At 39.2% G+C, this 280,141-nt stretch overlaps 4 protein-coding genes and 3 non-coding genes across 14 annotated transcripts; 5 read left to right on the plus strand and 2 right to left on the minus strand.

Annotated features, from left to right (window-relative positions):
• Window positions 1-26,210: 26,210 nt before the first annotated feature.
• ALS2 (alsin Rho guanine nucleotide exchange factor ALS2) lies at window positions 26,211-94,123 on the plus strand. 5 transcript variants are annotated; one of them, XM_086345859.1, is made up of 34 exons: window positions 26,211-26,703; window positions 38,732-38,807; window positions 40,103-40,257; window positions 43,380-44,314; window positions 47,394-47,751; window positions 49,101-49,269; window positions 50,116-50,212; window positions 53,267-53,344; window positions 56,233-56,415; window positions 58,176-58,347; window positions 60,447-60,627; window positions 62,385-62,450; window positions 65,861-66,023; window positions 67,465-67,596; window positions 68,204-68,332; window positions 68,699-68,769; window positions 69,156-69,222; window positions 69,485-69,687; window positions 69,808-69,873; window positions 77,437-77,535; window positions 78,280-78,444; window positions 80,002-80,113; window positions 80,349-80,426; window positions 82,542-82,675; window positions 83,598-83,765; window positions 87,359-87,476; window positions 88,386-88,543; window positions 89,385-89,507; window positions 90,026-90,202; window positions 90,909-90,954; window positions 91,171-91,232; window positions 91,816-91,965; window positions 92,053-92,149; window positions 92,777-94,123. In XM_086345859.1, the coding sequence occupies exons 2-34, from the start codon at window positions 38,788-38,790 to the stop codon at window positions 92,813-92,815; spliced, it is 4,971 nt and encodes a 1,656-aa protein (XP_086201985.1). In that variant the 5' UTR covers window positions 26,211-26,703; window positions 38,732-38,787; the 3' UTR covers window positions 92,816-94,123. The 5 variants fall into 5 exon arrangements, with proteins under 5 accessions (XP_086201985.1, XP_086201987.1, XP_086201988.1 ...); XM_086345861.1 differs by having other exon boundaries at window positions 26,418-26,703; window positions 83,601-83,765; XM_086345857.1 differs by lacking the exon at window positions 26,211-26,703 and adding an exon at window positions 26,977-27,113.
• A 10,325-nt stretch (window positions 94,124-104,448) lies between these two features.
• MPP4 (MAGUK p55 scaffold protein 4) lies at window positions 104,449-145,266 on the plus strand. Its single transcript, XM_086345902.1, has 21 exons — window positions 104,449-104,703; window positions 105,740-105,861; window positions 107,273-107,350; window positions 110,395-110,475; window positions 112,304-112,435; window positions 113,679-113,760; window positions 115,229-115,314; window positions 118,012-118,083; window positions 118,570-118,766; window positions 122,172-122,236; window positions 124,131-124,148; window positions 125,080-125,118; window positions 126,998-127,018; window positions 130,967-130,981; window positions 132,102-132,143; window positions 132,942-133,112; window positions 134,529-134,609; window positions 138,647-138,740; window positions 139,119-139,227; window positions 140,606-140,740; window positions 144,725-145,266. Exons 1-21 carry the CDS (start codon window positions 104,547-104,549, stop codon window positions 144,914-144,916), a joined length of 1,989 nt encoding a protein of 662 aa, XP_086202028.1. The 5' UTR covers window positions 104,449-104,546; the 3' UTR covers window positions 144,917-145,266.
• Window positions 128,019-128,090, minus strand: TRNAC-GCA (transfer RNA cysteine (anticodon GCA)). The gene has a single exon. It is a non-coding gene; the product is annotated as a tRNA-Cys (tRNA).
• Window positions 142,485-142,588, minus strand: LOC147378023 (U6 spliceosomal RNA). Its single transcript, XR_015153567.1, has one exon. It is a non-coding gene; the product is annotated as a U6 spliceosomal RNA (small nuclear RNA).
• Window positions 145,267-146,385: 1,119 nt separating the features above from the next.
• On the plus strand, window positions 146,386-169,359 carry TMEM237 (transmembrane protein 237). Of its 4 annotated transcripts, XM_086345889.1 has the most exons (14): window positions 146,386-146,563; window positions 148,632-148,663; window positions 149,551-149,561; window positions 150,471-150,527; window positions 152,211-152,288; window positions 152,447-152,584; window positions 158,355-158,475; window positions 159,403-159,560; window positions 161,849-161,972; window positions 162,254-162,445; window positions 164,301-164,374; window positions 165,021-165,114; window positions 165,513-165,634; window positions 167,673-169,359. In XM_086345889.1, the coding sequence occupies exons 1-14, from the start codon at window positions 146,522-146,524 to the stop codon at window positions 167,732-167,734; spliced, it is 1,305 nt and encodes a 434-aa protein (XP_086202015.1). In that variant the 5' UTR covers window positions 146,386-146,521; the 3' UTR covers window positions 167,735-169,359. The 4 variants fall into 4 exon arrangements, with proteins under 4 accessions (XP_086202015.1, XP_086201994.1, XP_086202005.1 ...); XM_086345868.1 differs by lacking the exon at window positions 152,211-152,288 and having other exon boundaries at window positions 146,387-146,563; XM_086345879.1 differs by lacking the exon at window positions 152,211-152,288 and having other exon boundaries at window positions 146,399-147,331.
• Window positions 169,360-172,191: 2,832 nt separating this feature from the next.
• LOC147378025 (cation channel sperm-associated targeting subunit tau-like) lies at window positions 172,192-230,918 on the plus strand. The gene is given in 12 exon segments (XM_086323671.1): window positions 172,192-172,554; window positions 185,656-185,742; window positions 186,311-186,362; window positions 187,695-187,840; window positions 192,487-192,609; window positions 200,469-200,513; window positions 201,422-201,490; window positions 204,417-204,496; window positions 212,827-212,970; window positions 222,668-222,792; window positions 229,199-229,242; window positions 230,379-230,918. Coding segments are annotated over 12 exon segments (1,818 nt in total).
• TRNAG-CCC (transfer RNA glycine (anticodon CCC)) lies at window positions 177,629-177,701 on the plus strand. The gene has a single exon. It is a non-coding gene; the product is annotated as a tRNA-Gly (tRNA).
• Window positions 230,919-280,141: the final 49,223 nt, after the last annotated feature.

Raw genomic sequence — 280,141 nt, forward strand, 5'->3', positions numbered from 1 at the left:
TACAAGAGTTGGACTGTGAAGAAAGCTGAGCACCGAAGAATTGATGGTTCTGAACTGTAGTGTTGGAGAAGACTCTTGAGAGTCCTTTGGACTTCAAGGAGATCCAACCAGTCCATCCTAAAGGAGATCAGTCCTGGGTGTTCTTTGGAAGGAATGATGCTAAAACTGAAACTCTAATACTTTGGCCACCTCATGTGAAGAGTTGACTCTTTGGAAAAGACTCTGATGCTGGGAGGGATTTGGGGGCAGGAGGAGAAGGGGACAACAGAGGATGAGATGGCTGGATGGCATCACTGACTCGATGGATGTGAGTCTGTGTGAACTCCGGGAGTTGGTGATGGACAGGGAGGCCTGGCGTGCTGCAATTCATGGGGTTGCAAAGAGTCGGACACGACTGAGCGACTGAACTGAACTGATCAATATATTAATACAGTGACATGTCAGGGCAGGACCTCAAGCTAGTTTGCAGTCTTAGAACAGAACTTTTTTCTCTCATAGAATCCTAAAGGTCATTACCACTATAATGTGCTAATTAGAATGAGATGGAAAATAAGACACATACACACATGATCATTAAGGAAAAAATAAGAGTCATCTCTTTTATCACAACAATATTTACATATATTTGATATCTGAATCTTACAAAAATAATTATAATTATTGTAATTATTCAGATAATTTAACTATGAGCATGTTCAGTTCAGTTCAGTTCAGTTGCTCAGTCGTGTCCGACTCTTTGCAACCCCATGAACAGGACATAGGAGCCAACCTGAAAGAGTCTCATTTGGTTTAAGAGAGGACAATTTGAAAACCAAGAAAGAATAATGGCTATAAAGGATTGGCACACACCAAATACATAAAATCCATAACTTTATAGTTATTTGAAATAAAAAGGACAACTTGGAGGTTTCTAGTGCAGCAATTCATTACTCACGCTATTGAGACATAAAGGGGAAAATCAAGTACTTTCTTTGTCTCTTCTATACAGACTATTTTTCCAGGGTTATCAAGTAGTTAATGAGGGGGAAATTCTTCTTCATGGAAGAATTCCAACTAATAAATGCAGAAGAAATGACAAAAGTAAGAAATTCACTATTATGCAGTCCCTAATGCAATAATCGGAGAAGGCAATGGCACCCCACTCCAGTACTCTTGCCTGGAAAATCCCATTGATGAAGGACCCTGATAGGCTGCAGTCCATGGGGTCACTAAGAGTTGGACACGACTGAGCAATTTCACTTTAACTTTTCACTTTCATGCATTGGAGAAGGAAATGGCAACCCACTCCAGTGTTATTGCCTGGAGAATCCCAGGGATGGGGGAGCCTGGTGGGCTGCCATCTATGGGGTCGCACAGAGTAGGACACAACTGAAGTGACTTAGCAGTAGCAGCAGTAGCAATGCAATAATACTTCAAAGCAGCCATCATTAATGGATGTTAAAATGGTTAGGTGAAACATTTTTTTTTTAATGTTTGTTTAGCCACGCCAGGTCTTAGTTTTGCGCTCAGGAGTTTTGATCTTCGCTGCAGCATGCAGAATCTTCAATTGTGGTATTCGAACTCTTAGCTGTGGCATGTGGGATCCACTTCCCTGACTAGGACCTCCTGCTTTGGGAGGATGGAGTCTTAGCCACTGGACCACCAGGGAAGTCCCTAGGTGGAAGATTGATAAAGAATTCTGCAATGAAGGGTCAAGTAGACACCACCTGAGTCCTCAGATCAATCTTAGCTCCACTAAATTTGGGACATCCAGACATTATGTGCTTCCTGATGTGATGATACAATAGAAATTGCACAGCATCACTTGTGATGTATTTTTGACTAAGGAAAAAGAATTTAACCTGAAGCCAATCAAATAACTGCATCTAAAACCAGATTGCAAGAAACACAGAGAACAGAAAAGTTACATAATGCCACAAGGAAGCAAATCCCTAAATCAGAAAGGTCAGTAAACCTGATTTCTCTTAAAGCAGCAATGGCAAAAAAAGAAAAAGTCAAGAGACAGGACAAACTAATGCAATATGTAGACCTTATTTGGATCCTGATTTGAATAAACTAAATGCAAAACAGTTTCTTTTTAAAAAATAAATTAACTGTAAAACAGATTTTCCCTCCAGCTTTACTGAGGTATAATTGACAAAAAAAATTGCATGTAATTAAGAAATACAAGGTGATGTTTTGATATATGTATACTTTGCAAAATGTCTACCAGAAGGAAGCTAATTAACATATCAATCCCTTCACAACTTTTGAGTATGTGAGAACAATTAAGATCTACTCTTAGCAAATGGCTCAGGCAGTAAAGCGTCTGCCAGCAATATGGGAGACCTGGGTTCGATCCCTGGGTTGGGAGCATCCCTGGAGAAGGAAATGGCAACCCACTCCAGTATTCTTGCCTGGAGAATTCCATGGACGGAGAAGCCTGGTGGTCTACAGTCTGTGGGGTTGCAAAGAGTCGGACACAACCGAGTGACTTCACTTTCTAGCAAATTTCAAGTATACAATACACTATGGTTAACTATAGTTACCCTGATGTACATTAGAGCCCCAGAATATATTTATCCTGGATATCTGAAACTTTGTACCCCTTGACCAATATTTTCCCATTCCCCTCACGTCCCAACCCATTAACAATTATAAAATGATATTTCTGAGACAAATATGGGTATGTAAATATGGTATTAGTTGACATTAAGAATTCATTTTCAGTGTTGCATGATGATTATGTTTTTAAAACAATTATATGGTTAAAGATGAATACTCAAGTATTTGCAGGTGGAATGATTTAATTTCCTTGCTTTGAAATATTTCATAAAAATAATATTGGGGATAAAAAACCCAAAATTGGTAAAAATGTTGATCATTGGCTAAGCTGAGTGATGGCTATAGGGAGGTTCATTTCTGTGTGTTTAACAATTTTCTAAACAAGACAGAAAAAGAATAACAGTTTTGAAAATGCATTCACATGAAATGCATGCGTTTTGGTTATTTATTTCCTTATATCCCTGCCTTTTTTCAACAAGGTGGGGGGTAGGGGGAGGCTTTAGATAAAAGTACAGTAGTAATAGTAACGACAACAGTTACCATATCAGTGCTCACTGTATGCCAGACTCCAGGCTGATCCTCCAACTCCTTGACATTGAGTAGGTACGAGTAGTAGCCTCACTTAGTCATGAGGGAACTGAATCTTAGAGAGTTTAATTAACTTTCCCAAGATTAGGTTTGGGTTTAGTCACTAAGTTGTTTCCAACTCTTTGTGACCCTATGGACTGTAGCTCACCTGGCTCCTCTGTACATGGGATTTCCTAGGTAAGAATACTGGAATGGGTTGCCATTTTCTTCTCCAGGGGATCTTCCCCAGCCAGGGACTGAACTCGAGTTTCCTATATTGGCAGGTGGATTCTTCACTATTGAGCCACCAGGGAAGGTCCCTTCCCAAGACTACTAAACTACAAATAGTAGAAAATATTTAAAAAGCAGCTCAAAGACTACTAAATTCCCCAGATTTTATTTAATGAGGACACACTGATAATTGTATTTGCATAAAAAGCACAAAATCTCTCTGTTTGGTCTCATTCTTTATTAATTATTAGGCCTACATTTAAACTGGCTTCCCCATGTGGTGCAGTGGTAAAGAATCCATCTGCCAATGCAGGAGATGCGAAAGACTCAGGTTTGATCCCTGTGTTGGGATGATCCCCTGGAGCAGGAAATGGCAACCCACTCCAGTATTCTTGTCTGGAAAATTCCATGGACAGAAGATCCTGCTGGGCTACAGTCCACGGGGTCAAAAAGAGTCGGGTTCGACTGAGTGTGCACACACATATTTAAATTAGTTGTATTTAGAATAAATCAGTAATAGGTAAGTAACTCTAATTTGTTAATCAGGAGGCATGTGACATCATCTTCGGTCCCAATACAAGCTAGAGCATGATTCTGAAATCTCTTGCCTTAGTTCTTCTTGGAATTCTTTGACCTGACACTTCCACATGCTGAGAGTGCTGTCTGCTGACAACAAGCAGAACTGCAAGCGCGTGGCATCTGGGTCTCCTTTGCACCTTTGCATGCATCTGTATCATTGCCTGTTAGAGTGTTATTTGTTTCCTTGTACTCAGTTTTCATAATGAAGCTGATGGTGTAAACTCCAGAGTTACATTTTATTTCTACTTCCTTCAAGAAAGAGTCAATTTTAAAACTGATGAATTAATGAGGAATTTTGTGGCGCAAGATGGCCATTTTCCAAATTTCACAAGTTCTCCCTGATTTAAGAAGACGACTCTGAAGCTTGGGAACTTCAGCTCAGTAATGCACAACGCCCCAGTTACAGTTTTCTAGACTTAAATTCTGTGCTGTGCTCCTGACTCTGACACTATTGGACCCTGCCTCACATTCAGGCTCTCCTCACATCCCAGCTTTCCCTGTTGTGGATCAAAACGGTGAGCTACAGATAGAGCACTGAAGAATGCTGAGCAATTCCATATGTGCAGACCCGTATTCTAAATTTTATTTTATTTTTAAACTTTACATAATTGTATTAGTTTTGCCAAATATCAAAATGAATCTGCCACAGGTATACATGTGTTCCCCATCCTGAACCCTCCTCCCTCCTCCCTCCCCATACCATCCCTCTGGGTCGTCCCAGTGCACCAGCCCCAAGCATCCAGTATCGTGCATCGAACCTGGACTGGCAACTCGTTTCTTACATGGTATTTTACATGTTTCAATGTCATTCTCTCAAATCTTCCCACCCTCTCCCTCTCCCACAGAGTCCATAAGACTGTTCTATACATCAGTGTCTCTTTTGCTGTCTCATACACCGGGTTATTGTTACCATCTTTCTAAATTCCATATATATGCGTTAGTATACTGTATTTATGTTTTTCCTTCTGGCTTACTTCACTCTGTATAATAGGCTCCAGTTTCATCCACCTCATTAGAACTGATTCAAATGTATTCTTTTTAATGGCTGAGTAATACTCCATTGTGTATATGTACCACAGCTTTCTTATCCATTCGTCTGCTGATGGACATCTAGGTTGCTTCCATGTCCTGGCTATTATAAACAGTGCTGTGATGAACATTGGGGTACACGCGTCTCTTTCCCTTCTGGTTTCCTCAGTGTGTATGCCCAGCAGTGGGATTGCTGGATCATAAGGCAGTTCTATTTCCAGGTTTTTAAGGAATCTCCACACTGTTCTCCATAGTGGCTGTACTAGTTTGCATTCCCACCAACAGTGTAAGAGGGTTCCCTTTTCTCCACACCCTCTCCAGCATTTATTATTTGTAGACTTTTGGATCGCAGCCATTCTGACTGGTGTGAAATGGTACCTCATAGTGGTTTTGATTTGCATTTCTCTGATAATGAGTGATGTTGAGCATCTTTTCATGTGTTTGTTAGCCATCTGTATGTCTTCTTTGGAGAAATGTCTATTTAGTTCTTTGGCCCATTTTTTGATTGGGTCATTTATTTTTCTGGAGTTGAGCTGTAGGAGTTGCTTGTATATTTTTGAGATTAGTTGTTTGTCAGTTGCTTCATTTGCTATTATTTTCTCCCATTCTGAAGGCTGTCTTTTCACCTTGCTAATAGTTTCCTTTGATGTGCAGAAGCTTTTAAGGTTAATTAGGTCCCATTTGTTTATTTTTGATTTTATTTCCAATATTCTGGGAGGTGGGTCATAGAGGATCCTGCTGTGATGTATGTCAGAGAGTGCAGACCCGTATTCTAAAACCACCTGAAAGCAATGACAGGTTAAGAGACGTTTCACAAGTAGGAAAAAAAATCTAATTATAAGGTGTTCCTGTGACAGATGGCTTAGCTTATGAAACTACCAAGTTACACTGAACTTTTTACCTAAGGGGTTATCCTGGTGGCTCAGATGTAAAGACTCTGCCTGCAATACAGGAGACCCAGATTCAATCCCTGGATGGGGAAGATCCCCTGGAGAGGGGAATGGCAACTCACTTCAGTATTCTTGCCTGGAGAATCCCACGGACAGGGGAGCCTGGTAGGCTACCTAAAGAGATATACGTAAAGAGGATCCTTTGTCTAAAACTGCATGAATCCTTGGGATATTTGTAGATGAAGGGAAAGTAGAAAGACACTATTTCCAGTATGAGCAAAAAATAAAATTCTCCTTCTAGAGACTAGTTGTTTCCCTGTTTCCTTGTTATGCATAACTAATGCATAACAAATTTGAATTTTTGTTATGATTGCTTGTTTGTTTTAATTTCTTGAGTCTTGATTTATTAAGGGAAAATTCCAGAAATGACTTAAACTGATGATTTAGTGCCAAATGAAATGGGGGACACCAATAATATTATAATTTTTAAGAGGAGTGATTTCACATTCTTTTTATAAAGAGTAGATCTGTATTCATACCGTAATCAGGTTCCATGATGAGGCAACTGTTCATATAGTTAGTCTAAGTCTTCAGGCTAAAGGGAGGGGGAAAAAATGACAATAATAAGGCAGACACATGGTTTACTTGTATTTACTCATAACAATTCTGTGGTCAGAAGCATTAAACAATTTGACCAAGGCCACACAAGAAAAGGTGGTGGAGCTCAGTTCGGTCACTCAGTCGAGTCCAACTCTTTGCAACCTCACAGACTGCAGCACGCCAGGCGGCCCTGTCCAACACCAACTCCCGGAGCTAGCTCAAACTCATGTCCATTGAGTCGGTGATGCCAACCAACCATCTCATCCTCTGTCATCCCCTTCTCATCCCACCTTCAATCTTCCCCAGCATCTGGGTCTTTTCCAATGAATCAGTTCTTTGCATCAGGTGACCAAAGTACTGGAGTTTCCTTCAGCATCAGTCCTTCCAATGAGTATTCAGGACTGATTTCCTTTAGGATTGACTGGTTTGATCTCCTTGCAGTCCAAGGGACTCTCAAGGGTCTTTTCCAACACCACAGTTCAAAGGCATCAAAAGCACTCAGCTTTCTTTATAGTTCAACTCTCACATCCCTACATGACTACTGGAAACACCATAGCTTTGACTAGACAGACCTTTGTTGGCAAAGTAATGTCTCTGCTTTTTAATATGCTGTCTAGGTTGGTCATAGCTTTTCTTCCAAGGAGCAAGTGTCTTTTAATTTCATGGCTGCAGTCACCATCTGCGGTGATTTTGGAGCCCCCCCAAAATAAAATCTGTCATGGTTTCCACTGTTTCTCCATCTATTTGCCATGAAGTGATGGGACCGGATGCCATGAATTAGTTTTCTGAATGTTGAGTTTTAAGCCAACTTTTTCACTCTCCTCTTTCACTTTCATCAAGAGGCTCTTTAGTTCTTCGCTTTCTGCCATAAGGGTGGTGTCATCTGCATATCTGAGGTTGTTGATATTTCTCCCAGCGATCTTGATTCCAGCTTGTGGTGGAACCAGGATTTAAATCAAAGAAGAACAGCTCTGATGTCCATATTTTAAATCTACTTGACCATTTTCATTCTTGATCAAGAATGTCACAGCAAAGACTTTCCACATCTGCTCTTGGTCTCCGTTTTTTTATTAGGCATTGCCACCTAACATGGGCTTCCCTCGTGGCTCAGATGGTAAGGAATCTGCCTGCAGTGCAGGAGATCCTGGTTTGATCCCTGGGTTGGGAAGATCCCCTGGGGAAGGGAATAGCTAAATATGGCTGCTGCTGCTGCTAAGTCGCTTCAGTCGTGTCCAACTCCATGCAACCCCATAGACAGCAGCCCACCAGGCTCCTCCATCCCTGGGATTCTCCAGGCAAGAATACTGAAGTGGGCTGCCATTTCCTTCTCCTAAATATGGCTAAAATTTATTTAAAATCTGTTCTAACCAAGCACTTCATATACATTATCTCATTTAATTCTGTGACAGAGACATTTATTCTCCCAATTTTACATGAGAAAACTGAGAATTTCTCAAAATTTCTTAGAGTATAAGTGTCAGAATTAGAATTTAAACACACTGGTATTGATTCTGGGATCCATGCTCTTAATTACATCTCCACACAGTGAACACCCAGGTGGTATGGGCATCCTTTTCCCTGACACACAGGGGGTCCATCAACTCAGCACACTGTTCTCTTGTACATGGAAGGGAATTATGTTTCCTGGTGTCCAGAAGGGCACCCTAAACCATGTGAAAGAACATCGCTTCTGACAGGAAACATGCATTCTTGGAAGCAGAGGCTGAGCTGTCTTCCTCCCGTGGCCTCCACAGCCATCTGCATCTCTTCCCGTAGCCCCTCACAATTTCAATGTACCATCGGAACAACTAGTCCACCACAGAAGTGCTCATGCTGGTGATTAAAGAATAATGCTAATTTTGTATAACTCATCATTGTTATTTCTGTGAAATGGATTAAAATGTTCTCATAACCTTTTTAACGCTGCCTTAAAGTTTCTTGCTCTGTCAGAGTAAAATGGTCTAGCCTTAAAACCCATCATTTTTCATGTTGAAGCATAGTACCCTCCACAGTACTAAAATTAGTAGTTTTAGAAATGCTTGAAACCCTCTCCTGCAATTTACTATCACTTTAAAATATGTGTGTATTGTGGATCTGTAAATACAGATAAACACAACTTACAAAAACCTGAGTGGTCAATTTCTGATCCCCACAAACTCTGTGGCAGAATCTGAGACTCCCTCTCCCTACATCCACCCCAGGATGCCTGATCCCCTCTAGTCCTTCATTCTGGAAAGCAACCAGCCCTGTTCCAACAGCACCACTAGGTGGCCAGGATGGAAAACAGGTCAAATCGACATTTCTTCCCTCCAAACTTTTTTCCTCAAGAGAATGCCCCTCCCCAACCCCAATCTCTCCTCCACCACACACTCACCTCAATTTTCTTTGGACTTTGTCATTTCACAGCCAAGGTGATTCCACTTCAGGTAATCTTCCTCAAATTTACACACATCCTTTTTGTTTTTGCTATTGGCTTAGAACTCTTTTTTAAATTAATTTTTATTGGTGTACAGTTGCTTTACAATGTGTTAGTTTCTACTGTACAGCAAAGTGAATCAGTTATACATATACATATGTTTCCTCTTTTTTGGATTTCCTTCCCATTAGGGTCACCATAGAGCACTGAGTAGGGTTCCTTGAGCTAAACAGTAGCTCTCATTACTATTTCATGCATAGTATCAATAGTGTACACATCCTTCTTTAAAAAAATCTTTTTCTTTTCCTCACCCAGTTACTTCATAAGCTTTTCTTAATCTTCCAACTGCCTTTACTACATGCATAAGCCTAGCAGTTACTATGACTGAGTAAACCAAATTTGGCTCCTATAGGAGCCAAACCCACCCTAACAGGCTGGGTGGGTTTATGAGGTTTGATTGACAGGGATATGCAAGAGATTGGCCATGCAAATTTTTATATCTATAATTTATCTATCTATCTATATATCCATCATCTACCTATGTTTTTCCCAACTATAGGGCTTTAATAACTTTGTTTCCAATTGATTATAAGATATGGGAGCTTATTTTGATCCATGTATGTATAAGAGTGCAGGTTTTTCCTGTTGCCCAGGCTCCAATATGGCTGGCAGGGGTGCTGCTTCCTGCTCTAGAACTCCACAACTTCCAACCAACTTTTTATGCTTGACCCTTAAAACCCACCTTTCTTTAAGTACCAGCATTCATGCAAAATTATTCACTCAATATGGACGGGTTTTCTTTCTCATTTTTTAAATTGTAAAGCATTGTAGAAGTATTGCTTAAGGCACATTTTTAATTGCAAATGCACATTATTTGAATAACATCATAAATCAAATAACATTTGTAGATTAGCCCAGGAACTAATCCATCATTTACCTCACTATGACTATGAGAAGGCCAAGTTCTAAGTTTCAAAGAACTCACTTGCAAATAAATATTTGAGATGCTGTTTTTTGTACATTGGGCCCTAAATGCTTTCTTTAAATATTTACAACAATTTACAAGTTTCACTTTGTAATACACACCAACAAAGGATGCCCTTTAACTCAGACTACTGCTCTTTACTTTTAAGAAAAACAGTGACTTGTGGGGCCCAGCTTGAGATCAGAAGACTAAGATACATCAGTAGAATGGGTTTTGTCAAGAAACTGAAATAAGGGAAGAATAAAAGAGAAAAGTATAACATTATTAGGCACATATTACATAAAAATAACTCAGATCCAGAAAAAACATTTCATTTAAATATAAATACTTTTTAAATTACAATGTGCTGTGTATGCTAAGTCACTTCAGTTCTGTCTAACTCTTTTTGACTCTAAGGGCTATACCCTTCCAGGCTTCTCTGTGCATGGGATTCTCCAGACAAGAATACTGGAGTAGATTGCCATTTCCTATTCCAGAAGATCTTCCCAACTCAGGGATTGAACCTTTGTCTCTTAGGTACAGGTGGGTTCTTTACCACTAGTGCCACCTGGGAAGCTCCTTTTTATTATGCTTGTTCTAATGGATACTTCTACGTCATAATATGGGATTTATCAATATATGTCTCAACAAGTCTCATACAGCTATGTGTTTCCATTTTAAAAATAACAACTTAGCATCTGCTTACCTATATCTGCTGGTTAGTCATTTAACTCACTGATTAGTTTTGGTACAAGATGAGTAGAAGCATTTCTTTTTAAACCATTCCCCCAAATTATAGTATGTCATCAGCAGGACTTTGTTCCTCATTTCAGTCATTATTTTCTTACATGAATTTTGGCCATAGAGTAAAATGCTCCCAGATGTCAAAGAGAGTTGGGTGCCCCTTTAAAATCTCAGCTACTTAGAATCTCAGGATGCATTTCAAAACACAAAGATCTAAGTTGTTTTAGGGCTTCCCTAGTGGATCAGACAGTAAAGAACACTGCAGTGTGAGAGACGTGGGTTCGATCCCTGGGTGGGGAAGATCCCCCAGAGGAGGGCATGGCAACCCAATCCAGTATTCTTGCCTGGAGAATCCCCATGGACAGAAGAGTCTGGCAGGCTACAGACCATGGGGGTCACAGAGTCGAATATGACTGAGCAGCTGAACACAAGTTGTTTTAAACTATGCTATGGAACTTGGGAGAGAATGTGTGCGTGCTAAGGTGCTTCAGTTGTGCCCAACTCTTTGATACCCTGTGGACTGCAGCCCACCAGGTTCCTCTGTCCACAGGATTTTCCAGGCAAGGATACCGGAGTAGGTTGCCATGCCCTAATCTGGGGGATCTTCCTGACTCAGATATCGAACTCATGTCTCCTATGTCTCCTACATTGGCAGGTGGGTTCTCTACCACTAGCACCACCTGGGAAGACCTCAAAGAGAAATGTAATATAATTCAGTAAGAATAAAAGGTATAACACACACACACACACACACACACACACCCTCTATTTTAATGGTTAAGTAAAATAAGAAATGCAGACTACAACTTTTCTTTGAAATTCAGTAGATGTTTCTGTGGTATACTTTTAAAATTCCTCATAGACCCTTAGTACAAAAGTACAAACTGAAGCCGCTCAGTAGTGTGTGACCCCATGGACTGTAGCCTACCAGGCTCCTCTGTCCATGGAATTTTCCAGGCAAGAGTACTAGAGTGGGTTGCCATTTCCTTCTCCAGGGCATCTTCCCAATGCAGGGATTGAACCCCGGTCTCCTGCATTGCAGGCGGGCACTTTACTGTCTGAGGTACCAGGGAAGCTATAGACCCTTAGTTACCTATGAAATCAAGTCTAAATTCTTCAGTTTGGCTTCAGACAACCTGACTCATATCCTGCTCCACCCACCACAATTTCCCTGTCATCCCCTACTGTGGCCACACCTGTAGCTGTGCAACAGACCTTCTTTCATGTGTCTCCCATCTGACACTTCTTCCTTCCCCTGTTCATGCCCATCCTCCAAATCGTGGCTGAGCTTCTATCTTCTCTCTCTAAACCTTCCCTTGCTTCCTTGATTCTCCCCACCCGACTCCCATCTCTTCAAAGGACGAGTTCCTGAATCACTGATTGTCTGAATATCCTAATCACTATTTTTAATGTTTTCCTAACAAGTTGAAAAGTATATTCTCTAGGGTGTGAACTTTCAGATTCCTATTAAACGGCAGTTATATTAAGTAATAACGTACAAATGTGTGTGAATGTACCACCACACCCACTCATATTCACATACATATAGGGGATGGGAGCCTAAAATCAGGGTTTATGTTATGTTCATGCTGATCCCACTCTGAGACAAGTCCCTGAAGCCTGCCCTCCCATGAGTGTTATTCTCAGTGTCTAATAGTGGCCTTCACTGGCTCTGTTACTTCTTCTCTGTCATACTCTATCCTCCTCTTTTTGAACCCGACTTTTTAATCTTAGTTCAGAACTCTATATTCAACATATTGATCCAATAAGAGTTGAAGTAGGGGTCAAAACAAAGAATTTGGAGTTCAGAGATCTAGATTAGGAGATGCGGGCCACTTAGAGTAGTTGGGTTCACTTGGACAAGTCAGTGGGCTTCAATTCCTTCATGTGATTCATGTCCGACTCCTTGCAACCCCATGGACTACAGCAGGCTAGCCTTCCCTGTCCTTTACCATCTTCCAGAGTTTGCTCAAACTCACATCCATTAAGTTGGTGATGCCATCGAACAATCTCATCCTCTGTCTCCCTCTTCTCCTCCTGTTCTCAATCTTTCCCAGCATCAGAGTCTTTTCCAATGAGTTCACTTTTTGTATCAGATGGCCAAAAGTATTGGAGCTTCAGCATCATTCCTTCCAATGAATATTCAGGGTTGATTTCCTTTAGAAGTGACTGGTTTGATATCCTTGCAGTTCAAGGCACTCTCAAGAGTCTTCCCCAACACCACAGTTCAAAAGCATCAATTCTTTGGCGCTCAGCTTTCTTTACAGTCCAACTCTCACACCCATACATGACTATATAAATAGAAAAGCACTAAATAAAATAATTAACTTCAGATATCTGTTCTTTGTGGTTAGCAGTAGTCTTTCGATGCTTGATTCCATGTTTTTCCCAGCAAAAAAAAAAAAAAGTTAATATATGTATATACTGGCTCCTCCCTTATCTCTTCAGAGCAGTTCCTCAGAGCTATCCGAGAGGCTGGCTTCCAGGTTGTTGTCCTCAGGAAGGTTCCTGAATAAAACTTAACTCACAACTTTTATGTTATGCATTTTTCTTTCAGTAGACATTGACAGGAGTAGGTTCAGTCGAACAATAGACAGAGGTTTTATCAAGGGTGAGTTAAAGAAAGAATAGGAGATGTGAGAGCAGGGACATCTCCTTCAGGAAGTTTTGTTGTGAAGTGGAATAGAAAACTGGGTAGTGGCTGGAAGGGAATGTGATATTAAGGCAAAGAACAGATACCCCAAACCCAAGCATTAAAAAAAAAAAGGTCAATACGATAGCAAACCCAGATTTCCTATTGGAAAGAAATTGATCCTATAAGGAAAAAAAGAAAACACATCCAAACACATCTTTCTAGATATTATCCCAGATTTAGTACTGTAATGCAAAACCTGAGTTGAATTCTACTTATATATATGTTCTTTTAGCATGGCATGTGTTACACTAATTTTCAAGCCCGTATGTCTCTCTTGTTAGATTTTAAGGTCCTAGACAATGTTTCTTATTTTTTAATTCTCTAGAGACTAGCTGCTGCTGCTGCTAAGTCGCTTCAGTCGTGTCTGACTCTGTGCGACCCCATAGACAGCAGCCCACCAGGCTCTCCCGTCCCTGGGATTCTCCAGGCAAGAACACTGGAGTGGGTTGCCATTTCCTTCTCCAATGCATGAAAGTGAAAAGTGAAAGTGAAGTCGCTCAGTCATGTCCGACTCTGAGCAACCCCATGGACTGCAGCCTACCAGGCTCTTCCGTCCATGGGATTTTCCAGGCAAGAGTACTGGAGTGGGGTGCCATTGCCTACTCCGAGAGACTAGCTACAGTGCCTTAAATTTAATAATTGTTCAGTAATATTTTTTCTTGAGATCTAGCAATTCAACAATTTGTTGAAGTGAAGTTCATTGAAAGCGACATAAGTGGTTGCTTCTTCTGCCAGTTAACCTGACTGACATGGGCTCTTGTTCCTGTCCTCTGATCACTGGGAAGAACTGAGGCATGATTCTCCTACTTTCCTCTCTTTAAAAGTGACAAAATAAAATTCCTATTTGATGGCAAGATGAGAAAAATTATATGTAAAATTTCTCTTTGCTCATTTGGCCCTCCTCCATCACCTTTATTATGTATTGTGCTTCTGTATTAGCCAGACCTCCTTCAGTTCAGTTCAGTTCAGTCGCTCAGTTGTGTCTGACTCTTTGCGACCCCATGAATTGCAGCAAGCCAGGCCTCCCTGTCCATCACCAACTCCCAGAGTTCACTCAGACTCACATCCATCGAGTCAGTGATGCCACCAGCCATCTCATCCTCCGTCGTCCCCTTCTCCTCTTGCCCCCAATCCCTCCCAGCATCAGAGTGTTTTCCAATGAGTTAACTCTTTGCATGAGGTGGCCAAAGTACTGGAGTTTTAGCTTTAGCATCATTCCTTCCAAAGAAATCCCAGGGCTGATCTCCTTCAGAATGGACTGGTTGGATCTCCTTGCAGTCCAAGGGACTCTCAAGAGGCTTCTCCAACACCACAGTTCAAAAGCATCAATTCTTCGGTGCTCAACTTTCTTCACAGTCCAACTCTCACATCCATACATGACCACAGGAAAAACCATAGCCTTAACTAGATGGATCTTTGTTGGCAAAGTAATGTCTCTGCTTTTGAATATGCTATAGTCAGCAAAAACAAGACCAGGAGCTGACTGTGGCTCAGACCATGAACTCCTTATTGCCAAATTCAGACTGAAATTGAATAAAGTAGGGAAAACCACTAGACCATTCAGGTATGACCTAAATCAAATCCCTTATGATTATACAGTGGAAGTGAGAAATAGATTTAAGGGCCTAGATCTGATAGATAGAGTGCCTGATGAACTATGGAATGAGGTTCGTGACATTGTACAGCAGACAGGGATCAAGACCATTCCCATAGAAAAGAAATGCAAAAAAGCAAAATGGCTGTCTGGGGAGGCCTTACAAATAGCTGTGAAAAGAAGACAAGCGAAAAGCAAAGGAAAAAAGGAAAGATATAAACATCTGAAAGCAGAGTTTCAAAGAATAGCAAGGAGAGATAACAAAGCCTTCTTCAGCGAACAATGCAAAGAAATAGAGGAAAACAACAGAATGGGAAAGACTAGGGATCTCTTCAAGAAAATCAGAGATACCAAAGGAACATTTCATGCAAAGATGAGCTCGATAAAGGACAGAAATGGTATGGACCTAACAGAAGCAGAAGATATTAAGAAGAGATGGCAAGAATATACAGAAGAACTGTACCAAAAAGATCTTAATGACCCAGATAATCACGATGGTGTGATCACTGGCCTAGAGCCAGACATCCTAGAATGTGAAGTCAAGTGGGCCTTAGAAAACATCACTACGAACAAAGCTAGTGGAGGTGATGGAATTCCAATTGAGCTGTTCCAGGTCCTGAAAGATGATGCTGTGAAAGTGCTGCACTCAATATGCCAGCAAATTTGGAAAACTCAGCAGTGGCCACAGGACTGGAAAAGGTCAGTTTTCATTTCAATCCCAAAGAAAGGCAATGCCAAAGAATGCTCAAACTACCACACAATTGCACTCATCTCACATGCTAGTAAAGTAATGCTCAAAATTCTCCAAGCCAGGCTTCAGCAATATGTGAACTGTGAACTTCCTAATGTTCAAGCTGGTTTTAGAAAAGGCAGAGGAACCAGAGATCAAATTGCCAACTTCCACTGGATCATGGAAAAAGCAAGAGAGTTCCAGAAAAACATCTATTTCTGCTTTACTGACTATGCCAAAGCCTTTGACTGTGTGGATCACAATAAACTGTGGAAAATTCTGAAAGAGATGGGAATACCAGACCACCTGATCTGCCTCTTGAGAAATTTGTATGAGGGTCAGGAAGCAACAGTTAGAACTGGACATGGAACAACAGACTGGTTCCAAATAGGAAAAGGAGTACGTCAAGGCTGTATATTGTCACCCTGTTTATCTAACTTATACGCAGAGTACATCATGAGAAACGCTGGACTGGGAGAAACACAAGTTGGAATCAAGATTGCTGGGAGAAATATCAATAACCTCAGATATGCAGATGACACCACCCTTATGGCAGAAAGTGAAGAGGAACTAAAAAGCCTCTTGCTGAAAGTGAAAGTGGAGAGTGAAAAAGTTGGCTTAAACGTCAACATTCAGAAAACGAAGATCATGGCATCTGGTCCCACCACTTCATGGGAAATAGATGGGGAAACAGTGGAAACAGTGTCAGACTTTATTTTTCTGGGCTCCAAAATCACTGCAGATGGTGACTGCAGCCATGAAATTAAAAGACGCTTGCTCCTTGGAAGGAAACTTATGACCAACCTAGATAGCATATTCAAAAGCAGAGACATTACTTTGCCAACAAAGGTTCGTCTAGTCAAGGCTATGATTTTTTGTGGTCATGTATGGATGTGAGAGTTGGACTGTGAAGAAGATTGAGCGCCGAAGAATTGATGCTTTTGAACTGTGGTGTTGGAGAAGACTCTTGAGAGTCCCTTGGACTGCAAGGAGATCCAACCAGTCCATTCTAAAGGAGATCAGCCCTGGGATTTCTTTGGAAGGACTGATGCTAAAGCTGAAACTCCAGTACTTTGGCCACCTCATGTGAAGAGTTGACTTATTGGAAAAGACTGTGATGCTGGGAGGGATTGGGGGCAAGAGGAGAAGGGGACGACGGAGGATGAGATGGCTGGTGGCATCACTGACTCGATGGATGTGAGTCTGAGTGAACTCTGGGAGTTGGTGATGGACAGGGAGGCCTGGCTTGCTGCGATTCTCATGGGATCGCAAAGAGTCGGACACAACTGAGTGACTGATGTGATCTGATCTGATCTAGGTTGAACATAACTTTCCTTCCAAGGAGTAAGGGTCTTTTAATTTCATGGCTGCAGTCACCATCTGCAGTGATTTTGGAGCCCAAAAAAAATAAAGTCTGATACTGTTTCCACTGTTTCCCCATCTATTTCCCACGAAGTGATGGGACTGGATGCCATGATCTTCACTTTCTGAATGTTGAACTTTAAGCCAACTTTTTCACTCTCCACTTTCACTTTCAGCAAGAGGCTTTTTAGTTCCTCTTCACTTTCTGCCATAAGGGTGGTGTCATCTGCATATCTGAGGTTATTGACATTTCTCCCGGCAATCAGACCTCCTTAGGAGATATGATTTCTTCTGAATCTCATTAATGGTAACAACTCCTTAGGAAATAATCTTCCTTCTAACTATTGCAAGGGGCTGTGACAATCTATGACCCACTACTCACTTTGTACATGTAGATCTGGATTGTGTAAACTGTCAACAACATTTGATGTATATAATATAATCCTTTGTCTCAACTTGAATGGGTGGAACACTCTTCAGAGCTTTCTCAAAGACTCTCCCAGGTTATAATCCTCAGATTGCCTCAAGTAAATTTTTCTATTTCTTTCTTAGATTGACTATTGATTAATTTTTCCATCAACAAAAGTCATACAAGATAAGCCCCTTCTGGGCTCAAAGGGCAAAAGGATTGAAGGCAGTGGTTTACCTGCCCTGAGGCAATTGATGAATGAGTGTGTGAACGTGTGTGTTCATGAGGTGGGTGATATGTCCACTGGAAGGTAATGATATTCGGACTAATTTAAATACTCTTGCAATAAAATATATTTTAGAATGTACAATTTGCACAGTGCTTTATATATGTGTTTTCTCTTCCAAAAACTCACAAAAACCTATGATAGAAATAAATAAAGGCATGACGAACCTAGTGCGTGCGTGCTCAGTTGCTTCAGTCATGCCCCACTCTTTGTGACCCTATGGACTGTAGCCTGCCAGACTCTTCTGTCCATGGGATTCTCTAGGCAAGAATGCTGGAGTGGATTGCCATGCCCTCCTTCCCAACCCACAGACTGAACCCGGGGCCTCCTGCATCTTCTGCTTCACAGGTGGATTCTTTACTGCTGAGCCACCTGGGAAGCCCCATGACAAACTTAGACAGCGTATTAAAAACAGAGACATCACTTTGCTGACAAAGGTCCATACAGTCAAAGCTATGGTTTTTCCAGTAGTCATGTATGGATGTGAAAGTTGGGTCATAAAGAAGGCTGAGTGCAGAAGAGTTGATGCTTTCAAATTGTGGTGTTGGAGAAGACTCTTGAGAGTCTCTTGGACAGCAAGGAGTTCAAACCAGTCAATCCTAAAGGAAATCAGTCCTGAATATTCATTGGAAGGACTGATGCTGAAGCTGAAACTCCAATACTTTGGCCATCTGATGCAAAGTACTGACACACTGGAAAAGACCCTGATGCTGGGAAGGACTGAAGGTGGGAGGAGAAGGGGACAACAGAGGATGAGATGGTTGGATGGCATCACCAACTCAATGGACATGTGTTTGAGCAAACTCCAGGAGATAGTGGGGGACAGAGGAGCCTGGTGTGCTACAGTCCACGGGGTTGCAAACAGAGATGACTGAGCAACTGAACAACGACAATGACAACAACCCCTCCGTGCTAGATATCGTTGCCTTCTTTCTATTTCTCCTTTCAAAGAAACTCGCAGGATTCTGGGCTAGATTCTCCCTATCTTCTTAGTCTTTAGATAGAGTTTGGACCTAAGACTGCTTATCTTTTCCTTGGACAGGTTCCTAAATTTTATCTCCAGCCGTAACCTTTCTCCCCAACACAAGACTTGTATCTGCAATTGTCTACCTGGCATTTCCATTCAGATGCTTATAAGCCATATAATCTATATATATAAAAAAAGAATATTTGGTACTTCCTCCCTATACTCCCAGATATACTCTTTTCTTCAGTCTTTTCCATCTCAGTAAACAATAGTGCATTTTTACCAACAACTCAGACCTTGGTGGTGGTTTAGTCACTAAATTGTGTCCGATGCATGAGACACCATGGTCTGGAGTCTCCCAGGCTCCTCTGTCCATGGGATTCTCCAGGCAAGAATACTGGAGTGGGTTACCATTTCCTTCTCTGGGGGATCTTCCTAACACAGGAATTGAACCTGGGTCTCCTGCAACCCACTCCAGTGTTCTTGCCTGGAGAATCCCATGGACAGAGAAGCCTGGTAGGCTGCAGTCCATGGGGTCGCACAGAGTTAGACACGACTGAAGCGACTTAGCAGCAGCAGCAGCAGCTCCTGCGCTGCAGGCAGATTCTTTACCAAATGAGCTATGAGGGAAGCCCAAATCAGACCTTAATTCCTCTTTTTATCTCAAAGCTCATGTCTAATCCATGAGCAAATACTCATGACTCTACTTTCAAAATACATCAGGAATCCAACTTCTTTCACCTTCTCCTCCAGTCTAGCCAAAATATCAAAACTGTTTGCCTTGATCCTCCTGTGTCTGTGGGCTCTGCATCCATGGATTCAACCAACCATAGGTTGAAAATATTTGGAAAAAAAATCCAGAAAGTCCCAATAAGAAAAACTTAAATTTGCTGTGCCAGGCAACTATTTATGTAACATTTACATTGTATGAGTTATTATAAGTAATCTAGAGATGATTTAAAGTATATGGGAGGATGTGCATAGGTTATATGTAAATAATATATCATTTTCTATAAGGGACTTGAGTATCTGCAGATTTTGTTACCCACAGGGGTCTTGCAACCAGTGCCTAGTGGATACGGCCTATGTGTTGCAATAGCCTCTTACTGCTCTTGCTGCTTCTGCTCTTAAACTACTAATGCTCAAAATTCTCCAAGCCAGACTTCAGCAATATGTGAACTGTGAACTTCCTGATGTTCAAGCTGGTTTTAGAAAAGGCAGAGGAACCAGAGATCAAATTGCCAACTTCTGCTGGATCATGGAAAAAGCAAGAGAGTTCCAGAAAAACATCTATTTCTGCTTTATTGACTATGCCAAAGCCTTTGACTGTGTGGATCACAATAAACTGTGGAAAATTCTGAAAGAGATGGGAATACCAGACCACCTGATCTGCCTCTTGAGAAATGTGTATGCAGGTCAGGAAGCAACAGTTAGAACTGGACATGGAACAACAGACTGGTTCCAAACAGGAAAAGGAGTTCGTCAAGGCTGTATATTGTCACCCTGTTTATTTAACTTATATGCAGAGTACATCATGAGAAACGCTGGACTGGGAGAAACACAAGTTGGAATCAAGATTGCTGGGAGAAATATCAATAACCTCAGATATGCAGATGACACCACCCTTATGGCAGAAAGTGAAGAGGAACTAAGAAGCCTCTTGATGAAGGTGAAAGTGGAGAGTGAAAAAGTTGGCTTAAAGCTCAACATTCAGAAAACTAAGATCATGGCATCTGGTCCCATCACTTCATGAGAAATAGATGGGGAAAAAGTGGAAACAGTGTCAGACTTTATTTTTCTGGGCTCCAAAATCACTGCAGATGGTGACTGCAGCCATGAAATTAAAAGACCCTTGCTCCTTGGAAGGAAAGTTATGACCAACCTAGATAGCATATTCAAAAGCAGAGACATTACTTTGCCAACAAAGGTTTGTCTAGTCAAGGCTATGGCTTTTCCTGTGGTCATGTATGGATGTGAGAGTTGGACTGTGAAGAAGATTGAGTGCCGAAGAATTGATGCTTTTGAACTGTGGTGTTGGAGAAGACTCTTGAGAGTCCCTTGGACTGCAAGGAGATCCAACCAGTCCATTCTAAAGGAGATCAGCCCTGGGATTTCTTTGGAAGGACTGATGCTAAAGCTGAAACTCCAGTACTTTGGCCACCTCATGTGAAGAGTTGACTTATTGGAAAAGACTCTGATGCTGGGAGGGATTGGGGGCAAGAGGAGAAGGGGACGACAGAGGATGAGATGGCTGGATGGCATCACTGACTTGATGGATGTGAGTCTGAGTGAACTCTGGGAGTTGGTGATGGACAGGGAGGCCTGGCGTGCTGCGATTCATGGGGTTGCAGAGTTGGACACAACTGAGCGACTGATCTTATCTGATCTGATACTATGATCACTATGATCCAGAGCAGAAGTCATTCCTTTAAAACAGAAGCCAGATTACAGCACCCTCTGCTTAAAGCCACAGTGGTTGCTCTTATCATTCAGATAAACTCGAAGTCCTTTCCATCCTTTCCCCAGCCCAGAGGATCTGCCTCTACTTTCAGATCATTATTTACCTGATCTTATCAATCTACCCTGAAAGGGAGTCCAGGGAGGAGATCAGGAATGAGGCACTCTGTGCTCTGGGAAAAATGGGCAGAACAGGATTTCACACAGTTAGATATTTTCAGAGAATTCTATGAGCCCAAATTCTTACATAGTATCATCTTTTTGTTTAGTTGCTAAGTTGTGTCCAACTCTTTTCAGACCCTATGGACTCTAGCCCACCAGACTCCTCTGTCCACAGGATTTTGGAGTGGGTTGCCATTTCTTTCTCCAGGGGATCTTCTCGACCCAGGGATCGAACCCGCATCTCTTGCACTGGCAGGAGGATTCTTTACAGCTGAGCCACCAGTTAGTAGCTTATCTCCTACCTTTCATCCTCTTCTCATTCAACTCTAGCCTCATTCAGTCACTTTTAGTCTCTTATTCAGCTCTAGCCACATTGCCCTCCTAGCCTTAGAGAATACTTGTTTGGGTTCCCTGGAGTGTCAGATATTCATATGGTTTGTGCCTTCACTTACTTTTAGATCTCTGTTCAGATATCTTCTTATTAATAGAAAAAGAGGTTTGTCCTACCCACCTTACATAAAATTGCACTCTTTCTTGTCTATTCCCTTACCTTTGTTTATTGTTCAAAATAACAACATTTATATAACATTTATATGCCAGGTACTATTCTAAGTAATTTACATGTAATTCTATCACCCTGTAAAAGTGACTTTACTATTTCTGTTTTTAAAAAATATTTATTTACTTGGCTGTGATGGGTCTTGCAGCATGCAGTATCTTCATTGCAAGTCATGTGAGATCTTGGACTGCCTACATCTTCCCAGGTGGCTCAGTGGTAAACTATCTGCCTCCCAATGCAAGAGACACAGGAGATGCAGGTTCAAATCCTGGGTCAAAAAGAACCCCTGAAGGTGGAAATGGCAACCCACTCCAGTTTTCTTGCTAGGATAATCCCATGAACAGAGGAGCCACAGTCCATGGGGTCACAAAGAGCTGGACATGACTGGCCACGCACGCATGCACGGACTCTCTAGTAGTGTCGCAAGGGCTCAGTAGCTCTCGGGTTCTAGAGCAGAAGCTCAGTAGTTGTGGCCCATAGGTTTAGTTGCTCCAGGGCACATGAGATCTTCCTGGATCAGGGATTGAACCTGTATCCCTTGCATTGCAAGGCAGATTCTTAACCACTGGACCACCATCGAAGTCCCACTATCCTTGTTTTATGGATGAAGAAACAGAGGTCCAAAGAGCTGAGATTTGAACCCAGGATGTTTGGCTCCAGCCTGTGCTTTTAGCTACTCCACTATTTTGCCTCTTGGGTAGCCCCAGTCACTGCTGTATTTATTTATTATCTCTCACTCTTCCCATATGTTTCAGTTATTGTGGCATAATCAACCATTCCAGACTCACCAGCTTGAAGCAATTAGTTACTATTTCTTGGAAACTTGGGTCAGAAACTCAGGCAGGGCTTAACTGGGCTGTTGTGTATGCTCCCCTTCACGTTGGCTGATGTCACTCACTCAGCCGCATTAAACTGACTGACGCTGGGGAGAAGAATTGGGAACAAAGGCAGGGAAAATATTCAATTTTCTCTTTATGCCATATCGCACTGTTTGAACTTGTAACTTTACAAATGTAGATTAAATATGCTTTTTCAAACTTATTTATAGGAGGATAATTTTCACTCTCATCTTCCTTTCCCTCTTTTCTTAACTTCTGGGATACATTCCTTCTGGGCTTTCCTCCTACTTCTTAGACCTTTCCTTAACCTTTTCAGACTCTTTCACTTGTCCTTTAAATACATGGACTAAATAAACATACAGCTCGTTAGAAGGCCTTCATTCAGAAGTATCAGATCTTCATTTCTGTCACATTAGTTGGGGAAAAAAACATAAGCCTAGCCCATATTCAGGGGAAGAGGAAACAGACTCCATCTCTTGATGTCAAGAGTGGCATTTGTATACACAAAGGGAGGAACTGATGGCTGCTACTGCTGGAAACTGTCTTCCCCACCACAGAGTGCAAGTTCCATGAGAGGAGGGGCTCGTCTGTTTTGTTCATTGTCTCTTTAGTGCCTAGAGCAGTGCCTGGCACATAATACATGTACAACAAATATTTATTTAGCCCATGTATTTAAGGGACAAATGAAAGAGTCTGAAAAGGTAAAGGAAAGGTCTAAGGAGTAGGACCAGTAGCCCAGAAGGAATGTGTCCCAGAAGTTAAGAAAAGAGGGAAAGGAAGATAAGAATGAAAATTATACTCCTCTCCCCCCCAGATTTAAAAGCTTTAAAAATAAGTTTAAAAAGCATATTTAATCTACATTTGTAAAGTTACAAGTTCAAACAATGCGAAATGGCACAGAGTGAAAAGTGAATTTTTTCCCTACCTTTGTTCCCAATTCTCCTCCCCAGTGTCAGTCATCTTAATGGATCCTTTCAGAGTTAAAATATGAATACACAAAGACAAGGATATTTATCTTCTCTCTCTTCTAATGTATGTAATTAGTAGAATACAATTCACATGATTCAGCCTCTAGCATTTTTTCTCTTAACCTAACTTCCAGATCATTCCACATCAGTACATATAGAACATTTTCTTTCTTTCAAATGGTTGCATAGAATGGTTCCATTCTTAGGCTGTATCTTTAGCTTTCAAAATTAGAAGGCAATTACTGATTTCATTACCTCCTGAAAAAGTAGAGACTGCAGATTGGGATGAAGATTGAGGGGTCAGAAAGTAAACAAGGAGAGGACAAAGGAAAAAGAAATAAAAGATGAATATGCAGGAGCAGGCTTATATCCTTAAGAATAAAGGTAACAAGGGACAAGGAGATTGAAAATACACAAAAGGGAAGCGATAAGTAATGGAGCAAGCCTCTAAGGGGATTGGAAGGGATTAACCTTGAGAGGACAGAACACTTCTAAGGAGAAAGAGAGAGAAGGAAAGGAAGGCTGGGGCTGCAGGTAGTCTTTGTAAAGGTAGCAGTTGGGAGCTAAGGAAATTCATCCTTCAGTTCAGTTCAGTCGCTCAGTCGTGTCTGACTCTTTGTGACCCCATGAATCGCAGCATGCCAGGCCTCCCTGTCCATCACCAACTCCTGGAGTTTACCCAAACTCATGTCCATTGAGTCAGTGATGCCATCCAGCCATCTCATCCTCTGTCATCCCCTTCTCCTCCTGCCCCCAATCCCTCCCAGCATCAGAGTCTTTTCCAATGAGTCAACTCTTCGCATGAGGTGGCCAAAGTATTGGAGTTTCAGCCTCAGCATCAGTCCTTTCAATGAACACCCAGGACTGATCTCTTTTAGAATGGACTGGTTGGATCTCCTTGCAGTCCAAGGGACTCTTAAGAGTCTTCAAAAACATCAATTCTTTGGTGCTCAGCTTTCTTTACAGTCCAACTCTCACATCCATACATGACTACCGGAAAAACCGTAGCCTTGACTAGACGGACCTTTGTTGGCAAAGTAATATCTTTGCTTTTGAATATGCTGTCTAGGTTGGACATAACTTTCCTTCCAAGGAGTAAGTGTCTTTTAATTTCATGGCTGCAATCACCATCTGCACTGATTTTGGAGCCCCCAAAAATAAAGTCTGACACTCTTTCTACTGTTTCCCCATCTGTTTGCCATGAAGTGATGGGACCAGATGCCATGATCTTCGTTTTCTGAATGTTGAGCTTTAAGCCAACTTTTTCACTCTCCTCTTTCATTTTCATCAAGAGGCTTTTTAGTTCCTCTTCACTTTCTGCCATAAGGGTGGTGTCATCTGTGTATCTGAGGTTATTGATATTTCTCCTGGCAATCTTGATTCCAGCTTGTGCTTCTTCCAGCCCAGCGTTTCTCATGATGAACTTCGCTGCTGCTAAGTCAACTCAGTTGTGTCCAACTCTGTGCAACCCCATAGATGGCAGCCCACCAGGCTCCCCCGTCCCTGGGATTCTCAAGGCAAGAACACTGGAGTGGGTTGCCATTTCCTTCTCCTTTTCATAGTGAAAAGTGAAAGTGAAGTCGCTCAGTCATATCCAACCCCCAGCAACCCCATGGACCGCAACCTTCCAGGCTCCTCCATCCATGGGATTTTCCAGGCAAGAGTACTGGAGTGGGGTGCCATTGCCTTCTCCGGATGAACACTGCATATAAGTTAAATAGGCAGGGTGACAATATACAGCCTTGACCTACTCCTTTTCCTATTTGGAACCAGTCTGTCATTCCATGTCCAGTTCTAACTGTTGCTTCCTGACTTACTGGTCTCATTTTCCTCAGAAATGTAGGAAGCAAACTTTTTTTATTTTTTAAAATTTGCATCAGAAAGGGTGGGTGGGTAGAGTTCAGTAAGAACTTAGCGGAGTGTGACGATTGGGAATAGCAGGGGACAGAGATAAGAGAAATTCTGAGTAGCAATATATTAAGGACAGTTTGGGGCTCACTAAGGTTGCCCTGCCACATGGTAGTCCTGACTGAAGTTGGACACCCTTGGTTTGCAGTGGTACGAATCCTCGGGGTTATGTTTTTTCCAGAACTGCTGCAAGAGTGTATAAGCTTGAATTGTTACAGGCTAACAGTTTTGCAGGTGATGGAGGATCAAGGAGGTCACTGAGTTGAAGATGTTGGTGAACACAATAGACCATTTATGCACAGGACGGTGAGACCCTGACTGCACATCTCTCACTGATGGTCTGAATACAGATTTGCAGGTCCAGCGATGGCACACTGCCTAGCCGTAAAGTTTGCATCCACTCTCTGCCAAGAGTGGCGTCTCCGGAAAATCTTCACGAGGGGACTTACGGGGCTCGAGTTGAGACGGGGTGGGGTAGTGACTGCAAGAAGCAAAAGGTCGTGAAAATGTGTGCTGGGCAAACAAACTGGCTTTACTAAGACTGTACACTCGAGAGCCCAGTGGGAATCATAGGAGAGACCAACTCATTCCCTCCGACCAGACTCCATCCTTTGGAGTCTAAATAACAGTATAAACACAGTATGAACACTAGCGCCAACCCGCGCCGCATGGCGATGACGTCATTCTCGCGGGAGCAAGCGGCTACCGTTGGGGTAGGTACAGTCCATCAAAGTAGTCTGAATACATTTCACATTTTAGCCTCTTCGCCTTCAAGTGTAGCGCTTACCCTTCGGACTTCGGCAGTTTGAGGTAGCAACAAAATGACTGCGGCTCCCGACCACCCTCCTAGTTGTCCGTTACCATGGAAGCGCTCGGGTAGTTAGGCTGCGGCGACGCCACGTTACGTCACTGTCCAAGTGCATCTCAGGAGGGGTGGTTCTGCCTGGTCTTAAGGGAGAGGCAAGTACCCCCGGGACGTTGCCCGCTGTGCCCACCGCCCCTTGAGTAATTTTGATCCCTACCAGACGCCGTTGGCATCTGACCCCACCTACTTCGGGGGTGATCTCCTCCCGCCTTCAGACTCGCAAGCCGCCCAGCCCCAGCTGAGAAGCCCCGCCCCCCATGAATCAGCTGATCTCACGGCCCGCCGAGCTGCGGGGCTCGCGCCGGATGCAGACGGCGGTGCCGCTGGTGGAGCGTCAGGTGAGCGATCGCGGGTCCCGGGTTGGCCCGTGGCTTCGGAAGGCTGACCGGCCGGGGCCTCCAGCCTGAGGGCGGCCGGGGTCCGAGAGAAAGGCGGAGGCGCAGGCAGAGGCCCAGGAGCGCTCTGCGGGGATCCGCGGAGACGGCGCCCCCATCTTCCCAAGCCAGCGTCCGCCCCGCTGCGCCTGCCTGTGGAGGAGCACCCAACGGCCCCAGGTTCTCCCAGTCGCCCCGGTTCCTCCCTCCTCACACGGGGCGCCACTGCGGAGACCTCAGCCTCCTGAAATTCTTCGCGTCCCCCCTTCCCGCCTCCACCCACGCTGCCTTCCAGCCATTCATTCCGGAGGATTTATTGAATGCCCACTCTTGGCGCCGACCAGATAAACTCGGGTCCCTGGCCGCGAACCTTGGTGAGTGTCCCGGGAGGGGTTGCCCCTGGATGCAGCTCGCGGTGGACAGTGGACCAAGGGTTTCGCTGACTTGAAAAGGCGGTCGTGGAAAAAGAAAATGATACTAAGAATTAGGAGTTTAGGTTAGTCCTTTTGCGTGTCAAGTGATCCAGCAGAGGGTGGCAAGTTCTTTTGACAAGTGAAGAGGAAAATAACAGGGGTTTTCGTGAGGAAATGGTACTGACGCTGGTGTTGGTCCTCCTTGTGTGTTTGGCTAAAGTGGTGGTGTATTGCTTAGGGCTTTGTTGATGAGGGAATAGGAAAAACACACTGGCTGAAGTGGCTTATCCAAGTACAGTATTTTCTTTTGGGTTTAGAATGGAAAAGGAAATAACTGTTGAATACACACGCTCACCATTTGTCCATGGCATCACCGATGCAATGGACATGAACTTGAGCAAATTCCGGGAGACGGTGAGGTTCAGGGAGGCATGGCGTGCTGCAGTCCATGGGGTCGCAAAGAGTTGGACACGACTGGGCGACTGAACAATAGCAGCAGCAACAAACGCTCATCCTTAGTCTGTTGCCTTCTGGATTTGTTGGTGGCTGTAAATGTTCTTTAAAATGCTTAGAAAAATAAAATTGTGTGATGTGTGTTTATTTTGAACAAGTACAGAAATTCAGCAAACCTGTTGGTCCAGTATTTTTTCAGTTTATCATAGATAGGGATGGTTTGGAGTGGCCACTTGACCTCTGAGTTAGTGATTAAGAATTTAAAAGAGTGAAAAATTTGTTTTTGCAGTAGGTTACAGTATTTTAATCTTAATAGTACAATCATAATGGTGAAGATCCTAGGCTTTAGACCTGGGCGTACCTGGAGCCCCATCAACCTACATCTTTGAGTTTGGGCAAGTTACTCATCTGTCTGAATTTCCTTGTCTTTAAACTGGAGATAAAAGTACTTTCTTTATAACAGTATCTTTACATGTAGTGGTTCATGTATTGTATTTTTTTTTCTTTTTTACTGAACTTGGCACTGTATGTAAATATTCAATACATATTAGCCATTTTATGTCATTTTCTTTTCCACTACACCATGACCCACTGACTTACTGTTTTCTAAATGATGTGAAAGAGAACTGATTTTTTTTTTTTTAGAAAAGAGCTATAGTTTTTAATATCAAGGGTAAGTTTCCAGATAGTTTTATGATGCAGGGGTATATTTAGAGAAAATATGATTTCAAGTTGGTCTGTAGTAACTTTGGTGTTCCATTAGAGTCTTTTAACGGGGAAAATGCTGATGGAATCCATACCTAGTTTAAATTAATTACTTAGTTTGCAAACTGTGACTAGTATTGGCAGATGTAAGATTCATAGTTATAAGGAGAAATGTTAAAAGCTGTTTCACAATATTAAAATTTGGAAAGATAACGATGCAGAAAATAAAGTACCAAGCAAGTAATTTGAGGGGGAGAATTTGAGTAACATTATGTAAGCCCCTTATTTTTAAAATTGATTCGTATAATGTGAACTGGAATCCCTTCTCTCCAGATTTCAGCTTGACAGAATTTAGGTCATCATTGACTTACTTTGGACATTTTGACTGTTAAAGAAGCAAAAGGTATGATATGAACCTCACTGAAAGCTGATTTTTTTCATATAATTAGATGGAAAGAGTACTATCCTCTACCTGTTCATGAAAAACATGGGTTTAGTGTAGTATTGTTGGGTCCATTTTAAAAGTATTTCCAAAGAATATGACTGACTTGTAAAAACCTTTTGTAATTCTTTATTAATATGAGACTAGGTAAGGAGTGGGTTGAAAAACTGTGAAGGAAGTAACGAGTGGTGATTTTTGAGCTGGTGTAAAAAAAGCCTTGCTTTAATAAAGTGTGAGGTTGAGCCCTTTTCTCAGACACTCAGGGGAATGCTGTGAGGATTTTAATTACTTTGTGAAATTAAACCTACCACATATTCTGATTGTATTAGGGATATACATAATTCTGGTAGACTTAGTTTTATTTTTTTAGCAATTTTTTCTTTTAACTCTTCATTGATGACCAGGTAATTCAGTCATCAATATAATAGCAGTAGGTTTAACAGGATATCAGTCCTTAAGAACATGCATGGGAACCACAAATTAAATCAGCCAACTTGGACTTGATTCTTTTTAGCACTCCATTTATTTTCCTGTCTCCACCTCCCATTCCTCTATAGATATAACAGTGCTATCGTCACATTTTGTCCTGATATTTGCCTGTATCACACAATTGATAGAACAGATGAGCAATTGGTTAAATAGGTGAATTAATTGATCCATGTGGATAGAGCTGTTGCTGCTGCCGCTGCTAAGTCACTGCAGTCATGTCGGACTCTGTACGACCCCATAGACGGCAGCCCACCAGGCTCCCCGGTCCCTGAGATTCTCCAGGCAAGAATACTGGAGTGGGTTGCCATTTCCTTCTCCAATACATGAAAGTGAAAAGTGAAAGTGAAGTTGCTCAGTCGTGTCCGACTCTTCTCGCACCCATGGACTGTAGCCCACCAGGTTCCTCCATCCGTGGGATTCTCCAGGCAAGAGTACTGGAGTGGGTTGCCATTGCCTTCTCCATGTGGATAGAGCACAGATATTCAAATCAGCAAGGTAATGAGTACTTTGGGGGGCTCTTGCAGACTTACTCTTTTATTGTAGAGTTTTTTGTTTTGAAGAAAATGTAGCTTTCTCAACTCCTACGGAAAAAAGACTGGGTCAGTGTGATATGGGTAGGTTTTTCATTCTAGGATTATTTTCTTCCACAACCTGAATTTTTTTTTTTTTTTTTTTGAGCTGAATTCTTAACTAAACTTAGGGCAATTTCCTAAGCAAACATCTAACAAAGATGATGATAGCAGTTCTTAAAAAATAGCAATCAGTAGAACAATCCAGCTCTACTTTTGTAGGGAAATAGATAAACTATGGTTTATTCATTCAGTGACGGAGAAGGCAATGGCACCCCACTCCAGTACTCTTGCCTGGAAAATCCCATGGACGGAGGAGCCTGGAAGGCTGCAGTCCATGGGGTCGCTGAGGGTTGGACACGACTGAGGGACTTCACTTTCACTTTTCACTTTCATGCATTGGAGAAGGAAATGGCAACCCACTTCAGTGTTCTTGCCTGGAGAATCCCAGGGACGGGGGAGCCTGGTGGGCTGCTGTCTATGGGGTCGTACAGAGTCGGACACGACTGAAGTGACTTAGCAGCAGCATTCATGCAATGAAATACTATCCCCTGGTAAAAATGAGTGAACTAGATTTTTGCTTATCAACATGGATACACCTCAAATATATAATAGAGTAAAAATAAAACAAATTGCCAAAGGATAGATACACACAGTATTATGCAACTGTGTAGAGTTTTAAAACAATATAACATATACTGTTTATTGTTATGTGTATATCTACTGAAATTACATAAACATACAAGAATATACATGGAAATACATACTAACTTTAGAAATAGTGGGTAACCCTGGAGAAGGAAGGTTTGGACAGAACTCCTTCAGGTCTCTGTATAACTTTTTCTTCTGTTTTAAAGAGAGCTGAAGCAGATATGAAAATGTGTTAAAATATAAAATGGAATGATAGGTGCATGGATTTGTGTTTTTAAAGACTTGTGTATGGTTAAGATAGTTTGTGAAACTAGAACCTTATTATTTTTGCTTATAATTGGGCTCTCTTCGATATGCTCTTTTTATTTTACTTTGGAGCTTCTCTCCCTGCAGCAGGAAAAGATTGTGCCACTTCATAGCCACTGTGTGAAGCTTTTTAAAGAAAGGAGCCAGACCAATTATTTATTCAAGTTTATTTTGCTGTTTGACTTGAGCTCCTGGGAGAAATGCTTTCCTTAGGATATGAGGAGTGATCCTTCTTAAGAGGCTGCAGGGGAATTCAAGTTCTAGAAACCCTTGAGAAGTACATGATGGTGAACTTTCAGAGTGTAGGGGAGTGCATTGTATCCTAAAATCCTGAAATGAATTTGGACAGTGACTCAGATACAACATAACTGTAGGTATCATATAGTCATTAACATTTACTTTTTTTCAAGTTTGCATTGGTTAAATTTCATTACAGTGTAGTAATCCTAAGTTTTATACTGTGAATACAAGTGTCCTAGTTATTGCTCAAGCAAAATAATTCTCTTTCTACAGGTATTAATAAGTAAACATGATGATAATGTATTAAATGGTTGAGTTATGAATAGTCAATTTAGTGGCTGATCCCTAATATAACTCAAGTTTAAAAAGAATATTTTCAGGCCTAATCAAGGTACCTGGTATTAGCACTTTCAAAATACTCTAAGTGAAATATGTCTCCAGAACAGTATATTTTGGCATGTGTACTCCCTGTTGTGGTCCCTTTTTGACCTTAAGCACTGGGTATTATTGATCGTTAAAATAAGAAATAAGTCACAACATACTTTGAACTGTATTTCTGTAATTTTTTTTTTTAAAAAGCAGCCATTTTAATGAAAGAATAGTAGCAAACTATTAAAGGAATAATTATATATATAAATATATATATAAATAAATAATATAAATTAATATATATACATAATTTATATCATAAGTTATACATTGTCAAGTAATAATAGGCATAAATGGTTGCAGTACCTGGGAATTTGAAATTCATTTGCAGAATTATAATATTTATCAGAATGTTTCTTTGGAATTTTAGTATTTCCAACAAATGCATTTCAAAGAGGTATGCAGTGAGTGTAAAAAAGAGCTAAGTGGGTATTGTGGGATGTTTATTTTACCATGTTTCCCGCCTCCCATGAGCAATATTCATTTTAGAAGATTCTCAACAGTCAGAAGAATACAGTTTTAATAGGTTTCAGGGTAAGATTTGTTGTTGTTGTTATTTTGTAACTAAGTAGTGTTGGACTTTTTTACAACCCCATGGACTGCAGCCTGCCAGACTTCTCTGTCCATGGGTTTTCCCAGGCAAGGATACTGGAATGGGTTGCCACTTCCATCTCTAGAGGATCTTACCGACCCAGGGATCAAACCTGTGTCTCCTGCATTGGGCAGGTGGATTTTTTTTACTACTGAGCCCCCAGGGAAGCCCCCAGGGTGAGATTATTGGGCCATAAAAAAATAAAAATAAGTAAAAAGAGAGAGACTATGAAGCCTTAATGTCCCTGATTACACCAAAAAGTCTCCATGTGCTAAGGAGAAAGGGACTGTTCTCTCCTGCGTTATCTGACATCTGTGAAGTGGCATGAAAGAAAAGCATCTTCCTTGTTAGGAAGATCATTAGCAAATTATGGATGAGAGTTTTTATTATGAGAAGATTCCCTTTTGTGTCTAAAACTGACTTTTAATTATATATAAGCATAGAAACCTTCTAATCATTTGAAAGTCTGTGGACAGGAACTTAAGATCAAGGGTTGTCTTCCACTGGGTACTCTTACGTGTAGCCAGCTTGCACCTAATGGTTCCTATGGGTACAAGAGCTTACCAATAAATAAGTCATGGTTTCTGACCTCCCGGAGTTTGTAATATATTTTGAATCAATGACTTAGTAAGTGCATTATCCCATTAGTAACAGCATTATAAGTAAGTACTTTCTGGCCATCCTACTGACTTTATGTATATGCATTAACTTACTGAATTCATGAACTCTGGGTCAGGATTTAAGGGGTGGTCAGCTCCCATGTGGTGATAGTGGTAAGGAACCTGCCTGCCAGTGCAGATTTAAGAGACATGGGTTCAATCCCTAGGTTGGAAAGATCCCCTGGAGGGGAGGGCATGGCAGCCCACTTCAGTATTCTTGCCTAGAGAATCCCCATGAACAGAGGAACCTGGCGGGCTAGTCCATGGGGTCGAAAAGATTCGGACATGACTGAACGACTAAGCACAGCACAGCACAGTTTATCTACAGGTATTTATTGAGTACTTTTTGTATATCAGGACTGTTTTAAGCAGCTGGGATATAATAGAACATAAGGTGTTTTGGGCTTCCATGGAAGTTTTATATTGGTTCCATACCTGAAGTATAGTAGGTAAGAAAAATACATATGGTTTTAATTGTTGAAATTTAAGCATTTTAAAGTTAGTATGCTAACTTTGACTAAATTATTAAAGCAAATGGACTTTGTCCAGAGAATAAAGTTTCCTAAATGTGAATACATAGAATTTAATTTTCTCTTTGCATTGGGGAAAATAGTTCATTGATAATAGTTCAGTCTGTTCCATATTTAAAATGTTTATTTATATTCTACTTTGTTCCTACAAGGCAGTTTACAGAAATATGTCAATGTGGCAAAATAAAACGAAGAGATGGAATGAATGGAGCCAGGTGTGAGATGAGAAAACAGCACACATGCAGTGAAGTCCTAGTCACAGGTGCTATCCTGCGGGACTCTTATCCTCCCACCATGAAATCTATAATCCTGCCTGTGTTTATACCTGCCATTTTGTTTCTTCTTGAAATGTAGACCCTTCCTCTCATGAAAGATCAGTCCCACTGCATGTGTGTTCTGAATGCTATCCTTTCCCACTTTGTCCAGGATTTTGGTTTTGCCCTCTGTCCTTGTCCCCCTTATATCTAGGATCAGTGTCATCGTCCTGCAGACATGTTCAGCTGTCTCTCATCTTACCCTGCTCCCCCAAAATACACTCTTGATCTTCATATTTCTCTCCAGTGACTGCTCCTTTCTGTTTGCCATTTCAACATTTTTTTTTAAGAGAATCATTTGCACCAACTTTATTTTCGTGTCCTCACCTCCCACTTACAGTCAGCCTGCTCCAATCTGGTTTTCATTCCCCAACTGAGACCCCAGTTGTGCTGATCAGTCCTTCCTGCTGGAAACGTTTTCTGCTTTGCTTTGTGTGCTCACATCTGACTCACGTTTCTTCTGCCTCTCAGGCCACTTCCCACCTCAGCCCTTGCTTGTTGCTGTCTGTCCAGGCATCTTACAGCTTGATTCTGTGCCTTCCCTTTCTTTGTGTGTCCACTGTCACTGTCCATTGTCTTGATCTCAGATATTGTCCATATGCTTCCCAAGTTCATGTCAACAGTTAAGACCTTTCTTCTGAACACCATACTCATATATTCAGCTGCTCACTTGATATGTACTCTTGGATTTCTCACAGGCACCTTAAATTTATATATATAAAAAATCTTGTCTAACCAGAATCTTACCTTCCACTTCAGAATCCTGTCCCCTCACTTTTCCTCATTTCAGTAAATGGTACCACTACACAGTTGCTCAAGGCAAAAGTCAGAGGTCATTTTTTATTCTTCCTTCTTCTTTATCTCCCCCTTATATCTAATACATCACTAAGTCCTGATTGTTCTAGGACACAGCACCTCTCACCTTGTTTACCACTTTCCACCAGATGGGTAGCCTTGTGTGAAATTAAAGAGCCCAGGCTTCTTTCCTTCACTCAGATGAGGCAAGAGAGTATTTTCAGGGAGGGTATTCCTTACAAAACTCATTTGGGCACTGTATGTGACTATGTTCACCGTAAAATTGACTTAAAACTTTTGAAACAAGTGATGTAAATCATTGCCGTTAAAAAGTTGAGGATGCCTACCAAAATGATAGTTTTAGAATACAGGTTCCCAGTCCCTTGCTTGTAACCCTTGGGGCAAGACGTGTTTTGAAACTGAGTTTTTCTGATCTTTGGACTAAGATGCATAAACCATATATAACACTTGCTATGGGGCTTTTGATCCCACCCTACATTCATATTAATACTTCTGTGACAGAACTTATGAAGATGTGCACCAAAGGGGTAAAAACTAAATAGCCTCACGTTAGTTCTGGTCAGGTTTTGCTCTTGGGTGAGTTCAGGTCAGATTAAATTTTGCCACCAGAAGACTTAAAGGAAAAAAACTTTTAGTTTTCAGAGTTTTTTGGCCTTTGGATTTCTGGTTATGGTATCATGGACCTGTAGATAGTTTGCAGCTCTTCTTTCTAGTGATAATTAGAACATCTAGACCAGATTTTTTTTTTTTTTTTTTTAGACACTTCCAGATCATGGTACTAAAACCATATCCTCAGCATGTACAAGTTAGCTTATCTCTCTGTTAAATGTAACAGGAGGTTGTGTGTCCACTGGGATCTAACAATGGAATCAATTCATTAAGAACCAAGATTTGCTTTTTGTTTTAAAGGGTCTTCTGAGAGTTTGATTACTTTACATTTCACAGTGAAGGAGATCATTTGAAGTGTTCAGGGGTATATTTAAACTGAATGTAGCTTTCTTCTGTGGCTCATAGTACTTAGTAGTTGGAGGGGATGCCAGAGTCTATTTTGCTTCTTTTACAGATGCCACTGGTGTCTGGAAAGGCCAGGTGAAGTAAAAGAGGACCCCACATTATTTGACTCCATAAATATCACACAGTTTCTGGGTCAGAGCTATGCTATGCTATGCTAAGTGACTTCAGTCGTGTCCGACTCTGTGTGACCCCATAGACGGCAGCCCACCAGGCTTCCCTGTCCCTGGGATTCTCCAGGCAAGGACACTGGAGTGGGTTGCCATTTCCTTCTCCAATGCATGTAAGTGAAAAGAGAAAGTGAAGTCGCTCAGTCGTGTCTGACTCTTAGCGACCCCAAGGACTGCAGCCCACCAGGGTCCATGGGATTTTCCAGGCAAGAGTACTGGAGTGGGGTGCCATTGCCTTCTCCGGGGTCAGAGCTAGTTAATATAATAAAGGCTGTTAGGGAAAGTTACTGTAACAGAAGAAAAGCAGAGTGCAGGGATCCTGACTCACCTGGGGAGAAATATCCTCAGAAGAAGCCTCATAATTAGATAGTTTTATAACAATTAAAAATGTTAAATAGAGGAAGAACATAAGCAACTTTAAATGCTATTTGAATAGTTGAGGCAAGTCTTATAGATTTCCCGGGGGGGGATCATAAAAATATTAGGAAAACAAAATTTTTTAATTTATTTTTCTGTTTCGGTACATAGTTGAGGAAGAATACTGGGTTAACTGGATTTGGTAAATGCTACATATTTTAAGTATGTGAGGTAAAACTTTTTAAGCTTTCCACATTTAGCTGTAATATTCCTTTTTAGTTATGTTTACTTAGTACTCATTTCCTTTTTTGTCATTGCCATATTTGAATTTCAGGTGGGCATATCTTCTTAGAAGTATATTAAACACCATTAAAACAAAATTAGATCTATAAATATTGATAAAGATGTCTGTGAAATAGTATACTAGCTTTTGGTTGCTGCTTATAGCATTCCTACAAATTTAGTGCTCAAAATTACACTAACTTATTATCTTAGAGCTCTTTAGGTTAAAAGTCAGACTCAAGTCTCTCTAGGTTTCAGTGTGTCATCAGGGAGCGTTTTTTTCTGGAGGATCTAGGAAAGAATCCGTTCCCTTGCCCCTTTCAGCTCCTAGAGGCCACCTGCGTTCCTTGGCTTAGGGCTGTTCCCTTCCATCTTCAAAGCCAGCAGTTTAGCAGCTCTCTGACCCTGTTTGCATCATCATATCTCTTTTTCAAACTCTCCTTTACCTCCCTTTCCCACTTTTAAGAACTCTGTGATTATACTGAGTCCACCTGGATAGCTATTAATAGAATCATCTCCCCAACTTAAAACCAGCTGGTTAGCAGCTTTACTTCTCCTTTGCCGTGTAACCTGATATACTCCCAGGTTCTGGACATTAGGATACATGGACATCTTGGGGATCATTATCTTCCCTACCATAGATAGAAAGTAACAAAGGAATGTTGCAAAACAGTTAGTAGAGTTTTAATTTCACTTGGATTTGAAAAAATGATTGTTGGTGAGAAATCATATCACATAAGGAGTAATCTACTTTAAGAAAGCCCTTTATTCAAAAAAAGGACCCCAAAAGGGAAGATATGTCAGCTGCTTCAGTCACTTTACCAAAAGATTCTCCACAGTTTTGATTGCCAGTTCAGCTCAGAGGCAGTGAGTCAGTTGCATTAAGTGTGTTTGTACACTGCCGCACCCTCCCCGAGCAGTTCTCTGGTTTCTTCCAGGGCATTGTTACTTGTATCAAGGGACCAGTTACTCTGTGATCTCTGATAGATAAGCGAAGGTTAGACCTGTCCTCAGAACTTTTCTGTTATGCTGTGAACTGTTGAGTTCAGTACAGTTCAGTCACTCAGTCGTGTCCAACTCTTTGGGACCCCATGAATTGCAGCATGCCAGGCCTCCCTGTCCATCACCAACTCCCAGAGTTCACCTCAAACTCACGTCCATCGAGTCCATCAAGTCGTACCTTTTTACTAAAAGTATATTACTGTCACACACAAAGCATAGTACCACTTAGTAATCATTTATTAAGTGGTGGTGTTCAGTCACTAAGTTGTGTCCGATTCTTTGCGACCCTGTGGACTGCAGCACGCCAGGCTTCTTTGTCCTTCACTATATCTCAGAGTTTGCTCTTACTTACGTCCATTGAGTTGATGATGCCATCCATCCATCTCGTCCTCTTGTCCCCTTCTCCTCCCGCCTTCAATCTTTCCCAGCATTAGGGTCTCTTCCGATGAATCGGCTAAATCTATTCAAATATATCTTTGATTTATATGGTACCCTTCATCCAACTTGGAATGATTCAGAACCTTTCTAAAATAAGCACTAGGTAGAGAGTAATTTCCTCCAGATACACAGATGGGAAACAGTAAGAATTCACAGGCAACCTGGAGTAAACAGATGGATCTTACATCTCTCCTGCCGGTGTGGGCGGTTTGCAGAGCATTGTGATCATGCCATATCCTTTTGCAGGACAATAATAAATTTGGCCCCAGTATTTTTATCACTCACACATCTAAAACCCCATTGCCCTTATTTTCATGAGCTTTGGTGCCCTTAAAAATGTGAATTTCTAAGTTGAAATGCATTGAGTGTTTCTGTCTGCCTGTTCCTATTGCTAGCTCTAACTTTATTAAATTTTGAGTTGCTGAAATGATGGATCATGATATTGGTACTGTTATTTTCATATAACTCTTTTCTATTAAATGGCAGATGATATTTTAAAATTCAGATTTCTTTCTTCTAGCCCTTTGGATTATGGTTTTGAATTAAGATTGATTTGGGGAAAATACTGCTGGTTCCAATAAATGGAGAACTTTGTTCTAATGATGTAATTTTGTGTGTGGGCATTGCTGGAAAATGTAAATTAAAACTGCTTCAATCTGATACATTACTGGAGAGATTGTAGAATTTCTTGTTTATTTAGTTGGTATTTAAGTGTACATATGTCCCAGAAGCATTTAAAAAGTAGCCTTAGTGTGTATGTAGTGAATATGTAACACACTGAGTTTTTGGATTCCACTTCTTTGTAATAAAACAAACGAAAAAAGTCTGTTGCTTGACAAAGTACAGCGAGGTCATAGGTAGTCTTTTCTCACTTTGAAATTACATTTGACGTTCAACAGGCATTTTTTATAAGCTAGTGGGCAGGCTCAGTCTAGAGATTCAACTTTGGCAGGCAGGATGTGAAATAGTTTAAATAGTTTTGCTGCATATTTATTGCCCAGTGAACGTGCACTTGTTGGAAGGCTGCCTTTTTTTTTTTTTTCCTTTTTTTGAAAAATCTGACTGATAAAATAGCAAAGGGTTCTTTTACTGCTCTTTGTGCTTACCTGCGTTTTGCCGTTTAGGTCTTTACCTTTTGCAAGGAGAGAATGATTTGGTGATGGAGTGCTCCCACTGACCGATGGACTCAAAGAAGAAAAGGTAAAACCATTTTTTCCTTCTCCTCTGTCTTTCTAGGAAAACACAACAAGCAGTTCCACTTATGTGTAGCTTCTCTTCAGTTTAATTTTCTTCTTGATGGTTATTAAGTAGGAATAGCGACATTTGTGTTGATTGGCAAAGAGAGAAGATAATTACAATAAAGCTTGTTAGTGGTTCACTTTGTTGCTAGTCCCTTTCTTACTAAAGGCACAGATGTCTTCATTTCATCATTGCAAAGCTTTTGAAGCCATTTTTTCCTCACATAATTTCCGTTTTTTCAAAAGTAGCCTTATTACTTATAATTATATTCTTGGAAAACTTGTCATGAACGATATTTTGAAAAAGAGGTTAGGTTTCTGGCTTCCCTTTCATAAAACCATGGATGTGCCCAATTACAACTTACAGGAATATTATTTAGCACAAATAGAGAAAATCTAGGTATTACAAAATAAAGTCAAAGAAAGTTTCTGAACATCATTAAAATTTTGGCATCAGTGTTCTAGAAAAAAGATTATGAAAAAAGAAATGTCCCATCAGTGGCGACACAAAGGAAGACTTTATATAAAGGAAATCCAGAGTATGTTAATATGGCCTTTTCTTGGAAAGGGAGACAGTTAGGATATGATCATTATTACACAGCTGTGTGTTTTATGATTTTTGAGCCAGTGTCATCAGATGGATAGAATTCTTTGGCTAAAATGTAAGTAAAGCATGAAGGATTTTACCTGTTATAAATTTAACTCTTAAAAATTTAAATAGGAATTATAGAGCTTAAACTTAGCATAAAGTGAAATAAGGATCTCTACTGCTCCTGTCTTTCTCATCAGATATCTATTTGTTGTTTTTTTTTCTACCAAATTAAAAAAATTTAAAAGTAAGACTCCAACTTTGGATATGTTGTAACTTTATATATTTTTTTGTGTGTGTGATGGGGAACACATGTATACCCATGGTGGATATGTTGTAACTTTAATAGCTGAGGAGTTAATGTATTGAGAAGTTAGAATTTTGAAATTTTATGTTAATCAAAAAACTTCAAAAAATAGCCCAGGTTTTGTTGGCTTCTTAGATAGAAATAAGTAATTTGTGGATTTGTCCTCAGGGTCTCATATAAATAGTTGTTTTGCCTCTGCTTCTGTGTCGTAACCAAGTCATAAAATAGCTAACCTGTCTGACCCAGTCACCCAGTCACCCATGTACTGGTAAAAGGTATAAATCTTCATGACAGTATTAAGGACAAAAGGTATAGTTCTGAACTACAGAAACAATTAAGCTATTTTTCTTGATGTTTGTAGTTCCACAGAGGCTGAAGGATCCAAAGAAAGAGGCCTGGTCCATGTGTGGCAGGCAGGGTCCTGTTCTGTGACACCAGAGAGATTGCCAGGCTGGGGAGGAAAGACTGTTCTTCACGCTGCCCTTGGAGTGAAACATGGAGTGCTTCTGACTGAAGGTGCTGAGAATGGCTTAGCCAGCATTAACCGAAACTCTGACCAGTGTCTGAGTGTGTAAGAATAGCTGAGCTTCCTGTGTGCCCGGGGTTCTCAATGGACTTTGCTGGAGCTTATTTTCTTTTTGTTTTCAAAATATGTTCTTACTCCCTTTATCAGAAATCAGATTAGTTCTTAAATTTAAGATGTTCCCTAGCTAGAATAAAAGGGAGAATTATAGCTTAAATTTTTTTGTAGTGATAAGTACATGAAAAATTAGATTTTTTCAAAGATTATGTATTCAGAGATCCTGTTGCTATACCTTTGTTCATTAAATGTATCAAAATAATAATGCTAATAATAGCAAATGTCTGTTAAGCAATTATATGTGCCAGGCACTGTGCTAAGCACTTTATATGTATTATCTCATCGAGTCCTGACAGCCACCTTATGAGGTAGCTGCTGTTATTAGCCCCACTTCACAGATGAGGAAGCTGAAGGTCAGGGAGGTTAAATCGTTTTACCAAGCACACACAGCTATTTAAAGGGTCAGAGTCAGGATGGGAACCCAGAAAGTCTGATTTCAAAGCCTGCTTTTAAAATCACTTGGCTATACTGTCTTAGGTTTTCTCAGGCATAAATGGCAGCTTATAAGAATATAATGCAGTCTATAAATCTGTAACAGAAACCTAGGCTATAATTTATATAGAGAGCTACCTTTAATTTTGATGGCATTTTGCCAGTGCAGTCATGGCAAATTTGATTTGGGTCAGGACTGCCATCAACTCCACTAATTTATAAATTTCTGCTCTATAAGCATTTGTTAAGTATTTTATAATGCTTTGGTATTTTCCTTGTAGGAACTAAGGGAAGACAAATTCTAGGAAACAAAGCTTAAAGCTGACCTTGGTGGTTTTATGGGGTAAACATAGATTTCTTTCTAACTTCTTTGTTATTTTGTCACTTTTGTTATGATAATACATAATACTATCATTATTATTAGGCCAAAATTTGGAAAAAGCCTTATTTTTTAAATGTAAACTATATTCAGTACCTACACTATGGGCTTCAAAATGTATAGTTCTCAAGCATATATAAATGGAATTCTGTTACTGTTGTTGTTTGAGCCCTTCAGTAAGCTGTTTAGGAATCCTTCATGAGCATGGGATCTTTAAACATCTAGAATCAAACCTAAAAGGCTGGGAAATCTGAGGGAAAACTTTAAAAAATATGTAAATAATGTTCATGTGTAAGCAGTATTCTGGTTTAAGTGTCAAAGTAACAAAAAATCTCCTCTCAACACAACTGTGTAGCTTGAAATGGCACAGAGATCTCCAGTACTTTCTTTTCTAAGTGAGGAAATGGTATTGATTGAATACTAGAAATTTCAAGCTTCTTTGTCTCTGTTCAAGTTAGCCATTAGCTCCTAATTCAGTGAGGACACCTCATTGACTCACTGTTTGTGTGGGATACTATTTTTAAATGATGTCTAAATATTCATTTCTTGCAGTTTTCTCTAGAGAGCCTATTATTCCAGTGGAATAATACCAATTGAAAGTTTTGGTGAACTGTGTGATTTGGTAAACAAGTGTGATAGGTGTATCACTTGGGAAGAAAAGTTTGAAAGCTCTTAACCAGTGAGCTTATTTTCTCAGTACTCTATCCAAATTAAAAATTCCCTAACAAAAGCTGATCTTTCTTCTAGCCACTATTGTGTTTTTCCTAACACAGATCTTGTAGTGAGTTAATTTGAATATATAATTGTATCTGCCATGTATCATAGGCCAGAGATAAAATAAGCATTTTTTTCATCAGTGACTGAATCGCTGCTTGTGGAGGAAGAATAGTACTCATTTCTTTATTAAAAAAAAAAATGGGTAGATCCCTGGTCATATAGGAAAGAAAAGATAGTGGGCTTTGTTTAGTATTTTTCAAAATCCATGGCCAAATCTTTGTCCCATTTAAATTTTTTAGCTAATATGGATCATTTATACATGCCCCCAAATTCCTGCAGTGCCTGCAGTAAAATTACGACTTGATAGCACAAGTGAGCATAAATGGGTTGTCATCATTCATGTCTCCAACTCACTGGTGCCTTCCTTTTTATTTCTAAAGCTGGCCGGTTACCCTTCAGTCTAAAGCTACCAGTCATGACTTCGTTTGTGTTTTACTTTGTTTTGTTGTGATGTGCTTTTTAAATGCAACTCAGAAAGGCTGTCTAGTACACAATATATATTATATATAATATTTAAAAATTACACATAGTATAGTACAAAACATGAAGACAGTCACATATTGTTAATATTGCTGCTTTCAGTCCAACCTGGAGGTGTTATATAAAGCTGATTTCATAGTTTTGGCCAAAGTGAATCTCTAGGATTTTTTATGCCATTGCATATTCATCTACTGCTCTGTTAAACATTAGTAGTGAATATTATAGATATTAATGAATGTATCTGTTTTGTTTTCTGCGTATTTTATCTAATCATATCATGATCATTGTTCTGTATTTGAACTTGGAATCTACTTCTGTAATAGCCTACGATGAGAGCCGTTAGTAATGATCAGTGCTAGGATGAGGCTGAATAAGAGGAGCACCTTCATTTGAAGTTGTCTCCTGCAATTTGTAGAAATTGTCACCATATTTCTGAATGTTCAAAGATGCTCTTTGTTGGAGACACTGATGTATAGAACAGTCTTATGGACTCTGTGGGAGAGAGAGAGGGTGGGAAGATTTGGGAGAATGGCATTGAAACATTTGAAATGTCATGTATGAAACGAGATGCCAGTCCAGGTTCAGTGCACGATGCTGGATGCTTGGGGCTGGTGCGCTGGGACGGCCCAGGGGGATGGTATGGGGAGGGGGGAGGGAGGAGGGTTCAGGATGGGGAGCACGTGTATACCTGAAATTAAAGAAATTTAAAAAAAAAAAAAAAAAGATGCTCTTTGTTAAAAGATTAGTAAGTATGGAATGCTATATGCTTGAACCAAATTTCTATAGCTGTGCTCTTGAAAATTAAGAAAAGGAAAAAAAAAAAGAAATTCTATTTTGTTAAACCTAGAGGGGACTAAAGGTTAGCTGAGAAAATGTCTAGTTAATTCACTAACTTTTTGTTTCTGTTTTGTTTTGTTTTTAAACCCTCAGATGGTGAGGTCTACAGCTTTGGGACTCTCCCCTGGAGAAGTGAGCCAGCAGAGACTTGTCCAAGCAACCCCATTCTGGAGAGTGCCCTGGTTGGGCAGTATGTTGTTACCGTGGCAACAGGGAGTTTCCACACCGGAGCAGTCACAGACAGTGGTGTGGTGTACATGTGGGGGGAGAACTCTTCTGGCCAGTGTGCGGTAGCTAACCAGCCATATGTTCCAGAGCCAAACCCTGTCAGCATTTCTGATTCTGAGACCAGTCCTTTGTTAGCGGTCAGGATCTTGCAGTTGGCATGTGGTGAGGAGCACACTCTGGCATTGTCCCTAAGCAGAGAGATCTGGGCATGGGGTACTGGTTGTCAGTTGGGTCTCATCACCACCACCTTTCCAGTGACAAAGCCACAAAAGGTGGAACACCTTGCTGGGCGAGTAGTGCTCCAAGTTGCTTGCGGTGCCTTCCACAGCTTAGCACTGGTCCAGTGCCTCCCTTCCCAGGATCTGAAGCCAGTGCCAGAAAGATGCAACCAATGCAGCCAGCTCTTGATTACGATGACTGACAAGGAAGACCACGTGATTATATCAGACAGCCACTGTTGTCCATTAGGTGTGACACTGTCAGAATCCCAGGCAGAAATCCAGGCCAGCACCACCGTCAGCCCCTCCTCTGAAACCCTTGACACCCAGGGAGAAGTGTTTGAGAACACTCTTGTGCAGAATGAGCCGCCTGCTGCTACTGAACTGAATGTTGGAAATGTTCAGACCGCAAGTGTTCAAACCACTTCCTTCCCACAAGATATCATGGGAACAACTGACGTTTCTTCTGCAAGTAGACCATCATACCCTGACACTCAGGCAGTAAATGAATATGTGCAGAAACTGTCGGATCATTCAGTAAGAGAAAGCTCCGAGAATGGTGAAAAGCCAGTGCCATCTCAGGTACCTGCTAAATTTTGTAAAGGTGTTTCTGGAGTTGAACCATCTGAGTTTTTCTTGAGAAACTTTAAATACCTAAGGGTTGGTACCATTTAAAATTTTTTTAGTTTTGAGTATGATTCTATCTCATCATGCAAGCCTAGATAAGAAAAACCCTGGATTGATTCAAAATTACTCTTTTTGTTCAAATTCTGGCTCTTTATGATGTTGCAAGATGTTACTCTGGGCTTGTTTTATAAGTAGCAAAATCCCATTTTTCTTGTCCAAGTACTTTCCCCCTCTGGCTAAGGTGGGCTCCCCAAAAAGTTTGATCTAACATGACTGTATATTCACAAAGAATTCTCTGATCTGTACTTGTAGCACTATTCAGGTTCCTTCTTTATCAGGGAAGCTTGCTATGTGGTAGATCCCTTGATTGAGGGCAGACTTAAAATTGACTGGCATTACATATTTGAATTCTTTTCAGTTATATCAGTGGTCCTTACTGGGCATTATTGGACGGAGGCTTTAATTTTTTTTTTTCAACTTGTTTAAACTATTTTTAGTTGGAAAATGTGTAATAAGTGGAGAGAAGCTATTTACTAGGGCCATATAGTAAACTGTGTCTCCCTACTTCAAACAAATTGTTCTAAAGGATACTTGTTTTTTTACTCTTAGTAGAAGGCTTTTGCTTTTCTAAAATAAATGTGAAGAGGAACATCTAATCATATGGACTTCCCTGGCAATTTAGTGATTAAGACTCAAATAAAAGAGCTACCCTGTGGCATTGTTTTCAGGTTTTTGAAACCACCTTGCTTCTTGATTCTTCCTTACTGTTGTTTACTGGCTCAGGATAGAAATGTGGCTTAGAGGTGTTTTCAGAAACAGTCTTTATTTCACAGTCTACTCCCTGAACCTTGTAGATATTTGATTTTTTTTTTTTTTAGTTAAGAAGCTGTTTGGAGAAAGGGAAATCTAAACCAAGTGAAAGTAATAATTTAACAGGACTTGCGCACGCTAATAAAAAAGTTAGATTTTGACTTGTCAAAAGTCATTCATCTGATTTGTTAAAGTTGAAGTTAAAAGTTTATTTTGTACTGTTTATTTGATTAATAGATTGTCATCATTGAAATTGCACTTTTCTTTGGACCCAATCATTTGGTTAAACATTTAAAGCTTTGGTTACCTATGCTAGTTTTGACATTGTGTGTTTAACTAAGTGTAACTCACCCATCTTTGTAAATAGTGTCTCAGTCATACAGCTAACCCTTAGGAATTTATGTAGTCTAGGATAAGTCTTTTCTTCTTCTGGCCAGATGTAACTGAAAGAATATCACATATTTATGAAATAAGCCAAAGTATTTGGTAATGAAGCATATATCTCATTATTGAATTTTACTGACTGGGACTACTAAAATTGTGTCTTTTGTCAGAATTGCTGGGCATGTGTTTTTGTTTTATTTACTTATTTTATGAATTGTTAAATGTAATTAAGTAGAGGGACAAATTAAGACAATAAAGTTTATATAAGGTAGAGTTTTTTTTTTTTTTTTAATTTTCCTGAGCCTGATGCTAAGAACTTCCTAAGTCAGTCACCTGTAAATACTATTTAAGCTTCTGTTATGTGCATGCATGCTAATATCACTTCAATCTGTCCGACTCTTTGCGACCCTATGGACTATGGCCTGCCAGGCTCCTCTGTCCATAGCATTCTCCAGGCAAGAAGTACCGGAGTGGGTCGCTGTGCCCTCCTCCAGGGAATCTTCCCGCCCCAGGAATTGAACCTGCGTTTCTTAAGTCTCCTGCATTGGCATTGGCAGGCGGGTTTTTACCAGCTAGCACCACCTGTGAGCGTTTGTAAATAGAGGGTGGAAGTAGCAACACTAGCTTTTCTGAACACGTTATCATGGGAACTGTGTTACCAGGGAAGTGACACACTTTGTATTTAACTTTTTTTATATGGTCTATTTGTTTATTTTGTTGGATATTTTAATTAAAGACTCACACAGAAGTGACTCTTCTTGAATTTAGTATTTAATTCACCAAAATGTGTTGAGTGCCTACTACATGTCAGACACTGTGCAGGGAATAGGCATTATTTCCTGTAAGAAAATCAGAAGCCAGTGTTAAAAAAAAAATTGGGGGTTTGGTTTGCAATTCAGGACAAATGAAGAAATATTATACACACACACACCTCTGGGATATTTGGGTAGCATAGGAAACAAAATTTTCACTGTGACCTGTGCTCATAAACTAAAAGCTTTTTGTGTGGGTTAGTAGGCTTATCTTTTTTAGTAAGCAGTGGTGCTTGACAGCTCAGAGTAAATTTTAACTGATCTTTCACTAAGATACTAGAAAACTTTAGTTAGCTTTCTAATCCAGCTGTGAATAACACTAAGCACATTGGATCCAAGTGTTTAATGATTAACCTACCACATTACTCAATGGTAATGAGAGCAAAAGTAATCTTTCAGTTTACCTTGTGCCTGGGTCATGGAAAATAACTCCTGATTAGATAGGAGGAGGACATAAACTTCAAAACATAATTTGGGGGCTGATAATTTAGAGATATAACTTATTTCTCTGCCTGTGTATGCCATATATAAATTTCTGTCTATAAAATATTTTAGGAAAAGCCTAAAATAGAATTTTCTTAAAATAGAATTTTTTCTCATAATTTCTTAGTAGAAATCTGTATAATTTTTCCTAGTAGTGATCAATAGTAAAGCTTATACTTTTTCAACCTTCTATCCAGGGCTATTACCCCATGTTAAAGGCTTTGTTTTTCATACCTTCCCTCCCCTCTCTCCTCTACTGTGTTTTGTTTTATAAAGCAGCTGGGACTTATTTTTAAATACCATGATAAAATCCCGCTCAAACAAAAGGAAGTACTTTTTATAAGGAGCTGTACTTTGAGTACTCTTTTCCATATAAATGTGTTAAATACATGATCAAGAAGGGATACCTTTAGGTTGGAGATGAAGACCTCCTGTTTCAGTCTTATATTTGCGAATAGTGATAGATGTTACATTTTCTTTGTATTGATTACTTGTTGTATAAGGGATTATATTTTTATATGCTGTTTTATGTGTGTATATTTTAGCCTCTTGTAGAAGAAGCAATTCCTAATCTTCACAGCCCACCAACCACAAGCACTTCAGCCCTCAACAGCCTTGTGGTCTCTTGTGCATCTGCTGTTGGTGTGAGAGTGGCTGCTACATATGAAGCTGGGGCCTTGTCTCTTAAGAAAGTTATGAACTTTTATAATACAGCCCCTTGTGAGCCTGGAGCTCTGGCAGGCAGCAGTTCCATAGGCCCAGAAGGTCTGAAAGATAGCAGAGAAGAACAGGTTAAACAGGAGTCAATGCAAGGAAAGAAGAGTTCAAGTCTTGTGGATATCAGAGAAGAAGAGTCTGAGGGAGGCAGCCGAAGACTCTCTCTCCCTGGCTTGTTGTCACAAGGTAAGGAGCTAGCTTTTCTGAGCTGACTTCTGGTGAATCCAAGATGCTCCTGACATCACATATTGTGTTATAATAAATTCGCTTTCTTAATTATTAAAGCTAACATATTCAAATATCAAAATTTATTTCATTAATTAATTTTTTTAAAGTTACATATTACTGTGCTTTAGAAATAACTTTAGACCCTCACTTTTTCATGATACATGCTTCTGCTTATGAACCTTGTGTAAGCTAGTGGCACATTCAGCAGAAAAGATTGTAATCTTAGCCAGTGATGATCACTTTCTTTGTGACCCACAACTTAGTGATCAAGTGACTGAGTCTGTACTTAGTGACACTTGATGATTTTCTTCAAAACATTCTGTCACCAGATTGGTGTACAAGATTTTCACAATGTTATAACAGCCTTTGGTATAATTTAGAACACTGTAAAAGATGTCAGCATTCTTTTTTAAAAGTTGAAGTTCTCTATAAAATAAAGTTAGCAGGCAAAATACAAAAGCTTTTTAGTATTTTTGATTCATAACCATTTTCTCACTTAAAAACTAACACTTTATGTCTAAAGTAAATCTTTTGTTACAATATTTATAGTATGCTTGAACTTAAGACCTTCATTTGGAAAAGCTTTACTTTTAATTTTGCTTTGACATGGAAGAACTATTTCTTAGCCTTAGTGTAGTACTTTGTTCAGAGAAGGCAATGGCACCCCACTCCAGCACTCTTGCCTGGAAAATCCCATGGACGGAGGAGCCTGGTAGGCTGTAGTCCATGGGGTCTCTAAGAGTCAGACACGACTGAGCAACTTCCCTTTCACTTTTCACTTACATGCATTGGAGAAGGAAATGGCAACCCACTCCAGTGTTCTTGCCTGGAAAATCCCAGGGACGGGGGAGCCTGGTAGGCTTCCGTCTGTGGGGTCGCACAGAAGCGGACACAACTGAAGCGACTTAGTGGTAGCAGCAGCAGTACTTTGGTAAGCTTGTTCTTCAGAATACCAGTTACATAGGATGTCATATAGCTATTCTATATAAAAAATGTACAGAAAAGAATTTTGTGGCCAAATGCTTGGAAGTGGGGTAGGGCTAAACAGATTTAAACATGGCTTTTAATTGCAGGACTTGTCTGTACCTTTAGCATGCTGATGTGTGTGTGAATCTCCACAGGGGCAGGAAGGAAGAATGTAGTAGGCAGTATTTACCAAACTCACTTAATCCCCAGTTTTGCAGACCTATAGAATATGCTTCACAAATACCATGTTAGTATATTTACTTGAAAATCAACAGTTTATTAAAAGGGTACCTTTCTTTTCATCTGTCTATTCCCTCATGATATTTCTGGTTTGTTTTCAGTCTCGCCCAGGCTCCTGAGGAAAGCTGCACGGGTAAAAACTCGAACAGTGGTTCTGACCCCTACATACAGTGGAGAAGCAGACGCGCTCCTGCCTTCTCTGAGAACAGAGGTGTGGACCTGGGGGAAAGGGAAGGAAGGACAGCTGGGGCATGGCGATGTTCTGCCCAGGTGAGTGCTGCCAGTGTTTACTGTTAGGAATTAGTTTAGACAAATAACTTCTCCCCCTTGAAGGTCTCCAAATCTCCACTTCCTTCTGGAGGAAATCTGGTCCCTTCTAGCTCTAGATTGTTATACACCATTAACTCTGATAAAAAACCAAAACAAACACCATCTGCTCCCCCCAGTCATTCTTAGTCTTGAATTTTTCCTGACAATAAAGGACTTAAGTATCCATGGTATATTTTTCCATCTCTTCTTTGATGTTTATTCATGTTAGAATGCAGAAAGGGGTGTTTGGGATAAGATTATATGTCACTGGAACATGTGAATGGTTCACATTTTTAACTTATAAAAAAGAGCCAACAGTTTTCTTAACCTGAGAGAGGTCTATCTGCTGCTGCCAAAATAACTATAACCACTGTATTAAACCGTGTCTGTTCATGTATATCATGGAAAAACTGTTTTAAGAGAAATTCTTTTGATATTAGCAATAAATATTTGTAAAAGTGTGTAAATAGAATGATTATCTAAACCAGTTAATATAAATGTCTCTTTTCTCCTTAGCAGAGTGAAAGCACCTAATCATTAAAAAGTATACTCTCTGCTATATGAATCATTTAGTTGTTTTATGATTTCGAATTATGGTGGTGAATTAGTGATTAACAGACAAAGATTAAATTAAAACCATTTAAAATTACTTGTATTTAGGAGTAGATTGAATATAAATCCAGTATTTTTATTTTAATTTTTTTTGGAAATGTTTATTTGAAAACATAATTTGAGAAAGTCCATGATTCTTGCTGAGAATACTTCTTCCTCTGAGTTTGTGTGTATGTGTGTATGTTTTTCTTTAAGGCTTCAACCATTGTGTGTAAAATGTCTGGACGGTAAAGAAGTAATCCATCTGGAGGCAGGTGGTTACCATTCTCTTGCACTTACTGCAAAATCCCAGGTAGGAGGCAAACTGTTAAAAGCTGATTTTGATTTCATGAAAGACCAACATGATGAGATTAGACTATCATTTATTGAGAATCTTATCTGCTATATGTCAGGCAACAATCCTATATCTCATTTGATCTTTTCAGTGTTTTACATTGCACTGTATTATTTCCATTTTATACGTAAGGAAAGGGAGATTTAGAGAAATTGTGTAACTTGGCAAAAGTCACATGTGTGACTGTAGAGTTTGGATTCAACACTGGTCTGCTTGACACAGAAGCTTTTTATAATGTGCTCTTATGGAAAAATAGAACTCAGAGTTTTCTAAGGTATTGGTAAACTTTTATTTCTTGATGAAGGAAATACTTACGTAAGACATTAAGAAAACAGAAGGCATTTCTCTCTTAAAATAGTGAGACCTGAAAGTGACTTCCAGAATCATTTAAAACCATGCCCACATACACAAATCCTTCTGAGGAAGGTAGACTTTTAAACATACTCTTAAATATATTCATATAATGATTCTTCATCAGTCCCTTTATCTTGCTATAAAAAGTCAGTAAAAGATTCTAAACACTTTATTTTAAATGACATAATAGTCTCACCAAAAAGCTATTATAGCTCATATAAATAAATATAAATATTAGCAAAGAAAAGGATAATTTGTTATTAATGTGATGAATCATCAAAAAGGCTTAAAAATAAGAAAATAGGAAGATGGTAAGTTACAAAGTAAACATAAAAATTTCTAGCTTTCTTATATACATAAAGTAAAGCAGAAAGCATGCTTAAGGAAAAAGCTGTTCACAATTACAAAACAAGTGTTAAGGAAACAGGAACATTGTTAATAGGAAAAGTATATAGCCCACATGACATGAATTCAAGAACTCTTCTAAGTTATAAAAGAAAATAGGAGTAAAGAGGGAAAATTTTCTTTTTAGATGAGAAGACTGAACATTGCAAAAATACCATTTCTCCTAGATCATTAAATTAGTAGAGTGTAAATTCAGTACAATCCCCAGAATATTCCAATATAATATTTACAACTTAATAAAATGATTCCCAAAATTATTCTAGGAGAATAAACAAAGGAGGTGAGCCATAAAAATTCTGAAAAAGAAAGCATTAGCCTTATAAAACATATTATAAAACTACAGATTATTATAACAGAAATACACTATAGAGATATAAGAGATTTTAGTATATATGAGAATATATGAGTATATATTATATATTCTCATATATAAGTACATATGAGAATTTAGTCTGTGATAAAAAGTAGGCATTTCAGCATTCTGAATCAGCCATAGGTGTACATGTGTTTGGCAGCAATCAACAGAATTCTGTAAAGCAATTATCCTTCAATTAAAAAATAAATTAAAAAAAATTTTAAAAAGTAGGCATTTCAGATCAGGTGGAGAAACAAGACTTGAGTGTTCAGTGAATACTGTTGGAACCACTGGCTTCTTATTTGCAGAAGAAAATTAAGATAACTTTACATATGCTAATTCTGGATGGAGTAAAGATCTAGATGTTAAAAAATAAAACCTTACATGTGTAAGAACAAATTTAGGTGATTTATTTTTTCAGTAATCTTAGGAGTAGAATAAGATATGACATCAAAACCAGAAATTAGAAAGTAAAGATATATGTTTGTCTACATAATAATTCAACAGTCCCACACAGCAAAAACCTAAACACAAACCAAAAAACCCCACAAACAAATTTAAGATACATAATATACGGGGAAAAACACTGTAACATATATGACCTGATCCATAAAGAAAAATTGTTTAAGAGCATTTATATTCCATTCACTGAAGAAAAAATAGAAGTAGCCAGCAACAAAAGATGGTCAACTACTCAGTAAGCAAATTTAAATTAAAACAAAATTTTCTCACCTATCATATTAGCAGGGATTGCATTTAATGCTAAGTGTTGGTGAGGATGTGGGGAAAAGGTATACACATTGCTGGTGGGAATGTAAATTGGACTTTGCTGGAAGACAGTTTGTTGGTATATAGCAAAAATCAGAATGTGTATGTTCATTGACCCAAAGTTCTTTGCTTAGAAATTTATCCTAAGGAAACAGATACATTTTATATATATATATAAAGAATTTTAATTAATTTTTATATTAAGTAATTGAAATTATTAATAAATGTACTTATTTCATTAGGTAATTGATTAAACTACACCCACAGTGGAGTTTCATGTAGTTATAAATGATATTGTAGCTCTATACGTATTGACCTAGAAAGATGTAAGTGTGCAGAGCATTACATAAAAAACATCAGGTCACAAAGCAGCATTGATAGTAAAGTCCCACTTTATACTTTACATTTTGTATATTCATTATATCTAGTAGATAATAAAATTTCTGGAATTATATATGTGTATGTTCCTAAAGCAAGGTAGGAGTTGTCTCTGAGTGGGTGATTCATCAGTGGTTTTCACTTTCTTTTTGTTTCTTTGTATTGTCACAGTCTTGTACAGTGGTCATGAATTGCTTTTATAATCAGAATAAACAAAATCATTTGCATTAAGCATAATTACTGTAATCTGGTTGAATTGTTTGTCTATATTAGTGCATAGGTGCTTTATGCTTCTCATATATGTGATTCTTCATATATGAAAAGCTTTCTAGTTATTCCATTTTACTCCTGTCCACAGAATAAAGAATCGTGATTCCTTTTTCTTCATGGTACTTAGCTTTATTTTTAAAAATCACTTTCTTTATAAGAGGCAGTATAGGATAGTTCCTGGGATTAAATCCTGGAAAATTTTGTGACCTCTCTGGGTCAATTCCCTTATATGTTTAAAAAAAAAAAAGGATTGTGTGATAGTGAAACATTAATTAATACACAAAATATATTAAGAACAGGGCCTGGCAGGTAATAAAGTCCTGAGAAATGTTAGTTAAAATGAATTTTCTAAAGAGTGGAAAGACGAGGATAAGTAATTTGTGTCTAACTCTTGGTATATATGTGTTACTATAAAAGTTCAGAATTGGCATGCAAAAATCAGTGGCACGCCTCTTACCTAGTTTCCTGTGGTTTTCTAATAGGTTTACTCATGGGGGAGCAACACCTTTGGTCAACTTGGGCATTCAGATTTTCCAACAACAGTTCCCCGTCTTGCAAAGGTACTTTTGTAACCTTGATAACTTTTACAGCAGCTTATTCCAGAATTCTAAGTTATAACACTATATTTCTCCAATTCTTGTTTTATAAAATTAGGAGAATTGTATACTTGTAACCTGTTTGTTATCACGTACATTAAAATTTTTAAAAAACTGAAGCTGCTTGTTTTCAGGCAAAATGTTCCCCATTTTTGATGTGTTAGTTTGTATTAATATTTCTTTTTTTCCTAGCTTCACTAAGTATTCATAGTTCTGTGTTGTTTTTTTTTTTAAGTAAAAATGAACAAGTTATTTTAAAGCAAATGTTTCTTGGACTGTGAGATTGACTTCTAAGCTTTATACCACCGAATAATGCCTACTCTTCGACTTCTCACTTAAGTTTGACTTTCTTTTAAGTGTAACTTTTACATAACATTATTTGATGGTTTGTTTTGTTTTTATGTACACAGTAGTAAAACCTTTTTGTAACCCTTTTTGTTTTCTATAGGGAAGCTAAAAGTATAGATAATTTCTTCACTGCTGTATGAATTGGTTTTAGTTTATGTAATGGGTGCAGTTTTAGAGGACCGTTTCTCACCCTTTTTTTTCTGTCACAATGTTCTGCAGAAATACAGAATTCATCAGTAGTATTGGCTCCTCATATGAGATCTGTTTGTTTGGGGAACGGATGTGTTGTGGGCAGAGAGTAGGCATGATGATAGCCCAATAGCCTAAAAGAATGGGATATGGGGCTCATGTGTTTCTAATTTGAATCCTCTCCATCCTGATGCATGCTCTCTGCCCTGAGAGTATTAGAGACTAGAAAAGGATGTTTACTTGAGTTTCAGGAACCTGATTCAACATATGAGCTACAGTTAATATGTATTCCAGTGATTCATGTATTCAGTGTACACTGTGCATCCATCACTACATAAGACCTTTACCTGTTACCTTTCCTTCCAGTGAACTAATTTTACTGGGAAGGAAAGTCTTAAATGAAACATTACAGAACAGTTGTTATTTCTAGCTCCAATCTTAAATATTTTTAGCATAAAATGTTTTAGTGGTCAGCTATTCAGTTTTGAATAATGTGTCCTGAGGAGTTGGACATGACTTGGCAACTGAACAGCAAATTCAATTTCTGATATTTTATTACACATAAAAATATGGTAAATCATTGTTTCTTGTTTTCTGTTCATTTGAATAAATTAGAACATGCTTATATTCCTACTAAGAAAAGTTTTATAATCCAGCATGGAGATGCTGCAAATACAATTTTTATTTAACATTTTAGAGTCAGACGAGAGAATAGAGTTTGTTATAAGGTTTTAGTTTCATTACTGTTTACCTATACCTCTGAAAATGCAACATCATTAGTTTGGTCTTTATTTGGGGGAAGGTTTTATTTTGGTTTTTTATTTGAGAAAATTATTTTGAAGTCATTTAAATTAATGTGTGAATTAAAATCAAGGCAGAGTGAGACCTGAATTAGTTTTGATTAGAAACTAGGAAGACAACTCTTTCCTCCTGCAAAAATTTTAATTCATTCTTTGCAAAACCAGCAGGAAGTCAATTTTATAGATAGCCTGAATTTGAGAAGATAATGTCATGCCTGAAGAGGATAACTGTAAAGTAGTGGAGATGTGCGTGATAGTAACACACACACTATCACCTAATCACCCAGGATGTGAACCAGATCTAGACATGGAATCTCAAGATAAGAAATTTTTTTGCTTTATTGTTATACGAGTCATGGCTGAAGCTGGGTCTGCAGGATGGGGCAGTGGTTTTCGTAGCAGAACACTTCCTTCAAACGAAACCTTGTGCTGAATCCCCTACATAAAACAGATAACTGTAGGACTGTCTTAGTTGAGGGATGGAGGTGGGTGGGGATAGAACCCGGGCACCTGCCTTTCCATGGTGGCTCCTGAATCACTACCTGGAATCCTGGAAACCTAAAGCCATTGGTTTAAGGCAGTGGTTCTCAAACTTTTGCATATATCAGAAACACCTGAAGAGCTTGTCAAAGCCGACTGCCCAGTACCTCCCCTCAGTGGCTCTGTGGCCTGAGTTTGCATTTCTCATGTGTTCCTAGATGATTGCTGCTGCTGCTGCAAAAGCTTCTTGTTGAGCACCATTGGTCTAGGGGATCCTTGTAGATGGGCTTCTGGGGGTTTCTGCCTGTTGCAACATCCTGGGACACAGTGAAATCATGTGAGAATTAGTGAGTTCCAAGTCAGAAAGCAATTTTCGTACTCATGGGTTTAGTTGGCCAGAATGGAATTTAGCCTAGTTAGGTTTTCTTTTTACATTGATTTTTGTGTACATAGCAGAATATGAATGGACAAAGGTGTGTCCTAGCTGTAGAATAGGGCTCTAGAAGTTTTTGGGTCTTTGATTATAGTACAGGCTAAGTCCTATGACAGCTTCCAAAAATAACAATTAAAATATCAAATGTGTAGTTTTTTTCTTTTTGAATTCCAATTTTTCAGTTTTTTTTAAAATTTTATTTTATTTTTAAACTTTACAATATTGTATTGGTTTTGGCAAATATCGAAATGAATCCGCCACAGATAATACATGTGTTCCCCATCCTGAACCCTCCTCCCTCCCCCCTCCCCATACCATCCCTCTGGGTCGTCCCAATGTACCAGCCCCAAGCATCCAGTATCGTGCATCGAACCTGGACTGGCGACTTAACAATCCAGTTCTACATTTACTGGCTGAACAGGGTTCCTTTTCACTGCTGCATCTGTTCCGCAGTTGATTGGGTATGTTTCTGGGTGAGTTTTGCCCTCTGAGACGTGACTTTTATTCCACTTGTTCAGGTAACCTAACATTCTAGTTATCGTGGACTTGGAGTTGCATCTGATTCCTTCATATCAGACAGACATGTCTTCCTGTCACTGCAGGTGAACAGTGAAAATGGAGTCTGGAGTGTGGCTGCAGGCCAGGATTATTCCCTGTTTTTAGTGGATACCGAAGACTTCCAGCCTGGGTTATGTTACAGTGGCCGGCTGGACCCGACAGAAGGTGACAACCTTCCAGAGAATCACAGTGGTACTAAGATGCCAGTCCTCCTCTCCTGTAGTAAGGTGAACAGGAATTAGATCCTAAGGCCCACATCCCGTAACACTGTTGCTGTTTGTATGTATGCCTGTTATTAAGTGTCCCTGACTAATATATTTAAAATTGCAAGCTGCTTCCCATCCCCCTTCACTCCTCATCTCCTTTTCCTGCTTTATTTCTCTCCACAGTGCATGTCATCATCTCACCCTCTATAGAGTTTACTTATTTTGTTTATTGTCTGTCCTCCTTAACTGTAAAATTCATTAGAGTAGGGATTTTAGGCTCTCTCATTTATAGCTATATTTATGTATATTTCATAAATATTTGTTGAAGTAAATGCTTTTATAAATGATTGTTGATGTAACACCCTCACATAGGAATGTTAAAAATATTTATTTCACAGCAAAGTTTTCTGACTGTGTTAATGGAGTCCTCAGAAATGAATCAGAATAGAAATTGAATAACAAATTTTTAACTGTTAGTAGAAAGTGAAAATTGCAGGGGCCTGAGATGGGCTCGTGGCAGACCTGACAGGCCACCAACCATACTGTTTTCCATCGCTTCCCCTCTTCTCTTAGCTTTTTCTTTTGTTTACTACTGTTAACTTATTTTTCCGTTGTTGATCTGAATTTATTTGCTTTCTTACTGCTTACCTCTTTTTCTTAAACTTAATACCATTGGTCTGTTTCTAGTTTTCTTTTTCCTCACACATTGCAAGGAAATTAACCTTCAAAGCTTGTGCATTCTGGGTTTTTTATTCTTACTGAATAATATATCCTATGGATTGTTTTTTTTTTTTAATCCTTTGTTTTTCTGGCTAAATGCGTAATAAGGGCAAGATCTTTCTTGCTAAAGGTAACACTGGCCAAGATTTGACTCTTGACCTGTATATAGCCTGTTATTCCAGACATACTAATTGACTCTTTGTAGTTCTTGGCCCTGACTCCACATTCCTCATTAAAGATTCCACAGTCCAGGTAAAGGATAAAATGGGCTGATGAAAGCGATGAGGCTCAATCTGTGTCTTTAGTTACCATGGGCTCTTAATAGTGTATTGAGCCTGCAGCTTGGTTGCCTAGTTTAATAGGGATATGTGACAAAGACATCAAATGTTTTTGTTCACTGCTATCATGAATAAATGACAAAGTCCACTTTTAAAGAAAATCTCTTTCTGTTGTACTTTTTTTTTTTGCTTGTTGCGTATCTATTTTTTTAATATAAATTTATTTATTTTAATTGGAGGCTAATTACTTTACAATATTGTATTGGTTTTGCCATATATCTGTTGTGCTTTTAAAATATAGCTCCTAGATCCTTGATATTTTGACATACAGCATAGAGATGGTCTCTGCTCTCATCTGTTTCATGCAAAAAGAAGTCCTGAGACATGTATTTGTATCATTTGGATCTTTGTATATTTAGAGTATTTATGGTTCTAACTCTGTGTAAAGTGAAATAAAAGGTATTGTGGCAATAAATAATACTATAGATGTTTATAGTTATATAGATTGTGTTATATGTATATAACAACAGTATACTGGTAAACCAGCCCTAAAAAGTAAACTCAAAAGCTCTGATTTGTAATGTTTTCCAGGCTTTTTTTTTTTTTTTTAGTAAATTCACTATTGCCACTTTCAAACTATTAATGATTTAATAACCAACTTGCTGCAGAATTCCTGCGTAGTTAGCTTTTGGCTCTCACCAGCTGTTATGAACTAACTTCAGTACCCAAATTACTGCTAGTAAATTAGATTTTATTTTTAATCTCTTTCTTCTCCTGTTTTAGCTTGGGTATATTAGCAGAGTGACAGCAGGAAAAGACAGTTATCTAGCCTTGGTGGACAAAAACATTATGGGATATATTGCCAGTCTCCATGAGTTGGCTACTACTGAAAGACGCTTCTATTCAAAACTAAGTGATATCAAGTCCCAGATTCTCAGGCCTCTTCTTGGTTTAGGTAAGTACCAGCCAGTCAGTTATCAGGAGTCTTGTTTTACCTCTTCTTCCTATATCACAAATAAAGAAAACTTTTTGTTTGAGTTGTACTCTGCTCCTTTCTTTCCAGTCTCTTCTTTTGTGCCCAGATGGTCAACAGCTTACAAGCCATTTCCTCTTTGCTGGTAGCCTAGCTCCGCTGTCCTGGCACCCGCAGAGGTCCTGTTACTTATGGAAGTAGAAACATGGAGCTTTCATAAGATCCATGGCAGAGAAGCAGAGCAACTGTGGAAAAGTTGATCCTAGGAGTCAGACTTCTAAACAACACTTCTAGCTGCACTAGTTCTAAGATACCCTAAAAGTGTAAAGTGAAAGTATTAGTCACTCAGTCATGTCCGACTCTTTGAGACCCCCGTGTACCCGCTGGACAACTCTGTCTGTGGAATTCTCCAGGCAAGAATACTGGAATGGGTTGCCATTCACTTCTCCAGGGGATCTTCTGGTCCCAGAGGTCAAACCCGGTCTCCTGCATTGCAGGCAGATTCTTTACCATCTAGGCCACCAGGCAAGCCCCAAGATAGCTTATATACTACTCCAAATTTTCATTTTCTTTGTTCTGCTTCTTAGAATTTTATCAAGTAGAACTTCATTTGGATTTACAAGTAATATCTCAAAATGTGAATAACTGTAAGAATGTTAAGGATCTTACCCCCCACGTTAGCAGAAATTGATTAAATCTTATCCCTTAGCTGTAATCAGTGACAACAGGGATTGAAGGTAAGGAGATAATATGGAGAAAATAGATTACAGTGGTTCTCAGTGGGGTGCTACTGTCCAGAAATACAATACTGGGATCTCCAGGAGGTTATAAAGGAATGCAGAATGGAGATGGGTGGGTGGGCTATTAAAGATTAACTTCCCCTAGTCAAAAAGCTTTTGTAGGTTTGACCCTACTCTCAGAAAATGGAAAGGACCTTTTTTCTCTTTCATTCACCTGAACTCGACCCCTGTGAGGCCACAGAATTCAGACCAGTACTCTAGTACTTAAATTGTACCCTGTTCATGCATCACTTTTCCACATTAGGGTGACTGGCTTGTGTAGGTCAGTCCATTGTTTCTAATGGGAAAACATCTATTTTTCAAACAACTAACTTACAGTCTTTCTGAATTCAGTCCCTATATAAGCTGGAGACAGTCAGCATTTGTTTTTGTTTTTAACATGTTTTGCTTTTTTAAATGTTGTAGAGTTCCTGTTCTATAAATACTCCTCCAGTGGGTGGGCCCAGCTTCCTAGAACTTTGGCAAGAGATAGGAAGCAGTCCAAGCTGGAAGCTTCCTGGATTGCTCTGAAAAGAAAGTGAAACCTACCCTTTTCCTGTTCTGATTCCTGATTTCTATATTGGTTTCATGTGGTCTGCTCATCAGCCTTACTTCTTAGAAGTCCTGCAAATTGGGTATTTTGGACTGGGAAAAAGTAGTAATCTCCTCATGTCCTTTATAAAGTTAAGAGTAACCGAGGCAGTCTAAATCAATCTTAGACTTAGTCTTAATCCCGATCAAAGGCAATCTTTTTGGAATCTTTTTCTTTGCATGGAAGGACAGGGCTTATCCAGGGGGCAAGCAGAGCTGAAGTCAGTGTAAAAGTGGGAAATGTTGACAAAGGTATAGCTATAGAAGTGAGTTTAATTCCTGGCTGTTACTAACCAGTTGTGTAAAGATAGATATTTCACTTCCTTTCCCTTGGCCTTAGATGACTTCAAGATGAGAAGAGAGTTGGATTTGCACGGTGGTTATCAAATATTGGCTGATCTTCGGAATTACCTGGAAAGTGCTTTAAAAAAAATATCCATCCTGGTGTCTAAACTCTGGCTGCTGAGTCAGAATCTGTAGGGGTCCCATGAATGTGTTTTTAACAAGTTCTTGAAATGACTGGACACTGATCTCTGCATTTTAAGCACTGTGATTATTTGGGTTCCATAAATTATTTGGGTTCCATAGTTGAGAGTCCATTTCAACATGTTAAGAATTTTTAGTAAAGGAAAATTCATAATCTTGATCATAAGAAAGTATTTATATAATGAGTCTTTAGGTTATGTCATCATCATCATCGTTTTGTTCCAGAAAATCTGGGCACTGCAAATACAGTCCAGCTGTTGCAGGAAGTGGCAAGCCGATTCAGCAAGCTGTGTTACCTAATTGGTCAGCATGGAACCTCACTGAGCAGCTTCCTTCAGGGGATGAAGGAAGCCAGGAGTTTGGTCATCCTGAAGCATGCAAGTCTCTTCTTGGATAGTTATACAGAGCAAGTATCCAGTCCCGTGTCATGTTCAGTCTCTGCAGGGTTATTCTGCCAAGGAGAACAGCTCCTTAATCAGAAGAGACTAGATTAGGGAGAGTTCTATAAGGTAATAGAAATTGCAAAGCAGTGCTTTAATCTTAAGACAACTATGTAGCTCCATGTCACTACAATTTTAGTTTGCTCTAAGAGGGGAAAATTTTAAAAAGAAATAATGCATTCTCAAATTTCCTTCTGCATTCTAGCAGAATGATAGTATTCTTAATTTACAAAATGTACTATAATAAAGATGGCTCTTTAGAGAACAATTTTGTACTTAAATAAATTATACTAAAATTTGAAGAAATAAGTAAACAGATTATTTTAAGATCAACTAATGATTGTAAATATGGAGCTCTTCCAATGCCTGCTTTTCACTGTTGTGTAAAGGAGGGTTTAAAAATAAAGATCTTATTGTAATAAAACCTAGGATAGTGATCCAAGGTTCTTTTCATGTTTTTCAAGTAAAATATCCCAAGTGTATTTGAAATAGTCAGTATTTCTCACTTTTTCTTTTGCCTTTTTCATTTTCATTTTGGCATTGTGATGTGAGGCATAATTTAAGTGTTACTTTAATGTGTATTAGGTTATGCTATTGATCTGAAGTATTGATTTTAAAGTCACTCATAATCCTACTATCAGAAACAGCCATTGTTAATAATCTTAGTGTATTTCCTTACAGACTTAGGCATAAATGTGCAGATGGATTATGTGATTTTAGTTCTAAGCAAAACTGAGTATATTTGAAGCTGTTGGCTGTTGTCTGGGAGGAATTACCCTTGTTAGAGTCTTTTAACTCATCTTCTTTCGGACATAAAAAGTAGCATAATTTGATATGAATTTACTTTTTTAAACTAGATTTTTGTATGTGTGAAGGTTTCAGCTTTTATTGGTATAAATTTTTTGTTTTGACTTGTATAGATCTCATGTGTATTTCTCTTTTTCTGCTGTAATACTTTAGGACTTATGCTTGGAAATGCTTTTATTTTGATTCCTTGGGTTTTTAAAATGTATTCCTATATACTGGGCAGGTAAAAAACTTGATTTGTGTATGAATTTTAAAAATTATTTATAATTGTGGTAAAATACACATAAAATTTACCATTGTAACTATTTTTAAGTGTTCAGTACCTTGGGGTGTTTTTAGCAGGAATTTGTCGTCTTTGTCAAAGTCAGTTGATTTTATTTGCCGGCCCAGGAGTGTGGAAGAAATGTATGTGGTGCGAAGCAGTATGTCACGACTTCCTCTAACTGTAGATCAGTACTTTACCAACACTTTCTAACACTTTTTCGCTTAAGCTCTTTTAAACATATATTCTTACTTTCCCTATTGTTTATTTCTGAAGACTTAATTGGAAGACTTAAAGTGAAGATTAGAGAAAATTTTTTTAAAATCCAATAACTTAAATCGTATTTTCTCACATTTGTTAAATTACCAAAGTAAAACATACCTAATAAAGATACTTCTAGCATCTTCTGCACAGCTTAAAGTGTTTTTTAAAAAATTCCTATTAACATCTTTACAAAAATGGCCTTTTACTCCTGATTGTTGTGATGATCACATAATATGCCCTACGTAGTTCATGATTATTAACATCACGAAGTTCTGAAGTGAAACTCACTCATGAGATACCAAGAAGTGTTTATTCCAGATGCTTGTTCAAAACTCTGAAGAGCAAATTTACTTTTACACTAATATCTGTGTGTTTTCTTTTTTGCTCAAGGTATTGCACATCTATTACAAATTTCCTGGTTATGGGAGGATTCCAGCTTCTTGCTAAACCTGCCATGTAAGCAAATGCATAGTTTCCAGTTATTCTAACAACCAAAGAACATGTTTTATAGCAGCCTGTGTTTTTGAGTGCCTAGGAAGAGCTAGTATTTAAGAGTCGAGTTCACAATAACGTAAGTGAAAGCCTCTTGCTAGAGCCTGGATGGGTAGAAAGCAATTAATGAACTCTGGGTGACTCTGAGCTATGGCAGCAGATGTTAAATTTGGATTTGGGCAGCCTTTCCGAAGTGATGGTCCATGAATCCCATGGTTTTACATAGTTAAAGGCAGTAATAACTTCTTTTTAAACTTCTGTTTACAAGATCAGAATTTTAAGATATTCATTTAAAAAGAACCATTTGAGAATCTCTAGAACATACTAGTGGGCCCACAGGCAGGTAGTGACCCTGCCCACGTTTTCCTCACTCAGCTGGTTTATCACTTAGACATTCACCTCAGACTAGCCTGGTAGTTTGATCTTCATAAAGGTTTTTTTTTTTTTTAATATTGTAGTAAAATATACATAATATTTATCATTTTAACCATTCCTAAGGGTACAATTTCTGTGGCATCAGGTACATTCACGTGTTGTACAAGCCACTGTCTACACACCAAACTTTTTATCATCCCCAACAAAAATTCTGTACCCATTAAAAATGACTTCCCCTCCTCCACCAGCCCCTGGTAACCTCTATTCTATTTCCTGTCTTTCTGAATTTCCCTGCTCTAGGTACCTCACATAAGTGGAATCATACAGTAGTTGTCTTTCTGTGTCTGGCTTATCTCCTTAAGCATGATTTTTCAAAGTCCATCCATGTGATACCATATATCAAAATTTCATCTCATTGTGTGTCTGAATAATATTCCATTTTAGGAATATACCACATTTTGATTGTCTATTCATCTGTTGACGGACACTTGGGTTGTTTCTACCTTTAATGTATTTATTTTTTGGGTGACAAGTACAAACCTAACCGTATAAAGAAAGAGCAATATTGCCACTATTGGATTAAAAACTCCCAAGAGAAAATATGCTAAACAGAGTAGTTCAGGTTTTCTGAGCGCATACTAGGGCTCCTTTTGGGAAGATTTATAGGCAAGTACTTCAGTGAGTTCAGAAAAATAATAAGGTTCATGAGAGTTGGAATATTCTTGGTCCAGTACTGGGCATCCAGCAGAAATGTGGACAGAGGGATTATGTGTTCAGCATGTACCACTTCCATCTCTCAGGAGCTGGTCAAAGCAGAATACTTATGTAGGGTTAAGAGAGTTTCCCCAGCAGAACATGGAGGAGTAAGTAGGACCATCCAACAAGCCAAATATAAACAAAAATCTGGGCCATGTTCCCTGCAGCACACTCTCCAAGATCTCTTAATTACATTGTATAGCAGTCCAGTTTGTGCCATTGAACTTACGGGTTCCTGGAAATTATTACATATTTTTCCATCTTTCCAAGATAATGTTTTATAATTTCTGAGTTAAACATCTCTTTATTCCATAGTTCTCTAAGGGATTCTAAAATTACTCATTTTTGTTTTATAGCCTTGTGTGACATTGTTTTGTTTTTGAAGCCTTGTAGCTAAAAGTTATAGTATCGTGCTTACAAAGCAGTGAGGGCAGTACTTGGCACATAATTATTGTTCATTAAGTGGCAGATAATGATTATTATTCTGTTCCACCAACTCATGGACTATACAGTCCATGCAATTCTCCAGGCCAGAATATTGGAGTGGGTGAAAGTGAAGTCACTCAGTCGTGTCCGACTCTTTGTGACCCCATGGACTGTAGCCCACCAGTCTCCTCTGTCCATGAGATTTTCCAGGCAAGGGTACTGGAGTGGGGTGCCCTTTCCTTCTCCAGGGGATCTTCCCAACTCAGGGATCGAACCCAGGCCTCCCGCATTGTAGGCAGACGCTTTACCGTCTGAGCTGCCTTTCCCTTCTCCAGGGGATCTTCCCAACCCAGGAATCGAACCCAGGTCTTCTGCATTGCAGGCAGATTGTTTACCAGCTGAGCCACAAAGGAAGCCCTCTTACTTCTTTACAGATCTTTTAAGTGTTTTAGTGTGGTGTGGATAATCTCAATGGTTACTGACCAGCCTTAAAATTTGCAGTAAAATTTTAATCATGAACTTATATTGTGTGTGCTCAGTTGCTCAGTCGTTTCCAACTCTTTGTGGCCCCATGGGCTGTAACCCGCCAGGCTCCTCTGTCCATGGAATTTTCCAGGCAAGAATACTAGAGCGGGTTGCCATTTCCTATTCCAGGGGATCTTCCCGATCCCGAGATCAAACCCACATCTTTGAGTCTACAATATTGGCAGGAAGATTTTTTTATCACTAGCGCCACCTGGGAAGCCGCCTGGGAAGCCGCTAGTGATAAAAAAAGTCCTCCTGCCAATACAGAAGACTCAGAAGATGTGGGTTTGATCTCGGGATCGGGAAGATCCCCTGGAATAGGAAATGGCAACCCGCTCTAGTATTCTTGCCTGGAAAATTCCATGGACAGAGGACCCTGGCGGGTTACAGCCACAAAGAGTTGGAAACGACTGAGCAACTGAGCACACACATGGGCTTCTCTTGTGGCTCAGCTGGTAAAGAATCTGCCTGCAATGCAGGAGACCTGGGTTTGATCCCTGGGTTGCGAAGATCCCCTGGAGAAAGGAAAGGCTACCCACTCAAGTATTCTGGCCTGGAGAATTCCATGGACTATATATAGTCCGTGGGGTCGCAAAAAGTTGGACACGACTGAGTGACTTAACTTCATAATTGAATATAAAAAGTAAATATTAGTTTCAGTTTGAAATGTTTTTTCAGTGATCTCAGCATTAAAATCCACACATACAATTTGCTTTACTGTTCGCTGTTAATTGTAGTACTGGCCACCTTTTAATACGCCTTTGTAATAAACGCTTATTAGATGATCACAAATTGAAAAAAAAGAAATTAGCAGTATTTAGTATTCCATGCCAATTTTGTTAGAGCAAAGAACTTTGTTTTTCTTCCAGTATTTGTGTTTAGCACAAGTGTTTAGAACAGTTGGTTTTTCCATTTATTGCTGTGACTTCCTACTTGGAAATCAACAGGTAACTGTGTCAGCTTGTCTCCAGTTATTCCCTGTAACTGTGGGATGTATGATTCATTTCCTAGAACTTTAGGCACAAGTCTGTGATGCACCATATCTATTACAGTGTTACTGTTGCTACCATTTACTACTTTTCATACTCAAAAATCCCATATTTATAGGCAGGGAAATTGTTTTAATTACATCATGTTTATTTCATTGTATTAATCATCTATTACTTTCTCTCATAGCACCTAAAAATGTACATTTTGAAGAAAGTAGTATGTGGTGAAATACTTCTATTTATATCATGCATATTGTCAATATCAAAATGATTAACTGAATCCCTTTTTGTCTCTACCTTCAGTGATTTCCTAAATAAAAACCAGGAACTGTTGCAAGATTTATCAGAAGTGGATGAGGAAAACACCCAGTTGATGGAAATATTGAATACTCTGTTTTTCTTGCCAATCAGACGGCTTCATAGTTATGCAAAAGTTTTGCTAAAACTTGCTACTTGTTTTGAAGTGGTAAGCTCACATATGTATCTCTTGTGGACACTTGGGACGCCAAGGATCATAGTTTTTTGTTTGAATTATTCTACCCCAAGATCTGGAACTCCACTAAATTTATTTTTCTTCAGGGAAATGAAAGAGGAAAGTATGACTGTAGGTTTATCTTGTGTTCTTTGCTATGGATTCAATTTTCTTTCAGGGCCTTGACAAGATTAATTTTATTCATTTTATGTCAGTCTAAAGCTGAGACCCAGTTTTGCTACTCATTCAGTAGTTGTCCAACTTTGAGTACATACTGAGTACAAGTTACAAGTTAAACAGAGCTGTTTAAAACCCTGCCTATAATGACACACCTTCTAAGGCCGTGTGGCGTTAGCACCTGGCCTGGATTCATGGTAGACTTAATGCCAGGTATTTGGGTCACTTTGACATATGCTGTGAAAAATCAGCAGTGTTATAGGATTTTCTCAAATGTTAACTAGATCACTTTCTGTATAAACTTAGTTAGGTGGAGTCCTAGATAATTAGCATCATTCTAGGATATGAGTGTATATTAAAGCCGGTCCTAAGATAGTCATTTTTGAACTTGTACTGAAATGTGTTGTTTTAGTTTCCATTCTGAAGGGCTCTAGAGAAACCATAATGATTCTAGGGTTTCTTATAGTTTAGAATTTTTTATATCTTGGGGTCCTCATTTAGGACAGATATTGTCTTCAGAATGATCTAGGAATTTATGTGGTCTTTTTATATTTGATCCTATTGTGGTCTTGTAGGTCTTTTCTTTTGTCTGGTTTTGGTGTTACCCCAAACTGATCTAATTTCAGCTGTATTTCCAACTGTATAAAGCAAGATTTTCTTCATTTGTTTGAACTAAACAGTCTCAACAGATTAAATGCAGTGTCAGATATGAAAATCCGGCCGTTATCTTTTAACTCACATAATAAAGAGATTTGAAAAAATGTGGAACAGTGCTGCTTCTAATATGAAACATTTTTTGTTTTGAAAATTTTAATTTTCATTAAAAATTGTTATATTTGAATTAATAAAGATTTAAAATTTTTTAAACTTTATTTTCCGATATGGTAAATATCAAGAGATATAGCCCACAGAAGCAAAATAGAGGGATCCTGAGACCAAAACCATTGATAATTCCTCTCCTATCCTGAGTTCTCTGCTTTTCTCCTTACTGATAACTGCCAGTGTTTGTTTCTTTTCCCTCTTGAGTTCTTCACCTATTCCATATGTACCTGTATGTGATACATGTGTAACTGTATGTGGTAGAATTTTCTGGAGACAGTCTTCTTTTTTCTCAGTTCCCTATAGTGTACCATGTCTTTTCTTAGGCTGGCTTCCTTCCCTAAATTTATTACTACCTATTTAAACCACAATGAGTCTACAAATTCTGGACTATTGTTATATATCCGTTACCCCCCCCCTCTTAATTATTGGCCTCTAGACATCTCCAGAATACCAGAAGCTGCAGGATTCCAGCTCTTGTTATGAGTCACTTGCTCTCCATCTCGGCAGGAAAAGGAAGGAAGCAGAATACACACTGAGTTTCTGGAAGACCTTTCCTGGAAAAATGACGGTAAACTATGCCAATGGTCTTACCCCACAGACAGCAGGCATAGCTGTAATAGCTGCCATAATTTTCTTGACTCCTCACTTGTTTACGGTAATGGTGCTATAGTGACCCCTTTTCTAAGGGTGATCTAAGGGCCACAGCCATGGGGGTTCTGAGAATCAGCACCTTCCCTCATCTCTGGGAATCTTTTCTGAATATGTCTCTTCTTTTGTTTGTTCCAGAAAATGAAAGTTAGTAGCATAGTCATGTCCAACTCTGCAATCCCATGACTGTAGCTTACCTGGCTCCTCTGTCTGTGAAATTCTCCAGGCAAGGGTACTGGAGTAGGTTGCCATTTCCTTCTCTAGGGGATCTTCCTGACCCTGGAATTGAACTTGGGTTTCCTGCATAGCAGGCAGATTTACCAACTGAGCCACTTTCCTGTCTTTTTTATTTTCCTTTGAGCTCTGCTTTTATGAAATGTTTGGATCCCATCTGAATTTAAGTTTATTAACACCAAGCTAAGCTATGACCAACAAATTCTCCTAAATGTAATTTGTATTTTTTTTTCTTTTTCTCTTTGCATAAAATAATTTTGATACTTTGATTTTGTATTTGTTTTCAATCCCAGGATTCCTTGCGGAAGCCCGAGCGTCGGCTGCTGTGTGAGAGCAGCAACCGGGCCCTGTCCCTGCAGCACGCTGGGAGGTTTTCTGTGAACTGGTTCATTCTCTTTAATGATGCCCTAGTCCATGCCCAGGTAGGTTAGATTCCTCACCTCAAAAGAGGCCATGGAAGGGGCAGTACTATGAGTATTTAATTAATCGTACCATCAGTTTATTTTATAAACTGTTGTGATTTTACTGAAACACTTGAGTGAAAGAGAATGTTTAGTTTGCTTGGTGGCACAGGCTAGACTTCCAGGAGCTGTTTTAGTTTCCAAATTGAAAATGAGTGTCAGCCATGTGAAGGGGTCCATAGCTGCAAACATGGCGAGACCACTGGGGTTGGCTGTGTTACGGGGATGTGGCTGAGGTGGACTTAACCACTTGAAAGGCGTTCTGCAGCAGCAACTTCAGGGCCCACATCGGCCTTCTCAGACGTGTCTCCATATTCTTTGTTTCAGTTCTCCACACACCATGTTTTCCCTTTGGCCACACTGTGGGCCGAGCCACTTTCTGAAGAAGCTGGTGGTGTGTAAGTGTCCCCCTACCACATTCCCTTCTTGTGTTACTTACCCAGGTTGCTTCCTTAGACAAATAAAAGCTCAAGAGGCCTCGCTGTTGTGTACAAGAGTGCTCACCATCCCAACACATAGATAGTAAGTGGCCTAGCGGGAAGATCATGAAGAGCCAACATGATGAGTGTTGGAAGGGCTTCTCCACTGCTTACGTCCCCATTGTTTAACCCAGAGCAAAGAAACTGTGTCCTTTCCCCACTATGGGACCCAGGGCAAGACTGCATTTACATCTGATTGACTTCTCATCCTCTTGAAATAAACAAGTTGCTTTTCATGTTTGAGGATTGATGTTATAATAACAGGTTGTTTTACCTACTGGCCTTTATTCTTGTGCACATTTTAGGAATGGCCTAAAGATAACTACACCCGAGGAGCAGTTCACTCTCATTTCATCAACACCCCAGGAAAAGGTTAGTCTTACGGTATTTTCTTTCCATCTTTGGCCTGACTGTTTCTGTCTTTTATGGTAGTGAGGAAGAAATACAAATTGTTCTTGCTTGCAATGAATTTTAAACATAAAGCAATCAATTTTAAGAGCCAATCAGTATTACTTAATAAAGAGAGTGTTAGGAGTCAGATGAAATTTCCACAGTAAGGAAAGCTATCAAGATTTAAAGCAATGCTTGATGAGTTGTTGCCTTAAGCTTACTGGCATGTACTTTTTGCTCTTAGACAAAGTGGCTCCGGGCTATAAGCCAAGCTGTGGATCAGGCTTTGAGGGGGATGTCTGATCTTCCACCTTATGGAAGTGGCAGCAGTATTCAGAGGCAGGAACCACCAATTTCACGCAGTGCCAAATACACTTTCTACAAGGATCCTCGCCTAAAGGACGCAACCTATGATGGACGCTGGCTTTCAGGGAAGCCTCATGGCAGGTTAGCATGTTCATGATTTGATACATGTCTGGAGTCAGGATGGTAGTCTAACTACTGAAAAAGTACTGATTATCGGAAACTTTAACTGACATGTATCATTCTTTGCTTATGCATTTCCAGAGGGGTTTTGAAGTGGCCAGATGGAAAGATGTATTCTGGCATGTTCAGGAATGGCTTGGAAGATGGGTAAGGACATTGTGAACATAAGTGTCTTAAAGTGCATTATTTTGTGCTCACAGTTATTTTCAAGACAGTAGAATTTTGTTTTATGTTTTTGGAAATGGATTAGGACTTATGTACAGGTATGAACATGAAGAGAGCTAGGAATCCAGGCTGCAGCCTTGTTTTACCTAGAATGAATCATTTGCTTTGACAGCTGATGACCTTACATTACACAGCTTCTATCTGTTGACATAGGACTGTTTTTTCTATCCATTTCTCAGTTGTAAGGACTGAGAACCTTGGGTAATGTTGATGTTGAGACTGTTGAGATCAAGTGCCCCCTTTACACAAAGGAAGTTTTCCCTTCAGTAATTTTAACTCATCTTTATTTTTTTTTTTTCTTTTTTTTTTTCTTTTCTTTTTTTTTTTTTTCTTTTTTTGTTTCTTTTTATTTTTTTTTTCTTTTTTTTTTTTTTCTTTTTTTTTTTATAATTTTATTTTTAAAAAAAAAATCACATGCTCCCCATCCTGAACCCTCCTCCCTCCCAACCTCCCCATACCATCCCCCTGGGCCTTCCCAGCGCACCAGCCCCAAGCATCCAGCATCGTGCACTGAACCTGGACTGGCATCTCGTTTCATACATGACATTTCACATGTTTCAATGACATTCTCCCAAATCTTCCCACCCTCTCCCACAGAGTCCATAAGACTGTTCTATACATCAGTGTCTCTTTTGCTGTCTCGTACACAGGGTTATCGTTACCATCTTTCTAAATTCCATAAACATGCGTTAGTATACTGTATTTATGTTTTTCCTTCTGGCTTACTTCACTCTGTATAATAGTCTCCAGTTTCATCCACCTCATTAGAACTGATTCAAATGTATTCTTTTTAATGGCTGAGTAATACTCCATTGTGTATATGTACCACAGCTTTCTTATCCATTCATCTGCTGATGGACATCTAGGTTGCTTCCATGTCCTGGCTATTATAAACAGTGCTGCGATGAACATTGGGGTACACGTGTCTCTTTCCCTTCTGGTTTCCTCAGTGTGTATGCCCAGCAGTGGGATTGCTGGATCATAAGGCAGTTCTATTTCCAGTTTTTTAAGGAATCTCCACACTGTTCTCCATAGTGGCTGTACTAATTTGCATTCCCACCAACAGTGTAAGAGGGTTCCCTTTTCTCCACACCCTCTCCAGCATTTATTATTTGTAGACTTTTGGATCGCAGCCATTCTGACTGGTATGAAATGGTACCTCATAGTGGTTTTGATTTGCATTTCTCTGATAAAGAGTGATGTTGAACATCTTTTCAAGTGTTTGTTAGCCATCTGTATGTCTTCTTTGGAGAAATGTCTATTTAGATCTTTGGCCCATTTTTTGATTGGGTCATTTATTTTTCTGGAGTTGAGCTGTAGGAGTTGCTTGTATATTTTTGAGATTAGTTGTTTGTCGGTTGCTTCATTTGCTATTATTTTCTCCCATTCTGAAGGCTGTCTTTTCACCTTGCTAATAGTTTCCTTTGATGTGCAGAAGCTTTTAAGTTTAATTAGGTCCCATTTGTTTATTTTTGCTTTTATTTCCAATATTCTGGGAGGTGGGTCATAGAGGATCCTGCTGTGATGTATGTCAGAGAGTGTTTTGCCTATGTTCTCCTCTAGGAGTTTTATAGTTTCTGGTCTTATGTTGAGATCTTTAATCCATTTTGAGTTTATTTTTGTATATGGTGTTAGAAAGTGTTCTAGTTTCATTCTTTTACAAGTGGTTGACCAGATTTCCCAGCACCACTTGTTAAAGAGATTGTCTTTAATCCACTGTATATTCTTGCCTCCTTTGTCAAAGATAAGGTGTCCATATATGCGTGGATTTATCTCTGGGCTTTCTATTTTGTTCCATTGATCTATATTTCTGTCTTTGTGCGAGTACCATACTGTCTTGATAACTGTGGCTTTGTAGTAGAGCCTGAAGTCAGGTAGGTTGATTCCTCCAGTTCCATTTTTCTTTCTCAAGATCGCTTTGGCTATTCGAGGTTTTTTGTATTTCCATACGAATTGTGAAATTATTTGTTCTAGCTCTGTGAAGAATACTGTTGGTAGCTTGATAGGGATTGCATTGAATCTATAAATTGCTTTGGGTAGTATACTCATTTTCACTATATTGATTCTTCCAATCCATGAACATGGTATATTTCTCCATCTATTAGTGTCCTCTTTGATTTCTTTCACCAGTGTTTTATAGTTTTCTATATATAGGTCTTTAGTTTCTTTAGGTAGATATATTCCTAAGTATTTTATTCTCTTCGTTGCAATGGTGAATGGAATTGTTTCCTTAATTTCTCTTTCTGTTTTCTCATTATTAGTGTATAGGAATGCAAGGGATTTCTGTGTGTTGATTTTATATCCTGCAACTTTACTATAATCATTGATTAGTTCTAGTAATTTTCTGGTGGAGTCTTTAGGGTTTTCTATGTAGAGGATCATGTCATCTGCAAATAGTGAGAGTTTTACTTCTTCTTTTCCAATTTGGATTCCTTTTATTTCTTTTTCTGCTCTGATTGCTGTAGCCAAAACTTCCAAAACTATGTTGAATAGTAATGGTGAAAGTGGGCACCCTTGTTTTGTTCCTGACTTTAGAGGAAATGCTTTCAATTTTTCACCATTGAGGATAATGTTTGCTGTGGGTTTGTCATATATAGCTTTTATTATGTTGAGGTATGTTCCTTCTATTCCTGCTTTCTGGAGAGTTTTTATCATAAATGGGTGTTGAATTTTGTCAAAGGCTTTCTCTGCATCTATTGAGATAATCATATGGTTTTTGTTTTTCAATTTGTTAATGTGGTGTATTACATTGATTGATTTGCGGATATTGAAGAATCCTTGCATCCCTGGGATAAAGCCCACTTGGTCATGGTGTATGATCTTTTTAATGTGTTGTTGGATTCTGATTGCTAGAATTTTGTTTAGGATTTTTGCATCTATGTTCATCAGTGATATTGGCCTATAGTTTTCTTTTTTTGTGGCATCTTTGTCAGGTTTTGGTATTAGGGTGATGGTGGCCTCATAGAATGAGTGTGGAAGTTTACCTTCCTCTGCAATTTTCTGGAAGAGTTTGAGCAGGATAGGTGTTAGCTCTTCTCTAAATTTTTGGTAGAATTCAGCTGTGAAGCCGTCTGGACCTGGGCTTTTGTTTGCTGGAAGATTTTTGATTACAGTTTCAATTTCCATGCTTGTGATGGGTCTGTTAAGGTTTTCTATTTCTTCCTGGTCGAGTTTTGGAAAGTTGTACTTTTCTAAGAATTTGTCCATTTCTTCCTCGTTGTCCATTTTATTGGCATATAATTGTTGATAATAGTCTCTTATGATCCTTTGTATTTCTATGTTGTCTGTTGTGATCTCTCCACTGTCATTTCTAATTTTATTGATTTGATTTTTCTCCCTTTGTTTCTTGATGAGTCTGGCTAATGGTTTGTCAATTTTATTTATCCTTTCAAAGAACCAGCTTTTGGCTTTGTTGATTTTTGCTATGGTCTCTTTTGTTTCTTTTGCATTTATTTCTGCTCTAATTTTTAAGATTTCTTTCCTTCTACTAACCCTGGGGTTCTTCATTTCTTCCTTTTCTAGTTGTTTGAGGTGTAGAGTTAGGTTATTTATTTGACTTTTTTCTTGTTTGTTGAGGTGTGCCTGTATTGCTATGAACTTTCCCCTTAGGACTGCTTTTACTGTGTCCCACAGGTTTTGGGTTGTTGTGTTTTCATTTTCATTCGTTTCTATGCAAATTTTGATTTCTTTTTTGATTTCTTCTGTGATTTGTTTGTTATTCAGCAGCGTGTTGTTCAGCCTCCATATGTTGGAATTTTTAATAGTTTTTCTCCTGTAATTGAGATCTAATCTTACTGCATTGTGGTCAGAAAAGATGCTTGGAATGATTTCTATTTTTTTGAATTTACCAAGGCTAGCTTTATGGCCCAGGATGTGATCTATCCTGGAGAAGGTTCCATGTGCGCTTGAGAAAAAGGTGAAATTCATTGTTTTGGGATGATATGTCCTATAGATATCAATTAGGTCTAACTGGTCTATTGTATCGTTTAAAGTTTGTGTTTCCTTATTAATTTTCTGTTTAGTTGATCTATCCATAGGTGTGAGTGGGGTATTAAAGTCTCCCACTATTATTGTGTTATTGTTAATTTCTCCTTTCATACTTGTTAGCATTTGTCTTACATACTGCAGTGCTCCCGTGTTGGGTGCATATATATTTATAATTGTTATATCTTCTTCTTGGATTGATCCTTTGATCATTATGTAGTGACCTTCTTTGTCTCTTTTCACAGCCTTTGTTTTAAAGTCTATTTTATCTGATATGAGTATTGCTACTCCTGCTTTCTTTTGGTCCCTATTTGCATGGAAAATCTTTTTCCAGCCCTTCACTTTCAGTCTGTATGTGTCCCCTGTTTTGAGGTGGGTCTCTTGTAGACAACATATGTAGGGGTCTTGTTTTTGTATCCATTCAGCCAGTCTTTGTCTTTTGGTTGGGGCATTCAACCCATTTACGTTTAAGGTAATTACTGATAAGTATGATCCCGTTGCCATTTACTTTATTGTTTGGGGTTCGAATTTATACACCATTTTTGTGTTTCCTGTCTAGAGAATATCCTTTAGTATTTGTTGTAGAGCTGGTTTGGTGGTGCAGAATTCTCTCAGCTTTTGCTTATCTGAGAAGCTTTTGATTTCTCCTTCATACTTGAATGAAATCCTTGCTGGGTACAATAATCTGGGCTGTAGGTTATTTTCTTTCATCATTTTAAGTATGTCTTGCCATTCCCTCCTAGCTTGAAGAGTTTCTATTGAAAGATCAGCTGTTATCCTTATGGGAATTCCCTTGTGTGTTATTTGTTGTTTTTCCCTTGCTGCTTTTAATATTTGTTCTTTGTGTTTGATCTTTGTTAATTTGAGTAATATGTGTCTTGGGGTGTTTCGCCTTGGGTTTATCCTGTTTGGGATTCTCTGGGTTTCTTGGACTTGGGTGATTATTTCCTTCCCCAGTTTAGGGAAGTTTTCAACTATTATCTCCTCAAGTATTTTCTCATGGTCTTTCTTTTTGTCTTCTTCTTCTGGAACCCCTATGATTCGAATGTTGTAGCGTTTAATATTGTCCTGGAGGTCTCTGAGATTGTCCTCATTTCTTTTAATTCGTTTTTCTTTTATTCTCTCTGATTCATTTATTTCTACCATTCTATCTTCTAATTCACTAATCCTATCTTCTGCCTCTGTTATTCTACTATTTGTTGCCTCCAGAGTGTTTTTAATTTCATTTATTGCATTATTCATTGTATATTGACTCTTTTTTATTTCTTCTAGGTCCTTGTTAAACCTTTCTTGCATCTTCTCAATCCTTGTCTCCAAGCTATTTATCTGTGATTCCATTTTAATTTCTAGATTTTGGATCAATTTCACTATCATTATTCGGAATTCTTTATCAGGTAGATTCCCTATCTCTTCCTCTTTTGTTTGGTTTGGTGGGCATTTATCCTGTTCCTTTATCTGCTGGCTATTCCTCTGTCTCTTCATCTTGTTTAAATTGCTGAGTATGGGGTGTCCTTTCTGTATTCTGGCAGTTTGTGGAGTTCTCTTTATTGTGGCTATTCCTCACTGTGTGTGGGTTTGTACAGGTGGCTTGTCAAGGTTTCCTGGTTAGGGAAGCTTGTGTCAGTGTTCTGATGGGTGGAACTGTATTTCTTCTCTTTGTTCAGTCGCGCTGTGGGGAGGGAGGGAGGGATGCTGCAAGCAAATAACACTGGCGTGCGCTCGCAGTGCCTCAGCCACACTGGGTCTGCCCCCGCTCACTGCGCGTGTAGCCTCCCTGCCCACACTGCTCGGGCTCTAGGTTGTTCCGCCGGGAACAATCCAAGGCTGGCCCTGGGTTGCATGTACCTCCCAGGTCCAAGCCGCTCAGGTTCAGGCACTCGGATAGTCCTCAGAGGCGCAGACTCAGTTGGGCCTGAGTATTGTGCTCTTCCCAGGTCCGAGCAGCTCAAGTGATGAGGTGTTTGGCGAGCGCCAATGCTGCGACTTATCGCCTCCCCGCCACTCGGTTATCTGGGCGCAAAACCGGCGCACCTTCTTAGGCAGATGTTAACCGTCCAGACCCCCAAGAAGTTTTAGTTAGCAAAGAAGCCTGCTTACAGTTTTATAGATAATGTCTCTCTGGGGCTGCGATTGCCCCCTTCCGGCTCTGGCTGCCTATCACCGGAGGGGGAAGGTCTGCAGCCGGCTATCTCTGTTCAATTCTTTGTTCCGTGCACGGGCCTGGCGGTCTTAGGTTGGGGCTGGCTTTTCGCGTAGTAGATATCCCACAGTCTGGTTTGTTAGCCCAAATTATTTCGCTCAGATAGTGCTCAGGGTATTCAGGCCAGATTCTTACTCTAAGCGATGCAGCCCGCGCTGCGCCTCCCTGCCCAGCCCCCGCTTGTTAATGGCGCCTGCAGGCGTCTGCGCTGCTTCTCCACTGGGGGAGTTACCGTAGGACTCGCAATCTTCGAGTTTTAATTGTTTATTTATTTTTTCTTCCTGTTACGTTGCCCTCTGTGCTTCCAAAGCTCGGCACAGATTCGGCAGTGAGAAGGTTTCCTGGTGTTTGGAAACTTCTCTCTTTTTAAGACTCCCTTCCCGGGACGGAGCTCCGTCCCTCCCTCTTTTGTCTCTTTTTTTGTCTTTTATATTTTTTCCTACCTCCTTTCGAAGAGTTGGATTGCTTTTCTGGGTGCCTGATGTCCTCTGCCGGCATTCAGAAGTTGTTTTGTGGAATTTACTCGACGTTTAAATGCTCTTTTGATGAATTTGTGGGGGAGAAAGTGTTCTCCCTGTCCTACTCCTCCGCCATCTTGGCTCCTCCTCCTTAACTCATCTTTAATTTCTGTGATCTGTTGAAGGGGAAATCTTCTAAATTGTATTTATCTTAATGATATTCAGATGATGTTATTTTTATATAAACAAGTCAAGTTTTCTAACACTATAAATGTGTTTACATGATAAATGTATGGCAATGAAGTGTTTTGTTTCATGTTAGAGAACTAATTTATTTTACTATATAAAAAGATTATTATATAAATTGGATAGGTGATTTTTGTGTGTGTGATAATATAATTAATTTTATATTTTTTAATAATTTTTATAATTAATTTTATATAATTTTGATGTCTTTTAATCTCTATTTCATAGAATTTCAGAATGAGAAGAGACTTGAGATACTCTTGATTTACCTGCCTTATTATACAGATGAGGGAGCTGGGTACCTAGACTTACCCAAGCTGATGCAGCTGATTAGGTGCAAAAATAGGCCTAGGACACAGATTTCCTGTTTTTCATTGGACTTGGGATAAAACACCTAATTACTCTGTAATGATGTTGATATCCCATTCCTCTAATACTTGCCAGATAGCTTAGGTAATAGAAAACCACGTAAACCAATAACCCATTTACTCTTCTAGGTAGATCTTTTCTCTGTTCTTGTTACATTTACCAACATATTCATACCAAAAGTGAGTATGTCATATATGCATCTTAAAATGTTTTTACTTTCCTTGGCAGATACGGAGAATATAGAATCCCAAACAAAGCACTGAACAAAGAAGACCATTATGTGGGCCATTGGAAAGAAGGAAAAATGTGTGGTCAAGGAGTCTATAGGTAATAGCATTGGAAAGGTTGCTGACTGGTTGCTAATGAGAAGTTGCTGTTTAACACAGGGAGCTCACAGCAGTACTCTATGACAACCTAGAGAGGTGGGATGGGGTGGGAGGTGGGAAAGAGGTTCAAGAGGGAGGACATGTATATATACTTAGGGCGGGTTTACATTGTTGTATGGCAGAAGCCAATACAATATTGTGAAGCCATTATCTTCCAATTAAAAATAAATTTAAAAGAAAAATCATGTAAACCTGAATTTTCTATTTCCAAGCAGTAAATTTTACTTATCCTTAATGACTGAAAATGTGTTGACTCTTCTTTTAAATATCAGCCTCTCATCTATCAGAGGATGAAGATATTAGCTTATTATTTAGTTCTTAAAACTGTAAAATCATTGTAAGCCATAACTTTCTCATAGAATCTCCTTCTTGCTTGTGAATTTATCTGATGTTTATTGCATAGCTCTAGTATGGATAAAACCTGTCATTCTTCCAGAGATCACTCATTATCATTTTCCCATAAGGGACACATTTTCCCCCATGTTAGCATAAAATTCCCCCCATAACATCTTCAACTTCTTAAACTCAGTCATTCAAAAGTGAGATTTTTGATGGTGAAAAATAGTCATATAAATAAACAAATACCAGTGAGACATGAGTATAATTTTGAATTTCCTAAACTTTGTAAAAATGAGCATCAGAATTCAGTATGCTTGTGATCTTTATCCATTCTTTCTAACCACAGTTATGCCTCTGGTGAAGTGTTTGAAGGCTGTTTTCAAGATAATATGCGTCATGGTCATGGTCTCCTGCGAAGCGGCAAGCTGACTTCCTCTTCTCCCAGTATGTTCATTGGCCAGTGGGTAATGGATAAGAAAGCAGGATATGGTGTCTTTGATGATATCACGAGGTACAGTATTCTGCTGCTTCTCTCACAGTTTAGTTGAGAGGATAAGGTTCCTATTCGTCTCTAAAAAAAGATGATTTTATGAAGGCTAAGTGTATTAATTGGACAATACTGAGAACATTTTTAATAAGAAAACAGAGTTGTCAGGTGTCATTTTATTCATTCGGTTGTGAACCAAACAACAGGTTACTTCTGTACAAGATCTGGATCATTAAAAATTAACATTGGTATGATTTTCCTTAAAGCTTTACCCATACAAAGCTTTTCATGTTTCAAAGGGGCTACCAAATCTGACTATTATACAAAGAGAAACCTTTAATGCAGTCAGTAGATAATAGGAATAAAAAGTTAGCAAGATCAGTGGAAATTCCCTTTTGGGATTATGAAATAGTATCTAAACACCTTTCTATGTAGTTGTTCCTGTCAAGCCTCTGACTTGTTACCATGCCAGCCACCCAGGAATCAAACTTGGTTAAATTCAATGAACTAAACTTTGGGGAGGAAAATAGTTCTTTTGCCTCTGTATCTGGTTTGGCCTGATTTGCTTTTAGACTAAATATATAATCTGCCTCTCATGTTATTGTTGGGGCTTCCCAGGTATTGCTGGTGGTAAAGAACCTGCCTGTGAGTGCAGGAGACGTAAGAGACATGGGTTTGATCTCGTGCCCTGGAGGAGGGCATAGCAACCCACTCCAGTATTCTTGTCTGGAGAATTCCATGGACAGAGGAGGCTGGTGAGCTGTAGTCCATAGGGTCGCACAGAGTCGGACACGACTGAAGCAACTTAGCACACACATGTTATTGTCATAATGTGGGATTGAAAATTTTTTGCTGTAGTTACTAAAATCCATGGTTATTTAACAGGTAATTTGTACTCATTTGATTTTTTTTAGTGGAGATTAGTAAGATTTCTCTTGAGTTTGAGTAGGTAGAAGAATGAGCCTTCTTTTTTGATAAACCCCATTTGAGTCAATAAATTTTGGATAAGAAAAATTGTGCATAGCTTTAAGTTCACCTCTTGAGTGACATTGTTTTGAGTTGAATTCTGGCATTAATTAATATTTTATAATTATCAAGGAAGCCCTGAAAATATATACAGATCTGTGTCTGGTAGTATGTGTATGTTAATCACTCAGTTGGTGTCTGACTCTTTGCAACCCCATGGACTGTAGCCCACCATGCTCCTCTGTCTGTGGAATTCTCCAGGCCAGAATACAGGAGTGGGTAGCCATTCCCTTCTCCAGGGGATCTTCCCAACCCAGGGTTTGAACCCAGATCTCCCGAGTTGAGGCAGATTCTTTATCATCTGAGCCACCAGTTCCTGAGAGGACAGTGCTCAGAGTGGGATGTGTTTTGCAGTCACATTCTCCCCTGTTGGAGGAGATAGCGTTAACACTTTAATTAATGAAATGGGACAGATACTAACCTAGGGGTGATGCTTGGTATCTTCCATGTGATCATTGTTTTTTCCCTACCTCATCCTTATCATAATTGATTTTTTAATTTCATTTCTTTTTTTTAAATTTCTATTTTTAATTTTTTTTTTCTATTTCTCTGCAGAGGGGAGAAGTATATGGGACTGTGGCAAGATGATGTATGCCAAGGCAATGGTGTAGTAGTTACCCAGTTTGGTTTATACTATGAAGGCAACTTCCATCTTAATAAAATGATGGTGAGTGGAATGTTTTGCATATAGTTACGGTTGACTTTTTTAAACTCCTAGTCCTTAATTTTTAAGTCATCTTTTTATTAATGTTCCACCTTCCCTAATACAATTTTTCTTATCTTTTTTTTTAAGATTATGTAAGGCTTTGGAGGATGTGGCTACAGATACCCTAAGTTAGTTGTTACCCTAAGTTGCCCTATGTTTTATGTGTTGTGATTTTTGTTTTTTTTTCTTCACATAGGGAAATGGGGTTTTACTTTCTGAAGATGATACTATCTATGAAGGGGAATTTTCAGATGACTGGACCCTCAGTGGAAAGGTTGGAAACTTCTTTCTCTCTCTTAATAATCTTTTACTGATTTTTTTCTTGATCTTTAAAAAAGCTGGCCTCCAATAAAATTTACTTGTTTCAAGTGTGCATTTTAGTGATTTTTTAGTACGTATGCAGAGTTGTACAACCATTCACTTCAGTTCAGTTCAGTCGCTCATTCGTGTCCGACTCTTTGTGACCCCATGAACCGCAGCATGCCAGGCCTCCCTGTCCATCACCAACTCCTGGAGTCCACCCAAACCCATGTCCATTGAGTCGGTGATGCAATCCAACCATCTCATCCTCTTTCGTCCCCTTCTCCTCCTGCCCTCAATCTTTCCCAGCATCAGGGTCTTTTCCAATGAGTCAGCTCTCGCATCAGGTGGCCAAAGTATTGGAGTTTCAGCTTCAACATCAGTCATTGCAGTGAACTCCCAGGACTGATCTCTTACCATGATCCAGTTTGAGATCATTTCCATCAGCGTCTCCTGCCCGGTTATAGTCATTCCCTGGTTCTCCTTCCAGTCCCAGATGACCTCTGATAAACTTTATAGATTTGCCCTTTCAGGTCCTTTCATGTAGTTGGAATCATGCAACAAGGGTTTTCTTTTGTGTGGCTTCTCACACTTAGCATGTTTGTGAGATTTTTACATATTGTGGCATGTGCAGTACTTTATTCCTTTTTTATTGCTGAACAGCATCCCCAAACCACATTTTGTTTGTCCCTTCACCAGTTGATGGGCATTGGATTATTTTCAACTTCAGACTGTTTTCAACTTTAGGCTATTGTGTATAGTGAAGTTAACTACAACTTCTTTTCTTCTTTTTTAAATTGAAATATGATTGATCTGTAATATTGTGTTAGTTTCAGGTGTACACCATGACTACTCAGTATTTTTGCATAGGTTATTGCAAGATAATGGGTATAATTCCCTGTGCTACACAGTATATCCTTGTTGCTTATCTACTGTGTACATAGTACTTTGTGTCTGTTAATCCCATACCACTAATTTGTCCATATTCTATCCATTCCCATTTGAAAACCACAGGTTTGTTTTCTGTCTCTCTGAGTTTGTTTCTGTTTTCCGTTTCCACTTAAAACTTCTTCTGTGAACATGTGTTCTCATTTCTCTCAGGTGGATACCTAGTAGTACAGTTGCTGGGTTTATGGAAAATTGATGTTTAACATGTTAAGAAATGGCCAAACTATTTTCCACAGTGGCTGCATCATTTTATATTCCTATAGTCAATGTATAAGGATTCAAATTTCTTCACACCTTTGCCAATACGTTTTATTTTCTTTTTTTCCTCTTTGTCATTCTAGTGGATGTGAACTGAAACCTCATGGATTTAATTAACATTTCCCTAGTGACTAATAATCTCATTATAGACCATATCTTCAAGTACTTACTAGCAATTCATCTGTCTTCTTTGGTGAAATGTATATATTCAAATATTTTGACATTTTAAGAATTTACTTGTTTATAGCTTATTGCATTTTAATATCCTCTGTTGATTTTCTAATTTTATGTCCTCTCTTTTTCTTGATCAATCTAGTTAAGTGTTGGTCTTTGTTTCTTAGTCAATCCAGTTAAATGTGTGTCAAATTTTAGTATCTTTTCAAAGAAGCAACTTTTGGTTTCATTGTTTTTTTTATCTCTTATTTTCTTTCCCATTGATTTTTACTCTAATATTTAGTATCTTCTTGCTTTGGGTTTAGTTTGCTTTTTTCTAATTTTGTGAGGTAGAATTTTAGATTATTGATTTCAGGTCTTTTTTTTTTTTTTAATAATATAGACATTTACAGTTTTAAATTTGCCTCTAAGCACTGCTGTTGTAGCATTGCATCAATTTGGATAAGTTGTGTATTCATTTTTTACAACTCAATGTATTTTAACAATTTTTCTTGTTATTTCTTTTTCTTTAACCCATGGGTTATTTTCATATACTCTTTTTGCACATACGTGTACATATACTTTTTTTTAAGGATTAGGGACTAATTAAAAGTGAAAATGCCAACCATGTAGTGCTTTTTCTTTTTTCTTTTTTTTTTAATGCCCCCACCTTGATTTTTAAGACTGGAAGTACCTCTTGTAATTCCACATTTTCTCTACCATTACCTAGGGAACACTGACTATGCCAAATGGAGATTACATTGAAGGTTATTTTAGTGGAGAATGGGGATCTGGGATCAAAATCACTGGAACATACTTCAAGCCTAGTCTGTATGAGAGTGATAAAGACCGACCTAAAGTTTTGTGAGTAATGAGTATTAATTATGGATTAATTATTGAATGTTTTGAGTTGTCTCGCTTTTGTAAAAACTGGTTAATATTTCAAATGCAGAACAGGTTTTTAAAGTCTGTTTTTGTAAGTAGTGTATAACCCTGAATTGTAAACTGACAACTGCTACAGATAGCTAAATCTATAGTCTTATCTTCGATTATAGCCTCAGAGCATAAATGTTTAAACTGATGGAAGTTCTGTGTGCAGGAATAATCTTACTGTTAATGGTACAGGTATCCAAATTGATCGAAAGAGAACCTTTTAAAATGGAAGCCCTGCACAACTTGATTTTGAAAAGTAAAGATCAGCCCTATAGATACAATAAATGGAATAGTATACGCTGCATATATGGGGAAAATCAAGGTCTCTAAGTGTATTGTGTTCTTTCTCTAGGTTTTTGGCACGTTTATTTTCCTTTACTGATTCCAGCTTCTGCTTTGTTTTTTTATTTTGATAGCATCTCAGATTCTTTGTTTTCATGGGAGCATGATATACTTTCTGTAGCATGTTTATTCTTAAAGAGTATTTTTAGAACCCAGTGCATAATGTATTTTACAGTTCTCATTGTGAGATATGCAAGGCACAGAAACTTCTCTTTTTAGCAGGAATCAGTTTTTCAAAATCAATTCTGTAGAAATGTAGAAAGCAAAGGAGACAAGTCTGATGTGCTTCATACTTAACAGTTCATACACTTTAGTATCTAATAAACACTAAGTAGCTAAAAACCATCCCTTTACACTTCTTATTCAGTCTTTAGACAACAGAGCCACTATCAACTTAGGCAGCTTTTGTCATAGAAGTATTTATAGTTCGTATATTACTAGAAAGTTTCTGTTTCTTAGGATATTTGCACAAAAATAAGTAATCAATAAAAAGTTGACATAACCTTATTAGCAGGAAGCTTGGAAACCTGGCGGTGCCGGCTGATGAGAAGTGGAAAGCCGTGTTTGATGAATGTTGGCATCAGCTCGGCTGTGAGAACCCAGGCCAAGGGGAGGTTTGGAAAGCGTGGGACAATATTGCTGTGGCCCTGACCACCAATCGGCGCCAACACAGAGACAGGTGCGTGGATGCCTGCCCAGCATAGAGTCTGGTGGAAGATGAAACCTAAAGCGAGTAGGTTAAGGATTTCCACATTTAGGTTTTAAGGACAATTTAGAAGTCAGCGATGTACTTCTGGGTAAGGATGGATAAAACACGCCTCCCTGTGTCTTCTACTGAACTCAACTATTAATATAAAATGCAGGCAGAATACGTGGTGAGCTGTTCAAAACTCTGAAGAGTACATGTCAGCAGATTATTGGGGGAGAACACCTGAATTTAAAGTGCCACCCAACCAGGGAAAGTTTACAAGTTTTTTAACCTCCATGTTCCTCAGCTTGAACTCAGTATAACTTGAAACTAGAAGCACACACTGTGGTGTGGGGATCCAGAAAAACCCCTCTATTTCTGGCTTAAGATGCCAGAGACTCCTAGAGCTCAGAAAGAGTGGAGGAGGAACACTGGGTTTTCTCTCTCCTTCTCCACTTTCTCATGCTTCAGCCTACAGGCACTTCTGTGGCAGGACAGCGATGCACCAGCTGGAGCAGCCAGGAGTGCTTGGAGGAGCCAGGACTCTTACGATGTGGAGCCTTCTTCTCCCTTGATGGATCATCAGGTCCAGGAGTCAGGGCCAAATCTTACTGCTATGTTGGCTTCTCTCTCTGTCCTCCCACCACTTTATGGAAGTGGGTAATTTCAGGCTGAAAGACTTACCTACAGGGGGAATCAGAAAATGCTGGAGAGGTCATGGAGAGAGAGGAACTTTGGAAAGCAACCCTGATAAGTTGTTTATGAACTCCTGGATTCACCCCATACCTGTTCATGTGTGGATTTGATTCTAATTAGCTAAGCAGTCCACCTAGGTCCCAGACTGACACTTGAGTGGTACTCACGGAACAGACCCAGACAGGCCTGCATAGTCCGTGGGAAGTGGGCTAACACTGGAACCACAGCCCACAGACAGCAGAAACAAAAATATCAGCTGTTTGAAAGACTCCTAAGGTCACCTACACATTCAGTGATTCACTAGAGGGACTCATAATATGACTCAACATATAGTTGTACTCACAGGTAAGAGTTGTTCCAGCAACACAGTAAGGCTCCACAGCCAATCATAAGGGAAGAAGACACAAGCAGAGTCTGGAGGAATCCATGTGCAAGCTTCCTGTGCTCTGCCTCTTCTCTGAGGGGTCACACACAGCACACTCTCCCCCAGGCAGTAAAATGCAGCCACACAAACACAGTATTTCTGCTCAGTGAAGCCCATTAGAGATGAACTGCCCCAGGTATTTATGGGGACTGGTCACATAGGCATCTTAAGCCTGCTGCTGCTGCCTAGTTGCTTCAGTCGTGTCCGACTCTGTGCGATCCCATACATGGAAGCCAACCAGGCTCCCCCATCCCTGGGATTCTCCAGGCAATAGTACTGGAGTGGGCTGCCATTTCCTTCTCCAATCTTAAGCCTACCAGCTACCAAAATCCCACAGTCGCGGAAGGAAGCATGTGTTCACCGTAAATCACTTAGTTAATACAGTTTACGGGCAGCGCCACAATACCCTATGTTAGGAAATGCTTCATATTCGTATAGGGGGTTTGGTTCCCAGGTGCCACCCAAGCGCCAGCTTCATAAGCAGGTCTTTGTAAAGACAACAGTTTCAGTTCTATGTTTACTATGTTTTGGATGTCAACATCCTCAATAGGATATAAACAGGGCCCAGAATCTCATAGCGTAATACTCAAAATGTCCAGGAAATAAACCAGAATTACTTGGCAATCAAAGAACCATGAAAATCTCAACTCATTCAGGGGAAGATAATCAACAGATATCCATGACCCCTTAACCTAGATTTTGGAATTATATGACAAGAACTTTAAAGGAGCTATTATAAAAACATTCAAATGAGCAATTGTAAATATCCTTGAAACAAATGTTAAAATTGTAAGTACCTGCAAAGAAATAGAGGATATAAAGAAGAACCAAATCAAAATTTTTGAAATGAAAAATTAAGCAAAATTTTAAAAATCATTGTGTGGACTCAGTAGCAGATAGGAAACGACAGCAGAAGTCAGTAAACTTGAAAATAGACTAATAGAAATTATTTAAGCTGAACAACAGAGTGTGAAAAAAAAAAGTGAACAGAGCTCTAAGGACCTGACAGTCTAATATTTGTGTCCTTGGAATCCCAGAAGGAAACGAGAAAAATTGCAGAGCTGAAAATATTTGAATAAGTAGTGATTGAAAACTCCCAAGCTTGGTGAAAGCCCAACACATAAACCTGCACATTCAAGAAGCTGAACAAACTTCATCCTAGAAAAAACCAGATATCCATGCACAGACATGTCATATTCAAATTGGAAGAAAAAATCTTGAAAGCAGCTACAGAGGAATTATGCATTGCATGTATATGGCAATTTCAGTTCAAATGGCTGCATCTTTGTTGTCAGAAACCTTGGTGGCCAAAAGGAAGTGGCACAATGATTTGGAAGTGCTGAAAGAAAAATTACAGATGTACTTTTCATTTCTTTCTTTTTCTTATTTTCTTCCTTTTTCTTTTTCCTGCTTTTCTTTTCCATCTACCATTCTTCATATTTCTGTATGTAACTTGGCCAGTCACTTCCACAAGCACTGATTAGCATTTGAATCTAAAGAACTTTCTCATCCCTGCAGTATAGAAAGATTTGGTTTTGTTTTTTCCTGTATTGGGGATCAGTGGGAATTGATTATAGTGTTTCATTCATGAAGTTTATGATTTTTATCTCCTACTGTATCAGTGAAAGAAATGGAAACTCCCAGGATTGATTAAAGCTGTGGATGTGTCCTTATGGGATGTAGTTGGTCAGCCTTCGCTGATAGAGCCCCTGGGCCAAGACATTGAGACTTGAGTCCTCCAGTTAACCTTGGTTAACTTTTGTTGGGTATTTCCAAGAAGTGAGAATGAATGAACTTTTGTGTAAAACCACATTGTTGCCACAAAGATCTTATTTGTTCATTGATACTATTAAAATAGTATCAATGTTAATTGTGCACTGTTTCTAATTTCTCATTAATTGTAATCTAATGATAGAGTGCCAATACAAAAAATTTCAGTTGATGACTGGTATGTGTTTTATCTTAACCTCTTCATCCGAAGCTTCCCTTTACCCATTGTGTGCGTACCCCACCACCTGTTGTAGTGTCCGCATTATCCCCTTACATCTTGAGCTCATTTCCATTTCACCCTTTGCCCTTTGATTTGTTTTCCTTCATTCTTTAGCTCTCCCTCTCCCCTTTACTCCATTTCTATCATCACTAACAAGTCTGTCACCGGTTTTCTCTTCAGGCTATTACACATACTACATTACAGTATTTTACAACAGTATAACAGTATTTTTCAACACCAGGGTTTATATTGGCACAACATTTTCATTAATTTATTGTGGTTTGTGTGGAGTAACATTAAGTGCTATTTTGAATAACTTATATAAATCTAATATAGGACAATTACAAGTTATAAGTACATTTGTCTGAACACTGTGATGGTTGCTCCATTTCATCCTTAATAGAGCTTCATGTGCACTTAAAATTATCTTGCTTTCTTAAAATATATGATAGGCTTTCTTTTCCCTTTTTATAGTCCAGAGATACTAAGTCGTTCACAGACTCAGACACTAGAGAGTTTGGAATTCATTCCTCAGCATGTTGGTGCCTTCTCCGTGGAGAAATATGATGACATTAAGAAATACTTAATAAAGGTAAATGAGAATCGGAACCATACTGGTTTTGTTAATTAATGATACAACTAACACAGTATATCATTCATATGTACTCACAGCTTATTGTTACTCATATCCTGTTTTTGCTTTCTTAATATGTCTTTTGTTAATTCTCTGACTGCTAAGAACACATTTCCACCTGAAGATTGGCTGATTATGATGGTAGAAATTTATAAGTTTTGTAAATGTTCAAGGGGATCCTGGACATCTAGGGTCAGAGTTTAAAATGGCTTTCTGTTTGTAACATTAACAAACTAAAAGTTATATAAAGAAGGCACCCCACCCTCACCCCATGGTTATGCTGTCTTTGCTTCCTTCTCCAATCCTGTGAAATCAGACCACAGTTTAAAGTATGACAGGCATTGATGTAGGGTTGCAGGAAGGAGTATTAGAAGAAATCAAGGGAACTGAACAGTGACTGTTTCAACTCTCATTATTCAGTTTTCTGCAAGGTAACATTTCATGTATTTTTCTTGACATTTAAGGTATGTTATCTTTCTTTTCTTTTTTCCTTTGGCTGGGCCACATGGCATGTGGGATCTCAATTCTCTGACCAGAGATTGAACCTATGCAGTGCAAGTGCAGAGTCTTAACCACCGGACTGCCAGGGAATTCCCTTAGAACCTTTCTTTTAATGATGTTATTCTATATCAGTATCCAAAGCTATTTTTCCAAAATGTTAATAGGATTCTTTGATTAAGAATTCCTACTCCATATAATTTGGGTAGAATTAACGCTTTCAGAGAAGTTGAAGTATTTAAATATTCCTGGTCCAAAAAGTAGACTCTTGGCGCTTTGAAAATTGTTTATCCTTTATGAAATTGTTTATTCTGATTGTTTCCGCTGTTGGTGCACACTGACTGGCTGCATTGGTTCTCTCCTGCTCAGGCCTGCGACACTCCTCTGCACCCGCTGGGCAGGCTTGTGGAGACTCTGGTTGCAGTGTATAGAATGACATATGTGGGTGTGGGAGCCAACCGCCGGCTACTGCAGGAGGCTGTGAAGGAGATTAAGTCCTACCTGAAGCGAATTTTCCAGCTGGTGAGGTGAGAGAGCTTTTCATGTCAGCAGGGTGTGGAAATACTAGTTTACACTCATGCTTGGATGGCTTCACCCTGAATCTAGAGATTACAGCTTTGCGAGGAAAGCTGTAATCATGAATGTTCCTCTTTATTGCAGAAATTATTCATCAGGAAAATGGTTTTATGCCATAGATCCTTCAGTAGATTAGTGAAAACACATTTTTACTTTGTGTTCATAGCCATTGTAACTTATTTCCTTTATGTCTTTCTTACTCATTAAGTATAATAGAAAGCTAAAAATAAATTTTTAATACCAATTTTGGTGTGACATATAGGAGTCTTATTTGGAGTTAATCTCTAGGCAAAGTTGTGTCTCTAAAACCTAGCCTAACCTAACACCTGGAGAAGACAAAGTCTAATAGGAAGTTTTATCCCCGAGCATTTATGTTTCGTGAGGCTTCCCAGGTGGTGCAGTGGTGAAGAGCCTGCCTCCCAGTATAGGAGATGCAAGAGACGCAGGTTCAGTCCTGGATCGGGCAGATCCCCTGGAGGAGGAATTGGCAGCCTACTCCAGTATTCTTGTCTGGACAACCCCATGGACAGAGGAGCCTGGCAGGCTATAGTCCATAGGGTCGCAAAGAGTGGGACAGGACTGAGCACATATACACTCATTAGCTACATTGTTAATTTTATTATGTAAAAAGCATTAGTTAAGACTCTTAAGGGAATTGGCATTTTCTTTTATAATTGATATGAAGTTTGATTTAATTGGTCCTTAAGTGGATTAAATAATGGAAATGTGTTTTTACTCTTTTTATTCACTCTAGAGGTGTAACTGTATAATGATTGTTTTATTCTTCCTTAGGTTCTTATTTCCTGAGCTTCCTGAAGAGGGCAGCACAATTCCTCTCTCTGCCCCTCTGCCGACCGAAAGGAAATCCTTCTGCACTGGAAAGTCAGATTCCAGATCTGAATCACCAGAGCCAGGGTGAGTAGAGCTGGGTGGAGATGGTGAAGAAAGAGGATGGGAACCAAGTGATCTTATGCAGAGAATCTCAGGGAAAATTCTTTTCTCTAGATCTGTTTCCTTCTTTTTAAAATAGTTTGGTTGGATTAGGTGATCTCTGAGGTTTCTTTTAGGTCTCAAGTTCTGTTAGCCAAATGCCATGAAGCTGTAACCACAGATGACTAGGCACAAAGGCTGATGAGCAAAGTAGATCATTTTGCCACAGTTCAACAGAGAAGTCAACCTTAAAATGTAAACACAGTGGGCTTTCATTTAGATTTTGAGCCTATGAAAAGAATTCACAGGTGACCCAAGACAAAACTCTGGGGCCATAGGTAAACTTCTCATGTTAACTCCTTACGTAAAAGAAGTAATAGAACTGCTTCTTTACTCAAAATTTTCCACCTTTACTTTCTACTTCTAGAAAATGAAGCTCCATGTTTGATTCTATATTCAGTTTTAATGTTAAGGGTTCTCCGCCTCCCTGTGATGTTTTGTAGCTATGTGGTAACAGGTTCTGGGTTACTGCTTCCTGTACTCCTACCTCGGCTCTACCCACCACTGTTCATGCTGTACGCCCTGGATAATGATCGTGAGGAGGACGTTTACTGGGAATGTGTTCTCCGGCTAAATAAGCAGACAGACCTTGCTCTTTTGGGCTTCCTTGGGGTGCAGAGGTCAGTACAGTAATTATGAATGGGAGCTAGTGGTTTTAACTCAAAATGCAAACAGCATTATCAGGAATTTGGTACTTTGATATTTAATTGAATATATGGTTTGCACTTATTACTTATTGCCTGTCTTTAGCAAAATAGTGATATTTAAAAATCTTTATTTCTGAGAATCTTTAGATGTGAGTTTGAAATCTGATTATTCTTCTGAATATATGTAAATAATTTGAGTTTTTCCTGACTGATATTTTGCAGTTCTTCGAAGCCAAGTACATACATTCACATTTTCAGAAAAAGTTAATTGTATTCAGTCTCTTGCATTCTTCTTTCCCTTCTTTTCTCTTCTCTTTCCTCCCTCCCTTCCCATCTACAATTTCTAATTAAAAGTTTAGAAGTGCCCTTTTTTATTGTAGGGCATTGTTTCCTATAATCTAAGGAAACAGTCAATAATTATACTTTTTAGAAGTGTTATGATGAAGCTGATTACCACAGCACCCAATAATTATAGATTTGTGCTATTAGAAAAAAGAGATTGAGCCTTAATTGGAAAGTAAATTTTTTCAATGGACTGGTTCAGTAGTAAAAACTAAGTAACTGAAATAGTTATTTTAAGTGGGGACAGGAAAGTCAATTTAGTCATTAACTGTTTTTATGGGGCTTAATCTACCATAAGACACAAACACATATTAACAACATATGGATTCCATTGTAGGAAATTTTGGCCAGTGGCCTTGTCAGTCCTTGGAGAGAATAAAAAGGTACAGTGGATTTTGGTTTCCTTAGCAAATATGCTTTTGTTTGGTGTGGGGGATTAGCAAAAAAATTTCCATTTTACTTTGATAGTATAGTATACAATCGTAAGTTACTCACTTAAGACACGCATTCTGTGATTGGTGTCGTTTATGTTTATTGTCACTGCAAAAGACAGCTTTCTTCTTTGACCTTTATCAGTCCTTTTTTTTTTTTTTTTGCAGGTTTTGCCAACCACGAAAGATGCTTGTTTTGCCTCAGCTGTGGAATGTCTGCAACAGATCAGGTGATCTCTGCTTTGTTGAAAATTACATAAATCAAAGGAGTGGTTAGTTTACTAAGATATTGATGCGATCTTATATTTACCTAAACTCTAGTCCCTCCACACCCAACTCCCCAAGATGGTGTCAAACTCAGCCTGGATATCAGAAAAACTCTTGAGACATTTGGGTTACCTTTTACTCTACAAGGCCCTTGCATTTTCAGAAGTGGTGAAGAACCTACCCAGAAATTTATCTACATAATCATATCTTTAGCCAAAGGGAAATTAAGCTTCTTACTCAGAGAAGAGCATGTATTAGGACAATAAGGTTCCATGTGGGTAAAAGGAGGTGATCTATGACTTAGTGAATTCTTTCATGTGAACCATTCATAGCTGGAGGCTTCTTTCCTCAAAGAATCATAGGCTTACAGAGGTCATCCCTTCTGGTGACTCCTTTTGCCTGATGTGTCCAGCTTAAGGCACATGAGCCCTTAGAGTATATTGTCAAACAATGTCAAATGGCTCTACTAAGAAAACAACCATAGGCTATATTTTGTCATTTATTTCTAGTTTTTAATTGTTTCTTTTGTTTGTTTGTTTACAACAGCACAACGTTTACCCCATCAGACAAACTAAAAGTCATCCAGCAGACTTTTGAAGAGATCTCTCAGAGTGTCCTGGCATCACTTCAGGAAGACTTCCTATGGTCCATGGATGACTTATTCCCTGTTTTTTTATATGTGGTGCTCCGGGCCAGGTGACCAATCTCTTCTAACTTAAATAGATTCAGAAGTAGGACATACATAAGCAGAAGTAACTCAATATCTCTTTCTCGTTGGGGCAGGATTAGGAATTTAGGCTCTGAGGTACACCTCATCGAGGATCTAATGGACCCATATCTTCAGCATGGAGAACAGGGTATAATGTTCACTACTTTGAAGGTAAAGTATAGATATTATTTAATATTTTGTTAAAATCTCTCCTTCATTTACAATATTGTGAATCTTTCATTAACCACCTTCTTTTATATAAAATTTTAATGCAAACAGCACATATTGTTAATATTTTAAAATATATACTATATTAAAGAAAATAGAATTGGTCAGTCTCAAAATACTAAAGCAAGTTATCCAATCCTCTGACTCAGTAGGTCTGGAATGATGCTTAATCTCAACCTGTGTGTTTATCAAACATGTTGGTGATTCTGATTACACTTGTTTGTGTACCTTATACTGATCATCAGCATATTCTAAATGTCCAGTCAGTAGTGGCTTAGCAAATTAAGATATTTCTGCTTAATAACAGATGTTAAACAGCTTGAAAAAAATGTTTTTGTCTGTTTTAGAATCAGAATTTTACAAAGTTTTATTTCTACTAATTACAACTAGACAAAGTAGACATGGGATAGGATAGGGGGACTGGAAGAAAATGGGAAAATATGAGAGCAGCTGATTTTGTTGAGCGCTCAGTATTCATAAAGGAGTTCTTTTCTTAGTCCCATGTGCATTGTTATGTTTATGTAATTTCTTTTAAAGTAAATTTTAAATGGTTTTGAACTTTTCTTTCAGGCATGTTACTATCAGATCCAGCGTGAGAAGCTTAACTAGGCTGCATAACAGCTTGACAACTGGATTATCTATTCAGAGTGTTTCAGCACCATCTGGTGTCTTCCTGTAGCAGCAAAAAAGAACAGTGTTGAAATTAGGACGTTGTATTATTTTGGTTGTTATTTCTGAGCCTTGCTAGTGATTGGAGCTCTGAGCCCAGAATAAAAGACCGGTGGAAAGGGAGGACGGAAAAGGAGGTAGAAATCAGATTAGACCAGTCCCTGGCCTGTGTTAAGTTTCCCAAGTATCATACATCTGCTGTTGGAGAAACGAGGCTATCCCTTCCTATGGTAAAGAGTATGCCAGCTCATGAACTTGTAGGATAAAATTCTCAGTGTGGCTTCTTACATTAAAGAGGTTGATGAATATTTTTGAGTTTCTGGTTTGCCCACAGTCACCCCAGACCCCTTTGCAAGGAATACTTTGTACTTGAAACTATAGTAGCCACACTATGCCTTCCAGAATTCCTTGCAATCATGTGTGCACCATGCTTCTTTGCTGAGGGAAGGGGAAAGAGGAACTTTTAAACTGCAATTTTAACTTTTTCTAAGCTTTTCCACCAGGGCATTTATTCGTGATGGAAAGGTTCTGTGCAGTTACTACTTCTACACCCTGACCCCAAACATGGAGCACACCCAAATAGGAGTCTGTTGCCTCCCAATGAGAAAGAACATAGGAATTGTGTTCTTGGATTCCTTACAATGCTCCAGAGTGGATACACTGGAATTCAGACACTGACTCTGAGCTGCTGTGGAACCTCATTCATCCACGTGCAAACGCTGTGTTCCAGGACCTGTGAAAGCCTGAAGGGCTTTTACATGCAAGCTGTTTTTAAAAATAGGACTGGAGACTGGGAAATATGGAAGCAAAGAACTGCATCCATCCTTGACCTAGTGTTGTGGTTCTTCCCTATACCTTGCACTGAACTCACAGAGAGGAAGGAAAAGGAAACTCACTTTGGCTTTTCCCATCTCAAAAGTATTGTGACACCTCAGCCTTTTATTGTTTTGCTTTTCACCATTTTTAAATGTCCTATTGTAAGTGGTTGGTTTACACTGTACAAGTAACACTAGTAGCTATTCTGGATAACAGGTGCTCTTCCCCATCTCATCTCCTCTACACCAGGGTGAGCGTTTGGAGTGTCCTCCTCCTTCTTCATGTTAACATCTGCAGATGTTAATCGATTTTGAAAAAGGATCATGGTTTCTGCTCTACTTTGTAATCAAGACAAGTGTTTATTAAAATACTGTTTTGGAATGTTGGCTGTAATGTAACAGCAATTTTCATAATAAAAGACATTCATATTTATGAGGTTGTTTTATGATTGTGAAGGAAGTGACACTGGGCCACCTAAAAATTTAAAAGAAATCCGAGTCTAGTTATTTGTGGGTGGGGGCTTTGCCCCCTGTATTGTAATCCATGCCTGTTTGTACAGGCCTCAGAGATCCCACAGAGTTTTAGAGCTCTCTTTCTTTAGAATAGACATAAATTAGAGCACCTTTGCTGACAAAGAACAAATTAAATTTCTGACCCTAATAAACTGAGGACAAGGGTCTTAAGAGAAATGGTACTATTATTTCTTTGAATAAGATATATTTTGATAGTTAGAAGTTAAATTTTTTCCCTTCCTAAACAGATACAGAGGAGGGAAAATGGAGGATTTAAAATTCTGGCTAAAAATATTAGGCATTATTTAATTGCATACCAGTTGTAATGTCTTCTCAGGGAGCATTTACCAGGATGTACCTGTCATTATTGGAAAGAGACCAACGCTTAAAGTTTAGTTTATGTTAAGCACTTTACGTTTACCATTAGCAATTGTTTTGATTTTGGGATAAACACAGATTTCACATTTGGCTTGTAAAGACAAATTTACTGAATGACCTCTTTAGAGGAAGAGAGAGGGATAATTCTAGAAACTGACAGACTTGAAACCTATACTGAAGTTCTCAAATGATAGTAGGCTATCTTAATTCTAAGAGAAGAGTTACAATTCATTCTTTTATTGGGAGTCTTGAAAGCCAGTTATTCCATTACTTGACTCTTCACACTGTATTTATACTTTTCAGAAAGCATATTAAAACTGTAAATTTTCAGTTCCCTTGAGGGGAAAACCTCGAGGATAAGTCGCCAGGCCAGTGCCTGCAAGTAGAAATACCTAGCCTTGATGCAGCAGCTTACATAGGTCTAACACATGTGTGCTAATGCCCACAGCCCCATGGGGCAGGTGTTAACCCCCTGATCTTGTAGACAAGCAGAGGCTGGGATTTTCTTGCTATCAGAACTGGGATTCCAAACTGAAACTTCCCTACTCTTAATTCCAGTGCTTTTTTCTACTGCAGGTGCCAGAGATGTTATTTCATAGTGGGCTACTCATAAGTAGAAAAACAGTTGCAAATTTTAAATAAAGTTAAGTTTTTTTGATAAAATACACTGTGCTCAAGCAGTCACAAATGTATCACATTCCTAGCTTGAGCTTCCATCTACAACAGAGTAACAGAATGCCATCTGTCTAATTTAGGATGAAAGGGCTGGTAAACCTTTAACAGCTGCCATTTGGTCTTTACTCTTTGCATGGCTGCCAGGGGTATGTACCCTCTCTCATCCTGCTTCCAAATATTCTTCCAGCTGTCACCTCCCTGAAAATTTCAAAAAAGAGGTAGCTCCCACCTGAGATAGAGAATGGACTGTTAGGATCAGAACAGTCACTTAGTAGGGGACCTTCCATGAACAGTTTGAAGAGGCAAAAAGATAGGACACTGAAAGATGAACTCCCCCAGTCAGTAGGTGCTCAATACGTTCTGGAGAAGAGTGGAGGAATAACTCCAGAAAGAATGAAGAGACAGAGACAAAGCAAAAACAACGCCCAGTTGTGGATGTAAAGTGATGGAAGTAAAGTCCAATGCTGTAAAGAACAATATTGCATAGGAACCTGGAATGTTAGGTCCATGAATCAAGGTAAATTGGAAGTGGTCCAACAGGAGATGGCAAGAGTGAACGTCAACATTCTAGGAATCAGTGAACTAAAATGGACCGGAATGAGCAAATTTAACTAAAATGACCATTATATCTACTACTGTGGGCAAGAATCCCTTAGAAAAATGGAGTAGCCCTCATAATCAACAAAAGAGTCTGAAATGTAGTACTTGGGTGCACTCTCAAAAACGACAGAATGATCTCTGTTCATTACCAAGGCAAACCATTCACAGTAATCCAAGTCTATGCCCCAACCAGTAATGCTGAAGAAGCTGGAGTTGAACGGTTCTCTGAAGACCTACAAGACCTTCTAGAACTAACACCCCAAAATGATGTCCTTTTCATTATAGGGGACTGGAATGCAAAAGTAGGAAGGCAAGAAATACCTGGAGTAATAGGCCAATTTAGCCTTGGAGTACAAAGTGAAGCAGGTCAAAGGCTAACAGAGTTCTGCCAAGAGAACACAACTGGTCATGGCAAACACCGTCTTCCAATAATACAAGAGACAACTCTACACATGGACGTCACTAGATGGTCAACACCGAAATCAGATTGATTATATTCTTTGCAGCCAAAGATGGAGAAGCTCTATACAGTCAGCAAAAACAAGACTGGGAGCTGACTGGCTCAGATCATGAACTCCTTATGGCCAAATTCAGACTTAAAATTGAAGAAAGTAGGGAAAACCACTGGACCATGCAGATATGGCCTAAATCAAATTCCTTACGATTATACAGTGGAAGTGACAAATAGATTCCAGGAAATAGATCTGATAGACAGCCTGAAGAACTATGGACAGAGGTTTGTGACATTGTACACGAGGCAGTGATCAGGAACATCCCCATGAAAAAGAAATGCAAAAAGGCAAAGTAGTTGTCCGAGGAGGCCTTACAAATAGCTGAGAAAAGAAGAGAAGCTAAAAGCAAAGGAAAAAAGGAAAGATATAAGCATCTGAATGCAGAATTCCAAAGAATAGCGAGGAGAGAGAAGAGAGCCTTCTTCAGTGATCAATGCAAAGAAATAGAGGAAAACAATAGAAGGGGAAGGACTAGAGATCTCTTCAAGAAAATTAGAGATACCAAGGGAACATTTCTTGCCAAGATGGGCACAATAAAGGACAGAAATGGTATGGGCCTAACAGAAGATATTAAGAAGAAGTGGCAAGAATACACAGAAGAATTATCCAAAAGACCTTCACGACCCAGGTAACCATGACTTTGTGATTATTTATCTAGAGCCATACATCCTAGAATGTGAAGTCAAGTGGGCCTTAGGAAGCATCACTATGAACAAAGCTAGTGGAAGTGATGGAATTTCAGTTGAGCTATTTCAAATCCTAAAAGATGATGCTGTGAAAGCACTGTACTCAATATGCCAGCAAATTTGGAAAACTCAGCAGTGGCCACAGGACTGGAAAAGGTCAGTTTTCATTCCAGTCCAAAGGCAATGCCAAAGAATGTTCAAACTACCGCACAATTGCACTCATCTCACAAGCTAGCAAAGTAATGCTCAAAATTCTCCAAGCCAGGCTTCAACAGTACATGAACCGTGAACTTCCAGATGTTCAAGCTGGATTTAGAAAAGGCAAAGAAACCAGAGATCAAATTGCCAATATCCGTTGGATTATCGAAAAAGCAAGAGTTCCAGAAAAATATCTACTTTATTGACTATGCCAAAGCCTTTCACTGTGTGGATCACAACAAACTGGAAAATTCTGAAAGAGATGGGAGTACCAGACCACCTGACTTGCCTCCTGAAAAATCTGCATGCAGGTCAGGAAGCTACAGTTAGAACTGAACATGGAACAAGAGACTGGTTCCAAGTCAGGAAAGGAGTACATCAAGGCTGTATGTAGTCACCCTGCTTATTTAACTTATATGCAGAGTACATCATACAAAATGCTAGGCTGGATGAAGCACAAGCTGGAATCAAGATATACAGGAGAAATATCAATAACCTCAGATATGCAGATGACACTACCCTTGTGGCAGAAACTGAAGAAGAACTAAAGAGCCTCTTGATGAAAGTGAAAGAGGAGAGTGAAAAAATTGGCTTAGAAGTCAACATTCGGAAAACTAAGATGGCATCTGGTCCCATCATGGCATCTGGTCCCATCAGTTCAGTTCAGTTCAGTTGCTCAGTCGTGTCCGACTCTTTGTGACCCCATGAATCACAGCACGCCAGGCCTCCCTGTCCATCACCAACTCCCGGAGTTCACCCAGACTCATGTCCATCGAGTCAGTGATGCCATCCAGCCATATCCTCTGTCGTCCCCTTCTCCTCCTGCCCCCAATCCCTCCCAGCATCACAGTCTTTTCCAATGAGTGAACTCTTCGCATGAGGTGGCCAAAGTACTGGAGTTTCAGCTGTAGCATCATTCCTTCCAAAGAAATCCCAGGGCTGATCTTCAGAATGGACTGGTTGGATCTCCTTGCAGTCCAAGGGACTCTCAAGAGTCTTCTCCAACACCACAGTTCAAAAGCATCAATTCTTGGGCGCTCAGCCTTCTTCACAGTCCAACTCTCACATTCATACATGACCACAGGAAAAACCATAGCCTTGACTAGACAAACCTTTGTTGACAAAGTAATGTCTCTGCTTTTGAATATGCTGTCTAGTTTGGTCATAACTTACCTTCCAAGGAGTAAGCGTCTTTTAATTTCATGGCTGCAGTCATCATCTGCAGTGATTTTGGAGCCCAAAATATAAGGTCTGATACTGTTTCCACTGTTTCCCCATCTATTTCCCATGAAGTGGTGGGACCAGATGCCATGATCTTCGTTTTCTGAATGTTGAGCTTTAAGCCAACTTTTTCACTCTCCACTTTCACTTTCATCAAGAGGCTTTTTAGTTCCTCTTCACTTTCTGCCATAAGGGTGGTGTCATCTGCATATCTGAGGTTATTGATATTTCTCCCGGCAATCTTGATTCCAGCTTGTGTTTCTTCCAGTTCAGCGTTTCTCATGATGTACTCTGCATATAAGTTAAATAAGCAGGGTGACAATATACACAGCCTTGACGTACTCCTATTCATGGCAAATGGGGAAACAATGGAAACAATGACAGACTTTATTTTCTTGGACTCCAAAATCACTGCAGATGGTGACTGCAGCCATGAAATTAAAAGACCCTTGCTCCTTGGAAGAAAAGCTATGACCAACCTAGATAGCATATTAAAAAGCAGAGACGTTACTTTGCCAACAAAGGTCTGTCTAGTCAAGGCTATGGTTTTTCCAGTAGTCAAATATGGATGTGAGAGTTGGACTATAAAGAAAGCTGAGTGCAGAAGAACTGATGTTTTTGAACTGTTGTGTTGGAGAAGACTCTTGAGAGTCCCTGGGAGTGCCATGAGATCAAACCAGTCACTCCTAAAGGAAATCAGCCCTGAATATTCATTGGAAGGACTGATGATGAAGCTGAAGCTCCAATACTTTGGCCTCCTGATGCAAAGAACTGACTCCTTGGAAAAGACCCTGATGCTGGAAGAGATTGAAGGTGAGATGATGGTTGGATGGCATCACCAATCGATGGACATGAGTTTGAGCAGCTATAGCAGTTGGTAATGGACAGGGAGACCTGGTGTGCTATAGTCCATGGGGTTGCAAAGAGTTGGAGACAACTGAGTGACTGAACTGAACTGAACTGAACTTGCAGAAGGAAATCATGTATCAGTCTCATTATTACTGGGTGAAGAGTCTTCCATTTGTTTCCTCACCATAATGTGAGAAAATGAGATTAGTAAGTCAGCTTACTCTCAAGTATCAGTTTTTCCCTTAGATTTCAATAAAGATGCTATTGTCTATCATGGGGTGTCTTTTCCTGAAATAGTCAACAAAAATATTCATCTTTTTTTGGTTACTATGTGCTGGCCATCAGAAAATACTAAAGCGAAGGTTTGAAAATGGTATGTTGGACTTTACAGATCCAGTGCAAGAAACCAGTGCTAGGAACACGTAGGAAGATTTGTAACAGGGGAGGCTTAAGTGTAATTTAGTGGTGAGGCGGGGTTAGGCTTCCGTGGATTAGATCAAAGAGGATGCACCGAGATTTTATCTAGAACAGTGAGGTGACTTTGGTACCTAATAGCCCACTGGTATTTCCTGCTAAAGCTTTTCTCTGCATAGGAGCAGCGTTACATGTTTGCAGTCTTGCAGGTAAGAGACCCTTCCAGATGACCCCCAGTTACCAGAAGAAATCTATTAATACAAATGTCTGCCCTCTGTCAATTTTTAAGAGCTAAAAATTGTGAGTAATATTTGAATGCTTTAGTTGCATCGATGCATGAATGCTTTAGTTGCATGGAGAATTTTTTGATTTTGAAAGAGCAGGTTTTGCTTTGAGAAACCCTTTCATAAGTATGAAATAATAAATTGCTGTGGAGCCTAAGTAAAGCTGAACATTTGTCTTAGTCCCAGTCAACAGCCTTTTGACCCAGAGGAAGCCAGCCATTTGTGTACAGGCTGTTTCTCATCGTTAAGTTTAAAGTGCTTTTTCAGCTTTGTCTAGTAGAAAGCATTGTTTTGAAAAATAAGCATAATATGGGTAAGGATTGTGGCATTTAATAATCACTATATTTTTAAAAGTTCACATATACTGATTTTTAAAATAACATTAGGGCAAATTTCTTAGGTGTCAATAACACTAATGCAGCTTCTAAGTTAATAATAAGAATTGGCCATGCTTCCTGTGTTACTTAGCTCAGGATTGCCTATGATTGGCTACTACAGTCTCAATCAAGTATTCTCATCCTCAAGACAGAAATAGATTAAGTCTCAGCTGACGGTCATAAAAAGGCAGGCAAGGAAAGGACATCACAATCTTTTGCCAGGGACTACCATGTTTCAGGGCTAAATATGGGAAAAAAAAAGGAGGAAAACATTTGTCCTTACTACTTGTGAAATCTACTGAATACCCCACTGAGTGTCAGATTCCTTATCTGTAAGATTGCATTTGTTTGCCTCAAGGATCGTCAGCCTCGATCCAAGTTTTGACAAGGAATGAGGCTGAAGTCAATATTCTTGCTGGGAAAATCCCATGGACAGAGGAGCCTGGCAGACGGCAGTCCTTGTGGTTGCCAAGAGTCAGATGTGACTGAGTGACTGAGCACATACACACTTTGATAATTAGAACTCATTATAGAAACCTTCTCGGAGAAGGCAATGGCACCCCACTCCAGTACTCTTGCCTGGAAAATCCCATGGACGGAGGAGCCCGGTGGGCTGCAGTCCATGGCGTTGCTAAGAGTCAGACACGACTGAGCGACTTCACTTTCACTTTTCACTTTCATGCATTGGAGAAGGAAATGGCAATCCACTCCAGTGTTCTTGCCTGGAGAATCCCAGGGACGGGGGAGCCTGGTGGGCTGCCATCTACAGGCTCGCACAGAGTCGGACATGACTGAAGCGACTTAGCAGCAGCATAGAAACCTTCTATTAAGGCTTCTCAGGTGGCTCAGTGGTAAAGAATCTGCCTGCCAATGCAAGAGACATGAGTTTGAACCCTGGGTCAGGAAGATCGCCTGGAGAAGGAAATGGCAACCCACTCCAATATTCTTGTCCGGGAAATCCCATGAACAGAGGAGCCTGGTGGACTACAGTCCATGGGGTCACACAGGAGTCAGACATGACTTAGCAACTGAACAACAATGTCAGATAATGTTTGGGCTTCCCAGGTGGCACTAGTGGTAAAGAACCCGCCTGCCAATGTAGGAGACAAAAGAGACTCAGGTTCGCCCCTGGGTCAGGAAGATCCCCTGGAGGAGGGCGTGGCAACCCCTTCAGTATCCTTGCCTGGACAATCCCACGGACAGAGGAACCTGGTGGGCTACAGGCCATGGGGTTGCAAAGAGTCAGACATGACTGATGGGACTTAGCACACACGCACATAGAAACCACAGTCTGTAAGTTTCTCTCACAGTTTCATCTCAGGAGTCTACAGTCTCCAGTGTCCCATATGCTGCATGGATAGGCCTGGTAGGGCACACTGTCATCTGGGCATTAAATATGGAAGAACTATGGCTCGCCCACAATGCACACATAGCATCATTGTCTGATTCATACTGCCTCACCAAGAACATACAATTTGTGAGAAGCATTTTAAGAAGTTGCCCAAGTATGATGGCTTGGTGTTAGACTCATCTCTTTGCTTTGAATTTTGTCTGGCAGACACCCCATCTCCCTTTTCAAATGCTACCTTGGTAGTGCTCCCCTCCAGGGAGGAAGATGAGTCTTATAAGCAACTGTTGTGCTAAATGATTCAATAGAGGCTCAAAAATTGGAATGCAGGAACAAGGGAGGATTTAAACCGAATTGGGGCCGGGTAGGATGGGTGGTGCTGGGCAGGGCAAAAGTTTATGATGTCAAGTTTTGGCAGAATCTAGCAAACTAGAAAACTTCAATGTGACTGGGCAAGAATGTGTAAGATTTCGTAACAGCTTTCTGCTTTGCTCTTCTCACTGCCTTAGAATTGAGAGACTACATGATGATCTGTCTTTTCCTAGACATCCTCCCTGAGTCAACACCACAGTCTGTCTAGATTCTAGACAGTGGTCTCAGCCTCATCCGATTCAATACCCATGTCCTTAACAACTAATGCGAAATGCTCCTTTTAAAAAAATTCCCGATTTATTCATTATTATCCTCCTGTAACAAGTACTGTCAGTGCCCTACCTTGTCCCTTTTGGTGCATTCTACGTCCACACTCTGTGAATGCACACATGAAGCAGGCTGGAAGGCCCAGAAGTAATGTTTTCTGGGGAAAGCCCTCCACCAGTATCTGGCAGCATTGGGATGAATAACCCCACTCCCTGCCCCTTGTTTCTCCATGGGTTAAGCACCACAGTACCCAGAGCAGCTTCTTGCTTGATAACACCTTTTACTGTCTTTCCGCCCTTGCCCTGTCTTAATACCCCACTCCCCTACTAATGTTCTGGATCACCTTCCAAGCAAATCACCTCACTAGAATCCTTGCTCGGTGTTTGATTCTGGGGAAGCCCAGACTAATGCACTTACTTACATGAAACAAACAAACAAACAAAATCCTAGTAATAATGAGAAAGAGAAATTAAGTAAATTTCTGTTAATTAGTAATTTACTAATTACTTAATTTCTATTTAATTAAGTAAATTATGTGGCTGGTAAGATACTATTACAATGTATAAAATGGGATATCATTATACCAAAAGATATAATGAAGTAACACGTTTGCACCTATAAAAGAATTCTCTAGGGAATCAGCGGCTTTGAATGCAGACAGACACAGCCGCAGCCTGGTGTGTTGCAGTGTGTGTTATATACTGTAAGCAGCTTTACTGTCAATGACATGGTTTTTCTGAAATGGTGGGCTTGATAAAGTCCAAGCAAAACGAAGTAAATTCATTCTTCAGTTATGGTAGTAACATTCCAGAAAATTCAATGTACATTAAAACTGTGCAAAAATACTTTGTGTTTATAAAGAGAAGTTGAGTTTTGGTGTGTGTGTGCTAAGTCGCTTCAGCCGTGTCTGACTCTTTGTGATCCTATGGACTATAGCCCCCCAGGCTCCTCTGTCCATGGGATTCTCCAGGCAAGAATACTGGAGTGGGTTGCCATTTCCTTCTCCAGGGGATCTTCCCTACCCAGCGATTGAACACAGGTCTCTTATGTCTCCTACATTTGCAGGTGGGTTCTTTACCATTAGCACCACCTGGGGTCAGATAATTATAAGTTTTTTGTTTTGTTTTTCTCAGCAACATGAGAGTCCAGTGGGACATTTGAAAGTTTACAGGGCCTGAAGTGATTTCCCATCATGTAGGGTAACTTCTGTCTGTCAAACTAACTCAAAGAGCAGGGAGCATGTCTGCTTTGCCCTCATTTTCTTGATCCTCGTCCTGCTGGCTGAAATGTAGGCCTGAGGGCTGGAGATCCAGCCACCATCTTAGAGCAGGAAGATGAGAATCACACTGCATCCTGAGGAGGCAGAACCGTGGGCTGGAAGGAGCCTATTCTCTAACAATTTCAGGAGTGGGGCAGCCCTACTAGCCCTGGGATGTCTCTGCCTCTGGACTCTTACACGAGCAAGATATGAACTTCTACTCTGTTCAGCCACTATTGTTTGGAGTTTCTGTTTCTTTAAACCTACTTATAGCAATATATAAAATAAACTCTAATGGTATTTAGAGCAGTAATCCATAACTTTTGCAACTGTGACCAGTGCCATTGGTGCAATGAAAGGGAACAGGGCCAGATGGACAGGCTAGATGGAGTCAGGCCAGAGAAGGCCCTTCCAAACTCAGAATGGTGGTAAAATCAACAAGGCAAAGAGGTGGGAAATAAACAAATATAACTTGGTCCTTTGTTTAAAAAAAGAGGGGAACAGGGACTTCCCTGGTTGTCAAGTGGCTAAGACTCCACACTCCCAATGCAGGTGACCCGGGCTCAATCCCTGGTCAGGGAACTAGATACCACACGCTGCAACTAAGACCCAGCACAGCCAAATAAATAAATAAACACATTAAAAAATAAAGTGTCAAAGTATTTATTTAAAAATAAAATAAAAAAGAGGGGATAGAAGGAATGTTTTGTGAGTTTTCTCGTCCACGCAGCTGGTGGTGGTGAATTTAGAGAGGAAGTACCACTGGGCAGGACCCAGGACCATTTTATCTGATGTGGATCCTGGTGTGAATGTAGCACAGAGTCCAACTTGCTCAGTTGGACTATTGCTAGTTGAAAATATATGCCTTTATATGTACTAACAGCTATGGGGCCAATGTGACTGGATGAGCTGTGTGCTGTTTGTTGATCTGTTCCCTAGCTCTGAATCCCCTCTGAAATCTTGGGCAAGGAGGATGATACAGTCAGACAAAGGATCAGATCTTCCAGATGAAAAAGACAAGAAGGACGAGAAGCTCTCTACGGGAACCAATCCGGAGAACGGTATGTGGTGCCAAGTTCCTTTTATAGACCAGAAAGGCCTTTCAGTATCACTCTAAACATGTGATCCAATTTAGGGGCAGAAATTCTGATAGATTTATTCTGATTTCTATATGGACTTGTTATACACTCTGAAGTGTACTGTTGCATCTATTAGTGATATGTCCAAGCAATTTTTAAGGCAGAAAGGAAAGAAATCGATACAGTAGATGAGGAATCTTTTTTTCCTATCCCACAATGTTTTACTTCTATTTAGAACTTTGCAACTTGTTCACATTCAGAATGTCATTGCAACAAATAGGATTTCTATGAAAACACTTATAAAAACAACCATTTGCTAAAATCTGTCCAGTCCTTTTAATAGTGGAACCCTGAGGTTTGTATTAAAAGCCTTTTTATTGGGAGAGACTTTCCTGGTGCTACAGTGGCTAAGGCTCCTCACTCCAGAAGCAGGAGGCCTAGGTTCGATCCCTGGTCGGGGAGCTCTCACATGTTGCAGCTAAAGATTCCGCAAGCTGCAACTGAAAGAGCCTGCGTGTCACAATTAAGACCCAGCGCAGGCACATACATGAGTAAATATTTTCTAAGAGCCTGTTGGGAGAGTTTTTCAGTAAGAATTTTCATAAAGGGTAAATACAGATGACTGCATATTTGAAGGATCCAGAAAACAACTATATAATTTTGGAATAAACCAGAGGCTGTTAGGACTGAGGAGGGGAAAGCAATACTGCTCTCATAAAATTTTTCATCTGTATATTGTGATCTATTAGTTCATCTAATGTTAGCAAGAACTCTATAGCAAAGCAAGTATACCCTCATTTTCTATAAGGAACTAGTTCCCAGAGAGTTGGATGGTTTTCTGAAGCACACACAGTGATAACAGAGCCAGAAGGTAGATCTTTCGGCTTTAAATGCAGTGTCCACTCCTCTCCTTTTGAGCCCCTGGAGCCTCCTCAGGGTCTGAATTGTCCTTCCTGTTACACCTGCCCTTCTTTCCGCCCTCATCTGCCACTCCATCTCTGCCCTCTCCTGTTCCTAGGGATCTCGCACCTCCTGAGGCTCGTGCTACAGGAGCTGAACCTGTTCTACAGCCGAGACGTGAACGGAGTGTGCCTCCTGTATGACCTCCTCCACTCCCCGTGGCTGCAGGCTCTACTCAAGGTGAGCGCGCCACTGTTCTGAAGCCATGGCCTTGGGAGCGGCACCTGTTCATCCAGCAATGTCGCCTGTCACATGGCGGGAAATCTCAACAGGGAAAAAGTTCAAGGAAGACCTACACAACCCCAAGTTCAGGAAGGAAATTACTTGAGTGGAAAAGAATATAGCAGCTCCTCTCTTTTCTGCCCTCACCTTCCTCTCTTCCAGGGGCCCCAGGATCACAAAGCAGCCACTGAAAATGGCCATCAGCAACCCCATACGCAGCTGTCCATAACCCTTTGTCCTTGAGGTCAACTCAGGACAAATAAAAAGGCTTTAAAATATCATTCCTCTTTGTTTTTATAAATTAGGAAATGAAATGTCCACAGTTCTGTTTAGGTATCTTAAGTTTTTCTTACTCTGAAGCTCTCTTTTATAAGTTGGCTGAAATTTCACACTATACAATAGTGTCTACTATCTGACTAAAATTTTGTTCTTCTAAACAAATGTTATTATCAAGAAAGATCCTTTTGAAGTTATTTTTGGGGGATGTGTTTCCTTCACTTAGGTGTGAAATGTGGTCAGCCTTATGGTGCATATTAATATTTTTAAAAGAGGTGTCAATGTATTTAGTGTGAACACAGAAGTACTCCTTACAGCACTGGCTTTAAAATACCTGATTTCTTTATCCATTGCTGGACACAGATTCCTTTCCCCCATGTTTTGGCTTTTGTGTACTTGCTAAGTCACGCAGTTATGTCCAACTCTTTGTGACTCCATGGGCGGTAGCCTACCAGGCTCCTCTATCCATGGGATTCTTCAGGCAAGAATCCTGGAGTGGGTTGCCATTTCCTTTTCCAGGGGATCTTCCCAACCCAGGGATCGAACCCAGGTCTCTTATATCTCCTGCATTGGCAGATGAGTTCTTTACCACTAATGCCACTTGAGAAGCCCTTGACTATTATGAATAAAGCCTCAGTGAACATGGGGTGCAGATACGTTTTTGAGATAATGATTTCATTTTACAATATCCTCAGAAATGGGATGTCCAATGGAATATTATTCACCCATAAAAGGAAGAAATCTTCCTTTTTTGGGACAGCATGGGTGGATCTCAAGGCAATATGTTAAGTGCAATAAGTCAGAGAAAGACAAATATCATGTCATCTCACTTGTATGTGGAATCTAAAAATGTGGAGCTCATAGAGACAGAGAGAGTAGTGGTTGCCAGGAGCTGGGGATGGAGGAAATGGGGAGATGTTGGTCAAAGGGTACAAGCTTCTAATTATAAGGTGAAAAAGTTCTGGCAACCTAACAAGCCTTATTAAAGGTTGGCACACAGGCTGCCTACCTGCTGGCACCGTTGCCCAGGCTGCTTCTCCCCTTGGCAAACCTTTGTTCAGTACATCATTCTCTCCTTGCTGCCCCTCTGCAGGTTTATGACAGCCTCCAGGAATTCAAAGAGAAGAAGCTCGTTCCTGCCACACCCCATGCACAGGCGTTATCCTGTGAGGTGAGGTGCTTTCTTTCATCCAAAGAATAGTAGTTTTAACATGATGCCATTTTACTCATAGTGCTAGTTTAAATGCTCTAAATATTTAATTGGTGACTATGCATCTAATCCTTGCTTCTAATTGAGCTTTAAAAGAAGAAAGACAATTGGCCTCCTGCCTCCCCAAATTAAAACAAAACACATTTCTAGAGAAATGTGTCTGTTTTTCTCTTTTTCCCTAAATATTCGACTCGGTTATGCTGCTGCTGCTGCTGCTGCGTCACTTCAGTCGTGTCCGACTCTGTGCGACCCCGTGCGACCCCATAGATGGCAGCCCACCAGGCTTCCCGTTCCTGGGATTCTCCAGGCAAGAACACTGGAGTGGGTTGCCATTTCCTTCTCCAATGCATGAAAGTGAAAAGTGAAAGTGAAGTCGCTTAGTCATGTCCGACTCTAGCGACCCCTTGGACTGCAGCCTACCAGGCTCCTCCGTCCATGGGATTTTCTAGGCAAACGTACTGGAGTGGGGTGCAATTGCCTTCTCCTGTTTTTCTGCTAATGATCTCCAATTTTACTTCTCCAGTCTGGACTTCTCCGCTAAATTATACTCTTATATCCACTGCCTCCTGCCCATTTTACTGTTTAATGGACCCTCCAGTTTAACAGGTCCCAAACTGAGCTCCTGATCATCCCCACCCCAAAGCTGCTCCTCCTCCAGCCTTTTCTATCTATTTTTGTTCTTGCATGTGGCTTCCCAGGTGGCGCTAGTGGTAAAGAAGCTTCCTGCCAATGCAGGAGGCACAAAGTTGTGGGTTCGATCCCTGTGTTGGGAAGATCCTCTGGAGTAGGAAATGCAGCCCTCTCCAGTATTCTTGCCTGGAAACATTCCATCGACAGAGGAGCCTGGTGGTCTGCAGTCCATGGGGTTGCAAAGAGTCAGACATGACTGAGCACAATTTTTGTTTTTGTGGTGCTTAAACCAACATCTTTGGGATCATCTTTGACTTTCTCTTTCTCTCATACCCACACCCAGTCCTTCAGCTCTGGCTTCAAAATACTCTGAGCTACACCACCTCTGCTGCATCACTGCATATAGCCATCATTTTCTCTTACATGGATAATTGCAATGTAGCATCCTGCCTGGTCGTCTCCTTCTACTCTTGCTCCCTATCTATTCCTGTCATGGCAGCCATTAAGACATTCTGAATTAAAGATGTGTCAAAATGTGTCACTTCCCTGCTCAAACTCTTCTACAACTTCTTATCTCAGAGTAAACATCAAAGCTATCATATAGGCAAACATAGTGCTACCTCTCTTGGATGTTGACTTACCACCCTCTCCTTATTCACTCTGCTTCAGACTCATGAACCGCTTGTGGATGTTTGAATCAGACATGTTCCTGCTGCAGGCCCTTTGCATTTGCTATCCCCTACATCAGTAATGCTCTTGCCTATATATCCACACGATATGCTTCTACATCTCCTTCCAGTTTCCACTGAAACGTCAGCTTCTCACAGAGACTTTCTCTGGTCACCCCATCTAAAACTGCAATCCCCTCATAGCACTCTCTATCCACCCTCCTTGTTTTATTTTTCTTCTTAATTAATTCTTTTCATCATCAAATAAAACTATTCTTTTTTTTATTTACACATTTTACTTCTTTTCTGTGGCTCCTAACAAAAATGTAAATTCTATGAGTGTGGGGGTTTGTGTCTGCCTATTCACAGCTGTATTTGCATCACTTAAAACAGTGTCTAGGGACTTCCCTGGTGGTCCAGTGGCTAAGACTCTGCCCTCCCAAAGCAGGGGACCAGGGTTCGATCTCTGGTCAGGGAACTAGATCCTGCATTTCAGAAAAAAATCAAAGATTTCGAGCACTACGACAGGCCCAGCACAACCAAGTAAATAAATACATACATATTTAAAAACAAACAAACAAAAAACTATACCTAGCACATAGTCAATGTTCAATACATATTTGTTGAAAAATGGAAGTCGCTCAGTCATGTCTGAATCTTTGCAACCCCATGTACCATAGTCCACCTGGCTCCTGTATTCATGGGGATTCTCCAGGCAAGAATACTGGAGTTGCCATGCCCTCCTCCAGGAGACCTTCTCCACCCAGGGATCAAACCTGGGTTTCCCGCCTTGCAAGTGGATTCTTTACCATCTGAGCCACCATGGAAGCCCAATATTTGGATGCATAAATATAATCCATTTTATTTTTATTTATTGTCCAAACCACATTAATAGAAACTTTTAAAAAGAAAAAAAATAAAGCCTTACAGCCAAAACTCCAGTAATCAACAACTCAAATTGTTCTTAGCTATCCATGGGGAAACACATACATGTGATTTTATTCAGCTGTAACTCTAGTGAGTGGAGGTGAAGTTTGCTAAACCTCTTGTTTTCATTTGACTGGATGTGATGTTGCTTGACTGGTGAGGATTTACAGAGTTAAATTCTTGAAAGCTCTTATGTTCTATCAGAAGCCAGGTCTACACTTAAACCAAAGCAAAGGGATCAGAATTTATTCTAACACTTTTTTATTGTTGCAACAAACATTAAAATTACTAATCAAATAAAAGCCTTAAAATACAAATTACCATTTTGTTTTTTAGTTGAAAAATGGAACATCCCATGGGATTAAAGCTACTTGGTTTTCCAGGTAACTGAGCCTGTACCTGGAGAACTCAGATATCTTAATTTGCCCATAAAGCATTCACATGAGCAAACAGTCACTTTAGAGGCACTGAGGGAAACTGCCTTGGCACATATGATCTTACACGATTAAGTTAGTCCTTCCCCCAAGTCTGTGAGGTGCCAGGACAAGGGCACTGTGGTTTAGATCTATCCCCCGTCTTGGATTCTATCTGCTGTAATGAAGTTTAGTGAATAAGGAAAAAATGCTAATTTCACCTGACTTTAAAGGTGAAGAAGAAGGCTTTAGTAACAGCTTTTCTTAGGTAAATATCATGTCAATATACCTGTTATCCAACCTGGGTGATGTTAACTAGGTGATAAAGATTATTAAAAATTCACATGTATGTTTTCCCACCAACCAGGTAGTGAAGATACTACGCGAAACCCCCAAGTCCCCTGAGATCCAAGAGCTAAGACAGATCCTCCAGGCTCCACACTTTAAGGCAAGTGCTTGCTAAAATTGACAAGGTATAACCATCCAGCACATTGACAGAGTTGGGAAGAAGAAATAAAGATGTGCTCTTGGAATAGATGTTCTTTTACTGTATGTGGGTAACCAACAGATTATACTGAAAGATGTGGGACTCAGATGTGACTGATGGGCGACTTAATCTCATTGGTTATGGAGCCAAGCCGGCTCTATTTATATGGAGGCATTCAGGACTTCCCATGGCATCTTGTTTTCCCCCTGAAAAGCCACCATTCCTCTAAAATTCTGGGGGACAGTTAAGGCACCATACATCCTTTCCAACTGGGAAATATTTTAAGTTTCAGAGATAAAGTGTATGAAGGTATTTGGAAAAAACAGTATAATAATGAATAGCTCTATGAGGGGGTATATAAAGAACATTTGATTGCAGAACAGAACCCTACCTTACAGGTTTTGAGACCAATTTATCAACAAATTAGAACTTTAAGAGAATATCTGCATCTGGAGCAATGGAATTTTTGAGTCAAAAAGTTTTATTTCACAAGATAAGCCTACAGAATTTTCTCTGAGTTCCAACAGAGTTCTGTCCACCAGTCTCAAGCAGAGTCGTAGAATGACTACTTCCCCACCCCATGAAATGAAATTTTAACATACCGGAACTATCTGATCGTACCCTAAACCAGGGGACTGCTTTTTCTCATCCTGTTTCACATGGGATCTTAGGTGTCATTGACAAATTAAACCAGCAAGATGTTTTGATTACTGCCTCTCATTCTACCTTGCCTGGGGAAACTATTACAATAATTATTTTGTAGTTCAAGTTTACAGGAGCATCATGGATTACATGGGTTTCCAGGAAATGAGAACATGACAGAATACATTTTATCAGGAATGAAAGAATAAATTGTGTGTTGCTTACCCTCTCTGTGCCTTGTTTCCTTATCTATAACATGGGGACAGTAAATATACTTGCCTCATGAGGATGTGTAGAAAAGGGAACCCTGGTAAATTAATGCAGCCTCCATGGAAAACTGTATGGAGGTTTTTCATAAAACGAAAAATAGAGCTACCATCTGACTCAGCAATTCCACTCCTGGGTATATACCCCCCAAAAACACTAATTTGAAAAAAATACAAGCACTCCAATGTACATAGCAGCACTAGTTGCCAAGGTATGAAAGCAACGTAAGTGTCCATCAACAGACGAATGGATAAAGACGATGTGGTACACACACACACACACACACACACACACACACACACAATGGAATACCATTCAGCCATAAAAATGAATGAGATTTTGCTATTTGCAGCAACACGGACGGACACTTTGAAGGAATTATGCCAAATGAAATAAGTCAGACGGAGAAAGACATACTGTATATCACTTATATGGGGAACCTAAAAAATACAATAATCTAATACGACAAAAAAGGAGCAAACTCACAGATACAGAGAACAAGCTAGGAGCGACCAGTAGAGTGCGAGTGGGGAGGGCCAATACAGGAGCGAGGGGGCGGGGAGTGTGAGCTACTGTGTGTGAGACAGGCTACAGGGATGTACTGTACAAACACGGAACACAGCCGGTGTTTTGTAATAACTGAACATGGAAAGTAAACTTTAAAATTATATAAAAATAAATTTTAAAAGTTAAAAATATATGCACACCTGCCTCAGAGTTACTGTGACGATTGAGTTAATCCACATAAAACACTTAGAACTGTGCCTGGCGCGTCCCTGTTGGTTGTCGTCGTGTGTCTCACACAGTACTGAGTCAGCATCTTCTAGGTGGGTGCATCCTATGCGTGAGGTTCATTTGCCTTTTCCTTCTCTGTTTCCAGGCCTTGCTCAGCGCCCACGACACGGTAGCTCAGAAGGACTTTGAGCCCCTTCTTCCCCCACTGCCAGACAACATCCCTGAGAGTGAGGAAGCAATGAGGATTGTTTGCTTGGTAAAGAACCAGCAGCCCCTGGTAAGGAAATCTTTTCATTTAGGATTACACCAGGGTTAATTGGGAGCTAAGTTATCTCTAGTAGTTATTTAGACAATATTTTTTTTAATAAAAATTTTCTTTAATTTAAAATAAGCAAAATGTTTCAAAGGCCATACAGAGAATCACTGGCAGTTTTCCTTATGCATGTGTTATTTAAACTAATAATTTCTCTTTATTTAACTATTAACTTCCCCCATCCAATCAAGGATATCTTTGAGCTACAAATTATTCTCCCTTTTGGTGAGGGTTATGTGTTTCCCCTATTCTGCTGATTTGCTGATTACCTACCTGTCTTTCTGACTTTATCATAGCAATCCTATTCCCAGCTAGGCATGGTTGCCAACAGAATTTTGTAATGCTTGTCTGTTCTGTTTCTTCAGTTGGCCAGAGGAAAGCAGTCAAAATCAGTGCTGTTGTACTTTTTCCTCATATGATTCTAGCAGAGATCACTGCTTCATCTTAGGATTCTTGAAATTTAGTGTGGTAGGTAGCTTGAAATAACTGTTGGGCAATATTCTTGTCTGTGGTCACCTATAGTGTGAGGCACTCAGGCAACACGAGGGAATCCATGATAACAATGGCTAAAATATATTTTAATCAATTTTGCCTGTGATTTCAAGCACTTTACAGGTTGTAATGTTTTCACCAGGAAAGATTTCTGCTTAGTGTTTTTCTTTTTTAACAGCTATGAGAAAAAAAGAAATTATTTTATTATTTGGCTCTGTGACATGTATATGTATTTCACCTAGTTCTAATGTATTTGCCTAGGTATTTTCCTCTGTTAAGGGGAAGCTAAGTAAGGCATTAATATGATTTTCTAAGCATATTTCCTTTGATTAGGTTGGAATCGTGGAAGTTCTGTTTATCTCTGGAAGGATCTCAATATTATTTGATGTCTATGTGGTTGAATAGAGATTCTGGCAGACCTGAGTGAAATGGCCTTTCCTTTTTGATGACATGGTATACATATGGCCCTGAGTGTGAGTGATAGTCACTCAGTCGTGTCTGACTCTTTGAGATCCTATGGACTGTAGCCTGCCTGTAGGCGCCTCTGTCCACAGAATTCTCCAGGCAAGAATACTGGAGCGGTTGTCATTTCCTTCTCCATGACCCTGGTTGGTATGAATTCCCTTGTTTGAAAGACCAGAACGACATTGAGGGAAGCCCCCAGGAAAGTGGTCATGTTACGTAAAAAATGGGTTCCACTGTACTCTCTTCCCAGGGAGCTACCATCAAGCGCCATGAGATGACAGGGGACATCCTGGTGGCCAGAGTCATCCATGGTGGGCTGGCCGAGAGGAGTGGTAAGCTGGAGCAGCGGTGTGCAAGCGCAACCGGGAAAACAGGGGACCCCGGTCTCCTATGTGAGGTCGAGCCTTTAATAAGTTCCACTGCTTTGTTACTAAGAAGGAAGACAGAAATATTCCAGAGAAACCAACCCCGTTGCCCTTCCTCACCGAGTCCCTCCATTTTATGCATTAAATTAATTTTCTGTCACTTTACATTCCCACATAAACCTAACAAGCTAAGCATCATCATGCTACTGTATAGATGAGGAGACTGAAGCTCACAAAGATTAACCACCTAACTTGCTTGAGGTTCACAGTTGGAGTTAGGGTTCAAGGCTAGGTCTGCCTCTCTCTATATTCCCAACTTTCACTCTCCACTTGGTCCTTCTGCTTTCTTAAAGGCACAGCTTTTCCACATCTTCAGACTGTTGTTGCTTGCCTTTTCTATCTGGGAATTGAATTTCCTTCTTTTCACTGCTGTGCTTCTGAAACCATCAGTTATCTACCTGCTGTCCCTTGTCCTCCCTGCTCATGACCCCGGAAACCTGGTGTAGAATTCATACACCAACATTCTTAGAGAAATTACCCAGAGACTTCCTAGTTGCTAAGTCTACTGGCCCTCCCTTAAGCCTCAGTTCTATTTTTACTTCTCTAGCACATTTGATGTTGAAGATAGCTTTCTTGAAATTTTCAAGAAGCTTCTTGTCTCCACTGTCTTACCTCATAATTCTCAAGGCTTAATCTTAACCCCCAAGTTTCTCTACACTTTCTCTTTTGAAGAATACCCCCACCCCATTTCCTTTTCATTTAACCTTTACTCACGACCGTGACATCTTTATTTTTATTTTTTAAATTTAAGTGGTGCTGGGAAAACTGGACAGATACCTGTAAAAGAATGAAATTAGAACACTTCCTCACACCATACACAAAGATAAACTCAAAATGGATTAAAGAACTAAATGTAAGACCAGAAACTACAAAACTTTTAGAGAAAAACATAGGTAGAACACTTGATGACATAAATCACAGCAATATCCTCTGTGACCCACCTTCTAGAGTAATGGAAATAAAAACAATAAATAAGTGAGACCTAATTAAACTTAAAAGCTTTTGCACAGCAAAGGAAATTATAGACATCTTTATTTTTAGTCTTATCTTCTTACCAATGTTCCAGTTCCATTTTACAACATCAGATTAGCAAAAATAAAAGTATCACCTTTAGTTAATGCCCAGTGTTGGTGAAAAGGTAGAAAAAGGCAATTCTCGTGTACTTTGGTGGTAGTGTAAATTCAAATAACCAGTTTGAATTTGGTGGTTATTTGTAAATTCAAATAACCAGTTTATTATTACTATTGTTTCACAGTAGAATTTAAGATGTCAGAGCATGCTTAGGTTAGTGAGTTTGTTAAGTAGTGTTGGGATGGCTGCCGCCCTTTTTGCGAGTTATTTGGCACCCCTCTGTTTTGTGTTCCGGTTTGCCTAGGGCTGTTATACGCCGGGGACAAACTGGTGGAAGTGAATGGAGTTTCAGTTGAAGGACTGGACCCTGAGCAAGTGATCCACATTCTGGTAACAAGTCTTCTCCTCGATTTATCCATGACTCACTCCGTGTTGCATCCAGCCTCTGGCGTGTGCGCCGGGAGGGGGATTCGAGTCCCTCCCGGCAGCCTACTCTCTCCAGGCCCTAGAACTTGTCTGTTTCTATGCATCTCATCCCCCTCACGTACTCCCTCTCCCCAGTTGATCTGGACCCTGCTGGAGATGTCCCTTCCCAAGCTGCTCTTTCAGCCTCAGGAAGACGGCCCAGGTCCTCATCACCTGGGTTGCTCTGTTGGAAACTGAGCCCGGGGTGGGCAGAGTGAGACTGTGGAGGAGAGTCTGAACCTGAGCAAACCACCCCTTGCTCCCCTAACATTTTTATGCAGTTTCTTTGAGGCAGCTTTGAGGTAGAAAAGAAGTCCCCAGAGGGCAGCAAATGGGGAGGGGGACATCTTTGCTGGCCCTGCCAGTCCTTGTGGTTGAGATGGGGATTTATGACCTGATTATATGAGCTTTTGGTTTCTTTTCAGTTCTCATTCCCATCCTTCCAACCATTGCCTGGGTCACCGTTCAGCTGTCAATATAGCCATAGCGTCATGCCCTGCCCACCTCTCCCCGTGCACACCCCCCTGTGGGGCCCGAGGTCGGTTATTATATATTATGTGTACTAGTGGTTCTCACACTGGGTTCTTGCAGGAACTCTGGATTTTCATAGATGTGCCTTAGGGACTGAGATGAGAAGTGGTATAATAAGGAGTATGTGTACCTGCTAAGTCACTTCAGTTGTGTCCAACTCTGTGTGACCCTATGGACTGTAGCCTGCCAGGCTCCTCTGTCCATGGGGATTCTCCAGGTAAGAATACTGGAGTGGACTGCCATTTCCTTCTCCCTGGGGATCTTCTCAACCCAAGGATTGAACCTGAGTCTCTTGCATCCCCTGCATTGGCAGGCAGGTTCTTTACTACTAGCGCTACCTGGGAAGCCCCCAGTAAGGAGTATATTAAGCACCTAAATATTTTGCAAACTGCTATGCAAGATTCTTTGTGGTTTAAAATGTACTGCCAAAAGAGCTTAAAGGACTGTCAGTCACAGATACGCATGTGTCCACCACAGTCCTTTTGGTACCAGCTGTGGAGTTACCATGACAGTGGGATCATGAGATTCCTGAGTGAGAATGAGATCTTTCTTGTTCATCTCTGGATCTCCAGTGTCTGTCATGGTGTGTGTTTTGGGGAGTGGGGCTGAGGGGTGTGTTCCTACCTCCCACATCAAGCTAGGAGGTTCTCTGTCTCCTCTACCATTAGTTTAGAGGCTTGTCAGTACCCCTGAGAAGACTTGGGATCTTCTTCCCCATCAGATGAGGCTGCCTGATACAGAAACAAGTGTTTAGGAAAGACTTACTGACAGAGACATGAAGAGTGAAAGTCAGATCAAGAGTTCCTTTCCCGTATTTGCATAAACTTCTGCTCTACTCCCGCGTAGCGAAAGGAGAGTTGGAGACTGCTTTGACCTGGCTCGGGTAACTACGGAGTTTTATTGCATGTTGGGAATTAATAGTTTAGCACTGGCAGCAAGTCGGAGAAGGTTTTTATCCTTCGTTTTCTCATGCACTCAGGGTCTAACGCGAAAAGCAAGACTCGAAGCTTTAACTAGAGTGCAACTTGAATCTCAGTGCTATCACTCCTTCACTCATTCGAATGAAATATTTATATGACTGTCCAATATGTGCTAGGCGTTAGGAGGTGGTACAGATATGAGAATATATGAACCTTGACAGCAAGGAATGACAGTAATAGATACCATTTATTGTGAGACTATTTTGTCGGAGGGTATTTATTTAACATTATTTCTAATCCTTGAAACAAAGATGAAGTTAAAGCAAAGCTCTTTAAGATTGATTTTTTTTTTTTGACAGTATTAATAAGTTTTCAAAGTCATTGTTTCTGATGATTACTGTCTAGGGTCCTGGCATTTCTAAGCAGAGATATAGTAATTAAGCGACAATTCTGAAGTTTTTCACCTAGCCTGTTCAGTCTGACAAGTCCAACTCTTTGTGACCCCATGGACTGTAGCCCGGCAGGCTTCTCTGTGCAAGGGATTTTCCAGGCAAGAATACTGGAATGGGTTACCCGTTTCCTTCTCCGAGAGATCTTCTGGAACCACAGATCCAATGGCAGGGGCTGGGGGCGTTGGGGTTGACGGGGCGGGGGTGGGGGGCGGTGGGGAGGGGAGGACTCCTGCATTAGTAGGCGGATTCTCTACTGCTGAGAGGCTGGGAAAATGACTAACTCCTACCTACCCCAACAGTATACATGGCTGATGTCACGATGTCCTTACTATGACTCTACACTGTGAGGAACCTAAAAGTTCTTACACACGACAAAGATGATACTTCGTTGGTTAAAAAAAAAAAGAGTTCCTTTCCCTCCTCATGCTTTGGGGGAAAAAGAGCTTGCTGAGTGTGGTGTCCTGATGAGAGCAAGGTGGAGGGTACTAGGAGAGTCCAGCCTCAGGACCCTGGACCCCACACAGCAGGACAGAAGTGAAGCTAAAGTTCTTCTAATGTCCATTTCTGGGTGGTGATATTTAGCTGTTGAGCCCTTGTAAAAGCCCCTGTGGGAGATGTCACCATTTGACCTGCACACATTGTTTTTAACTTTCACCTGCCAAACCCTAATAACCCAGTAAAGTCTGAGGTTTGCCATTCTCTCCTCTGACATTTTCTAGGCCATGTCTCGTGGCACAATTATGTTCAAGGTGGTTCCAGTTTCTGACCCTCCTGTTAACAGCCAGAAGACGGTAAGAATTAACTGAACCTTCAGACCCACACAGTAAAAACCTTTACCCACACACAGTAAATCCTCCACAATAACAGCAAAAAAAAAAACCACAAAACAAAAAAACTTTATATTTTACTACTATCCTCTGTAATGTGTTGATCATTTGTTCAATATTGTATTGCATATTTTTCAACACTGATGACATGAGACGCAAATCAGTAAATGAACACAGTAAGAGAAGATGGGGGTATTGAGAAGTTAAGAAGTAACATCAGGAATGGTGAACATTTGAGCAGAGACTTCTCAGAGCTAAAAGATTTTATTCCCAAAGTCACTTTTTTTTTTTTCATGGCTCTTAGACTCAGTTCAAGAAGGGATTTCTTCTTGGTGAAGATGGAGAGGAAAGATAGCACTAGTAGGTAGAAGAGTCAGAGAGATGATTTTAAGTCTTAACAACCTGGGGGTAAGGATTCTTCTGATGATGTCATTATGTGCCTACCATCAGGTGTATGTTCGTGCCATGATCGAGTACTGGCCCCAGGAGGACCCCACCATCCCTTGCATGGATGCCGGGCTGCCTTTCCAGAAAGGAGACATCCTCCAGATTGTGGACCAGAATGATGCTCTCTGGTGGCAGGCCCGGAAAATCTCTGACCTTGATACCTGTGCTGGGCTAATCCCTTCTAACCAACTTCTGAAGAGGTAAGAAAAGTCATTATTCCTGGACCCAAGACTGAGTCATCAGGAAATAAAACATTTCTCAGGTTTTTGCAATTAAGGAAGATAAGCAGTGTTACTGCAATTAAGATAGGAGGAGAGACAAGCAGATAGATGAACACACACTGGTCTATAAATCCAAATGTCAACTTGTCAATATGCCCTAAACATCTTAAATACCAAAGGGACCAGGATAATCATATCAACTAGAAAAGAGAGACTAGTACTTGGGAAACTAAAGTTTAAAAGGTAGTTCTGGCTCCCTCTATTAACCTTTCAAGGCTGAGTTGAAAGCTCAGTTACTGAATCTCAATTCATCACCCAAGGAAGTGATTAGAGAGAGAAAGAAGATAGAATAAGAGGCCCAAGACTCAGCCAATGTTAAGAGATCACAAAGAAGAAAATGGAGCCAGCAAAAGAGACTGAGAAGGAATCGCCAATGAGACAGGATGAAAATCATGATGTTAGAGTGTGCTGATCAACTATGTTCACCACTGTTGTGGAGACTGAGAACTGACCACTGGATTTAGCAAAGGAGGTCATTGGTGATCTTGATAAAAGCAATTTCAGTGGAGGGGTGGGCCAAAATCTGAGTAAAAGGGGATTTGAAGACATTGAAAACTGAGCACAGAAAAGTCTTTGCAACATTTTGTATAAGGCAGAGCAAAGCAGTGGAGAAATAGCTAGAGGAGAGAGCAGAGTAGTATGAGAGTTTTTAGATGGGGTAGATAATGCTAATGGGGGAAATCCAGTGAGAGGGAAACTTTCCTGATACAGGAGAAAAAGGAGAGAATTGCTGCTGTTATCAGTCCTTGAGGAGGCAGATGGAGAGGTGATGAAGTCTATAAGTAGAGGGGTTGGCCTTGTACAGGATTCTGAACAGTTTACCCACAGTAATCGCAGCAGTAGAGAATGCAGAGTGTGGGCACAGCTGAGGATGAGGGATATGGTGCGAGCTTATGGAAAGTCTCTTCCATCTGCTCTTATTTTCTTATCAACCAATGTCATGGCTGAGAGTAAAGTGGGTAGGAGATTTTGGGAAGGAAAGAGGAGAAAGCTTGAAAAGTTTCTATGAGAACTGGAGAGAAATTGATTGACTAAATACAGTCATCAGCATTAAGGGCCCACTTAGGCTTCAAGTTCATAAATTTACAGTCAAATTTACATAAATTTGGTCAGCTTCCTGGGAGGACAGGTCCAGACTAGACAGAGAGTCAGACTTAGCAGTAAATTAAGAGAGGGAGAAGAGAGTGTCTTTTATGAAGGATCATGACATTTATGTTAAGGAGGGAGGTGACAGTGTAGGATCAGTGGAAAGGAAGTCAGGTCAGTGGATTATAGGTTCCTAAGAGGTTGATAGATTATTGGAGTGGGAAGACAGAAGTTGCTGGTAGAAGAAAGGGATGCTAGAAATTGAAATTATAGAGATTGTAGTTTTTGGAACTGAAAGGTCTAGGGGATGACAGTGGGAGGCAGTAGCTAAGGTCATTGGAAGAGAGGAGATCAAGGAACCAAGAGGCCAGGGTGTTGGAAGAGGCATTAATGTGCCAAATAAAAATATTCATGAATTATGATGGAGCAGTGTTAAGAGCTGGAGAAGGCAATGGCACCCCACTCCAGTACTCTTGCCTGGAAAATCCCATGGACGGAGGAGCCTGGTAGGCTGTAGTCCATGGGGTCGCTAAGAGTCGGACACGACTGAGCGACTTCACTTTCACTTTTCACTTTCATGCATTGGAGAAGGAAATGGCAACCCACTCCAGTGTTCTTGCCTGGAGAATCCCAGGGACTGGGGAGCCTGGTGGGCTGCCGTCTATGGTGTCGCACAGAGTCGGACACGACTGAAGTGACTTAGCAGTGTTAAGAGCATGGGAGTGAGCAGGAATCATCTGAGAATGGCTTCCAGAAGAGTCAGGAGGAGGGTATTCAAAGTGAGAGCCTCTTCTAGGGAAGAGGGAGAATGGTCTGGAGATGGCAGGGCAGAGACCCCCACCTCCAGGCCCTGTGGGGTGAGGGCCTTGTGGTATGCTGGAGCCAGCCCTCAGAGCCCGTGTGCACCCTTCCTCATGGTCAGTGACGTCAGATGGCAGCTGGAAATCAGTCACAGTGGGAAGTTGACAAGACCGAAATCAGCTAAGCTGCGCATCAGGATTCCCCTCCCCCTCGAGTCTGGGCTGGTATACCAACACAAGCCTGGGAGCAAGAGGAAAGGGGAGCAGGGACCTCCGGGGGACCTGGGTTTAGTTAAGGCAAGAAGGTGAAAAGTGAAAGTGCAAGTATCAGTCACTCAGTCATATCTGACTCTTTCAGACCCCATGAACTGTAGCCTGCCAGGCTCCTCTGTCCATAGAATTCTCCAGGTAAGAATACTGGAGTGGGTTGTCATTCCCTTCTCCAGGGAATCTTCCTGACCCAGGGATTGAATGCAGGTCTCCTGCATTGCAGGCAGATTCTTTACCATCTGAGCCACCAGGGAAGCTCCAAGAAGGTCAAGTGTGGTGAGAGGCTTCACTGAAGGTTTTCTACCAGTTCTAGAGAGTGTGAGAAAGGGTGTCAGGGAGCGGTGGATGGTAGATGGAACAGGGATTAATGTGCAGAGGATAAGGAATGACCCGAATTTGGGGGCTGAGGACACGCACCAGGGATAAAGGCCTAATGAGATTAGTCCTCATGGTCTCAGAGCAGGGAGTGGTGTGGAGGCTCTGGTGGGGGTCTTGCAAGGAGCACACAGAAATGACAGGCTTATTGGATCAGTGCACAAATAAAGGGCAACAGAAGGAGTTGAAATTCATGTGGCTCTAAATGGACTATGGAGAGCCTCACAGGTTGGGAGGGAAACCAGAACATGTGGTGAATATTCTGAGACCTGCTGGAGCGGGCTACCACACCAGAAACGGGGGTGCCAGGGCTCATGCACTGAAGCCTTGGGCATATGAACTAGGGTCATGGGCTGGGTGTTAACTCTAAATCAGTTTGGCTCTGAGAAGATGCTATGAGGCAGGACAAAATAAGAAAGACTGTACATTTGCAGAACGTATTTGACAATGTGTGTGGAGGCTTCCCTGGTGGCTCAGATGGTGAAGAGTCTGCCTGCAATGCAAGAGACCTAGGTTCGACCCCTGGGTCAGGAAGGTCCCCTGGAGAAGGGAATGGCTATCCACTCCAGTATTCTTGTCTGGAGAATTCCATGGACAGAGGAGCCTGGCGGGTTATCCAGTCCATGGGGTCACAAAGATTCAGACTTGACTGAGCAACTGACACTTTGGAGGTGGAATCTTGTTCACTTGGTTGGAGGCAACAGAATTCTAGAAAACTTTCTGTCCTGGGTCTATCTCACCTGGGTTAACCTGGGTTCTATTTTTTTCTCACAGTGTATTTGTTTTTGCACAGGAAGCAACGGGAGTTCTGGTGGTCTCAGCCGTACCAGCCTTACAAACACCTCAGATCCACCATCTGTGAGTATGCTGACACCTCAAATCCAGCGCTTGCCTCATGGGGAAGCCAGCTCCGTCTCTTCCAGGACTGGCTTCCTGCCCAAAGGAGGATCTTTAAACGTCCCCATGCCCCAAATGGCCTCCTGGCAGCCGTCTGAAATCCTACCGTAAACATTCATTCCTTGGGATTTAGAAGACTTTTCAGTTTTCAGTTTGTGAAAATGCAAATGTCCTTGTGTTGTGACACTTTCAGGGTCCACTCCCCAGCTTGAAGTCCCCTGAGGTGTCTATGGCTAGTCCATGCATTGTACATCTACTGGCAAGCAAGGCTGCGTGGTGGTGTAGTGTGTGTGCCTTTGACAAGTAAACATGGGACTGAATGAGTTCGATGAGTGTAGTTTGTTCACTACACAGTGTTTTCAGATGGCAATGGGGCAATGGTCAGCAAAGGCATCCACGGTGGCAAACGCTTGTGAATGACTTACTGCCTTAATGAGGGATGTTAGCTTGTAGAGTGCAGCTAGACCCTACTGATCAAGGCCCTTCCGATATGCTCCCTGGCAGCAGTTACAGAAGGGGAAGAGGCACCCCGAGGAGGGAGAGGGGCATAGACGTAGACTTGCCCATAGAGAGTTCTCACCCTCTTTATTTCTCAGTTCTCTAAGCCAAAAATTCCCATTTTTTTTTCTCTTGAAAACATGACAACTATAAAGACATTTTTTGGGAAATAAATTCTTAGAATTCCTTTACACTGGCAATAGTTTCATACTACCTTCCAGTTATGGAACCGTATTTGACATGATTATAGTAACAGCTGCAGTACTACCTTTTATCTTTTTTCTCTAATGTAACATTTTATGAGAAACATTTGTCATGATATCATCTTCATGGTGATATTCTAGTTATTTCCCCTGTGCTTTGAAAAAAATTTTGTTTACCAAACCAGATTGAAGGACTTCTTTAACTCATTTTCCTATTTTGTTTATCAAAGGCATAAGAAAAGTCTAACTCAGCTTTAATCAGTATCTGGTAACCAGTAGGACCACTTGTTCACATTTAATTTGCTTGCACAGGCTATGTGCCACTTCTGTTAGACTTTTGCAAAGTCCATCTTGAAAAGAGTTTGCAGCTCTGTATTATTATCTTCACATATTTCTGAGTCCAAGAATCCCAGGTATGGAGCCCACTGACTTAAAGGATCATTTCTCGCAGAGATGTTTTTGATGGAGGACAGCACTATCTGAACTATCGAGTCATTTCTTTTTAGTTTTTGGAGATGATGTTACAAATAAATATTTCTAAATATGAAATATCAAAATGAAATATTATTTCATATAATTCTGTTCTGCTTGAAAGTTACTATAGGAAAAAAAATCTCAGGTAAAGATACTGATTCAGAAGGTGTACACAACTTTATTACTCAAGAGTTATTGAAAAATTCCAAGCATATGTTAGTTTATACACAGTTACTAAAGAGTTATTTACTGAAGATTCACTGTAGTTGTCATCTGTTTCCCTTCCTCCTTTCTCTCTCTTCCTTCCATCTTTTCTTCCTCTTTCTCTCTTCCTTTCTCTTTCTTCTTTTCATTCAAGGTTTGAGTTCTAAAAATATAATGAATCAATAATAAGTGCCTTAATTCAAAATGAGTAGAATGCAACTCTTGCAGAGTTTATTAGGATAGAAGGGAATAGGATTTGCCAGAAGCAAACAGATTCTGTTTCCAGCAAGGCTCATGAATGTATTGGTTTCTATAGGATATTCACTTAGCATTTTGTTACTAAATCTCCACTGAATTTTTAGAGAATAATTTTGGCACTTCACTTTTATTAATGTGGGTAAATTCATCTGATAAATTATAGCATAAAATATTGTGCTTTCTCTCTTTCCCCCCTTGCTTCAATCATCTGTACCCAGCGATTTCTATGGAAGAAGGTAGGAAACAGTATTTGTGGGGAAAAAAGCTTCATTTCCAAAAGCCACCTAGAAAATTCCTGTAGCTTTCTTAATTCACTTCATTTCAGCTGTTTAATAAGCTCTTTCTGTGTGCCTAATAATGTACTAATCACTAATACCCTAATTTATAAAAAGATGTCAGTCAAAAGAAAACATATGCAGGGTTTGGGTTACACTGTAAAGAGTTTTGAGTTGAACAATTTTGAAAGTTATATTCTTTTATTCTCATATATATATATATCCTAACTAAAGGTAAAAATAGTTAATCTTATTGAGCACTTACCATGTGTATGAGCTTTTCCTGCATTATCTCAATCTATCCTACACAGTATGTATTGTTACTACCCTCATTTATAGATAGAAAATGGAGGCTTAGAGGTAAAATCATTTGTCCAGCATTCAAAAGCCTATGCTTTTATAATTTTAACCATGTGATGTCCTGTAGCCTCCCATAACATATATTTTCATTTAGTACAATAGAGTCCTTTTTATCTATCTGAGTGAGTGATTGCTGTAAGAATAACATGATATACGGTGGTCTGAGTTTCATTGCCATAGCCTATACATAGGGGATTTTTGCAGAGAAGGCAATGGCAACCCACTCTAGTACTCTTGCCTGGAAAATCTCATGGACGGAGGAGCCTGGTGGGCTGCAGTCCATGGGGTCGCTGAGGGTCGGACACGACTGAGCAACTTCACTTTCACTTTTCACTTTTCTGCATTGGAGAAGGAAATGGCAACCCACTCCAGAGTTCTTGCCTGGAGAATCCCAGGGATGCGGGAGCCTGGTGGGCTGGTGTCTATGGGGTCGCACAGAGTTGGACACGACTAAAGTGATTTAACAGGGGATTTTTGTTGTGATAGTAACACATTTTAATTTCATTTTTTCCCTGTCTATGCTCTTTTATAGATGATGACATGAAGATTGATGAGAAATGTGTGGAAGCAGGTAGCATTTCTTGATAGATTTACTACTAGGAGAGATACAAAGCAGCTCAACTATAGATTTTCTGAAGCAGAGTCAGTCGAAGGACCCATGGACCTTTTTCTCTGGAAGAAATGTGTAAAATAAGTCCCCACCCCAGCATTTTCCTGTGGTTCTGACACTCAGAAGGGAAGCACAGGTGGAAGGATGTCTCCATGCTCCAGACCAACCTTTTAGAAAGTGTTCTAGAAAGCACTTTTTGGAAACGATCACAGAAACACACAGTAATGCTCTAGTGTTACATTCAGTAACATTCAGGAGAAATTCTAGAATCCACATGCTCTTTGTGAAATACTATGGAATACTGAGATATCAAAATTTTAAAAGCAAAATATCCAGTTATTGTTTGATATCATCTTCTGGTAGATTCCAGTACAGATCAATAGTCATGGGTTCCAAATTTCTGAGAGATATATTAAAACTTTTCACATTTCTATCCTTATACTTTTTGGAAATTGGGAAAAGATGTTTCAAATTTAGTGGCAAAACTAAGATTGACTCAAGAATCACTAGGATTTTGTTGGAAGACTAAATGGAGAGTCTTTAGTCTGATAAGTGAATGTGTCTTGGCTTTACAGGTTAATCTAGTTTTAGAAATTAAAGAATGACATGAAATGTTTAAATACTGAGTATTTCAAAGATTTACATATATTTCCCAGAACAACTACAGAATAATGTTGACATTATATTTATTCTACCAAGAACACATCCTGGGTGAGTGGTTTTAACTAGCAGTAATATTCATTTCCTTTCTATAATTTTAATGAAAAGTTTTTATTAGGTTAACCAGTCACATCTTTCAAGTTCAAAAAACTAGGAAAATATATTCAGTAAAATTCCCTCTCTCTTCCTGTTTCCCTACTCAGTTTTCTTTCTTGAGGCAATAAACGCTCTGTTTCTTTGGCATCCCTCCAGACATATTCTGTGCAATGATGTATGTTTTTTCCTCCTCTCCCACACACCTCATTCTCACCTCTTTTTAAAACACAAATGCATGTACTCTTTGATGGTATGCTATATATACTGTTCTGTTCCTGTTTTTTTTTACTTAAAATTGTATCTTTGGAGGTGATTCCATCATAATACATAAAGAGCCTCCTCATATTTTTTTAAACAGCTTATTGATTAGGTAAGTTGTTGTGCATTTATATAATCACATACTGGTAGACATTTGAATTATGTCTAATATTTTCTATTATAAACAATTTCATACATGAGTAGACCATAGATGTAGCATCACCAGATTCAAGGATGTATTAGTAATATTGCTATATATTTCAAATTGCTCTGCATATAAATTCTAGCTTCTCAATGCTTAATGTCTCCTTAAAACACTAACAATAATCATTTTAACTGATGAGGCATTTGCTTTATCTCAGGTATTTTTCAGTCACCTAAACAACCCTAACCTGTCAAGCTATTTGTCTCCTTCTTCCGCTCATCCTGCTCCCTTTGCTTATAGACCTCCAAAGCTTCAGGCAGGCCTCTAGCAGCAAAGCTGTGTAACATCCAACCAGATATTGGAGTTTACCATGACATTCCACCTTTCCCTTCCCTCTGAGTCTCTTTTTGATCTTATTTATCCTTTTCTATTTTATGATTTTATTTATTTTAAGCTCCTGCTTGTATCCCTTCTTGTCATCACAGCCCAGCTGCTTATATATCTCATTTAAAACTTTATTGCCACAGACACACCCCTGAGTTGGCCTTGGTTTAGGAAAAGCATTTTAAAAGTGTTGTGTGTGCAGAAACACAGGGTCAGGGAATTAGACTGTTGAACTATAGACTTGCTATGGATAGTAACATAACTACACTTCTGTTTTGCCTCATGGAAAAACGACAGATGAAGAAACATTTGAATCTGGTAAGATGTGAATATTTGGTACTGGTTTATAAATGTGTTATCCAAATTTTGGTATACGTTAAACACTTTTTAAGGATGTGAATAAATACGTCAACGGTATGGTTGTGAGATATTGTAAACTTCACCTTAAGAGGTGCTGTTCATTAGGGACATTTTGGAACCCTCTGGGAGCACTGTTTTGGTTTTCATATTGATTGGGGGGCACTACTGGCCTTCAACTGCTGGGAGTTGGGGATGCCAGTTGAGCTGCCGAGTGTGGGACCATCCTACACCAACTCCTGAATGGACAAAACTCATTACAAATCTGAGTAAGTAATTCTTTAATACACAGTAGTGATGTAAGGTTTCACAAGATGTAACATGAAAAGCTCATTGGTTTAGAAGAGTGTCATTATGGAGACAGATATTTATACAGAATAAAGACATTTATTTTGCAAGTGTTGAATAATTTATTCCACACATTCTGTCTAATCTATACTGATAGAAAATACACTGGCAAGTGAGGTATTTATACTAAATCAATTCTTTTCTTTTTCTTTAACATGTTATTGTCATTATTGATGACACATGGTTTCATCCAGTATCTGGTCCTCAAAGTACTGTTGACCTTGTTAGTAAAAAAAAATAAATCCCACAGAGTATTTAGGCACTGGCAACCTTTGGGAGCGTGTTAACCTTACTCACCCTCTTCTAGTGTATGATGTCTCATTTTCTTCACTTCATCAGTCTATAATTACTTTGGCATACATTACATCTACTTCATTTATGTCAAGTTCCCCCTTTCCCATATACACAAATAAATCTAATCTGTTACTATTTATCAGAACATGTTTTTTTTCTAATGTCCACTTGTTACTTTGTTCCTGTATTTTTCTCTACTTCATATTAGGACTATTTTCTGATCTTCTTACTTCCTTTAAAGCCAGGCTTCTTCAGTATAGGTAGGTATAAGCATCATAAGAGTACCAGAGTGGGTTGCCATTTCCTTCTCTAGGGGATCTTCCCTACCCAGGGATCGAACCTGGGTCTCCTGCATTGCAGGCAGATTCTTTACCAACTGAGCCACTAGGGAAGCCCTCAATATAGGTAGGTATAGGCATCTAATAGTTTCTCTTGTTTAATAGAGAAGTCATTCCCAAAGATTTATATTTTGAAATATATACTTTTTTAAAATACAGACTTTTAAAATATAAATCGCTTCCTTTTACTTTCTTTATATTCCAGTTAGAGCATTGCACAACCCATTCCAGTATTCTTGCCTGGAGAATCCCACGGACAGAGGAGCCTGGCAGGCTACAGTCCTTAGGATCTCAAAGAGTTGGACATGGCTGAAGTGACAGCACACACACATGCAGAGCATTGCACTGGTTTTTAAAAGTTATATGTGTTAGATTATATCTATGGATTTCACTTTATAAGAGTAGAGAGATTGCTGTATATATATTAGTTATAAAAGAGATAGCATTGAGGCAGATGGAGCTGGGAAACTACTCACCTAAATTCTCTGAAATTATTTACCATTTATATTCTTTCTAAATTTCCTGTTTTCAATTAGATAATTGGCCTGTTAGGGGTGATTTAATGATCTACACTTGGTTCAGTGTTTGGGATTGGTTTAATGCTTAATTCCTCTGGATTATAGTCATCCTTCTTTGTTCTGTTCAACTGGTCATTTTGCTGGAGACACTCTGCATGCCAAAGTTGCAGCTTAGGCTTAGAGGTACTTGAGACATCTGTGAAAGGAAAGGCAGTGTTGCAGTGGTCAAAGCCATGGACTGGAGGCAGAATGTCCAAGCGTGAATTCTGGCCCATTACTCACTAACTGGGAGGCTCCTCTGTCACTTAACCTCTCTGCCCGTCAGGTTATTGTTGTTATTGTTCAGTAGCTAAGTCATGTCCAACTCTTTGCGACCCCATGGACTGTAGCATGTCAGGCTCCTCTGTCCTCCACTATCTCCCAAAGTTTGCTCAGATTCATGTCCATTGAGTTGGTGATGCCATCTAACTATCTCATCCTCTGTTGCCCTCTTCTCCTTTTGCCTTCCATCTTTCCAGGCATCAAGGTCTTTTCTAATGAGTCGGCTCTTCACATCAAGTGGCCAAAGTATTGGAGTTTCAGCTTTGGCAACAGTCCTTCCAATGGATATTTAGGACTGATTTCCTTTAGGATTGACTGATTTGATCTCCTTTCAATCCAAGGGACTCTCAAGAGTCTTCTCCAACACCAAGGCTCAAAAGCATTAATTCTTTGGCACTCAGCCTTCTTTATGGTCCAACTCTCACATCTGTACCATGACTACTGAAAAACCATAGTTTTGACTAGATGGACCTTTGTCAGTAAAGTAATGTCTCTGCTTTTTAATATGCTGTCATAGTTTTTCTTCCAAGGAGCAAGTATCTTTTAATTTCATGGTTGCAGTCACTGTCTGCAGTGATTTTGGAGCCCAAGAAAATAAAATCTGTCACTGCTTACACTTTTTCCCTTTCTATTTGCCATGAAGTGATGGGACTGGATGCCATGATCTTAGTTTTTTAAATGTTGAGTTTTAAGCTAGTTTTTCACTCTCCACTTTCACCCTCATCAAGAAACTCTTTAGTTTTTCATTTTCTGGCATTAGAGTGGTAACATCTATATATCTGAGGTTGTTGATATTTCTCCCAGCAATCTTGATTCCAGCTTGTGATTCATCCAGCCAAGCATTTCACATGATGTACTCTGCATATAAGTTAAATAAGCAGGGTGACAATATACAGCTTTGACATACTCCTTTCCCAATTTTGAACCAGTCCATTGTTCCATGTCTGGTTCTAACTGTTGCTTCTTGACCCACATTATAGGTTTCTCAAGAGACAGGTAAGGTGATCTGGTATTCCCATCTCTTTAAGAATTTTCCACAGTTTATCCTTCAGGTGCCCCATGTCTAAAGTGGGAAAAATTATATATATAAAACATGCTTAGAACATAAGTGCATGAGGGTTAGCCAGCATTATTACAAAGAAATATAGGGGCAGTCAGCAGTTCGTTCTCTGATAGAACTGCAGAGGAAAGCGAGCAGCTGCCCTTAGTTACGGTAGGGCTCCTTCTGGACTCCTCATGGTTGAAAGCATGAGAACTCTCAAGTACATTCTGAATCCTCCTCACTTAGGAGCTCAATTAAGGAACAATTGGCTCGAGGCTGGCATTTTTTTCTAAGATGCTCAATTCTGTTCCTTGAGCACTTAACGGGCAGTTAATTTTCTTAAGTTTTATCCCCAACTTGTCTCTGAATGAAGTATGATGTGACCTCTTTGAATACCTCTGAATGGTATAGTCTAATTAGGAATTCAATTTACATACACACACACTCTCTCTCTCTCCCCACTACCAAAAACAAACAAACAAAAACAGGGATGATAGATGTTTCAAGACATCTAGAAAACAAAGAAAAGAGTATGCTCTGTGTTTAGTTACACCTATCTTCAAGGGGCCAACTGGAGGTGGAATATGTAACTGGGCCTGGGATGGGTAAGGAATGAGGATGGTGTGGCTCAAGGCTGCCAGTGCCCCTTCCACCGCTTCCTCCACATCACAGGGTTGCAGGCAGATGGCCTCTGGCAGAGACAGGGAGAGAAGGCTCACATTAGTTGACTTCCTATAATTTCTCTCTTTCAATCCCCATCTGTGCCAGCCGGGTAGAGGGAAGTCTGCATGGATAGAGGGCCTTTGAGGAGAGTTGAGATAAGCAGCTTTCAGGAAGTTAGAGTCTGCTGGGCAGCAGACACAGGTCCAGTGAGTTTCTGAGTCTAGTTTGTGTGCTGTTCATCTTGCCCAGCTTACAACTCTCTCTAAGGGTAACACGAATGCCTCACTTGTGTCATTTGTTTGTTATTTGTCTTCAGTTTGCCAACTTGATCTCCTCAAAGGCTTAACTTTTTCATGTCTGTTTCTTAACTTACCAAAATATCCAGAGGAACTTTCAGAAGGTAACTATTCATTTTTATGTCCTTGGTATACCAAATAGAGCTGTTTGAGATCTTTCAAACATGCCTCAACATGAATACTTCACTGGAAGTGTTTTAAGATATGATATTTTAAGGATGAAATCAATGATGAGACATTCAATGTCATAGAAAATATATTTAAATGAACAATGAAAGTACTCTTATGACTATATCCCTAAGTAAACATTTTCTTTTAAACTTATTGCCAATTTTCAGTTAGAAAAATGTGCTTTCTTACCAGAAGACGGAATCGATACTTGTGTGTTTTCTTTATATTTTAAAATGTGTGTTTAAACACAAAAGTTAAGAAAGATTTATGTCATTTCATTCTATGAATAAATGCTCTTTCTATATTATTTCAATGATCAGAACAGAGTTGTATAAGTGAAAAGGAATACGTTAGTTAAGAAGTAATTTCAAATGACAGTTTTATAAAATTTTTCCCCGTAGTTTTCGATAATTTTTCTGAGACCCCAGTGGAAGCAGAGACAGAAATTTAAAATAGCTCTAGATGTTACTACGAGGCACAGTTTTCCACTCTTTTGTCTCTCAGAGTCAGAAAGAATTTGCATCTATAAAGCAAATACTAATTTTCTACAGAATGAACCATTTCATAAGGGAAAAAATAACAACCCATTTCTAACAAAGAAATTAATTATTGGGTCTACAGAACGCCATAGCTAGGAGTTAAAGCCAAAACCAGTTTATATGTTTCTTTTTTAAAAAATCAGTTTTCCTTGGGAACATTTAAAAATGTATACCCAAATATATGTTTTCACTATGACTCAGTATTTCTTATAATTTTAAAGAAGCCTATAATAGATTTTTGTTCCAACTATTCTAGACAGAATATATGCAGTGTGTTGCTAAATTTCTGGAGCGTGTCTCTATATAGTTTAGTGCATGTGATAAAATGGAAAGTGCTTAGGACAGTTTTCAATAAGCTGCCAAGGACAAATTCAGCTGTGCTGCCATCTACTGAAATAGTGTGGCTTGAAGATTTAAAGATTTATTTATTTAAAGATTTATTTCAAGTACCTCTTCTAAGTAAACTTCTCTTTCTCCTTCACATATTCTGTTCCTGCCATTTGCTGTGTTCCAGACAAGGAGGAATTTGTTGGCTATGGTCAGAAGTTCTATATTGGTAGGTAATGATTAATAACAGGTGGCTCTTTGTCACTTGCTAAGTTATATTCATACCATAATGGATAAGCCTGGCTCTTCTGAAAGCTGCTTTTGCTGATGGGTGTTCTCAAACTATTTTCTCTGTTTTTTTTTTTTTTTTAATTAGTCAGTGGCCCCATTTTTTAATTTTAAAAGCTCCCAGATGATTCCAGTACGCAACCAGGCCTAGGGACCAACATTCTGCTTTCCAGACCCTGCAGCCTTTCTATTGCTTCCTACCTTCTTCTTCAGACACACATAGTCAACTCTTTCCCGGACTTCCCTGGAGGTCCCTCGGTTAAGACTCTGCCCTTCCCCTGTAGGGGGTCATGTGTTCTATCCCTGCTCGGAGAACTAACTGCTACTGCTACTGCTACTGCTAAGTCGCTTCAGTCGTGTCCGACTCTGTGCGACCCCATAGACGGCAGCCCACCAGGCTTCCCCGTCCCTGGGACTCTCCAGGCAAGAACACTGGAGTGGGTTGCCATTTCCTTCTCCAATGCATGAAAGTGAAAAGTGAAAGTGAAGTCGCTTAGTCGTGTCCGACTCTAGCGACCCCATGCACTGCAGCCCACCAGGCTCCTCCGTCCATGGGATTTTCCAGGCAAGAGTACTGGAGTGGGGTGCCATTGCCTTCTCCGAGGAGAACTAAGGTCCCATATGAAAAAATAAAATGAACTCTTTCGAATCACAGTCGCCGCCTGTTTCTCCAGGCCAGACGCAGGAAGCGAGTTCCCCTGCCCTGGATCTCACTGTCCCTCCGTTTCCACCCTGGCAGCGGGTTTCCGCCGCAGCATGCGCTTGTGCCGCCGCAGGGCCCACCGAAGCCAGCTGCGCGCCCAGGGGTGCAGCGCCAGCAGCTGCGCCGGCGCGGTGGGCGTCCCGTACGAGGAGGTGGTGAGATACCAGCGACGCCCCACCGACAAGCACCGCCTCATCGTGCTCGTGGGTACGTCCCGAGGGCAGTCTCCCCATCCGCGGCGAGGTTCCCCTGCGTTCAGTAGTCTTGCATTGGGCGTAGTAGTAAAAGTAGGACTCTGTGAGCCTGCATATTTTTTTTTTAAAAAGACGAAACCGTTTTTTAATGTGTTTATAAATATAACGTTATTAATTATACTTTTAATGTCTACAGTTGAATGTGGTATGTCAGGGTGTATATGAACCTGTGTAACGACAAGGTGTGATATGATGAGGTTATAACTTAAAATTTTTTTTTTGTCCTGTTTAGAATTTCTTTTAGAAGCATGGATGAGATGTTTCCCATCCCCCCCACCCCACATCATTAGTCTATATTAGGAATAAAAATTCTTAAGATCCATTTCCCTAAGAAGTGTGTAACTGTCTCCTTTAGGAGAGTTTCTAAAAAGCTTCTGGGCTGTATCTTTGTTGCTAAAGAACAGGGCAAATATAGGGCTTGGATGACCTGCATTGTGACCCAGATGTCTACAAAGCTGATCCCTGCCGTAGGAGTTGTTCAGTCACTCAGTTGTGTCCACCTCTTTGTGACCCCATGGACTGCAGCACGCCAGGTTTCCCTGTCTTTCACCATCTCCTGGAGCTTGCTCAAACTCATGTCCATTGAATCAGTGATGCCATCCCACCATCTCTTTCTCTGTGGTCCCCTTCTCCTCCTGCCTTCAGTAGTAGTAATTTACTCTTACTGCCATCTTCTCTGTGTATTCCAGTTGTGGTGAAGGCAGGCCCCTTTGAAGCAGAACAACATACCTCACAGCCAGGACCAGCTACAGAATTTTCAGGACACAGCAAAATAAAAATCCAAAAGCCCCTTATTAAAAAATGAAGACTATATGTGTGGCAAAAGAAGAGCATCAAGCCAGATGCAGCAGCTAAGCGTGGGCCTGTGGCTTGCACAGTTCTCTGCCCAGGAAGCCAGCCCTGCCTTCACTTGCACATGGGGGTGTTGACTTCTCAACTTGTGGTCAGGGATGTGTCCCTGCATTCTATCATTGTGGAAGCCGGTTTCTGGGTTGTGCTGTGATAGGAACTTCATGGGAAGAGGAAAGGCAGCGTGTCTGAAATGATCTGACACGAGGCTAGAGACTTCTCAGAGTAGCCAACATTAGGCAGTGTTCTGAGGTGCCACGTTCCTGCAATTCCCTACTTCTTTTCTGAAAGTGGGGGTTATTCCACAGATCATCAGGTGGAGAAGTGTGGGTTACTCCATCAGGGAAATTCCCAAGAATTTTCCAGAGTTATTTCAATTCATGAGAATGGAAGTTATGTTATTTTCCCTGCAAAAACATGTGCTCTCAAGTGTCTTCAGGGAAAGGATCAAAGTGATGGTTTTACCACATACCTCTGCTTATCCACTTCTAATAATTTCCATATGTGATGTTTTGTTTAGGACCTTCTGGTGTTGGAGTAAATGAACTGAGAAGACAACTTATTGAACTTAATCCTAACCGTTTTCAAAGTGCCGTGCCACGTACGTTTACTTTATCTTTCATAGCGGTTCATACTGGAGTAAGATTTTCTTTTTACAGATGCAAAAAGATCTTCAGATGTACTGATCTCAACTATGTTATACCATCTTCGTTGTAAGAATGTAAGACACAGATAGTCCTCAGCATTTCTAACTAAACTTATTTTAATAGAGGAAATTGACTTACTAGCATGTAGCTAGCTAGCTAGGCTTTTGAAAAGTGACTCTTTTTTTCCATTGCTTAGTAACCATATACATAACCTTTTAGGAAAACTAAATATTTAATAATAATGGCTAGTATTCATTCAGTATTTACAATCCTCCTGGCAGTGTGCTTGGCTCTTTCAGTGCTTTATCATATTTTTTATTTTAATATATGAACTGCTGCTGCTGCTAAGTCACTTCAGTCGTGTCCGACTCTGTGCAACCCCACAGACGGCAGCCCACCAGGCTCCCCGGTCCCTGGGATTCTCCAGGCAAGAACACTGGAGTGGGTTGCCATTTCCTTCTCCAAAGCATGAAAGTGAAAAGTGAAAGTCAAGTCGCTCAGTCGTATCCGACTCTTAGCGACCCCATGGACTGCAGCCTACTAGGCTTCTCCGTCCATAGCATTTTCCAGGCAAAAGTACTGGAGTGGGGTGCCATTGCCTTCCCCGTAATATATGCACATATAATTTTAAATCAACTATACACAGGCAAGCCTGGTGTGCTGCAGTTCATGGGGTCTCAAAGAGTTGGACACAACTTAGAGACTGAACAACAAGAACAATAACTATTATACCATCCAAGGTGAAGGAGCATGTGGATGTGGGTGCTTCCCCTTTACCTCAGGGCAAGAGAGAAGAAGTTAGGAAAACCACTTAAAGAGCCTAATATGTGTTTTGTGCTATTTGGGAGACACAGAAGACTGGAATCAGAATTATATCTGAAATATCTAAAGCGTGAGAGTTTAGAAGAGTGGCCAAAGGCTGTTTGGGCAGGTAGCTGCCATTTTAGAGTCTATCACTGCAAAAGAGTTGTGATTTTTTTTTCCCCAAAGACCAGATCTGGGTGGATAATGTGGAAGAAAGTCTGCCTGGGGTTGTCTTGGTTCCTGCCCAAGAGGAAGATCAAACGTGAAGCCCCGGTTACCTGAGGGTGTGGAAGAAGTCACAAATGACTAGGTGGAATAGAGATGGATTTGAGATACCCAGTAGTGGGGTAGAGGGGTAGGCTTTGCAAAATAGTCCACTGAATCCTCTGGGAGATTAAGAGCCAGATTTAAACATCTGCTAAGTCTAAAAGGGGAGAAGGCAATGGCACCCCACTCCAGTACTCTTGCCTGGAAAATCCCACGGGCAGAGGAGCCTGGTAGGCTTCAGTCCATCGGATCGCAAAGAGTCGGACAAGACTGAGCGACTTCACTTTCACTTTTCACTTTCATGCCTTGGAGAAGGAAATGGCAACCCACTCCAGTGTTCTTGCCTGGGGAATCCCAGGGACGGGGGAGCCTGGTGGGCTGCCGTCTGTGGGGTCACACAGAGTCAGACATGACTGAAGTGACTTAGCAGCAGCAGCAGCAGCAAGTCTAAAAAGAGCCATGAAAAGCCAGCATCAGCATCAATTAAGTAAGAGTTTTCCTGCCCTGCTTGTTCCTCCTCTCTCTCTGCACTTAGGCTTGGAGAGTTATAAAACAGGAGGAGGAGCAGTAGGAATGCAATGAAAGGGAAGAGAAGAGAATCAAGCTCCCTTTCCTGATTTCTGACTTCTCTGATGTCAGGCTTCCCTTGGTGTAGCAAGCCTGAGCCAGCTGTGGGGAGAAGAAGCCTGAAATATAAATAAAGTTCATAATTTTGAGTATTACATGGAAACAGAGTTTTAATTATTGAGACGGAGTTTCAGGCATAAATGATATTGAACCTTTCTTAAAAAACAAACAAACAAACAAATCTAAGAGTAATCAGACGAATTTGAGAATTCTATCCAGGGCCAAACAAATGAACTTGTTTTATGATCACATCCCATAAGTTGTGCTTTCCAAGTACTGTTTACCTATGTAAGAATGGGCACTACAAAGCAAAAACTAGTAAAGAAATCACCACTTACAATAACCTGGATAAAAATAAAATGCCCACAAAATGTAGAATTGTATGTTGTCTGGATAACCATCATTCAAAATGGGAATATGTTGCCCATACTTTGCTCTTTAAATTGAGTGAACAATTTTAAGCTCAGAATGAACGCCTCAAGTTATGCACCAATTCACAGACCTTAGCCTACCATATATAACATAGTAGGATAGAAGCCAAGGAGAAGGGCTGATCTTAGGCTGATAGTAATATAATTTTCTATCACCTGAGAACTAGATTTTTTTTTCAGTACAAAGGTATAGGAAGGTAGCATAACTGTAGGAACTCTGAGGATCTAAAGAGAGGCTTGAATAAAGAAAAAAATTTTGCTTTTTGAGCTTCTTGAAATGTTCAGTTAATTCAGTTCAGTCGCTCAGTCATGTCCGACTCTTTGCAACCCAATGGACTGCAGCACGCCAGGCCTCCTTGTCCATTACCAACTCCCAGAGTTTACTCAAATTGACATCCATTGAGTCAGTGATGCCATCCAACCATCTCATCCTGTTGTCCCCTTCTCTTCCTGCCTTAAATCTTTCCCAGAATCAGGGTCTTTTCAAATGAGTCAGTTCTTCGCATCAGGTGGCCAAAGTATTGTATCTTGAAACGTTGGGAACTCCTTTTATCATTTAGGGTCTATTTCAAGTTCCTTTTTGGTTATTTCCATGTGTTGGTATCATCAGATGTTGATCTATTTCATCTTTAAACTTTATCAAATGTAAATACAAATTTTTTATGAATAAGGAGAATTTATTGTAATGCAGGTTAGGGAACTAGCAGCTTTATAGTTTATACAGGTCAAGAGCTGGAACCATGTCTTATTCATCTTTGTGTTCTAAGAAATTAACATGATAGCTGGAATATAGGCACTCAGTATATGCTAGCTGAATAAATGGGTAAGCAGACAAGAATCACTTTTAGGTAGTCAGTGAACTCCTTGTTCTATACTAGGTACTATTTAGGTTGAAGATCTATGAACAAAGTGGTTGTATCAAAGAATCAGACTGAATCTAGACTCTACCAATCTTTTCTTTCTGGAGATCCCTAAAACTGATCACCAGCTTACTTGGATGTTAATGCATCTGAGCTAGACTACAGAGTGTCAGGGGCTTTATTTGAAATCTGACAGAATCTGCTGTGGTAGAAGAGATTAGTTTGGGAGTCAGGACACCTAGGTGCTTGTTTACAACTTTGTTTTTCATTAATTTTATTCACATGAGCAAGTTAGTTACTCTCTAAAATCTTTAGTTACTTATCAGTAAACTACAAATAACAGCATTTCACCTAGCTAGGAATATGAAGGATGAAATGAGATCTTGGGAGATGCATTATCTAAACATAAGATATTGCTGGTTTTGCTACCTGAGGGCCTTTAGGCACCTTGTGTGTGCGTGCTCAGTCACTAAGTCATGTCTGACTCTTTGTGACCCCATGGACAATAGCCCACCAAGCTTTTCTGTCCATGGGATATTCCAGTCAAGAATACTGGAGTACGTTGACATTTCCTCTTCCAGGGGATCTTCCCAACTCAGGGACTGAGCCCATGTCTCCTGTGTCTCCTGCATTGCAAGTGGATTCTTTACCATTGAGCCACCTGGGAAGCCCTTAGGCACCATAGGGCTCACGTATAACTTACCACTTCCTGTCCTGAAGTAACAGCAAGAGTTCCTTTAGAGCCTCTTTATCTTGGTTTAAATACGATACATTCTGGTCTAGTCTACACCACAAACACTTAACAAAGGCTTATGATTAGCTCATTTTGATATGGGAACTTCTACTTTCTTATCACCAATCAGGCTCCCTTTTTTGTTCTAGCATTTTATCTATCTGCTTATGTATTAATTATTTTGATCATCTTTATCCAAATGTATATGGGTAATAAGTCCAAACATTTTATAGATTCTAAAATCTTTTAAAAATTCCCTATTTTGACAGATACTACTCGTTCCAAAAAGAGTTATGAAATGGATGGTCGTGAGTATCACTATGTGTCAAAGGAAACATTTGAAAGCCTCATGTACAGTCACAGGTAAGCTAGACATTCAGAATCTGATTCTCCCCTCTCGTTGTTTTATACTTAAAATAGATCTCTTATTTTCATGCTTTGTCCAAAACTTCTGGGATACATTTTTTTTATTCTGAAAAATTAAGAAAATGTATATTGATTTACTAGTACACTAACTCATTGAATTTGGAGAAGGAGCTGAACTGAGTTGCAAATTTCAGAGAATTTGGAGTACTTAAGTCTTAGATCTCCTAATATATATTTTTCCTGTTGAATATCCACTAATTCATTTATCAAGATCCACATATTTTACTCTCTTCTGTTGGAATTTATCTCTATGTTATTGCTAATAATATTTTACCTGTACAAACAGTTCTTGTTTTCTTTATCTCACCCTTGCAGAATGCTCGAGTATGGTGAGTACAAAGGCCACTTGTATGGCACCAGTGTGGATGCGGTTCAAGCAGTCCTTGATGATGGAAAGATCTGTGTTATGGACCTAGAGCCTCAGGTGGGTCTGTGGTGGAATATTTCCCATCTCCCCAAAGTAATGAATGCATGCCATCCATTTTTTGCACATGCTTTAAGCTGTAGTTGAGCCACTTTATTCTGTTAGGATAAGACTACTTCCCATATATAAGGACCAGGATGTTACTTGAAAAATCAATTGTCATTATTTTGTCCTTTTAGTTGGAGGGAAAAAAAATCTAGTTTCTCAGACCTGCCCCCCCCCCAAAAAAAAAAACCGACAGCAACAACAGAAAATAAAATAAAAAATTAAAAAAAACAAAAAAACAAAGCGAAAAGCCCCCAGAAATGAGCAGACAGCCATAAAGAAAACTGAGGATCTTTAAAAAAAAAAAAACAACTGAGAATCTTGCTTTGCCTTTGGTTACAAAGGCATCAAGGTAACTTCTTGTGGAGGGAATAAAATGTTGCTTTATGCAAGGAGATGAGGTTCCCATGTTATCATATCAATAGCTGTCTCCCTGAGACCATGTGTGGAATAGAGCAGGAGTGAGTGAGTTAAAGTGAGATACAGAACATACAATGTGTTGTCGAAATTTTTATAAACCTTGTGTTTATGTTTTCTGTCAATTCAGTTCAGTTCAGTTGCTCAGTCGTGTCCGACTCTTTGCGACCCCAGTCAGTTCAGTTCAGTTCAGTTGCTCAGTCGTGTCCGACTCTTTGCAACCCCATGAATCGCAGCACACCAGGCCTCCCTATCCATCACCAACTCCATGTTTTCTGTAGTCATGTAAAAATATTACCTTGTATGCTAATCAGAGGACGAGAGAGTTGTTCTCGCTTGGGTTGAAGCTATGGTCAGCATGAAGATGTCAGTATTATCTGTTATGAGACGATGGCAAGGGGAAAGAGAAGTGAGGGAGCTGACTGGCCTTGAGAATCTGTCTTTGTCTTTTGCCCATGAGATCAGGTGTAGAATCCTATTCTCAGGTTTCAATAAGGGTGTCATGGCTAGTAAGAGGAAGAGCCAGGATTTCAACTTAATTTTGATTCCAGAACTCCATCTCTTAATTATTAAAATGTTTTTTAGAGTTGAGGACTTGGGAGCACATGAGAATATACTCTGGCTAAAAATAACTGCTAATTTCTGGTCTTAGAAATTTTGAGAACATTCATGTTGACTCTAGAAAATTAGGACTTATGTTTTTAGATCCTCAATTTAATATTCTCTTGAGATATTTCAGCTACTAGGGCTTCTTTTTTTCTCATTTTCTTCTTCATTATTGTTTTCCCCAAACTTTACTTCTTATTTTGTAGAGCTGATTAACAATGTTGTGGTAGTTTCAGATGGACAACGAAGGCACTCAGCCATACATATACATGTAAGGACTTCTGTTTTAAATGTGCATTTTTCTGTGTAGGGTATTCAAGTGGCTCGAACCCAAGAACTGAAGCCCTATGTCATATTTATAAAGCCATCTAACATGAGTTGTATGAAACGATCTCGGAAAAATGCCAAGATTATTACAGACTACTTTGTGGACATGAAGTTCAAGGTAAGATACAGAGGAGATAGATGAGTATATTGTTTTTTTTCCCCAGTCAAAAAAATTACTGTATTATTCCACAGTATCCCTATGTTAAGGAATGTAATTTTTGTTTCTAATGATTACTACCCTTATGAATTATCCTTATTGAATATCATTTATAGATATTAAAATAAAGTTTAATAACTACTCTTATTTTTCTTCTCTTTTTGGGTCTAGCTTTAAAAGGCCCTCAAGTCACAATTTGCAAAACCACACAGAAATTGCGTGTGTGTACTTAAAATGGATTATTTATTTTGCAAAATATTTGAATTTACTTTAAAATACATACAGATGGCTAACACATGAAAAGATGGTCAACATTACTCATTATCAGAGAAATGCAAATCAAAACCACAATGAGGTACCATTTCATGCCAGTCAGAATGGCTGCTATCCAAAAGTCTACAAGCAATAAATGCTGGAGAGGGTGTGGAGAAAAGGGAACCCTCTTACACTGTTGGTGGGAATGCAAACTAGTACAGCCACTATGGAGAACAGTGAGGACAGTGTGGAACAGTTTTCCTTAAAAAACTGGAAATAGAACTGCCATATGACCCAGCAATCCCACTGCTGGGCATACACACCTAGGAAACCAGAATTGAGACACATGTACCCCAATGTTCATCGCAGCACTGTTTATAATAGCCAGGACATGGAAGCAACCTAGATGTCCATCAGCAGATGAATGGATAAGAAAGCTGTGGTACATATACACAATGGAGTACTACTCAGCCATTAAAAAGAATACATTTGAATCAGTTCTAATGAGGTGGATGAAACTGGAGCCTATTATACAGAATGAAGTAAGCCAGAAAGAAAAACACCAATACAGTATACTAACGCATATATATGGAATTTAGAAAGATGGTAACGATAATCCTATATAAGAGACAGCAAAAGAGACACAGATGTATAGAACGGTCTTTTGGACTCTATGGGAGAGGGCAAGCGTGGGATGATTTGGGAGAATGGCATTGAAACATATATGTTATCATATGTGAAATGGATCACTAGTCCAGGTTTGATGCATGAGACAGGGTGCTTGGGGGTGGTGCACTGGGATGACCCTGAGGGATGGGATGGGGAGGGAGGTGGGAGGGGGATTCAGGATGGGGAACACATGTACCTCTGTGGTGGATTCATGTCAATGTATGGCAAAACCACTTCAATATTGTAAAGTAACTAGCCTCCGATTAAAATAAATAAATTTATATTAAAAAAAAGTAAACCTGAAAAAAATAAAATACTCTAATCGATTATATCATCTATTATATGAGATCTCTTTATAAATATATTAAAATATAAAAGATGTTTATTAATAATTATAGTAATAATAGAGGGGCCAGGCCAGGTGGGATTAATCAATGATTTTTCCATATATATATGTATATTTTTAATTAAATATACTTTAAATATTTTGAGTCATAACATACATTCAGTAAGGTGTATAAATCTTAAGTGTACAGTTCAAAGAATTTTTTACAGTGTGTATACACCCAGGTAACCATCATCTAGATCAAGACATTATATCCACTTGTGTGTGCATGCACACGCGTGCGTGTGTGTGTGTGTGTATGTGGTGGGGTAAAAAGTATATAACATAAAACAAGACTTACCGTCTTACCCATTTTAAGTGTACAGTTAAGTAATGTTAATTCTGTTCATATTGTGAAGCAGATCTCCAGAACTTTTTAATCTTGTAAAACAAAATAAATATATGGATTACTTCATGAATTTGCATGTCATCCTTGAGTAGGGGCCATGCTAATCTCTACATCATTCCAATGTTAGTATATGTGTTGCTGAAGTGGGCATGAGGTATCTTTGTATTATCCTTTACCTCTCGTTATTTTTATCTTCGTTATTTTTTCAAAGGCTACTATATGGAAGTTTGATTCTCCAGTTTGCATTTCAAACAGTGGAGTCTATGGATATATTCTCTGAGTCTTAATTAAATTCTGTTCCCAGTTTTATGGCAATCTGAAAAGTTAACAAAATTGTTTCTAGGGCTTGTGTATGGTCACCATGTAAAGGAGTACTGCCACAAGATCTCAGTGCCCATATTTATATTTGTATTTGTGACAAGTTGTACTAATTATTGTAGACAAATAAGAAAATAATAGCAATGAATTTAATGTATTATCGCCAAGTGAAGGCCAAATGATCTTGACTAAATGAAGTTTTCACAGCAGTAGAAATGCTCAAAATTCTCCAAGCCAGGCTTCAGCAATATGTGAACTGTGAACTTCCTGATGTTCAAGCTGGTTTTAGAAAAGGCAGAGGAACCAGAGATCAAATTGCCAACATCTGCTGGATCATAGAAAAAGCAAGAGAGTTCCAGAAAAACATCTATTTCTGCTTTATTGACTATGCCAAAGCCTTTGACTGTGTAGATCACAATAAACTGTGGAAAATTCTGAAAGAGATGGGAATACCAGACCACCTGATCTGCCTCTTGAGAAATTTGTATGCAGGTCAGGAAGCAACAGTTAGAACTGGACATGGAACAACAGACTGGTTCCAAATAGGAAAAGGAGTTCGTCAAGGCTGTATATTGTCACCCTGTTTATTTACCTTATATGCAGAGTACATCATGAGAAACGCTGGACTGGAAGAAACACAAACTGGAATCCAGATTGCCAGGAGAAATATCAATAACCTCAGATATGCAGATGACACCACCCTTATGGCAGAAAGTGAAGAGGAACTAAAAAGCCTCTTGCTGAAAGTGAAAGTGGAGAGTGAAAAAGTTGGCTTAAAGCTCAACATTCAGAAAACTAAGATCATGGCATCTGGTCCCACCACTTCATGGGAAATAGATGGGGAAACAGTGGAAACAGTGTCAGACTTTATTTTTCTGGGCTCCAAAATCACTACAGATGGTGACTGCAGCCATGAAATTAAAAGACGCTTACTCCTTGGAAGGAAAGTTATGTCCAACCTCGATAGCATATTCAAAAGCAGTGACATTACTTTGCCAACAAAGGTTCGTCTAGTCAAGGTTATGGTTTTTCCTGTGGTCATGTATGGATGTGAGAGTTGGACTGTGAAGAAGGCTGAGCGCCGAAGAATTGATGCTTTTGAACTGTGGTGTTGGAGAAGACTCTTGAGAGTCCCTTGGACTGCAAGGAGATCCAACCAGTCCATTCTGAAGGAGATCAGCCCTGGGATTTCTTTGGAAGGAATGATGCTAAAGTGGAAACTCCGGTACTTTGGCCACCTCATGCGAAGAGTTGACTCATTGGAAAAGACTGTGATGCTGGGAGGGATTGGGGGCAGGAGGAGAAGGGGACGACAGAGGATGAAATGGCTGGATGGCATCAGTGGATGGACGTGAGTCTGAGTGAACTCCAGGAGTTGGTGATGGACAGGGAGGCCTGGCGTGGTGCGATTCATGGGGTCGCAGAGTCGGACACGACTGAGTGACTGATCTGATCTGACAAATCTGATCTGATCTGATCTGATAAGTGAAGTCAGTCATCATGAAGAGTAATTTAGAAATGCCTCATTTGAAGACCCATGTCATAGCATCATGTTCAAAGTGGCCATTTGTGTCTACAAAATAATGTCATTCTTATCAGATTAATGTTCATTTGAAATTTATGTTTAATTTTTATTTATATTTAACTGATAAAATTTCTTTGGTTTTATGTTGTATGGGGTTTGAGAACTCCAAGTGTTTAGATAATAGAATAAGATAATTTAAGTCCAAATAGGAAGTTGAGAGGATTGGTTGTCTACAAACTATTAATTCAACTTTATGAAAACTTGATCTGGGAGACATTAAGTAAGACTAAACACAGAAACATAAGTTTTGTGGTTTAGAGTGGAGAACATTTACATGACCTGTTTTTATAAACAGATACAGTTCTGAGTATAACAACATAACTGCCTATTATTTCTATTCATCTCATTAAGTTTGCTATTTGTATTTTTCTATTTTTCCTAAAGGATGAAGATCTACAAGAGATGGAGGATTTAGCCCAAAAAATGGAGACTCAGTTTGGCCAGTTTTTTGACCATGTGATTGTGAATGACAACTTGGAAGAGGCATGTGCCCAGTTGCTGTCTGCAGTTCAGAAGGCTCAGGAGGAGTCTCAGTGGGTACCAGCAACATGGGTTTCCTCTGATACAAAATCTTAAAGAGGCCTTCTGCTTAATACTGGAGTTTTAACAATGTTCACCTGTTCACTAGTGCTGGAAAAACAGCTATAATCTAAAACATCAGTGTCATATTTGCTCTATTATAATATGTGCAGCTGCAAAAGTGCTGCAGTTTGTTCATCTTATGTGAAAGAAATTTGTATGGTTATGTAGAGTTATCTGTTTGGATTTCAGGGGGAAAAAATGTTTTCCTTTACCTTATATGCAGCAGTTGGTAGAGAACAATGTTAAGTCACAGAGTATGAGGACCTTTCATAGATTTCACGTGGCCTTTGTGTGATTCAGATAAAAAAGAGCTTTCCTAAATAAAATACACTTAATTTCAGAAACTGTATTTTACCTTATGAAACTTGTTTTATAAACATGGATTTTTCAAAAAGTATGCAGTTTAACTGCAAGAAGGAAGGATTAATATACAAATCACCTCTAACATCAAAACTTACAGAAACAGCACTGCTCTCATTTTACACATTAAGCTACAAAGAAAAATTATTCTTTTGATCAGGGCTGTAGCAATCATTAATTTTCCTAAAAGCCAGTATCTACATTTATGCCTAAATTAGGAAAGAGCAATGAATTTCAGTGCTAAACACCAACATCTGAGAAAACAAGGGGATGAGGATGTTATTCCACGAACTTGGAGACTTCCAGTCGCTCTTCCTGCCCTTATATATGTTCACCTTCTGGATCTCTCCCTTGATGTTCTGTCACTCAGTCATGTGGACCCCATGGACAGCCAGGTCCCCCTGTCCTTCACTATCTCCTGGAATTTCCTCAAATTCTTGTCCACTGAGTCGGTGATGCCATCCAACCATTATATCCTCTGTCGCCCCCTTCTGCCCTCAGTCTTTCCCAGGGTCTTTTCCAATGAGTCTGCTCTTGTCATAAAGTGGCCAAAGTATTGGAGCTTCCACTTCAGCATCAGTCCTTTCAATGAACTGATTTACTTTAGGACTGACTGGTTTGATCTTCTTGAAGTCCAAGGGACTCTCAAGAGTCTTCTCTAACACCATAGTTCAAAAGCATCAATTCTTTGGTGCTCAGCCTTCTTTTATGGTCCAGCTCTCACATCCATCCATACAGGACTACAGGATCATTCCCTAACTTTCCCCATATCCGATCTGCTCTTTCTTAATTATTGAGCAAACTGAGTGTATGCTTCAAAATATTCGTAGTTTTTTATTTAAAGTGACCATTATTTTTCTCAGAAACCCAACCAAACAAAACGAAGAAAACTGTCATTTTAAAACACTTATGTGAGCTCAGATTTTATGTCGTGCGTCTTTGGATGGAGGGTAAGCAACTGGAGAAAATCTGAGAATTGCCTGTTTCAACACACACTCACTCATACCCGAACCTAAACATTAGGTCTGGTGGCTAAACGCTTGCGTCTCTCAACCCCGAAGCCTCGGAACGCGAAGCCTGCCAAAGCGGAGGCGGGCGGAGACCTGGCCCGGGGGCGGCGGCCTAGTCCGGCTCCGCAGAGCCCCCGCCTCCCGCTGGTCCCGAAGGCTGCAGGGTTGCGGGGAACCAGGCTCCCGCCGGCAGCACTTGCGCCGAGGGAGCCCAGGCGGGCACAACGCCATGAGGGCCGACTCCAGGCTCGGGGTGGAAGAGGACCACCGGGTGAGCGGTGAAGGGCGTGTCAGCCGCTGCCTTAACGCGGCCGCAGCCTCTGGGGCGGGGCCGATACCGACGTGCTGGAGACAAGAAGGGGCGAACCCCAGTCTGGAAGCTCGCGCATCCGCCCCTTCGGTGGTCACAGGAGAGGGATTGGGAGCGGGGGCTAGAAGTTCTTCCCAGGGCCGGACCCGAACTCCAAAAGCCGGGCGGAGAGCCAGGTGTGAAGTTTCCGGGGGGCCTGGGGTGGGGGTGGGGGGGTCTGAGTGAGGGTGTTGCCATGACGACGCCTCACTCACTTAGACCCCGCCCCTGCGGGTGCGGGGGTTGCCAGCGAGGCCCTTATCGACTCCTCCCAGGGAGCGTTTTAGCTGCCCAGGAAAGAGGTTTGTTTGCCAGCAGGGACTTTTAATCCTGGTCTTCTCTCACTTCTCTCGAACAAATCACTGCAACCACTTGGGAGACCACGGGGAAAATAGTGATTGCTACTGCGCATCCGCCGGAGTCTCCCCTCCCGGGGTTCCGACTCCAACGCCCGCCGCAAGTGTAGCCCGGAAAAGCCACACCGGGTCTCCGTGCTCCCCCTCGCTCCCACCCTGCTGCGTGGAGGCTGGGGATCAGTACGGCCTGTGCGGCGCAGCTTGATGACGCATTGCGCCTGCGCGCGCGGCAGCGAGGCGGGTGTGAACCCCGGCGGGGTGTGAGTTACCAGCGCCTGGGAGCCGGCAGCCGCCGGAGAGCCAAGCTTTAGAGGCAATGGGGAAGAAGCAGGTGGTAAGCGAGCCTTAGTTACTTTCAGTTCAGATGAGACTTTCTACTTTTGAGGAACATAGAGGTTGAGTTTCTGGATGGATGACACGTCATTTTTGCGGGACTTTTGAAATGAGGAGTTGTCGTCTGAACTGAGTCTTTGGTTAGAACACGGTCCATAGCGTCTTTAGAACAATACCGTTTTGTAGACTGATGGAACAGTACCCATCCTTTGCCAGTTCAGTTTTGGCTACTGGATAGTGCTAAGACAGCCGGCGATGTCTTAGTCTTGTAGCATTTTTATTAACACACTTTTTTTGAACGAATGGATAGCTGAATGGGACAGTTGTGGAACAAGCAATGAGTTGTTTAAAATTTAACCCTTCAAAATCAATGTCTTCTGCAAGCAACTTGAGATACTTGGAATATTAAACTGATTACTAGACATATTTGTTATTATTTTATTTTGAAAGATTCCAGAGTGCTACTTAACTGTAATTTCTGTGACCTGCAAGCACGTCTTAAAACGTGTGTTATTTTATATTGGCCTATAGCCAATTAATGTTGTGAACACTTTTCTTGTTCATGTAAAGTAGAAAATTTATAGTACATTTAGAATTTTTTTCTTTCTGCCCTAAATTGGGTGTTTCACATTGTATTCAGAGTATATTTTTTAAAAGGTTACTGTGTTGTGTTAGTAACATTTTTAAAATGTTACTATATAAATGTTAGTATTTTACTCTGTGACTTAAAACCTCCATTGGCTTCCCATTGAATTAAAGCAAAATCTCAGTTCTTTCTGTTGGTCTTCCTAATTAATTTTCCCATGCCTTGATAACGGTGCTTCACCTTTATTGGCCTTCTTTTATCTGAAACTCTCCAAGCCCAACCTCCAGTAAAATATTTTGTATTTGCTCCCCTTTGGCTCCTTTCTTATTCAGGTCTCAGTTCAAATACCTCAGAGAGACTTTTCCTAACTAAAGCAGCATTCTTCATCATATATATAAAAATATATATGCCTAATGTTATCTTCTAATATTTAACCATTAGGATGTACTTTGCATAAGGCAAGGATCTCTCGGTTCTGTTTATTAATGTATCTCTAATGCTTAGAACAGTGCCTGGCCTGAAGATAGGAATATAGGAAGGAAGGAATTTTATGTGAAATTTAGAAGTGATAGAAAAAATTAAAATTGCCCATCTGATTTCTCATCTGTATCTCTTGGGTTTCATTTGATGAACAGGGTTATCAAAAGTTTAAAATACGTGAAGTAAAGATGCTCCCCCAGGCCTTCACTTACAAGCAGTTTTCTTTTTCCCATAGCGTCCTCCACGAGCCCTTCCACCTGTGCCAAGGTAAAAATAATTTACAGTAATTTTATTATCTAGTTTTAAAAATGCAAAATAAACAAAGTGAAAAAATTTGACTAGTACCGTTGCACAATTCGAAGAAGGCAATGGCACCCCACTGCAGTACTCTTGCTTGGAAAATCCCATGGACGGAGGAGCCTGGTAGGCTGCAATCCATGGGGTCGCTAAGAGTCGGACACGACTGAGCGACTTCATTTTCACTTTTCACTTTCATGCATTGGAGAAGGAAATGGCAGCCCACTCCAGTGTTCTTGCCTGGAGAATCCCAGGGACGGGGGAGCCTGGTAGGCTGCCGTCTATGGGGTCGCACAGAGTCGGACACGACTGAAGTGACTTAGCATAGCATAGCATAGCATTGCACAATTATAATAATTCAGAAAAGACTTCCTCAAGCTTAAAGATGAAAAATCCTTGAATCATTAAGATAACAGTTGTAATTAAACATTCTGTTTCAAAGACTGAATGTCCACATATTCGTATACTGTGTCTGTTCTGAATGTTTTAGTGATTTGTTGATCAGAATTCTGATCCTCTTTTGTTTGTGAGAATAGTTTCCTCAGAGTTTAAGCTGATTTTAATCAGTGACAACATGAGAGTCCTTAATCTGTTTAACCCACTTTATTAATAGACAGGGAGTATGTATATGTAGGTTCAGAAAATATTGGGGTTATTTTGTTAGTTTTATTAAACAGCTTATTACTTATAAATAATAAGCTAGTTTGTAAATTAGCTTATTTTCTGTGAAAGCTAATTTTATTTTAAATTTGTAATGATATAAGTCAATTTACAATCTGACAGTTTAATAGATTTCTAATTAATAGAGTTTCTCTTTTTGTCTCTGTCCTGATTAAATTTGGTGGTGTCATGTAAAGTGCTATTCAAGGTGAGTTAGTTTTCTGTTAATGTAAAATTTTCTAAATACAGTATTTGATGTTTGGAAGTTAGTTTTTTCCCCCTTAATTTTCCCTTAAACTTGAATCTGAATAGTATATAATGTCACAATTTTTTTTATCATATTAATCTCCTATGACTGCCATTTTTAAAGGATGGCTGATACTATGTGACACTAGTTATATGGTTGATATTTGACCTTAAAAGTTAAAAAGCATTCATCCCTGAATGGAGTCACCTAGAATATAACTGTTGTCTTGCATATAGTTCTGTGATAGGGACTACATCTTCTTTTGTCTCATTTCATCAGGATAGACTGGGTTACGTCACACTAACCCCCAAATCACAGTTACCTAATATCATAAGGGGTTTTTCTGGTTAATGCAAAGTCCATCATAGGAGCAATCCAGGAAAGTTACCTTCCTCTCCCTCTTCACTAATGATGCAGTGATCTCAGCTACTTCCATGCTGCAGTTCTGCCATCTTAACGTGAGGCCCCCTCAGTTGCCACAGCAAGGGATGAGGAAGCTGGAGGGTTACTCACTGGCTCTTTCAATGTCTTGGCCCCCAAATGGCACAGAACACTTCTGCTTACAGCCTGGTCAGAACCAGTCATAGGCCCCAGTGCAAAGGGGCTGGGAAATGTAGGGGATCAGATGAATATTTGATGAGCCCACTTTCTGTCACAGTTTATAACTTTACTGACCAGCTGTGAGCTACCTGTGCTACATTCTGGGCTTCCTTTAACTTTGTCAATTTCTCACCTTCTTCCCCTAATGTATAGAAGTTGACTGGACCCAGGGAAGAGAAGGGAAAGGTCTTCCCCACTAAAAGTTCCCTTTTGACTTTTCCATGCATTGACTTTTAGGCAGCCTTTTCTGGTGTTCTTTCTCTTTTATAGATGATATTCCACTTAGTCGTCCTAAGAAAAAGAAGCCCAGAACGAAAACCCCGCTTGGTAAGAAGTTGTTCTTTGTTGTGTGGGACCACAGGTTTTTCCAGGACCTCGGACATAATAAACATCACAGATCAGGGAGAGGCAAGGCCCTAACAGTCCCAAGTCACTGCTTTATTAAAGATAGGATCAAGTTCACTCTGAAGCAGTGGGATTCTTGATGGTAATGAGGGATAAGGCAATGGGCAGGCTGAGGAGTATCTAGAAACATTTGTGGAATAAAGGGTAGTGCTGCCCCCAATCTTAACTTCCACAACTTTCTTGGACTCTTTGAGGTCTTTTATCCCCAGATAACGTAAGTTGTCTTAAGCTGTGATCAGTTCCAGACCCTTGAACAAGATACTGGATTTAGAGACACAATCCCCTGGACCAGGGATTGAACCCATGTTCCCTGCATTGCAAGATAGGTTCTTAACCACTAGACCACCAGGGAAGCTCAAGCTTGCTTTTTATATAGTAGTTTTAATGTATTTTTCCTGCTGCCATCTCCACTGGTTAGTCTAGCACCTTTCCTCCTCTCACCTGAGGTGCGGGGGGTGCCTCCAACATCGCTCTGTACCTCTAGCTTCCTTCCACCCCACTTTGTCCTGTCCACCACTGCTGGATGAATGTCCTAAAGCTCATAGCTGGTCCTACCTTATACCCGGTGGGAAACTTATATTAGCTTATCATTGCCTAATAAATAGATGGTGGGTGTAAGAAAAGAGAAAAATGGAGATGGATGTATACAGAAAAATATACAGACATGGAACAAAAAGAAAAGAGGCAGAGAGACTTAGATTCACAAAGATACTCGCTGAAATGCTAGGCTCTAAAAGTGTACTCACAATTAAGTACAGACATGTCTTACCTATGGATTTAAAAAGGTCACTGGTGAAGAATGCAATAAAGAGTGAGTTGTAGGAACAGAGGTATAGCTCTATCCCAGCTACCAACTATTTTTCTTGTGAAAAAGAAAAAAAAAATCAGTGCTCTCGACAAAGGGATGTATTGCTGGCTTTTATTAAAGTTGTTGTTTGATTAGGTTATTTCAAATTTTTCACTCCAACAGTTTGCAGTTCTTCTACATAAAATAGTGGATGATGGGGAAGAAGAGATATTTCTATAACATGGATTGCTAGCAGTGAAACTGATGAAAGGACCTGTGCATTATTAATATGTTTCTAATAAATTGCCTTTAACAGAGCTTTAGTTATCTTCGTACCAGCAACAGAGTTTGAGTGTCACATTTGCTAAGGAACGCTGGAAAATATCAACTTAAAAAAATTTTTTTTTGTTAACCTAGTGGACAAAAAGTAGCTTATTTTAGTTTCTATTTCATTGAACACTATTGATAATACCAAGATACTGATAGATCTGTTCATTTGTTCACTCATTTGTATTCTTTTGTGAAGAAACTGGCAAGGGAATGTATGAAGCAGAGTTCAGATCTGCCAAAATGTGTCAAAATCTGTTCAAAGATTTAATGAGGGGAGAGATTTATAAGTTCTCTGTTAACTCCAGTTATCCATGATGAAGTTATCATGTGTTAATTTATAAATGAAGGACTAAACTGTTGATATTTAGAGGCTGATAATCCTCAAGGCATAAGAAAGTTCCCTATGGTGACAGTTTCTATCATGTTTTCACTTTTTTGAAAGTTCAGAAGCGATTTTCCTCCTCCCCGTCTTTTGTTCTTCTTTCTAGTCCCCAGTTTTCTTTCTTCCTCAGTCTTCCTTGTTCCCTCATTTCTTTGTTTTTTCAACTTGAAGCCCAAAGTTACAGGTAAGTGGGGAGGAAATCAAGACTTGGGGCACAATTAGTTCTGTGAGAGAAGAGGATATTAGATAGGAAACGTTCCAGTTCCCCTTTCCCCATATTTTTGAGAGTTAGTAGTCTCTGCTCAAGTTATCCCCATTTCCCCCTACTCTGTATCTCTGTAGCTAGTGCTTCTTCGGAAGGTCTTGTTCAGACTGCTGTTCACAGGCCACCTGAGGGCAGCGAGCCACCAACCAAAGACTCCATAGAACATCAAGAAGCTCCTGTTCAACGGAGGCAGAAGAAAACAAGGCTACCTCTTGGTATGTAAAGAAACCAAGGTTAGGTTGTGACAACAGTTGTGGTTTGAGGGATATGATTAAAAACCTGTCTATTTCTATTTTTCCCCACTCATATCCAGTTTTTGTTTGTTTGTTTGTTTGTTTTTGCTTAAAATTTTTATTGCTAGGGTAACTCCAGAGGGTTAAGTCAGGAATATTTAACAGGATCTCTTTTGATCGTGAAGTGAAGTGAAAGTTGCTTAGTGGTGTCCGACTCCTTGTGACCCCATGGACTATACAGTCCATGGAATTCTCCAGGTCAGATACTAGAGTGGGTAGCCTATCCCTTCTCCAGGGGATCTTCCCAACCCAGGTATCGAATTGGGGTCTCCTGCATTGCAGGCAGATTCTTTACCAACTGAGCTGAAAAGTGAAAGTGAAGTTGCTCAGTTGTGTCTGACTCTTCGCCACCCCATGGACTGTAGCCTATCAGTCTTCTCCATCCATGGGATTTTCCAGGCAAGAGTACTGGAGTGGGTTGCCATTTCTTTCTCCAGGGGATCTTCCCAACCCGGGGATCAAACCTGAGTCTCCCACATTGCAAGGAGATGCTTTTACCCTCTGAGCCATCAGGGAAGCCACCACCAACTGAGCTATGAGGGAATATATGTACAGATTATGAGAGAAGGGATGCAATTTCAGAAGCAAAATAGAAAGTTTAGATCTCGGCATGCCTTCCAATGGACAATGGATATTTAGTCTCTTGACAGTTCTGGAGGCTAGAAGTCCAAAATCAAGGTGTCCGTAGGGCCATGTTTCCTCCAAAGTTTGTAGGAAAGAATCCACCCTAGCCTCTTCCAGATTCTGGTGGTGGTTTGTAGTTCTTGGCATTCCTTGGCTTGTAACAGCATAACTCCATTCTGTGCCCCCATCTTCACATTTTTCCCTGTGTTTCTGTGTCCAACTTTGGCTTTTCTTATAAGGACACCAGCCATTGAATTTAGGGCCCATCCTAATCCAGCATGACCTCATATTAACTTGATCACATCTGCAAAGACCCTATTTCTAAAGTCTCATTCACAGGTATTGGGGATTAGGACTTGCGTATATCTTTCAGGAGAGACAATTCAATCCAGAACATATGTACATACACACACATACAGTAAAAAGAATGGAAGGATATAGCAAAGTGTCAACAGTGGTAAGATTTTTAGAAGGCAGAATTAGGGATGATTTTTAAAAATTTTCTTTATGTTTACTAAATTTTCATATATTGTATGTGTAACTTTTATAATAATTAGAAAATGACAATAGATTTTATTAGAGTAAAAAAAAGGAAGGAACAAAGATTGTAAGATTAGCTTTCTCCCATTAACATTAGCCCCAATGAATGTTTAATTACAAAATAGTTCCCAAGACTATTTCTTTGTTTTCTTAGAAAACAATAGATTCTTATTAGATGAAGAGATTACAGGAGTAGAGAGCAGGAACTAGAAAAGCCAGGAGAATGGAACACAGTTTTGAGAGGCAAGTTGAAGTGGGATACCACAGTGCCGGGGGGCAGTAAGAGGAGAAGTAGAGGGCAGAAGAGACGAAAAGAGACAGAAATGATCCTCAGACAGTTTTACCAACAGTTTATTTCCTTTGATTTAATTCAAGGATAGTTGGATTAAAACTACTGTCTCAGTAATTCAGTTAGGGTACAAAGTTGAAAATCAAGATGGATACCAAAATACCTAGCTTTATAATTCAGGAGCAAATTTATTTATAGAAGTGATAGTTTTTAGAAAATTAAGATCCCAACTAAGTCCTGGGCCAAAGAGTACCTTTACTGCCATTCTAGAATGCACCTGCCACGACAGGCCTAGCTTCCCACATGTTTGTTTCATTTTTATTTTGTCCAGCACATCTGTGGTTGCCTGTACTGCTTCTATTTCCAGCCCAGGCTGTAAGTGCTTTTAAAAATAGATTTCTAGGGTCTTTGTGGGCATTCCAGGGAGCCATTTCCTGTATTTCCAGATAGGAAGAGTTGCTAGTGGGTTAGAAGGCTCTATTGACTTGCCTGAATTTAATGCTTTGTGTTTAGAAAAGAGTTAACTCAGCAGGACTGGACAGGCCTACTTGCTGTAGGGCCGCTTGACTGGAATCTGGGAACTTGGCAGGTAAACAGTTTTCTTAGTTCAGTTCAGTTGCTCAGTTGTGTCCGACTCTTTGAAACCTGATGGACTGCAGCACGCCAGGCTTCCCTGTCCATCTCCAACTCCCAGAGCTTACTCAAACTCATGTCCACCAAGTCAGTGATGCCATCCAACCATCTCATCCTCTGTCATCCCCTTCTCCTCCAGCATCAGGGCCTTTAATCTTTCCCAGCATCAGGGTCTTTTCAAATGAGTCAATTCTTCACATCACGTGGCCAAAGTATTGGAGTTTCAGGTTCAGCATCAGTCCTTCCAATGAATATTCAGGACTGATTTCCTTTAGGATGGACTGGTTGGATCTCCTTTCAGTCCAAGCGACTCTCAAGAGTCTTCTCCAATACCACAGTTCAAAAGCATCAGTTCTTTGGTGTTCAGCTTTCTTTATAGTTCAATTCTCACATCCATACATGACTACTGGAAAAATCATAGCTTTGACTAGACGGACTTTTGTTGGCAAAGTAATGTCTCTGCTTTTTAATATGCTGTCTAAGTTGGTCATAACTTTTCTCCCAAGGAGCAAACATCTTTTAATTTCATGGCTGCAGTCACCATCTGCAGTGATTTTGGAGCCCCCAAAAATAAAGTCTGTCACTGTTTCCATTATTTCCCCATTTGCCATGCCATGAAGCAATGGACATGAGTCTGAGTGAACTCCGGGAGTTGGTGATGGACAGGGAGGCCTGGCGTGCTGCGATTCATGGGGTCGCAAAGAGTTGGACACCACTGAGCAACTGATCTGATCTGATCTGAAGTGATGGGACCGGATGCCATGATCTTAGTTTTCTGAATGTTGAGCTTTAAGCCAACCTTTTCACTCTCCTCTTCACTTAAATCAAGAGGCTCTTTAGTTCTTCTTCACTTTCTGCCATAAGGGTGGTATGATCTGCATATCTGAGGTTATTGATATTTCTCCTGGCAATCTTGATTCCAGCTTGTGCTTCATCTAGCCTGGCATTTCTCATGATGTACTCTGCATATAAGTTAAATAGGCAGAGTGACAGTATGCAGATTTGACATACTCCTTGCTCAATTTGGAACCAGTCTGTTGTTCCATGTCCAGTTCTAACTGTTGCTTCTTGACCTGCATACGTATTTCTCAAGAGGCAGGTCAGGTGGTCTGGTATTCCCATCTCTTTCAGAATTTTCCATAGTTTGTTGTGATCCACACAGTCAAAGGCTTTGGCATAAAGCAGAATTAGATGTTTTTCTGGAACTCTCTTGCTTTTTTGATGATCTAGTGGATGTTGGCAATTTGATCTCTGGTTCCTCTGCCTTTTCTAAATCCAGCTTGAACATCTGGAAGTTCATGGTTCACGTACTGTTGAAGCCTGGCTTGCAGAATTTTGAGCATTACTTTACTAGTGTGTGAGATGAGTATAATTGTGTGGTACTTTGAACATTGTTTGGCATTGCCTTTCTTTGGGATTGGAATGAAAATTGACTTTTTCCAGTCCTGTTGCCACTGCTGAGTTTTCCAAATTTGCTGACATATTGAATGCAGCCCTTTCATAATATCATCTTTCAGGATTTGAAATGGCTCAACTGGAATTCAATCACCTACTAGCTTTGTTCGTTGTGATGCTTCCTAAGGCCCACTTGACTTCACATTCCAGGATGTCGGGCTCCAGGTGAGTGATCACACCATCGTGATTATCTGGATCATGAAGATCTTTTTTGTATAGTTCTTCTGTGTATTCTTCCCACCTCTTCTTAATATCTTCTGCTTCTGTTAGGTCCATACCATTTGTGTCCTTTATTGTGCCCATCATTGCATGAAATATTCCGTTGGTATGTCTTAATTTTCTTGAAGAGATCTCTAGTCTTACCCATTCTATTGTTTTCCTCTATTCTTTACATTGATAACTGAGGAAGACTTTGTCTCTCCTTGCTATTCTTTGGAACTTTACATTCAGATGCTTATATCTTTCTTTTTCTCCTTTGCTTTAGCTTCTCTTCTTTTCTCAGCTATTTGTAAGCCCTCATCAGACAACCATTTTGCCTTTTTGCATTTCTTTTTCTTGGGGATCGTCTTGATCAACGCCTCCTGTACAATGTCACGAACCTCAGTCTGTAGTTCTTTAGGCACTCTATCAGATCTATTCCCTTGAATCTATTTTTCACTTCCACTGTATAATCGTAAGGGATTTGATTTAGGTCATACCTGAATGGTTTAGTTGTTTTCCCTACTTTCTTCAGTTTAAGTCTGAATTTGGCAATAGGGAGTTCATGATCTGAGCCACAGTCAGCTCCTGGTCTTGTTTTTGCTGACTGTATAGAGCTTCTCTGTCTTGGCTGCAAAGAATATAATCAGTCTGATTTTGGTATTGACCATCTGGTCATGTCCATTTGTAGAGTCTTCTTGTGTGTTGTTGGAAGAAGATGTTGGCTATGACCAGTGTGTTCTCTTAGCAAAACTCTGTTAGCCTTTAACCTGCTTCGTTTTGTACTCCAAGGCCAAATTTGCCTGTTACTCCAGGTGTTTCTTGACTTCCTACTTTTGCATTCCAGGCCCATATAATGAAAAGGACATCTCTTTTGGGTGTTAGTTCTAAAAGGTCTTGTAGATATTCATAGAACCGTTCAACTTCAGCTTCTTCAGCATTGCTGGTTGGGGCATAGACTTGGATTACTGTGATATTGAATGATTTGCCTTGGAAACGAACAGAGATCATTCCATCGTTTTTGAGATTGCATTCAGATACTGCATTTTGGACTCTTTTGTTGACCGTGATGGCTATTCCTTTTCTTTTAAGGGATTCCTGCCCACAGTAGTAGATATAATGGTCATCTGAGTTAAATTCACCCATTTCAGTCTGTTTTAGATCACGATTCCTAAAATGTCAATGTTCACTCTTGCCATCTCCTGTTTGACCACTTCCAATTTACCTTGATTCATGAACCTAACATTCCAGCTTCCTATGCAACAGTTGTCTACACTGATACAAAGCTTTCTCTATAAACTGTCAGGATGGCTCACTGTGCACTTATGCAAACAGTGAGATTTATGCTGAGCACCTGCTTTTCTTCTGGGAGTCTAGAATTTTGGTATGTGTTTGGCAGGAGGTACCTCTGTGATCACTCCCCAGTAAAATTCCTGGCTGCTAAGTGACTGATGAGCTTCCCTGGAAAGAGCAAGGAACATGTATATCATCACAACTTGTTGCTGGAAGAGTTAGCACCATCCTGTGTGACTTCACTGATAGAGGACTCTTGGAAACTTGGACTTGGTTTCTTTGGGACTTTGTTCCATGAGCTTTTTCCTTCTTCTGATTTTTGTGTCTTTTTCCTGTAATAAACCGTAACTGTGAGTGTAAATGACTTGTGAGTCCATTGAGAGAATCATAGAACTTGGAGGTAATCTTGGAGCTCTGACACACCCTCAATGTTGGATGACTTAATTTTTCTTTTTTCATGTTGTTTGGCATCATGATTTCAAATTTTCTGTTGAGTGTTTAGAGGTGTAAAATTTTAAAAATTAAAGATTAATAAGGTGGTGAAAAAAATTGGGGGCCAATTAGAATTCTTAAAGTTCTTTTGTCTTACAGAAATCTTACATGCTACTTTTCTTTTTTTGCATTACAGTTATTTAAAAACTTAATCTGCTTTATTTTCAGAATTGGAGACTACCTTGACCCAGAAGAAGACAGCTAGTCCATCTTTATTACCAAATGAAAATGGTATCAATGTGGAGCCAGATGAGGAGCCAGTTATTCAGAAACCTCGAAGGAAGACGAAGTAAGGATTTATTTGTCCTTCTAAATATTCTGCAGATATACCCTGATGCTTAATTTGGAGCTCCCAAAAAGCAGCTTCTAAGTCTTATTAAATGCTTGCAGTTGTGTTCTCTCGCATAAGTAGTATTACAAAGGTATTAGTTAAACTAATCTAAGAATAACTTTGAAAAGAGTAAGCCCACTGAGAAAAGTAAAATATTATATTTAAATAAATAAAATATTTAGGAGCTGTATCTAAAGAAGAGGAACACAAATAGAAGATTTTATATAAGTAGTAAAAACATTACCTATTAAAGATATTAAAAATTAAAGGTGATATCACTTTCATGCATTGGAGAAGGAAATGGCAACCCACTCCAGTGTTCTTGCTTGGAGAATCCCAGGGACAGGGGAGCCTGGTGGGCTGCCATCTATGGGGTTGCATAGAGTTGGACATGCCTAAAGTGACTTAGCAGTAGCAGTATAATAAGGTAGGCTATTATTTATTTTCTCGTATTAATAGAATTAAAATTATGATTATTCTAACAATACATAAAATGTTTATTTCATAGGAAATTAAGTCCCAGGTAAGATAGAATGGTAGACTCTAAAGGAGTATACTGGAAGTTATATAACGTTGTTGTTCATATTTGGAAATGACTCTACAACATAGTGATCAGTATCTATATAGAATCATATACTTTTAAGTCTATAAAGAACCTTTCAAATCTAGTTCAGTCACTTCATTTTCCAGATGAGAAAACTGAGGTCCACAGAAATGTAAGTGACTTGCTGTACATAACAGTTAATAACTGATCCATTTGAATAAAAACCAAATTTCCTGACTCCAAATCCAGGGTTCTTTCCATTAGACTCACAAGAACCTCCTTATTTGGGTCTATAAAAGGTCAGAAATAATCCATTTTTCTTACATTCTCCTTGATTACAGGAAAACCCAGCCAGCGGAATTACATTATGCCAATGAACTAGGAGTTGAAGATGAAGACATAATTACTGACGAGCAAAGTAGTCCAGAACAACAGTCTGTATTCACTGCACCCACGGGCATTAGCCAGCCTGTAGGCAAAGTGTTTGTGGAAAAAAGCAGTAAGTAGGTCCTTATTTTGGAACATGAACCCTTTAAGAATTATACAAGGATATCCTTTGACCTAGGAATTATACTTCTGGAAATCTGAATTAAGGAAATAAGTAAAAATATGGATAAAAATTTATACATAAAGCTAATCATCATATTGTTATTAATGAGAGCAAAAAACTGGAAAAACATAAAGCTAATCATATTGTTATTAATGAGAGCAAAAAGCTGGAAAAAACCATCATATTGTTATTAATGAGATCAAAAAACAAGGGGAGTGATTTCAGACAGTTTATGGCATATCTATACAATGAAATCTTCTGCACCACTAAAAATAATGTTTAGGGAGAACTTTTCACTTCATGTTAAGATGCTAATGAAAAGCAAACATACATACTTGTAGTTAGATTTGAACTATAGAGAAATGCATAGGACAAAAGACTAGAAGAAAATATGCTAAAATATTAATGCTGGTTGTTTCTAGGTTATGAGATGATTGGTAATTTAAAAAACCTCCCTCTCCTCCCACCCATTTCTTTATTCTCTGTTGTACTTTTACCAGTTTTCTGCAATTGGTAGTGATATTGGTGGTGGAGCAAGTAATGATATAAATGCTATCATTAAAAATAAATAAGAGAAAATACATGAGAGTATTGCCATATTAAATGAGGAATACAACATTATAGCTATATTTTCTTTTAGAAAAATAGTTCTGACATTGTATATAGCACACATTGGTTATAACACTACATCTGTGGTGTTTAAGAAAAACCTACTGAAAGCATGATCAGAACCATATATTAGTCCCATGGATATGCTGTGAACATGCTGCCTAAAGAACTCATCTAAAACATAAAGGTTAACCCTTAAAATTTACAACTTAGATTTTGCGTAAATTGTTTTAGAATTCTGATTCCTTAAGAGCCCACTTAAGGGATCTTGGCTTTGTTGGCCAGTGAGAAACCTGTGACCCAGAGAGGCAGACTCACCCAGGGTCTCACAGTTGATTAGTACAGAATAGGGACTCGAACCAAAGTTTCATGACTTCTAGGTAAGGGCTGTTAGAGGAGCCTGGCAGGCTCCAGTCCATGGGGTTGCAAAGAGTCAGACACGACTGAGCATGCACGCAGCAAGCAGCAGGACTAGTATACCGTGTGGCCATTTAATTTGCTTCAGTCTATTTTCAAGCACTGGAGGGCCTGATGTTGAAGCTGAAACTCCAATACTTTGGCCATCTGATGCGGAGAGCTGACTTATTTGAAAAGACCCTGATGCTGGGAAAGATTGAGGGCAGGAGAAGGGGATGACAGGATGAGATGGTTGGATGGCATCACCAACACAATGGACATGGGTTTGAGTGGACTCTGGGAGTTGGTGATGGACAGGGAGGCCTGGTGTGCTGGCCTCATGAGTCGGACACGACTGAATGACTGAATGAACTGAACTGATTTTCAAGCAATATCACTCAATCCTCATTTTTATTCTTGCTTCCTGTAGCACAGAAACTTCCCTTAGTAAAGTAACTGACCATGAAACGTACCAGTGATTTGCCCAGCAGTTGCTTTTTCTTTGGGAACATTAGGTATCCCACTTTTGTCTTTCCTTCTCCAAAGTGTCTGACAGCCAGGTTTTTCAAAGATAATGGAACCTTTCCAGTTTCCTGAGGTCCATTTGTGGATTGGCTGATGACTGAGAAGGAGCCTCCTTGTCTGCAGTAGAAGCATAAAGCTCTGCTCACAGTATTGAGTTCTGACCTTTGAACTGATGGTTTCCATGGGAATCTTAAGACCAGTGTATGAAACAATCTGTTTCTCTTCTGTCACCACAGAACACCATACTACATACGCTGGCATCTTTGCCTGAGAAATTTGAAGTGTTTTCAAATATTGACTTATCTTTATAGTGGTAGGATTTACACTTTGATACTTGTAAAAATCTCTAAATTAGAATGTTTTAGACTATATCATGTTAAAGGTTTCCAGACTTCATTCTGAATTACAAGTTCATTGTATTTCATTAAATAAATTGATTTCCAAGACTGCTACTTTAACATCTGTTTTGGGTTGAGAAGAAATTACGTGGACATCATTTACTTCTCTTCAAGATTAAAACATTGTATGTTTTTAGCAACTGAGAGAAAAGAGGCTTCTGAAATAGGAGCCAAATCAGGGAGAATTTTAAGACAAGAAAACTGTAAAATTTCAGTCTCAACGTTGAGGGTTCTTAAATGTGGAATAACAAGAAAGATCACCAGGGTTCTCTGTTGTGAGTTGTTTTTAATTGTGTGTTGTGTTCTTAGGGCGATTCCAGGCTGCTGATCGTTCAGAGTTGATTAAGACCACAGAAAAGATCGATGTGTCAATGGACATGAAACCTTCCTGGACGACCAGAGATGTTGCACTGTCGGTGCATCGGGCTTTCCGGTGACTGATTTTGTTGGACTTTTCTAAAGACTAATGTTCCACAATTTTTTTTTTTAAGAATTGATTGTTCAATAATGTTAAAAAATTGACAGCTTAAAATGGTGGGTGGATATAGTTTTCAGACATTCAATTAGATTTAAATGATCTGCCTGTTAGTATAGAGAAAAGAAAAGCTTGTTTCTGTGAAATGTTGAACTTTATTCTTACACATGAAGAGATTTGAAGAATGAGCTTTTTGCTTTAGTCTTTCGTGTATGTTAACAAAACCCTTTTCCATTCAGGATGATTGGTGTCTTCTCCCATGGCTTCCTGGCTGGCTGTGCTGTGTGGAACATTGTTGTGATCTATGTTCTGGCAGGAGATGAGCTTTCTGACCTCTCAAACCTTCTGCAGCAATACAAGACATTAGCATATCCATTCCAGAGTCTTCTCTACTTGCTTTTGGCTCTGAGTACAGTTTCAGCCTTTGACAGGTAAGACTGTTGTGACTGTAGGCCCCTCTAACTTTCTTCGGAAGGAAGTGTTGAGCAAAATGTGTCCCTGACAAACTATGACATTTTCAAAATAGAATTACAGGATATTAATATTATTTTGACTTTTTAAAGAGCCATTCTGTTTCTGTTCTTTTTGAGGGGAGGAGATGGGACGATTGTGAGCAAAAACATACCCCAAAGTCTTAACCCGTTCCAGCATCAACTCTAAATCCAAAATTTCATCCAAATATAATCAACTCAAAAAGTCCCAAACATACACACTGCTGTATCTATAACCAACAGGGACCTATTGTATAGACCATGGAACTTTGCACAGTGTTATGTGGCAGCCTGGATGGGAGGGGGGTTTGGGGGAGAATGGATACATGTATATGTATGGCTGGGTCCCTTCTCTATTCACCTGAAACTATCACAACATTATTAATTGGCTATACTGCAATACAAATGGAGAAGGCAATGGCACCCCACTCCAGTACTCTTGCCTGGAAAATCCCATGGACAGAGGAGCCTGGTGGGCTACAGTCCATGGGGTTGCGAAGAGTCGGACACGACTGAGCGACTTCACTTTCACTTTTCACTTTTGTGCATTGGAGAAGGAAATGGCAACCCACTCCAGTGTTCTTGCCTGGAGAATCCCAGGCACGGGGGAGCCTGGTGGGCTGCCGTCTACAGGGTCGCACAGAGTCGGACACGACTGAAGCAACTTAGCAGCAGCAGCAGCAGCAGGACTGCTCTAACAAAAGTACCGCAAACTGGGTGGCTTGAAACAACAGGAATGTGTTCTCTCACAGTTTTGGAATCTGAAAGTCTAAAACCAATAACCCTGTGTACGAGACAGCAAAAGTGACGCTGATATATGGAACAGTCTTGTGGACTCTGTGGGAGAGGGAGAGGGTGGGAAGATTTGGGAGAATGGCATTGAAACATGTAAAATATCATGTATGAAACGAGATGCCAGTCCAGGTTCAATGCACGATACTGGATGCTTGGGGCTAGTGCACTGGGACGACCCAGAGGGATGGTATGGGGAAGGAGGAGGGAGGAGGGTTCAGGATGGGGAGCACATGTATACCTGTGATGGATTCATTTTGATATTTGGCAAAACTAATACAATTATGTAAAGTTTAAAAATAAAATAAAAAATTAAAAAAAAATAAAAAATAAAACCAAGTTGTTGGCAAGGTTGGTTCCATTTTAGAGGGATCCATGGAGAGTCTATTCTTGCCTGTTTCTTAGCTTCCAGTGGTTTCTGGCAGTCCTTGGTGTTCCTTGGCTTGTAGATGCATTACTCCAGCCTCTCCCTCAATTATCAGATGACAGTCTTACCTGTGTGTTCATGGATCTGTGTCTCTTCTTATAAAGACACCAGTCTTATTGGATTAGGCCCCTTGTAATGGCCTCATCTTAAGTTGACTGCATCAGTAAAGATTCTATTTCCAAATAGGGTCACATTCACAGGTTCCAGGATTTAGAAGTTCAATATATCTTTTTAGGAACACAATTTAACCCACTAAGAAAACAACAGCTTGTCACTCAATATGAGTAATAAAAGGAAGTAGAATCTAATGAAATAGCTGATCAAATTTGTTTCTTCTTAATGCTAAAGGAATAATGACTAAAATAGTCTTTTAGTTAAATGTTTTATGTGGCCTTTGTAAATAAGATTCTTTTGTGTGTGTTAAGTATAAACTGTAGCTACTTAAAGCTTCATAACAGACAGTACATGTGGTAGCATTAAAATAGAGAAGAAACTGTTGTCTAGAGACTACAGTTTTGTACAGTTTTGTAATAAGTTTACAACTACACTGTGACGAGAGGCTTTTGTATTTTCTAGGATTGACTTTGCTAAAACGTCAGTAGCAATCCGAAATTTTCTTGCTCTGGATCCAAGAGCTTTAGCATCTTTCTGTAAGTAAATAATTTGATAACTGTGTAAATTTGAATCAGAAAAAAAGTATAATTTTATTTTTTAAATGATTTTATATTATTGCTACTTCTAAACATTTCATATCAATATTCAGTGGAATTTGTAATTAAACTATGGTAGGTATAATTTTGATAGAATTATTTTTCAGTGGAGGTTTAGAATTATTTTTCAGTAGAGGTTATCTAACTTTTTAAAGTTTATTGTTCTGTATTACTTAATATTTAACTTTTGTGTTTTCTACTTGACATTAAACAAATAGGCTGATAGGGCATTTTAGTAACAAATACTATTTTTTTTTACCTTTTTGGTAATTTGGAGTAAATTTTGTTCTAATTATGAGAATGTTAATAAAACTAATTTTAAGACCTTGAATCATTTAATTTCTTAAATGATCTTCTAGATTCTTGTCAGTCTAATGATAAAATAGTGAGTATCTAAAGACCCTTCTCTACCTATATTGAAAAATAATGTAAGACTATCCAGCCTATTGAAATTGACCAAATGAAAATTTTTTGTGTCATCATTTCCCAAAGCTCAGATTATTTTTGACCTTAAAGTTATTTATAAGTTCCAAACAAACTGGGTTGTTAAAAGTACATGATTAGTAATTCATTTGTCTTTTCTCAGTGTACTTTACTGCTCTTGTATTATCTCTGAGTCAACAAATGACGAGTGACAGAATCCACCTTTACACACCTTCTTCTGTTAACGGTAGCCTCTGGTAAGGATTCATAGTAGCACTTGTAATTGTTGATCGTAATAATAGCAACAGCGGGAGGAATGGTGCTATTCTTGTTTTTTCAAGATAGTAATGAGGGCCTTGTTTTTGTTTCTACAATTGTGGCCAAAAAAACCCCCTATTCCACTGGTTAATGGATAACTATTGTTATATACTCTTGCATTTTTAATGAAATGTTTTGTAAACAATGTTTTAAATCTTTTAAGTTATGGTTTTAAAATTCTCATGCTATATAGTGTATTTCATAGGGAAGTTTTATTTTATGCTTGTTACTCCTCTAGATAAGGATGGCTAATTTTTTTTTAAGTTTATAAAATAGATATATCTGGATATATGGATCACAATGAAGACATTTCTGATGAGTATTTCTGTACCTCTAGGGCAGAAGGAATTGAGGAGCAGGTTCTTCAGCCATGGATTGTGGTGAATCTGGTGGTGGCCGTTCTGGTTGGGTTATCTTGGCTTTTTTTGTCTTACAGGCCAGGCATGGATCTTAGTGAAGGTATTAAAGAAAAAAATAGTATAAGTACATCATAAAATCTTCTATAATGACTTCATAAATCTTCTTTTAATGGATATAGCATTATGTCATTTATACTTTATAGTATTATAACATTTCAATAACAAAGATGCATTTAAAATAACCCAAGAAGTATAACAATAAAGCGGTGAAACTGAATGCTGCAAAAAACAGAGGCGTGTGTAGGAGAGCTGGAGTCTTGGAGCACTTAATGAGGGTTTCCACATATTTTGGAGATATTTCTTTTCTTGGACCCTTTCAGGTATTTTATAGAAAGTCTTTGCTCTTCCTTTCTCTTAGTCTCTTTCTGATCAAAGTATCTCTTGCTGCTCAGTCACTAAGTCGTGTCTGACCCTTTGCGAACCTATAGACTATAGCCCTCCAGTCTCCTCTGTCCATGGGCTTTTCCCAGCAAGAGTACTGGAGTGGGTTGCCATTTCCTCCTCCAGGGGATCTTCCCGACCCAGGGATTGAACCTGCAGCTCCTGCTGTGCTTCCTGCATTGCAGGCAGATTCTTTACTGCTGAGCCTCTCGGGAAGCCCATAAATTTGAAATTAATCATATGCTTCATCTGTTAGCCTCTGCTAGACACATATTCAGGTGAATTTACCCTTACCTCCTCCTCTACCTGGCACAAATTCTTAACCCTTCATTGTCTAATGAAGTGTTTAGCAATCTTTAAAGTGCCCAGAGTAAAGTGAGATTTACTAATCTGTAGTCCTCAGACCTCTTTTGGAACACCTGAAGAAGGATCACATTTGTAAACTGCTCGTCTTTCAGCATTGCTCTGAGAACAGCTTAATATTTGTATTGTAAGTTGTGTTTCCTGGTAGATGTTCCACAGTTTCACCCTTGAATCTCTTTGCTGTTTTCTGGACTTTGGCTATTATTTCATTCTTGATTTGTTAAACAAAGCATTTAACCACAATTTGATCAACTGATTACAGCCTGTGTCTCAGAAATCTTGAAACTGAGAATCTTTCCAACATTTCCATTTGTAAAAACCAAGACAAAAAATGTAATCTTGTGTGTTTTCATTCATGAATGTACCTTTTCTTGTGTTATTCACTAATTATTCCTTTTAGATATATTTAAAATATTTTAAAAAATCTTCTTAGGCTTTAGGTAGTTCGCAGTTTTTCTTTAACTTGGTGTAGTTTTTCATCATTCAAAGTTTTTTTTTTTCATCTCATGTTTACATCAGGGGACTTTATTTTACTAAATTCCTAAGGTTTTCTTTTTTTAATATTTATTGGTATTTTAGTAAATTATGGGACTATGCTTAGTGATAGTTTAAATGTCGAAATGCCAGTTAATAACATTCTCCACTGGGATTGAAGCTAATTCAGCTGGCTTATGCAGTATTCAATCTTAATCATAAAGTATATGTTACTTATATTTCCAGAATCCTGCTCTCTTTTAGGGTTATGTGAGTCAAATAGCATTTCCATATGGACAAAAAAAAAAAAGGAAATATAAAATGGGAAGATAATTCTCACTTAAAGGGAGTTCATGGTGATTAAATGGGGTCACATATTTAAACTTTCCTGGCACACACCTAATCTTAGTTCCAGGTCCTCCTCTATGGCTGTGTCCTATATTTTAGGTTCTCATGATCACTATAGAATTAGACTTCTTTAGCCGTTTAATGATCCTGGATTCTCTAAGTGTTTTAAACTTCCTGGTATGAGTTATTATATTGTCTCTATTGTATATATTTTATTTTTCAGGAGTTACAATGCATTAAAAACTTGTACATCTCAAAATGCAAAACTTGTATTTTTGTCAATAGCTCATCTTTTAAAACTCAGAGTTCACTATCAAGAAATCTTACTTGTACTCAAGTAAGAATTATATGATATAATAATTATATAAAGAATTTATAATAATAATTTATAACATAAAGAATTATAATTCTATAATATGTCAGTATTTTAAGACTGTTCATTAGTAAGTTATAAAACTTTTTGAGATGCTGGGAAATCATTTTAAGTATGATTTGTTCATTTTCTCTCCCAGAGTTGATGTTTTCCTCAGATGTGGAAGAATATCCTGATAAAGGAATCAAAGCCTCTTCATAGTGCCAACTCACCTTCTGAGTAATGACCTAGTATTTAGAATTTTTCCCATTCTTGTTTGTAAATGTATTTTTATATATGTACAGATGTATTTGGAATTGATTTTTGATATATAATACTGAAAAATGTCTCAGGATTATGGAAAATGTTAAAATTGTATCTGTAATTTATACCCAAACATTAATTTCTATAGCATTATCATCTTTATGATGAAGGAGATAATGAACTAGAAACCAACAGGTGAAAGTGTTTATTTCCTGTTTTTTCAGATTAGTTGCATTTATAATCATTATCTTTAAAAGCAGTAATACAGTGCTTTTAAAAAAGCCATAACTTTAGTGTTACAAAATATCTATCAAGTTTAAACATAAGTTTAGAGAATAGAGAAGAAGTGGAGGAAAAGGACCTTCATTATTTATTTTTCATGTTTCCTGACTGAATAAATTGAAGTATGAATTTTGTCATTTTTGAAACTGGTTCAGTGGTTGTGTATCATGTAATAAGTAAAATGTAATTTAGCTTGAAAGATGGCTAATAAAAAGGAAATGTAACTTTCGTTTGAGAAGTTATATAATTGTAAAAGTTTATTTTTTTTTAAGACCTATACCAGTAGTTCCCATATCTGGTTGCACATCAGAATCATATAGGGAGCTTTAAGAAACATACATAGCAAGAGAGAAGCCAAGCTGGCCAAGAGTTCGGGAGAGTAAAGGAGAGGCCTGTGAGCTTATTAAGTTAACACTCATTTGACCTCTGCAGACCTTTTCCCCTGCCTCTTTTTTTAAATGACAAGAAGTATGAGTCGAAATTCACCGTACCTGTTCCTGAGTTCTTTGTCAGAGAGATCTTTGACCTTCACGGAAATCCCACTCTTCAGGTGGGTCCTGCACTGGAAGAGATCTCTTCAGAGCTGTATCTATTGGTGCCTCAACTGACATGAGACTTAGAGCTCAAGACATTAAGGCTCACTGTGGGAAAAGATGTCTCAGAGTCTCTTGAGCACCTCAGTAAAACTGAGCCTGCCCTGATTAGCAACCCACTGAATGTTGTGGAATAGAAGAGGACTGATAAGTTGATGGTGGAGTTGGATGGCGCTGAGAATAGGTCTAAATTTGATACACATGCCAACTAGGAATATCTTGCTTGTCTATAAGGTATTCTCCAGCTGTCAGGAGCTGCTGAAAAGGGAATCCCCCTACTGTTACATGTATGTGTATGTCTATGTATATATTAAGTTCTATACAGTTTTATCAATTGTGTATGTTTGTGTATCTACCAAGTCTAAAAGCTGTAAGAATCTCTCATGTTGCCCTTTTATAAACAGACAATATCCTTCCTACATCCTTTCCCTGTACCCCTAACCCCAAGCCCTGGCAATTACTAATGTCTTCTATTTCTTAAATCTTATAATTTCAATAATAAGTTGAAATATACAGTATATAATCTTTAGGGATTAGCTTTTTTCTGCTCAGTGTATTCCCTGGAGATTCACCCATGTTGTAAGGCCATAGTTCATCCCTTTTGATTGCAAAGTCACATTGCAAGTTATTGAAGTTTAACCATTTACCTGTCAAAGGACATCTGAGCTGATTCCACTTTTTTATTTATGAATAAAACTACTATGAAAATTTGTGTATAGGTTTTTGAATGAATGTGAGTTTTACAGATTTTATTTTCTTGGGCTCTAAAATCAATGCAGACAGAGACTGCAGCCACGAAATTAAAAAATGCTTGCTCCTTGGAAGAAAAGCTATGACAAACTTAGACAGCCTATTAAAAAGCAGAGACATCACTTTGCCAACAAAGGTCCATATAGTCAAAGCTATGGTTTTTTCAGTAGTCATGTATGGATGTGAGATTTGGAACATAAAGAAGGCTGAGCACCAAAGACCTGATGCTTTTGAATTGGAGTGCTGACTCCAAGAGTGCTCGCAAGAGTCTTCTCACAAGGTCAAACCAGTCTATCGTGAAGGAAATCAATTGAGAACATTCATTGGAAGGACTGATGCTGAAGTTGAAGCTCCAATACTTTAGCTACCTGGTGCAAAGAGCCAACTCATTGAAAAAGACCCTGATGCTGGGAAAGATTGAGGGCAGGAGGAGAAGGGGACAACAGAGGATAAGATGGTTGGATGGCATCATTGACTCAATGGACATGAGTTTGAGCAAACTCCAGGAGATAGTGAAGGACAGGGAAGTCTGGTGTGCTCCAGCCCATGGGGTCACAAAGAGTTGGACAAGACTTAGTAACTGAACAACAAAAACACCCAGGAGTACAACCACTGGGTTGTATGGTAGTTTTATGTTTAGTTTGTTAAGAAATTGCCAAACTCTTTTTCTAGGGTGACCATACCATTCTACACATTCCCACGACATTTTGTGTGTGTGTGTGTATGAAGAATCCAAATCAATTTTTTTAAATGTCCCACCTGTATTGTTATTTAATTTTTTCTCCTGAAAGTATCATCCACTTTGTATCTCCTGAATTTCCTATAGCCCAGAAGTTAGGGCTAGAGGTTTGGTTAGATTTAGGTTAGATTTTTGTTGCATCACATGAACCCTAAGGAAGTTGGAGTGTGCTGATGGACAGCAAGTCTCTTTGAACAGTCATTAAACACGACCCAAAATGACAGCAAACATGTCAAGGATGTTGAGCTATTGTGTGGTGAGCCCTGAAGAGTGAAAAGTGAGGATCAGGTTTTTACCTCCAAGAACTCTTATTTTTTGAAATTAACAACTAATTCTAATAGTGTGAGCCCACTAATAGGAATATGCCAAGTAGAAGCTTGGAGACAGCAGTTAATTCTGCTTTGGGGGTATGTGTATGGGGTTATAAAACTTAACTAAAGGCTAAACTCTGAGGTGACCGTTGAATAAAAGAAAACCTGATTCCATATAGAATAGACATAAGAAATGATCCTGAGGTGGTATAGAGCATTTTGGGGTCCCTTGTTTTCTGTATTAAAGAATTTTTTGTGGCCGATTAAAGAAACTCTGAACATTTCTGATTCCGTGTGTTTTAAAAGGTAAGCTGCATGAACACTGGGGCAGTGGGAAGGGTGGATAATGGTAGGCCAGGGACCCCTGCAGTAAAGCACTGCAGTCGTCTATGTGAGATACCCTAAATGAGGAGCCATAAAGAGGAATAGTCGGGTTCAAATATTTAGGATATGAATTAAAAACTGTCAAGTTTTAAGATTTTGTGGATATGACATTGCTACACGAAATGTGTTTGGAACATAGACGTCTGAGAAGGAAGATGAATGTTAATGTGTTGGGTTATGAATCTATGGGACAGTCGAGTAAAAGTATCCAAGTAGACTGTTAAAAATATAGCATCTGGAACTCAGGGGATAGTATTTGGAGGTGTATGGAGAAGAGAGAAGGTTTATGAAGGATTAAGGGGCAGGCTTGTTTAACTTATATGCAGAGTACATCATGAGAAACGCTGGACTGGAAGAAACACAAGCTGGAATCAAGATTGCCGGGAGAAATATCAATAACCTCAGATATGCAGATAACACCACCCTTATGGCAGAAAGTGAAGAGAAACTAAAAAGCTTTCTTGATGAAAGTTAAAGAGGAGAGTGAAAAAGTTGGCTTAAAGCTCAACATTCAGAAAACGAAGATCATGGCATCTGGTCCCATCACTTCATGCAAAATAGATGGGGAAACAGAAACAGTGTCAGACTATTTTTTTGGGCTCCAAAATCAGTGTGGATGGTGATTGCAGCCATGAAATTAAAAGACGCTTACTCCTTGGAAGGAAAGTCATGTCCAACCTAGATAGCATATTGAAAAGCAGAGACATTACTTTGCCAACAAAGGTCCGTCTAGTCAAGGCTATGGTTTTTCCTGTGGTCATGAATGGATGTAAGAGTTGGACTGTGAAGAAGGCTGAGTGCCGAAGAATTGATGCTTTTGAACTGTGGTGTTGGAGAAGACTCTTGAGAGTCTCTTGGACTGCAAGGAGATCCAACCAGTCCATTCTGAAGGAGATCAGCCCTGGGATTTCTTTGGAGGGAATGATGCTGAAGCTGAAACTCCAGTACTTTGCCCACCTCATTCGAAGAGTTGACTCATTGGAAAAGACTGTGATGCTGGGAGGGATTGGGGGCAGGAGGAGAAGGGGACGACAGAGGATAAGATGGCTGGATGGCATCACTGACTCGATGGACGTGAGTCTGAGTGAACTCCTGGAGTTGGTGATGGACAGGGAGGCCTGGCGTGCTGCGATTCTGGGGTCGCGGAATCAGACACGACTGAGCGACTGAACTGAACTGAACTGAACTAAAAGGGCAGGCAGGAAACGAACTAAATTCAATCACCGTGCTGAGGAGCTTTCCTGTCAGCCAGCAAGCTCAGACTTCCTTCAAAGGGAGGCTGAAACGGCCTAAGCAAGGGCTTGCAGTTGAAAGTAGCACAGCCCCTGTTCCAGCCTGGGGCAGAGGCCGGCCTGAATGCGCAGGTCACGTGGTGTGGGTGCGTGCACAGGAAAAGCGCGGGAAAGGTGGGGGAGAGGGCTGCGCCTGCGCAGTAGCAGGCAGTCGGTTAGTGCGCAGACCTGCCCAGCCGAGGATGGAGGGATGGAGCCGCCCCAAGACGTGGAGAAGGTTTCCAACGCAGAAGATAATCACAACAGGCGGGTCCATTCCCTGTACACAGCACCGTTATTTCAGAGAATTTCCCAAACCAACTTGGAAAACATGCAAGCGAGGGGGTCGGAATTCTCTTCTACAGCCTGGAACGTCCAGGGGCGGGACAAGCCCTCTAATCTGTCCAAAGTCGAGTCCAAGGAGGGTCCTGGGTACCGGCTGCTGAATGTAAGTGGGGGGTCTGGTGGGTGGAGTCTGTTCCCTGACCCCATAGAGGGTCAGGCAGGACCAAGGGGTCAGTGTGCCAGTTGAGGGAGGGAAAACAGCCCTCGTTTGGAGAGTGGTAGTACAAAGAAAGCTGAGCGCAGAAGAATTGATACTTTTGAACTGTGGTGTTGGAGAAGACTCTTGAGAGTCCCTTGGAGTGCAAAGAGATCCAACCAGTCCGTCCTAAAGGAGATCAGTCCTGGGTGTTCATTGGAGGGGCTGATGTTGAAGCTGAAACTCCAATACTTTGGCCACCTGATGCGGAGAGCTGACTCATTTGAAAAGACGCTGATGCTGGGAAAGATTGAGGGCAGGAGGAGAAGGGGACCACAGAGGATGAGATGGTTAGATGGCACCACTGACACAATGGACATGGGTTTGGGTGGACTCTGGGAGTTGGTGATGGACAGGGAGGCCTGGTGTACTGCAGTTCATGGGGTCGCAAAGAGTCGGACATGACTGAGCGGCTGAACTGAACTGAACACCTGAGGAAGAGTTTTCTTGTGGGGCACACTGACAGTTATTTAACTTGTCAGAGCCCCGTTTAATTACTGCCTACCCTGAAGGGTTGTCTGAAGAACTAAAAGAGGTAATAATATAAAATATTTAATGCAGTGCGAAGTAAAGCGTTAATAGATGTTAGCTGCTAACATCATCATAAGCATCACTGGGAATTCATTTGTCTAAAGGGCTCAACTCCAGAAACATCAGTTAGCTCTCTTTTCAATGCCTGAGGTTCTTATACATGGCGTTGGTGTCCTGTTTTTAATTAAGTAAATTTGTATCTGAAGTGTGTGAAACTTGAGTTTAATTTCCATTTAGAGAAGGCGATGGCAACCCACTCCAGTATCCTTGCCTGGAAAATCCCATGGACGGAGGGGCCTGGTAGGCTGCAGTCCATGGGGTCGCTAAGAGTCGAACGCGACTCAGGGACTTCACTTTCATGCATTGGAGAAGGAAATGGCAACCCACTCCAGTGTTCTTGCCTGGAGAATCCCAGGGACAGGGGAACCTGGTGGGCTGCCGTCTATGGGGTTGCACAGAGTCGGACACAACTGAAGCGACTTAGCAGCAGCAGCAGCGGTGGTACTGCCAAAACTTAGAGGAAATGGAAAAGGGGAATCAAACTGAAACTCACATTTTCAAAGTCTGTTAGAGTGTTATTAGGAAATTTTTCATTCTTTGTTGTTCTTAAATTTTTAAAAAATAGTACAGTATTTATCAGGAAACAATTCATGTACATAAAGATATTGTTCTATTAGGAAACAAACAGTACACGAATTGAATTTGCCTTCTAGTTCTTGTATATAATTTTTATATTTAGATTCCTAATTTATTTGTAATGTGTGGTATGCAGTCTGGATTTAATTTATTCTTTTCCCAAATAAATGTCCCAACACCATTTCTTTAAAAAAAAAAAGTCTGTCTTTGCCCTAGAGTTTTGAGATGCCTCGTTTATGCATAAGATTTAAGCTTCCATATATGTTTTTTTTTCTGGACTTCTATTCTATTCCATTGGTGTTTATCAATTCAAGTGCCAAGACCTTACAATTTTTTTAAGAAAAGATAAATCCTTTGTTGCAGGAATCTTTAACATGCTGAATGCCTTGTGAATATTCAAGAAGGGAATATGAAATGCAGCATTTCCCAAGGTCAATCATATTTAGTAGGCATTTCCATATATTTCATGACTCTACCTTGGGAAAGGTAGTTAAGACCATACTCTTTTATTTAAAGACTTAAAGTATGTTTTGAAGTCTGGTAGGGCTGGACCCCTTCCTTTTTGTAGTTTTCTTTTCCTGTAACTTCCTGATTATTCTCACTCTTTATAAAAACTTTGTTAACTTGTTTATCTCATAATAAAAGGCTTTTAAAAAACTAAAGATTACATTACATTTGTAAATTAAGTAGAACTGACATCTTTATGATGTTGGTCTGTCCTATCCAGAGATGTTTTTCATTATTCAACTCTACTTTTGTGTCTTTCAGAAGTGTTTTAAAGTTTTCCTCTTAAGAGTTTTGCACACTTCTTGTTAAGATTATTCCTCAGGTGGGGCTTCTTCTGCTTTATATACTTCAATTATTTGTCTATATTAAGGCTATAGATGTCTGTATGTTAATTTCATGTCCTGCTTCCTTATTGAATTTTTTTAAATAATTGAGTTAGTAGTAGTATTAATTCTCTAGGGTTTAGATATATTTGAAGATGATCTTGCCTCTATTTGATTTTTCTTGCCTAACTGCTTGGACTAATGCTACCAGTTAGTAACATGTTGAGTCATAGTAGAGACAGTAGACAACCTTGCCTTGTTCCTGATCTTAGTAAATGTTTCCACTATTTCTCCACCAAATGAAATATTTGAAGGTTCAAACTTCAAGTACTGGCTTAATTGCTATTTTTGTGAGTGTTTTAACAGGAAAAGTTGTTGAATTTTATCAGAGGCCATTTATTAATAAATATATATGGAAATAATTGCATAATTTTTCTCCTTATATCCTAAGGAGAGATTCATTATTAGTGAGTTTCCTATTATTGAACCAACTTATTACATTCCTAGAATTAATCTCACTTGATTATTGCATATTATTTTCTTTGCGGTATTAGATTGTTTTTATTATTTAGTATCTTTGTATCAATATTTTTGTTATATTCATTTATTGGAGAAGGAAATGGCAACCCAATCCAGTATTCTTGCCTGGAGAATCGCATGAACAGAGGAGTCTGGTGGGCTACAGTCAGTGGGGTCGCATAGAGTTGGACACAAAAAGCCTCTTGATGAAAGTGAAAGAGGAGAGTGAAAAAGTTGGCTTAAAGCTCAACATTCAGAAAACGAAGATCATGGCATCTGGTCCCTTCACTTCATGGGAACTAGATGGGGAAACAGTGGAAACAGTGTCAGACTATTTTTTTGGGCTCCAAAATCAGTGTGGATGGTGATTGCAGCCATGAAATTAAAAGACGCTTACTCCTTGGAAAGAAAATTATGACCAACCTAGATAGCATATTGAAAAGCAGAGACATTACTTTGCCAACAAAGGTCTGTCTAGTCAAGGCTATGGTTTTTCCAGTGGTCATGTATGGATGCAAGAGCTGGACTGTGAAGAAAGCTGAGCACCGAAGAATTGATGCTTTTGAACTGTGGTGTTGGAGAAGACGCTTGAGAGTCTCTTGGACTGCAAGGAGATCCAACCAGTCCATCCTAAAGGAGATCAGTCCTGGGTGTTCATTGGAAGGACTGATGCTGAAGCTGAAACTCCAGTACTTTGGCCACCTCATTCGAAGAGTTGACTCATTGGAAAAGACCCTGATGCTGGAGAGATTTGGGGCAGGAGGAGAAGGGGACGACAGAGGATGAGATGGCTGGATGGCATCACTGACTCGATGGACATGAGTTTGGGTGAACTCTGGGAGTTGGTGATGGACAAAGAGGCCTGGCTGCGATTCATGGGGTCGCAAAGAGTCGGACACGACTGAGTGACTGAACTGAACTGAACTGAAGTACCTTCGCATTCATCTGTAATTTCCTTTATGGGTTTAGGTATCAATGCTATGCTTGCTTTGTAAAAAGAATAGGAAAGTTTTTGTTAATGGTGCTATGGGATACTTAATTTTTTAATTTGGTAGAATTCCCTGTGAAATCATCTGGGCCCGGTGCTTTTCATTGGTGATAGCTCATTGCTAGCTCTCTCTCTCTCTCTTTTTAAATAGAAAGTGGTCTGTTCAAACTGTTTACCATTAACAGCATCAATTTTGTTGAATTGTATTTCCTTAGGGGATTATACGGAGAAGGCGATGGCAACCCACTCCGTTACTCTTGCCTGGAAAAGCCCATGGACAGAGGAGCCTGGTGGGCTCCAGCCCATGGGGTCGCTAAGAGTCAGACATAACTCAGCGACTTCACTCTCACTTTTCACTTTCATGCATTAGAGAAGGAAATGGCAACCCGCTCTAGTGTTCTTGCCTGGAGAATCTCAGGGACGCGGGAGCCTGGTGGGCTGCCGTCTATGGGGTCGAACAGAGTGGGACATGACTAAAGCGACTTAGCAGCAGCAGCAGGAGATATACATTATATTTAGGTTTTAAAATACATTTGGAGGTCTGCAAAGTAGTCTTTTATGGTTTTTCAAAGATCTTATTTCTTATTTGTGTCTTATCCTTGTATATTGATTAAGCTAGCTAGTGGTTTGTATATTTTGTTGGCTCTGTAGATCAATTTGGGCTTCCTAGCAGCTCAGTGGTAAAGAGCCTGCCTGCCAATGCAGGAGACATGGGTTCAATCCCTGGATTGGGAAGATCCTCTGGAGAAGGAAGTGGCAACCCACTCTAATAGTCTTGCTTGGAACATTCCATGGACAGAGGAGCCTGACAGGCTATAGTCCATAGGGTCTCAAAGAGTCGGACACAACTGAGCACACACACAGTCATAGATCAGTTTGAGAATCGATTTTTTAACAATATTGAATCTTTCCAGTCATAAACATGGAAGTTTTCCATTCATTTAGATCTTTAATTTCACTCAGGAATGTTTTATAGTTTTCAGTGTACTAGTCTTACATTTCTTCTTTTAATTTTACTAAGTATTTTATTATTTTGATGCTATTTCTAATGTAATTGTTTTCTTTTTATTTCCAGATTTTTCATTGCTAGTATATAGAAATGCAGTTGATTTTTATATTTTGTTCATATAGCCTAAGACCTTGCTGAACTCAGTTGTTAATTCCAGTAGTTTCTCTCTTCCTCTTGTTTTTTTGGTGGATTTTTTAGGAATTTCTGTATACGGAACGGTGTCACCCGCAAATAAAGATAGTTTTAGTTCTTTCTCTCAAATGTGGATACTTTTTCTTTCTTTTTCTTGTCTGATTGCCGTGAATAGAACCTGTAGTACGATGTTGATTAAAAATAGACTGAACATTATTGCCTTACCAATCTTAAAGTGGAAAACATTCAGTCTTTCACCATTGAGTGTGATGTTGGAGAATTTCCCTTCTGTTCCTCGTCTGTTCAGAGTTTTTATTTAGAATACATTTTAGAACTTCCCTGGTGGTCCAGTGGTTGAGACTCTGCACTCCCAATGCAGGGGGCCCAGGTTCAATCCCTGGTTGGGGAACTAGTCCTACGTGCTACAACTGAGATCAAGTGCAGCCAAATAAATAAGTAAATATTTTTTTAAAAAGAATATATCTTGATTTTGTCAAATACATTTTCTGCATCTAGCTAAATTATGTCATTTTGTCCTTTATTGGACATACTAATATGACTTATTATATTAATTTTATTACATTGATGTTTCAGATGAAAAAAATCCCACTTTGTCATGGTGTATGGTTCTTTTTAATATGTTGTTGGATTTAATTTACTAACATCTTGTGGAAGATTTTTGCCTCTGTGTTTGTAAGGAATAATGATTTATTGTTTTTTCATCTTGTGATGCCTGTCTGGCTTTGGTATTAATATAATACTGACCTCATAGAATAACGTGGGATGTGTACTTTCCTCTTCTTTTTTTCTTTTTCCTTGAGTTTGTTAAGGATTGTAAGTATTTGATAGAATTCACCAGTGAAACAGTTTGGGCCTAAGTTGTTTTTGTTTGGTTTGGTAGGAAGAGCTTCAATTAGTAATTTAATTTCTTTAGTTGTTGTAAGTCTTTCCAGATATTCTTATTCAATTTTGATAATATGCGCCTTGATAGACATTTTTCCATTTCATCTAAATTTCTAATTGGTTAACATAAAATTATTTGAGGTTGTAAGTAGTTACCTTATATGTCAATAAACTTTTGCTGATGCAGTGAAGTTTAGGATTTGTGATGGAGGCCATTATCCTGGATTATCTGATGGGCCCTATGTATAATCACAAATGTCCTTATAAGAGAGAGATAGAGGGATATTTGGACACACTCAGAAGAGAAGGTAATGTGACCAGAGGTAGAGGTTGTAGTGATGTGACCACAAGCTAAGGAATGCTGCCCTGTTGTCAGAAGCTATAAGGCATAAGACTGGATTTTTCCTTAAAATTTTGGCCAAGGGAGACTGATACTAGACTTCTGGTCTACACAACTGTGAAAAAACAAATTTTTGTTGTTTTAGGTCACCAAGTTTGTAGCAATTTGTATAGCAGCTACAAGAACTAATACAATGCTATTTCTTTATAACCCTTTTAATTTTGTAAGATCAGTGGTATACCCCTTTCTTTTTTGGTTTTGGTAATTTGTAACCTCTGTCTTTTATCTTCATCAGTATAGCTAAAGGTTTGGCAGTTTTGGTGATCTTTTCAAGAACCTACCTTTAGTTTCATTGATTTTTTTAAATCTTAATAATTTCTATTCTAACCTTTATTTTCTTCCTCTTGCTTACTTTGAGTTGAGCTTGCTCTTATTTTTCTAAGTATGTTTAATGCTGATTTTCAGCTGAGCACTGCTTTAGGTGCACTTCATGAGTTTTGTGTTGTGTTTTCATTTTTATTCAGCTCATAATGTATTCTGACTTTTTTTCTTCTTTGGCCCAGAGTTTATTTACAAATGTTTTTAATTTCCAGGATTTGTGTATTTCCCAAATTTCCTTGTGTTCTTATAATTTATTCTGTTGAAGTAGGAGAACATTCTTTGTTTGATTTCAATTTTGCCAAATTTTATTGAAACTGGTTTTATGGGCTAGTATATGGTACATCTTACAGAATGTCCTATGTGCAGTTAAAGATATGTATTTCGGGGGGTTTTGTTCAATATTTTGTTTGTAAGATTCATTCACGCTGTGTGTATGTGTAGTTATTAATTTTCCTTGCTTTGTAATGTTCCATTGTATGAACATAACACATTATATTTATCCATTCCATTGTTAACGAATATTTGGGTTGTTTCTATTTTTTGGCTATGGTGAATAATACAGCTGTAACTGTTCTTGTATATGTCTTTTGATACACATGTTTTTACATTGTGTTGAGGATATATCTAAGAATGGAATTTCTGGGTCATTATTATGTATATATTCAACCAAATACCAAATGGTTTTCAAAGAGAATATACCAATTTATATTCCCACTGGCAGTGTGTTAGAGTTCTAGATAATCTCCATCCTTCCATTTCATAGTGCCCGTCTCTTAATGGTTAGGCATCTCAGGGAAATGTAGTGGTATCTCTTTCTGGTGTTAGCTTTCATTTCCCTGATGACTAATGAGGGTGAGTTCCCTTCCAAATGATTATGAGTGATCTTATAAACTATTTTGTGAAGTGCTTGTTCTCCATTTTTCTGTTGGATTGTCTTTTTCTTACTAGTTTGTATACTTTTGTGTATACATTCTAGTTATAGGCCCTTTGTCAGTTATACTAAACATGTTGCAAAAATCTTCCAGTCAGTGTCTTATCTTTTCACTTTCCTCTGCGTATGTGTGTGTGTGTGTGTGTGTATGTGTGTTCTCGGTGGTGTCTGACTCTTTGTGACCCCATGGACTGCAGCTCGGCAGGCTCCTCTGTCCATGGGATTTTGCTGACAGTAACATCTATTTCTGCTTTATTGACTATGCCAAAGCCTTTGACTGTGTGGATTACAATAAACTGTGGAAAATTATGAAAGAGATGGGAATACCAGACCACCTAACCTGCCTCTTGAGAAATTTGTATGCAGGTCAGGAAGCAACAGTTAGAACTGGACATGGAACAACAGAATGGTTCCAAATAGGAAAAGGAGTACGTCAAGGCTGTATATTGTCACCCTGTACTTCTATGCAGAGTACATCATGAGAAACGCTGGGCTGGAAGAAGCACAAGCTGTAATCAAGATTGCCGGGAGAAATAACAATAACCTCAGATATGCAGATGATACCACCCTTATGGCAGAAAGCAAAGAGGAACTAAAGAGCCTCTTGATGAAAGTGAAAGAGGAGAGTGAAAAAGTTGGCTTAAAACTCAACATTCAGAAAAGGAAGATCATGGCATCTGGTCCCATCACTTCATGGGAAATAGATGGGGAAACAGTGTCAGACTTTATTTTTTTGGGGCTCCAAAATCAGTGCAGATGGTGACTGCAGCCATGAAATTAAAAGACGCTTACTCCTTGGAAGAAAAGTTATGACCAACCTAGAGAGCATATTGAAAAGCAGAGACATTACTTTGCCAACAAAGGTCCGTCTAGTCAAGGCTATGGTTTTTCCAGTGGTCATGTATGGATGTGAGAGTTGGACTGTGAAGAAAGCTGAGCACTAAAGAATTGATGCTTTTGAACTGTGGTGTTGGAGAAGACTCTTGAGAGTCCCTTGGACTGCAAGGAGATCCAACCAGTCCATTCTGAAGGAGATCAGCTCTGGGATTTCTTTGGAAGGAATGATGCTAAAGCTGCAACTCCAGTACTTTGGCCACCTCATGCGAAGAGTTGACTTATTGGAAAAGACTGTGATGCTGGGAGGGATTGGGGTCAGGAGGAGAAGGGGACGACAGAGGATGAGATGGCTGGATGGCATCGCTGACTCGATGGAGATGAGTCTGAGTGAACTCTGGGAGTTGGTGATGGACAGGGGGGCCTGGCGTGCTGCGATTCATGGGGTTGCAAAGAGTCGGACACGACTGAGCGACTGAACTGAACTGAACTGAATACTGGAGTGGGTTGCCATTTCCTCCTCCAGGGACTGGAATCCGTGCTTCCTGCAACTGCTACATTGAGAGGTGGATTCTTTACCACTGCGCCACCTGGGAAGCCCCTTCACTTTCCTAACGGTGTCATTAATAAACAAAAGTTATTAAATTTAATGTGGTTTACTGTTTCAGACTTTTTCTTTGTGGTTATTGCTCTGTGTTCTGTTTTAGAAATCTACCTATATCATCTTCTAATTGTTTATATCATGAAAACGTCATGAAAATCTTCTTCTGTATCATCTTTTAATTGTTTTTCCTTTCACATTGAGATCTGCAATTCACTGTAACTGATTCTGTGTGTGCACTGTGAGGTATGTGTCAGGTTTTCTGTTCTTTTTTTCTCTTTTTTTCCCTTTTGCTCTTCATTCTTTTCTCTTCTTTCCCTTCTCTCTCTCTTTCTGCTTTTTCTTCTTTCTCTCTCTTTCTTCTGTATGGCAATTTCTACTTACTCATTTGAGAGTGTTTTTTACCTCACTATTCTTTAGTTCCATCTTTGTCACAAGTGAAGTTTGCATAAATGTTTGTTTCCAGACTCTCTAATGAGTTTATTTGGTGCATTTATCTATTGTTATGCTAAGAATTCTGGTGATGAGTCACAGTTGAAAACTATTATGGAATTCTTACCTCCATATCATATTGAAGGCAGTGGGCCTATCAGATGGAGAAGGTGTTCATTCTGAGCAGACTGTGCCGAGATGGGCATACACGTGGGAACTGGCAGCTTCAAACCTCCAGAAAGACAGATTTGGAAAGAGAGACATAGGCATCTAAATGTGACTTCTTAGCAATATTCTCCAAATTTCTTTGACTGCACAATATTATCAGTAAAAATATGTGAATATCTTTAACCAATGTTTTTAATATTTATTTATACTTTATAAAATGTAATGCAATTTACTTTATAGATTCTACAATATACAAAAATTAAAAATTATAAATAAGCAATATTTCTAAAACTGATTTTTAATTCATTTTGTTTATTACTGGTACAGAACTCAATAAATATCACTATTTTTGAAAAACATGATTTAATACTTAGTGATGTAGTGGTTTGAAGGTCTGGTTTAAGGCAAATGTATTTCAGTATTAGGTTTTTAATGCTGTTATATTTAGAAAAGATACCTTTAAATATTCGAAATTCCAATTGGAAGCAATGCTTTTTCGTTGAGCCTGTTAAATCACAGTACTCATTTTTCATTTCTGTCATGTTATTCAAAGTTTTTAGCTCACATGTTTTGCATAAAATGTTACTTTTCTGATTAATTAGTTCTGGTAAACTCTGGGGAGGGCTTTCATTTTTTTACGTTTAAAAGGAAAAGTGGTCTCTTAAGCTGCTGGTGGGCTTCCCTGGTAGCTCAGCTGGTAAAGATCTGGAGAATCCTCATGAACAGAGAAGTCCATGGGGTCGCAAAGAGTCAGACACGATAGAGTGACTAAGCACAGCACACAGCACACAACCTGCTGAAACTCTTCATTTGTGAATTTTTTAAACAAAAGTGTTTCTAAATTTTCAAGTGTGCTCATAACACATTTGCATACACATAAAGTAACATTAGAAGGAAATATTTCCAGTAGTTTTTAAAATGTTCTTATCTTAACGTGAGTTTATTTCAAAAAGATAGTTATTTTCTTACTCATTAAAATGTCACCACCTTACTCTGAAAGGACAGATTAAGAAGTATATATTTTAAAATATTTGCTAGTTTGTGTACTACTGACAGCCATCGAAGAAAAGTTTAGCAAGTTGAAACATTTCTTTTTGTAAAACCAAAGTGTATGATGCATCTTTATGTTTACTAACTTTTTAAAAGGGCTTTGCCATGAAATTTCTTGTGATCAATGTTTATCTATTTGCAAAGTAGACTAGATATTCTACTCAAGGTAATGTAATTGATTGACCTACTTAACTAGCAAACTCAGTACCCAAACTGTTTTTAAGAATTCCATGCACCTGTAGCTTGTACAATGAATGACAGTATCTGACCAATCGAATAAATTATTGTTTTTCCATGTATAAGATATGTGCAGAGAATGTGTAAAGATAAACTCCTTCTCAGCATTTGTTTTCTTATAGTGAAACTGTCATTGTTTTTTAACTTGTCTTCAACACTGGGCTGAACTTCTCAAGGGTAGGAACATTTCAAGCTGAAATCAACACAATGCCAGGCATATAATCCTGCCAGTACACTGCTACTGCTAAGTCGCTTCAGTCGTATCCGACTCTGTGCGACCCTATAGACGGCAGGCCACCAGGCTCCCCTGTCCCTGGGATTCTCCAGGCAAGAACACTGTAGTGGGTTGTCATTGCCTTCTCCAGTGCAGGAAAGTGAAAAGTGAGAGTGAAGTCGCTCAGTCGTGTCTGACTCTTAGTGACCCCATGAACTGCAGCCTACTGGGCTCCTCCATCCATGGGATTTTCCAGGCAAGAGTACTGGAGTGGGGTGCCATTGCTTTCTCCACTCCAGTACACCAGTGAATGTTAATTGATGTAAGGATAGTGATGTTGCCATTAGCACTAGGAGGGGGAGAATGCTAGGAGAAGGTAAACCTGTATGTAGGCTGGTGGGTTTTCAAGGAAAACTGTGGAATAGGGGAGAGTGGTCCAGAAAGGCCGTTGGAGACAAAGTGCAGAGCGATGTAAGTGAACGTAGAGGCTTTTAAATAGAAGTGCCAGGAGGGACTTCTGTTCAAGGTGGGGCCGAAGGCAGCGGAGAAAAAAGGCAAGTGGAATTAACTGGAATTAAAATTCTCCACAGGTTCAGGAGAAATTCTATGTGGTGTCAGAGGCTTTATGAGACTAGTCTTTAGAAGTTTTGTTCAAGGTTCTAAATAGAATTTTGGCAAAGAGTTGTTTTGCTCATGCTGCTGCCATTGAAGAGAGCTCTGCTCATATGAGGAAGGAAAAGTAAAAAAGATAATAAAGTGAGGATTGTTAAGTAAAATGCCAAATTGTTAAGGCTAAATTGAGTATTAGTATTCTAAAGAAGTTTTTCCTAATTATTTTGTAGTCATTAAGATGCATTTTCAAAGTAGACTTCCATAAGAAGATCATTAAAACATTAGAAAGTATGGTGTTCCATATTAAATACACATAGACTGTACACAGATTGATATTTTTGTAACAATACAGTGTCATTCAGTTAGCTTAACTTGTGAATTAATCATATATAAAAAGCACATTAAACCACAGATGCAACAATAACAAAATGATCCAAGATATATATTAAAAAAATGTTTTCAGTACACCTCAAGTATTTGTTTTGTCCTTTAAAATGAAATTTTCAACATAACTAAGGATTTATGCATATTATATGAATTAAACAAGTGATTCTTAAAAGACACATAACAACAAAGCTTTTGGGAAATTTTTCCTTATAGATAAGATCATGTTGATTCAAGTTCAGCACTGGTTGAGAATAAATATAATTCTCCTTTTCAGGTTAGATTTAATAGACCATTTGTTCACTATTCCCCTCACCTTTCCTCTCATTCCCCTTCCCATCCCTTGCTCTTTACTTTAAAAATCTGTATTAAAATGTTTTATAATTTTTAAATGCTAACCATTATGTGTAGTGACCGGAGCAGAAGAGACACAGATGTATAGAACAGTCTTTTGGACTCGGGGGGGGGGGGGGGCTGGGGGGATGATTTGGGAGAATGTCATTGAAACATGTATAATATCATATAAGAAACGAATCGCCAGTCCAGGTTTGATGCAGGATACAGGAAGCTTGGGGCTGATGCACTGGGATGACCCAGAGGGATGGTATGGGGAGGGAGGTGGGAAGGGGGTTCAGGATTGGGAACATGTGTACACCCGTGGTGGATTCATGTTGATGTATGGCAAAACCAATACAATATTGTAAAGTAATTAGCCTCTAATTAAAATAAATAAATTTAATTAAAAAAATAAAATAAAAACAAAGTTAAATATCAACCCACAGATACCAATTGATTGAATTATTCTGGATGAAATCACACAACCAAAAACCAAAAGCCATCTATTTATTAGTCCTTTCCAGGGTACCTATTATTCCAAAGGATGTAATTGCAGTCCCTGCAGTGGCTGATAACTGAAGGAATACTGGAATAATTTGCACCAGGATTACTGCTGTTTGTGAGATACAGGATCTAGTCCACATTAGATTGAGATGATCATTTTTTGTTAGCAAGGAGAACTCACTGTTCATGCTATTATGTACTTCTCTCCTGTCTCACAATTCCATTAATGATTTTACATTTAAATGTACACATTTTGTTTCTCTGCTAACTTAATAAGCTTGGGGTAGAGATGAGTTTTCAAGTCATAGAATATATAATACTAAAATATATAGTATCTGATACTAGACACTCATAAAATACTTGTTGAATTGAAGTGATATTTTATCTAATTATATTCTTCTTTGCCTTCTAAAGTCTCAACTTATTTACATTGTAGATGCTGAGAAAAACTCTTAAAGGGTCTGAAAATAAAGCACCAGAAGTAACACATGAGGCACCGAGTTTGGTGCCATTTGGGGATGTGGTATGTATGACTAAGTCTCAATAAACCCATATAAATTATTTATTTCATATGAAGACAGTTTAATGTTTATTACATGGTATCAAAAACATGAATAGAAAATGGCTGTCTCTGATAACCATATTCATGAATTTTTCATTTTTATGAGTCAGATAAGCATTCTAATAATCACTGAAATTACAGAAAACATTCTGATTCGCAGAAAAACTGTTATCTATACTAGGGATTCCCAAGATGTTATGTTTTAATATAACATCTCACCTAATGTAAAATGTCCTCACCTAATGTAAAATGAAAATGATTCAGAGAGTGACAGCTGTATTGAAGTTAATAAATGAACCATTTTTGGCTTTTAATTCTTGTTTATTTTAGGTTTACTTTGAACAAATCTTGCCTATTTTTCTTCTGTATTTCTGTTTTATATCTGTGACTAGATATTGCTAATAAAAAATTTCTAATGAGAAAAACTAACAAAGTGAAACTTTAAAAAATACAGTTTGGTGATAGTAAAATGAAAGAAAAATTAACTTTAAAAAATACATTCTCTGTGTTTTTATTTTGATTGTTATAGGTCGGCTGCCTGGCCATTCATATAAGAAACTGCAAACATTTTACGCCTAAGAGTATCCTTTCTTTCGATTTAACGATCATACTATGATCGTATGTCACTGTTTCAGTTATATATTGCTGCCTTACAAAACACTCAAAGACTCAGTAGCTTAAAACATTTACCATTTTACTACCAATCATTATCTGTGCATTCACTAAGTGGTTCTTCTGCTTCACATTTTCACAGCTGGGGCTGTAGTTCAAAAGGGCTGGTATGTCCAAAAGAACTCATTTAAGTGTCTGGTGCCTTAATGAGAATGCCTGAAGGACTGGACTTAGCTGAGAGGCTGGACCTTTCTACCCATGTAGTCCCAGGGTCTTGTCTTTCATCATTAATTTTGATTTTAAAATATTAAAATACTATCTTGATTACTAAAGTCTCTGGTGTCCACTTAACTTTGTACCCTGGGTAGTGCCTCTCTCACCTTGTCCTAATCTCAGCCATGGTCATGTCCATTGCATGTTAAAATAGTCACAGGACTAGGCCAGATTCAAGAGCAGAGGAAAATATTAAGTTGACTTTTTGAGGCGGGGAGTGACAAAAGATTTTGAACTATCTGTAATCCACCTCAATTATCATGTAAGTTTAAGAAAAAATATTTATCTTCTTGGATGATAGTACTAGTTTATTTCTATGCATCTCTTAAACATTGTTTAAAGAATTTATTTTTCTCGGTGACTTTAAGTAAGTTGAATGCTTATTATTGGATTATTATAGCATAAAACCAGCCTCATTATGAAGCCTTGATGGTTCTTTTTTATATAAAGTGAATTATTGAAGAGAATTCTATATAACAGAGTTTTAAAGATAAATCATAAAAACAAAATTGTTTTAATTCATGGAGTGCTATGAAAGATAAAAACACTGACCAATATAGTATATGTGAAGTAGATAGTAAAGTGAATTAAAGTGAATTACAAGATAAAATTAAATTAAAATATATTGAAATTAAAATTAGAATAAAATTAAAAATAAATTATTCTGAATTATTATATTTTTTGAATTTCCACATAATTATTAGAAAAAGTTTTCAAGTATGTGTTGTGAATGTTTGGTTACCTTAAAAATAATATATAGGAAAGTTTTCAGAATAATTATAATGAAAATGTGAGGATAAAAACATAAGTTATCTAATGAAGAATCAACCGTCTTTTCCTGATTGTGCCTACCACCAGTGGGCAAAAGTACTATTTTAAAATGCTTTCTTTACTGTTTAATATGCTCTGTAACTTCTTTCTTTATTTTATTGAGTCTTAGGTTTTGGCCTGAATTGTTTAATGGGTTAATTTTACAATGTGTTACTGTCAATTACAGTAAAATTTGCTTCCTAAATATGTATTTTCAGTCATTTCCCAGCATTACAGTAATTTGTTCATTCGCATCTCTATTAACAATGTGGTGAAATGTACAAAAACTTGTAGCTTGCTGTCCCAAAACACTGAAAAGGACATTATGATTACATTTGATGAAGTGAAGTATTTTTCTGTACAGGTAATGTTAAATTTCTTTTCAAGAAAAAATAATGTATTCTTTATAATTTGAAATATTCTACACTAATGTGTTTTTTCCTCAGGGGATAGGAAAAAAACAAAAGCAGTGTTCTTTTATTTGGTATTTTACAGTATTTATTTCTATGTTATGGGCTATATTGATGTTTTTGCAGCTTACTGTAAAATATATAATTGTGGTCTTCTCTGAGAGCTTGTTGGTGGTGATTCTCAGTGTTATCACACATGCACGCATTCTTCTCTGTCTCACTCTTCCCCTCCCATCTGCCCTCTTCCACCTGTCTTAGTCAGGGTGGGCTATTATAGCAAATTACCACAGACTGGATGGCTTAAAAAACAGACCTTTATTTCTTGCTTTTCTGGAAGGTAGGAAGTTCCTTCAGTTCAGTTCAGTTGCTCAGTCATGTCCAACTCTTTGCGACCCCATGATCACAGCACGCCAGGCCTCCCTGTCCATCACCAACTCCTGGAGTTTACCCAAACTCATGTCCTTCGAGTCGGTGATGCCATCCAGCCATCTCATCCTCTGTCGTCCCCTTCTCCTCCTGACCCCAATCCCTCCCAGCATCAGGGTCTTTTCCAATGAGTCAACTCTTTGCATGAGGTGGCCAAAGTATTGGAGTTTCAGCTTTAGCATCAGTCCTTCCAATGAACACGCAGGACTGATCTCCTTTAGGATGGACTGGTTAGATCTCCTTGCAGTCCAAGGGACTCTCAAGCGTCTTCTCCAACACCACAGTTCAAAAGCATCAATTCTTTGGTACTCAGCTTTCTTCACAGTCCAACTCTCACATCCATACATGACCACTGGAAAAACCATAGCCTTGACTAGATGGACCTTTGTTGGCAAAGTAATGTCTCTGCTTTTGAATATGCTATCTAGGTTGGTCATAACTTTTCTTCCAAGGAGTAAGCGTCTTTTAATTTCATGGCTGCAGTCACCATCTGCACTGATTTTGGAACCCCAAAAAATAAAGTCTGACACTGTTTCCCCATCTATTTTGCATGAAGTGATGGGACCAGATGCCATGATCTTCGTTTTCTGAATGTTGAGCTTTAAGCCAACTTTTTCACTGTCCATTTTCACTTTCAGCAAGAGGCTTTTTAGTTCCTCTTCACTTTCTGCCATAAGGGTGGTGTCATCTGCATATCTGAGGTTATTGATATTTCTCCTGGCAATCTTGATTCCAGCTTGTGCTTCCTCCAGCCCAGCATTTCTCATGATGTACTCGGCATATAAGTTAAATAAGCAGGGTGACAATATACAGGTTTGACGTACTCCTTTTCCTATTTGGAACCATTCTGTTGTTCCATGTCCAGTTCTAACTGTTGCTTCCTGACCTGCATATAGGTTTCTCAAGAGGCAGGTCAGGTGGTCTGGTATTCCCATCTCTTTCAGAATTTTCCACAGTTTATTGTGATCCACACAGTCAAAGGCTTTGGCATAGTCAATAAATCAGAATTAGATGTTTTTCTGGAACTCTCTTGCCTTTTCCATGATCCAGTGGATGTTGGCAATTTGATCTCTGGTTCCTCTGCTTTTTCTAAATCCAGCTTGAACATCTGGATGTTCACGGTTCACGTATTGTTTAAGCCTGGCTTGGAGAATTTTGAGCATTACTTTACTAGTGTGTGAGATGAGTGCAATTGTATGGTAGTTTGAACATTCTTTGGCATTGCCTTTCTTTGGGATTGGAATGAAAACTGACCTTTTCCAGTCCTGTGGCCACTGCTGAGTTTTCCAAATTTGCTGGCATATTGAGTGCAGCACTTTCACAGCATCATCCTTCAGGATTTGAAATAGCTCAACTGGGATTCCATCACCTCCACTAGCTTTGTTCGTAGTGATGCTTTCTAAGGCCCACTTGACTTCACATTCCAGGGTGTCTGGCTCCTTAGAAGGACACTAATCAGAATTTACAAGGGCTCCAATTCTCATGACCTAGTTACCTCCCAAACACCCCATGAACAAATACCATTGCATTGGAGATTTAGGCTACAACATGACTTTTGAGAGGACCCAAATGTTCAGGCCATAGCACACCTTTTTTTTCATCTCCTTTTCCTTTACCTCTCTGCTTTCTTCTTATATAAGACTCTCTCATTCCTTTTGTACAGATTAGCTTATTTAGTCTTTATAACAACCCTTTGCTATACTCTTATATATATTCTTATTGTCTTATATATACTCTTTGTTTTGCAGATAAAGAAATAGGTACTGTAAGGTTTAAAGAAATTTCTTAAGGTCATAGAACTAGTAATTGGTGGAGCTGAGAATACAGTCAGTCTGGCTTCAACCGACTTCATTATACCGTCTCTCACACCAGGGCTTGCTCTGCTGAGTTTACTTCTGTTTACAGTTAAACTTCCTAGAATCCTAAATGTATCTCAGAGTTGTCTTTAAAATGAGAGATACTATTTCATTTAGCTTCAGGATTCCTTGATTAGTCCAACTGTTTCCTGATAGTTTTATTACATCTGTTGAATTTTAGTGAAATCCTAAAATATTTTCTCTGTGTCATATATATGTATATATGTGTGTGTGTGTGTTTGTGTACATATGTGTGTGTGTGTGTGTATATATATTTCAAACTTCATTTTGCCTAAATGTTGAGTATTGAAAATACTTATTTAAACGTGTTTAAAAAAGCATTATTTTCCTAAATGCAATCCATATTATTTCTTTTACTTTGCAAATAATTTTCCTATGCTTTTTTGCCAAGTTTTCAGGAATTTTGTAGATATATGTTCGTTTAAATAAAACCTGCAAATAATACTGGAAAAAATATAAATTAATAGGGTGCTTATTTTCATTAGATAATCAAAATAATTTTCCTATGTTTATTTTAATAGGAGGTATTAGTTTGATTAGTATAAGAAGAGAGTTTTAGTGGAACTCTAATGGAAAGTTTTGGAATTATCTAGTAATATTAACATAGAAAATTGGACAAGCAAACAAAGAAATGTGAACAAAAAAGCAAGACATTAATTCCAGGGAAATTAAAAAAATTATACAGGACTAGAAACATAATCATTGTAAGTGTATTATTAAATCCTAAAAATAGTTACATATACATAATAAAACCACTAAGTATTAGTCCAACAAAAATGTATGAAATATATTGGAGGACTAATGGGAAAAGAAATGTGAAAGTTGTGGGATGAGGCTACTGACAGCTAATATTTTTCTTCCACAATAAGCAGTCAATAGATTGTATCTAAATGACCTCAGTGTTTATAGTAGAATTATTTATAGTGCCAAGATATGGATGCAACCTAAGTGTCCATCAAAAGATAAATGGAAAAAGAAGGTATAATACATACATGTATACACAACAGAATACTACTCAGCCATAAAAAGAATGAAATTTTACCGTTTGCAGCAAAATGGATGGACTTGGAGGGCATTATGCCAAGTGAAATAAGTCAGAAAGAGAGACAAATTCTGTATTATATCACTTATATGTGGCATCTAAAATATACAACAGATTAGTGAATATAAGAAAAACGAAGATTCACAGATATACAGAAGACAAAAATAATGGCTACCTGTGGGGAGATGGAAGGAGGAGGAGCAAAACAGGGATGGAAAATTAAGAGGTACCAACTATTAGGTATAAAGTAAGCTACATGGATATATTTTACACATGGAGAAGATAGCAGATATTTTATAGAACTATAAGTGGAGTACAGCCTTTAAAAACTATGAATCACTATGTTGTACACCTGTACTTTATATATTGCACATCTGAGACTTCCTGGGGGTCCAGTGGTTAAAAATACACCTGCCAGTGCAGGATCAAACATGGGTTTGATCCCTGGTCTGAGAAGATCCTACATGCTCATGTAGCAACTGAGCCCATGTACCACAACCGTTCGAGCCCGCACACCTAGAGCCCATGCTCTGCAGAGAAGCCACCGCAGCAAGAAGCCCTCACACTACAACTAGAGAGTAACCCACACTGTCCTCAACTAGAGAATGCCCTCACGCAGCAGTGAAGACCCAGCCAAAATAAATACGTAAATATGCCCTGCTGTTTGTAGCAACATGGATGCATTTTGAGAGCATTATGCTAAGTGAAATAAGTCAGGGAAAGACAAGCACTGTGTGATCATTTATATGTGCAGTCCAAAAAAATGAGGAAATTCCATGATGGTCCAGTGGTTAGAACCCTGTGCTTTCACTGCCCAGGGTGTGGATTCAATCTCTGATCAGGGAACTAAGATCTTACAAGCTATGTAGCACAGCCAGAAAAAAAAACGGGAAATGAACTCATAGAGAACTGATTGATGGTTGCTAGAGGTGGGGTTTGGGGGTGAGCAAAATGAATGAAAGTAATCAAAAGGTGCAAACTTCCAGTTATAAGATGAGTAAATCCTTGGGATCTAATGAATAGGATGGTGACTATAGTTAACAATACGTGTGCTCAGTCACTCAGTTGTGTCCAACTCTTTGCAACCCCATGGCTCTGTAAGTCACCAGTCTCCTCTGTCCATGGTACTTGAAATGGGTGTTTCAAAAAATGGATGCTTCAAAAAATATATTTTATGGGTGTTTTTATTCAGAAATTATGTCTGAAATTAAGACTGAAAATTTATTGTTTCTTTTCATATGTATTTTGTGTTAAGGTTCCCAGACGTCAAGATGATGAGAAGAATAATATTCGCTTAGAACTAATGCAACATGACAATACAAAAAAGTACCTTCTCTTGTTAGGGAGTGTTCAGGTACATCTTTATGAAGTAATTCAGGTATGTATCAAATCATTTTTTCACCTCGGTATCACATTGTCCAGTTGGTGTTTGTTTTCAAGATTTATCTGTACTTAATGAACTTCTTTTGCTTATTTTCTGTCTTAGGTACTTAGTAAATTCGTGTGCAGTAAACAATATTTCCCTCTGGCTCAAAAAAAAAAAGTTAGTTTGTAACAGCATAATGTTTTTTTAATTTTATTTCCTGGAGGGCAGGAAATTTCCTGTAAGTGCAGGTTGTTCAGTTGTGTCCAACTCTTTGTGACCCCATGGACTGTAGCCTGCCAGTCTCTTATGTCCTTGGGGATTCTCCAGGCAAAAATACTGGAATGGGTAGCCATTTCTTTCTCCAGGGGATCTTCCCCACCCAGGGATCAAACCTGGGTCTCAGGCATTGCAGGCAAATTCTTTACCATCTGAGCCACCAGGGAAGTCCCTAAGGGTAATGATACAACCTAAAAGACTAAGCATGCTTTTTGTTTGTTTTATTTTGTTTTCTTACATGTCTCAAAACAAGACTCAGACCACAAACTCTCTTAACTGTCAGTTCCAGTTTCAGTTCAGTTCTTTTTTTTCCTAATTTATTTATTTTTTACTGAAGGATAATTACTTTACAGAATTTTTTTGTTTTCTGTCAAACCTCAACATGAATCAGCCATAGGTATACATACATCCCCTTCCTCTTGAACCTCTCTCCCATCTCCCTGCCCATCCCATCCCTCTAGGTTGATACAGAGCCCCTGTTTGAGTTTCCTGAGCCATACAGCAAATTCCTGTGGCTATCTATTTTACATATGGTAATGCAAGTTTCCATGTTACTCTTTTCATACATCTCACCCTCTCCTCCCCTCTCCCCGTAAGTCTATTCTCTATGTTTGTTTCTCCATTCCTGCTCTGTAAGTAAGTTCTTCAGTCCCATTTTTCTAGATTCCATATATATGCATTAGAATACAACACTTATTTTTCTCTTTCTGATTTACTTCACTCTGTATAATAGGTTCTAGGTTCATCCACCTTATTAGGAACTAATGCAAAAGTGTTTCTTTTTAATATTCCATTATGTATATGTACCCCAACTTCTTTATCTATTCATCTGTGGATGGACATCTAGGTTGCTTCCATGTTCTAGCCATTGTAAATAGTGCTGCAGTGAACAGTGGGATACATGTGTCTTTTTCAATTTTGGTTTCCTCAGGATATATGCCTAGGAGTGGGATTGCTGGGTCATATGGTGGTTTTATTCCTAGTTTTTTAAGGAATCTCCATACCATCTTCCATAGTGGCTGTATCAATTTATATTCCCACCAACAGTGCAAGAGTGTTCCCTTTTCTCCACACCCTCTCCGGCATTTATGGTTTGTAGACTTTATGGTGATGGCCATTCTGACCACTGTGAGGTGATATCTCATTGTAGTTTTGATTTGCATTTCTCTAATAATGAGCAATGTTGAACATCTTTTCATGTGTTTGTTAGCCATCTGTATGTCTTTGGAAAATGTCTGTTTAGGTCTTTTTCCCACTTTTTGATTGGGTTGTTTGTTTTTCTGCTATTGAGTTGTATGAGCTGCTTGTATATTTTGGAAATTAATCTTTTGTCAGTTGTTTCATTTGCTATTATTTTCTCCCATTCTGAGGGTTGTTTTTTCAGCTTGCTTATAGTTTCCTTTGCCATGTAAAAGCTTTTAAATTTAATCAGGTCCCACTTGTTTACTTTTGTTTTTATTTCCATTACTCTAGGAGGTGGGTCATAGAGGATCTTGCTTTGATTTATGTCTTCGAGTGTTCTGCCTATGTTTTCCTCTAAGAGTTTTATAGTTTCTGGTCTTACATTTAGATCTTTAATCCATTTTGAGTTTATCTTTGTGTATGGTGTTAAGAAGTAATCTAGTTTCATTCTTATACATGTAGCTGTCCAATTTTCCCAGCACCACTTATTGAAGAGGCTGTCTTTGCCCCATTATATATTCTTGCCTCCTTTGTCAAAAATAAGGTATCCATAGGTGCATGGGCTTATTTCTGGGCTTTCTATCTTGTTCCATTGGTCTATATTTTTGTTTTTGTGCCAGTACCATACTGTCTTGTTGACTGTAGCTTTGTAGTATAATCTGAAGTCAGGAACATTGATTCCTCCAGCTCTATTCTTCCTCAAGACTGCTTTGGCTATTCGGGGTCTTTTGTATTTCCCTATGAATTGTGAAATTTTTTGTTCTAGTTCTGTGAAAAATGTCATTGACAATTTGATAGGGATTGCATTGAATTTGTAGATTGCATATGGTAGTATAGTCATTTTCACAATATTGATTCTTCCTACCTAGGAACATGGAGTATCTCTCCATCTGTTTATGTCATCTTTGATTTCTTTCATCAGTGTCTTATAACTCTCTGTGTACAGTTCTTTTGTCTCCTTAAGTAAGTTTATTCCTAGATATTTAATTCTTTTTGTTACAGTGGTAAATGGGATTGATTACTTAATTTCTCTTTCTGATTTTTCATTGTTGGTATATAAAAATGCAAGTGATTTCTGTGTATTGATTTTGTATCTTGCAACTTTGCTAAATTCAGTGATTAGCTCTAGTAATTTTCTGATAGTATCTTTAGGGTTTTCTATGTACAGTATCATGTCATCTGTAAACAGTGACAGATTTACTTCTTCTTTTCTGATCTGGATTCCTTTTATTTCTTTTTCTTCTCTGATTTCTGTAGCTAGGACTTCCAGAACTATGTTGAGTAATAGTGGTGAAAGTGGACACCCTTGTCTTGTTCCTGATCTTAGGGGGAATGCTTTCAGTTTTTCAACATCGAGAATAATGTTTGCTGTAGGCTTATCATATATGGCCTTTACTGTGTTGAGGTAGATTCCTTCTTGTGCCCAGTTTTTGAAGAGTTTTAATCATAAATGGGTGCTGAATTGTGTCAAAGCCTTTTTCTGCATCTATTGAGATTATCATATGGTTTTTATCTTTCAATTTGTTAATATGGTGTCTCCCATTGATTGATTCATGTATATTGAAGAATCCTTGCATCCCTGGAATAAACCCAACTTGATCATGGTATATGGGCTTTTTGATGTGTTGCTGAATTCTATTTGCTAAGATTTTGTTGAGGATTTTTGCATCTATGTTCATCAGTGATATTGGCCTGTAGTTTTCTTTTTTTGTATTGTCTTTCTCTGGTTTTGGTATCAGGATGATGGTGGCCTTGTAGAATGACTTTAGAAGTGTTCCTTTCTCTGCAATTTTTTGAAAGAGTTTTAGAAGAATAGGCAATAGCTGTTCTCTAAATGTTTGATAGAATTCTCCTGTGAAGCCATCTGGTTCTGGGCTTTTGTTTTTTGTGAGATTTTTGATCACAGCTTCAATTTCAGTGCTTGTAATGGGTTATTCATAATTTCTATTTCTTCCTGGTTCACTCTTGGAGGATTGATCTTTTCTAAGAATCTGTCCATTGCTTCCAGGTTATCCATTTTATTGCCATATACTTGTTCACAATCAGTCAGTTCAGTTCAGTTGCTCAGTCGTATCTGACTCTTTGAGACCCCGTGAACTGCAGCATGCCAGACCTCCCTATCCATCACCAACTCCCAGAGTCCACCCCCGCCATGTCCATTGAGTCGGTGTTTGCATCCAGCCATCTCATCCTCTGTCATCCCCTTCTCCCACCTTCAATCTTTCCCAGCATCAGGGTCTTTTCCAATGATTCAGCTCAGATGTCTGAAGTATTGGAGTTTCAGCTTCAGCATCAGTCCTACCAATGAATATTCAGGACTGATTTCCTTTAGAATGGACTGGTTGTATCTCCTTGCAGTCCAAGGGACTCTCAAAAGTCTTCTCCAATACCACAGTTCAAAAGCATCAATTCTTTGGCACTCAGCTTTCTTTATAGTTCAACTCTCACATCCATACGTGACCACTGGAAAAACCATAGCCTTGACTAGACGGACCTTTGTTGGCAAAGTATTGTCTCTGCTTTTCAATGTGCTATCTAGGTTGGTTATAACTTTCTTTCCAAGGAGTAAGCGTCTTTTAATTTCATGGCTGCAGTCACCATCTGCAGTGATTTTGGAGCCCAAAAAAATAAAGTCAGCTACCGTTTGCAATGTTTCCCCATCTATTTGCCTTGAAGTGATGGGACCAGATGCCATGATCTTCGTTTTCTGAATGTTGAGCTTTAAGCCAACTTTTTCACTCTCCACTTTCACCTTCATCAAGAGGCTTTTGAGTTCCTCTTCGCTTTCTGCCATAAGGGTGGTGTCATCTGCATATCTGAGGTCATTGATATTTCTCCTGGAAATCTTGATTCCAGCTTGTGCTTTTTCCAGCCCAGCATTTCTCATGATGTACTCTGCCTATAAGTTAAATAAGCAGGGTGACAATATACAGCCTTGACGTACCCCCTTTCCTATTTGGAACCAGTCTGTTGTTCCACGTCCAGTTCTAACTGTTGCTTCCTGACGTGCATATAGGTTTCTCGAGAGGCAGGTCAGGTGGTCTGGTATTCCCATCTCTTTCAGAATTTTCCACAGTTTCTTGTGATCCACACAGTCAAAGGCTTTGGTGTAGTCAATAAAGCAGAAATAGATGTTTTTCTGGAACTCTCTTGCTTTTTCCATGATCCAGCAGCTGTTGGCAATTTGGTCTCTGGTTCCTCTAAGCCTTTTCTAAAACCAGCTTGAATATCTGGAAGTTCATGGTTCACGTATTCCTGAAGCCTGGCTTGGAGAATTTTGAGCATTACTTAGTAGTGTGTGAGATGAGTGCAATTGTGCAGTAGTTTGAGCATTCTTTGGCATTGCCTTTCTTTGGTATTGGAATGAAAACTGACCTTTTCCAGTCCTGTGGCCACTGCTGAGTTTTCTGAATTTGCTGGCATATTGAGTGCAGCACTTTCACAGCATCATCTTTCAGGATTTGAAATAGCTCAACTGGAATTCCATCACCTCCACTAGCTTTGTCATAGTGATGCTTCCTAAGGCCCACCTGACTTCACATTCTAGGATGTCTGTCTCTAGGTGAGTGATCACACCATCATGATTATCTGGGTCATGAAGATCTTTTTTGTACAGTTCTTCTGTGTATTCTTGCCACTTCTTCTTAACATCTTCTGCTTTTGTTAGGTCCATACCATTTCTGTCCTTTATCAAGCCCATCTTTTCATAAAATGTTCCCTTGGTATCTCTAATTTTCTTGAAGAGATCTCTAGTCTTTCCCATTCTATTGTTTTCCTCTCTTGCATTGATTGCTGAGGAAGGCTTTCTTATCTCTCCTTGCTATTCTTTGGAACTCTGCATTCAAATGGGCATATCTTTCCTTTTCTCTTTTGCTTTTCACTTCCTTTTTTTTCACAGCTATTTGTAAGGCCTCCTCAGACAGCCATTTTGCTTTTTTTGCATTTCTTTTTCTTGGGGATGGTCTTGATTCCTATCTCCTGTACAATGTCACGAACCTCCATCCATAGTTCATCAGGCACTCTATCAGATCTAGTCCCTTAAATCTATTTCTCACTTCCACTGTATAATCATAAGAGATTTGATTTAGGTCATACCCTAATGGTCTAGTGGTTTTCCCTACTTTCTTCAATTTAAGTCTGAATTTGGCAATAAGGAGTTCATGATCTGAGCCACAGTCAGTTCCCAGTCTTGTTTTTGCTGACTGTATAGAGCTTCTCCATCTTTGGCTGCAAAGAATATAATTAATCTGATTTTTGGTGTCAACCATCTGGTGATGTCCATATGTAGAGTCTTCTCTTGTGTTGTTGGAAGGGGGTGTTTGCTATGACTAGTTCGTCTCTTGGCAGAACTCTATTAGCCTTTGCCCTGCTTCATTTTGTACTCAAAGGCCAAATTTGCCTGTTACTTCAGGTGTTTCTTGACTTCCTACTTTTGCATTCCAGTCCCCTGTAATGAAAAGGACATCTTTTTTGGGGGTTAGTTAGAAGAACTTGTAGGTCTTCATAGAACTGTTCAACTTAAGCTTCTTCAGCATTACTGGTCAGGACATAGACTTGGATTACCATGATATTGAATGGTTTGCCTCGGAAACGAACAGAGATCATGCTGTCGTTATTGAGATTGCATCCAAGTACTGCATTTCGGACTCTTGTTGACTATGATGGCTACTCCATTTCTTCTAAGGGATTCCTGCCCACAGTAGTAGATATAATGGTCATCTGAGAATGTCAATGTTCACTCTTATCATCTCCTGTTTGACCACTTCCAATTTGCCTTGATTCATGGACCTAACATCCCAGGGTCCTATGCAGTATTGCTCTTTACAGCATCGAACCTTGCTTCTATCACCAGTCCCATCCACAACTGGCTGTTTTTGATTTGGCTCCGTCCCTTCATTCTTTCTGGAGTTATTTCTCCACTGATCTCCAGTAGCATATTGGACACCTACTGACCTGGGGAGTTCATCTTTCAGTGTCCTATCTTTTTGCCTTTTTCATACTGTTCATGGGGTTCTCAAGGCAAGAATACTCAAGTGGTTTGCCATTCCCTTCTCCAGTGGACCACATTCTGTCAGACCTCTCCACCATGACCCACCCGTCTTGCGTGGCCCCACAGGGCATGGCTTAGTTTAATTGAGTTAAACAAGGCTGTGGTCCTTTTGATCAGATTGGTTACTTGTCTGTGATTGTGGTTTCAGTCTCTCTGCCCTCTGATGCCCTTTCTCAGTGCCTACCATCTTACTTGGTTTTCTCTTACCTTGGACATGGGGTATCTCTTCACGGCTGCTCCAGCAAAGCACAGCCACTGCTCCTTACTGTTCACAATAGTCTCTTATAATCCTTTGTATTTCTGCATTGTCTGTTGTAACCTCTCCTTTTTCATTTCTAATTTTGTTGATTTGATGTTTCTCTCTTTTTTTCTTGGTGAGTCTGGCTAAGGGTTTGTCAATTTTATCTTCTCAAATAACCAGCTTTTAGTTTTATTATGCTTTACTATTGTTTGAACTCCTTATTGCCATATTCAGACTGAAATTGAAGAAACTGGAGAAAACCACTAGACCATTCAGGTATGAGCTAAATCAAATCCCTTATGACTATACCGTGGAAGTGAGAAATAGATTTAAGGGACTAGATCTGATAGACAGAGTGCCTGATGAACTATGTATGAGTGTAACATACTGGTTTGTCAAGTCGGTTCTGAGCCTTTAGGCAGAACTGACTTGAAGACAGGGTCTGGGGTAAATACATAGCACGTTAACATAGCTTAGGACAAACATTTCCATAAGAAAAATGCATTGGTTAGCTCAAGGTTTGAGAAAAGTTAAGTTCAGGTGGAACCAGGTATCACTATGGCAGCACAGAATTTTAAGAGAAACTTCTTTTTAAATTTGTATAGAGAACGGGAAAAAATGTAACACTAGTTTGTTTCTTCCTGTCGCTTATGAGAGAGAGAAAAAATGTCTGACACTTGCAGCCTATTTCCTCCGTTTGGAGACTCCTGGCCTTCCTGCCTGTTATCCTCTCAATACCAAAGGTTTCCTTGGGTAAAAAGATCCCAATAGTCCCCAAGAGATGAGAGAAGCACTGTTCTGTCATGAGTCAGCCTATCATATAGATGCGTGTTTACCCCTCAAAAGGAGTGTAGGCCTGGTGGTTCCTCTAAGTAGAAGTAGTAGGAGCATTTTTCTTTAAAATATAAATGTAAATATTAACATTTATTTCTGATACAACCTGGAAGTTTTATTTTCTTCCAAACATTCATTATTTTTATATTTTAGCTATTAGATCATATATGCGTTAAAAATCACTACCTGATTTTTTTTAATTTATGAAATGATTTAGATAATTTACAAGTGACACCATGACTATATCAGTAATTCTATATTTAATAATTTTCTTGTTTCTTTTTCTAGAAAGGGTGCTTTACTGGAGAACTCCAAGTGTTGAATAAAAATACAGTAAGAACTTTACTGAAACTTTCAAAGCCTTGTGTGCACATTTCGTGTAACTTTGCTCTGATATTGTTTTTATTCTTTTGTTACACTTCCAGTCACTGTTCGAGTTAATGTAAACATATTAAAGAGAAAGTATAATATTTGCTCAAAAAATCTTCATCTCTACTTTAAAAAAAAACGCTGCTATCTTACTGCTAAATGGTGAACACAAAAATTAGAAATCACTGGGTAAAAGAGTAAAATGCCTCTTGTTGCTGCTTTGACTGTATAGCCTCAGGATCCCCACTTGCTGAATTGAGGAAGAATTATTTTCCTCCTTGAGCAGTCTCTAAATTGGTGTTTACAGTTCTTACTGAATTTCTTTTTAAGTACTTAAAAATTATCTTGATTAATTGATCATCTACTCTGAGAGGCTTCTCCTTACAAAAGCCAAATTGAGGACAAGGAACATTAACGAAAAAATGAAGAACATTTGAGGTCATAACCTCTGATTCCCTCCTTCATTTCACATATGAGCAAGCTGAGGTTCAGAGAGATGAAATCACTTTTTCTAAATTAAAAATTTATCTTAAAATGAAAGTAGAGATGGTAAAAGTGTGAATAAATACTTAAAACATATATACATGGCTATGAATACCTATGTATGTATATAGCTCAGCATAATTGTTAGCAATTTTAAATTGATATTTTTCATATCTTAATCATATAATATTCCTTAAGTTTTATTTTAACATTTCCAGAACACCATAGATTGCTACATAGGAATTACTTCTGTAAAAATATTTTTAATGAAGAGATTCATGCTTTGGTTTTTCTAATTTAAAGATTTGTGAAGTAAAAATATCACTTGCTATAACTCTCCATTCAAATATCTTTCTGATCAAATAATAAAATAAATTTGGCACGTTTAGTTTATCTGCAGGGTGGAGGTGGAATTTATGTTCTCCTATGGAAACTTTGGTTATGGATTTTCACATCAGGTCAGTTTCCCTCTTTTAAAAATAATTCTATTGCAGCTCTTTAGTCATATAATCCTCCTGAGCCTCTTCCCTTTCCAGTTTGATAATGTTCTTTAAAATAAATATTTTTAAAAAGAATGATATTTTTCTCTAGTCTAAAGAAAAATGAAACTTCACCATTGTTTGTTTATACATTTTTAAAATGATATTTTATTCAGGATGTCTTTATTTTAAAACTTTTGTGTGTTAGTGTCTGTGTACAAATACACTTATGTGATTGAAAACAAAATTAAATATTCAAGAAGTGAGTGTATTTTTATATCTAAAAAAATCATTAAAATGGAGTCATTTATGTTACTCAGATATATTGTGCTCTAATCACAGAATCCTTTCTCACCATAATTGTTTCAGTGTCAACTCTTCTTGATTTATCAAGAAAGTAATATGCCCAAAGAAGATATCTTTCTAGCTTAAGCCCACCTCTTTAAATTTACTATGTATATCCAAAGTTGCAGTGAAGATTTTTATACATTAACATTTATCCTTTTCTTTCATTTTGTCCTTAGACTGGATTCCTATAGTGGAAATTATTTCAGTAATGACCTTTTGAAGGAATTGGTCTAGAAAAATCTACCCAATAATCTACCAACATATATTCTTATTAAGTATTTGAAAGAACTATTGATATCTCTGGGTATTGTCACAGCTTTGGGGCATTTATAAATCCAGTCTCATTAGTACTTCTGTTGTATAGAAGAAAGGACCCCTATCAGATCAGATCAGATCAGATCAGTTGCTCAGTCGTGTCCGACTCTCTGCGACCCCATGAATCGCAGCACGCCAGGCCTCCCTGTCCATCACCAACTCCTGGAGTTCACTCAGACTCACGTCCATCGAGTCAGTCATGCCATCCAGCCATCTCATCCTCTGTCGTCCCCTTCTCCTCCTGCCCCCAATCCCTCCCAGCATCACAGTCTTTTCCAGTGAGTCAACTCTTCGCATGAGGTGGTCAAAGTACTGGAGTTTCTGCTTTAGCATCAGTCCTTCCAAAGAAATCCCAGGGCTGATCTCCTTCAGAATGGACTGGTTGGATCTCCTTACACTCCAACGGACTCTCAAGAGTCTTCTCCAACACCACAGTTCAAAAGCATCAATTCTTTAGTGCTCAGCTTTCTTCACAGTCCAACTCTCACATCCATACATGACCACAGGAAAAACCATAGCCTTGACTAGACGAGCCTTTGTTGGCAAAGTAATGTCTCTGCTTTTGAATATGCTATCTAGGTTGGTCACAACTTTCCTTCCAAGGAGCAAGCGTCTTTTAATTTCATGGTTGCAGTCACCATCTGTAGTGATTTTGGAGCCCAGAAAAATAAAGTCTGACACTATTTCCACTGTTTTCCCATCTATTTCCATGAAGTGGTGGGACTGGATGCCATGATCTTCGTTTTCTGAATGTTGAGCTTTAAGCCAACTTTTTCACTCTCCTCTTTCACTTTCATCAAGAGGCTTTTGAGTTCCTCTTCACTTTCTGCCATAAGGGTGGTGTCATCTGCATATCTGAGATTATTGATATTTCTCCCGGCAATCTTGATTCCAGTTTGTTTTTCTTCCCGTCCAGCGTTTCTCATGATGTACTCTGCATATATGTTAAATAAACAGGGTGACAATATACAGCCTTGACGTACTCCTTTTCCTGTTTGGAACCAGTCTGTTCCATGTCCAGTTCTAACTGTTGCTTCCTGACCTGCATACAAATTTCTCAAGAGGCAGATCAGGTGGTCTGGGGACCCCTATACTTTACATATACTCTTGAATTTTCAGCTTTTACTACTTTATATACTCTTGGTTTTTTAAATTAGGAATTTAGAGTCAGTAGATCAGTCTTATTAAATAAGTCTACTGCTGGTTAACTCAGAAATCCCTATAAATGCATTTTTAAGTTTTACCTATGGTATATCATAATTTTTTAAATAACATTTTGGATCACAAATACGTAATGATGAAAGCCGTTAGACACGAGCTTTTTTTCTTTTCTCCTTTGATTTTTCTTCTGTTCATTCTGCCTATTTTCTTATCATGAATTGGGCCTTATAGGGATCCTTAATTGTTTAGTCCTTTTGTTACAGTCACAGTTCATGAGCACTAATTTCTGAGGTAGGTGTTGTGTGAATATAACATGTAACAATCCCAGAGATTGATCCTTTTCAAATAAACTGGGCAGGTTTTGCATTTTATTTAGGTGGATTCTACTAAAAACTAGAAACGAAGGCATTATAAGGAAAAGAGTGGGAAGTTTAATAAAAGTTCTACTTGATTTTATGTCTGTGAACTTTTCAGTTACATATTCCCTACTTACCTGTTATGGTAATGCATAACGAGTACTTGCACTGGGGAAATGAAGTTGCATTCAAACCCTGGCTCTTGTGCCTATTGGGTAGCCCTTGAACAAATTACTGATTGTTAGTATTACCTGTAAAATAGAGATACTTATCTACCTCATAGAATTATTGAGAGGATTAAAGAATATTGAAGATGTAAAATTCTTGGCAGATACTTAGTGCTCAAAGTTAATTCTTTCTTTCTCTCTTAATTAATTTCCTCCTTTTATATGTATGGGCTTCCCTTGTGGCTCAGCTGGTAAGGAATCCGCCTGCAATGCGGGAGACCTGGGTTTGATCCCTGGGTTGGGAACATCCCTTGGAGAAGGGAAAGGCTACCCACTCCACTATTCTGGCCTAGAGAATTCCATGGACTGTATACTCAGTGCTCAATGTTAATTCTTTCTTCCTCTCTTAATTCATTTCCTCCTCATTTCATTATATAATTATGTGTGTGTGTGTATATATATATATATATATATCATATAAGTCCAGGAAATAGTCATATTAGGATGAACTGAAATTGTGACTAAACAGTGTTAATATGTACTTATTATTTTCTTCAGTTAAAACCACTTCAGAAAATTATTAAGCCATCTATGTTTATGGATATTGCACCACCTCCAGAAAGAACAGACCCTGTGACGTAAGTATTAAAGTCTTACTAACAGTCATTTAAAACATGTAATCCATTTGGTGGAACATCTTGATTGTCTTAAGACATGTCCAGAATGAGCTAGTCTCCAAGGTAAAGAAAGCAGTGAATTGTTTTGCCTCAGGTGGAAGATATTTTGAGTTTCTGGATGTAGCCCTGGAGAGAGTAGTTGAGGAGGTCTGGAGATAAGAAAAAGAAGAGAAGGGTTGCCAACTTTGTGGCTAAAGGAGGGAAAGGAGTGGAAGCCTAATGAGGAAGTTGGCCAGTGAGATATTCCTTTTGCAGAAAGAGATGAGGAACTTTTAAGATCAAGGTGCCTAATAGTTGCATTTTCTGTTCTGCAGTATGGTAGCATTACGCCCATTTCCACACACTCCGTTTGTTACTTTTAAACTTTCAGGAAAAAGCTTATGGTCAAAAAATGCCATTAGTAGGCCAAAAAGTAACTTAAAATATAGTATGTAAATTAGCCTTGAAATTTCAACAGTAAAGATAGATCAAAGAAAAATGAGCACCCAAGAGAGATATTTAATCTATGGTGCTATGCAAGAATAAGGAATAGAAAATACTTGAAATGGGATTGAGGAAATTAGGTATAGAACAGGAAATTATATTCTGAAGAGCTGATTGTCCTGTCAACACTGAGCATTATCATTAAAAATAAATTTTGTCCATTTGATATTAGTGATTTGTTGAAATGGTAAAGTTTAATGTTTTTCTTATGTTTATTGATTGTTATTTCATACCCATCCATTGATTCAATAGACACTTATTGAATGTTTGCTGTACCCCAGGTTTAATGCAAAGGTAGCATGTAAAAAATAGGGTAATATGAATGAGATGGAGCCCTCCTAGAGATAAACATGAGGTCTGTGGGACACAGCCAGGGAGCTTCCTATACTTTTTAGGGGAGTTAGGAGGAAAGTATGAAGTAAGGATCCACAAAAGAAAAAGCGCTGGATGTAAGACTTGAAAAATGAGTAGTGGTGCACCAGGCTGATTTTGTAAGGGTGAGGAGACACATTCCCTAAAGAGGGCACATGAACAAATGGCGGGAGCCATAAGAGGCTATGTTATGATGGGGAACAGTGAGTGGTTAGTTGTGGGTTGCAAAGTACACAGGAATAAGGAGGGGAGCAGTAGGAGATGAGCTGGAGCAGCAGTCAGGGCAAGACGTAGCAGTCAAGAGGTCAGGCTCTAGAACCGGACTCTGTGGGCTCTCCCATGTACTAGCTGTGCAACCTTGAGCAAGTTACTTTGGCTCTTTGTGCTTCATCTATTGAATGGAATAAAAATAACAACTACTCAGTTGAGTTATTGTAATGTTAAATAAGTTGGAACATGGTAGCAAATAACAAAATTCTCAGTTGTTAACTACTTACTGAAGTAATAAATGTTTTATCATCACCATCATCATCATTGTAAGTTTATACTTCTCAAATGTGAGTAAATGTTACTGTTTTGAGTCCTCCCACATGTGGCAGTGCAACACAAAGGCACTGTAAAATATGGTGCATCTTTCTGGAGTATTACTTTGCTCAAAGATTTTGAAAGGGAAATGTTATCTTAAAATTAACATCTATATATTATATAGTAGAATTTAAAAGTCACATAAATTTTCTTTTTTTTTTAATTTTATTTTATTTTTAAACTTTACAGTATTGTATTGGTTTTGCCAAATGTCGAAATGAATCCGCCACAGGTAGAATGATTCCAAGAAATGATGTGGTTTGTGTCTGATTGCATTAAGCTATACTTCCAGATATCTTCACTGTCCTCTACCCACAGGAGTTCTTTATAGGGAAAATTTGGAAATACTTCAGATGTAGAGCCGTTGAAGAATTTTAAGTGAGGGAGTAAATAGGATTGAATATAGACAGAATTAGTTTAGTATTGGAGATCAAGGACTGGAGGAAGCTATTGCAGTAGTCTACATGAGAGGTACTGACAGTCTGAATGAAGGCAATGGCTAGATGGGTATACAGTTAATTCTGTGTGTCAGCTTGACTGGGCCATGGGGTTCCCAGATATTTGGTCAAACATTATTCTGGATGTTTTTGTAAGAGTGTTTTGAATGAGATTAACATTTAAATCAGTAGACTGAGTAAAGCAGATTGCCCTCATTGGGTAGGCTTCATCCAGTCAGTTGAAAGCCCGAATAGAACAAAGAAATCTGACCTTTCCTTTCTTCGAGTAGGAGAGAATTCCTCCTTCCCAATAATGGCCTTTGACTGAAATGTTGGCTTTTTCCTGCCTTTGGACTTGAATGGAAACATCAGATCTTCCTGGATCTGGAGTCTGAACCTCTCGCTCTCTTTCTCCCCCCCGCCCCTCCCTCCCCCACCCCGCTGCCTTCTCCCAGCTTACTTGTTTTGTTTCTCTGAATGCCTCTCACTAATACAGATTTTGATACTGAGAGTGGCTTGAGAGAAACAGAAGATTAAGGATGAGTTTTCTGAATTGGTTCTGAGTTTTTTGAAGTTAGCTCTCTAATCTGATTAGATTTAAAGACTAATGACTCCATTTCTAGTGGTAAAGAGACACTGATACTCCTCAGCATGACCTGGCAATAGTGATGTGAAAAATATCACCATTGGATATCCTTAATCAACAATTTATAAGCAAAGATATGAGTGACTATATATTTGATACTTTCAAACATTTTTGTCAAACTAGTGAACATAATGAGTTTGCTCAAGGATTCAAATTCCCAGCTCAAGCCTTGTATAAATGACCTGAAATCTTCCATGAGTGTTCTGAAGGAGACCCTGATCTCCTGTAGCCGTAATACTAAGATTACTAAGAATCAAAGGCAGAATTTCATCTTGCAGCTGGCTGAATTACAAGGCAAATTGAGCTCCCAGCTTCACAAGGTGTCAACTTTTAAAGTGAGAATATTGATTGGGACTAATTTGGCCACCTCATGCGAAGAGTTGACTCATTGGAAAAGACTCTGATGCTGGGAGGGATTGGGGGCAGGAGAAGAAGGGGACGGCAGAGGATGAGATGGCTAGATGGCATTACTGACTCGATGGATGTGAGTCTGAGTGAACTCTGGGAGTTGGTGATGGACAGGGAGGCCTGGCGTGCTACAATTCATGGGGTCGCAAAGAGTCAGACACGACTGACTTGACTGAACTGAAGTGGAACCTTCAAGTTAGAATGGGAAAATAGGAGAAAATCTTGATGAAACTGGGGACACTGAGCCCATAAATTCTGATATACCTCCTTTGCCAGTGACGTCTCTATCCGTAGCAAAGTGAAAGTGGGCTTTCTGCCTCCGTCTCAGAAGATTAACTCTGTATTGCTTGAGGAAATAGTAACCTCCTCTTCTGAGGCAGTTGCCGTGCAAGATGATGTTGATTCTCCTCAAGACTCACCCTCACAACCCCTCTTTGCTTTTAGGCTTATAACTAGATGCAAGTCCCAGCAAGCTCCTAAAGGTGAGGTTCAAAGTGTGACCCTCGAGGAAGTGCATTACACTCTAAAAAGAACTGCCTGAGTTTTCTCATTTATGTATACAAAAATCCAGGGGATGTGTAGGGGTAAGGATATTTAAGGTATTACGTATAATGGTGACAGGACCATTAAGTTGGGTCATATAAAAAATTTACTGACATGAGCTAACTAAGTAGAGATTCTGTGTTTAATTTGCAGCTTGAGGGGTTACATAGAACTCTTTACAGTGTGTTGGTTACTGAAACATGGACCAAAAGATAACCCACTATGAGTGAATTGAGAAACCAGACCTAGTTTAGTTTAATGTAGAGGAAGGGATTCAGAGGTTTAGGGAGATTATAATGTTAGAGAAAAGTGAAAAGTGTTCACTTTTCACTTTCATGCATTGGAGAAGGAAATGGCAACCCACTCCAGTGTTCTTGCCAGGAGAATCCCAGGGATTGGGGAGCCTGGTGGGCTGCCGTCTAGGGGGTCGCACAGAGTTGGACACGACTGATGTGACTTAGCAGTATTAGAGAGGATTTGTCGTTTAAGACCTACTTATTCTGAGAGGCTGCATGCAGAAGGCACACTGATTTTTATGAAGCTGAGAAAAAAGTTTGTGAGGGAATCCCCACCCTTGAAGATCCCTGTGATTGTTCTTCTCTGAGTAGACCTTGCAGTGGGAACTGCAGTCACTGGAATGGAAAACCTAAATGAATTGGGAGGAATTGGATCCCAGAGTCACAAGGTAAGTGTGGGTACTGTGCTGGACAGCAGAGTCGAAGCAGCAAACAGAGTAGTCTGACTCATGCAGAGCCATGGCATTGGATCATGATATTGCTGGAAACCAGAATACAGGAAGTCTACTAAATTCTTGCTTGATCTGTATTAGCATTGAAGTTCTAGATCAAGTGAACAAAAGTTACCTAAATCATAAAAGATGATACCGTGAAAATGCCACACCCAATATGCCAACAAATTTGGAAAACTCTGCAGTGGCCCCAGGACTGGAAAAGTTCAGTTTTCATTCCAATCCCAAAGAAAGGCAATGCCAAAGAATGCTCAAATTGCTGCACAATTGCCCTCATCTCACACACTAGCAAAGTAATGTTCAAAATTCTCTATGCTAGGCTTCAACAATATGTGAACCAAGAACTTCCAGATGTTCAAGCTGGATTTAGAAAAGGCAGAAGAACCAAAGATCAAATTGCCAACATCCATTGGATCATAGAAAAAGCAAGAGAATCCCAGAAAAACATCTGCTTCATTTAAAGCCTTTGACTGTGTGGATCACAACAAACTGTGGAAAATTATTCAAGAGATGGGAATACCAGACCTGCCTTCTGACAAACCTGTGTGCAGGCCAAGAAGCAACAGTTAAGAACCAGACATGGAACAACGGACTGGTTTCAAATTGGGAAAAGAGTATGTCAAGGCTGTATATTGTTACCCTGCTTATTTAACTTCTATGCAGAGTACATCATGAGAAATGCCGGGCTGGATAAAGCACAAGCTGGAATCAATATTGCCAGGAGAAATATCAATAACCTCAGATATGCAGATGACACCACCCTTATGGCAGAAAGTGAAGAGGAACTAAAGAGCTTCTTGATGAAAGTGAAAGAGGAGAGTGAAAAAGCTGGCTTAAAACTCAACATTCAAAAAATGAAGATCATGGCATCCGGTCCCATCACTTCATGGCAAATAGATGGGGAAACAATGGAAACTGAGAGAATTTATTTTCTTGGGCTCCAAAATCTCTGCAGATGGTGACTGCAGTCATGAAATTAAAAGACGCTTGCTCCTTGGAAGAAAAGCTACGACCAACCTAGACAGCATATTAAAAAGCAGAGACATCACTTTGCCCACAAATGTCCATCTAGTCAAAGCTATGGTTTTTCAGTAGTCATGTATGGATGTGAGAGTTGGACTGTGAAGAAAGCTGAGTGCCGAAGAAGTTATGCTTTTGAACTATGGTATTGGAGAAGACTCTTGAGAGTCTCTTGACCTGCAAGGAGATCAAACCAGTCAATCCTAGAGGAAATCAATCCTGAATGTTCATTAGAAGGACTGATGCTGATGCTGAAGCCCCAGTACTTTGGCCACCTGACGTGAAGAACTGACTCCTTGGAAAAGACCCTAATGCTGGGAAAGATTGAAGGCAGGAGATGGGGACAACAGAGGACAAGATTGTTGAATGGCATCACTGACTCAATGGACATGAATTTGAGCAAGCTCTGGGAGATGGTGAAGGACACGGAGGCTTGGCATGTTGCAGTCCACGGGGTCGCAAAGAGTCAGACACAACTGAGCGGCTGAACAACAACAAAACGTCGCAGTTGTCTGCCACTTAGAAGAGGGGCTTAGGGAGATCAGGTGGTCAAGGAAGTTTTAACTCTGATTCATCTCACAGGGGACCCAGTTGGTCCCCAAATCCATCCTGTAGTTATTTCCTCAGTTCTAGAATGCATAAATCGGAGAGGGCAATGGCACCCCACTCCAGTACTCTTGCCTGGAAAATCCCATGGACGGAGGAGTAGGCTGCAGTCCTTGGGGTCGCTAAGAGTTGGACACGACTGAGCAACTTCACTCTCACTTTTCACTTTCATGCATTGGAGAAGGAAATGGCAACCCCCTCCAGTGTTCTTGCCTGGAGAATCCCAGGGACGGGGGAGCCTGGTGGGCTGCCATCTATGGGGTCGCACAGAGTCGGACACGACTGAAGTGACTTAGCAGCAGCAGCAGAATGCATAAATAGACATATTCAGCAGTTGATGAATACCTCCCTTGACCTGTGGAATGAGGGATGTTACAGTGGGAAAGACCAAATGGTAGTCACTAGAGGTTCCAATGGTAAAACAAAAGTAATACCATATTACTGGAGGGATGGCAGAGATTTGTGCCACCACAGGGATTTGAAAGATGCAGAAGATGCAGAGATGGTGGTTCCCATCACATCCCCATTCAACTCACTTATCTTGCCTGTGCTGAAACAGATGTATCTTGGAGAATGACAGTAGATGATTGTAAGCTTAACCAGGTGGTGACTCCAAATGCAACTGCTGTACCAGATGTGGTTTTATTGCTTGAGTAAATTAACACGTCTTCAGTACCTGGCCTGCCACTCTTGATTTAGCAAATACTTTTTTTCTCCACGTTTGCTAATAAAGACCATCCATAACAGTTTTCTTTCCACAGGCAAGACCAGTAGTACACCTTCTCTGTCCTACCTCAGAGATATATCTCTTCCCAACTCTATAATTTAGTAGACAGGACTCTTGATTACTTTCTCTTATATAAGATACACACTGTCCCTTCCAGTGATGACATGCTGATTTGACCTAGTGAGCAGCACTACTGTAGACCTATTGGTAAGATATTTGCATGTTAGAAGATGGGAAATGTCTAATAAAATTCGAGGGCTTTCTACCTCAATGTAAGTCTGATAAAATTTGAGGACTTTCTACCTCCCTGGTGGCTCAGATGGTAAAAAAAAAATCTGCCTGCAATGCAGGAGACCTGGGTTCAGTCTGTGGGTTGGAAAGATCCCCTGGAGAAGGGTGTGGCTACCCACTCCAGTATTCTTGCCTGGAGAATTCCATGGACAGAGGAGCCTGGTGGGCTACAAGTCCATGGGGTTGCAAAGAGTTGAACATGACTGAGCGACTCTGACACTTTTTTACTACTTACATGAAATTTTAGGGATCCAGACATGTGGCTTGTTAAGATATTCCTGCTGAGGTGAAGGGTAAGTTATTGTGTGTGGGCTCTCCTACAACCAAAAAAGAGACATACCACCTAGTGGGATTCTTGAGTTTTGGAGACAACATATTCCTCTGGGTATGCTGCTCTGGCCAATTTACTCAGGAACCTGGGAAGAAATTTTATGTGTATATGTATGTATATATATATATATATATATATATATATATATATATATAATTTTTTATTCTCTCATTTCCTTATCATGTAACATAACGTGTATTCACTTTATATCATAATATTTAAGTATTGTAACCTTATGTCATAGTTATTTAAGTTTCAGGATATTAATCAGAGAGTAAACATCACCCAAGGACTTTACATACTCTTACAAGGAAGGAGCTAGTGAGTTTTTGGCTGTATGAAGGAGAGTTGTATCATGTAAGGTGAATTATGACCTTTTTATTTTCTCATTTGTAAATAAAGCATGCTGTAAGGAGATGTGTATGGGTGCCAAGTTGACAAGGGGATGAACTTATGATGGTTAATTTTTTGTGTCCACTTGACTGGGCCATGACATAAAGATTTGAACCTAGAGATAAGAAGAGAAATCTGGGCTCAAATGCTTTCTACATCTCCTTAGAACTTCAGATCCTTCTCTCCTTTCTCATCTTTGCTACCCGTAATCTTATATAGTTGCTACTGCTGCTGCTAAGTCGCTTCAGTCGTGTCCGACTCTGTGTGACCCCATAGACGGCAGCCCACCAGGCTCCCCCGTCCCTGGGATTCTCCAGGCAAGAACACTGGAGGGGGTTGCCATTTCCTTCTCCAATGCATGAAAGTGAAAAGTGAAAGTGAAGTCGCTCAGTCATGTCCGACTCTTAGCGACCCCATGGACCGCAGCCTACCAGGCTCCGCCGCCCGTGGGATTTTCCAGGCAAGAGTACTGGAGTGGGGTGCCATTGCCTTCTCTGAAATCTTAGTAGTAGGAGTACTCAAAAGGCCACTCTCTCAGTATTTCTGACTTCCTCTTTCCTAGCTCTGTTCTCTAGCGGTCCAATGTGGATATGTGAGCTTACAGTTTAAAACAGAGAGTGATTCAAAAGTAATAGCTAACATTGATTTTAGAAGTGTACTTTTGTATAATTTTAATATTTAACTTTATTGCCATTTTCCAGAAATGTTATTATACCACAGCCAATAGCATATCCAGCATTCTTATCCCCAGACCTGAATGTTACTGTTGGGGTGCCAGCTACATCCCAGTCCAACCAGCCATCTGTCGTGCAACTTGAAAAACTTCAGCAACAACCCCGGGAAAGGTAAAAAACCAAACCGTAACAAAACAAAATTTTCATCTTATTTATGTATTATGTATACATTAATTTTTTCCTTTGAGACATGGGCTTGCTGTTGGTCTGGAAAACTTCATCATGGTGATATTTCATGTGCCCAGAGGTTATTCCAGAGTTTTGCTTTAGCATATTTAAGAGTTTGTGGTAAAAAGTCAATGACATGGGAAGAAAAGGGGTGAGAATTCATTATAAAGGAGAAAGTACAATATTTGCTCTGTCTCTTCACTCAACAATATATTTTATAGGTCTCTTACGGTCTTTTCTATATTTCCTATCTTTTTTTCTCTATGGTTTAGATATTTTCTTCTGACCTATCTTATAATCATTGAATCTTTGTTCTTTATCTGTTGTTAAGCCAACTGAATTCTTCATTTCAGTTATTTCCTTTTCAGTTATGGAATTTTCATAATTTATTTCATAGTGCCACTTTTCTGCCAGAATCCTCAATCTTATCTTTTAGTTCTTTAAACATAATAATTATTGTTATTTGCAAGTTCATCCCTGATAACTTGATTATTTGGATTTCCTAAAAGTCTATTTCTGTCGTTGGTTTATCTACTCATAGTTTTTAGTCATATTTTCTGTCTCACATGTCTAGTTGTTTTTATCAAGTGCCAAACATTGTATTTGAAAATCTGTAGAACTACTTTGAGGATCTTGGTTATACATTTTTTACAGATAGTATATAAATACATTTGCATCTGGTTGCCAGCTAGCCTAGGAACACTAAGCAATCCTAGATCATCTTAATTCAGTTGAGATTGAAGTGATTTGGGCTTTCATTCCTGTGAACATTAGTCTTTTCATGGTTTACTATAGATAGCTGGTGAGAAGTTGCTATAAAGCACAGAGAGCCCAGCCTGGCACTCTGTGATGACCTAGAGTGGTTGGATAGGGGGAGGGGAGGGAGGCTCAAGAGGGAGCAGATATATGTATAATTATGGCTGATTTGTGTTGTTGTATGGCAGAAATCAACACAGCATTTTAAAGCGATTTTCCTCGAATTAAAAAATAATAATAAAAAAGAATGACACTAATGTGAGGCAACCAGGGTACAATATTTAAGGAGGCATTTATTCTTGAGGAAGAACCCTAAGGGTCCCAACTGAAAACCTGGGTGTTTACCATGGCTTCTCATCCTTAGCAGGGTCTGAACTCTGGTTTTCCCTCGTTCTTACATATTTATCTCAGAGCTCTTAACTCTTCATCACCAAAATACCTTGAAGGAAAATGGCTCCAAATTATGGGCTCAAAGTCTCCAGACTTCTTTTCTGTCTGGAATCGTAGATCTGAAAATCCTTGCTGCCTTTATAACTGACGGATGCTTCCAAACAAAAAATTTTTTAATATTTTGTCCAGTTTTTTCCAGTTGTTCAGTGAGATGGTTTGTCTGAAATAACCTATTCCATCATTGCCAGAAATAGAACTCTTGAATATTTTAAAAATAATGTTTATGTGTATGCATAGTTTACTAGACTTATAAATTAATTCATAAACATTGAGTCGAGTCATCAAGAAACCCCTTTTTCCCCTAGTCATATGTTTTATTCATTTAATAACATTTGTGCATGCATGCTCGATTGCTTCAGTTGTGTCTGACTCTCCAAACCTATGGACTGCAGCCTTCCAAGCTCCTCTGTCCACGGGATTCTGCAGGCAGAAATACTGGAGTGAGTTGCCAGGGGTTCTTCCCCACTCAGGGATCAAACCTGCATCTCTTACGTCTCCTGCATGTAGGTGGATTCTTTACCACTTGTACCATCTGGGAAGCCCTCAATAAAGTTTATTTATTTATAATTTTTATTGGAATATGGTTGATTTACAATTCTAAATTGTAAACTGATTGTCAACAAAAGTCCATCTAGTCAAGGCTATGGTTTTTCCAGTAGGCATTTATGGATGTGAGAGTTGGACTATAAAGAAAGCTGAGTGCCGAAGAATTGATGGTTTTGAACTGTGGTGTTGGAGAAGACTCTTGAGAGTCCCTCGGACTGCAAGGAGATCCAACCAGTCCCTCCTAAAGGAGATCAGTCCTGGGTGTTGATTGGAAGGGCTGATGTTGAAGCTGAAACTCCAGTACTTTGGCCACCTGATGCGAAGAGCTGACTCATTGGAAAAGACCTTGATGCTGGGAAGGATTGAGGACAGGAGGAGAGGGTGATGACGGAGGATGAGATGGTTGGATGGCATCACCGACTCAATGGACGTGGGTTTGGGTAGACTCCAGCAGTTGGTGATGGACAGGGAGGCCTGGCATGCTGCTGTTCATGGGGTTGCAAAGAGTCGGAACAACTGAGTGACTGAACTAAACTGAACTGATTTACAATGTCTTGTTAGTAAACAAGAAATTTTTGTCTCTTGTTATGGTCTTGGCTGATTTATTTGGTTGTCCATTTTATTCTTTTAGCACTTTGAGTGTATGATTATCACTTTCTTCTGGCCTACAAAGTTTCTGCTAAAAGATTTGTTCATAGTCTTATGGTGGCTTCTTTGTACATAGCAAATTGTTTTTCTCTTGCTGCTTTTAAGATTCTCTCCTTGTCTTTCTTTTTTAGCAACTTAATTTTAATGTGTCTCAGTGTGAGTCTTTTGGATTACTTTTTTTGGAACCATCTGGACTCCCTTGATCTGGTGTCTGTTTCTTTCCTCTGGTTAGGAAAGTTTTCAGTTATTATTTCTTTGAGTAAGCACCTGTCCCTTTCTTTCTCTCTCCTTCTAGTTCCCCTGTAATAAATATATTGGTCTACTTGATGGTGTATCATAAGTTCCTTAAGCTATCTTCTCTCTTTTTCATTCTTTTCTCCTTCTCTGACTGGATGAATTTCATTGCTTTGTCTTCACATTCACTGATCCTTTCTTCTGAATCATCTGGTTTGCTCTTGATCTCTCTGTTGAATTTTTGTTCAGTTATTGTATTCTTCAGCTCTGTGATTTCTGTTTGATCCTTTCTAGTATTTTCTGCCTCTATGTGAAATTCTCACTTTGCTCATCAATTTTTCTTCTGACCTTGATAACATCTTTATGGGCGTTATTTTGATTTCTTTATCAGGCAAGTCACTTATCTCTGTTTCATTTATGTCTGTTTCTAGAGTTTTATGTTGTTCTTTTGTTTGGAACTTATGTTTCTGGAGTTTTATTCTTTTGTTTAGGACTTACTCCTCTTTACTTCATTTTCCTAACTCTCCATGTTGGTTCCTGAACATCGGATAAAACAACCACCTCTGTTAGTTTTGGTATTGTGGTCTCATGTAGGAAATGAACCTCATCAGCCTAGTCCAAGTTCTCGGTTGTCCCTTACACCTTTGTGACTGTCCCAGTCACCTTCTTTGTTTTTAGTGACCCTCCCAAGACTTGAGGGTGTGTCAAGACTTGTCAGTGTCCCAAACGGGAGGACTTCAGTCAGCACCTACATTCAGGCTGATTGGAAGGCTGAACCCCCAGGTAGATGCTGGAAAAGTATGTAGTTAGAACCCTTCCAAGGAGAAACTGGTAAGACTTTTTTTTTCCTGTTCTCTCTATGCTGGGTCTGTGTGTATATGCACAGGGTTGGTAGCTCCTGTACCCATTAAGAACTTCTTTTTTGTGTGCTGTAGTCCTGTGGACCAGAAAATGCAAACCCTGTTGACTATGACATCAGGCAATCTGGGGACCTGTACCTCCAATGGCAGCCACAAAATCTGGGTGCCAATTGTGTGTACAAGCTCTTTCCTTGGAGATACTGGTGATCTGGATCAGGCTAGGAGAGAAGGGAGATATGGAGTCTGCTGGCTTCCCTTGTTTCCTGCTGCTGCTGCTGCTAAGTCACTTCAGTCATGTCCGACTCTGTGCGATCCCATAGATGGAACCCAACCAGGCTCCCCCCATCCCTGGGATTCTCCAGGCAAGAGTACTGGAGTGGGTTGCCATTTCTTTCTCCAATGCATGAAAGTGAAAAGTGAAAGTGAAGTCGCTCAGCCGTATCCGACTCTTAGTGACCCCATGGACTGCAGCCTACCAGGCTCCGCCGCCCATGGGATTTTCCAGGCAAGAGTATTGGAGTGGGGTGCCATTGCCTTCTCCTAGAAGCATGCTAAATTAGAGGCCTGACCCTCAAGCAGCAGCTTTTACAGAATTCAAGTAGGCTTTTCTTGGGGAAGGACTGGGAGATGAACAAATTTGCCTAAACTGTGCTGAGCCTTGGGCAAACAGGTATGGCAAGCCCTTAGTGAACCCATTAAGAACTATTTATTTATTTTTTAACCTTGGGTGTCTCCTGGTCACAAGGTAGGTGTGACCTAGCAAGGTGTTTTCAGGGCCTGTCTTTAAAGTGGCAGTCTTGACGTTGGAGCACTAGATGTAGAGTCCAAACTTTTCTGTCCTCAAGTAGATTCCTTCCCAATTGTATGGCATTATGCCAGGGTTAGGTTTATGGTGAAAGTGTGTCTCAGCCTCTCTTACCCATTTTGTTGTGAATTTTCTTTCATTTGTCCAGTGTTTCAGAGTTGCTCAGCTATTTCTAGATTTCTTTCAGCAGGATTTCTATTTCTGGATTTCTTTCCTGTATAGCTGTAGATTAGGTGTATCTTTGGGAGGAGATGAATGAGTTCAGAGGCTTTTTCACCATCTTGGACAGAAATGCACAAATTTCTTCAATTCTTGGCTTAGTAAAACACAACTGGATCACCATAACAGCTTCTCCACTCAGAGTGGCTCCCTGAGGTCCATCTGCTGAACCTCAACTTGTTTGGATTCCAGTGATGTGGATGGCTGTTGCTCTGTCTTCTCTTGAATGGTAGTACCACCCAACCCCCTTCCTTCTAGAAGAATGGGTCCCCCTCTGCTCACTGACTCCCAAATATCTTTATTGTGTATTTCGGCAATCTAAGAATGTTATTTTGCTCTGTATTATCTTCTTCTTATAACTATTGGATTGGCCAAAAAGTTCCTCTGTTTTCTTTTTATGTAAAAATAAGAGGCATATTTTTCATTTTTACCAAGAAGTTTATTGAACAATGTATTCACCATTTTATTCTACTACCTTCTCCTACTTTTTATACAACTTCATAATTCCATCTTCCCAACTCTTTTATCTTTTTGAGCAAAGAACTGTTCCAAGTGCCTTTTACAGTCTTATAGGGAATTGAAATTTTTTTCCATTAAGAGAATTTTGTAAACTGAAATAAATGGACATTCAAAGGTGTGATGTTTGGTGAATACAGAGGATGAACCAGAACTTCTCAGCCAAGCCATGACAGTTTTTTCCTTGTCATCAAAGAAACATGTGGTCTTGCATTATCCTGATGGAAGATTATGTGATTCTGTTGACTAATTCTAAATGCTTTCTGTTGAGTGCTGCCATCAGTTGATCTAATTGGAGAGGTACTTATTGAAATTCATCATTTGGTTTTCCAAAAGGAGCTCATAATAGGGGACATCCTTCCAAACCCACCATATACAAAACATCACCTTCTTTGAATGAAGACTGGCCTTTGGTGGTTGGTGATGGTTCATTTTGCTTGCCCCATGATCTTTTTTCTATTCCTTATTATTATGAAGTATTGACTTTTCATTGCCCATCACAGTTTGTTTTAAAAATAGAATGTTTTTGATGTGTTTTAAGTAGGGAATTGTGTGTGGAAATACAGTCTAGGATTTTTTCACTTAACTTATGTGGAATCCAAACGTCAAAATGATGAACATAACCAAACGTATGGATTTTCAGTGCTTGATTTGGATGTTTTGAGTACATCAGCTACCTCCCACATGATATAATGTTGATTAATTTATGTCTTGATTTGATTACTATTAACTCCAACTGGTCTACCCAACTGTGGAGCATCATCGGCAAGAAATCTCTAACATGAAATATCTCTAACTGCTGTTGACATGTTCAATCAGTCACAGCACCTTCTCCATACACTGCACAAATCTTTGTGTTTCCATTGTGTTTTTACCTTTCTTGAAATAATGAAGCAGAATATGCTGAAAATGTTGCTTCTTTTTTTCTGTCCTCAATAACACAAAAGTTCACCAATTTTGATAATTGTTTAAATGCATACTTATATGGCAACTGTCACAATACAGTCTAACAAAATTGTTTTGAGTGAAGGTAACCACTAAGTTAGAGATACCAAGGGAACATTTCATGCAAAGATGGGCTCGATAAAGGACAGAAATGGTATGGACCTAACAGAAGCAGAAGATATTAAGAAGAGGTGGCAAGAATACACAGAAGAACTGTACAAAAAAGATCTTCATGACCCAGATAATCATGATGGTATGGTCACTGACCCAGAGCCAGATATCCTGGAATGTGAAGTTAAGTGGGCCTTAGAAAGCATCACTATGAACAAAGCTAGTGGAGGTGATGGAATTCCAATTGAGCTATTTCAAATTCTGAAAGATGATGCTGCACTCAATATGCCAGCAAATTTGGAAAACTCAGCAGTGGCCACAGGACTAGAAAAGGTCAGTTTTCATTCCAATCCCAAAGAAATGCAATGCCAAAGAATGCTCAAACTACCACACAATTGCACTCATCTCACACGCTAGTAAAGTAATGCTCAAAATTCTCCAAGCCAGGCTTCAGGAATATGTGAACCGTGAACTTCCAGACGTTCAAGCTGGTTTTAGAAAAGGCAGAGGAACCAGAAACCAAATTGCCAACATCCACTGGATCATGGAAAAAGCAAGAAAGTTCCAGAAAAACATCTATTTCTGCTTTATTGACTATGCCAAAATCTTTGACTGTGAGGATCACAATAAACTGTGGAAAATTCTGAAAGAGATGGGAATACCAGACCACCTGATCTGCCTCTTGAGAAATTTGTATGCAGGTCAGGAAGCAACAGTTAGAACTGGACATGGAACAACAGACTGGTTCCAAATAGGAAAAGGAGTACGTCAAGCCTGTATATTGTCACCCTGCTTATTTAACTTATATGCAAAGCACATCATGAGAAACGCTGGGCTGGAAGAAGCACAAGCTGGAATCAAGATTGCTGGGAGAAATATCAATAATCTCAGATATGCAGATGACACCACCCTTATGGCAGAAAGTGAAGAGGAACTAAAAAGCCTCTTGATGAAGGTGAAAGTGGAGAGTGAAAAAGTTCGCTTAAAACTCAACATTCGGAAAATGAAGATCATGGCATCTGGTCCCATCACTTCATGGCAAATAGATGGGGAAACAGTGGAAATAGTGTCAAACTTTATTTTTCTGGGCTCCAAAATCACTACAGATGGTGACTGCAGCCAAGAAATTAAAAGACGCTTACTCCTTTGAAGGAAAGTTATGACCAACCTAGAAAGCATATTGAAAAGCAGAGGCATTACTTTGCCAACAAAGGCTCGTCTAGTCAAGGCTATGGTTTTTCCTGTGGTCATGTATGGATGTGAGAGTTGGACTGTGAAGAAAGCTGAGCACTAAAGAATTGATGCTTTTGAACTGTGGTGTTGGAGAAGACTCTTGAGAGTCCCTTGGACTGCAAGGAGATCCAACCAGTCCATTCTGAAGGAGGTCAGCCCCGGGATTTCTTTGGAAGGAATGATGCTAAAGCTGAAACTCCAGTACTTTGGCCACCTCATGCGAAGAGTTGACTCGTTGGAAAAGACTGATGCTGGGAGGGACTGGGGGCAGGAGAAGGGGACGACAGAGGATGAGATGGCTGGATGGCATCACTGACTCGATGGACATGAGTCTGAGTGAACTCCGGGAGTTGGTGATGGACAGGGAGGCCTGGCATGCTGCAATTCATGGGGTCGCAAAGAGTCGGACACGACTGAGCGACTGAACTGAACCATTAAGTGCTGCTTGAGCCATCTTATGGAAAAAAACGAACAAACCTTTTGGTCAACCCAATACCTCGGCCCTGGTAATTCTCTATTGCTTATCTTATATGAAATTAATTTTCCTGAATTTTTTGTAGAAGACTTGGTTTAGAAAACTCTTCTAGTTTCACAGAGCTCCCACTTCTGAAGTTTTTATTTGGTGTTTAAAAATACAATGGGGCTTCCCTGGTGGTTCAGATGGTAAAGAATCTGCCTACATTGCAGGAAACCCAGGTTTCTGCAGGCCCTGTCTCAAAGCAGAGACCAAGCTGGTCACTTTTGATTATTCTCAGTAGTTAGACTACTCCAGTCCTCTTGGTTCTTATCGTGAATCCTTGGCACTCAGCTATGTACTCACTAATGGAAATGAACAAAACCCTCCCAGTTTCAACTGGCTGTGCTTTCTTGTGACTTATTCTCAGACTGGCTGGCTGTGCTTTCTTGTGACTGCCTGTTGGTTGTTTGGGGATGACTTATTCTCACATTCATTAGATGCCCCTGTTACACCTGTTGCCTTCCGCCATATATTCACTGATACCATGAAGGTGTTATGTGTATGGGGTTAATAGGAAAACCTTGTCACATGATTTTGTTGTAAATGTTGCCGGTAAGTTTTGGGGTATGCTAGCCAGATACTGTGAGTTTTTATGTAGATATTTGGGAAGATTCAAAAACTATACTGTCACTGCTTCTATCATCATCTTGGAATTTTCCTTGTTTTACAAAACTTTTATATTCATAATACTGTATTGTGGTATCATTTGGGGGGGTTTATTTAAACAATCATCTATAGGTAATAACAGCTGTTTCTTTGTTCCCAGTCCTTAATCCGTAACTTTGTCTTCTTGTCATTCTGTGCTGGCTAGAAGCTCCAGTTAACGTCTGTTATAAATAGTGGATATCTTTATTTTGTTTAGGATCTTTCATGGCAAAGCTCATAGCATTAGAAAGCCAAACACATTATGTAGTTTTTTTTGCTGATGTTTTATACCAAGTAAATTATTTCCTTCTCTTCCTCGTTTTCTGTGAGTTTTTTTATTTTAATCATAAATGGCCATGGGATTTTGCCAAATTATTTTTCTCTTTCAATCAGCTAAATTGTATGTAAATTATATGTTTTATTGTTAATGTCAAAATAGCCCTATATTCCTGGAATAAAGCCAACTTGTTCATAGTATATTATCTTTTCCTTATACCACTAGATTTTTTTGTACTAAAATTGTATTTTATTTGTAAGATATGCATCTATATATTGTGAGTGAGATTAAACTAATTTTCCTTTTTTGTAATGTCCTTGTTATGCTTTATTATCAAGATCAGTGTCCTTATGAAATAAATTGAGAAACATTTCCTCTTTTCTATTTAATTCTTGTCAATTATATATTTAGATTATGAAAATCTTTTGAAATTTCTTGGATTAGAAAGAAAATTCTTCTCTTTTTATTTATTTTATTACTGATGATATATATGTACTGAATAATTTTAAAAATATGTATATATTGTTTACATAATGAAACCAATATATATAGAATAATTTCTAAAATATATGTGTATATAACTTAAAAATAATAAGACCATTGGCTAGATATTTACAATATAGGGTTAAGAAATACAACATTACCAATATTATAATGTGTTTTATGTACCCTTATAAGATTACATCCCTCTCCAGGAAACTACTACTCTGAATTTTACTGTAATCATTCTTTTTCCTTTGTGTCCTTAAACAATATATTGTTGATTTTTTCTTTAAGAACTTTATATAAATGTATCATACTGTATATGTTGTTCTTTGATTCATACCATATATATTCTTCTGTCACTTTTTAAATCTGTGACTGATTTCTTTCTTTAGGCTGGAAAAAATGAAAAAAGAATATAGACATCTAAGTACATGGGCAGAAAAAGCTAGCTATTTAGAAGGACTTCTTACCCCAGGATTAGAACATAAAGAACCTAAGGTAATTAACATAATACATTGTTCCCTATATAGATTTTTATTTTAAAATTATGATAGCTAAAAATAATGGTCAAAAGCCTGTTCTTTATGTCTGTGTCTCCTTTGCTGCTTTGTACTCACAGATGGAAAGAACAGACTTTGGAATCAGTGGGAGGAGGAGAGGGTGAGATGACTTGATGGAAGAACATTGAGACACATACATTGCTATATGTAAAGCAGATAACTAGTGCATGAAGCAGGGCACCCAAAGCCAGTGCTCTGTGACAACGTCAAGGGATAGTGTAGGGAGGGAGGGAGGAAGTGAGTTCAGGATGGCGGGGACACAAGTATACCAAGGCTGATTCATATTGATGTTTGGCAAAACTATCACAATATTGTAAAGTAATTCTTCTCCAATTAAATAAATAATGATCAGACACTGCTTATTTTTCCCTCTCTTGTTGTTGTTCAGTTGCTAAATCATGTCTGGCTCTTTACAACTCCATGAACTGCAGCACTCCAGGCTTCCCTGTCCTTCACCATCTCAGAGTTTGCTCAAACTCATGTTCACTAAATCAGTGATGCCATCCAACCATCTCATCCTCTGTCATCCCCTTCTCCTCCTGCCCTCAATCTTTCCCAGCATCAAGATCTTTTCCAATGAGTGGGCTCTTTGCATGAGGTGGCCAAAGTGTTGTAGCTTCAGCTTCAGCATCAGTCCTTCCAATGAATATTCAGGGTTGATTTCTTTTAAGATTGACTGATTTGATCTCCTTGCTGAGAGTCTCCAAGGGACTCTCAGGAGTCTTCTCCAACACCACAGTTCAAAAGCATCACCTCTTTGGTACTCAGCTTTCTTTGTAGTCCAGCTCTCACACCCATACATGACTACTGGGAAAAACCATAGCTTTGACTATACAGACCTTGGTTGGCAAAGTAATGTCTCTGCTTTTTTAATATGCTTTTTAATATGCTGTCTAGATGTAGATATAGCTTTTCTTCCAAGGAGCAAATGTCTTTTAATGTCATGGCTGCAGTCACCATCTGCAGTGATTTTGGAGCCCAAGAAAATAAAGTCTCTCACTGTTTCCATTGTATCTCCATCCATTTGCCATGAAGTGATGGGACTGGATGCCATGATCTTTGTTTTTTGAGTTTTAAGCCAGGTTTTTCACTCTCCTCTCTCACTTTCATCAACAGGCTCTTTAGTTCCTTGTCACTTTCTGCCATAAGAGTGGTGTCATCTGCATATCTGAGATTATTGATATTTTTCCTGGCAATCTTGATTCCAGCTTGTGCTTCATCCAGCCCAGCATTTCTCATGATGTATTCTACATATAAGTTAAATAAGCAGGGTGACAATATACAGCCTTGACGTACTTCTTTTCCAATTTGGAACCAGTCCATTGTTCCATGTCCAGTACTAACTGTTGCTTCTTGACCTGCATACAGGTTTCTCAGGAGGCAGGTAATGTGGTCTGGTATTCCCATCTCTTTAAGAATATTCCACAGTTTGTTGTAATCCACACAGTCAAAGGCTTTAGCACAGCCAATGGAGCAGATGTTTTTCTTTAGAATTCTCTTATTTTTTCTACGATCCAGTGTATGTTGGCAGTTTGATCTCTGGATCCAGCTTTTACATCTGGAAGTTCTCAGTTCACACACTGCTGCAGCCTAGCTTGAAGGATTTTGAGCATAGTTTCTGTACTTTCATATTCTGATAATGTGACATTCAGTAAATATTGATTACTTATAAGGTTTAGTTTTTAACAGCTTTGTTGAGGTATAATTCAGATACTATACCATTCACCCATTTAAGAGTACCATTCAGTGACACTAGGTATATTCATACAGTCGTGCATCCATTGTTGTAATAAATTTGAGAATATTACCATTACCCGTAAAAGAAACCCCAAACCTCTTGGCCTATAACCTCCAAACCCTCCATGCCCCACAAGCCCTAAACAATAACTAATCTACTTTATGTCTCTATAGATTTGCTTGTTGTAGATATTTCATACAAATGGAATCATACAATATATGGTCCTTTGTGACTTACTTCTTTTTCTCTCATGCATTCAGCATTCAGAAACCCCATCAATTCTTGGATCTTCTCTCCCTGGAACATCAAGCTCCTAGCCAGGGTGTTAGTACTATTTAAACAGTACTATTTCTCACAAATTTTGCTTTTCTCACAAACCCATATTCTTCTTGTCTTCTATAATTTTTTTAAAGTGTTAAAAGAAGTTATGAAGGCAGAGAAAAGTGTTTTAGCTCTTTAAACATTTCCCCAATATGTTTTCTTTTTATTCTTTCCTTCTAGGAAAGTAATATCAATGAGATACCAGAAAGCCAATTGGAAGAGAGACCTACAGATACTGTAACATCAGGTTATATAACTAACTTACTTTTGTATTTATTATTAAGATAATTAAAACAGGGTGGTTATATTACAAAAAGCAAACCAGTAATCTGCTTTAAGTAGATTTCATTTTTTGTTAGGGAATAAAAATACATTTCATTATAGTCTTGGTATATAGTATTTATTTTGTAACACTCCAAAGAAAAGAATTAGACCCAATAAAGAATTATTTTTATTTTTGATACTCCTTTCCTCCTTTAAGGACAAGAAAAAAGTTGAATCTTATCTATAGTCTATGAAAAGGTATGTTGTTAAACATTGTTAACTGTAGACCTATTGATTTCTTTTATGTGGAGGGTGTGTATGTGTGTGTAAGAGAAAGGGAAAAGGGAAAAAGTTGAACAGGAAATAAAGTTAGCATTAAATCTGAGAACTTCATACAAATTATCAGTGCATGTGTGCATGCTAAGTCGCTTCAGTCGTGCCCGACCCTGTGGGACCCCATGGACTGTAGCCACCAGGCTTCTCTGTCCATGGGACTCTCTAAGCAAGAACACTGGAGTAGATTGCCATTTCCTTCTCTACAAATTATCAGTAACGTATTTAATTAATAAAAGATACTGTTCATGCAGCTTTAAGAAAAATCTATTAAAAGATTCACTTAGTAAATTAAAATAGATGCATAATACTCTGTCTTCAAAATCTTGGATTCTGCTGATATGGATTAATGATTTATTGTTATAAGTTTTTGCCACAGGTTATTTATCTAATTCTACTTCTCCAGCTACCTCAGCCTTTGGTATATTCATTTCCTAAATTCTGAGGATCAACCAGCCTAGCAGAGCTATTTCATCTCTAATCTGCCCTTTAACTGAAACATTCAAGTTTTAGGTTGTAGCAGAATCACAGCTTCCCTCTTTAATACCACTGTTGAATATTGGAGGTTAACCTTTCTCACTCACTAGTGGTTGCTAGCTTTATTTTTCTTTAATTTTTTTCAATTATCCTAGGAGTTTATTTCAGATCCCATTGGATCCTCTGGTGACTTCTTTCCTTTTGGCATTCCAATAGCTTCCTGTAGTTACAGCTAAGTGATTTACTGATCACTATGTTCCAGGCATGTTACTTGGATTATATAAATCAGTCCTCACAGCAGTCAACTGAGGAAGCTATTATTATTTATCCACATTTTCACAGATGAGAAAACTGAGGATCAAGTCAGTGAGAGGTCACATAGCCATTAATTTGAACCTTGTCTGTTTGATCCAAGAGCTCAAGCTTTTAGCCACATTGCTGCACACGTTTGTATACTTGTACCATTCCTATAAGATAAACTGTCTCTAATCTGATTTACTTGTGAGAAAACCAAGGCTCAGAAAAATGAGCTGACAGTAGTCATGCAGCTAATAGTGACCTTAATAAATTCTGTTTTTATTAGACTTAGGCATTCCATTTTATCTCTGTATTTAATCCCTTTCCCCTTTTAGACTTTTTTTCTTTGCTAAATACGTATTGTTTATATTTCTAAAGTGAAAGTGTTAGTCACTCAGTCATGTCCGACTCTTTGTGACCCCATAGACTGTAATCCACCAAGCTCCCCATGTCCATGGAATTCTCTAGGCAAGAATACTGGAGCGGGTTGCCATTTCCTTCTCCAGGGGATCTTCCCAACTCAGGAATTGAATCTGGGTCTCCCGCATTGCAAGTAGACTCTTTACTGACTGAGTCACCAGGGAAGCCAACATATTTCTTCCCTGGTGGCTCAGATGGTAAAGCATCTGCCTACAATGTGGAGACCCAGGTTCGATCCCTGGGTTGGGAAGATCCTCTGGAGAAGGAAATGGCAACCCACTCCAGTACTCTTGCCTGGAAAATCCCACGGACAGAGGAGCGTTGTAGGCTACAGTCCATGGGGTCGCAAAGAGTCGGACACAACTGAGCGACTTCACTTTCACTTTCAGGAAGATTTTGTAAGTGCTTCAGTTAGCCTCTGTTGAGAGGTCTTAGTTTTTTGGTTATATACAGCCTTATTCTAATCTCTTTTTCCAAACCAACCTTATCACTGACCATCTGGGATTTATTTTATTTCCTCTTGATTTTTACCAAGATATACTCAGTTTTCATTCCAATCCCAAAGAAAGGCAATCCAAAAGAATGTTTATACTACCACACAATTATACTCATTTCACATGGTAGCAAAGTAATGCTCAAAATTCTCCAAGCTAGTCTTCAACAGTATGTGAACCGAGAACTTTCAGATGTTCAAGCTAGATTTAGAAAAGGCAGAAGAACCAGAGATCAAATTGCCAACATCCGTTGGATCATAGAAAAAGCAAGAGAATTCCAGGAAAATATCTACTTCTGCTTCCTTGACTATGCTAAAGCCTTTGACTGTGTGGATCACAACAAACTGTGGAAAATTATTCAAGAGATGGGAATACCAGACCACCTTACCTGCCTCCTGAGAAACCTGTGTGCAGGTCAAGAAGCAACAGTTAGTGCAGATGACAGATGTGCAGATGACATCACCCTCATGGCAGAAAGCAAAGAACTAAAGAGCCTCTTGATGAAAGTGAAAGAGGAGAGTGAAAAAACTGACTTAAAACCGAACATTCAAAAAACAAAGATCATGGCATCTGGTTCCATCACTTTATGGCAAATGGATGGGGAAACAACGGAAAGAGCGAGAGACTTTATTTTCTTGGGCTCCAAAATCACTGCAGATGGTGACTGCAGCCATGAAATTAAAAGACGCTTGCTCCTTGGAAGAAAAGCTATGACATACCTAGATAGCATATTAAATAGCAGAGAGATTATTTTACTGACAAAGATCCATCCAGTCAAAGCTATGGATTTTCCAGTAGTCACTTATGGATGTGAGAGTTGGACCATAAAAAAGGCTGAGCACCAAAAGAATTGATGCTTTTGAACTGTGGTGTCAGAGAAAAGGCTTCTCCGACTTTGAATTATGGTGTCGTTTCTCAAGGAGATCAAACCAATCAATCTTAAAGGATCAGATCAGATCAGTCACTCAGTCGTGTCTGACTGTTTGTGACCCCATGAATCGCAGCATGCCGGGCCTCCTTGTCCATCACCAACTCCCGGAGTTCACTCAGACTCACGTCCATCAAGTCAGTGATGCCATCCAGCCATCTCATCCTCTGTCGTCCCCTTCTCCTCCTGCCCCCAATCCCTCCCAGCATCACAGTCTTTTCCAATGAGTCAACTCTTCGCATGAGGTGGCCAAAGTACTGGAGTTTCAGCTTCAGCATCATTCCCTCCAAAGAAATCCCAGGGCTGATCTCCTTCAGAATGGACTGGTTGGATCTCCTTGCAGTCCAAGGGACTCTCAAGAGTCTTCTCCAACACCACAGTTCAAAAGCATCAATTCTTCGGCACTCAGCCTTCTTCACAGTCCAAATCTCACATCCATACATGACCACAGGAAAAACCATAGCCTTGACTAGACGAACCTTTGTTGGCAAAGTAATGTCTCTGCTTTTGAATATGCTATCTAGGTTGGTCATAAGGGAGATCAGTCCTAAATATTCATTGGAAGGACTGATGCTGAAGCTGAAGCCCCAATACTTTGGCCACCTGATGCAAAGAGCTGACTCATTAGAAAAGACCCTGATGCTGGGAAAGATTGAAGGCAGGAGGAGAAGGGGACAACAGATGAGATGGTTGGATGGCATCACGAACTCAATGGACATGAGTTTGAGCAAGTTCTGAGAGATGGTGAAGGACTGGGAAGCCTGGCAGGCTTCAGTCCATGGGTTTGCAAATCACTGGACATGACTGAGTGACTGAACAACCAATATTATATGCCTGTTTCAATGTCTTATATTGATGTATCTGAAGTGTTATCATATTATACTTTTTCACTTTATACTTATTCATTTACTCCTCCATCTTCCTAGAGATTCATCAGCCTGTTTTTATAACTATGTAGTGTCTATGTTTGAATAGCTGCTTTGATTTAAATTGCACTTATTCTTGGTGAGAAAAATTGTAATGATATTTTATTAATGCATAATGTTTATTATTTTATATATAATAAAATACTTCTATAAATTTCTTAACAGGTGTCTCTCTTATAAAGGAGGAAGCTGAGACTATTCCAAGTGAGGTAAGGAAACTTGAAAGAGAACCTCTAATAGTTACTGTTTTATAAAGGGATGAAATATTTGTAAACAGAAAATATTTATAGATGGAAGGAAAAAAGCACTCAAGAAGTTATTTAGGTCTTCATGGTTATTTCTGATAAGCAATATTTGTACAGTTACGTGATTCATTTAAGTTAAATTATACTGTTAAAGGGGAAGTTTCAGCATTAAATTGTAACATTTTAAAGTATATATGACTATAGGGGACAAAAGGCGTTTACGAACCAAAGTGGGGGAAACAAGTTAAAAAAAAATCATGAAGTTCTACATCTCACATATGGATGCCACAGACCTAACTATATTCTGTACTTTTCCTCTGTAACTATATACTCTCTGTAATATGCAATCTCCATAATAGTAGTCTATATTTTATAATATATTTCACATAATATTATTTACTTTTTAGCTAATTTTACATAAGGTATCAATTCCAAAAGCCAGTGGACCCCTATGGAAACCAATAAAATATAAAAGGTTCTTTTGTACTACTTGACAAATAGGATTTAATGATTTCTATCTATTCTTGGGTCACTGGGTCCCCAAATACCAGTTGAAGAGTCAATATACACTGTTTTCCATAGTCCAAGAAGAGACAAAAAAGGCAATATAGGGAACTTTTCATACACCTAATTTACTTAACAGACTTTTATCCTTTCTTTTATGATACTATTACTTGTAATATTTTACTATTAAAATTTCTTTTATTATATAATTGTGTTTTTATGATACTGTTCTTTGTATTATTTTGCTATTAATATTTCTTTTGTTATGATATATTGGTGATAGTATAGTAACAGTAAAATATCAGACACCTCGATTTTCCTTCTTTGAGATGTTGCTGATTTATAAAATATGAATATATGAGAACTACTGCTTTATAATGCAGTATGATCATTTTTATGGATAATCTCTGTAGTCCATGGCGCAGGCAAGTAGAGAATTTCTCAACTCTTAAGGAATGTAATAATTTACAAATATTGATGGTAACTTTTATGATAAAGGATAGAAGTACAAATGATTTTAAATCCAGTTTAGTTTGTTTTAAAGAATTTAATTGGCAATGATTAATTGGTAGCTGTCTTATTGATATATTTTCTAGTTACTGGATAATGATGATAAGAAAGGCCTGAGTCTACCAACTTTGAACCAGTCAAGTAAAGATGATTCAAGTGTTGTAGCTCCTAAAACTGACATGCCATCAAAGGAAACAGATACTCCATTGTCCACTATTCCTAGGCTGTCAATAACAGAAGAGAACCAAATACCACCTTTAGAGGAACACCAGCAAGAAGCCATGCCAGTGAAAAAAATGAAAAATCTCTTCTTTCTACCAGAAGAAAAATTAAAAGATAGATACCCAAGCCTTTTGAAAACTGACTTACATCCATCAGAGGTAAAGTTGAAAAATATCCATATGAATCCAAGTAGAATAAAAAGGAGGAACTTGGATTTATCTCCAACAGAAATTCAGTGGCAAAGCAAAAGTCTAAGCTTAGCTTGAAAGAAGAACACAAGCTTAGTTTCCCCAGATTCAAAATCAAAAGGTAGCTTTCAAGGCAGGGATGCAAAGAAGACTTTGAATAAAGGTATCTGCCATCATATTAGAAGTATAAGACTAGGAAAAACAAAAATTCATTAATAAAAATTAAATACAAATAAATTGGAAATGCATTCAGATGTCTCCAAGTAGAAGTGTGTCTAAGTATATTAAATATTCCTACCATACTTATAATCATCAAGTAAAGGAGAAAAAGCCCCTGAAGGAAAACTGATGTGAGAAACCAGTAATATAAACCAACCTCATCAGTTCAGTTCAGTTCAGTTCAGTTGCTCGGTTGTGTCTGACTCTTTGCGACCCCATGGACTGTATCATACCAGGCTTCCCTGTCCATCACCAACTCCCGGAGCTTGCTCAGACTCATGTCCATCAAGTCGGTGATGCCATCCAACCATCTCATCCTCTGTCGTCCCCTTCTCCTCCTTCCTTCAATCTTTCTCAGAATCAGGGTCTTTTCCAGTAAGTCAGTTCTTCACATCAGGTGGCCAAAGAATTGGAGCTTCAGCTTCAGCATCAGTTCTTCCAATGAATATTCAGGACTGATTTCCTTTAGGATGGACTGGTTGGATCTCCTTGTTGTCCAAGGGAGTCTCAAGAGTCTTCTCTAACACCACAGTTCAAAAGCGTCAATTCTTTGGCACTTAGCATTCTTTATGGGTCCGACTTTCACATCCATATGTGACTACTGGAAAATCCATAGCTTTGACTAGACAGACCTTTGTCAGTAAAGTAATGTCTCTGCTTTTTAATATTCTGTCTAGGTTGATCATAGCTTTTCTTCCAAGGAGCAAACATCTTTTAATTTCATGGCTGCAGTCACCATCTGCAGTGATTTTGAAGCCCAGGAAAATAAAGTCTGTCACTGTTTCTATTGTTTTCTCATCCATTTGTCTTGAATTGATGGGACCGGATGCCATGATCTTTGTTTTTTGAATGTTGAGTTTTAAGCCAGTTTTTTCACTCTACTTTTTCCCTTTCATCAAGAAGCTCTTTAGTTCTTCTTCGCTTTCTGCCATGAGGGTGGTGTCATCTGCATATTTGAGGTTATTGCTATTTCTCCCAGCAATCTTGATTCCAGTTTGTGCTTCATCCAGCCTGGCATTTCACATGATGTACTCTGCATAGAAGTTAAATAAGCAGGGTGACAATATACAGCCTCGACGTACTCCTTTCTCAATTTGGAGCCAGTCTGCTGTTCCGTGTTCAGTTCTAACTGTTGCTTCTTGACCTGCATACAGATTTCTCAGGAGGCAGGTAAGACAGTCTGGTGTTCCTGTCTCTTTAAGAATTTTCCTGTTTTTTAAATTTTAAATTTATTTATTTTAATTGGAGGCTAATTAATTTACAATACTGTATTGGTTCTGCCACACATCAGCATCAATTCGCCACGGGCGTACACATGTTCCCCATCCTGAACCCCCCTCCCACCTTCCTCCCTGTACCATCCCTCCGGGTCATCCCAGTGCACCAACCCCAAGGATCCTGTATCGAACCTGGACTGGCAGTTTGTTTCTTATATGATATTATACATGTTTACACTTGTTTACATGTTTACAGTGTAAGTTTTCCTATAGATATTTTCTGAATAACATGTTGATACTCTTGGACTATTAATTTTATCAATGTGAAATCTTATGGTACTTTTCTCTCTTTTTCTTTTGTTTTTTATAAACTTTATTGAGGTATTACTATAATAATTTCCTAATTATGATTTTACTAATTATACCTTATTAATTTCTCTTATTTTCCTAGGGATGCTGTTGTTGTTGTTGTTCAGTCGCACAGTCATGTCCAACTCTTTGCAGCCTCATGGACTGCAGCATGATAGGCCTTCCTGTCCCTCACCATCTCCTGGAGTTTGCTCAAGTTCACATTCATTGCATCAGTGATGCCGTCCAGCCATCTCATCCCTTGATACCCTCTTCTCCTTCTGTCCTCAATCTTTCCCAGCATCAGGGACTTTTCCAATGAGTCTGTTTGCCTCAGATGACCAAAATACTGGAGCTTCAGCATCCTTCCAGTGAATATTCAGGGTTGATCTCCCTTAAGATTGACTGGTTTGATCTTGCTGTCCAGGGGACTTTCAGGAGTCTTCTCCAGCACCACAGTCCAAAGGCATCAGTTCTTTGTCATTCTGCCTTCTTTACAGTCCAGCTCTCACAACCGTACATGACCACTGTGAAGACCATAGCCTTCACTAAACAGACCTTTGTCAGCAGAGTAATGTCTCTGCTTTTCAGTACACTGTCTAGGTTTGTCATATCTTTCCTGCCAAGAAGCAGCCGTCTTCTGATTTCATGATTGCAATCACTGTCCACAGTGATTTTGGAGCCCAAGAAGAGGAAATCTGTCACTACTTCCACCCTCCCCCACCCCAATTTGCCATGAAGTAATGGGGCCAGATGCCATGATCTTAGTTTTTTTTTTAATATTTAGTCTTAAGCCGGCTCTTTCACTCTCCTCCTTCACCCTAATTAAGAGGTTCTTTAGTTCCTCTTCCTCTTCCTTTGCTGCCAGAGTAGTACTAGTGATTAGAGTGGTATCATCTGCATATCTGAGGTTGTTGTTTCTCCCACCTGTCTTGATTCCAACTTGTAACTCATCCAGCCCGGCATTTCTCATGATGCACTAAACATATAGGTTAAACAAATAGGGTGACAGCAGACAACCCTGTCATAACTCCTTTCCTGATCTTGAGCCAGTCAGTTGTTCCATACAGTGTTCTAACTGTTGTTTTCTGACCCGCATACAGTTTTCTCAGGGAGACAGGTAAGATGGTCTGGTATTCCCATCTCTCTAAGGGCTTTGCACAGTTTGTCATGATCCACAAACAGGTACCTTAAAACAACAGAAATTTATTGTCCCACAGTTACGGAGACTACAAGTTTGAAACAAAGGTGTCAGCAAGGTCTGGCTCTCTCTGAACCCTGTAGGGGAGAATGCTTCCTTGGTGCTTCTAGCTTCTGGTATTGGCCAGTAATCTTTAGTATTCCTTGGCTTATAACCATATACTGCCACTCTGCCTCTGTCATCACATGGTCATCTTCTCCTTGTGTGTGTCTCTCTTTTATGAAGATATCAGAAATGTTCAATTAAGGTTCCAGCCTATTTCGATAGGACCTCATCTTAATTTATTGTATTTGCAATAACTCTATTTTTAAGTAAGGGTACATTCTGAGCTATTGGGACTTTGAACTTTTTTGAGGGACTTTGTGTCCCAAGTCTTTTTTAGAGACAAAGTCAACCCATAACATTTACATACCATGAAATGTACCCAATTTTATATGGACAGTTCAATGAGTTTTGATAATGTGTATTTCACTATATGAAGATCTAGAATATTTTCATCATTACACCATTAAATATGAGAATGTTTTCCTCCAGGTTTACTGAGATTTCATTAACAAACAAAATTGTATATATTTAACATGTATACAGGCTTCCCTGGTGGCTCAGATGGTAAAGAATCTGCCTGCAATGAGGGAGATCTGCGTTTGATCCCTGTGTTGGGAAGATCCCCTGGAAGAGGGCATGGCAACCCACTCCATTATTCTTGCCTGGAGAATCCCCATGGACAGAGGAGGATGGTGGGTTACCGTCCAAGGGGTCCAAAAATTCGGACATGACTAAGCAACTAAGCACAGCACAATGTGGATACAGTGTGATGATTTGATATAAGGATACCTTGTGAAATAATTATCATCATCAGGTTAATTAATATATCCATCACCTTCCAGAGTTACCTGCATGTGTGTGTAGTGAGAAAACTTAAGATTTACTCTTTTGGCAAATGCCAAGTATAAAATGCAATATCACTGTTAATAACTATAGTAACTATGCTGTATGCAGAACTTATGTGCTATACTCTAGAACGTTTTCCATCTTATAACTACTGTCTTGAACCCTTTGACCAGCATTTCCCTATCCCTTAGCCCCTAGCTGCTGGTAACTACCATTCTACTTTCTGTTTCTACCAGTTTGGCCTTTTTTTTTTTTTTTTAAGATTTAACTACAAATGAGATCTACAGTATTTTTCTCTATCTGACTTATTTCACTTAACATAATGCCTTCAGATTTCATCCATGTTGTCACAAGTGGCATTATATCCTTACTTTTCACAGCTGAATAATATTATTTTGAAATAGATACCACATCTTCACCCATTCATCTTTCTATAGACATGTAGGTAGTTTCCATACCTTGGCTATTGTGAATAATGCTGCAATGAACATTAAAGTGCAGATATTTCTTTGATATATTGTTATAAATTCTGGTATATGCCCAGCAGTGGGAATGCTGGATCATATAACTCTACTTTTAATTTCTTGAGGAACATCCATACTGTTTTTCATAGTTGCTAAGTCACTTCAGTCGTGTCCGACTCTGTGCGACCCCATAGATGGCAGCCCACCAGGCTCCGCTGTCCCTGTGATTCTCCAGGCAAGAACACTGGAATGGATTGCCATTTCCTTCTCCAGTGCATGAAACTGAAAAGTGAAAGTGAAGTCACTCAGTCGTGTCCAACTCTGAGCAACCCCATGGACTGCAGCCTACCAGGCTCTTCCGTCCATGGGATTTTCCAGGCAAGAGTACTGGAGTGGGGTGCCATTGCCTTCTCCGGTTTTTCATAGTACTTGTTACCAATTTACATTCTTAGCAACATTGCATAAGGAATCCCTTTTCTTTACCTCCTTGAAAAGTGTCTGAACTCTTGTCTTTTTAATAAGAGACAGTCTAACAGTTATGATTGTGGTTTTCAGTCTGTCTGCCCTCTGATGGAGAAGGATAAGAGGCTTATGGAAGATTCCTGATGGGAGAGACTGACTGAGGGGGAAACTGAGTCTTGTTTTGATGGGCAGGGACATGCTCATTAAATCTTTAATCCAATTTTCTGTTGATGGATGGAGCTGTGTTCCCTCCCTGCTATTTACCTGGGGCCAAACTATGGTGGCCCCACAGTGTGAAAAGATATAAGCATCTGAATGCAGAGTTCCAAAGAATAGCAAGAAGAGATAGGAAAGCCTTCCTCAGCGATCAATGCAAAGAAATAGAGGAAAACAACAGAATGGGAAAGACTAGGGATCTCTTCAAGAAAATCAGAGATACCAAGGGAATATTTCATGCAAAGGTGGGCTCGATAAAGGACAGAAATGGTATGGACCTAACAGAAGCAGAAGATATTAAGGAGAGGTGGCAAGAATATACAGAAGAACTGTACAAAAAAGATCTTCATGACCCAGATAATCACCATAGTGTGATCACGCACCTAGAGCCAGACATCCTGGAATGTGAAGTCAAGTGGGCCTTAGAAATCATCACTACGAACAAAGCTAGTGGAGGTGATGGAATTCCAGTTGAGCTACTTCAAATCCTGAAAGATGATGCTGTGAAAGTGCTGCACTCAATATGCCAGCAAGTTTGGAAAACTCAGCAGTGGCCACAGGAATGGAAAAGGTCAGTTTTCATTCCAATCCCAAAGAAAGGCAATGGCAAAGAATGTTCAAACTACTGCACAATTGCACTCATCTCACATGCTAGTAAAGTAACGCTCAAAATTCTCCAAGCCAGGCTTCAGGAATACGTGAACCGTGAACTTCCAGTTGTTCAAGCTGGTTTTAGAAAAGGCAGAGGAACCAGAGATCAAATTGCCAACATCTGCTGGATCATGAAAAAAGAAAGAGAGTTCCAGAAAAACATCCATTTCTGCTTTATTGACTATACCAAAGCCTTTGACTGTGTGGATCACAATAAACTGTGGAAAATTCTGAAAGAGATGGGAATACCAGACCACCTGACCTGCCTTTTGAGAAACCTATATGCAGGTCAGGAAGCAACAGTTAGAACTGGACATGGAACAACAGACTGGTTCCAAATAGGAAAAGGAGTACGTCAAACCTGTATATTGTCACCCTGCTTATTTAACTTATATGCAGAGTACATCATGAGAAACGCTGGGCTAGAAGAAGCCCAAGCTGGAATCAAGATTGCCGGGAGAAATATCAACAACCTCAGATATGCTTTTGACACCACCCTTATGGTAGAAAGTGAAGAGGAACTAAAAAGCCCCTTGATCAAAGTGAAAGTGGAGAGTGAAAAAGTTGGCTTAAAGCTCAACATTCAGAAAATGAAGATCATGGCATCTGTTCCCATCACTTCATGGGAAATAGATGGGGAAACAGTGGAAACAGTGTCAGACTTTACTTTTTTGGGCTCCAAAATCACTGCAGATGGTGACTGCAGCCATGAAATTAAAAGACGCTTACTCCTTTGAAGGAAAGTTATGACCAACCTAGATAGCATATTGAAAATCAGAGACATCACTTTGCCAACAAAGGTCCGTCTAGTCAAGGCTATGGTTTTGCCTGTGGTCATGTATGGATGTGAGAGTTGGACTGTGAAGAACGCTGAGTGCCGAAGAATTGATGGTTTTGAAGTGTGGTGTTGGAGAAGACTCTTGAGAGTGCCTTGGACTGCAAGGAGATCCAACCAGTCCATTCTGAAGGAGATCAGCCCTGGGATTTTTTTTGGAAGGAATGATGCTGAAGCTGCAACTCCAGTACTTTGGCCACCTCATGCGAAGAGTTGACTCATTGGAAAAGACTGTGATGCTGGGAGGGATTGGGGGCAGGAGGAGAAGGGGACGACAGAGGATGAGATGGCTGGATGGCATCACTGACTCGATGGACGTGAGTCTGAGTGAACTCCGGGAGTTGGTGATGGACAAGGAGGCATGGTGTGCTGCGATTCATGGGATCGCAAAGAGTCGGACACGATTAAGCAACTGAACTGAACTGAACTGAACTGAAACTATGGTGGAGGTAATGAAGATAATGGCAACCTCCTTCGAAAGAGCCCATGCATGTCCTGCTACACTCAATGCCCCCAACCCTGCAGCAGGCCACTACCAACCCATCCCTCCACTGGAGACTCCTAGACCCTCACAGGCAGTCTGGGTCAGTCTCTAGTGAGGTCACTGCTCCTTTCTCCTGGGTCCTGGTGCACACAAGGTTCTGTTTGTGCCCTTCAAGAGTCTATTTCCCAGTCCTGTGTAAGTTCTGGTAGCTCTATGGTGGGGTTAATGGCGACCTCCTGCAAAAGGGCTTATGCCATACCCAAATCTGCTGCACCCAGATCCTCTGTCCCTGTGGCAGTCCACTGCTGACCCACACCTCCACAGGAGATGCTCAGACATAGTTCTCTCTGTCTCTGTGGGGTCCCTGGATCCTGATGTGCACAAATCTATATGCAGGTCAGGAAGCAACAGTTAGAACTGGACATGGAACAACAGACTGGTTCCAAATAGGAAAAGGAGTACATCAAGGCTGTATATTGTCACCCTGCTTATTTGACTTATATGGAGAGTATATCATGAGAAACGCTGGGCTGGAGGAAGCACAAGCTGGAATCAAGATTGCCAGGAGAAATAGCAATAAACTCAGATATGCAGATGACACCACCCTTATGGCAGAAAGCAAAGAACTAAAGAGCCTCTTGATGAAAGTGAAAGAGGAGAGTGAAAAAGTTGGCTTAAAGCTCAACTTTCAGAAAACAAAAATCATGGCATCTGGTCCCATCACTTCATGGCAAATAGATGGGGAAACAGTAGAAACAGTGGCAGACTTTATTTTGGGGGGCTCCAAAAGCACTGCAGACAGTGACTGCAGCTATGACATTAAAAAATGCTTACTCCTTGGAAGGAAAGTTATGACCAACCTAGATAGCATATTAAAAAGCAGAGACATTACTTTGCCAACAAAGGTCCATCTAGTCAAGGTTTTGGTTTTTCCAGTGGTCTAGTATGGATGTGAGAGTTGGACTGTAAAGAAAGCTGAGCGCTGAAGAATTGATACTTTTGAACTGTGGTGTTGGAGAAACTCCTGAGAGTCCCTTGGATTGCAAGGAGATCAAACCAGTCCATCCTAAAGGGAATCAGGCCTGAATAATCATTGGAAGGACTGATGTTGAAGCTGAAACTCCTATACTTTGGCCACCGGATGTGAAGAACTGATTCCTTGGAAAAGACCCTGATGCTGGGAAAGATTGAAGGCATGAGGAGAAGGGGACAACAGAGGATGAGATGGTTGGGTGGCACCACTGACTCAATGGACATGAGTTTGAGTAAACTCTGGGAATTGGTTATGGACAGGGAGGCCTAGCATGCTGCAGTCCATGGCGTCACATAGAGTTGGACACAACTGAGCGACTGAACTAAACCGAACTGAACAGTTATGAGGTGATCTTGTGGTTTTGATTTGCATTTCCTTGATGATTTGTAATTGGTTAGTAATTGGAGTACTTTTTCATATTGGAGCATGAAATTAGTAATTGGAGCACTTCCCCTGTTGACTGTGGATGTTTTCTTTTAAAGAATGTCTATTCAGGTCCTTTGCCCCCTTTTATTTTTTTTATTAATGTATATTTTATTGAAGTATAGTTGACTAGCAATGTTTCAGATGTACAGCAAGGTGATTCAGTTTTATACACATGTATATATTATATATATGTATATATATTATATATATATTACACACACATATATATTATTTTTCATATTATTTTCCATTATAGCTTATTACAAGATACTGACTATAGTTCCCTGTGATACACAGTAAACCTCTGTTGCTTGTTGCATATCTAATTTTTAAAATTACAAATCTAGCATTCTATTCATACCAAACAAGTAGAATCAAAATGTCATAAATTTTTTAGTTAGACAAAAGTTGATAAGTTTTCTAAAACATATATATATTGTACACACTATATATATATATGCAAAAGCTTTTCTAACACACTTGATAAAGCCTTGATAAAGAACATCAAAAAGAAAAAGAAGAGATGGAGAGTTGGAAAACAAACTAAATGAAATGGGGGCACTGAATATGAAATAGAAAAAGTGAAACAAACTGGATAAAAGTAAAAGATCATCATATAGTCCAGTGGTTTTTAAACATGGCTGCTCATTAGAAACACATCTGGAGCTTTGGAGAGAAAAGGCAATAGCTACTGAATTCTCTTAACTTTTGCTTGTCTGGAAAAAATTTGATTTCTCCCTCAAATCTGAATGAGAGTCCTGCTGGGTAGAGTATTCTTGGTTGTAAGTTTCTTCCTTTTCATCACTTTAAATATATCATGTCATTTCCTTCTGGCTTGAGTTTTCTGTTGAGAAATCAATTGATAACCTGATGAGAGTTTCCCTGTATGTTGTTGTTTTTCTCTTGTTGCTTTTAATACTTTTATTTGTGTCTTTAATTTTTGTCAGTTTGATTGCTATGTGTCTCCATGTGTTCCTCCTTGAAATTTTCCTGCCTAGAACTCTCTGTGCTTTCTGTACTTGGTTGAGTATGTCCTTCCTCATGTTAGGGAAGTTTTCAGCTATTATCTCTTCAAATATTTTCTCAGGTCCTCTCTTTCTTTTCCTTCTGGGACCCCTATAATGCAAATATTGGTGCATTTAATGTTGTCCCAGAGGTCTCTTGGGCTGTCTTCATTTCTTTTCAATCTTTTTTCTATTTTCTGTTCTACAGCAGTGATTTCCACCTTTCTGTCCTCCAGATCATTTATCCATTCTTCTGCCTCAGTTATTCTGCATTTATTCCTTCTTGTGTATTATTCATCCATGTTTGTTCTTTAGTTCTTCTGGTTCAGTTCAGTTCGGTTCACTTGCTCAGTTGTGTCCATTTCTTTGCGACCCTGTGAACCGCAGCACACCAGGCCTCCCTGTCCATCACCAACTCCTGGAGTCCACCCAAACCGATGTCCATTGAGTTGGTGATGCCATCCAACCATCACATCCTCTGTCATCCCTTTCTCCTCCTGCCCTCAATCTTTCCCAGCATCAGGGTCTTTTCAAATGAGTCAGCTCTTCGCATCAGGTGGCCAAAGTATTGGAGTTTCAGTTTCAACATCAGTCCTTCCAATGAACACCCAGGACTCATCTCCTTTAGAATGGACTGGTTGGATCTCCTTGCAGTCCAAGGGACTCTCAAGAGTCTTCTCCAACACCACAGTTCAAAAGCAGGTCTGTAGTAAACATTTTTTGCATCTTCTCCATTGTTTTCCTGAGATCCTGGATCATCTTCACTATCATTGTTCTCGGTTCTTTTTCTGGAAGGTTGCCTATTTCTACTTCATTTAGTTGTTTTTTTCTAGGATTTTATCTTTTCCCTTCATCTGAGACATAACTGTCTGCTTTTTCATCCTGAAAAGACCCTCATGCAGGATAAAGATTGAAGGCAGGAGAAAGGGATGACAGAGGATGAGATGGTTGGATGGCATCACTGACTCAATGGACATGAGTTTGAGCAAGCTCCAGGAGATGGTGAAGGACAGGGAAGCCTCGCATGCTGCAGTCCATGGGATCACAAAGAATAGGACATGACTGAGCGACTGAACAACAACAGCAATATCCTGATTAAGTTTTCCGTAATGTGGTTTTTGTTCTAGCCACTGTGGGATTGTGGTTTTTGGCTAAGAGGCTTTTGTAAGCATCCCAATGGGAGGGACTGGTGGTGGGGAAAATTGGGTCTTGCTCTGGTTGGCAGGGCCAATCTTGTTAGTTGTTTGGCCTGGGGCAACCCAGCCATGGGGTTTACTGGCTCTCTGGTAGGGTTAATGGTGACCTCCAAGAGGGCTTACACCAAAGGGGACTTTCCAGGACTGCTCCTGCCAGTGCCACTGTCCCTGGCGTGAGCCCCTGCCAATTCACACCTGTACAGGAGACCTTCCAACACTAGCAGGTTTTGGTTCAGTCTCCTGTGGGGTCACTGGTTCTTTCCTCTGGGTCTTGGTGCACACAACATTTTGTTTGTGCCCTCCAAGTTTGGAGTCTCAGTTTTTCCCCAGTCCTTTGGAAGTCCTGTAATCAAATCCTGCTGGCCTTTAAGTTCAGAGTCTCTGGGGATTCCCAGTTCTTTTTGTTGGATCCCCAGCCTGAGAAGCCTGACGTAGGGTTCAGAACTTTTAAAATAGTGAGAGAACTTTTTTGCTATTCTTTAGTTTGTGGGCCACCCGCTTGGTGGGTATGGGATTTGATTTTATCATGATTGTGCCCCTCCTACCATCTCACTGTGGCTTCTTCTTTGTCTTTGGATGTGAGATATCTTTTTTTTTGGTGGGTTCCAGCATTCTCCTGTCAATGTTCAACAGCCAGTTGCAGTTTTGGTGCTTTCTCAGGAGGAGAGGCACATATGTCCTTCTGCCCCACCATTTTCCTTTGCTCCTTTTAAAAATCTGGTTATTTGTTTGTTTGCTATTGAGTTGTATAAGTTCTTTATACAGTTTGACTATTAGCCCCTTTAGAGATGTATGGTTTGCAAATATTTTCTCCCATTACTAGATTGCCTTTTCATTTGTTGACTGTTTCCCTACTGTGCAGAAGCTTTCAGTTTAACTTAGCCTCACTTGTTTATTTTTTATTTTATTACCTTTGCTTCTGGTGTCATATTTAAAAAAAATATTGCCAAGATCAATTCAAGGAGTTTTTTTCCCTAAGTTTTCTTTTAGGAGTGTTATATTTTCAAATCTTGTATTTTAACCTTTAATCCATTTTGAGCTAATTTTTTGTGAGTGATATCAGATAGGTGTTCAGTTTTATCCTTTTGCATGGAGATATCCAGTTTTCCCAACTCCATTTATTGAGGAGACTATACTTTACCCAGTGAGACTTTGTGGCTATCCTATCAAATAGTAGTTGGCCAGATACGTGGCAGTTTATTTCTGGGCTCTCTATTCTGTTTTATTGGTCTGTTTTTATGCCAGTACCATACTGTTTTGCTTACAAAATAGCTTTGTAATACAGTTCAAAATCAGAAATTGTGAGACTTCCAACTTTATTTTTCTTTTTCAAGATTGCTTTGGCTGTTCAGGGTCCTTTGGAGTTCATACATTATTTTAGGACTTTTTTTTTAATGTTTTTCTGAAAAATGTCATTGGAATGTACAGGGATTTAATTGACTCCATAGATCACTTTGGTTAGTTGGACATTTTAGCCATAGTGATTTTTCAATCCATGAACATTAGCTATCTTTCCATTTATTTGTGTCTTTGTCCGTTTCTTTCTATCAGTGTCTTACAGTTTTCAGTGTAAAGGTCTTTCACCTCCTTGATTAAATTTATTCAAAAGTATTTTATTTTTGATACCACAGATTGGTGGGTGCCAGAGGTGCATTTTGGGAGGTGGGTCAAATGGGTAAAGGTGGTCAGAAGTACAAACTTCCCAGTTATAAGACAAATAAGTCCTTGGTTTGTGATGTATACTGTGGTTAACAATACAGTGAGTATATTTGAAAGTTGCAGAGCATAAATCTTAAAAGTTCTCATCAGGGGAAAAAAATTATAAATGTATGGTGATGGATGTAAACTAAAATTATGTAATCATTCTATAATATATACATATATAAAACCATTATGTATATTAAAACTAATACAGTGTTGTACACCAGCATGTAGGAAATATTAGAAGTTACAAGCCAGAAGTATGATAATGATGGCTTTTGTATTTACCTACATAGATACCTTTTCCAGAGTTCTTTGTTAATTGAGTCACTGTCTAGTGTCTTTTCCTTTTATCCTGAGAGACTCCGTTATCATTTCCTGTAACAAAGAAATAATAGTGACAAACTCCTCTAACTTTTGTTGATCAGGAATGTCTTAATTCTTCATTTTTGAAGGATGGTTTTGCTTGTTATGTAATTCTTGGTTGATGATCTTTTTCTCTCCACTCTCTACTGATGTGGTTTGTTGACGAGAAATTAGCTGTTAATTTTGCAGCCAAAAACTGAAGAGTTTTTATACATGATGAGTCACTTTTTTCCTTGCTGCTTTCAAGTTCCCTCTCTGTCTTTTCAGAGTTTTATTGGGTCTTGGTGTATATATGTCTTTGAGTTTATCCTTGAAATGTGTTGAGCTTCTTGGATGTGTAGATTCATGACTTTTACTAAATTTGGGAAATATTTGGCCATTATTTCTTCAAATATTCTCCCTGACTCTCTCTCTCTCTCCTTCCTTGACTCCCATGTGTATGTTGGTACATTTGACTGTGGTTCCCAGGATCCTTTAGGTTCTGTTCATTTTTTCATTCTTTTTTTCTTCCTTCTCTTCAGGTTCAACAATTTTATTGTCCTATCTTCAATTCAATGATTCCTTCTTCTATCTGCTCAATATGCTGTTGAACTTCTCAAGAGTTTTCCATTTCAGTCATTGTACTTTCGGATCCAGAATTTGTATTTGGTTCCTTTTTATAATTTCTATCTCTTTATTTACATTTTGTTGATATTTTTTTATTGATTTCCTTTAGTTGTTTACCCATGGTTTCCTTTTGCTCTTTGAGCATATTTAAGAAAGTTCGTTTTAAAATCTTTGTCTATTAAGTCCAATATCTGGGCTTCTTCACAGGACATTTCTATTAAATTTTTTCCTATGAATGGGCCATAATTTCCTATACTTTAGTATGCTATGTTATTTTTGTTGAAAATTGGGCATTTTAAATATTATAGTGTAACTGGAAATTCTCCTCTGTCTCTAGGGTATTGATGATTGGTTTTTGGCTGCTCTATGTCTTCTTGCTGTGTGTGGGCTTTCTCTAGTTGCAGCGAACAGAGGCTACTTTCTAGTTGCAACATGCAGGCTTCTTATTGCAGTGGCTTCTCTTGTCACAAAGCACATGCTCTATGGCACATGGGCTTCAGTAATTGTGGCACTCAGGCTCAGTAGTTGTGGCACATGAGCTTACTTGCTCCACAGCATGTGGAATCTTCCCAGAGCAGGGATAGAACCCATGTCCCCTGCATTGACAGGCAGACTTTCTCTGCCTGTAACACTGTACCACCAGAGAAGTCCTGTTTTTTTTTATTTTTGAGGGCTGTGGTCACATGTTTCTTTAATGACCATTCAAATGATTTTTTTTTCAAAGACTATATTCCTTGTCATTTGTGGTCAGTCATCAAAGTCTTTCTTCCATTATCTCAGCATCCAGTTAATGACCTGACTGATTTCTTAAAACACCAAAATTTAACTGCCCTTTTTTTTCATTAACCAATCCCTGGTTGCTTTAAGTTTTGTATTAAATTATGAAGTTTTAATTAGTTGATCTTTCAACCTTTTGACAGTTTATTATATTTGTTTCAGTGAAGGGACTTATTCTTTGAGCAATCTACCATTTTCTATGATATCACTTTTGCATTCTCTTCTAATATATGCTTTATTTTATGCTAATCCTATGAGTTGACTCATTGGAAAAGACCCTGATGCTGGGAGGGATGGCAGGAGGAGAAGGGGACAGCAGAGGATGAGATGGCTGGATGGCATCACCAACTCGATGCACAGGAGTTTGGGTGAACTCCGGGAGTTGGTGATGGATAGGGAGGCCTGGCCTGCTGCGATTCATGGCATTGCAAAGAGTTGGACATGACTGAGCAACTGAACTGAACTGATTTTTATTTAAGTTACTGTTTTTGTTTCCTGGGGCTTAGGGGAATAAAAAGAGGTCAATAATATACAAAGTACTATCATGTACTTTTTGTGATGTTTGCCATTTCCTACCTCAATAAACTATTATTACTGTGTTTCAAGTTCTCTCACTACCTCCATTGTACTAGTTAAATTATCAATGAATTATTTTGTTTATTTAAGATAAAGCCAAATGGTAACACTAGATCCCATTTTATTATTATTTATAGCTATCAATAATGCTGAGTTTAAAAATTATATTAATACTTATTTTTTCTATTCACCTTCTCTGGTCTGTTTTTACTTCAGAGTTCACCTTACTGTTGCACAAAGGAAAATTTAAATAGACCTTGTAGTTTAGGTAAGTTATTATTTGTATATATACTTGTAATTTTCAAATATTTAGTGAAATTGAGAACATAAACTCATGTAAAACAATTATTATCAAGAATTTTCATCAAAATATTAACTACACATGATGTTTGTGATTACTGACATGAAAAAACTATGGAATTACAGTATTAGTGGGAAATCAAGCAAAGCAAAATACAAGTGGCTGAAAGATCCTAGATAATATTTATTTTACATGCATTATAATATTGCTAAGCCATTTATTACATTTATCTGTGTTTACAAACATTCTGGCTATGTGTAGATATACCTAATGAAGTTTTTCTAATTCAACGAATTGTTCTGTGATATCATCATGAAGACATACTTGACATATCAGTAAACGCAAAGGTAATAATCAAAATTGCACTCACCTCACACGCTAGTAAAGTAGTGCTTAAAATTCTCCAAGCCAGGCTTCAGCAATACATGAACCATGAACTTCCAGATGTTTTAGAAAAGGTTTTAGAATTTTAAAATGTTTTAGAAAAGCTGGTTTTAGAAAAGGCAGAGGAACCAGAGATCAGATTGCCAACATCTGCTGGATCATCGAAAAAGCAAGAGAGTTCCAGAAAAACATCTATTTCTGCTTTATTGACTATGCCAAAGCCTTTGACTGTGTGCATCACAAGAAACTGTGGAAAACTCTGAAAGAGATGAGTGCATACCAGACTACCTGACCTGCCTCTTGAGAAACCTGTATGCAGGTCAGGAAGCAACAGTTAGAACTGGACATGGAACAACAGACTGGTTCCAAATAGGAAAAGGAGTTCGTCAAGGCTGTATATTGTCACCCTGCTTATTTAACTTATATGCAGAGTACCTCATGAGAAATGCTGGGCTGGAGGAAGCAAAAGCTGGAATCAAGATTGCTGGGAGAAATATCAATAACCTCAGATATGCAGATGACACCACCCTTATGGCAGAAAGTGAAGAAGAACTAAGAAGCCTCTTGATGAAGGTGAAAGTGGAGAGTGAAAAAGTTGGCTTAAAGCTCATTCAGAAAACTAAGATCATAGCATCCGGTCCCATCACTTCATGGCAAATAGATGGGGAAACAGTGGAAACAGTGGCTGACTTTATTTTTCTGGGCTCCAAAATCACTGCAGATGGTGATTGCAGCCGTGAAATTAAAAGACGCTTACTCCTTGGAAGGAAAGTTATGACCAACCTAGACAGCATATTCAAAAGCAGAGACATTACTTTGGCAACAGAGGTCCATCTAGTCAAGGCTATGGTTTTTCCAGTGGTCATGTATGGATGTGAGAGTTGGACTATAAAGAAAGCTGAGCGCTGAAGAATTGATGCTTTTGATCTGTGGTATTGGAGAAAACTCTTGAGAGTCCCTTGGACTGCAAGGAAATCCAACCAGATCCAGATCCAACTAAAGGAGATGAGTCCTGAGTATTCACTGGAAGGACTGATGTTGAAGCTGAAACTGCAATACTTTGGCTACCTGATGTGTAGAGCCAACTCACTGGTTAAGACCCTGATGCTGGGAAAGATTGAGAAGGCAAGAGGAGAAAGGGACAGAGGGTGAGATGGTTGGATGGCATCATCGGCTCGATAGACATGGGTTTGGGTGGACTCTGGAGTTGGTGATGGACAGGGAGGCCTGGCGTGCTGCAGTTCATGGGGTCGCAAAGAGTTGGACATGACTAAATGACTGAACTGAACTGAATAATCAAAATATTTAACAACTAGTACAGCATAAGCATGGAACAACTAGATTAGATAATGTTGTTGGATCAAAGTTCTGGAAGTCCCTTGCTGTGCCATATTGAGGTTCAAGGAAATGGGAAATTCCTATACTTTGGCCACCTGATGTGAAGAACTGACTCATTGAAAAATACCCTGATACTGGGAAAGATTGAAGGCAAAAGGAGAGAGGGTGGCAGAGAATGAAATGGTTAGATAACATCACTGACTCAATAGACATGAATTTGAGCAAACTCCGGGAGATAGTGGAAAACAGAGGAGCCTGGTGTGCTGCAGTTCATGAGGTCACAAAGTGTCAGACACAACTTGGCAACTGAGCAACAATAACAACAGAAATGTTTTAATATTTAACAATCGGGACAGTTATATGACTGTGTAATAACTGAATATCTATCCAGAGGAGACTGTAGAAATGTAATTAAAATGAAGAGAGAATAAGAATATAGCTCAAACACTTGACAGAAGATGAGCAAGCAAGAACATTTTTTTTGTAACATGAAAGCATCCTTGAGTTGTAGAGAGTGTTCTCCAACTAGGAACTTATGGAGAAATAGAAGATGAAAAATGTATTTAAAAAAAGACAGGGAAAATACCAGATGAAATTGTGATTAAGAAGTATAATTTTAGAAGAAAGTTTCTGAAGTGGAAATTTGACTTACCTCAGTAGTTGATGTGGTGAAATGAAAATTATTACAAATTAATGTTTTAGCCATATATTTTGTATTTATCCATATGAATACATATGTATATGTATATATGTTCTACACAATAATAACAATTCTAAGAACATATATTGTGGTACAGGAAACTATTTGACAACATAGTATGTCAGTGTCTGGAATACTTTAAATGTCAGGAAAATTTTATAGTACACTTAAATTATTATTTATCCTAGAAGAAAAAGTGACCATTTGGAATAATATTCAGGAGTAATAAAACATCCTGGAAGATTAGGATATTTGGAAACCCATAATGTGATTCCTCCAGAACTTTCTTTCTAATATCCTTTGGAATATTCTAATCATAAAATAACTTTTGGAGTAAATCTGATATAACAGCAAAGCAAGCTCCTTATTTTATTATTAATACTTCCAACTATTTCTTCAAAGGGAGAAATAGTGTATCAAGTAATGGACAATATTGATGAGGGGGTAACCTGATTAGCTATGGAACTTCAGTTCAGTTGCTCAGTGGTGTCTGACTCTTTGCGACCCCGTGGACTGCAGCACGCCAGGCTTCCCTGTCCATCATCAACTCCCGGAGCTTGCTCAAGCTCATGTCCATCAAGTTGATGATGCCATCCAGCCATCTCATCCTCTGTCATCCCCTTCTCCTCCTGCCTTCGATCTTTCCCAGCATCAGGGTCTTTTCCAGTGAGTCAGTTCTTCGTATCAGGTGGCCAAAGAATTGGAGCTTCAGCATCAGTTCTTCCAATGAATATTCAGGACTGATTTCATTTAGGATGGACTGGTTTGATCTCCTTGCTATCTAAGGGGCTCTCAAAAGTCTTCTCCAACACCACAGTTCAAAGGCATCAATTCTTTGGCACTCAGCTTTCTTTATAGTCCAACTCTCACATCCATACATGACTACCGGAAAAAACCATAGCTTTGACTAGATAGACCTTTGTTGGCAAAGTAATGTCTCTGCTTTTTAATATGCTGTCTAGCTTGGTTATAGCTTTTCTTCCAAGGAGCAAGCATCTTTTAATTTCATGGCTGCAGTCACCATCTGCTCTGAAACTTAGGCAACCATTTATCTTATAAAAGCCTTGATTTTTCCATTTTAAAAGTGAAAGAATGAAACTAGATACCACCCCCTTGCAGTCTGCCTTTATTGCCTTATAATCTTCATAACTTTGTAGACATTTCACATATATTAATTTATTTAGTCTTCATACGACCTTGAAGAAGGCAATGGCACCCCACTGCAGTACTCTTGCCTGGAGAATCCCATGGACAGAGGAGCCTGGAGGGCTGCAGTCCATGGGGTCGCTGAGTGTCGGACACGACTGAAGCAACTTAGGAGCAGCAGCAACAGCATACAACCTTGTTAGGTTGACATTATTATCCTAGTTTTATAGATGAAGCAACTGAGGCATTGAATGGCTGAGTCATTTGACAATTCTGGAACAGTAGTCTGTGAAAGAAGCCAGTGGTCCAATCTCTTCTGAAGAGTGAAGAGCCTTTATAAGCAGTGCCAAGTCAATTGGAAAGAACAAACAGAATTGGAAAGAGCATCTGTGGTATATCTTTTAAAAAGTAAATGCTTAGGGAGCAAAACAGGGCTTATTTTCTTATTGTTCAGTCCAGTTCGCTCTTGAGTAGGTTGTTAACTTTTCTGGATTTTTCTCATTTTTAAAATGAGAAAGATGGTTTTAGACTACTCAGTCTCCAATTTTTCTAAAAGTCTATATTTCTAAGTTTATATGTGAATAGAGTCTTTTAAAAATGATTCAATTCCTAAATACATATTTTATATGATTTTATTATACTTTGCTTTACACTTTTCAGTTTATTTATGTTGATTAGTCTTATATAATTAACCTAATTTTTCTATGGATACATTATATAAAATAAAATGCTATAGTAAAGAGTTTATTTAGTAAGTTTCACGTAGCACTCTTGCTAATAAATTCCTTGCATGATCATTACCTTTAAGCAAATTAGAGACATATACTAGCCCAGTTCCTTTGCGGCTGCTTTCATTGATACCCTCTGGCTACTGATATGTATGTACATATATTTAAGCATACTACCACAATTCACTGAAGAACGTGATTGTTCCACTCCATGCTTTTATGAGCTCTTTATGTTTATTATGTAAGAATCTTCTCTAGTGTCATGAATTGAGGAAATACAGACCTATTCATGAAACGTATCTAGAATGTAGGGTGTGTCTCCACACAGCTTTGCAGAATTGGGTATGTATAGCAAATGTATGATGGAAGATCACCCAAATGACTGCCAGAGGATAGGCTAAAATGAGGCTCCAAGAAGGATTAGTAAAAGTGTTCTCTTAAACATTGTCAAGCACATATGGGGAGAAGATGATGGCACCCCACTCCAGTACTCTCCTGGAAAATGCCATGGATGGAGGAGCCTGGTAGGCTGCAGTCCATGGGGTCGCTAAGAGTCAGACACGACTGAGCGACTTCACTTTCACTTTTCACTTTTCAATTTCATGCATTAGAGAAGGAAATGGCAACCCACTCCAGTGTTCTTGCCTGGAGTATCCCAGGGACGGGGGAGCCTGGTGGGCTGCCATCTATAGGGTCGCACAGAGTTGGACACAACTGAAGCGACTTAGCAGTAGCAGCAGCAGCAAGCACATATGTGATAAGGTGCATGACAGCCACAAAATATTCAGAATCACCTGGAGTACAGTGATTTTTTTTTTAATTTTTACTTCATTTTTTGAACTGGCATTAAGAGCCAGAAAAGTAGAAGTATTCAATATATTGACTACAATGTGATTAAAAGACAGTCGTTTATGTACATAAAGTACAGTGCAAGTACAGTGCATATTGACATTTAACTTTAATAACTTAATGTATGCATTTTAACAATACTATTCAAATTAGTAGAGTTACTAATGACAAACCTAAGGGTGCAGTGTGTCAGGGGTTAGAATAGAATGAGTAATGGTCAGTTTTCAGTATAGTCCCAAAGAAGGGCAGCGCTAGAGAATGTTCAAACCGCTGTACAATTGTGCTCATTTTACATGTTAGTAAGGTTATGCTCAAAATCCTTCAAGCTAGGCTTCAGGAGTACATGAACTGAGAAATTCCAGGTGTATAAATGGGATTTTAAAAAGGCAGAGGAACCAGAGATCAAATTGCCAATGTCTGCTGGATCATAGAGAAAGCAAGGGAATTCCGGAGAAACTACTTCTGCTTCATTGACTACACTAAAGCCTTTGACTCTGTAAATCACAACAAACTGGAAAATTCTTAAAGAGATGGGAATACCAGACCAGCTTACCTGTCTCCTGAGAAATCTGTATGCGGGGTCAAAAAGCAACAGTTAGAACCGGACATAGAACAACTGACTGGTTCAAAACTGGGAAAGGAGTACAACAAGGCTGTATATTGTCACCCTGTTTATTTAACTTATAAGCAGAGTACATTGTCTGAAATGCCAGACTGTATGAATCTCAACCTGGAATCAAGATTGTTGGGAGAAATATCAGCAACCTCAGATATGCAGATGATATATCACTCTAATGGCAGAAAGTGAAGAGGAACTAAAGAGCCTCTTGAGGGTGAAAGAGGAGAGTGAAAAAGCTGGCTTGAAACTCAACATTCATAAAATGAAGATCATGGCATCCAGTCCCATCACTTTCTGGCAAATAGAAGGGGAGAAAGTGGAAACAGTGACAGATTTTATTTTCTTGGGCTCCAAAATCATTGCAGAAGGTGACTGCAGCCATGAAATGAAAAGATGCTTGCTCCTTGGAAGGAAAGCTGTGACAATCTTAGATAGTATATTAAAAAGCAGAGACATCACTTTGCTGACAGAGGTGCATCTAGTCAAAACTATGGTTTTTCCTGTAGTCATGTAAGGATATGAGAGTTGGACCATAAAGAAGGCTGAGCACCGAAGAACTGATGCTTTTGAATTGTGGTGCTGAAGAAGACCCTCGACAGTCCCTTGGATTGCAGGGAGATCAAACCAGTCAATCCTAAAGGACATTACCGTTATTGGAAGGACTGATGCTGAAGCTCCAATACTTGGGCCACCTGATGCAAAGAACTGACTCATTGGAAAAGACCCTGATGCTGGGAAAGACTGAAGGCAAAAGAAGTGGGCAGCAGAGGATGAGATGGTTAGATAGCATCACCAACTAAATGGACATGACTCTGAACAAACTCTGAGAGACAGTAAAAGATGGGGAAGCCTGATGCGGGGCAGTCTGTGTGGTTTCAAAGAGTCGGACACCACTTAGCAACTGAACAACAACAATGATGGTAAAATTAACAGCAAAACTTACATTCATTTGTGCTTATTATGTCCCAGACACAGTGCTAGATGCTTTAGCCTTTAAATGACACAACCCTGTGAGAGAGGATCGTCACCCTTTGACAGATGAGGAAACCGAGAAAGAGTGAAGCAGGATAACATGTCCAAATTTAGGTGGTTGGTTAGTTGCAGAGGCTGAGTCTAGGCAATCCGGCTTAGAGCCTGTTCCCTTAACTGTTGTACTACACAGTCACTGGAGACGTGTCTGAATAACATGTTTATCAAATGCCACAAGTGCTGACTTAATTATATTATTTTTTTCATTCTTTTTCAGATGAGTTAATGCAAGATAAAGCCTGTGGACAGAAAAATACAAATAGAAAAGGAAAATCCGTAAGCATATTGATATATCCTTTAAAACTCATTGTTAACATTTTATATTATTTTGAATTAATTAATATTTACTGTATATCCTGTCATCAAAAGGCATATACTTATATAGTATAATATATATATTCGAAAACTTAGGAATTTTTGCCTAGCTGAAAAATTTGTGACATTTTGATTGCACTTGTTTGACTTAGTCTGAATAGAATGCTAGATTTCTAATTTATGTTCACTCAAAATTTTTATATAGTTTCATGTATTTTGGCATCTGATATTACTACTAAAAGACTAGAAAGTTTATTACCTTAGTGATTTTCTTTTAAAAAAAAATTTGAGGCTTGAAATTTCAATCCAATTCTGAGCATGGCATTGAAACATGTAAAATATCATGTATGAAACTAGATGCCAGTCCAGGTTCAATGCACGATACTGGATGCTTGGGGCTAGTGCACTGGGATGACCCAGAGGGATGGTATGGGGAGGGAGGAGGGAGGAGGGTTCAGGATGGGGAACACATGTATACCTGTGGCGGATTCATTTTGATATTTGGCAAAACTAATACAATTATGTAAAGTTTAAAAATAAAATAAAATTTAAAAAAAAAGAAATACTATGTTGTGTAAAAAACAAAACAAAACAGGAAATTAACATGTGATACAGTACTATTAATGGGCTTCACTGGTGGTTCAGCAGTAAAGAATCTGCCTGCAGTGCAGGAGACACAGGAGACCAGGTTCTATCCCTGGGTTGGAAAGATCCCCTGGAGGAGGGCATGGTAACCCAGTCCAATTTTTTTGCCTGGAGATTCCCATGGAAAGAGGAGCCTGGCAGGCTACAGCTCATAGGGTTGCAAAGAGTCAGACACGTCTGAAGCAACTGAACACACACACACACAGTATTATTAAATAAAGTACAGATTATGTTCAAATCTCACAAAATGTTATGCTACTGTCCATTATTTGTTTTCATACGTTATTCAGGACTCCACATTGTATTTAGTTGCACTGAGCAGCTTCAGCTCTGTGCAACAAAACCTGGTAAATTCTCTTTTCATCTTTATTCTGTTAAGATATTTTCCTATTTTCCTTTTTATGGCTTCTTAGATACATCCATCATTTAAAAGTGGACATTTAATTTTCAAATATATGGGGTTTTTAAAGTATCTTTGATATTAATTTCTAATTTTAATGTTAATTCCTCATTTATATGCTTTCTTCTCTGCAATCAACTTCTGTGGTCTTTTAGTCTTCTAAATTTATTGAGGCTTTCATTGGCTAAGTAAAGGTCTTTCTTGGTAAATGTCACATTGCTCTTGAAAATATATGTGTTATTTTCAAATATCTTTTGATATTGATTTCTAACATAATTCCACCGTGTTAAGAGAACATGATTTCTAACATAATTCCACTGTGATAAGAGAACAGACTCTGTATGATTTCAATATCTTTAAACTATGAAATTTTTGCACCTTATTTTATGTCCTTGGATATATTCCAGTGTCTCCTAATTTTTAGTCTATGGTAACTTGAATAGAATTTGTATCCTATTTTGTGAAAATTGTATAAATCTTAATTATGTTTAAAAAATAAAATAAATACCTCTAAATAGAGGATTATTAGGCAGAGAAATGGAAAAGTATATAATACCATGGTAACCATAGGATTAACTAGATAAAAGGCTCACTAAATTAATCAAGATACTAACACAATCATCTCAGGAAGAATTGAGTACAGACAATAGAAAAAGTGTTCATTTATATGAATAGTTGCATTTAATTCATTATATTAAAAGTTCCTTCCACCTAAATAACCTAAAGGTTACTTACATCTCATGGAAAGACTTTAGCATTCTATTAGTAAAATATTTTCATTAAAGCTGTCTATTGGTGAAAATCATTCAAATAAAAAAAGAAAGCATATACTTTATCACTATGAATTTATTACCTTGTCATAAGTAAAGTTACTTATATTATTTGTCATGGTTTATTATAAACTTATAAATTATTATAAAGCAATATAAATAAATATAACATTAATTTTAACAAGTTATATTATTTAATTCTGCCTCTCCCAAATTGTTTTAATAGGCAACTCACAGTAGCACCAGGAGAGCATAGACCATCTCTGCCCAGCTACCTACATAGTTTCAGTTCACTTCAGTTCAGTTCCGTCGCTCAGTCATGTCAAACTCTTTGCGACTCCATGAATCGCAGCACGCCAGGCCTCCCTGTCCATCACCAACTCCCGGAGTTCACTCAGACTCACGTCCGTTGAGTTGGTGATGCCATTCAGCCATCTCATCCTCTGTCATCCCCTTCTCCTCCTGCCCCCAATCCCTCCCAGCATCACAGTCTTTTCCAATAAGTCAACTCTTCGCATGAGATGGCCAGAGTACTAGAGTTTCAGCTTTAGCATCTTTCCTTCCAAAGAAATCCCAGGGCTGATCTCCTTCAGAATGGACTGGTTGGATCTCCTTGCAGTCCAAGGCACTCTCAAGAGTCTTCTCCAACACCACAGTTCAAAAGCATCAATTCTTCGGTGCTCAGCGTTCTTCACAGTCCAACTCTCACATCCATACATGACCACTGGAAAAACCATAGCCTTGACTAGACGGACCTTTGTTGGCAAAGTAATGTCTCTGCTTTTGAATATGCTATCTAGGTTGGTCATAACTTTCCTTCCAAGGAGTAAGCGTCTTTTAATTTCATGGCTGCAGTCACCATCTGCAGTGATTTTGGAGCCCCCAAAAATAAAGTCTGACACTGTTTTCACTGTTCCCCATCTATTTCCCATGAAGTGATGGGACCAGATGCCATGATCTTCGTTTTCTGAATGTTGAGTTTTAAGCCAACTTTTTCACTGTCCATTTTCACTTTCATCAAGAGGCTTTTTAGTTCCTCTTCACTTTCTACCATAAGGGTGGTGTCATCTGCCTATCTGAGGTTATTGATATTTCTCCCGGCAATCTTGATTCCAGCTTGTGCTTCTTCTAGCCCAGCGTTTCTCATGATGTACTCTGCATAGAAGTTAAATAAGCAGGGTGACAATATACACCCTTGACGTACTCCTTTTCCTATTTGGAACCAGTCTATTTGTTCCATGTCCAGTTCTAACTGTTGCTTCCTGACCTGCATACAGGTTTCTCAAGAGGCAGGTCAGGTGGTCTGGTATTCCCATCTCTTTCAGAATTTTCCACAGTTTATTGTGATCCACACAGTCAAAGGCTTTGGCATAGTCAATAAAGCAGAAATAGATGTTTTTCTGGACAGGTGTAGATCCAGATTAATTTCTATTATATATTTCTTCCAGTAGGAAAGGACAAGAGAAACAAGCTCTACTTTACAAAAGTGTCTTAAAATCTATTAATGATATAATCTTATTTAATTTAATTATTTTATAAATGTACTACCCAAAATCAGAATTTTTTAGGGATCTGCATAAAACTTAACCCTTTATAACTGTGGTTCAACTCCTCTCCCTAATTAAATGTTTATAACTGACATCTTAATACTCATTGGCCCAATTCTTCTAGCTGTGGCATTTGTCATATTAATTGAAGAAAAAGTTTTAGGTCTCACATAACTTCAAAAAGGACCAAACATTATTGGACCATATGGTGTATTATATCCCGTTGCCAATGCAATCAAACTGTTCGTTAAAGAACCACTATGACCAGCTATTTAATACATCATCTATCTCCATATTTATTATTGTACCATCTTAACTCTAACCTTAGCCTTAGCCATATGAATCCCTCTACCTATACGTTATCCTCTCATCAACAAAAATCTAGGGGTATTCTTACTAGCTGTGTCAAGCCTAGCCATCTATTCTATTCTGTGAGGTGGATGAGCTTATTATTCAAAATATGCTCTAATTGGATCCCTAGGAGCAGTAGCACAAACAGTTTCATGTGAAGTAACACTAGAAATTATCCTCTTATCAGTCCTTTTAGTAAATAGATTTTACCCTCTCAACTTGCATCACAACACAAAAACATCTATGATTAATTTTTACATCATGACCTCTAGCCATAATATAATTTATTTCAGAATAAATTGTATTTATTCTGCAGAAACTAATTGATTTCCTTTGGTCTAACAGAAGAAGAATTAGAACTTTTATCTGCCTTTAACATAGAATATGTAGCAGGCTCATTTATTATATTTTTCCTATCAGAATATGCCAACATCCATCATAATAAACATTTCACAACAGTCCTATTTCTAGGAGCATTCTATGATCCCGTACACCAGAACTATAAACAATGAATTTTATTATCAAAACACTACTATTAACACCCACGATTCTCAACACCCAACTCATACATGTACTTTGAAAAAATTTTCTATAACTAACACTAACCTTGTGTATATGAGACGTTTCACTACTGAACATAACATCAAACATCCCTCTACAAACATAAGAAATATGTCTGATAAAAGAGTCACTTTGACAGAGTAAATAATAGAAGTTTAAATTATTTTATTTCTAGAATTATAGGAATTGAACCTAACCTTAAGAATTCAAAATTCTTCATACCACTACATTTCACTATATTTTATAGTAAAGTCAACTGAATAAGCTATTGGACCCATACCTTGAAAATGTTGGTTTATATCCTTCCTTTACCAATAAATCCCATTATCTTTATCATTATCTTAATAACCATTATTTCAGGGACCGTAATTGTAATAACTAGTTCATACTGATTACTTATTTGAACTGGATTCGAAATATATTAGCTATCATCCCTATTCTAATAAAAAACTTTAACCCATGAGCCATAGAAGTATCAACTCAATATTTCTTAACACAGGCCATCAGATCAATATTATTTATAAATAGCCTACCATATTCTGGTCAATGAACCACTGTAAACATTTTTAATCCAACATCATCAATAATCATAACAATAGCTCTAGTCATAAATTAGGACTATCTCCCTTCCACTTCTGAGTACTTAAAGTCACACAGGACATTTCACTAACAGCAGGCTTAATTCTAGTAATAAAACCAAAACTTGCACTGTTATCCACATTATACCAAATTACACCATCCATTAACCTAAACTTACTACTGATCATATCCACACTATCAATCATAATTGAAAGATGAAGTAGACTGAATAAAACCCAACTACAAAATATCATAGCTTATTCATCACTCACTCACATAGGATGAATAACAGCTATCATATAATCTGACTCTAACAATCCTAAACCTACTAATTTACATTATAGTAACACTCACTATATTCACATTACTCATTCACAGCTCAGCCACCACTGCATTCATTATCACACACATGAAACAAAATACCCATCATTACAAGTCTTATCCTCACCATTCTATTACCAGTAGAAGGCATCCTGCCACTATCAGAATTCATATCCCAATGAGTAATTATTCAAGAAATAACAAAAATAAGCACTTTATGTTACCTACACTATTAGCCACCGTAGCACTTCTTAACCTGCATTTCTACATACAACTTACATATTCTACATCACTAACCATATTTCCATCAGTCAATAACATAAAAGTAAAATGACCATTTGAATATATAAAACAAACAACTTTTCTACCAATAATAGCTGTAATATCTATATTACTTTTACCCCTTACACCAATCCTTTCAGTACTGGAATAGGAATTTAGATTAATACAGACCAAGAGCCTTCAAAGCTATGCTGCTGCTGCTGCTGCTAAGTCGCTTCAGTCGTGTCTGACTGTGTGTGACCCCATAGACAGAAGCCCACCAGGCTCCCCCATCCCTGGGATTCTCCAGGCAAGAACACTGGAGTGGGTTGCCATTTCCTTCTCCAATGCATGAAAGTGAAAAGTGAAAGTGAAGTGCTCAGTCGTGTCTGACTCTTAGCGACCCCATGGACTGCAGCCTACCAGGCTCCTCCATCCATGGGATTTTCCAGGCAAGAGTACTGGAGTGGGGTGCCATTGCACGTATAATTTCCTTAATTCCTGTGCAATAAGAATTGCAAAGCTCTATCCTACATCAATTGAATGCAAATCAAACACTTTAGTTAAGCTAAATCCTCATGAGATTAGTGGGATTATGTACCCACAAAATTGTAGTAAACAGCTAAATACTCTTGGGGTTTCCTTGGTGGCTCAGTTGCAAAGAATCTGCCTGCTAATGTAGGAGACGTGGGTTTGATCCCTGGGTTGGGAAGATCCCCTGGAATAGGAAATGGCAACCTGTTCCAGTATTCTTGCCTGAAAAATTCTGTGAACAGAGGGGCGTGGCAGGCTATAGTCCATGGGGTTATAAAAGAGTTGGCCACAAGTTAGCAACTAAACAACAATAAAATACTCTAATCAACTGGCTTCTGTCTACTTCTGCCACTGGGGAGAAAAAAGGCAGGAAAAGCTCCAGCAGAATTGAGGCTGTTTCTTTGAATTTGCAGTTCAGTATGTTTAATTCGCCACAGGACTTCACAATGAGAGGACTCAACCTCTGTCTTTAAATTTCCATCTAATGCTTACTCAGCCGTTTTTGCCTGTGTTCATAAACCACTGATTATTCTCAACCAATCATAAAGAAATCGGCTACCTGTATTTATTATTTGGTGCCTGGGCTGGAACAGTGGGTACTGCCAAAACCTACTAATTAGTGCTGAATTAAGTCAACCTAGAGCATTACTTGGGGATGATCAGATTTGCAATGTAATTTTAACAGCCCACGCATTTGTAATAATTTTCTTCATTATATATGATATACTTCATAGGTATCTCCTGGAGAAGGAAATGGCAACCCACTCCAGTATTCTTGCATGGAGAATTCCATAGACAGAGGAGCCTGGTGGGCTACAGTCTATGGGGTTGCAAAGAGTTGGACACGACTAAGCGACTAACACACACACACACGCACACACACACTTCATAGGTATATCATCTATACCTGTGACAATAGGAGGCTTTGGAAACTGGTTAGTTCCACTGATAATTGGATCACCCAATATAGCCTTCCCTCATATGAACACCATATGCTTCTGACTACTTCCACCCTCTTTCTTACTCTTGTTTGCAGCTGGTGCAGGTACAGGCTGACCTGTATACCCATCTCTAGTCGAACACCTTGCTCACGCAGGAGTTTCAATTGATCTTACCTTTTTCTTCCTTTATATTTACAGGTGTTTCCTACAATTCCAGGTGCTATTAATTTTATTACCACAATTATGAACATAAAAGCACTCACTATACCTCAATACCAAACATTATTATTTGTGTGATCTCTCCTAATTATAGCTGTATACTATTATTATCATTGCCAACACTAGCACTGGAATTATCATACTATAAACAGACCAAAATCTAAAAACAACCTTTTCTGACCCTGCAGAAGGAAGAGACCTCATTCTTTATCAATATCTGTTCTGATTTTTTGGTCACCCTGAAGTTTATATTCTTATCTTACCTGGATTTGGAATAATCTCACATATTGTAACTTATTATTGAGGAAAACAGAGCCTTTGAGGCATAGTATATGGTATATGGGCATATTATGAGCTATGATATCTCTTAGGGTTTATCGTATGAGCCAGTCATATGTTTATTGTTGTTGTTGTATGTTCAGTCTTGTCCGACTCTTTGCAACCCCATGGACTGCAGCATGCCAGGCTTCCGTGTCCTTCACCATCTCTCAGAGCTTGCTCAAACTATGTCCATTGTGTCAGTGATGCCATCCAACCATCTTGTCCTCTGTCCTCCCCTTCTCCTGCTTTCAATGTTTTCTAGCATCAGGGTCTTTTCTAACAAGTCGGCTCTTCACATTAGGTGGCCAGAGTAATTGGAGCTGCAGCTTCAGTATCAGTCCTTACAAAGAATATTCCAAGGGACTCTCAAGAGTCATATGTTTATAGTAGGCATAGATGTTGATACATGTGCATATTTTACATCAGCTACTATAATTATTGTTATTCCTGTAGGAGTACGAGTATTTAGTACTCCAACTAAATAGGAGTGAAGTCACTCAGTTGTATCCGATTCTTTGTGACCCCATGGACTGTAGCCTACCAGGCTCCTCCATCCATGGGATTCTCCAGGCAAGAATACTGGAGTGGGTTGCCATTTCCTTCTCCAGGAGATCTTTCTAACCCAGGGATTGAACCTGGGTCTCCCACATTGTAGGCAGACGCTTTATAGTCTGAACTACCAGGGAAGTCTGCAAGTATTTAGCTGACTGGCAACTCTTCACCGGGGTAATATCAGATGATCCCCTGCTATATTATAAGACTCAGGCTTTACTCTCCTTTTTATAATAGGTAGTTTAATAGGAATTGCTTTAGCCAACTCGTCCCTAGAAACCACTCTTCATGATACATATTAGGTAGTTGCACATTTCCGTTGTGTCCTATCAATAGAAGTGGTATTCACCATTATAGGAGGCTTCAGACATTGATTCCCACACACTTAACTCAGCATGAGCAAAAATTCATTTTGTAATTATATTTGTAGGCATAAATATAACTTTTTTCCCATAACACTTCCTTGGTCTATCTGGAATATCACAACAATATTCCTACTATCCCGATATATACACAACATGAAATACTATTTCATCAATAGGCTCATTCATTTCACTAACAGCAGTGATACTTAGAATTTTTATAATCTGAGAAGCATTTGTATAAAAATGAGAGAGCTAACTACTGCAAACTTAGAATGATTACATAGATGTCTACCATATCACACATTTGAGGAACCCACTTATATTAGTTTAAAATAACTAAGAAAGGAAGGAACAAGCCCTCTTTTACTGGTTTCAAGCCAACACCATTATGTCTTTCTCAATAAATGTGATATTAGTAAAATATACATAACTTTGTCAAAGTTGTAGGTGAAATCGTATATACCTCTATGGCATATCCTTTCCAACGAGACTTTCAAGATGCAGTGTCACCTGTTATAGAGGAACTTCTGCACTTCCATGATCATATGTTAATAATCATATTTTTAATTAGCTCCTTAGTCCTATGTATTATTTCACTCATGTTAACAACTAAGCTAATACATACAGGCACAATAAATACACAAGAAGTGGAAAAAGTTTGAACAATCTTAGCGGCCATCATCCTAATTTTAATTCCCTTGCCATCACTATGAATTCTTTATATGATAGATGAAATAAATAATCCCTCTATGACTATAAAAACTATAGGACACCAATGATATTGAAGTTACGAATACACAGACTGTGAAGACTTTCATATATGATTCATACATCAGATCTAAAACCAGGAGAGCTGCAATTATTAGAAATAGATAACCAAGTAGTACTATCCATAGAGATAACAATCTAAATATTAATTTCCTCCAAAGATGTTTTGCACTGTTGAGCTGTTCCTTCTTTCAGCCTAAAAACAGATGCTACTCCAGGATGTGTAAAACAAGCAACCTTAGATTATGGACAATGCTCTAAAATTTGTGGATCAAATCACAGTGTCATGACTGTTGTCCTTGAATTAGTTCCACTGAAATATTTTGAGAAATGATCTTCATCAATATTATAAATTCATTAAAAAACTAATTTACCTTTTAAGTTAAAGACTGGGTGTTAACTCTCTCCTTAATGATATGCCACAACTAGACACATCATCATGGTTTATTTCTATTTTTTTATTTCTTTTTTAAAATTTATTTATTTTAATTGGAGGCTACTTACTTTACAATATTGTAGTGGTTTTGCCATACATCTATTTTATAAAAAATTCTAGTCCTAATCATTATATTCCAACTAAAATTTTAAAAATATACTTCAAACCCAGAAATAAAAATATACTAAAATGCAAAAACAACTCACCCTTGAGAAGCAAAATGAATGAAAATTTATTTGTCTCTTTCATTAACCCAACAATAATAACTTCTTATTGTTGTATTAATCATTATATTCTCAAGTATTTTATTCCCCACAGCTAACTGACTAATCAACACTGCATGGTTTTATTCAACAACGATTAGTCCAACTTACACTGAAACAAATAATAGCTATTCACAACCACAAAGAACAGACCTGAACACTAATATGTATATCATTAGTATATGTATATATACATATATAATATGTATTACATATAACACTAATATATGTATATGTATAATATGTATAACACTAATATGTATATCAGTTATCCTTATATTTATTGTTTATTGGATCAACAGATATATTAGGACTCATATCACATTCATTTACACACGCTATACAACTGTCAATAAGTTTAGATATAGCAGTCCCTCTGTGAGCAGGAAATGTAACTACTGATTTCTGCCATAAAACCAAAATTTTATGGCAGAATTTTGGCAGATTTTATGGCAAAACCCAAAAATTTCTGCCATTTTTTACTGCAAGGAACACCAGTTCCTCTTTTATTCAACCAATAGGCTTTGCTGTATGATTAACACCTAACATTATAGCAGGTCATCTATTAATTCACTTAATTGGGGGAACAACTCTAGCACTACCAAATATTAGTAACACCACAGCCTTCATAATATTTAAGTAGAAAAGGAAAGATATACCCATCTGAATGCAAAGTTCCAAAGAATAGCAAGAAGAAATAAGAAAGCCTTCTTAAGTGAACATTGCAGAGAAATAGAAGAAAACAATAGAATGGGAAAGACTAGAGATCTCTTCAAGAAAATGAAAGATACCAAGGGAATATTTCATGCAAAGATGGGCACAATAGGACAGAAATGATATGGACCTAACAGAAGCAGAAGGTATTAAGAAGTGGCAAGAATACACAGAGGAACTGTACAAAAAAAGGTCTTTATGACCTGGATAACCACGATGGTATGATCACTCACCTAGAGCCAGATATCTTGGAGTGTGAAGTCAAGTGGGCCTTAGGAAATATCACTATTAACAAAGCTAGTGGAGGTGATGGAATTTCAGCTGAGCTATTTCAAATCCTAACAGATGATGCTGTGAAAGTGCTGCACTCAGTATGTCAATGAATTTGGAAAACTCAGCAGTGACCATAGGACTGGAAAAGGTCAGTTTTCATTCCAATTCCAAAGAATGACAATGCCAAAGAATGTTCAAACTACTGCACAGTTGCACTCATTTTAAAAGCTAGCAAGGTAATGCTCAAAATCCTTCAAGCTAGGTTTCAACAGTACATGAACTGAGGACTTCCAGGTGTACAGGCTGGATTTAGGAAAGGTAGAGGAACCAGAGATCAAATTGGCAACATCCATTGGATCATTGAAAAAACAAGAGAATTCCAGAAAAACTTCTACTTCTGCTTCATTGATTATGTCAAAGTCTTTGACTGTGTGGATTACAACAAACTGTGGAAAATTCTTCAAGAGATGGGAATACCAGACCACCACCTTACCTGCCTCCTGAGAAACCTGTGTGCAGGTCAAGAAGTAATGGTTAGAACTGGACATGAAACAACAAACTGGTTCAAAATTGGGAAAGAAGTACGTCAAGGCTGTATATTGTCATCCTGCTTATTTAACTTATATGCAGAGTACATCATGTGAAATGCTGGGCTGGATGAAGCACAAGCTGGAATCAAGATTGCTGGGAGAAATATCAATAACCTCAGATATGCAGATGACATCACTCTTATGGCAGAAAGTGAAGAGGAACTAAAGAACTTCTTGATGAAAGTGAAAGAGGATAGTAAAAAAGCTGAATTAAAAGTCAAATATTCAAAAAACAAAAATCATGGCATCTGGTCCCATCACTTCCTGACAAATAGATGGGGAAACAATGGAAACAGTGATAGACTTTATTTTCTTGGGTTTCAAAATCACTGCAGATGGTGACTGCGGCCATGAAACTAAAAGATGCTTCGTCCTTGGAAGAAAAGCTATGACAGACCTAGACAGTGTATTAAGAAGCAGAGACATCACTTTGCCAGCAGGTCTGTATAGTCAGACCTATCATTTTTTCAGTAGTCATGTATGGATGTGAGAGTTGGACCATAAAGAAGGCTGAGTGCTGAAGAATTGATGTTTTCACACAGTGGTGTTGGAGAAGACACTTGAGAGTCCCTCGGACAGCAAGGAGATCAAACCAGTCAATCCTAAAGGAAATCAACCCTGAATATTCATTGACATGACTGATGCTAAAGCTGAAGCCCCAATATTTTGGCCACCTGATGTGAAGAGCCAACTCACTGGAAAAAAACCCTGATGCTGGGAAAGATTGAGGGGAGGAGGAGAACAGGGCAACAGAGGATGAGATGGTTGGATGGCATCATCAACTCACTGGACATGAGTTTGAGCAAACTCCAAGAGATAGTGAAGGACAGGGAAAGCTGGTGTGCTGCAGCCCATGGGCCCACAAAGAGTCAGATACAACTGAGTGACTGAACAACAGCAACAACAACGACAACAGTCCTTGTTTTACTTACTGTCTTTGAATTTGCCATTGCCCTAATTCAAGCTTATGTATTCACCTTTCTAGTAAGTCTTTACTTACATGACAACACACAGTGAGCCTCCAAACCCATATCACATAGTAAGTCCCAGCTCTGACCCCTTACAGGAGCTCTCTCAGTGCTTCTAATAACCACAGGCTTAGTGACTTGGTGTCACTTTAATTCAGTAATATCATCATCATTAGGCCTATTAACTGACACCTTAACAGTATAACAGTTGTCCAAGAAAGCACTTTCTAAGCTACCATAGACCAGTTGTTCAAAAAGGACTTCAGTATGAAATAATCTTATTTTTATTTCAGAAGTCCTCTTTTTTTACTGGCCTTTTCTGAGCCTTCTATCACTCAGGTCTTGTTCCTACACCTGAATTACGTGGATGTTGACCACCAACAGGTATCCATCCTCTAAATTCACTAGAAGTGTAGCTCCTTATTGCCTCTGTCTTCTTAGCTTCTGGAGAATCCATTATCTGAGCCTAACACAGCCTTATAGAAGGGAACCAAAAACATACTCCAAGCTTTTTTAAAAAGACAATAAGCAAAATTAAAATGTCATCAATTTGAGTCAGTAGTGGAGTGGAAATGATAGAGGACAGAAGTAGTGAGCTTGAAAAAATATCAGTAGGATTTGCCAATCTGAACAAAAGAATGAAGATAAACTGAAAAAAAAAAAAAAACACGGAATTTCTGGGATCTGTAGAACAATAGCAATATGACAATATGAGTTGTCAATATTGTCAATAACAATATTGATACTCATTAGAATCCTAGTAGAAGAGGAGAGAGGAAGAGAAGGAGGAGAAAGAGAAGAAGGATAAGGAGAAATTATTCAAATAAATATTGGCTGAAAATACCCCAGCATTGGTGGAAAACATAAACCTGTGGATTAAAGAAGCTGAGCAAAGCCCAAAGAGGGTAAACCCAAAGAAATTCAAGGCACACAACCATTATACTTCTAAAAATTGAAGAAAAAATGTCTTGAAAGCAGCTAGAGGAAAACAGTGAAATCTATAGGGAATAGAAACATACCATGGAATATCTATTTGAATGATAGTGATTTTCTCATTTGAAATCATGGAAACCAGAGGACGTGGCACAATATTTTTCAAGTATGAAAAGAAAAGAACTGGCAACTGTAAATTCTATACCCAGCAATAATTCAGGAGTGATGGGGCAAAGAAGATATTCTTAGACAAAGGAAAACTAAGAGAATTTGTTGCTAGCAAACATACCCCTAATGAATATCTAAAGGAAATTTTTTAAAAAGAAAGAAAATGATAACAGAAAAAGGCTTGGAGCTATAGAAAGAAAGAAACAGCAGAATGGGCAAATATTATAGCCTATTCTAATTCTAATTCTAACTAATTCTAACTAGAATTCTAACTAATTCTAGAGTTGGACACAACTGAGCGACTTCACTTTCACTTTTCACTTTCATGCATTGGAGAAGGAAATGGCAACCCACTCCAGTGTTCTTGCCTGGGGAATCCCAGGGACAGGGGAGCCTGGTGGGCTGCCGTCTATGGGGTCGCACAGAGTCGGACACGACTGAAGTGACTTAGCAGCAGCAGCAGCAGCAGCATTCTAATTCTCATGGGTTTTTAAATAGTATGTAATCATTAAATCAAAGATTATAACACCACCTCCTGACCAAAATAATCTGCAGATGTGAAATGCAAGTAGGGGAGATACATAGGACAATTATTTTTTAAAAATTGGGATGATTAAAATGCCTAAATGGAAGTAAGATTTCTATACTTCACTCAAGGAGGTAAAATATCAATACCAGTAGATTGAAATAAGTGAATATGTTATAATACCTAGCACAACCACTAAGAAAACTGTTAAAAAAAACCTAAAAAACTATAAATCAATGTGGAATCCTAAAAAATATTCAAATAACCCACAATGAGGTAAGAAAAGAGGAAAAAGAATGAGAAATAGAGGAAACAAACAGGAAAAAAATAACTAAATGGCAGACTGGTGTCCCAACATGTCAATAATAACTGATGTAGAAATTTAGTAAATGATAAATGGTCTAAATGCACCATTTAAAAGACATGGTTGGGAGAGAGCAGCCAAGATGGCAGAGTAGAAGGACCCTAAGCTTACCAGCTCTCATGAGTATACCAGTCAAAATAATCTGCAGAATAATCATCATTGAAAAAGATTGAAACCTACCAGAAAATAACCTTCTACAGCTAAAGACATAAGGGCAGAACCACAATGAGACTGGTAGGGGAAGCAGACTCTGGATATAATCAAATCCCATATCCTTAGGTGGGTGATCCACAAACTAGAGATAATTATATTACAAAAGTTCTCCCCAGGAGAGTTCTGAGCCCCATGTTAGGACCTCAAGCCCAGGGTCTGGAACCAAGGAGAGGAACCCCCATAGCATTTGGCTTTGGAGGTCAGTGGGGCTTGATTGCCTGAAGCTCCACAGGATTAGGGAATAGAGACTGCCTTCTTAAAGGGTGCACACAAAATCTCACACACACTAAGAATAAGGGCAAAAGCAGTAATTTGGGACAAGGCTGGGCCAGACCTACCTGCTGGTCTTAGAGGGTCTCCTGGGGAGGAAGGGGGCAGCTGTGGCCCACCGCAGAGATATAGACACTGGCAGTGGATATATCCGGAGAAGGCAATGGCACCCCACTCCAGTACTCGTGCCTGGAAAATCCCATGGATGGAGGAGCCTGGTGGGCTGCAGTCCATGGGGTCGCTAAGAGTCGGACATGACTGAGCGACTTCACTTTCCCTTTTCACTTTCATGGATTGGAGAAGGAAATGGCAACCCACTCCAGTATTCTTGCCTGGAGAATCCCAGGGATGGAGGAGCCTGGTGGGCTGCTGTCTATGGGATCGCACAGAGTCGGACACGACTGAAGCGACTTAGCAGCAGCAGCAGCAGTGGATATATCAGAGAACATTCATTTGCATGAGTTTTCCAGGCTGACATTTCAGCACCATGATCTGGCCTCACCCAATAGACCACAGGCTTCAGTGCTGTGATGTCTCAGGCCAAACAACAAACTGGATAGGGACACAGCCCTTCCCATCCACAGACAGGCAGCCTAAAGATTTCCTGAACCCAAAGCTGCCTCTAGACATGCCCTGAGACATGACCCTGCCCACTAGGGAACAAGACCCAGCTCCACCAGAGAACAGTCACCAGCCCTTCTTGCCAGGAAACCTGTACAAGTCTCTAGACAAGCCTCACCCACCAGGAGGCAGACATTAGAAGCACAAAAACTGCAGTCCTGCAGACATAACATATTCATGAATTGGAAAACTCAACATAGTAAAGATGTCAGTTCTCCCCAGATTGACTTTTAGATTTAATGTAATTTTTATCTAAATACCAGCTCTTTGTAAATATAGAGAAAACCGTTCTAAAATTTATATAGAAAGCACAGGTCCTAGAGTAGCTAAAGTCATCTTTAAAAAGAAGAAAATGGGAAGAATCACTTTTCCCATATTAAGGCCTACTAGCTATAGTAAACCCACTCCAGTACTCTCGCTTGGAAAATCCCATGGACGGAGGGGCCTGGTAGGCTGCAGTCCATGGGATTGTGAAGAGTCGGACACGACTGAGTGACTTCACTTTCACTTTTCACTTTCATGCATTGGAGAAGGAAATGGCAACCCACTCCAGTGTTCTTGCCTGGGGAATCCCAGGGACAGAGGAGCCTGGTGGGCTGCCGTCTATGGGGTCGCACAGAGTCGGACACGACTGATGCGACTTAGCAGCAGCAGCAGCTATAGTAATTAAGCTACAGTAGTCAAGAGTAAAGATAGTGTGGTATTAGAAGAGAGACACAAAGATCAGTGGAACAGAATAGACATCCCTGAAATGTACACAAAAGTACACCCAACTGATTTTCAAGAGTGATGCAAAAGCAATTTAATGGAGGAATGATAGCCTTTTCAAGAAGTAGTGCTGAATCTATTGGGACATCCATGGGCAAACCAAACCAAACCTTGTCCTAAGTCTCTTACCTAAGATAAAAAACAGTAATAAAATTAAGTGCTGGTGAGATGTGGAGAAATTGCTGATGGGAATTTAAAATTTTATAACCACTCCTGAAAACATTTTGGCAGTTTCTCAAAAACACTAACTATGCAACCTCCATGTAACCCAACAATTATACTCTTAGGCATTTATCCTAGAAAAATTGTCTTAAAATCACACACACACAAACACCCTGAACAAAATGTTCATAGAGCCTTATTAATATTAGTAGCCAAAAAGTGGAGACAATACAAATATTCTTTAATTGGTGAATGGCTAAACAAACTGTGCTACCTCTATGCCATGGAATAATACTCAACAATTCAAAGGAACATTGATACATACAACAACCTGGATGAAATTCCAGAGAATTATGCTGAGTGAAAAAAAAGCCAATCTTCAAATATTATACACTATATGGATTCTTTTATATGACATTCTTGAAATTATAAAAATACAGAACAGGTTAGTGGTTGCCAGGCCTTACTTAACTAGGAGATGGAGGCAGGAAAGAAATGGCTGTGACTATAAAAGGACATTAGGGATCCTTGTGAAAATATTCTACATCTTAACTGTATAATGTTAATATCCTGACCGATATTGACATTATACAGTTTTTCAAGATGTTACTATTGAGGGAACCTGGATGAAAGGTACATGGTCTCCCTGTGTTATTTCTTACAACTGTGTGAATCTACAATTATTTCAAAATAAAGTTTAATGTTTAAAAGGAAAAAACCTACCTTAAATATTTTTCTTTAAGGTGATAGTCACACCTGTGTATGAGAGATAAAACTAAATTAAGTTAAACAAGATAAATTCAGTGGGTAACCTGTAAAACATAGGTTATATAAAATCAACAGACTTAGAAAGTTGAAAGAATCTATCACCTAAGGCAACAGGATTGTTTATTGAAAACTGGAGTTCTAGAACAAATTCCTTAAAGTCTAAGCTAATTGCTTCATCAACAAGTCACAAAATCTTCAGAATTCTATGGTAAAATAAACTTTGAAGTTTGAAGTTCAAAGAAGAGTTTTTTATGAACCAAGGTAGACAGTGTGTTAAAGAAATGCTGTATTTTGAGACAAACTTCTGGAATGCTAATCTGAACTGGAAAGGACTGACATCTCTTTCAATTCACAGCTGATTCAGGTGACAGTCTTTCAATAGTTCCTTCACATTTTTAGAGTCCCTTCCTAAATTAAGATTTTTAAAATATAGCATAATAAGTTTCTCTCTAAACCCTGACAGTGACAGAATGTGAAATCATTTCCCCAAAGGTCAGGATTCAAGAAAGGTAGGGGCAGGGAGGAGGGCATTTACCTACCAATGAAAGGCAGTGTTTGGTGAGGTAAGAGAATTAGGAAACTAGGATATGGGGAAAAGAGCTTGGATTTTATAGGAATAAATACCTAGATTCAAATCCAAATCTTCTACTACCATGGTCAAATAACCTTAGGCAATTTACATCTGAGTTTCAGTTTTCACCTGCAAAATGATTATACTATCAAATATTTCAAAGAATTTAAAGGACGTGGAACATAATAGTCGTTTACTAAATGGTATACATTATTTTTTCACTTGTACAAGTATATGATAGGATAAATATGAGAAGCAGAATTGTTGGATCAAAGTGAATAAGCATATTTACTTTTGATAGATACTGCAAGATTATCCTTTAATCCAGATTTACTTATTTGCATTTGTATCCAAAAGGTAGGAAAATATCCATTATCTCACAGCCTGGTCATTTTTGTTTTTGTTAATTTGATGCACAAAGATGATATTCCATTGATATTCTAATTTGCATAGTCCTGAAAATTAATGAGTGAACAGTTTTCATGTGTTTATTACCCAGTTGTATTTCTATTATTTGACTGTTTATAATCTCTGCTCATGTTTACAAATTGGGTTGTGTGTGTGCTTATTTATGTGTGAAAATGCTTTTTATTTTTGAATAACAACACTTTGTTATCTGTGCTGTTTGTTATTTACATTTGTTTTTACTTCTTCACGGTCCTTATAGAAATTTGAAATGTTTATGTAGTCAAATCTGGCAGCTTTTCCTTTATGGCTATTAGTTTACATCTTGTTTAGAATATCCTTCCCATCTCCAAAATTATGTCAGCATTTTCTTAGATGTTTTTCTATGTATACTTTCTATATTTAATCCATCTATATTTGATGTTTTTGGTATGAGGTAAGGGTCTATTGATAATTTTGCTGAAATGGATAGATAGTTGTCTCAGTGCTATTTATTAATTGTCCATATGGTTAACAGATTTTTGTCTTGTCAGTAACCCTTCTTGAGGATATCCTCTCTGCCCAACTCTAATTGTGGGTATATTTGGCAAACTTGACACTACACCTCTGTGGCAACAAGGATGACCATGTAATTTGATATAAAAATATTTAGAGGTACTTCCCTGGTGGGGTCTTCCAGCCCAGAGATTGAACCCATATCTTTTGCATCTCTTGCATTGGCAGGTGGATTCCTTACCACTCTGCCATCTGGGAAGCCCAATGGTTAAATGCATACTGACTTCCACAGTGGCTGCACCAATTTACATTGGTTTGTTTCCCTCATTTTGTTTTCCCCTTTATTGAGGTATTATTGACACAACATATGTAAGTGTGAGGTATACAGTGCGATAATTTGATACGTGTATATATTGCAAAATGTTTACCACATTAAGTTTAGCACCTCCATCCCCTCATATATTTACCTTCATGTGTATGGTGATAACATTTAAAATTTACTCTTTTAACAACTTTCAGATATATAGTACAGTAATGCTAATTGTAGTCACCATACCGAACATTAGACCCAAGAACTTATTATTCATCTTATAGCAGAGAGTTTGTACCATTTGACTAGTTAGAATCCACATGTAAGTGAGAACATATATATCTGTCTTTCTCTATGACTTATTTCACTTAGTATAATGCCTTCCAGGTCCATGCATGCAAACCAATAGTTTCTTACTTTTTTATCCATTCATTTGTCAATGGACACGTAAGTTATTTTCATGTCTTGACTAATGTGAATAAACCTGCAGTGAATGTGGAGTGCAGATATCTCTTCAAGATAGTGTTTTCATTTCCTTCACATACAGGCCCAGAAGTGGGATTGATGGATCATATGGCAACTATAACCCATGTGTGTCTGTGTGTGTATGTGCCCAGTCACTGAGTGATGTGTGACTCTCTACGACCCCATGGACTGTAGCCCACCAGGGTCCTCTGTCCATGGAATTTGCTAGGCATGAAAATGAGCATTTGCCATTTCCTACTCCAGGGGATTTCTCAGCCCAGAGGTTGATCCCATGTCTCTTGCTTCTCCTGCTTTGGCAGGCAGATACTTGACCATTGTGCCACCTGGGAAGCCCAATAGTTAAACCCATACTGACTTCCATAATGGCTGCACCAATTTACATTTCCACCAACAGTGCACAGGGGTTCTTTTTTCTCCACAGTCTGCTGCTGCTGCTGCTGCTAAGTCGCTTCAGTCGTGTCCGACTCTGTGCGATCCCATAGACGGCAGCCCACCAGGCTCCCCTGTCCCTGGGATTCTCCAGGCAAGAACACTGGAGTGGGTTGCCGTTTCCTTCTCCATTGCATGAAGGTGAAAGGTGAAAGTGAAGCTTCTCAGTCGTGTCTGACTCTAGCGACCCCATGGACTGCAGCTTACCAGGCTCCTCCATCCATGGGATTTTCCAGGCAAAAGTACTGGAGTGGGGTGCCATTGCCTTCTCCATCTCCACAGTCTAACCAACACTTATTGTCCCCCATTGTTAACATCTTATATTACCATAGTACATTTGCCAAAACTTAAGAAACCAACATCAGTACATTACTAATAACCCACATCCAGATTTTATTTGGGTCTCACTATTTTTTCCATTAACGTTCTATTTCTGTTCCAGGTTTCAGTACAGAGCACCACATTATATTTAGTTGTCATGTCTTCCCTGACTCCTTGGGTCTACAACAGTTTCTCTGCTTTTCTTTGATTTTGTTTCTTTTTATGACTTCAAAAATCTTGATGAGCTCTGGCCAAGTACCCTGTATAATGTCCCCCTATATGTGCCCATCTAATCATGATCAAGAGGCAGGACAGGTGGTCTGGTATTCACATTTCTTGAAGAATTTGCAACAGTTTATTGTGATACACACAGTCAAAGGCTTTGGCATAATCAATAAAGCAGAAATGTTTTTCTGGAACTCTCTTGCTTTTTTGATGATCCTGCAGATGTTGGCAATTTGATCTCTGGTTGCTCTGCCTTTTCTAAAACCAGCTTGAACATCTGGAAGTTCACAGTTCACATATTGCTGAAGCCTGACTTGGAGAATTTTGAGCATTAGTTTACTAGCGTGTGAGATGAGTGCAATTGTGCAGTAATTTGAGCATTCCTTGGCATTGCCTTTCTTTGGGATTGGAATGAAAACTGACGTTTTGCAGTCCTGTGGCCAGGAAGCAACAGTTAGAACTGGACATGGAACAACAGACTGGTTCCAAATTGGAAAAGGAGTACATCAAGGCTGTATATTGTCACCCTGCTTATTTAACTTCTATGCAGAGTACATCATGAGAAACGCTGGGCTGGAAGAAGCACAAGCTGGAATCAAGATTGCTGGGAGAAATATCAATAACCTCAGATATGCAGATGACACCACCCTTATGGCAGAAAGTGAAGAGGAACTAAAAAGCCTCTTGATGAAGGTGAAAGAGGAGAGTGAAAAAGTTGGCTTAAAACTCAACATTCAGAAAATGAAGATCATGGCATCTGGTCCCATCACTTCATGGGAAATAGATGGGGAAACAGTGGAAACAGTGTCAGACTCGATTTTTTTAGGCTCCAAAATCACTGCAGATGGCGACTGCAGCCATGAAATTAAAAGACGCTTACTCCTTGGAAGGAAATTTATGACCAACCTAGATAGCGTATTAAAAAGCAGAGACATTGCTTTGCCAACAAAGATCCATCTAGTTAAGGCTATGGTTTTTCCAGTGGTCATGTATGGATGTGAGAGTTGGACTGTGAAGAAAGCTGAGTGCCGAAGAATTCATGCTTTTGAAGTGTGGTGTTGGAGAAGACTCTTGAGAGTCCCTTGGACTGCAAGGAGATCCAACCAGTCCATTCTAAGGGAGATCAGTCCTTGGTGTTCATTGGAAGGACTGATGCTAAAGCTGAAACTCCAATACTTTGGCCACCTCATGTGAAGAGTTGACTCATTGGAAACGACTCTGTTGCCGGGAAGGATTGGGGGCAGGAGTAGGGAACGACAGAGGATGAGATGGCTGGATGGCATCACCAACTTGATGGACATGAGTTTGAGTAAACTCCAGGAGTTGGTGATGGACAGGGAGGCCTGGCGTGCTGTGATTCATGGGGTTGCAAAGAGTTGGACATGATAGAGTGACTGAACTAACTGAATCATGAACAGATTCATGAGTTTTTGCAGAAAATGATGATATGTCCTTCTCAGCACATCACATCAGGATTCATGATATGGTAGTGATATTTGCCTTCACTACCCGTTTAGGTCTTTTTTGTTTGTTTATTATCATTTTTTAAATTTTAATTGGAGGCTGATTACTTTACAACATTGTGGTGGTTTTCGCCATACATTCACATGAATCAGCTATGGGTGTACATGTGTTCCTCATCCCGACCTTCCCTCCCCATCCCATCCCTCAGGGTCATCCCAGTGCACCAGCCCTGAGCACCCTGCTTCATGCATTGAACCTGGCCTGGCTATCTATTTCACATATGATAATATATGTTTCAATGCTGTTCTCTCAAATCATCCCACTCTCGCCTTCTCCCACACAGTCCAAAAGACTGTTCTATACATCTGTTTCTCTTTTGCTGTCTCACATATAGGGTCATCATTACCATCTTTCTAAATTCCATATATATGCGTTAATATACTGTATTGGTATTTTTCTTTCTGACTTTACTTCACTCTGTATAATACGCTCCAGTTTTATCCACCTCATTAGAACTGATTCAAATGCATTCTTTTTAATAGCTGAGTAATATTCCATTGTGTATATGTGCCTTTCTGATCCATTCATCTGCAGATGGACATCTAGATTGCTTCCATGTCCTGGCTATTGTAAAGAGTGCTGTGATGAACATTGGGGTACACGTGTCTCTTTCAATTCTGGTTTCCTAGGTGTGTATGCCCAGCAGTGGGATTGCTGGGTTGTATGGCAGTTCTCTTTCCAGTTTTTTAAGGAATCTCCACACTGTTCTCCATAGTGGCTGTACTAGTTTGCATTCCCACCAACAGTGTAAGAGGGTTTCCTTTTCTCCACACCCTCTCCAGCATTTATTGCTTGTAGACTTTTTGATAGCAGCCATTCTGACCAGCGTGAGATGGTACTCATTGTGGTTTTGATTTCCATTTCTCTGATAATGAGTGATATTGAGCATCTTTTCATGTGTTTGTTAGCCATTTGTATGTCTTCTTTGGAGAAATGTCTGTTTAGTTCTTTGGCCCATTTTTTGATTGGGTCGTTTATTTTTCTGGAATTCAGCTGCAGGAGTTGCTTGTATATTTTTGAGATTAATTCTTTGTCAGTTGCTTCATTTGCTATTGTTTTCTCCCATTCTGAAGGGTGTGTTTTCACCTTGTTTATAGTTCCCTTCGTTGTGCAAAAGCTTTTAAGTTTAATTAGGTGTAATTTGTTTATTTTTGGTTTTATTTCCATTACTCTGGGAGGTGGGTCATAGAGAATCCTGCTGTGATTTATGTCAGAGAGTGTTTTGCCTATGTTTTCCTCTAGGAGTTTTATAGTTTCTGGTCTTATGTTTAGATCTTTAATCCATTTTGAGTTTATTTTTGTATATGGTGTTAGAAAGTGTTCTAGTTTCATCCTTTTACAAGTGGTTGACCAGTTTTCCAGCACCACTTGTTAAAGAGATTGTCTTTTCTCCATTGTATATTCTTGCCTCCTTTGTCAAAGATAAGGTGTCCATAGGTGCATGGATTTATTTCCGGGCTTTCTATTTTGTTGCATTGATCTATGTTTCTGTCTTTGTGCCAGTACCATACTGTCTTGATGACTGTCGCTTTGTAGCATAGCCTGAAGTCAGGCAGGTTGGTTCCTCCAGTTCCATTCTTCTTTCTCAAGATTGCTTTGGCTTCGAGGTTTTTTGTAATTCCATACAAATTGTGAAATTATTTGTTCTGATTCTCTGAAAAATACAGTTGGTAGCTTGATAGGGATTGCGTTGACGCTATAGATTGCTTTGGGTAGTATACTCATTTTCACTATATTGATTCTTCCGATCCATGAACATGGTATATTTCTCCATCTATTTGTGTCATCTTGGATTTCTTTCACCAGTGTTTTATAGTATTCTATATATAGGTCTTTTGTTTCTTTAGGTAGATTTATTCCTAAGTATTTTATTCTTTTTGTTGCAGTGGTGAATGGAATTGTTTCCTTAATTTCTCTTTCTGTTTTCTCATTGTTAGTCTATAGAAATGCAAGGGATTTCTGTGTGTTGATTTTATATCCTGCAAGTTTACTGTATTCATTGATTAGCTCTAGTAATTTTCTGGTGGAGTCTTTAGGGTTTTCTATGTAAAGTATCATGTCATCTCTAAACAGTGAGAGTTTTACTTCTTTTCCAATCTGAATTTCTTTTATTTCTTTTTCTGCTCTGATTACTGTGGCCAAAACGAACAAGATTATTTTGAATTGTAGAGGTGAGAGTGGGCATCCTTGCCTGACTTTAGGGGAAATGTTTTCAACTTTTCACCATTGAGGATAAATTTGCTGTGGGTTTGTCATAGATAGCTTTTATTATGTTGAGGTATGTTCCTTCTCTGTTGCTTTCTGGAGGGTTTTTATCATAAATCGTTGTTGAATTTTTTCAAAGGCTTTCTCTGCATCTATTGAGATAATCATATGGTTTTTATCTTTTAATTTGCTAATGTGGTGCTGCAAGAGGGCATCAGAGGGCAGACACACTGAAACCATAATCACAGAAAACTAGTCAATCTAATCACACTAGGACCACAGCCTTGTCTAACTCAGTTAGACAAATAAACTAAGCCATGCCCTGTGGGGCCACCCAAGATGGGCAGGTCATGGTGGTGAGGTCTGACAGAACCTGGTCCACTGGAGAAGGGAATGGCAAACCACTTCAGTATTCCTGCCTTGAGAACCCCATGAACAGTATGAAAAGGCAAAATGATAGGATACTGAAAGAGAAATTCCCCAGGTCAGTAGGTGCCCAATATGCTACTGGAGATCAGTGGAGAAATAACTCCAGAAAGAATGAAGGGATGGAGCCAAAGCAAAAACAATACCCAGTTGTGGATATGACTGGGGACAGAAGCAAGGTCTGATGCCATAAAGAGCAATATTGCGTAGGGACCTGGAATGTCAGGTCCATCAATCAAGGCAAATTGGAAGTGGTCAAACAGGAGATGGCAAGAGTGAACGTTGACATTCTAGGAATCAGCGAAATAAAATGGACTGGAATGGGTGAATTTAACTCAGATGACCATTATATCTACTACTGTGGGCAGGAATCCCTTAGAAGAAATGGAGTAGCCATCATAGTCAACAAAAGAGTCCGAAATGCAGTACTTGGATGCAATCTAAAAAACGACAGAATGATCTCTGTTCGTTTCCAAGGCAAACTATTCAATATCACAGTAATCCAAGTCTATGCCCCAACCAGTAATGCTGAAGAAGCTGAAGTTGAACAGTTCTATGAAGACCTACAAGACCTTTTAGAACTAAAACCCCCAAAAGTTGTCCTTTTCATTATAGGGGACTGGAATGCAAAAGTAGGAAGTCAAGAAACACCTGGAGTAACAAGCAAATTTGGCCTTAGAATACAGAGTGAAGCATGGCAAATGCTAAGAGAGTTTTGCCAAGAAAACGCAGTGCTCATAGCAAACACCCTCTTCCAACAACACAAGAGAAGACTCTACACATGGACATCACCAGATGGTCAACACTGAAATCAGATTGATTATATTCTTTGCAGCCAAAGGTGGAGAAGCTCTATATAGTCAACAAAAACAAGACCAGGAGCTGACTGTGGCTCAGATCATGAACTCCTTATTGCCAAATTCAGACTTAAATTGAAGAAAGTAGGGAAAACCACTAGACCATTCAGGTATGATCTAAATCAAATCCCACATGACTACACAGTGGAAGTGAGAAATACATTTAAGTGACTAGATCTGATAGATAGAGTGCCTGATGAACTATCGACGGAGGTTCATGACATTGTACAGGAGACAGGGATCAAGACCATCCCCATGGAAAAGAAATGCAAAAAAGCAAAATGGCTGTCTGGGAGCCTTACAAATAGCTGTGAAAAGAAGAGAAGCAAAAAGCAAAGGAGAAAAGGAAACATATAAGCATCTGAATGCAGAGTTCCAAAGAATAGCAAGAAGAGATAAGAAAGCCTTCCTCAGCAATCAATGCAAAGAAATAGAGGAAAACAACAGAATGGGAAAGACTAGAGATCTCTTCAAGAAAATTAGAGATACCAAGGGAACATTTCATGCAAAGATGGGCTCGATAAAAGACAGAAATGGAATGGACCTAACAGAAGCAGAAGGTATTAAGAAGAGGTGGCAAGAATACACAGAAGAACTGTACAAAAAAGATCTTCACGACCAAGATAATCACGATGGTATGATCACTCACCTAGAGCCAGACATCCTGGAATGTGAAGTCAAGTGGGCCTTAGAAAGCATCACTACGAACAAAGCTAGTGGAGGTGAGGGAATTCCAGTTGAGCTATTTCAAATCCTGAAAGATGATGCTGTGAAAGAGCTACAGTCAATATGCCAGCACATTTTGAAAACTCAGCAGTGGCCACAGGACTGGAAAAGGTCAGTTTTCATTCCAATCCCAAAGAAAGGCAATACCAAAGAATGCTCAAACTACCGCATAATTGCACTCATCTCACACGCTAGTAAAGTAACGCTCAAAATTCTCCAAGCCAGGCTTCAGCAATACGTGAACCGTGAACTTCCTGATGTTCAAGCTGGTTTTAGGAAAGGCAGAGGAACCAGAGATCAAATTGCCAACATCCGCTGGATCATCGAAAAAGCAAGAGAATTCCAGAAAAACATCTATTTCTGCTTTATTGACTATGCCAAAGCCTTTGACTGTGCGGATCACAATAGACTGTGGAAAATTCTTCAAGAGATGGAAATACCAGACCACCTGATCTGCCTCTTGAGAAATTTGTATGCAGGTCAGGAAGCAACAGTTAGAACTGGACATGGAACAACAGACTGGTTCCAAATAGGAAAAGGAGTACGTCAAGCCTGTATATTGTCACCCTGCTTATTTAACTTACATGCAGAGTACATCATGAGAAACGCTGGGCTGGAAGAAGCACAAGCTGGAATCAAGATTGCCGGGAGTAATATCAATAACCTCAGATATGCAGATGACACCACCCTTATGGCAGAAAGTGAAGAGGAACTAAAAAGCCTCTTGATAAAAGTGAAAGAGGAGAGTGAAAAAGTTGGCTTAAAGCTCAACATTCATAAAACGAAGATCATGGCATCCGGTCCCATCACTTCATGGGAAATATATGGGGAAACTGTGGAAACAGTATCAGACTTTATTTTTTTAGGCTCCAAAATCACTGCAGATGGTGACTGCAGCCATGAAATTAAAAGGAAGAGATTACTACTTAGAAGAAAAGTTATGACCAACCTAGATAGAATATTGAAAAGCAGAGACATTACTTTGCCAACAAAGGTCCATCTAGTCAAGGCTATGGTTTTTCCAGTGGTCATGTACGGATGCGAGAGTTGGACTGTCAAGAAAGCTGAGCGCTGAAGAATTGATGCTTTGAACATCAATTTGAGAGTTCCTGGACTGCAAGGAGATCCACCCAGTCCATCCTAAAGGAGATCAGTCCTGGGTGTTCATTGGAAGGACTGATGTTGAAGCTGAAACTCCAATACTT

The sequence above is a fragment of the Bos grunniens genome, chromosome 2 (genome assembly GCF_055505025.1).
Source record: "Bos grunniens cultivar Pamir isolate PY7600 chromosome 2, Bosgru_T2T1.0, whole genome shotgun sequence".
Lineage (NCBI taxonomy): Eukaryota > Metazoa > Chordata > Mammalia > Artiodactyla > Bovidae > Bos > Bos grunniens.

Bases quoted from the DNA above. Each gene is read 5' to 3' on its own strand.
- MPP4 (XM_086345902.1), top strand. From the start codon at position 104,547: ATGAGCTGTGTGCTGTTTGTTGATCTGTTCCCTAGCTCTGAATCCCCT. The intron at 118,767-122,171 runs GTAAGAAAAGTC...GTTTTTGCACAG, and splicing joins TCTAACCAACTTCTGAAGAG to GAAGCAACGGGAGTTCTGGT. The intron at 133,113-134,528 runs GTACGTCCCGAG...TGTTTTGTTTAG, and splicing joins CCGCCTCATCGTGCTCGTGG to GACCTTCTGGTGTTGGAGTA.
- TMEM237 (XM_086345889.1), top strand. From the start codon at position 146,522: ATGAGGGCCGACTCCAGGCTCGGGGTGGAAGAGGACCACCGG. The intron at 152,585-158,354 runs GTATGTAAAGAA...CTTTATTTTCAG, and splicing joins GAAAACAAGGCTACCTCTTG to AATTGGAGACTACCTTGACC. The intron at 159,561-161,848 runs GTAAGTAGGTCC...TTGTGTTCTTAG, and splicing joins AGTGTTTGTGGAAAAAAGCA to GGCGATTCCAGGCTGCTGAT.
- ALS2 (XM_086345859.1), top strand. From the start codon at position 38,788: ATGGACTCAAAGAAGAAAAG. The intron at 89,508-90,025 runs GTGAGTAGAGCT...GATGTTTTGTAG, and splicing joins TCTGAATCACCAGAGCCAGG to CTATGTGGTAACAGGTTCTG. The intron at 90,955-91,170 runs GTACAGTGGATT...TTTTTTTTGCAG, and splicing joins TCCTTGGAGAGAATAAAAAG to GTTTTGCCAACCACGAAAGA.